This window comes from Astatotilapia calliptera, chromosome 8 (genome assembly GCF_964374335.1).
Source record: "Astatotilapia calliptera chromosome 8, fAstCal68.1, whole genome shotgun sequence".
In the NCBI taxonomy this organism is placed as follows: domain Eukaryota; kingdom Metazoa; phylum Chordata; class Actinopteri; order Cichliformes; family Cichlidae; genus Astatotilapia; species Astatotilapia calliptera.
Window position 1 is genome coordinate 18,898,836 of NC_137429.1, and position 237,250 is coordinate 19,136,085.

At 40.6% G+C, this 237,250-nt stretch overlaps 16 protein-coding genes, 4 long non-coding RNA genes and 1 pseudogene across 34 annotated transcripts in view; 12 read left to right on the forward strand and 9 right to left on the reverse strand.

The window, feature by feature from the left end:
- The window catches only part of LOC145430432 (uncharacterized), a 5,599-nt gene extending 3,095 nt beyond the window's left edge, over nt 1–2,504 (forward strand). The window contains exons 2-3 of the long non-coding RNA XR_013911003.1: nt 78–104; nt 1,393–2,504. This is a non-coding gene — a long non-coding RNA (uncharacterized LOC145430432). The remainder of the gene's footprint in view (nt 1–77; nt 105–1,392) is intronic.
- An 8,605-nt stretch (nt 2,505–11,109) lies between these two features.
- Nucleotides 11,110–12,921, forward strand: LOC145430433 (uncharacterized). Of its 2 annotated transcripts, XR_013911005.1 has the most exons (3): nt 11,110–11,499; nt 11,681–11,817; nt 11,904–12,921. It is a non-coding gene; the product is annotated as an uncharacterized LOC145430433 (long non-coding RNA). The 2 variants fall into 2 exon arrangements; XR_013911004.1 differs by having other exon boundaries at nt 11,681–12,921.
- Nucleotides 12,922–34,396: 21,475 nt separating this feature from the next.
- On the forward strand, nt 34,397–37,126 carry LOC145430436 (uncharacterized). Its single transcript, XR_013911007.1, has 3 exons — nt 34,397–34,561; nt 35,127–35,340; nt 35,851–37,126. It is a non-coding gene; the product is annotated as an uncharacterized LOC145430436 (long non-coding RNA).
- Nucleotides 37,127–57,818: 20,692 nt separating this feature from the next.
- Nucleotides 57,819–77,074, forward strand: wdr90 (WD repeat domain 90). 3 transcript variants are annotated; one of them, XM_026178797.2, is made up of 43 exons: nt 57,819–58,101; nt 58,244–58,335; nt 58,486–58,662; nt 58,766–58,904; nt 59,248–59,418; nt 59,701–59,827; nt 60,162–60,229; nt 60,491–60,564; nt 61,160–61,360; nt 61,522–61,584; nt 61,675–61,743; nt 61,834–61,944; nt 62,039–62,184; nt 62,287–62,344; nt 62,573–62,691; nt 63,226–63,387; nt 63,490–63,620; nt 63,776–63,892; nt 64,323–64,558; nt 64,655–64,791; nt 64,872–65,002; nt 65,496–65,626; nt 65,729–65,890; nt 66,139–66,267; nt 67,518–67,651; nt 67,735–67,769; nt 67,893–68,009; nt 68,262–68,429; nt 68,535–68,617; nt 68,690–68,792; nt 69,048–69,169; nt 69,981–70,134; nt 70,281–70,471; nt 70,648–70,816; nt 70,975–71,098; nt 72,165–72,336; nt 73,433–73,555; nt 73,744–73,912; nt 74,122–74,252; nt 74,934–75,077; nt 76,057–76,173; nt 76,321–76,405; nt 76,548–77,074. In XM_026178797.2, exons 1-43 carry the CDS (start codon nt 58,089–58,091, stop codon nt 76,703–76,705), a joined length of 5,463 nt encoding a protein of 1,820 aa, XP_026034582.2. In that variant the 5' UTR covers nt 57,819–58,088; the 3' UTR covers nt 76,706–77,074. The 3 variants fall into 3 exon arrangements, with proteins under 3 accessions (XP_026034582.2, XP_026034583.2, XP_080161267.1); XM_026178798.2 differs by having other exon boundaries at nt 68,262–68,396; XM_080305141.1 differs by having other exon boundaries at nt 68,262–68,617.
- On the reverse strand, nt 68,567–70,756 carry LOC145430311 (uncharacterized). Its single transcript, XR_013910787.1, has 2 exons — nt 70,617–70,756; nt 68,567–68,806 (listed from the first exon to the last, which is right to left on the reverse strand). It is a non-coding gene; the product is annotated as an uncharacterized LOC145430311 (long non-coding RNA).
- A 601-nt stretch (nt 77,075–77,675) lies between the features above and the next one.
- On the forward strand, nt 77,676–87,647 carry rhot2 (ras homolog family member T2). Its single transcript, XM_026178799.2, has 19 exons — nt 77,676–77,887; nt 78,558–78,616; nt 79,512–79,593; nt 79,727–79,770; nt 80,088–80,141; nt 80,229–80,281; nt 80,686–80,794; nt 80,972–81,073; nt 81,213–81,311; nt 81,402–81,510; nt 81,627–81,747; nt 81,965–82,049; nt 82,728–82,873; nt 82,980–83,080; nt 84,391–84,521; nt 84,646–84,726; nt 84,817–84,939; nt 85,457–85,659; nt 86,318–87,647. The coding sequence occupies exons 1-19, from the start codon at nt 77,851–77,853 to the stop codon at nt 86,433–86,435; spliced, it is 1,857 nt and encodes a 618-aa protein (XP_026034584.2). The 5' UTR covers nt 77,676–77,850; the 3' UTR covers nt 86,436–87,647.
- Nucleotides 87,648–88,878: 1,231 nt separating this feature from the next.
- h1-0 (H1.0 linker histone) lies at nt 88,879–90,353 on the reverse strand. The gene has a single exon (XM_026178806.2). The coding sequence runs from the start codon at nt 90,045–90,047 to the stop codon at nt 89,454–89,456; it is 594 nt and encodes a 197-aa protein (XP_026034591.1). The 5' UTR covers nt 90,048–90,353; the 3' UTR covers nt 88,879–89,453.
- Nucleotides 90,354–103,122: 12,769 nt separating this feature from the next.
- Nucleotides 103,123–152,405, forward strand: rhbdl1 (rhomboid, veinlet-like 1 (Drosophila)). Of its 2 annotated transcripts, none has more exons than XM_026178804.2 (8): nt 103,123–103,579; nt 110,812–110,970; nt 119,600–119,824; nt 120,782–120,930; nt 121,051–121,163; nt 147,053–147,153; nt 149,972–150,032; nt 151,996–152,405. In XM_026178804.2, the coding sequence occupies exons 1-8, from the start codon at nt 103,541–103,543 to the stop codon at nt 152,265–152,267; spliced, it is 1,119 nt and encodes a 372-aa protein (XP_026034589.1). In that variant the 5' UTR covers nt 103,123–103,540; the 3' UTR covers nt 152,268–152,405. The 2 variants fall into 2 exon arrangements, with proteins under 2 accessions (XP_026034589.1, XP_026034590.1); XM_026178805.2 differs by lacking the exon at nt 103,123–103,579 and adding an exon at nt 109,757–109,894.
- Nucleotides 152,406–156,948: 4,543 nt separating this feature from the next.
- Nucleotides 156,949–159,766, reverse strand: LOC113028494 (uncharacterized). 2 transcript variants are annotated; one of them, XM_026178810.2, is made up of 6 exons: nt 159,630–159,766; nt 159,333–159,482; nt 158,989–159,082; nt 157,720–157,879; nt 157,380–157,532; nt 156,949–157,206 (listed from the first exon to the last, which is right to left on the reverse strand). In XM_026178810.2, exons 2-6 carry the CDS (start codon nt 159,455–159,457, stop codon nt 157,025–157,027), a joined length of 714 nt encoding a protein of 237 aa, XP_026034595.2. In that variant the 5' UTR covers nt 159,458–159,482; nt 159,630–159,766; the 3' UTR covers nt 156,949–157,024. The 2 variants fall into 2 exon arrangements, with proteins under 2 accessions (XP_026034595.2, XP_026034596.2); XM_026178811.2 differs by having other exon boundaries at nt 159,591–159,699.
- Nucleotides 159,648–169,346, forward strand: wdr24 (WD repeat domain 24). The gene is made up of 10 exons (XM_026178807.2): nt 159,648–159,768; nt 161,471–161,955; nt 162,396–162,573; nt 162,717–163,389; nt 164,699–164,811; nt 164,900–165,024; nt 165,377–165,481; nt 165,600–165,937; nt 166,115–166,299; nt 168,722–169,346. Exons 2-10 carry the CDS (start codon nt 161,475–161,477, stop codon nt 168,888–168,890), a joined length of 2,367 nt encoding a protein of 788 aa, XP_026034592.1. The 5' UTR covers nt 159,648–159,768; nt 161,471–161,474; the 3' UTR covers nt 168,891–169,346.
- A 1,707-nt stretch (nt 169,347–171,053) lies between these two features.
- anks3 (ankyrin repeat and sterile alpha motif domain containing 3) lies at nt 171,054–177,684 on the reverse strand. The gene is made up of 16 exons (XM_026178809.2): nt 177,571–177,684; nt 177,035–177,216; nt 176,756–176,954; nt 175,749–175,870; nt 175,572–175,653; nt 175,252–175,369; nt 174,976–175,125; nt 174,110–174,235; nt 173,408–173,523; nt 173,174–173,326; nt 172,963–173,087; nt 172,394–172,535; nt 172,042–172,300; nt 171,901–171,972; nt 171,721–171,812; nt 171,054–171,630 (listed from the first exon to the last, which is right to left on the reverse strand). The coding sequence occupies exons 2-15, from the start codon at nt 177,199–177,201 to the stop codon at nt 171,730–171,732; spliced, it is 1,914 nt and encodes a 637-aa protein (XP_026034594.2). The 5' UTR covers nt 177,202–177,216; nt 177,571–177,684; the 3' UTR covers nt 171,054–171,630; nt 171,721–171,729.
- Nucleotides 177,685–178,415: 731 nt separating this feature from the next.
- Nucleotides 178,416–180,706, reverse strand: c8h8orf33 (chromosome 8 C8orf33 homolog). 4 transcript variants are annotated; one of them, XM_026177631.2, is made up of 5 exons: nt 180,649–180,706; nt 179,767–180,203; nt 179,591–179,681; nt 179,251–179,397; nt 178,416–179,169 (listed from the first exon to the last, which is right to left on the reverse strand). In XM_026177631.2, the coding sequence occupies exons 1-5, from the start codon at nt 180,677–180,679 to the stop codon at nt 178,955–178,957; spliced, it is 921 nt and encodes a 306-aa protein (XP_026033416.2). In that variant the 5' UTR covers nt 180,680–180,706; the 3' UTR covers nt 178,416–178,954. The 4 variants fall into 4 exon arrangements, with proteins under 4 accessions (XP_026033416.2, XP_026033414.2, XP_026033417.2 ...); XM_026177629.2 differs by having other exon boundaries at nt 180,613–180,682; XM_026177632.2 differs by lacking the exon at nt 180,649–180,706 and adding an exon at nt 180,413–180,632.
- Nucleotides 180,707–181,409: 703 nt separating this feature from the next.
- On the forward strand, nt 181,410–183,391 carry h3f3d (H3 histone, family 3D). Its single transcript, XM_026178812.2, has 4 exons — nt 181,410–181,645; nt 182,391–182,533; nt 182,684–182,837; nt 182,929–183,391. Exons 2-4 carry the CDS (start codon nt 182,406–182,408, stop codon nt 183,055–183,057), a joined length of 411 nt encoding a protein of 136 aa, XP_026034597.1. The 5' UTR covers nt 181,410–181,645; nt 182,391–182,405; the 3' UTR covers nt 183,058–183,391.
- Nucleotides 183,392–183,558: 167 nt separating this feature from the next.
- On the reverse strand, nt 183,559–185,421 carry uqcc4 (ubiquinol-cytochrome c reductase complex assembly factor 4). The gene is made up of 2 exons (XM_026178813.2): nt 185,218–185,421; nt 183,559–184,328 (listed from the first exon to the last, which is right to left on the reverse strand). The coding sequence occupies exons 1-2, from the start codon at nt 185,301–185,303 to the stop codon at nt 184,004–184,006; spliced, it is 411 nt and encodes a 136-aa protein (XP_026034598.1). The 5' UTR covers nt 185,304–185,421; the 3' UTR covers nt 183,559–184,003.
- A 241-nt stretch (nt 185,422–185,662) lies between these two features.
- Nucleotides 185,663–196,049, forward strand: chlsn (cholesin). 3 transcript variants are annotated; one of them, XM_080305142.1, is made up of 6 exons: nt 185,664–185,940; nt 186,131–186,267; nt 186,345–186,458; nt 192,847–193,058; nt 195,242–195,323; nt 195,704–196,049. In XM_080305142.1, exons 1-6 carry the CDS (start codon nt 185,805–185,807, stop codon nt 195,881–195,883), a joined length of 861 nt encoding a protein of 286 aa, XP_080161268.1. In that variant the 5' UTR covers nt 185,664–185,804; the 3' UTR covers nt 195,884–196,049. The 3 variants fall into 3 exon arrangements, with proteins under 3 accessions (XP_080161269.1, XP_080161268.1, XP_026034610.2); XM_026178825.2 differs by having other exon boundaries at nt 185,667–185,940; nt 186,348–186,458; XM_080305143.1 differs by lacking the exon at nt 186,345–186,458 and having other exon boundaries at nt 185,663–185,940.
- On the reverse strand, nt 186,460–189,477 carry LOC113028500 (G-protein coupled estrogen receptor 1 pseudogene; annotated as a pseudogene). 2 transcript variants are annotated; one of them, XR_013910790.1, is made up of 2 exons: nt 189,339–189,477; nt 186,460–188,127 (listed from the first exon to the last, which is right to left on the reverse strand). The product of XR_013910790.1 is annotated as a G-protein coupled estrogen receptor 1 pseudogene, transcript variant X2 (transcript). The 2 variants fall into 2 exon arrangements; XR_013910789.1 differs by lacking the exon at nt 189,339–189,477 and having other exon boundaries at nt 186,460–188,784.
- On the reverse strand, nt 190,395–192,314 carry LOC113028499 (uncharacterized). Its single transcript, XM_026178816.2, has 2 exons — nt 192,080–192,314; nt 190,395–191,742 (listed from the first exon to the last, which is right to left on the reverse strand). The coding sequence occupies exons 1-2, from the start codon at nt 192,080–192,082 to the stop codon at nt 190,663–190,665; spliced, it is 1,083 nt and encodes a 360-aa protein (XP_026034601.2). The 5' UTR covers nt 192,083–192,314; the 3' UTR covers nt 190,395–190,662.
- Nucleotides 196,050–197,199: 1,150 nt separating the features above from the next.
- gnptg (N-acetylglucosamine-1-phosphate transferase subunit gamma) lies at nt 197,200–200,649 on the reverse strand. Its single transcript, XM_026178818.2, has 11 exons — nt 200,487–200,649; nt 200,344–200,398; nt 200,197–200,264; nt 199,670–199,724; nt 199,452–199,535; nt 199,261–199,354; nt 198,729–198,843; nt 198,575–198,657; nt 197,778–197,906; nt 197,602–197,683; nt 197,200–197,525 (listed from the first exon to the last, which is right to left on the reverse strand). The coding sequence occupies exons 1-11, from the start codon at nt 200,551–200,553 to the stop codon at nt 197,446–197,448; spliced, it is 912 nt and encodes a 303-aa protein (XP_026034603.2). The 5' UTR covers nt 200,554–200,649; the 3' UTR covers nt 197,200–197,445.
- Nucleotides 200,650–200,660: 11 nt separating this feature from the next.
- tsr3 (TSR3 ribosome maturation factor) lies at nt 200,661–208,080 on the forward strand. Its single transcript, XM_026178824.2, has 6 exons — nt 200,661–201,085; nt 201,274–201,484; nt 202,597–202,790; nt 202,896–203,066; nt 207,379–207,433; nt 207,653–208,080. The coding sequence occupies exons 1-6, from the start codon at nt 200,965–200,967 to the stop codon at nt 207,789–207,791; spliced, it is 891 nt and encodes a 296-aa protein (XP_026034609.1). The 5' UTR covers nt 200,661–200,964; the 3' UTR covers nt 207,792–208,080.
- Nucleotides 208,081–208,360: 280 nt separating this feature from the next.
- pdpk1b (3-phosphoinositide dependent protein kinase 1b) lies at nt 208,361–214,916 on the forward strand. Of its 2 annotated transcripts, none has more exons than XM_026178814.2 (14): nt 208,361–208,528; nt 210,645–210,935; nt 211,149–211,191; nt 211,277–211,414; nt 211,510–211,654; nt 211,762–211,859; nt 212,315–212,390; nt 212,474–212,542; nt 212,667–212,763; nt 212,879–213,052; nt 213,258–213,475; nt 213,721–213,778; nt 214,076–214,228; nt 214,341–214,916. In XM_026178814.2, the coding sequence occupies exons 1-14, from the start codon at nt 208,505–208,507 to the stop codon at nt 214,452–214,454; spliced, it is 1,698 nt and encodes a 565-aa protein (XP_026034599.1). In that variant the 5' UTR covers nt 208,361–208,504; the 3' UTR covers nt 214,455–214,916. The 2 variants fall into 2 exon arrangements, with proteins under 2 accessions (XP_026034599.1, XP_026034600.1); XM_026178815.2 differs by lacking the exon at nt 208,361–208,528 and adding an exon at nt 209,073–209,212.
- A 1,945-nt stretch (nt 214,917–216,861) lies between these two features.
- kctd5b (potassium channel tetramerization domain containing 5b) lies at nt 216,862–235,494 on the forward strand. 2 transcript variants are annotated; one of them, XM_026178821.2, is made up of 7 exons: nt 216,862–217,300; nt 227,899–228,007; nt 228,688–228,779; nt 228,879–228,974; nt 229,215–229,319; nt 231,714–231,839; nt 234,699–235,249. In XM_026178821.2, the coding sequence occupies exons 1-7, from the start codon at nt 216,977–216,979 to the stop codon at nt 234,726–234,728; spliced, it is 882 nt and encodes a 293-aa protein (XP_026034606.1). In that variant the 5' UTR covers nt 216,862–216,976; the 3' UTR covers nt 234,729–235,249. The 2 variants fall into 2 exon arrangements, with proteins under 2 accessions (XP_026034606.1, XP_026034608.1); XM_026178823.2 differs by lacking the exon at nt 229,215–229,319 and having other exon boundaries at nt 216,869–217,300; nt 234,699–235,494.
- Nucleotides 235,495–237,250: the final 1,756 nt, after the last annotated feature.

Below are 237,250 nucleotides of genomic sequence, written 5' to 3' on the forward strand. Positions count from 1 at the left end.
AAATTGGATTGTGTGTGAAGAGGCTCAACAGTCTGAATCATCAAACAGTGATCTGATTAATTGTTTCCTTTCTCTAGACTGCTGATCTGATCGTCTCCAGTCTGGTAAGTAAAGGTTTGTCTGAGGTACAGTGCTGGGAAATGTTTCTCATTATAGGACATTCAGTTTAGTTGAGTGAGTCAGCACAGCTCTTGGGAATAATCAGATCGTAGAAAAGTCTGTGTAAACATTTCCAGACTTACAGATCTCTCTTATCATCATAGTACATTTTTAATTAGGCCCTAATATCGGCCATGCTAAGTTTATTGTAGATTTAGTGGAGTGTGTATTAAACATGCCCCATATTTGACTGAAAAATGTAGAAACTGCTGTTTAGGAGTCATCTGTCTCCAAATTTTTCATTTTGCCAAAAGTCATACTGAGTAAATTATTTTTTACTTTTATGTTAACGGCTCCCCAGACATTATGATATACTGTTGAACCAGGTAAGTACACACAGAAACGGGAATTTGAGACCTTTGGGCATTTAGGATCATGTGAGTTGAGTGCTGTGACGTGTTTAAAGCAGGTGGTCTGAAACTGTCTGCTCTGACTTCATTGTGTGGGTTTAGCTTGACCATATAATGTTTATAGTAAGTTACTGTAGCACCACATCTTGGTTTACAGACTGTGTTTGTTTTTATTGTGTTAATAGAATGCAAAAATGTCCTTAGAAATGTTCCACCACCATATGATAAACATTTTCATTCAGTTGAATCTAATAATGTACTGTACGACTCTTCAGTGTGTAATGATATATATGTTCTGTATTTTTCGGACTGTAAGGCGCACTAAATTCTAAGGCACATTAAGCCAAACAAAACAGATAAGTCAAACTTTATTCAACTCATTTACAATAACTCTCAAAATTTTTCAGTTGTAAGACATAAAATACAGAACAATACACTCACTTTTCAGGATTTATGGACTGATGAATGTGGATTGATCAGTTTGAAATCTGCTTCATAAGCATGGCTCTCAACAGGTGCCAGGCCCTTATACACACACACACCATATTATGTTGAAGCACAGTACGAATTACTCTATGAGGGTGCTGACTATGTTAGCCATGCTCCTTAGAAAAAAAGAAGAAAAAAAAAAAGAAAAGCCATGCTCCGACAATACATCAAGTGGTGCTGCTTTGTAGCTTACCAAAGTCATACTAAAACATTTGACAGAGTGCCGTGTACCACATAGAATTGGTTTGAAATCAGTAAGCACAACCATACAGAAGGTGCACTGTCTATTTTTGAGAAAATTAAAGGCTTTTAAATGTGCCTTATAGTCTGAAAAATACGGTAAAGCCAGGTTTATTGGAAGTGTGTCTAATTCCACTTTCTTTCTGTCTTACAGGTGACCTGCTGCAGAAAACCCTCTCCCTCTATCATTAACAAGCCATTAACAAGCAAATTCAGTCTGTCCTATCACTCTCCCTCTCCCTGCTCCATCTTTTTTGACAAGCCATTCTATCTTCTATCCATTCTCCGCCATGTACTCTATCTAATTTTGACAAGCATAAGCCCTAGTTTGACAAGAAACCAAGTTTGACAACAAACCAAGGTTGACAACAAACCAAGTTTTTGGAAATTGAAGTTACCGCAACTTCGACGATCTGTTTTCAGAAATCTGAGAGATCTCTGCTCTCACTGCTCCTTCTTTCCTGTCGTTAAACTCTCTCATATCCACTCATTTTACTGGAAATTACAAGTAAGAAGTTGAATATACAGTACAGTAGAAGTCACTGTAGAAACTACTTACACAGCCCTACATTTGTCATTTTAATTTTGCATTACACTTTGGAATAAACATTGATTGGCTTACAGGTGCAATTGCTTTGATAAATTATATAAAATATACACCTCTTAAAGGTTTATTTGTAATAAGACAATCTGGTTATTTTGTAATATATACATTCAGACTGCTCTATTTACATAAATATTAAATTAGATTCAAATACATTTTTCAAGTCTGTTTCATTGAGTATAACATTTGACTACAGTAAGTTTATACTAATATTATTTAAGGACAAACCCATTTCTATTACTCAGTGTAAGTATTGAGTTACAATTGTCATTGAGAAGCTGCCCTGAGGACCCAGACTTCCTGTTTCCTGACTGCTGCAGAACATCCAGCTGAAGAATCCTCATCGCCTGTCATCTGATCACCACACCACCACAGCTCCTTATATTTGCTTTAGATTTTAGATATCTCAAAGATTTACACAAAGTCTACTTCAAAGCTAAGAGTTTTATTATAGCCTGTTGATTGTTGAGATTTATTCTGCATATTACTTCACAGAAGTATAGACCTATTCATTAACCAGTCTGGTTAAAAAAAAGAAGTAATAATATACAGTTGTTGAAAAAGCTACAATAAAACGTTTTTAAGGATCTTTCAATAACTTTTATATTGAGTTTGTATTTAAGCCAGCCTTTTACATCAATTAAACGGTCATAAGAACACTTTACCATTTGTATAGTTGATCCATTTAATAGAAACTTGAGGAGTTTTTCAGTGTTTACAGGTTGAGTTTTGTATACATTTGTGTATAAATACATATAAGGTCCAGTTTGTACTTGCACAAAATGCCAAGGAAAGGTCAAAGGTCACAGTCCCAGAAGCTTAGATGGCAAAAGCAGAAGGAACAGGTAAATCTTTCTCAGACCGGTGAGCAGGTAAAGGTGTCTGTTACAAGTATTCCCAGTCCAGAAGTGCAGCTCAGCGTTCAGACGGCCGCAGTGTCTTATGCAGATGTGGTAAAGAGAGGTGTTTGCTCATCATCTGTGCCAAATGCTAAAGTACAGCAGGTAATCCAGACTGAACCCCAGCTAACTGTGCAAACGCAGCATGATGGAGAAGCTCCAGGACCGTCTCATGTACAGGTTACAAACAGTGAAAGTCGTCCACGAGTGAGTAGCATCTGTGCGTCTCGAAGCCAGGCCAATGCTAAGTATGGAAAGTACCGGAATCAGCAATGCATGGCGAACAGTTTGGTTTTCCTGTCATTCTTACACGAGGATGAATTCATTACCAGAGCAGATCTCAACCGTGTGTTGGACAAAGGCCATGCCGTGTATTCAGATGCCAGAAAGAGGTTTGTGAACAGCGTGTTTCTAGCCTGTGATGAACTTCCCACTGTGATCATCAGCCGCAGACACGAGTATCAAGTCGACATGTCTCAGTTTGCTCATTATGGCACATTTGACGGTACAGATCATCTTCCGAGCCTTGAACAGGGACTACAGCGTTTGGCTTCAGAGTTTCGCTACGCTTTGCTAGTCATGGGAGGAACAGCCATCGCAGTTTCCAGGCTGACTTCAGGTGAATACGCATACTTTGACCCTCACCCACGTAAGTCTACAGGAATGCCATTGTCGCTAAGTGTAAGTGGTGGAACTGCAGTTATGTTAAAATTCACACGTCTTAACGACATGATTGACAGGATCAAACGTTTGTACCGAATGTGTAGCATCGCACCAACCTGTGCTTATGAGCTACAGCCTGTTGAGTTCCACAGTGAAAACGCTGCTGACCAAAGAAATGCTGATGAAAACAGACAAACAGCTACAACTGTTTCAGCACCAGCTTTAAATGAACCTGAATTTGAAACCCCAAAGTCCACTGAGCAGACACAGAAAACTGTGGCCGACACTTTAGCTACTGAAGTGATGTCATCCAGAGGGGATTATTCAAATGAGCCAGCTGCTGAGCTGAACAATTCTGATTATTTAGAAATAGAAACCTCTGCATCTTCTGTGAGAGACACTCAGGTAACATCAGATTCTGTTCCTCAGAAGGATCCAACCGCTGCCAACCGCTGTTCAACAAAGACAACACAGGAACTTTCACATAAACTGCTGAAATATAGTAAACAGGGAAGGAAAAAAATGAGGAGAAGATCATTGGCCCAACAAAAACTACCAAAAAGAAAGGATCCTGATCACAGACAAAAGAAGACTGTGTACAAAAGTAATCTATATAAGCTAAATCCTATATATAGAGAGAAACAGAGGGAACATTTGAGAAAGATCTATAAGGAAAGAGATGATTTTAAGGAAAAACAGAAGGCGCAAATGAGAAGGATCTATAGAGAAAGTGCTAAAATTAGAGAGAGAAAAAGAGAACGTGTCATAAGGATGTATAAAGAAGATTCTTTATTCAGAGAAAAGCAGAAGGAACGAATAACAAGAACATACAGAGAATCTCCCGTGTTCCGAGAAAAGCAGAAGGAACGAATAACAAGAACATACAGAGAATCTCCCGTGTTCCGAGAAAAGCAGAAGGAACGAATAACAAGAACATACAGAGAATCTCCCGTGTTCCGAGAAAAGCAGAAGGAACGAATAACAAGAACATACAGAGAATCTCCCGTGTTCCGAGAAAAGCAGAAGGAACGAATAACAAGAACATACAGAGAATCTCCCGTGTTCCGAGAAAAGCAGAAGGAACGAATAACAAGAACATACAGAGAATCTCCCGTGTTCCGAGAAAAGCAGAAGGAACGAATAACAAGAACATACAGAACTTGTGCCGAATTCAGAGAGAAACATAAAGCTTACATGAGGTCATATGTTTCTAACCTATATAAAGAAAGTGTAGAATTTAGACAGAAAAAAAAATGTTACATCACTAAACGTTATGGAGAAGAGAGACAATTTCAGCAACAACACAAAGAGAATATGAGAGAACGAATGAGAGTAAAATATTGGAACGGTTTTTCTTTTAGACAGATGCATAATATCAGATGTGCAATGAACATAAAAAGAAAATATCGTCAGATGCATCGACCAGCTGAAAGTTTACAGTGTCATCCAGATAACAGTTTAATGAATGAGGCCATATCTCGTTTCAGATCCAACATTAAATCAGCACCATCTTATGTTTGTACTGTTTGTCTAAAAGCTTCTTTTCCTAATCAGGTGAAAATCTGCAAAAGAGAAAATTACTCAAAACACCAAACTGTAGCTCAGCAGTGTCTAACTGGTAAATTTGTTCATGTGTGTGATGAAGCATGTAATGATCACTGCAGCTTTCCTGTTGAGAGAAAAAAAGAGTATATCTGTCACACGTGTCACAGTTCCCTCAAAAGTGGATGCATGCCCAGGCTTGCTGCTGTCAACGGTTTAGAACTGCAGGATATTCCAGCTGAACTGTGTGATCTCAACATTCTGGAGAGACATCTGATTGCCAAATGCATACCATTTGCAAAGATTATTCCTCTTCCAAAGGGCAGACAAAGACTCATACGTGGTAATGTGGTGTGTGTACCATCTGAAGTCCAACAAACAGTTGACTATCTACCTCGGCTCAGAAGCCAATCACAGATCATGAGGGTGAAATTGAAAAGACGACTGTGCTACAAAGGCCATCAGCTGTTCCAGACTGTCACCTGGTCTAAACTGATCGAAGCCCTGCGTAAACTGAAACAGAGTCACCCACAGTACACAGATATTGTTATCAGAGATGATGCATTGCTTTGTGATCCAACATTACCTGATGATGACAGCAGTGATGAAGCCAGCATGGGAAGTGATGATTATGATGAAGCAGATTTAATGGAAATTGACAACTATGAAAAAGATGCCCTTTTGTGCGAAAGTGAGTCTGAAAGTGAACAAGCTATTAATATGCAATCCTGTGATGAACAACCAGAGGAACAAAATCCAGATGAACCAGAAAGTGATTTGAACAATGGAGGTTTTGCTCTAGAAAGTTGTCTGCAGCCTGTTGACATTTCAGAAGAGATTCTCTGTTTCAGTGATAACACATATTGTGTGGCTCCTGCAGAAAGAAACAATCCTGTTAGCTTCTTCAGAACTCCTCATTTGGAAGCCATGGCATTTCCTGTGCAGTTTCCTACTGGTCAGAATACACTGGATGAAAAGAGACTTCTTAAACTCACACCAAGTGCTTACTTCAAGTCAAGGCTTTTCAACATTGATGCAAGATTTGCTAAAGACACAAATTACCTGTTTTTCTCACAGTTTGTCACTGAAATACATTTGGCTAATTCCAGCATGACAATACAGCTAAGGAAAGGTAAAACTATGACCAAAGATGGACGCAAAATCACATCAGGAATGTTACAAAGTAAGACAGAAGTAGAGAAGCTGGTAAGAAATAAAGATGCAATCAGATTTATGCAGCCACTCAGAGGAACTCCAGCTTACTGGCAGAAAACTACCAAAGATTTATTCAGTATGATTCGTCAAATAGGAACACCTCAGTTCTTTGTCACTTTCTCTGCTGCTGAGATGAGATGGCCTGAAGTGATTCAAGCAATAAAGAGACAGCAAGGTGAAGAGGTTGATTTTGAAGCCCTGGACTGGTCAGAAAAGTGTGAAATTCTAAGATCAAATCCAGTAACCACCATGCGGATGTTTGATAAGCGTGTTGAGGCTTTGTTCAGAGATTTGCTTTTTTCTCCTGCACAGCCCCTTGGTGAGATCATTGATTACTTTTACAGAGTTGAGTTCCAGCACAGAGGTAGTCCGCATATACACATGTTGCTGTGGATTCGAGAAAAGGTAGAAGCAGATGTGGATGACGACCAAACTGTCTGTGACTTTGTGGACAGATACATCTCAGCTCAACTCCCTGATCCAGAAAAGCAACCTGAACTGCACAAAAAAGTCACTGAACTACAAAAGCACAGCAAAAACCACACAAAAACATGCTTTAAGAGTGTGAACTCTGGTTGTAGATTTGGGTTTCCAAAACCACCATCCACAAGAACAATGATTGTGAGACAGGATGAGGATTCAGACACTGAAGCTGCAAAAGCCAAACTCAGACCTTTGTTGAACCTGCTGAAGGAACCTGAAGCTGCTTCCCTCACCATAGAGCAGATTCTGTCACGATGCAACTTGACAATGAATGAGTATGAACAATGCCTCCAGAACATAAACAAGAAAACAGGTCTGATTCTGAAACGTGACCCAAAGGACTGTTGGATCAACAATTACAACCCACACCTGCTTGAAGCCTGGAACTCTAATTTAGATGTCTCATTCATTTTGAATGCCTATTCATGTGTAGAATACCTCTGTAAATATATAACGAAGAAAGAATCTGGCCTCTCTGAATACCTGAAGACAGTTATTGATAACTCTGGAAACAACATGGTCAATGAATGTGATGAAATGAGAGCTGTGATGCAGGCTTACTCAAAAAAGAGAGAGATCAGTGCACAGGAGTGTGTGACTCGAGTCTGTGGCCTAAAAATGAAAAAATGTTCCCGCAGTGTTGTATTTGTACCAACAGATGATAACCCGGTAAAAATGAGTCGGCCCATGAGCTTCCTGGAAACCACAACACATGACAGTTGTAATATTTGGATGACAAGTTTGAGTGATAAATACAAATGCAGACCTGAGACCCCAGAATATGAGGAAATGTCACTGGCTGATTTTGCTGCCTTGTGCAGGTTGGTGAGTGGTCCAAATGAAGGAAAAGATGTGCTTCCTCTTCTAAACCAGCTTGGATTTGTACAAAGGCGAAAGAATGATAAACCAGCTATAATCAGATATTACCACTGTTCACAGGAAAAAGATCCTGAGCAATATTATGGTCGACTGTTGAGACTTTACCTTCCACACAGATCAGAGCAGGAACTGAAACCACAATGTTTCCAAACCTATCAGTCCTTCTACAACTCAGGTTTTGTGCGACTTCCATGTTCAGACCACAGTGAGTCTGTGAAACGGATTGTGAAGAGAAATAAAGACAAGTATGAGAAGAACTCTGAGGATATTGAGAGTGCACTGGAAGAGTTTGAACAAAATAGGGATGTTGTGATCGATGAATGGTGTAATCTGGCTCCTGAATCTGAAGTTGTGAGGCTGCAATGTGATGAGAATCTTCCTGAGAGACATTCTGATGATGAGAACGAACAGGAGAATGTCCCCGACTACAGTCGTCAGTCTGATGCTGTAACAGAGATCAGAGCCATCAGAGAACAACCTGCAGTCGATCCAGCCGTGGTACGTGTAATGTATCAGAATCTGAACCAGAAGCAGGCCTGCGTGTTCTATGCCATAAGAGACTGGTGTATTCAGCGAGTTTGTGGTTTGAACCCAGATCCATTTTTCTTCTATATCAACGGTGGTGCAGGAACTGGAAAGTCACATCTGATTAAGTGTATTCACTCTGAAGCATCAAAGATCCTGAGCAGACTGCCTGCTAATGCAGAAGAAGCTGACATATCAAATCCAACTGTTTTACTGACTTCATTTACCGGGACAGCAGCTTTTTCTATCAATGGCTCTACATTACATTCTCTACTGAAACTACCCAGGAGTCTGAAACCACCCATTCAAGGACTTGGTAACCAACTGGATGAAGTCAGATCTGAGCTGATGAATGCAGAAATTATTGTTATTGATGAGATTTCAATGGTTTCAAAACCCCTTTTTGCCTATGTGGATGCAAGACTGAAACAAATCAAAGGCACTCAGAGACCTTTTGGTGGAATGTCAGTTTTAGCTGTTGGAGATTTTTACCAGCTGCCACCAGTGCGACAGTCTAAACCTCTCTGCGTTTACGATCCAGAACAGATTGACCTATGGCAGGAACATTTTCAGATGATCACTCTAACCGAGATTATGCGTCAGAAAGATGATGTGGCCTTTGCAGAGATGCTGAACAGGATTAGAGTGAAAGAAAAGACGGATGAACTTTCTCAGTGCGACAGAGATTTGTTGTCACAGGCTGTGACTGCACCAGAAGAATGTCCAACTGAGGTCTTACACATTTATGCCACCAACAAGAATGTGGAATCCCATAACACAGATACCCTGAAGAAGCTTCATTCAAACATCATAATCATCACTGCAGACGATTTCCAGAAGGATAAACGTACAGGCAGAATGGAACGAAGAGACAAACCATTTACAGGTGGGAGAAATGATTTACCTGACACTCTGAATGTTGCTGAAGGAGCTCGAGTTATGCTGACCAGAAACTTGGACACACTAAACGGTTTGGTCAACGGTGCTTTTGGTATACTGGTAAAGGTGGTGAGATCTGAAAATGATGGACACATAATTAAACTGGGGCTCAGGATGGACAACCGGCAGCCTATGAGACACAACCGCAGTGCTAATGCAGCATCTGATGATCTGGTTTACATTGAGAGAGCAGAGGAGAGTCTGAAGTTTAAAGGAGCGGTACGCAGACAGTTTCCTGTAAAGCTAGCATTCGCCTGCACAATTCACAAAACTCAGGGTCTTACAACACAGACAGCTGTAGTTTCAATGAAGAACATTTTTGAACCAGGTATGGCTTATGTTGCTCTCAGCAGGGTGACGTCTCTCAGTGGACTGTATTTACAGGACTTGGATGAGAAAAAGATTTACGCCAATCCCGAGGTAACTGCAGCGCTCCAAACCATGAGACAAGCCAGTGTTGAGGAAATGATGCCTCTTCTTCAGGTCAGAGAAACAGCCAACAGACTTGACACTCTTACACTGATCCATCACAATACGGAGGGTTTGCCATCTCACATCAGTGACATCAAGAGTCATCATGAAATGTGTTTAGCAGATGTTTTGTGTCTCACAGAGTCTCACCTCCAAGGCTCCTTTGTTGCAGACAGTCTTCATTTGGATGGCTACACCATGTTCAAACGCAACAGACATGTGTCCTACACAAACTTTCCTCACATGGCCAGCAGAAGTGGTGGTGGAGTTGTTGTGTATTTGAGGAATCATTTTCAGGTTCAGGTAAAACAGTATCTGCATAATGTCACTGATCTTGAGTTTTTAGTGTTGAAGGTTCAGGCTCCATTCCCTGCACTCATTGCTGTTGTGTACAGACCTCCTGACTACAGTTTGACACCGTTCATGCAAAACCTGGTAAGTCTTTTAGATTCACTTGAAATAATGGACTGTCACCCAATCATTGTGTGTGGAGATTTTAATGAAAACCAGTTGCAGAGTGGAAGAAAACAGATTCTGGAGCAGTTTCAGTCGAGAGGGTATTCACAGCTGATCACTTCTGCCACTACAGACAAGAACACCCTGCTTGACCTCATTTTTATTTCTCAGCCACAGCTATGTCGTCATTCAGGTGTTCTGAGATCATACTACAGTTACCACAACCCTGTGTTTTGTGTCCTGTCCTTGAGCCAATCATGAAGGCTTCTGGTGAGTTTTGAAACAATTACAGATCATGTTTGTTACAGAGTTTACTGATTGTAGAGTATGAAAAATATTTTTCATTGGAAAAAATTGTCTTCCCTACTCTGTCTGTAAGAAGACCCTTTCTTATTGCAATGTTATTAATCATTTCACCAAATCATGGCTGTACTTCATGCAGAGCCGGGAGATCTGCTTTCTGTTATCATGCACCTCAGATCTGAAATATACTTCATTAAACGGACATAATTTATTTTTTATTCTCATGTTTTAAATGACTAAATCTACTTATACATTTTTTCATGGATGTTAATTGTTATCTCCTTTTTTGATACTTTTTTTACTCTGACGTATGTATCTCAACAAACGAGATCTTCCCCTCAAAGATGCTTTCAAATATGAAATAGTAAATAAATAAATCCCAGATAAATGCAGGTATTTATTATGGGTCACATGAATAAATACAGACAATTATATTTTCTTGATTATAGTAAATTTTGTAGAATCAAATGTTTTTGGGATGAATGAGGTTTTGCTTATCATGTTTTACAGGTAAATTTTTTTTAAAGTTTTAAACTATCTTCAGGCTAACAGAGATGTCTATAATTATACATTATGTAGAGAAAAACATTTTTACAGCTTACAGAATTTGTATAAAAACTGATTTAGAAGTACATGGAAAGTTTCTGCATCCATTTTCTGACTTGGCCTTTATCTGGGTGGGTTTGGGTTTGGGTGGATAAAGGCCAAGTCAGAATTCTCTGAGCAGCTGGAAAAAGCTGATAATAAACAAAGACATCAGAAAGCGGGGGCTTTAGGTGTAGCCCCCGCTTTCTGACGCACTAATTAGATTTAGTAACTGACACCCCATACCAGCATTATATAGACACTTGGGGGCAGAGATGGGTGGGTGGGGAGGGTGGGTGGGTGGTGTTAAAAGCACTGTATGTTTTGTAGATGTATTTTTTTCAGACAGGGCACACACAGTCCTGTTTCCTTTGTGGGAAAACCTTCAAACTTCACCATCCTCAGCTGAAACAACAACATCTTAACACCATCTTCATGAACTGCTAAGCCAAACCTGATCCATCAGTGCTGGACTGCACAGATAACCACATGCCACACAGAGACTGCTGTTTTATGAACTGCTATACCAGTGTGTCTTCAATGGAGAAGATGACACACCCATCACCTGACCTCCTGCCTGATCTGGAGACCGTCATGATGCTGCCACACTACACACCTCTGAGACCATGAATGATGACTCCTACTGAGGAAACTATTTCCTGTCAGAGATGCTCAGTGATCCTCAGAGCAGAGAGAGGTATGATTCTTTATCTTTGATAAAAAATGGCAGTGTTTTTAATTCAATTAATTAATTTAAATCCTGTTTAGTGCATAAATAATTCCACACTCAAATGATTATACTTGTTGACACTTTTTGAGTTTTAATTCACATTACGGATTACAAATCTATGCTTTTTCTACTCTGTCTCTCTGTGCAGGTATTGCTGTCTTCTGAGTTCTTCAGTGTCCCAACTGAGACATTCAAACCTCATTGCAGAGCTCATGTCTTTCCTCACCATCATGTGACTGTGAGATTGCTCTGGATTCTGGTTATGTGGCCTGCAGCACCTATAAGGTATTTCAACATTGTTCATTGTATAACTTATTTGTAGTTTTTAGGCCTTAACACAAATAAAATGTTCCTTTTTCTGTATTTTTTAGAACAAGCTCGTCCAGTGTGCCTGCATTCCAGCTTCTTAGACTCTACTCAAGTGGACAGAGTATCAGTGTTTGGCCACTCTTACAGACACCAACTTCTGTCAACTCACTGCTACTGATCAGGCACCTCACTCCAGGAAGACACAGGGCTGCAAGCCTGTCATCGTTTCCAGTGTGGCTTTGTATTCTTGGGGTAGCATCAGATTTTTCCCACAAATATTCAAAGGTAACACTTGTTTTAAGCTTAGTTATTAAATCAAAAGTCTTCCCTTGTGTTAATTTTTTTTATTTTATTTGTTTTTGTTTTCTTTTAGATTTATGTGCACTGATCGGATGTGGTGGAGCTTTGTTAACTGTGTGGAAAACATCTGTTTGTGATGATATTTACAATGAGGCTTTAAGGTGACAGTTTCCATGTAATTTCAATCCTTTTACTAAGCAAAAACATGTTTGCAATTAACATATTTTTTTTAAGTTTTATCTTCTGGATTTCTGGTTAACATTCCTCTGTGACAGCAAATACTAAACTGGTCCAAGTACCCAGCATATCATTGGTCAAAGGCAAAAAGGACCACATGTCACACTAGCAATGAATTATTGACTGTGTTTGTGTCATCAGATTTAACTAACAATATCAGACATATGAAACTGAACTCTGGATTAATGTGCAGATTTTTTTTGTGTTTTTTTTTATTGTTGAATAATTATTTTGTAGAACAAACCCAATCTATTTACCCAAACAATGTAACTTGTTTGGGTAAATAGTGGATTAATATATCTAAGTCTATAAGTATAGCAAGCTGAATTCATACAGACACACAGCTCTAAATCCTGGATTGTAGGATGTACAAAAATGATCATGTGATTATTATGGACATTTAAATAACTATATCTATTGAACCATTACATGTATTCTTTTTAGAAATTACACAATCTCAAAATGTGAAAAAAGAAAGTGTTTAAGAGAATAAATAATGTGTGTTTGTATGAATCCTGCCTTAGTATGGGGTGTCAGTAACTACATTAGTATAGAGTAGGTCTAACAGTGGTTTTCCACATCTGCTCTAATACAGCAGTCCCCAACCTTTTTTGCGCCACGGACCGGTTTATGCCCGACAATATTTTCATGGACCGGCCTTTAAGGTGTCGCGGATAAATATAACAAAATAAAACTAGTACCGGTACTGAAAAAAAGAAAATTTATTCATAACACACGTGAAAAGACCCAGGAAAACCAAGTAAACGATAAAAACGATAACAAAATAACGCTGAAAACCGATAAAAACCCTGAAAACTATACATTTCACACCTGAGCCTCATCTCTCGCGGCCCGGTACCAAACGACTCACGGACCGGTACCGGTCCGAGGCCCGGGGGTTGGGGACCGCTGCTGTAATATGTATAGATAATGGGTCAGACATATAAAGTCATTTTGAAAAGTTCATAAAGGTCATTTATATGTGTTCCTCTTTATCATTTTATATCAGGTCAAACAGCTGACTTGAGTTTTGATCAGAGTAGAACCATGACATTCATGCTAATGGTTCTACTGTTTACAGTTACTTTATGATGGATTTCACCCTGGTCACAGCACTATGTGAAAAGCTGTTAGAGGTAAAGTTAAGCCAATTAATACCTCATCATAAGTCACTCTCTAACGCAAAGCAGTGATTATTTTTCACTGTAATTTATTCCACAACAATGTTCTTTATTTGATCCTTGTTTCTTTAAATATGCAAATCGATTGTTCAGCTGTGTGACTCTCCACACCTCAAATATATCACAATGTGGACTTCATTTTGACAGTATTTTGTAGATTGGTACCATATTTATCATCAAATCAGGAAACTGTAAACTAATTGAAAAAATTAAGCTTATGAAAATTTTAATGTGGCATAGGAACATGTTGTTTATCCTTGCCAAATGGTATTTACACAAAACTCCAGCAAATCAGAGGATATATTTTTGTCTCTCACTTGCTATATATGTGTATATTTTTGCAGTTAATAGCCTATCATGTGTCTGCGCATCTTAGGGCCATAAACATAAACATGGCAAACAAGGATATGTTCACAATTCCAACAGATGCTTCAATTGTTTGTATAGATTTTAGATCAATTTGATTTGCATTTTCTATTAATATTTTTCTGTTTGTTCCAAATGGTATTTTTATTTCTTTATGCCATTATTGTAATCATTGGAAACAACTGAGTAAATATTTTGTATCATATGTTTCTAAAAATATTTGAATGTTCTACTTTTCTACTACTGGTTTTCTACTTTCTAAACTTTCTGCCACTTTTTGGCATTTCAATAACATTATTTTTGGGTGTTTTAATTTCTGACCGCAGCATCTTGTGCATTTATTACCTAAATGTTGTTTGTGTGGGTCTTGCCTTTGTTATGTTTTTTTGCCATTTTTAGATTTCACCAGCTGTGCAAACTCGCAATTTTACCTTGGTTTTGTTCCACATTAGTTTATCTGCCGGCACGTTTTCTTCCTTTTCTAATGTTTTTGGTAATTTTTCACAGTTAAACAAGTAACTTTGAGGTTACTTCAGCATTTTCAGCTGTTATCTGTTGACAGTTTTGCCTAATTATTACATTTCTGCAAATTTCTAGCAGTTCTGATAAGTTGTAATATTTCTGCCAAGTTTTTAATTTTCTACTAAATTATATTATTCCTGCTAGGTTACACTACTTTTGTTTGTTATGTTATGTTAAGTTATGTTATTCTAAATTATTGCATTTCTGCTAAGTTATTACATTTTTCTTAACTTGATATTGTTCTGCAAAGTTATTAAAATTTCAGCAACTTTTTAAACACTGACTTTGATTTCTTCAGCTTCTTCAGCTATTTTCAACTATTTTCAGCAGACAGCTTCAGCTTTACAGTTTCCTCTAAGTGATTGCAGTTCTGCTAAGTTATTACATTTTAGCAAGGTTCTTTTGCTTCTGCAAAGTTTTTACAATTTCTGCAACTTTTCAGCTTTTTCAGCTACTTTTTGCAGACAGCTTCAGCTTTAAGCATCCACACTGCATTTTCGCAGGAAATGCAAATTTTTCTAGTTGTGTGGATGCTTTAAGCATCCACACTATTGAGTTCCTGTTTCTCTTTATTCTTTATTATTATTCTTCAAGTTGCTCGTTTTTCGTCCGCTAACTACTTCCACAATTTTTGTGCTATTTTCACCGTTCAAATTTTAAACTATTCTGCTATTTCTGCTAATGTGTGCTATGACTTTTGGTATTTTCTGCTATTATACTTTTTAAAATATTAAGCTTTTTTCCTTTAATTTGTCCCATTGAAATGAATGGGAAACTTCTGCAAACTTCTGCAATTCTGCTAAATTTTGCTTGTTTTTGAAACTTAACTACTTCCTCATACTTTCGCCTAGAAAAACCATTCAAACTTTAAAATGTTCACAAATTATTGGGCTATTCATGTATGATTCAGCTTTTTCAAATCTTTTACCGTTTTACTTTTATGCCTCTTAAAGTTTTCAGTTGCAAAATTGTGATTTTTCACAAAATACATGCGTTGTTATGGTTGCTATGCTCTTGGCTTCCAGTGTGTCACTGAAGGTTTTGCAATTTTCACTTCATGTCCGAACAACTTCTTGCTACTTGCTCAATTTTCACTCAACTTCCACAAATTATACATCAAAACGTAGGTATTTTTGCTGGCTTTCAGAAAATGTCACCATCATTGTTGTGGGATTTATAGAATTTTTGCAAATCTCCTCAGACTAACACAAGGTCAGAAAACTCTCCATATAAAGTGAATGGAGAGCTTGTTCAAAATCACCGCTGGATTTCTGTAATGAGAGGCATATTCGAATCGTCATATCTCCTTAACGAAGCAAAGTTAAGACATGAGGCTTGTCCCCGAATATCTTCAGACACCCCTGACGCTCACAATTCAAGAATTTCTTTCTCACCTATTACCGTTCTGAAATGAGTTGGACTTGTTTGAGGGTAGGAAATTCGTCCTTCGCTCAGATTTCTTCAGATTTCAAACTGTGGAAATGAACCACTTTTTTCTCTCGTCATAACTTTTTGTTGGATTTCCACAGAGACCTGAAAATTTCCATGATTGTTCACCAAAGCCTGCTGTCTCTTACGGTGAAAGAATGATATCGATACTCCAAATAGATTTCGAGTTAGAAAGCGTTGTTTGAGGGCAAGTCAAGGCAGTTTTTGCTTCGCTCTACTCAGTTATGGTGCATTACAAGTCAAATATCTTTAATAATTCATATTTTAATGATAAATTGTAAACACTGGAAGATTCCCCCATCTCTTCTGAACAAAACGGTGTAAGAATGACCGCTCTAGCCCCTACGGTTTGGAAATTATGGTCATTTGTTTGAGGGGAGTCCTCACTATGAGAAATAGGCTGCAATAATCCTGTGCCTCTCTGTGCTGCGTGTGTAAAAAGAGGCACATGTTTTGGCGGGAAAAAGTACACAGGCTCTCTGATTGGTGGATTCAAATTCAGCAGCTCCCAGGCTGACCTAGAAACTTACTTCTCTCTCCCTGTGCATTTTTTTGCTGATTTTTTTCATTTAACAAGTATATTTGAGGGACCCTCAGCATGTTCAGCATTTTTTCAGCTGTCCATTTTGCTTTTCCAATTTTTCTGTTTAACTTATTACTATTGTGCTAAATAATACTATTTCTGCTATTTTATAAGATTTGTGCCTAATATAGTATTTCTGCTAAATTACAATATTTCTGCTTTTTATACTATTTGTGCTAAAACATAGTATTTCTACTAAATGTAGTATTTATGCTTAATCATACTATTTCTGCTTTTTATGGGATTTGTGCCTAATATAGTATTTCTGCTTTTTATAGGATTTTTGCTCAAACATAGTATTTCTACTAAATGTAGTGTTTATGCTTAATCATCCTATTTCTGCTTTTTATAGGATTTGTGCTTAATATAGTATTTCTGCTAAATTATAGTATTTCTGCTTTTTATAGTATTTGTGCTAAAACATAGTATTTCTACTAAATGTAGTATTTATGCTTAATCATAGTATTTCTATATATTTCTGCCTGGTCCCCAGGCAGCCAATCCTCTGTAAAGACTGAGAAATTCAAATTTTCAAATCAGGGCCTGCACGGCTTCCCAGCCAATCATATATGTGTCCTGAGGCATTCAAATTTGCATATTGGGGCCTTCATGGCTTCTAAGCCAGCCAATCATATCTGAGGGCTGAGGAATTCAAATCCACAAATCAGGGCCTGCACAGCTTCCCAGCCAGCCAATCATGTATGTGGGCTCCAGGTATTCAAATTTGCATATTGGGGAATTCGTGGCTTCTAAGTCAACAAGTCATCCATGTCATATATCTCTAAAAATTCATATTTTAATGATAAATTGTCAACACTTGAAGATTCCCCCATCTCTTCTGAACAAAACGGTGTAAGAATGACCGCTCTAGCCCCTATGGTTAGGAAATTATGGTCATTTGTTTGAGGGGAATCCTCACTATGTGAAATAAACTGAAAGAAGCAGGTCTATGTCTCTGTGCTGCGTGTGTAAAAAGATGCACCTGTTTTGGCGGGAAAACGTAAACAGCCTCTCTGATTGGTGGATTCAAATTCAGCAGCTCCCAGGCTGACCTAGAAACTTAGTCCTCTCTCCCTGTGTGTGTGTGTGTGTGTGTGTGTGTGTTTAGTGGGAGAGAGAGGACCCTGCCCTTATTTGACAGCATGTCATTGTAGGATTTAAATTGAACATAGTTAGACTGGTTGACTGGATTAGAGCCTGTGTTTGTGTGTCCCTCTGTGCATTTGTGTTTCAATAAGTTATTACCATTCTGCTAAATCATAGTATTTCTGGTACTTTTCGGTACTTGTGCTAAATACAGTATTTCTGCTAAATCATACTATTTCTGATTTTCATAGGATTTATGCCTAATATAGTATTTCTGCTAAATTATAGTATTTCTGCTTTTTATAGGATTTGTGCCTAACATAGTATTTCTGCTAAATTATAGTATTTCTGCTTTTTATAGGATTTGTGCCTAACATAGTATTTCTGCTAAATTATAGTATTTCTGCTTTTTATACTATTTGTTCTAAATTATAGTATTTCTGCTTTTTATAGGATTTGTGCTTAATATAGTATTTCTGCTAAATTATAGCTTTTCTTCTTTTTATAATATTTGTGCTAAAACATAGTATTTCTACTAAATGTAGTATTTATGCTTAATAATAGTATTTCTATATATTTCTGCCAGGTCCCCAGGCAGCCAATCCTCTGTGAGGACTGAGACATTCAAATTTTCAAATCAGGGCCTGCACAGTTTCCCAGCCAATCAAATAAGTGTCCTGAGGCATTCAAATTTGCATATTGGGGCCTTCGTGGCTTCTAAGCCAGCCAATCATATCTGAGGGCTGAGGAATTCAAATCCACAAATCAGGGCCTGCACGGCTTCCCAGCCAGCCAATCACATATGTGGTCTCAGGCATTCAAATTTGCATATTGGGGAATTCGTGGCTTCTAAGTCAACAAGTCATCCATGTCATATATCTCTAAAAATTCATATTTTAATATTAAATTGTCAACACTTGAAGATTCCCCCATCTCTTCTGAACAAAACGGTTTAAGAATGACCGTTCTAGCCCCTACGGTTAGGAAATTACGGTCATTTGTTTGAGGGGAGTCGTCACTATGAGAAATAGACTGCAAAAATCCTGTGTCTCTCTCTGCTGCGTGTGTAAACAGATGCACCTGTTTTGGTGGGGAAAAGTGCACAGCCTCTCTGATTGGTGGATTCAAATTCACCAGCTCCCAGGCTGACCTAGAAACTTACTTCTCTCTCCCTGTGTGTGTGTGTGTGTGTGTGTGTGTGTGTGTGTGTGTGTGTGTGTGTGTGTGTGTGTGTGTGTGTGTGTGTGTGTGTGTGACAGAGAGAGAGAGAGAGAGAGAGAGAGAGAAAGGCTTTTAATGGGATGATCTCATTCTAAGATTTAAATTCAATATATTTAGACTGGTTGACTGAATTGGATCTTGTGTGTGGGTCTCTCTGTGCATGTGTGTTTCCTCATGTGTACATATTTGTGATTGTGTGGCTGTAATAAATTTTTTTGCAGATTTTTTTCATTTAACAAGTATATTTGAGGGACCCTCAGCATGTTCAGCATTTTTTCAGCTGTCCATTTTGCTTTTCCAATTTTTCTGTTTAACTTATTACTATTGTGCTAAATCATACTGTTTCTGCTATTTTATAAGATTTGTGCTTAATATACTATTTCTGCTTTTCATAGTATTTGTGCTTAATATAGTATTTCTGCTAAATTTAGTATTTCTGATTAATTATAGTTTTTCTACTAAATCATAGTACAGTATTTCTGCTTTTTATGGGATTTGTGCTAAAACAAAGTATTTCTACTAAATGTAGTATTTGTGCTTAATCATGCCATTTCTGCTTTTTATAGGATTTGTGCTTAATATAGTATTTCTGCTAAATTATAGTATTTCTGCCAAATTATAATATTTGTGCTAAAACATAGTCTCAATTTAAAATTACAATATTCATAGTTCATCACAGTGTCTCTGGTAAATCACAATATTTCTGCTCTGTTGTACTATTTTTCTAAATCATAGTGTTTCTGTAATGTTTAAGTATTTTTGGCTAAATATATTCTTTCTGTTATCTTATACTATTTCTCCTAAATTCTTGTATTTTTGAGAAGTTATCATGTTTCTGGTAAGTTACAATATTTCTGCTAAATTCTGCTATGCTATTGTATTTCTGCCAAGTATTATGTTTCCTCTAAGATATTGCAGTTCTGCTAAGTTATTCCATTTTAGCAAACTTCTTTTGCTTCTGCAAAGTTTTTACAATTTCTGCAACTTTTCAGCTTTTTCAGCTACTTTTTGCATACAGCTTCAGCTTTAAGCATCCACACTGCATTTTCGCAGGAAATGCAAATTTTTCTAGTTGTGTGGATGCTTTAAGCATCCACACTATTGAGTTCCTGTTTCTCTTTATTCTTTATTATTATTCTTCAAGTTGCTCGTTTTTCGTCCGCTAACTACTTCCACAATTTTTGTGCTATTTTCACCGTTCAAATTTTAAACTATTCTGCTATTTCTGCTAATGTGTGCTATGACTTTTGGTATTTTCTGCTATTATACTTTTTAAAATATTAAGCTTTTTTCCTTTAATTTGTCCCATTGAAATGAATGGGAAACTTCTGCAAACTTCTGCAATTCTGCTAAATTTTGCTTGTTTTTGAAACTTAACTACTTCCTCATACTTTCGCCTAGAAAAACCATTCAAACTTTAAAATGTTCACAAATTATTGGGCTATTCATGTATGATTCAGCTTTTTCAAATCTTTTACCGTTTTACTTTTATGCCTCTTAAAGTTTTCAGTTGCAAAATTGTGATTTTTCACAAAATACATGCGTTGTTATGGTTGCTATGCTCTTGGCTTCCAGTGTGTCACTGAAGGTTTTGCAATTTTCACTTCATGTCCGAACAACTTCTTGCTACTTGCTCAATTTTCACTCAACTTCCACAAATTATACATCAAAACGTAGGTATTTTTGCTGGCTTTCAGAAAATGTCACCATCATTGTTGTGGGATTTATAGAATTTTTGCAAATCTCCTCAGACTAACACAAGGTCAGAAAACTCTCCATATAAAGTGAATGGAGAGCTTGTTCAAAATCACCGCTGGATTTCTGTAATGAGAGGCATATTCGAATCGTCATATCTCCTTAACGAAGCAAAGTTAAGACATGAGGCTTGTCCCCGAATATCTTCAGACACCCCTGACGCTCACAATTCAAGAATTTCTTTCTCACCTATTACCGTTCTGAAATGAGTTGGACTTGTTTGAGGGTAGGAAATTCGTCCTTCGCTCAGATTTCTTCAGATTTCAAACTGTGGAAATGAACCACTTTTTTCTCTCGTCATAACTTTTTGTTGGATTTCCACAGAGACCTGAAAATTTCCATGATTGTTCACCAAAGCCTGCTGTCTCTTACGGTGAAAGAATGATATCGATACTCCAAATAGATTTCGAGTTAGAAAGCGTTGTTTGAGGGCAAGTCAAGGCAGTTTTTGCTTCGCTCTACTCAGTTATGGTGCATTACAAGTCAAATATCTTTAATAATTCATATTTTAATGATAAATTGTAAACACTGGAAGATTCCCCCATCTCTTCTGAACAAAACGGTGTAAGAATGACCGCTCTAGCCCCTACGGTTTGGAAATTATGGTCATTTGTTTGAGGGGAGTCCTCACTATGAGAAATAGGCTGCAATAATCCTGTGCCTCTCTGTGCTGCGTGTGTAAAAAGAGGCACATGTTTTGGCGGGAAAAAGTACACAGGCTCTCTGATTGGTGGATTCAAATTCAGCAGCTCCCAGGCTGACCTAGAAACTTACTTCTCTCTCCCTGTGCATTTTTTTGCTGATTTTTTCATTTAACAGGTATATTTGAGGGACCCTCAGCATGTTCAGCATTTTTTCAGCTGTCCATTTTGCTTTTCCAATTTTTCTGTTTAACTTATTACTATTGTGCTAAATAATACTATTTCTGCTATTTTATAAGATTTGTGCCTAATATAGTATTTCTGCTAAATTACAATATTTCTGCTTTTTATACTATTTGTGCTAAAACATAGTATTTCTACTAAATGTAGTATTTATGCTTAATCATACTATTTCTGCTTTTTATGGGATTTGTGCCTAATATAGTATTTCTGCTTTTTATAGGATTTTTGCTCAAACATAGTATTTCTACTAAATGTAGTGTTTATGCTTAATCATCCTATTTCTGCTTTTTATAGGATTTGTGCTTAATATAGTATTTCTGCTAAATTATAGTATTTCTGCTTTTTATAGTATTTGTGCTAAAACATAGCATTTCTGCTAAATGTAGTATTTATGCTTAATCATAGTATTTCTATATATTTCTGCCAGGTCCCCAGGCAGCCAATCCTCTGTGAGGACTGAGACATTCAAATTTTCAAATCAGGGCCTGCACAGTTTCCCAGCCAATCAAATAAGTGTCCTGAGGCATTCAAATTTGCATATTGGGGCCTTCGTGGCTTCTAAGCCAGCCAATCATATCTGAGGGCTGAGGAATTCAAATCCACAAATCAGGGCCTGCACGGCTTCCCAGCCAGCCAATCACATATGTGGTCTCAGGCATTCAAATTTGCATATTGGGGAATTCGTGGCTTCTAAGTCAACAAGTCATCCGTGTCATATATCTCTAAAAATTCATATTTTAATGATAAATTGTCAACACTTGAAGATTCCCCCATCTCTTCTGAACAAAACGGTGTAAGAATGACCGTTCTAGCTCCTACGGTTAGGAAATTATGGTCATTTGTTTGAGGGGAGTCATCATTATGAGAAATAGACTGCAATGATCCTGTGCCTCTCTGTGCTGCGTGTGTAAAAAGGATGCACCTGTTTTGGAGGGAAAGAGTGCACAGGCTCTCTGATTGGTGGATTCAAATTCAGCAGCTCCCAGGCTGACCTAGAAACTTACTTCTCTCTCCCTGTGCATTTTTTTGCTGATTTTTTCATTTAACAAGTATATTTGAGGGACCCTCAGCATGTTCAGCATTTTTTCAGCTGTCCATTTTGCTTTTCCAATTTTTCTGTTTAACTTATTACTATTGTGCTAAATCATACTGTTTCTGCTATTTTATAAGAATTGTGCTTAATATAGTATTTCTGCTTTTAATAGGATTTGTGCTTAATATAGTATTTCTGCTTTTTATAGAATTTGTGCTTAATATAGTATTTCTGCTTTTTATAGAATTTGTGCTTAATATAGTATTTCTGCTAAATTATAGTATTTCTGCTTTTTATAGTATTTGTGCTAAAACATAGTATTTCTACTAAATGTAGTATTTATGCTTAATCATAGTATTTCTATATATTTCTGCCAGGTCCCCAGGCAGCCAATCCTCTGTGAGGACTTAGACATTCAAATTTTCAAATCAGGGCCTGCACGGTTTCCCAGCCAATCATATATGTGTCCTGAGGCATTCAAATTTGCATATTGGGGCCTTCATGGCTTCTAAGCCAGCCAATCATATCTGAGGGCTGAGGAATTCAAATCCACAAATCAGGGCCTGCACGGCTTCCCAGGCAGCCAATCATATATGTGGCCTCAGGCATTCAAATTTGCATATTGGGGGAATTCGTGGCTTCTAAGTCAACAAGTCATCCATGTCGTATATCTCTAAAAATTCACATTTTAATGATAAATTGTTAACACTGGAAGATTCCCCCATCTCTTCTGAACAAAACGGTGTAAGAATGACCGCTCTAGCCCCTACGGTTTGGAAATTATGGTCATTTGTTTGAGGGGAGTCCTCACTATGAGAAATAGGCTGCAATAATCCTGTGCCTCTCTCTGCTGCGTGTGTAAAAAGATGCACCTGTTTTGGCGGGAAAAAGTACACAGGCTCTCTGATTGGTGGATTCAAATTCAGCAGCTCCCAGGCTGACCTAGAAACTTACTTCTCTCTCCCTGTGCATTTTTTTGCTGATTTTTTCATTTAACAAGTATATTTGAGGGACCCTCAGCATGTTCAGCATTTTTTCAGCTGTCCATTTTGCTTTTCCAATTTTTCTGTTTAACTTATTACTATTGTGCTAAATCATACTATTTCTGCTATTTTATAAGATTTGTGCTTAATATAGTATTTCTGCTTTTAATAGGATTTGTGCTTAATATAGTATTTCTGCTTTTTATAGGATTTGTGCTAAAACATAGTATTTCTACTAAATGTAGTATTTATGCTTAATCATACTATTTCTGCTTTTTATAGGATTTGTGCTTAATATAGTATTTCTGCTAAATTATAGTATTTCTGCTTTTTATAGGATTTGTGCTAAAACATAGTATTTCTACTAAATGTAGTATTTATGCTTAATCATAGTATTTCTATATATTTCTGCCTGGTCCCCAGGCAGCCAATCCTCTGTGAGGACTTAGACATTCAAATTTTCAAATCAGGTCCTGCACGGTTTCCCAGCCAATCATATATGTGTCCTGAGGCATTCAAATTTGCATATTGGGGACTTCATGGCTTCTAAGCCAGCCAATCATATCTGAGGGCTGAGGAATTCAAATCCACAAATCAGGGCCTGCACAGCTTCCCAGCCAGCCAATCATGTATGTGGGCTCCAGGTATTCAAATTTGCATATTGGGGAATTCGTGGCTTCTAAGTCAACAAGTCATCCGTGTCATATATCTCTAAAAATTCATATTTTAATGATAAATTGTCAACACTTGAAGATTCCCCCATCTCTTCTGAACAAAACGGTGTAAGAATGACCGTTCTAGCTCCTACGGTTAGGAAATTATGGTCATTTGTTTGAGGGGAGTCGTCATTATGAGAAATAGACTGCAATGATCCTGTGTCTCTCTGTGCTGCGTGTGTAAAAAGGATGCACCTGTTTTGGAGGGAAAGAGTGCACAGGCTCTCTGATTGGTGGATTCAAATTCAGCAGCTCCCAGGCTGACCTAGAAACTTACTTTTCTCTCCCTGTGTGTGTGTGTGTGTGTGTGTGTGTGTGTGTGTGTGTGTGTGACAGAGAGAGAGAGAGAGAGAGAGAGAGAGAGAGAGAGAAAGGCTTTTAATGGGATGATCTCATTCTAAGATTCAAATTCAATATATTTAGACTGGTTGACTGAATTGGATCTTGTGTGTGTGTCTCTCTGTGCATGTGTGTTTTCTTATGTGTACATATTTGTGATTGTGTGGCTGTTATAGATTTTTTTGCTGATTTTTTTCATTTAACAAGTATAGTTGAGGGACCTTCAGCATGTTCATCATTTTTTCAGCTGTCCATTTTGCTTTTCCAATTTTTCTGTTTAACTTATTACTATTGTGCTAAATCATACTATTTCTGCTATTTTATAAGATTTGTGCCAAATACCGTATTTCTGCCAAATATAGTATTTCTGATTAATTATAGTTTTTTCTACCAAATCATAGTACAGTATTTCTGCTTTTTATAGGGTTTGTGCTTAATATAGTATTTCTGCTAAATTATAGTATTTCTGCTTTTTATAGTATTTGTGCTAAATTATAGTATTTCTGCCAAATTATAATATTTGTGCTAAAACATAGTCTTAATTTAAAATTACAATATTCATAGTTCATCACAGTGTCTCTGGTAAATCACAATATTTCTGCTAAATTCTGCTATGCTATTGTATTTCTGCCAAGTATTATGTTTCCTCTAAGATATTGCAGTTCTGCTAAGTTATTCCATTTTAGCAAACTTCTTTTGCTTCTGCAAAGTTTTTACAATTTCTGCAACTTTTCAGCTTTTTCAGCTAGTTTTTGCATACAGCTTCAGCTTTAAGCATCCACACTGCATTTTCGCAGGAAATGCAAATTTTTCTAGTTATTATTATTCTTCAAGTTGCTCATTTTTCGTCCTTTAACTACTTCCACAATTTTTGTGCTATTTTCACCGTTCAAACTTTAAACTATTCTGCTATTTCTGCTAATTTGCGCTATGATTTTTGCTATTTTTTGCTATTATACTTTTTAAAATATTAAGCTTTTTTCCTTTAATTTGTCCCATTGAAATGAATGGAAAACTTCTGCAATTCTGCTAAATTTTGCTTGTTTTTGAAACTTAACTACTTCCTCATACTTTCGCCTAGAAAAACCATTCAAACTTTAAAATGTTCACAAATTATTGGGCTATTCATGTATGATTCAGCTTTTTCAAATCTTTTACCGTTTTACTTTTATGCCTCTTAAAGTTTTGAGTTGCAAAATTGTGATTTTTCACAAAATACATGCGTTGTTATGGTTGCTATGCTCTTGGCTTCCAGTGTGTCACTGAAGGTTTTGCAATTTTCACTTCATGTCCGAACAACTTCTTGCTACTTGCTCAATTTTCACTCAACTTCCACAAATTATACATCAAAACGTAGGTATTTTTGCTGGCTTTCAGAAAATGTCACCATCATTGTTGTGGGATTTATAGAATTTTTGCAAATCTCCTCAGACTAACACAATGTCAGAAAACTCTCCATATAAAGTGAATGGAGAGCTTGTTCAAAATCATCGCTGCATTTCTGTAATGAGAGGCATATTCGAATCGTCATATCTCCTTAACGAAGCAAAGTTAAGACATGAGGCTTGTCCCGGTATATCTTCAGACACTCCTGACGCTCACAATTCAAGAATTTCTTTCTCACCTATTACCGTTCTGAAATGAGTTGGACTTGTTTGAGGGTAGGAAATTTGTCCTTCGCTCAGATTTCTTCAGATTTCAAACTGTGGAAATGAACCACTTTTTTCTCTCGTCATAACTTTTTGTTGGATTTCCACAGAGACCTGAAAATTTCTCTGACTGTTCACCAAAGCCTGCTGTCTCTTACGGTGAAAGAATGATATCGATACTCCAAATAGATTTAGAGTTAGAAAGCGTTGTTTGAGGGCAAGTCAAGGCAGTTTTTGCTTCGCTCTGCTCAGTTATGGTGCATTAGAAGTCTAATATCTTTAATAATTCATATTTTAATGATAAATTGTTAACACTGGAAGATTCCCCCATCTCTTCTGAACAAAACGGTGTAAGAATGACCGCTCTAGCCCCTACGGTTAGGAAATTATGGTCATTTGTTTGAGGGAAGTCCTCACTATGAGAAATAGGCTGCAATAATCCTGTGCCTCTCTGTCCTGCGTGTGTAAAAAGATGCACCTGTTTTGGCGGGAAAACGTAAACAGCCACTCTGATTGGTGGATTTAAATTCGGCAGCTCTCTCCCTCTGTGTCTGTCTGTGTGTGTGTGTGTGTGTGTGTGTGTGTGTGTGTGTGTGTGTGTGTGTGTGTGTGTGTGTGTGTGTGTGTGTGTGTGTTAGTGGGAGAGAGAGGACCCTGCCCTTATTTGGCAGCATGTCATTGTAGGATTTAAATTGAATATAGTTAGACTGGTTGACTGGATTAGAGCCTGTGTTTGTGTGTCCCTCTGTGCATTTGTGTTTCAATATGCCTTCATATTTGTAATTTTGTAAGTTATTACTATTCTGCTAAATGATACTATTTCTGCTTTTCATAAGATTTGTGCCTAATATAGTATTTCTGCTAAATTATAGTATTTATTATTTTTATAGGATTTGTGCCAAATATAGTATTTCTGTTAAATTATAGTATTTCTGCTTTTTATACTATTTGTGCCTAATATAGTATTTCTGCTTTTTATAGGATTTGTACCTAATATAGTATTTCTGCTTTTTATAGGATTTGTGCTTAATATAGTATTTCTGCTAAATTATAGTATTTCTGCTTTTTATAGTATTTGTGCTAAAACATAGTATTTCTACTAAATGTAGTATTTATGCTTAATCATAGTATTTCTATATATTTCTGCCAGGTCCCCAGGCAGCCAATCCTCTGTGAGGACTTAGACATTCAAATTTTCAAATCAGGGCCTGCACGGTTTCCCAGCCAATCATATATGTGTCCTGAGGCATTCAAATTTGCATATTGGGGCCTTCATGGCTTCTAAGCCAGCCAATCATATCTGAGGGCTGAGGAATTCAAATCCACAAATCAGGGCCTGCACAGCTTCCCAGCCAGCCAATCATGTATGTGGGCTCCAGGTATTCAAATTTGCATATTGGGGAATTCGTGGCTTCTAAGTCAACAAGTCATCCATGTCATATATCTCTAAAAATTCATATTTTAATGATAAATTGTCAACACTTGAAGATTCCCCCATCTCTTCTGAACAAAACGGTGTAAGAATGACCGCTCTAGCCCCTATGGTTAGGAAATTATGGTCATTTGTTTGAGGGGAGTCCTCACTATGAGAAATAGGCTGCAATAATCCTGTGCCTCTCTGTGCTGCGTGTGTAAAAAGAGGCACATGTTTTGGCGGGAAAAAGTACACAGGCTCTCTGATTGGTGGATTCAAATTCGGCAGCTCCCAGGCTGACCTAGAAACTCACTTCTCTCTCCCTGTGCATTTTTTTGCTGATTTTTTCATTTAACAAGTATATTTGAGGGACCCTCAGCATGTTCAGCATTTTTTCAGCTGTCCATTTTGCTTTTCCAATTTTTCTGTTTAACTTATTACTATTGTGCTAAATCATACTGTTTCTGCTATTTTATAAGATTTGTGCTTAATATAGTATTTCTGCTTTTAATAGGATTTGTGCTTAATATAGTATTTCTGCTTTTTATAGAATTTGTGCTTAATATAGTATTTCTGCTTTTTATAGAATTTGTGCTTAATATAGTATTTCTGCTTTTTATAGGATTTGTGCTTAATATAGTATTTCTGCTTTTTATATGATTTGTGCTTAATATAGTATTTCTGCTAAATTATAGTATTTCTGCTTTTTATAGGATTTGTGCTAAAACATAGTATTTCTACTAAATGTAGTATTTATGCTTAATCATAGTATTTCTATATATTTCTGCCAGGTCCCCAGGCAGCCAATCCTCTGTGAGGACTTAGACATTCAAATTTTCAAATCAGGTCCTGCACGGTTTCCCAGCCAATCATATATGTGTCCTGAGGCATTCAAATTTGCATATTGGGGACTTCATGGCTTCTAAGCCAGCCAATCATATCTGAGGGCTGAGGAATTCAAATCCACAAATCAGGGCCTGCACGGCTTCCCAGCCAGCCAATCACATATGTGGTCTCAGGCATTCAAATTTGCATATTGGGGAATTCGTGGCTTCTAAGTCAACAAGTCATCCATGTCATATATCTCTAAAAATTCATATTTTAATATTAAATTGTCAACACTTGAAGATTCCCCCACCTCTTCTGAACAAAACGGTGTAAGAATGACCGTTCTAGCCCCTACGGTTAGGAAATTACGGTCATTTGTTTGAGGGAGTCGTCACTATGAGAAATAGACTGCAAAAATCCTGTGTCTCTCTGTGCTGCTGCGTGTGTAAACAGATGCACCTGTTTTGGTGGGGAAAAGTGCACAGGCTCTCTGATTGGTGGATTCAAATTCAGCAGTTCCCAGGCTGACCTAGAAACTTAGTCCTCTCTCCCTGTGTGTGTGTGTGTGTGTGTGTGTGTGTGTGTGTGTGTGTGTGTGTGTGTGTGTGTGTGTGTGTGTGTGTGTGTGTGTGTGTGTGTGTGTGTGTGTCTGTGACAGAGAGAGAGAGAGAGAGAGAGAGAGAGAGAGAGAGAGAGAGAGAGAGAGAGAGGCTTTTAATGGGATGATCTCATTCTAAGATTTAAATTCAATATATTTAGACTGGTTGACTGAATTGGATCTTGTGTGTGGGTCTCTATGTGCATGTGTGTTTCCTCATGTGTACATATTTGTGATTGTGTGGCTGTAATAAATTTTTTTGCAGATTTTTGTCATTTAACAAGTATATTTGAGGGACCCTCAGCATGTTCAGCATTTTTTCAGCTGTCCATTTTGCTTTTCCAATTTTTCTGTTTAACTTATTACTATTGTGCTAAATCATAGCATTTCTGCTATTTTATAAGATTTGTGCTTAATATACTATTTCTGCTTTTCATAGTATTTGTGCTTAATATAGTATTTCTGCTAAATTTAGTATTTCTGATTAATTATAGTTTTTCTACTAAATCATAGTACAGTATTTCTGCTTTTTATGGGATTTGTGCTAAAACAAAGTATTTCTACTAAATGTAGTATTTGTGCTTAATCATGCCATTCTGCTTTTTATAGGATTTGTGCTTAATATAGTATTTCTGCTAAATTATAGTATTTTTGCCAAATTATAATATTTGTGCTAAAACATAGTCTCAATTTAAAATTACAATATTCATAGTTCATCACAGTGTCTCTGGTAAATCACAATATTTCTGCTCTGTTGTACTATTTTTCTAAATCATAGTGTTTCTGTAATGTTTAAGTATTTTTGGCTAAATATATTCTTTCTGTTATCTTATACTATTTCTCCTAAATTCTTGTATTTTTGAGAAGTTATCATGTTTCTGGTAAGTTACAATATTTCTGCTAAATTCTGCTATGCTATTGTATTTCTGCCAAGTATTATGTTTCCTCTAAGATATTGCAGTTCTGCTAAGTTATTCCATTTTAGCAAACTTCTTTTGCTTCTGCAAAGTTTTTACAATTTCTGCAACTTTTCAGCTTTTTCAGCTACTTTTTGCATACAGCTTCAGCTTTAAGCATCCACACTGCATTTTCGCAGGAAATGCAAATTTTTCTAGTTGTTTTTCTCTTTCTCTGTGACCCAAGAATTAATGTGTAGGACTCACAAGCTGGTACCTGAAGGTCGAAAACGCCACAGAGATGAGACCACTTCCTTACTCCCATCCTCCCTTTTTCTTTATCTCCTGGAAAAGGCTCGTTAAAGGCTAGGTGGTTTGTTTCAGAATTCACTGATGAAAGAACTCTGTATTCTATGTCTAGGAGTGTATTTTGCTGGGATGATCATAAATTATAGCTGAACTGATAAACTACACACAGGATACTTCTTGGCTCACAAGGCAGGAAGACGTTTCCTTATTTGGTCTGTACCGGTTTGAACTGGGAAAGCTGACACACGAACCTTTTTTCATCTATATAAACTGCTGTGTATCAAATAAACCTTTGAGTCGATTTGGGAAGACAACCTGAAGCAGTCTGTGTTTCCTTGTTCTCCCAAGCTGCTCCCGACGTCGTAACTAACCCAGCTGAATGGCATACCTGAGTGTTACTTTAAATAATTAGGAATCTTATAAGGAAAGGACAGAACTCTGCTTATCGCTCACGCCACGGAGGAAACCCGGGAAGGCAATTTCCTTCAAGAAGAAAACGAATACTGCTCATGAATGAGACTAAAGGCAGGAAGGTGTCCTTTAAAACTAAACATGTTAATAGGACCTCCCTGTTTATATCATAGTTTATGATATAGCACGTGTATTTCAGTAATAGCCTGCTGAGGCCACTATACGTGCTGGCCTCATATCAAATGTGAAGGCAGACTGAGTCTATGTTTGACGTTTGTTTATATCTAATCTTCCTTTTCAAACATTTAAACAGCAGCGAGTCTGCAGCTGAGGGAATACAAATTCAAATTGTCGGAACAGGTTTGCTCGTTTCTTGGATTCATTTGGTGATTTATTAAATGTATAACTGTGTGGTGGGGCGTGGTCTGCGGTGCCGTGCAGGGAGGGCGGACGCACCTGCACGGCATCCTTAATCACGCCCGCCTAGTTAAAAACACGGGGACTGAGGGGTTTGGGGGTGTTGTGGTGTGGTGAGATGTAAATAAAGATGACTCTGAACGTTGCTCCGTGGTCCCGCCGTGTCTTATTCACGCCACATTGGTGCCGAAACCCAGGAGGCAGCACGGCGGGTCCATATCGGAGCCAGGGAATGGAGGAGCTGGCCCAGAGGGTGGCCGAAATGGCGGCCGCCCAGCGGGAGCAGGCGGCGGAGGTGCGTCGCCAGCAGGAAGAGCTGCAGGACCAGTCCGAGCGGCACCTGGAAAGGATTGGGGAGCTGGCGGCGCTGCTCTGGGCCTGGGCGCCACCCCCACAGGTGTGTCCCGAGGACAGTGAAGCGGTGGAGGAGCCGCGTGAGGCACCTCAGCAGCCGGAGGTGGCAGACGAGGCGCGCGGGGATCTGCGCCTGCCGGAGGAGGGGGAACAGCCAGGTGAAGGGCTGCTCCTGCCGGGAGTGGTGGATGAGCCGCTCCAACCGGAGGCGGCAGACGAGGTGCGCGAGGGTCTGCGCCGGTTGGAGAAAGAGGAGCTGCACGAGGGGCTGCTCGAGCCAGGAGTGGCTGCGGAGGGAGCAGTAGTGACGGAGGAGTCGCGCTATGGGCTGCTCCAGCAGGGAGCGACAGCGGTGACGGAGGGGCCGCGCAAGGAGCTGGAGGTCCCAGTGCCAGGGGAGCTTGCTCGAGTGGAACTGGCGAGCGAGGCGGGCGCCACGCTTGAGATCGCCGTGCTCGCCAGAACGGCCTCACCACCACCAGAGGCCTGTACACGCCACACCTCTGCCCAGCCACCTGTGAGCTGGGGCTCACGCTTGTGCCGGCCGCGCCGGGTGCACCTGTCACGTGTCCGACTTCCGAACCAGCTTTGCCTGCGCCGCTGGATTCGCGGGCGGCCGCCTGAACTCGCACCTCCCCGTCGCTTGGCCGGGGCCTGGGGGTGCCAGCTGTCCGGGCTGACTCCCTCTCCCACTGGCGGTGGGGGAGTAGGTTCGGCCGGATGGCTCCCCGGCCTCAATCGGGCGATGGGGGTATGTGGTGGGGCGTGGTCTGCGGTGCCGTGCAGGGAGGGCGGACGCACCTGCACGGCATCCTTAATCACGCCCGCCTAGTTAAAAACACGGGGACTGAGGGGTTTGGGGGTGTTGTGGTGTGGTGAGATGTAAATAAAGATGACTCTGAACGTTGCTTCGTGGTCCCGCCGTGTCTTATTCACGCCACAAACTGTTATTCTAATCTGCTGCTGAGTCTCTTACACTTTTCTTTATGCTGTATATTTTCACGTCTCTGGAATAGTTGGCAGTTAGTCAGCTGGGAAACTTTGTGTTAACTCATGGAGCTGAGGATATCGTGGATATGCTGACCTCGCTGCGTGGTGTACAGAGCGAGGTCAGCATGATTAATATTCACAATAAAAATATTAGCCGAACATCATGAAGTCTGTATGTGTTTCATAGTGTCGAACAACCTTTGTACAGTTAAAGCCAGCAGTTACTACATGACGGAAACACCAACGTTATCTCTTTTATGTGTTTATACACAGGTCATGCTGATTACTGAACAAAAACCCAAAGATCAGATGTTAAACAGATTTATTTGCTCTCTCTCCTCCTTAAACATGTTTTTAATGTTAGTTATAATTCAGAATTGGCGACTGAAACACGTAGGACACATAAGAACATCAGGAAATAAAACACCGATAAATATAACCTCAGTAAAAGAAGTCAGCGGGGGTTACTACAGCTGTGTACCGGGGCCTGCGCTTTGTCGGTGGGATTGCTTGCGAGGCGAGCGGGTCTATCCCACGCTTTGCCGTGAGACTGGGACGACATCTCCGAAATCATCGAAACACTTTTGCAAAGAGGCTGTATCTTGACAAACCGACCAGACACATGAAGATTAAACCACTACATTCTCGGCTAAAAAAATATTAAAACGGTATTTGGTAACACACAAACAGGGTTTTTCAAAGCTCAGTTCTGTTAGCTTCCACATGCCGGTTGTGTGCTAGAAACAATGGCCACCAGGCCAAAGCAATGGTTTTGACTCGATCAGCGTTAACCCCGCCCCCTGAGTTTGATGGGTGAGGCTGACAGATAAAATTATTTCATGATGAGAGCCAGGCGTCAGGACTGCCAAAATGAAATAAATAAATATATCATTAAATAATTAATTAAATGTGTCAATAATTAATTAAATGTGTCAATAATTAATTAAAATGTGAAATACATAAATAATTAATTAAATATGTCAATAATTAATTAATTAAATGTGTCAATAATTAATTAAAACGTGAAATACATAAATAATTAATTAAATGTGTCAATAATTAATTAATTACATGTGTCATAACTATTTATTTAATTAATTAATTCCAATTTTAATTAATTATTGCCACATTTAATTAATTATTTAATGGTGTATTTAATTAATTCATTATGGCAGTCCTGGCGTTCCATACTTGGTGCTTCCTTGGAAGTTTAGGGGTTTTTTTCGCTGTAAAAAGAAGTTTTCTTCCCACGCACGATGGACGCTAATGTTTTTGTCACTTTTTATGGAATCAAACTCAAAGTAAGGTCAGTACTTCCACGCTTTAAACGCTGCACGCTCATACTCTCTCCCGCACTCGATATGTGATCCATTGTTGATCTGCACACAGCTGTTGTCACTAACTGCGCACTCGCTTACGTCACTGTCGTGAGACATTCTCGCAAAAAATCACGGTTTTAGTAACGCAGTAACGCAGCGTTCATACGGGAAAGTAACGGTAATCTAATTACCGATTTTGCAATAGTAATCCCTTACTTTACTCGTTACTCGAAAAAAGTAATCAGATTACAGTAACGCGTTACAAGTAACGCGTTACTGCCCATCTCTGGTCACAAGTGCAGTCGGTGAGCATATTTTCCTTTGGTTCTTTCAATTTCATTGTACCGGTAGGTCTTTTTTTGCTTGTCCAACATTTTTACTAACACTTTCCTAATTTTTCTTGCCCGAATCCTGCACCTTTCTAGTAAAAGATCGAACATTTTAATGGCTACAAGAAGGAAGAACTAAAAATGTGTGTGGCAGGTTATGGTTCTGTTGGTTACTGCCCAAGAAACTCCAAGTTTCAGTTTTCAGAATTGAATGATTGGACTTGTTTTCCAGCTTAATAACTTATACCTCAGCCTCCTGATCGGTTATGGGGTTTCATAGGGTTAATGTACTAATTAAACACTGAAGCTATTAGTTTTGTATGTTCTACTAAATAGTAGAGTCAAATAATTCATTTTATAATTTCCTCATATTGTTTTTAGATCATACAGGCCGAGAATGATCTACAGCTGCAAGATGCAGTTGCACAGGCAGCCAGCTTGATCAGTCTTGCTGGTCACAATGTTTGCATAACACTTCAAAACAAACAAGAAACTGCTTTGGATCTGGCTCACTGGTATGTCCTTCAACGGACCCGTGCACCTTTTGAAAGGTATGTCTAAACACATACTGTCATGGTAAAAAATTAAGCCTGTCAAACTAAAGTCACTGTGTTGTGAAACAATGGTATTACCCTATTTGGGTGGTACAGGTCTGTAGCGCTCCATTCTAGTACAGTTCATAACAAAACAGATATCTTTCATTCATGAAATTAAAATTCACATAAAACGTTGTATCTGTGCCGATGTAGGCATGTGTTTAAATATGTAAATAAAAATAGATTCAAATTGAGTAGCATTTGGGTTGACTGTAGACTGACAGAAATTTGTCCCTTTTACTCCAATTAATGACAGGTCCCTGTGTATCATATTTCAGCTCAGTTGTTCCATGTATAGGCATTCTTTATCTGTGTCTAAGACAGTCTGGCCCTGTAAGGGGAAAAATGTTCTTCACCTCTGATACAGCAGTCCACAGGAAAGTAAAATGTAATTAGTTCAGAAATGTCTCTTGATAAAACCTCAAAACCTCTTGTTATGATACAGGTTCCAAATCCCATCAAATACAAATATAATAATAGTAATATAAAATACAATTTGATTTTGTTTTATTTTGGCTAGGTTCAGAGATGGCTTGAGGTCTCTAGGTGTCCTAGATGCTCTACAGACATACCCTCTCAGATGAAGTGCCTTTTCGTGAAAGCTGGAATGACTCTCAGAGCAACTGATATGGAGAATCTATTCCAGATCATTCACTCCGAATGAGGGAGTAATGCATTTCAAGATGAGTGCCGGACCCTGGCTTTCTGGCAAGACTATCTTCAGGAAGCAGAATGTGAGTTTACTACTTGGCACATTGTTTGACCATAAATCAAAATTCTCACTTTTGTGCAGCAGCATCATGAAATTACAGACATAGATGCCATAACAAAAAAGGTAGATAGATAGTACTGATGCAAGTGCTGGGTTTACAAAGAACATTGTATCCAAATGTGATTTCAGTTTGACTTCAGTGTATTAACAGGATAAATAAATAACAGGATAAATAGGAGGATAACTAAATAAATAAATTATTACCAATCCTGTATACTGAGTACAAATAATAGGCTATTGCTGCATCCACGTACATTTAATATGTTGTGGTCTCCACTAACTTATTTTTTTGACATTGTGGTTTCATTGTATAGCCTAAATAAGCTTCATGTGTGTCTTTCAAATTACAGCTTACTTTTAAAAAAATATACATGTTTCACTTTTGATTTAATCTTTTGGTAATTTAATGTATCTGTACATCAGTAGTCTTAGTCAGAATCTCATTATCATTTTGTATTTTTCTATCTTATAGTTGAAAATGATGTCTCTTTGGAAGATATTCTTGTTTTCTGCACTGGATGTGACAGCATACCAGCCCTGGGTTTTTCTCCAAAGCCAAGCCTTGAGTTCGTCACTAACTGCAGATTTCCAGTGGCCAATACTTGTGAAAATATCCTTCGTATACCAGTTCATGCAGTCTACACTACTTTCAAATCAGACATGGATTTTGCAATACGGAATTCACCAGGAAGAGCATGATGTGTTTTCTTAAGGATTGGTGACATGATGAGGATTTGGGTTTTTTTCTATTTTGCATATGCATTTTTTATTTTCTTGTTTTTTGTTAATGTTGTTAACCCCGCATCAGAGTACACCCTGGACAGCAGTAGGACTGTATAGCCTAAATAAGCTTCATGTGTGTCTTTCAAATTACAGCTTAAATACCAGTTCATGCAGTGCACACTACTTTCAAATCAGACATGGATTTGATAAGCCGAAGAGAATGGATGGAATAATTTTGTTTCAGTTTATACATGTGGGGCATTTTTTTGTTTTTTGATTGTAGTTAATTTGTTTTCCTGCTTATATGGCATGTTTTGTCTCTGGTATGACCCATAGTAACATTACATTATTTAGCACCCCTGCAGTGAGCAAAATAATATGCCACAATCTCATTGTTATATAGAATTAAGTTTTCTCAAATGCTTCCTGTGTTCAACTATTCCACAGATGTGAATTTTCAAATGAGATGAGTTAAGCTTTATTTCAGTGTCCCATTTGAACATTTATGCTTTACACAGAACTTTGTATTAATATCATTTAACTTTTAGCTTAACTCACAGGTTTAAAAAATGTTTTTGTTAGGTTTTGGTAAAGTTTTGAAAAGTATTACAGTAACCCTACATACTAAAAGGTAGAAAGACAGTATCTCCAACACTGGCAGCAAAGTTGTCTATAAATGTGACAGACATTGGTTAGGTCAAACCTGGTTATGTTACAGGTTGAAATATGAACATTATATCACACTATATGACGTTACAATCTTATCAAATTATTATATGTTATCAAAGTATTATAAACAATAATAATAATAATGATAATAAACATAACCTGGTTTGCAGGGAGTGTTTTAAGGATTTTGTTTGCATATTTTACTATACTACTTGATAACACAGGCCCATTGTAGATTGTTTGTTTGTTTTTTTCCTCTTTCATTTTGTTTTTTTAAGACCAGCCCTATTAGTGCAGAATATTATTTCCTTCCTATGGGTACTGGAAATACACAAATAAAGTGTTCTGTGTTTCTACTTTTTATGTAATTTGTGTCTTTAAAAAAAAAGTTTAAAGAGTTTAAAATGTATAACATTTTATTTAATGAATTAATCATAATTCCTGTTTATTAACAGATACATTAGTACATCATACAATCATATGTAACATATACTGTAACATTTTGTACTGTGACAAGTATGGTTTGTCATGAAAGAAAAGTGTAGTCTAAACACTTTATTTGTCTACTTTTATGATTTAAATGGCACAAGTGTGTCAGGGTTCCTGGGTCGTTGACCCAGTGATTTCAGTTTGTTCATGTTCAGTTTGGTTCGCCACATTAATGTTCTCACTTCCTGTTTTTTCCCGTGTCAGCTTGTCTCCCGTGTCATTAGTCAGATTATGTTCAGCCCTGTACTCACCTGTTTCCAATCATTGTCATCATCCACCTGTGTATTTAAGTTCCTCGGTTTCACCAGTTCTCTGTCGTGTCATTGATGTTAATGATGTATGTCTGATGTCGTCTGTATGTCCAGTCAGTCAGTCAGTCAGTCAGTCCAGTCAGTCAGTCCTTAGTTCATTCATTCAGTCAGCCAGCCAGCCATTTCCTCCCTCTGTACTGTTTGCTCACTCCTTCGGCAATAAACGTCCACCTTCACCTACCTGCCTGTGAGTCCAGCGTTTGGGTCCTCCTCCTCTCATCCACGACACTACCCTTGACAGAATGACACGACCCCGCGTTGTGGACCCAGCGGACCCTGAACTTTTCGAGCGGCAGGAGGCAGCGCTCCTTCGCTGGACGGAGGGGCTTCGGGGAAAACAGCGGCTCTTCGCGGAGAGAGAGCACGTCTTCGAGGGGACTCGCCTGGCTCTGGGCGGGCCTCGGAGACGCCACGTTCCCCCACCTGCTGCCTCAGCTGCACCGGAGCATTCGCCGCGGAGAGTGGGCGTCACAGCCCAAGCTTCGGTCGCTCGCTCTCCCGCCGCTTCGCTCCTTGCTCGCCCGCCAGCCTTTTCACTCTCCAGCCTTTCCGCCTCGCCACGGCACGGCGGCTACACCTCCCATCTCTGCTCAGCGGAGGCTACCGCGCCAGAGGCTCAGCCGTTTACCCGGCCCGCTTCCTCTTCCCGGGGAGAGCGGCGCACACGCCGCCATAAAACGGACTCTGTTCAGCAACTCCCGGTGGTGAGTTCCAGTGACTGTTTTCCACACCCCTCATCTGATTATCCACTTAAAACACACAACAGACTCTTTTCTGATTCATGGGGAGTTTCCCTCCTTGAGGATAATGTGGACTGGGAAGACTTTTTCTGCTCTGGCTCCCCAAAGACTGTTCAGTCAAAAACTGTAAATAGTGGTGGCAGAAAGACCAGAATACAACCCGATAGACCTGTCAGTGTCACTCACCCAGTCGTTATTTCCACTCCTATCAGTCAGCCTACACCCACTCCAGTGCCAGCTCCCAGGAGGAGGGCAGCTGCGACCCAGTCTACCTCCACACCCGCTCCTGTTTCTCGGGTGGGGGTGACTGGTGTCCAGCCACCTTCTGTGCCTGTCCCAGCGCCCAGGCTGAGGGCAGCTAGAACCCAGCCTGACCTCCCTGGAGGCTTGGAAGAGCTAACTGGTCCACCTACTACTTCACCCTTTCATCCACCTCCTGATCCAGCTTTTCACGCCCTCGCAGTATCACTGGTTAGACTAGCTGAACTGTCCCCTGCCCAGGCACCAGCCTTACGAGCCCAAGCCGTAATTTTATCTCCGTCACTAGCTCACTCTTTAGCTCAGCCATTAGCCTCACCGGCCTCTGTTTATCCGTCAGTCTCCTTAGTCCAATCGGTTCCCTCACCTGCTGTCCAGTCTCCTGCTGCCCTCCAGTCAGTTCAGCCACCTGTAGCTCAGTCTCCACCTGTCCTCCAGTCACCTGTAGCTCAGTCTCCACCTGTCCTCCAGTCACCTGTAGCTCAGTCTCCACCTGTCCTCCAGTCACCTGTAGTCCAGTCTCCACCTGTCCTCCACTCTTCTGTAGTCCAGTCTGCCGCCCAGTGCCCTGTAGTCCAGTCGCCTCCTGTTTCCCAGTCACCTGTCCACCATCCCGTCCAGTTCCCGGACCTGCAGCCACAGCACCCAGAGCCAGCTGTGAGCCTTCCTGCTTCTCAGCCAGGGGTTTCCGCACCCGCTGGCCCGGCCGCTCCTCAGCCAGGGGCCTCCGCGCCTACTGGCCCTGCCTGTCTCCGGCCAGAGGCCTCCGCGCCTGCATCGCCCGGCCCGGCCTCTGCCTCTGCTGCACCCACGCCCGGCCCGGCCTCTGCCTCTGCTGCACCCACGCCCGGCCCGGCCTCTGCCTCTGCTGCACCCACGCCCGGCCCGGCCTCTGCCTCTGCTGCACCCACGCCCGGCCCGGCTGCACCCACGCCCGGCCCGGCTGCACCCACGCCCGGCCCGGCTGCAGCCTCAGAGCCTTCGTCTGCTGCAGCCTCAGAGCCTTCGTCTGCTGCAGCCTCAGAGCCTTCAGCCTCGCCTGGCCCAGCCTCGTTTGGGTCTGGAGCTAAACGGCCATTTTCTAGACCGCTGGCTGAGCCACTGGCCGGGCGCCATCGCCGTCGTGGGCGGCCCACGGACCCTCTTCGCCTGAGTGGCCGCCGTCGCCTTCCGCGCGGCCGGCCCCCGGACCGCCTTCGCCTGAGTGGCCGCCGTCGCCTTCCGCGCGGCCGGCCCCCCGAACTGTGTCCACGTCGCCGCCGTTGCCTTCCGCGCGGTCGGCCCCCGGACCAGTGCTGTCGCCGTTGCCGTCCGCGTGGACGCCCACCTGAACTGTCTCGTCTCGGCCACGGGGGCGCCCACCTGAACTGTCTTGGTGTGGACTCCGTCCCTCCGTCCTGGGCCCCCTCCGCCCACCCTGTTCTGGTTTTTTTTTCTTTCTCTTTTGGCCGTCGGGTGCCGGCCTTTGGAGGGGGGGGTACTGTCAGGGTTCCTGGGTCGTTGACCCAGTGATTTCAGTTTGTTCATGTTCAGTTTGGTTCGCCACATTAATGTTCTCACTTCCTGTTTTTTCCCGTGTCAGCTTGTCTCCCGTGTCATTAGTCAGATTATGTTCAGCCCTGTACTCACCTGTTTCCAATCATTGTCATCATCCACCTGTGTATTTAAGTTCCTCGGTTTCACCAGTTCTCTGTCGTGTCATTGATGTTAATGATGTATGTCTGATGTCGTCTGTATGTCCAGTCAGTCAGTCAGTCCTTAGTTCATTCATTCAGCCAGCCAGCCATTTCCTCCCTCTGTACTGTTTGCTCACTCCTTCGGCAATAAACATCCACCTTCACCTACCTGCCTGTGAGTCCAGCGTTTGGGTCCTCCTCCTCTCATCCACGACACTACCCTTGACAAAGTGAATATGAAGATAAAACCAGTCTTTTTATCTTACCTTACTTTTACCTAAATAATAGTCTTGGACCCTTTTCAGTATCATGATATTTCACAATTTTTAGTGTCTGGCACTCAATTACATTTTTTAATTAACACAAACAAATTTACTAATAACTTAACTGAAGCATGCGGCATGCTGTCAAAAAAACTTCTATCCCATGATTTCCATCGTCACTCAAGGGGTCGATCTGCCTCAAGTCAGCCGTCAACTGCTGGTGATGGTAAGAACGACGTCTGAAGTGCACTTGACTGAGCGGTCTGTGATGCTGAGGAAGTTGCAACATTCCAACAGTCCACAGCTGCAGCGGGGAGTGATTTTCCATTGTCCTTAAGCTGTGATGGTTCCACTGATTTACAAATTCATCCACAGATCTGTTAATTCTTGGAAGATATACATGGTGAAGAGCCCTAATATGAAATGGATCAGTGCTATCTAAAATCCCAACATTTTCCATAAAGAGGAAAAGGTCTTTAAAGTATGCTGACACAACTCTGTTTAGTTCACCCCACAATCTTTCAATTCTTTGATTATGCACACTTCGTCCAACCATAAAGCTTCCTCTGTTTGGCCCTCGATGTTCAATCATAAACCGTGCAATATCAATATTCTCACTGCCAGCATCACCCCTGACACGTTGTGGGAGGCCAAAGAGATCAACGGCACTCTGGAAAAGTTGCATAGCAGTTGATGCTCTGTTATCTGTGCAGCATCTCATGTAGGTAATGCAGCGACTGTAGCCGTCAACTCCTCCATGAAACACAAACCCCCAAGGATTTAACTTATGGTTTGTGTCAATATGCCTGGAATAAGAAGAAATATATTATTATTATGACACTAGATGTACATTAAAATAAAGGTCTATGACTTTGACATTGTACTTCTGTCATGTAACCTATTTCTGGAGATAAACAATATTTTAAACCCAGACATTATACAACATTGTTTATTAAAACACAAACAAAATATTATATTACTACAATGCAGGAAGTAATAATTAACATTAATCAAATTTAAGACGTGAAAAAAGGCATACCACACTTGATTTGGGACAGTGACATTGTAGACCCTCCGCTGAATTGCTCTCCGTCCTCTCAAAGCTCTTCCCACTGGATCAACTATTCTTAAACGTCCTCGCACTCGCCACCGCTGAACTCTGATTCCTCTTCCTCTCAAACTACCACTAATGTAGGATTCTCCTGAGCCAGGGGTATGTGTAAGAATCTCAGTAATGAGATGATCAAGATCCACATTTGAAGTATTATTAAAAGTTCCATAGTCCACTAAACCTAGTTGTATCCTGTGGTTGTACAGTGTTCGAACATTTACTGACAACATTTGAGATATGGCCATCCAACTAAACCCCAAGTCTCGCATGTCAGTCAGCTGAGTAGCTGGTATGTTGTACCTAAAAGAGTTAGAAACAAAAGAAGAAATATGTTAACTTCTTTCTTATTTCTTGCATTCATTATCTTGTTTGCCATCTCTTGACTCTTTCAAGTGCCATACACATTATGAATGAATTCGTTTCCATTTTTATCACTTACCTTGGCCTTCCTCTTTGAGATGTAGAATGATATAATAAGCCCATAACATGTGCTTCAGCTTCTGCTCGAAGTGTTAGCTCAGTTGACATCTCCATCAGTGATTGATAAATTCCCTCAAGAAGTGTGCATAATCTTCTCCCAGAAACGTTTTGTTGAACATTATTCATGAGCACTAGAAATGTTGCAATAATGAAAACGTGTTCTTCAAGGTGACGTAGTATAAATTCCAAATTATTTCTACCATTTGCAGTTTGAACAGCTGTCGCAAAACAGTTGTCAAGCTCTAAAAAGTACTGAAATAGTTCAGCTGATGCCATTTTGTAAAGGCAGAGAATTCAGAAACACATCATCTCTAAAAATGAGGTTCATACATTCTATATATTCAAGTTTCATTCTATATATATAGCCTACTCTCTTTTCATCTTTCCTCAACACAGAGATAACAATTCAGACAGGCATTTCGAAATTACATCAAAAGGGGGAAAAACAGGCAGCAGAATCAAAGATATGAAAAGATGCCAAAATGCTCTCAGAGAGTTCGTGCTCAGGCAACCTTTAGTGTTGTTTATCTCTTGGGATCATATCAGTGTAATCATTTCTTCTTCTTCTTTTTAACAGAGAACAGTCATGAAAGCTCATAGCTGTCATGGTCTCATCATCGGTCTCGATAGAGTGGCTAGTTTGTTTTCTTCTTGTGCGTGTGTGGGAGTTTGTGTGCATCATGCACATTGCTATCCACCTGTGTTTCTAAAACTCTTACTTATGGCTATTTATGACTCAGTATGTGATTTAATATTTATTTTCATAATTAAAAGAGTGCATGTTTTGTACCATCATCAAAACTGTATCTTCATAACTCAGCAATACACAAGATGAGGCGTCTAAATAAGAATAAAAAAAACAAACAAAAAATCTCTCAACGCTTGTTAAGCCCAAATTTCAAAAAGACATAAACTGTAATGAATGTAGTTGTAAGGTAATGCTTTACTTTAAGGTGGACATTGGTGAGTTACACCAGTCAATCTAGCATTTCTGATCTGTTGGCACGTGGTGTTGAAGATAACATCTCCTGTAATGAAATATTCCTGCTTATGTATTCCTGCTTAATTAATCCATCCATCCATTCATTCTGGGATGACTGGATGGAGCCTATTCCAGCTGTCTTAGGGCGAGAGGCAGAGTACACCCTGGACAGGTCGGGCTGTGCCATCAATTACTGTAAATTTAAATGTTATGGTCATACAAAAGAGGGTTTATAGAGAATACTGTTAAATGTTCCATTTCTATGCCATATGTGGGAACAATTTCCAGAGTGTGATCACAGTGCTGTGTGGGCTCATTCACATTTTCAGAGAAACCAAGTGAGTCTAAAAATAGAATACATCCACTGTTAAGGCTCCTGCTTTCAGCATCTAGATGAATATTATAACTGTCCGCTGCTATTATTTTATCTAAACTGAGCACTAAACCAGATTTTAAAAAAAAGACTGAGAAATCAGATGAAAACTCTGAGTAAGTGCAGGTGGATGATAGATGACAACAAACTACAATCCTTTGCCAGTGAGGGACAGGTCTAACAGTCAGGCTGTCAAATGAAGGCTTTCTATAGCTGACAATGTATTTATATAACACATAATACAATTAATATGCCCACACTTGAATGATTTGTGAAACTCATGATCTGATAAGAAAATAGAAGCCCTTATTTAAATGTTACTCTAACATTTAGAAGTACAAAGTGTAAAACTGATTATATATATTATATATAAGTTGTAAAGTTACTTACTCACTGATAAGTGACTACAGCTCAGAACACATGCTCATACAGAATTACTCATACCCTCACCAGGGACCTTACCACCCTTGGTGACCACAGAGCTTATCCATGCCTAAAAATAGCCCTGGTTCAATTTGTCAGAAACTTCAACATCTGCCAGCATTCAGAGTCCAATAAGGTACTGACCTTCACTGAAAGAGACAACCATCATGGCTACTGTGCAGCATGCTTTATGTGGGTTCAAAGTAAACTCTAAGGATAAGTATGTGTTGTTATACGGCAATAGAAAGCTTTGGTAAATTCATTATACATCCTGCGCAATGATAATATAATAAGCAGTAATGTTAAAAGAACAACAAAAAGCTATAAAGTGTTAGCATTTCATTTGTCTTGTCACATTCTAGCATAGCTCTGCAAAGTATGTCAGTATTGTGATTACCAGAGCCCGCTGCCCACAGCAGGCAAGACTAATAATAAATGTCACAATAAACAATAAACCTCTCCATTGTGGCAGGGAGCACATGTCAGGCACACACACAGGTGAGGAAATTTATTATGAAACCATAGAGAAGCGTCCTGCAACAACAACATCTGTAAACGCACAAGTGTCAAGACAAACAATAACCCCAAGTACATAAAGAAGGCTAGAGCCTATTCAAATGCATGTGCATATTTTTACCAGGTTTAAAAAAACAAATTCACACAGCATTCAACAGTCAAGTACTGTTTTGTAGCAAAGATAGCACTGTGAAAGTTCTGCTTAATAATAATGTTAAACCGCTCAGCAGCAGCTCACAAAGGCCTGAAGGGTTACATTCATCTGGGTGCACAAATATAATACCCCAAATGTGACTCTGTGTTCAGAGGTTTAGGTAATAAATCAGTTCTCAATGAACGAGGTGCACTCAAAGTGCTCAAAATGTCTGTGAAGGTATTCATTAGAGGAAGATTTGTAAGTCTCTTCTGCTGGACTAAAACCATGTTTTTAATTACAAGGTTGAAACTAAACAATCTGATGAGGAAAACAAAGGGAAAATTATAACAGATTTTAGGGGGATGAAACTTATTAATACTAAGCAAACTGGTGGTTAACAAAGTAATGCTTTTTTACTATTGTGATAGTTAATCACATTAGCTAATAGCTCATTTTGAAAAAAAGCACCATTTATTTAAGTATTGGTTACTACTATGTAATGTGATTTGGCTTGTGTTAGAATTTAATTAAGTAACTAAAGCTTTTAAATAAATGGTTTGGCAAAAGCTCAATATTTGTTTGCAAAAATAAAGCAGAAAGCAGCATAACATGGCAATATTTCAACATTTCAAAATAAATAAAAAAAATCAAAATTTATTTATACAGCACATATTAAAACAACAGTGTTGACCGTAGTGCTTCACAGTCAGTAAAAGCATGAGACAATTAAAACAAACAATAGGTAACAACACAACAAGCTAGAACAGCCAACTAGTTAGAATCAAAAGCCAAAGTAAAAAGATAAGTTTTAAGACGTGATTTAAAAGACTGGATAGACTCGGCAGTACGAATATGAACAGGGAGGTTATTCCAGAGTCTAAGTGCCACGGTTGCAACTTCATTCGAGACCTAGGTTGTGCTAGGAGCCTGTGATTGGATCATCTAAGTGCTCTGTTGGGATTGTATAAGTGGAGTAGTTCAGAAAGATAGCTGGGCGCTAAATTATTCAGAATTTATAAGTGAACAAAAGAACATTTGTCCATCCAGTCCGAGACACGGTCAGTGACACCCTCAGCAGTTGTGAGTCACTATGGAAAAAATGTTTATTTTCTGACATCAACCAGTTGGAAAAAAATAAATCTCAGATTCTGGTTTGCTGGTGAGGGGCGGTATTGTACAAGTAGGGGAGGCATCATTGGGGCCACTGCCACCCCTGCCACTACTCTTGACACACCCCTGCTCCATGCTTCGATCTTAATCATCGAGCAAAATATGGACACAGAAATGTAATTACGTATGACTAAGACAATATACTACTCAAAAAGATTTGATAGTGTCACTTAATGTACATTTAATCAATGGATGCTTTGACAGCAAGAAAAGTAAAAAATTTCAAACAATTTGAGAAAAATAACATAGAGCTATATTCTAAAAATAACACCAAAGGAGAAATCGGTATTCAAAGGCAGATGGTGGGCAGGGCATCACGGATTACTCCGTGGAGCTTCAACTTGCAGTTTCTTCCACACACGCTCAGGACCAAACATCTCCACAGCCCACAGCGCATCTGAGAGCAGCGCAGTTCATTTCCAAAGGACGTAAAAGCTGTAAGTAAATACATGTTTTCTTTGTTTTCCATAACCTGTTAGAGCTGTTCCACAGATGTCCCCAAATACTGTTGTTATTTCTTTATATAAAAGGAAAGTGTTAGCACTCTGCAAAAATATGCTGCAGGACTCAATTTATTTATTTACTAACGTAGCGTCGCATTTTTAAGGGAATTTCCGAGGTTGAAAAATCGACAGATTTAAAAGGAAAAAAAGAGAAAAAAACGTTCATGCTTTCTTGAAAAAATATAGCTTCAATTTCTATTTAGTGCAGCTTAAAAGCATTGTCTTTGCAAGTACAAAAAGTGTGATGTGCTTAAGACTTCATACCTCCATTCTCTTCTTGTTAAAATGCTTTGAGTTTCTTGCTCTTATAGTTTTATTCTATGTTAAAATGCATTAATCTTAATGGGAAGACCCCACAGCTACTGTGCATCCCTTCACAGCGGTCCTTTCAGTGAAACCACACAATATTAGAAGGTTAGTTTTCATCAGAGGTGGGACCAAGTCATTGTTTTGCAAGTCTCAAGTAAGTCTCAAGTCTTTATCCTCAAGTCTCAAGTCAAGTCTCAAGTAATGTCAGGCAAGTCAGAGTCGAGTCTCAAGTCACTGGTGTAAAAGTCCGAGTCAAGTCACAAGTCTGAAACTTTGAATTTCAAGTCCTTTCGAGTCTTTAAAAAAAAAAAAACGAAAAAAGAATGTTGCAGTTATGCTAAATGTAAATATTAGACCATGTAATTTTAAAATCTGTGTTTTTCTCAACACATGACAAAATAGTGAACTTAGAAAATATACACAAATTGTGAAATTGCACCTCTTTAAAATGCAGCTCAATTAAACCTAGCTCCAAGAATAATTTTCACCGACAGTTCTGAGATAAGCTGCATGTTATTCTTGGATGCGGTTGTAGGACCAGCTTTAAAATCGCATGACAAAAATATCATACACATTAAAAAAAACTGTATCACCAACGTAGCCTGGACAACATTTGGTAGTTAGATGAAGTCAGCTATCTCATCGTAGCATATTTATATGCATATTTATAATCATACGGTTCTTGGAGTGAGTGCATACACTCATGAAGTTTAGTAACTTCAGGTCACTGCAACAAGCCCAAGTACAGTTTACCGACGGATGGGTACAGGACCTTGAAATGCACCGTGTAGAACGAAAGACCATCGTACGTATCATAAGTTTACCAGTCTCACAAATTGTCGTCATAAATACACATTCGTTAACCGTTTATTAATAGGACCTTTGAGCTCAACGGTAATTAATTAGTAGTGGAAATAATTTCTGGTAGCGTCACAGAAATGTAGCAGTGACAATAATACTGTATGCTGTAATCGTACTGGGCAATTAGTGATACAAAAAACCTGTTTTATCCTGTGAATAAAAGTATATGTTTTTGTCAATGTACCATAATAACAGAAGCGAAACGCAATATTGTGTCAGGACAATTCACTATTTATGCACAATAAATAAAGGAGCATAGCGCGACAATTTCTGTTCAGCGCCAGACTTGCTTGTAACCTATATCACCAATTATGTTATGAAAATGACGTATTAACTACTAAAAAACACTGACCTTCGTGTAAATGCTTGGAGCAGACTAACCTGTGAGCTGGAGTGTTCTGGGACGTTATATTTGATCTTTGAATGGCTGCAATCCAGGCCATCCTTCGTGTCTTTGTTACTTCGGAAACATGGCTTGAACAATTTCTCTTCAACGAAGTAATCCGATAACAACCGATCTCTTTACCCGTCAGCTTCCAGTGGCTGTCATGCGACCGGCTATTGCAGTTAATAATAAAACGGCTTCTTGACATTTTTGTGTTTCTTTTTATCACTGTATAACTGATTTTAATTGAAAGCCTGCGTGCGCTAGTACCGCTTGCCACGAGTTCCCAGAATCCTTTGCGGTTCTACCCGTGAATGACGTCACATTTTCAATCTCTATATAATATGCATGTTAAATTTTATATTTGGGGTAAAATATCAAGTCTTTTCAAGTAAACCGGTTCAAGTCCAATTCAAGTCCCAAGTCATTGGTGTAAAAGTCCAAGTCAAGTCACAAGTCTTAGAACATTTTTTCAAGTCAAGTCTAAAGTCATAAAATTAATGACTCGAGTCTGACTCGAGTCCAAGTCATGTGACTCGAGTCCACACCTCTGGTTTTCATCTGGTTTAATGAGCAGTTTAGGATAAACTTATTTTGGATTGGGGTTTAAAAAGCTGGAACAAGCATGTAGAGGTGTCGTGAGTCAAGCCTGAGGTAACCATGGCCACACTTAGCAAGTCCCTGGCTCCAGTTGTTTACAAGAATCGCATTTCTGTCTTTAAGTTGTGGTTTTCTTTGGATTTTTTTTTTTATCACTACGTGAGTGACAGGCTAGAGGAAGCTCCACATGGGGCAGGTTAGAAAGAAACCAAGCCCCATGTGATGCTTCACGCTGCTGCAGGGAATGATTCAGAAATGCCGCCTGCCAGGAGACAGAAATCAGTGTTTTGGCAGCTTATTGGTACACAGTGGCAGGCTGCACTCAGCCTAAGGTGGACCTCCCACAGATGGTTGGGACATGGAGCCCCTGAGAGGCTTTTGCTAATAGTGGAGTTCCTGTGCAGTAGCACCAGTGGGTTAACCTTTAGCCATGTCACACAGCACAGAGGTAGAGAGGCGGGTATACTCTGGACAGGTCGCCAGTCAGCATTATTTTATTTAAGAAAGTCAAAAGAGGAAAAGCATTTTTTCCAAATTTTATTGTACAATTTAAACTGCTGTCTGGTCAAAGACTGATAATGAGATTTAAAAACAAAACAAAAAATACATACAGTATAAAAGTATATATATAAGTCTGATTTTAAATGAGTATGTGCACGGTGTTAACAATGAAGTAATCTTGTGATTGAGATTTTTTTTTCATTTTTATTACCTGCTAAAATGTTTGTTAGAGCTCTGATCTCTCTTAGTTTCAGCATTTTTCAGACTACCAGAACACATCTGCTCGACACATCTGTGAACAAGTATTTGTATTGGGAACAAAACCTCATTCTGCTGTAGGCAACTTCCGAGGACAAAAGTATTGACTGCTTTGAACTTCTGAGGTAGCTTCATTTCCCGGTGAAAAGGCCAAAATTAACTATCAAAGAACTACAACAAGATTGTTGAGCACTGATCCACAAACTATGAATCATGAGCTGACTGAGCTGCGAAAGGCCCTTAAAGCGAAACAGGCTGAGAATTTTCAGTTAAGCAGGACGCGTAAAGAGCTAAGCAAACCTTGCAAAGGCTGCTAGGTGAAAGAGCAGATATGTGCATCAACCTAGACAAGAACAAGGTGACAATCGGGAAACTCAGCAAGGTCTGAGGTCCCGAAAAGGAGGAACTCGATGAGCTGAGTGCAAAAAGGATGCGAATTATGCAAAAACACTTGAAATGAGCAAAATAGGAATTCATTAGACAAAGATGGAAATGTAAAAAATACAAAGAAGAAATTGTTGGAAGTCCAGAAAACACTTGAACACGAGAAGATCGAAGTGATGGAAGAGTGGGAGAGAGTGGAGATCTTGTTAGACCTCCCATGTGCAGCCCCATTTTTGTATTTTAGTACCATCAGAAACGATTAAACTTAAGAAAAATTGGTTGAATTAAACTGAATGAATTGAAAATGTCCAGGACTGCAGGACAAAGTCTGTGCTTTTAGAGCTGTAATAGCTCAGATCCATTTTGAGGTTACTGGAGTGCTTTAGAAAAGATATGGCCATTGAAGTTCAATTCATGAAAAATCACTCTCTCAAATGTTTTTACTCTGTGATCTTAACCACTTTCTAACAACTTCTAACAACTTCCATCCGTCACATATACTGTACTTCACTGCCTCCTCTCAATTTTGCAGATAAAGAAGAACAAGTCTGCAGCGATGGACCTTACTCACAACTTTATAGTGCTGACCTGCCTGCTGTTCCTCCACCCACTTAAGGTTAGCCAGTGAAAATAGACAAAGAGGATATCTACGGCTGTTTTTTTTATTATCTAACTTTGATACATCTCTTCAATTAATCCTCTTCATGAAACAAGCCGGTTTAGCTCTTCTGGTTTTAAGGTTATCCCCTGTTTTAGTAGTTTTCGTTCTGATTGGCTGCCCTTCATAAACAAAAGGTTTAAAGTGAAGGTCTGAGCCTGAGAGCGAGTAAATCATGATAGAGCCAGAGCTCTTCTTTGACATCATGTTCTGAATAGTGTTTTTATATGTATCTCATTACAGGTTGAAAAGGTGAGCGCTAAAGTTCTGGAGGAGACTTATCGAAAGTGGGTTCAGTACAAAGAAGACTGTTTCAACACGATAAGAAATGAGTCACTGCCTCAAAGTAAGCAACTGCGTGGTAGAGGAAATATGGCAATATGTGATGGAATAGCAAAGGAGTTATTGAAATGTTAAATCAAACCTGGGGTTTTCTCCTAAGTTTCTTTTTGTTTGGCCTTCCAGCGGGCTTGTTCTGTAACCGGACGTTTGACAGGTATGCCTGCTGGCCAGATACTCCTGCTGGTGTTATGATCAACATCTCATGCCCTTTCTACCTGCCCTGGTATGACAAAGGTAACAACAAAAAACTGTCTGTGTCTGTCAGTTTGTCCTTTTCCCCTTTCAGTAGCTGCCAGTCTCTTCTTATTACTGGTCAGTGAGATTTTGCTGTGGATAACCAATCTTACATTTAATTGTACATTTTGATCCTCACTGCTGACACTAAAATGAAAGTAAAGCATACACTAAGTGTTGGCAGTGAGAGCTTAACTAGAAAACAGGAGATGGTGCACATTCTGTCAGAGCTAAGCCAACTGCAAATAGAAGTTATGCTGATCATCTACAAACCAAATGTTTGGATGCTCTGTAAATAGTAAATATTTATGAGATATGCTTTAATGATTTATATAATGAGAAATGATTTATATATCTCTGGATCATGTTCATATCTGGGTTCTTCTTCTTCTCCTTCTTCTTCTTCTTTCTGGAAGAGTTGCAGTGACTTCCAGGACAGAATGAACTATGGGTTTTTATATAGTAGCTTTAAGTCAGTTTTTTTTCCTGTGTTCATCAATCATGAACATTATGCATCTTTATGTCCTGTGAGCAGTGATTTAGCTTGCCTCTGCATGCTTGAGCCCCCAGTTTCCCTTAACTTGTACTAGGCAGGTGGTGACTGAAGGACTAACTGTGTTTCGTCCAGTGTCCCAGGGTGTTGTGCGTAGGCGATGTGGATACGATGGCCACTGGGAGAGAGAGGACAATGGACAGGTGTGGAGGGATATGACACAATGTGAGGAGGAAAAAGAGGTTGCGTCTCAGGAGGTATGGCTACAAAGTAGTTTTTTTTCTTTTGTTTTCCTCTGTGGGGAAACATAGTTTCTTTTGTTTAGTGCTCAGTGTGTGTTAAAACTGTGGTCCTTTCTTATCACACACAGGTCTCCATGAGTAAACAACTCAACTCATTCCTGACAATTTGCCTTGTGGAACAATAAAGTATCTATTTGTATGGCACTAAATCACAGCAACAGTCACCTCGAGGCTTGTTATTATTAATAATATTAATAATAACACAGTTGTGTACAAGAGCGTAAGGGGTTACACAAGTTCTTTGTACAAACAAGAATACACCAAAGTCATAAATACCTTTACAAAATGCACATTAGCCACTGAAAAAACAGGAATATAAAAAAAAACATTCAGTGCTGGAAAAAACTAAAATGTGAAAAAACTGCATCTAAAAATTTTGTTTTTAAAACTTGGGTAAATGCAACCTATGACGACCTGCTAAACATGACACACTGCAACGTATCCTTTTCACAGTTTTGCCAAAAACTCAGTGAATTGGACCAATTTTGTAGACGGGCCGATAAAGTCAGACAGGAAACAAATACTTGAACTTATTGCTCCTAAAGGTGGTTCTACAAGCTACTCAATCACTCTGTGTACTTCATTTTTCACACATTGCTTCATTTTGGGTTAACGTTTGTGTAATAAATAAACACACAGTGTAAAATATCAGTGCTGCAGTCAACAAGTTTCAAAGGGCGAAACGTTTACTTTTTACGGTCTCCATTTCCATTTTATTTTGTACTTTTGAAAGTTTCTATAAAGCTTGAAGAGTAGCTGCTTGTACAAAAGTCCTTCACTCCCATTCAAACTGCAACTTCAGCCACATTTCTTTCACCCTGCAAGAGTGTGAGTCACTGTGAAAGCTTCCCATGGCTCAAAAATAACCGGCAAATCATTCATTCAAAATAGCTCCATTAAGAAAATTATAAGCCTGCGGTGAAAAGAAGCCAGGACGGCTTGCTTCCAAGAGCACTGGTGTATTCAACTCGTCCTGATATGGTGAATGACAATCATCTGATAATGCCAAAAGTTTTTATCTGCAAACAAAGCAGAGGCCCTTCCTGATTTGGCTTTTGTTAACTCTTCACTTTAAGTAATTTTAGTTTTTTAGTTAATAAAAGTGAAAATTTGTCTTTACAGCTGTGGTTCAAACAGTTAATGGTGAGCTTCAGGATGCTGTACACCGTTGGCTATTCCTTGTCCCTCTTCACGCTTATAACAGCTCTCATCATTCTTCTAAGCTTTAGGTAAGCTCTGTGATAGATGTGGAAATCTTGTTTTTCACTATACTGTCAAACAAAACTCCACAAAACATAAAAAGTTTGTAAAAGCTCTGATCATCAGATCATCACATAACATGCTGAAACTTTTATTTCCTTACTCAGTGACCGCTGCTAAGATCCGTAATCCAAGATTCTAAAAGCACAATAGTTGTAAATTATGTTCCTTGGTGAATCAGATCATTTTTTTAAAAGCGCCAGAATCCACAGCATGTTTTTAAATCCAGGCAATTTGAAATTGTATTACTCTGTGTTCCTTGGCAGGAAACTGCATTGCACCAGAAACTACATTCACGCTAACCTCTTCCTGTCCTTCATCCTGCGAGCTGTAGCGGTCATTGTTAAAGACACAATGTTGGAACATCACTGGGGAAGAGAAATCATGAAGCCGACTGATGTGAGTGAGATGCTCAGTCATCAGGTACGTCTCGAAATTTACTGCTAATTATTTGCTTAGATTATTTGGCAATAGATCAGTGTGTAGGACGTACTGCTTTGATGCTAGTGCATTCAGGTAATTACGTAAAGCATGTTTAAAGACCACTCCCATGGAAATGGGTGGCTAATTTGCAAACTATTTTATGAAAAATAGCAAGTTTTAGAAATTTTACAAGTGCCATGCAAAGACCTTTGATATGCAATTTGTATTTTTATGGGGTTTTTTTCCAATTTCTTTTAGGCTGCTGTTGGTTGCAGGATAGCACAGGTGATCATGCAGTACTGTGTCCTGGCCAATCATTATTGGTTCTTCGGAGAGGCTATTTATCTGTACTCAGTGCTTATTGCTTCAGTCTTCATTGACAGCAACAAATACTTACTTTACATCTATCTCGGTTGGGGTGAGTTCCATCTCTTCGTAAAAAAAAGAATCATACATTCAAGGGGTTAAATCTGCTTTTTGTCAAAGAACACTTTATCTTGACAGTACTTTAAGCTGACATGTTGCAGAACAATAGAAATGTGTCACCACGACGCCTCTGCTCCTCTTTAGCGCTGCCTTTACTCTAGCACTCAAAGGACAAAGCACGCTCTGCATCAGCAGGAGAGCTTTTATAATATGGATACCATGGAACAATACACACAGCATGCTATTTGATTCTTAAACTTATTCTTGAAACCTGCAGTACTGAACCCGGTGATCTCTGATGCTTTCACATTAGGAACTCCACTGTTGTTCGTTGTTCCCTGGGTGGTGGCGAAGATGTTGAAAGAAAACAAAGAGTAAGTGTGCAGACGTGTCCTCATGTGACAGATCATTGTGGAGAAGGGGTGGTGACATCTATCTACCTTTTTTTCTTAGGTGTTGGGCTGTCAATGAGAACATGAACTACTGGTGGATTATTCGTTTCCCGGTTCTTTTAGCTTCACTTGTAAGATGATTTCTGCAAATAGTCCCAAAAGTCTGCATTTATATTGCATGGCTCATAATACTTTGCATGATATACATCTGAATAAATAACAATACATATTATGATTTTCTGATCAACAGATAAATTTTCTGATTTTCATGAAGATCCTGAAGGTCATATTTTCCAAATTGCGAGCCAGCAACCCAACTCATTACACCGATTACAAACTTCGGCAAGTTTTCTCAGCATTTGTTTAGTGAGCTGGATCAGAGATAGACAGATCATAGTTCTGCAGTGGGACAAGTTACCTATCTGTTTTATTTGCATTTTTTTAGGCTCGCCAAGGCAACTCTTACCCTCATTCCTCTGTTTGGAATTCATGAGGTGATTTTCGTCTTTGCTACAGATGAGCAGACGACAGGCGTTCTGCGCTACATCAAAGTGTTCTTCACACTTTTTATCAGTTCCTTTCAGGTAGGCAAGAACTTGTGAGTGACCGCTGGTTTTGCAGGCACACTGATCAGATATGACGTTAAAACCAAGTGCGTGATACTTCCTCCTCTGATGATCAGGCTTCCCTAGATGCTTGAGTGGAGTTTTTTTATGGTGTGACAGGACGCTTTGTTCACCTCAGAAAGGCGCCTCCGTGTCGTGGTCCTGAGTCTTTGGCCCAGGTTTTTGAGTTTGTTTGGACTTTTGAGATGGTTATGTTTAGTTGTTATGTTTGTTGATGTTCTTTGAGTTTTAGTTATCTTCTACTTTTGGCTACTGCTCTATTTCATGTATGTTCCCTTTTTCATGTCCAGTCTGTGTTTTGTCTCCCAGGTCTGTCATGTATTTCCATGTCTGTTTATCCCCTGTCCTAATGTCAAGCTCACATCCTTGTGAGTCTTACTGTGTATGTCACTTCCTGTTTTACTTTGACTGTTCCTCGTCTCATGTGCATTATGTTCAGTTTTGCTTCCTGTTTAATTAGTTGGATTCCAGCTGTCTTTCCACCTGTTGCCCATCCTCTTGTTATTCTGTGTATTTAAGCCCTCAGTCTCCCTTGCTTTCTTGTCATGTTGACATCGTACTTCTTCTCATGTTGTGTGTGAGTCAGTCAGTCAGTCAGTCAGTCAGTCAGTCAGTCAGACAGGAGCATTAGTGGTTCAGTTAGTTTACTCCAGCTGTGCTCTGTGTTAAAGCTGAGTTTTGAGTTAAGCCTGCATTTTGAGTCCTCTCTCTGCCACACAGCATTACATGAGAAGTCAGGGAGTACACTGGTGCTGAGGGGCCAAAGCTGTGACAACGTGATCATTGTAATTCTGAACACATGTCAGAGACTTCAACGTTGTGGCTGATCAATTTATGTGTGTCACTGGGGGGGGAAGAAAAGTAAAGCTGCCTAGATGTGATCTAATTGATTCATTGAGCAAAGAACATCTTGCTCAAACTAAACTGGACTATTTTTATGAACTGGTGTCTCCAGGGATTTCTGGTGGCTGTGCTCTACTGCTTTGGCAATAAAGAGGTTTGTTGTTTCATTTCTTTCTCAGAAGGTGCTAATAACTATTAGCTATAAGTGATTTTGTAAATAACAGACAAAATACTTAAACCATAAGTTTAAAAGTGTATATTTTTAATGTTGAGACGTTGTTCTTAGGGCTGATGGGACAACATCACAATTAAAAAACAGGCATTATTGTTTCTGTATTCTTTTATTTTTTTACTCTAAATGTTCTGTTGCAGGATTTGCATCCTTAACAGTCTAATTTTAATGACATCACAACAAATGGGCTTTAAGTTTACGTCTAAACTGCCGGAAGCTTTATGAAAAAGAACATTAATTCTTAAATAAGTTATCATCCTCTTTGGGTGCAGGTGCAGGCAGAGCTAAAGAGGAAGGTGGGCAGGTGGAGAATGGCGACAGAGACTGTATGCTGTGGACAGTGACTAGCTGTGCTGGATCCTCGAGAAGACAATTTTTCCATTGCCACAGTGCCACAGCGCAATGGATCCTTTGTGTCAGCAAGTCAACCGGTGCCTGATTGTTCCCTGAGTCCTGGTAGTGCACGCATTTTGAGGCGTCAGCAGCCACCAACCTCTCCACAACCACATGCTTCTTTACAGCACTTTCCATCAGAGTTAGAGAAAGACAACATCCAAAGCCATGTGGATCAGGATGCGATTGGATTGGACAAGTCACAGGGAATGCAGGTGTCCTTCCTCATTCATCTTAAAGACCCTGTGGAGCTACTCCCACATGTTGTGAATACAGATTCAGACTGAATACAGCCTTGCGTTCATTGTACATTTCATTTTCGGTGAATAGTAAATGAACTGGTACTTATATAACACTTGAACAGTAAATATTACAAGCTTCATTCACCCACTCACTGACACATTCATACAGCACGTTCTAAATATCACTTGGATGGCGGCATCAGGAGCAATGTGGGGTTCGGTATTTTGCCCAAGGACACTTTGTGCACTTAAGGAGCCAGTGATTGAACCACCTACTGTTAGATAATCCACTAAACCTCCTGAGTCCCAGCTGGACACTACTTAGTGTAGTTTGTATGTTTAAAACTGTGAATATGAGGATGCACTTTGTAAAAACCGGTGACAGTGATGAGTTAAAACATGAGATATCACATGAGAAATGAGTGTTATAAGCAGGATAAGGATTACATGGATATTTGTTTTTACTGACACTTTTAATGTGTGAATAAAGCGGCTCTACTAAAAAGTTTATACATCAGCCAAGCAAATAGATTTGTTTATGGGTTGATGAGACCTTTCTTCTTCTTTTGGTTGCTTTAGTTGTCGCCATAGCAGATCATCAGCCTTCATCTCACCCTGTCCCTACCATCCTCCTCTGTCACACCAACCTTCTACATGTCCTCCTTCACTCCATCTATAACCTTGTCTGTGGTCTTCATCTTCATCTCCATCTTCAGCATCCTTTGTGCATGTCCAGACCATCTCAGCCTTGCCTCTCTAATTTTGTCTCACATCTTTTTGAAAGTACCACCATCTTCAAATCATATATCATAGCTTTCACTCAGGTCTCATTACCATCTTGCAAATCTTCCCTTTGACTCTTTACACTTGTGACACTCATCTCCACCTGCTTTCCCCTGCCTGCACTCTCTTCATCACCTCTCTACTTCACTTCTTCATGTTTGCTTTGGATGGCTGACCCCAGGTATTTATAGTAAAATATGACCGATGAGTAAACTAAACTGTTGTGAAGTAAAGAATAGAACAGTTCGATCAAGTCAAGTCACAAACTAGATCGCAAACTTAAAAGAAAAAGCAGTTATACACGGAAATTCGATGTAGAGTCATCTTTGCGAGATGTCCTGTAATATAGTTTGCTTTTTTCATTATTAATTTTCTTCTATAAACGTTATCACCCAGGAGTACAGGGATTGAAAACCCCAGCTTTGCTTTATGGGAAGAAGGCAAATGTGCTAAATTTGCTGCAGTAATTGTTAAAAAATTAATGCGATCGATAGATATCGAAAAGACTCATAGAACATACAGTATATTTACTTTGGATATAGATTGTGCATTGCTGGACACAACTCTGTACCGAAAGGGGGATCACATGTGCATACTGCCATGTGAAACCGGGGGAAGAAGAAGAAGAAGGAAGCAACCCGCTAGTAAGCGTCATGACGTCATGGCCGTCGTGCTGTCGTTGGCAACGGCGGAGGCTGGAGCGGGAAGCAAATAACAGCTTTGATATGTATCAAATGTTGAACGAGCTGCTGTTTACACGGTACCGGGAAAACTGGAAAACCCCGCATCTTATGATGTGAACAATAAAAGGTTATGTTTGGCTTTGAGCTCCGGAGAAGGCAGAAGGAACTTTCCCGGTTATTTAGTTAACTGTCTGCTTGCTAGCTAACTTCCAGACTGGGATATCAACAGGTGGATTTTCTGTTTGCTGCATTTATCAATGGCCTACAAAGGTAAAGTGCACTTTAAAGGTTTGAATGAAATCCATATAAAATACAACAACGAAGACCGAGAGACAGAAACCCTGATTTTAAACGAGAGTCAAACGTTGTTAATAACTAGTTAAACCTAACTCCAGCTTTTCTAATTGTGCAGATTGGCAGCATCCCTACGTTAACATATTCAAATATGTCCGAGTAGAAGAGTGGAAGAGGTCGGCAAAAGAGGGGGATGTGTCAGCATACACGGTAACTTTGTACACACTACACTTGCCTGAATTACCCTTATGAAATCAGTAAAGACTAGTTTGTCTCCTCACACAGGTTGAGGATTAGTTTTTCTAAAGATAAATAGAATTTTAATTGTTTGAATGTTTTGTCCAACATTGCGTCTCTCAGGATAAGACACTGAAGTGTCCGGTGTTCAGGATCAGGGGCCCTGTTCCTGCCAACAGCTTCATCCTGCTTCCCAAAAACAGCAGCCAGTCCCTGGGGCTGACAGGACGCTTCTTCTACCTCCTCTTCAGGCCGACCCCCGGCAAATACTTTGTGGTCCACCTAGATGTCGCTGCAGGGGTATCATCCCTTATTTGGCTGCATGATCCATTGTGCATATCATTCATTTTTGCTCAGAGAAATCAAGACTGCGTTCCCTCTTTCTCTGTGCTGTGTTTTATAGGAGGGTCAGGTTGTCCGTATCTCCTTTTCCAACACGTTCAAAGAGTTCAAGTCCACAGCTACATGGCTTCAGTTTCCTTTCCTGTGTGGAGCTGCAAAGGATTCAGTTTATGAAAACACAGCTAAATCTGCAAGACGGGGTAAAAACTATTCACACTCACGCTGCCTGGTATACTTAAGCCATTTCCAGTAATTGCACAGATTGTATAAGAAGGATCTAAAAAGTGAAGCTAATGCAGAAATGCCTAAAATCAGCATTATTTCTAAGGGCTGACTTAGAGGAGTGTCAGTTTGGTTTCATAAAGAAGCCCCATCTCTGCTTTTGTATTGAAGTCTATGAGAAAACAACCCTACTGCTTACTTGAGCTATGCCCTCAGACGCTTTTTTAATGAGCTTGTGGACTCTTAGAAATCCTATAAAAGTATTATTTAATACAGAGGGACTGTTACTTTGTAAAAATCACACATTTTTATTTGATATAGGTTTGGTGGGTCCAGCTCCTACATCAGTGCGCTGGACGTGTCTGATGCTGGACCTGCAGCTCACGCTTTCTGACTACCTCAGCCGCTCCTACAGTCACCTGAAGAATATCAAGTTATGTGCCAACATGACAGTGAAAAACATGTTTACCAGTGACTTACTGCTAGACCCAGGTGAGGGCAAAACTTTCAAACAATGGATGTCTTACTGTACATGTATCTATTTTATATGTGCAGTTAGTTGTTTAACTGCTGTTTTTCGTTTAAAATGGCCAGATCAAGTTATGAAAAAGAAAACTGGACAGTGTTTTTCTGTGTCTCTGAACAGAAAACTGCAAAACCAGTCAATTCAACGAGCAAAGATGATGAAATACAGCTGCACACAGACACACATGTTGAAGCTTTTAAAATCTTTAACCCAGTCATTGCTTATTCATTGTTATTATCTTTTAACAGGAGTTTCCTTCAGTCAAGCTAAGTTAATGGGTCTGACCTCGTCTCAGGGAACAGGTGCCATACCCAGAGAGATGTCATTTCCTGTGCCCAAGGGAGGCTCCTGGCATGATCTGTATGATTACATCAGGTACAGCTATAGATATTCAGTTTAAAGCAAAGTCCAGAAAAAACACTTTTCTTGATACAAAAACTGAAATTTTGGTGCAAAGTGGTAAAGATTAGTCTCATAGCCACGCTGAATATTTGTAATCCATATCAACAACTTCTTTGTTTGCAAAGTCATTTAGGCTCTCAATATGTGGACATGTACTTGAATACTGTCTTAAGGGTGGATTTTTCCTTTTGTGATGATTTTAGAAATATTTACACCTATCTGCAGCCTAAATTGTTATTGATTTAATACAGATGTTATCTGCCTTTACCACTGCTACAAAGTCATTCAACTTTTCCTAACCCAACAGGTTTCCCTCTGAAGGTACAAAGTTACCGTTTGACTCCATTCAGAATGGCAGTCCACAGTCAGAGCATCGTAAGTAATGAAAAGGACACTCGTCACCAAATATACTGAAGAAAGAGCTCGCCTCACCTCAAAACACAATTATGCTTAAATCGGTTCTTTCTTTCTGGTGTTAAATTAAGTCTTAACTCAAAGAAAATGAAACTACTGGCTCAATATTACATGCCTGATTCATGGGATGTGGAATCTGAGGTGCTTGTGTTCATCAAGGTAATAATACCAGTAGTAATGTATCGTAGATGACTGGTTTCCATTTTCCATTGTATTCTCCAGGGTCTACTCCCAGCCTCAGCAAACCAGTTCAAGATCGTGTGTCCCTCATCCACCAGATCACCAACCCAAAATTAGTAAGACTGATAACATTTAGCACATTTTTCCTTCCATGGTGAATAGTACGGTATAGATACTTTTACCTGGATAAATAAAGGAATATGTATCTTTGAGATTAAGAATCCTTTTTTAAAGAGAGACCAGGCCAGGAGAACGGCATAAATTACAATAAATATTACATTGAACATGTGAAGAAAAGAGATACAGCTGACATTCAGTACAGGCAAACATCTGAATCATGTGCAGTAACAGGTCACTACATGAGCAACATCAAAACCAGTCACTCTGACCAAATGAACTGTTTTCTCACCCTTTAAAACAGATTTAAACTCCTGCATTGTAACCAGATGTAACCAGACCACTTTTAAAAGCCCCTTTTTCCTCATTTCTCACTTTAGACGGTCATTAGTAAAAATACTTTGAGAGCGTTTGCTGTACTGGTTGTCATTTTTACACATACAGTATAGACACACAAATAAGAAGAAATTGGTCCAAGCAGAGAGAACTTTCAATTGGACCAGTTTTCACTCCAAGTATATAATTAGGTGGAGGCTTATGATTTTTTTTTTTTTTTAAGCGTACATCTTTCTATATATGTTATTTTCTTCTTAGCTATCAAGAAATAACACCCCTGTGGTGGCCAGCATACCTGAGCTGGGTGTAGTCTCCACTCACCAGAATGATCTGTTGGCATCCTCCGGTTCACACAAACTCGCGTCCAGGCCGCCTTCTGAGGCTGATGATGGTGGAGTTCATGTGTATGTGCACGCTGAGGAAGGCCTGAGCAAACGTGGGGAAGAAAGTGAAGATGAGGTGATGCTTCAGTCCTCCTATTAAAATAAATGTCCAAGCTTAGGATGCCCTGTTATATAGCACATTCTATTCTTTGTACATTCTGCTGTATTTGTCCTTCAGTGCTCTTTGTACAGTTGTGTGTGAGCTTGAGAAAACCTGTCGACCTTGTTATGTTACAGTTTGTGTGCACTCCTGTTCCACGGCCTATGCGTCTGTCACTGTCCAGAGAAGCCAAACAGCAGGTAAAAGGGTGGAGATTGAAACGAAAACAGCCGCCAGGACGTGGTTTGTTTCTAAAATCTTAGCATTTTTTTTTCTGCTCTTTCTTTTAGAAGCTGCTCCCAGATCCGATTCTCAGGCTCAATCGAATCATCGGCTTTGGAGGAGCTACTTTTAAATGTGTATGGTTCTCTGGAATTAAACCCCTAAATAAAACGCATAACCATCAATCCTGAAAAAAATTTTAATAACTGCACTTCATTGCACCGTAGGCCCTGTGGTCCAAATCTGGTGATGAAGTGGTGTATCCGTGCCATGCAATTATCGTCTCTATGAAGATATCCTCTAACCAGCAGAGATTCTTCATCGGCCACACCGATAAAGTAAATGAGATCCGGTGTCCTGCTCCAACTCAGCAATGTGAAACATCCAAAATAAGATACTTAAAATTCAATATTACACTTGGTGTCTTTGTAGGTGTCTGCGCTGGCTTTTAATGGTAACACAACCCTCCTGGCCTCAGCGCAAACTGGCAACAACAGTGTAGTTCGGGTGTGGAACTATCACAAAGCAAACTGTGTGGCCATGTTCAGGACTCATGCACATTCGTTATCCTGTCTTAGGTAACCGACTGCAATCACACAGAACAATAACGTGTAAGTTTGTTAAAAACCTTGTTTTGTTAAATTAGATTTTTCTTCTATTCATCTCTTCCTATTTTGAAGCTTCTCCTACGGCGGTGGCATTCTCTGTGGAGTTGGTAAAGATAAGCACAATAAAACAGTGAGTTCCATTCATTCAAATCTTATGAAAATCCATGTATGAAAAGAATTATCTCTAGATGTAGAGTCACAGAGGTCGTTAGATCAAGATGAAACAATTCTAAGAAGCTTTTAATAATATTAACCCAAACTGACCCACTTTATTTTTATCAGGCTATAAATGGCTCTTCTTGTTGGAGTCTGATTCTGCAAAGCTGTCGGGTGATTGCGTCTGTGTGTTATTTCACAGATGGTTGTGGTGTGGAACACTCTGAATGTTAGCAAAGGTGGAGAGGTGTCCATCTTGGCCAAAACGCACACAGATGTGGACATTCACACCATGAAGGTCGCCTTCTTTGACGATACAAGGTACCTCCGTACTGCATATGTGTGTTTTACCATTTGCACTTGTGTAAATGTTAAATCACACATTCTACCATACTGTATAGCATCATGTTATTAGTCTTCAACGAATGGATTGTCACTGTCTCAGCTGTTGGAAGCTTTGAGGACACTGTCCTCTGAAGGTTGATCAGTTTGATCTCTAGTGCTGACATCATGTGGATCTTGTGAAGCTCTTCATAAACTGCAAACAGGTGAAGGTTTATCAGATTTAAATGCAGGCATGCAAAGAGTCACACTGCAAACAGTGTTGTGGGGATTGTGAGGAAGAGCCCAAGAATGCAGACTTCATTGTGGAGTGAGATATTCCGCAAAGACAGTTTCAACCAATCGACTCATCATTTATAACAATTCAACCTCAGATGAACAACAGTACACTCTGCCATTAATTATTTATTAAAAACAAATAAAAATGCAGAAGCAATGTGTGAAAAATTAAGTGTATCGCACTGTAGTTGAGAATGGAGACAATGGGAAAATCTGCATGTGTGCTGCTTTTAGGATGGTGTCATGCGGTCGGGGAAATATTCGTCTGTGGCGAGTGCGGAATGGCACACTGCGTTCCTGTCCAGTCAACCTGGATGAATACCAAACACTGGATTTCACAGATGTGGCCTTTGAGGAGGGAAACTCTGATGAGCAGCATCTTGATGATCGAACACTGTGAGCGAGCAAATCAGCACGCGGGTTTTCTTAACTTCAGGAGAAGTGTGAAACGAATCTGACTCCACTGAACATGTTCGCTCTGTAACTTCTTCCCCATAGATACGCCAGCACTCGGAGTGGGCATATCTTTGAAATAGACTACAGCAGCGTTGTTATTAAAAACGTGAGGAGGCTGTTACCTGCACAGACGCAACATGCTGACCGCAGAGAGAAATGGACTTTTAATACAGGTGGGTTGTTAGAATTCACAGTCGTGATTCTCTTCAGGTGACATTATCTAAACTTAACTTGTCTTCAATTTAACATTTGATAATTTACATGATTAACCCCCACCTGAAAAAATAAGTCAAACGACCATAATGTGACTGTGTTCGTCCCATCCCAGGTCCAGGCATTGCTATCAACAGCATCAGTGTGTCCTCATCATTCTGCGCCACAGGCTCTGAAGATGGCTTCCTGCGGCTCTGGCCCTTTGATTTTTCTACAGTCTTCCTGGAAGCTGGTAGGCACAGTCATGAGATGGCCTAACATTCACCTGTAGCTAACAGTTACCAGAGGCAGTGATTTAATCTTTAGGTGATGAATATTTAGAGCTTTGATGGGTAAGATTTATTTATGTTTTTGTTTCTCAGACCTTTCTGATTTAACTAATGTTATAGACACACATTAGATAACTGAATTAAAACATTCTCACTACTTTGATGACATTGTAGATGGATGGATGAGGTTGAGCTAAGCTTTAAGTGTACTCTCTGTTTTAGTGGTGTTTAAATTAAGAGTATGAGCAGTATTTACCAGATATGAGAAATCTGTGAACTCGATACACTCACTTTCCGTCTTCAGGAGTTTCGGTGTATGAGCGGATTTGAATTTGAAGCAGCCACCTCTACAGGCTCTCCATCAGGCTATGTACATTATTTGTATTTTTCCAGAGCACGAGGGACCTGTGAGCACGGCGCTAATCTCATTTGATAGCCTTCGCGTCCTAGCTGCCACCTCTACTGGTAACCTGGGCTTCCTTGATGTGAGCAGCCGTGGTTACAACACACTGATGAGGTCACATACAGACACTGTGCTCGGCTTCAGCGTCGACGGCATTCATCGGCATCTCACAACAGCTTCTTCTGATGGCACAGTGCGAATCTGGAATATGGATTCCCTCCACCAGGTCTAACTAAAAAAGAAAACAAGTATACAGAAACTGTCCCCATTACCAGTAGCACATTTATTGATCAGAGCGATGTTTCTCTTGTCTTGTGTTCAGCTGTATGATTTTGTATCTGAAGACAGCCCCTGCTCAGTAGCCTTCCATCCGGGGGAGCAGATCTTCTCCTGTGGTTTCAGCTCTGGCATGGTCAGAGTCTTTGCAATCTCCAGTGCCAAGCTGCTGGCGGATCATAAGTACGTTTTAACTAGCCCGGAGTCGGCACCGGTGGCAGTGAAGAAGCTTTTTCCATTTATATGTATTTATTTTTACACAGGCAGCACAGAGGTGAAGTGGTGGGTCTTGCCTTTTCTCCAGACGGCGAGTTCATGTACAGCGCCGACTCACAGGGGTCTCTGGCACTTTATAATTCCTCTGAGGAAGAGCACAGTGTCATCAAAGTTGTGTGTATGTATACAAACAACCACTTCAAGTTATTCTTAGTACACCATATGTTACCCATAAGTAGAACTTTTCTGCAGACACAGCATCAAATGGGAATAACTCACTGTGCCATAACATGTACTGTTTAATTTTAAAAGCCTATAAGATAACACGTAAACCAGACTTTTAGTTTGGTTATTAGTTTTAGAAAAAGTGTAGTTAAACTGGACTCTTATGTCTATCTACCCTCTGCTGCAGGCTGCTGCAGAGCCACATGTTGGATTTATCTGCCCACAAAGCTTAAAAGCTGTTATTCTTTTCTTTTCCTTTGGATTAGTTTTTTCTCCAACGTTTGTTTTATTGCAACAAAAGTGCTGATTTTCATTCATTGCACTTCTACTAGGAACAACTGTGTTATGTAGATAATGTTTTTTATTTGGTTGAACATGGTCAATTACTTACACTATTTTAAATTACAAATATAAGCTGGCTTGACACTCTATACCTTTTCGGTTAGGTAATGTGGTGGCTCGAGGCACTGAGCGCGCTCCAGACGCGCTCACAGTAAGCAGCGACAGTCGCTGCCTGGCTTTTGTCGGTCCCTCAGAGTACACTGTCACCGTTGCTGACGCACGGACTCTTGATGAGGTCAACTCTCACACCGTACAATCTGCACTTTTCACTTTGAGCATTAGAGTCTGGGTTCTTCTGTCTTACCCTGTCCACATTGACACATAACTTCTTTTGTAGCTGCTACATGTAGATGTGAGTATTTTGGATGTAGAGAGTCCCCGTCTGGATTCTGCCCTGAAGGTCTGCTTCCCTCCGGCCTCCACCAAACACTTGTTGGTTGCCACATCTGGTAATAAGATCCTCTGGGTTTGCACCAAGACAGGCCGCCTCCTCCGAGAGGTAACTGTTCACAACAGCTTTGTTGTAAAATCCATGAATTACTTGTTGAGTGGTTCCAAGACTATTTGCTTAAGACAGAAACATGGGAGATGCCTGGGGTTGGTTTTCTCTTTAGAGATATATGGTGCTACAAGACAAGAAGCTTAGAAGTTTGTCATAATATAGTAACTAAGATATTATTGTATCGTTTTATGAACACAGTTTGTATCTCTTTGTTTCTGAGTGTTGTTTTTCGGTTTTTCTGACAGCTGTCTAAAGTGCACAAACACTACTGCTCGTCCCTGGCTGTGAGTGACGATGGTCGTTTCCTGCTGACAGCCGGACACAACGCTGTGAAAGTGTGGGATTATAACATGCAGCTTGATATTAACTCACAGGTAGTCAACAAAAGAGTAACTTAGACTCTTTAGAACAAATATTATCAACTAAAGTACTTGGTAAAACTTTACAATACAGCTCATGACAAAGGGTGTAATTTTAATATGATATTATATATAATAATGATGAATACAATTACATGGAATTTAAATGTATTTTATTTCAAATTACATTATAATTTTTACCTAAAAAGTGCTTAAAGGTAGACACACCAGAATTAGAGGATAACAAGCCAGGTTTTTATAGAAAGCAAGAAAATAATTAGAATGTAGGTGCATTTTAAATTGTATACACACCATACTTTTGTGTGTGTCACATCAAGGAGTGGATTACTTGTGCCTTTATTTCACCAATATAAATGTGATAAGGACTGTTCTCACTTAGAAATGGAAAGAAAGAAAATAATAGCATCAACATTTGCATCACCGTGTGACCTTATAGTGATGGAGCCAAGTCTGACTTATTTATTTTCTTTCACAATCACTGTTCAAATGTAAATTTCAAAAGTAAAACACCTTGAAATTAGGAAAGTTTAAACCCCGCCATCATATGGCCCGCGCCCTGAAAAGTACACTGTTGTACTTGTAAAACTGTAAAATATGGGGTTTTTTCTAAAATTATCAAGAAATTATGTAGTGCTTAAAGTTGCTTACAGCATAACTTGTTTGGCCTTTTTTGAAATTACTTACAGTAATTTTGTTTTTCGTGTGTGTGTGTGTGTGTGTGTGTGTGTGTGTGTGTGTGTGTGTGTGTGTGTGTGTGTGTGTGTGTGTGTGTGTGTGTGTGTAAAAACCTGACTTGTTATTCCCTTATTCTCGTGTATCTATCTTTAAGTGTATGCTGTACTTTCAAACTAAGGTACATTGATTTACCATTTGATAAAAAGGAAATGATCCCTTAGACATGGACTGTATTATAAAGTATTACTAAATGTTTGATAAAGTCGTGCTTGCTGCCTTATTTTACAAGTACGGGTGACATAATCATACATGTTGAAAAAGTCTAAAGAAGGCTTATTATGTCAGTGTTTTAATGGATTCTAAAAGATTTTATTGTAATGGATCATATTATTTCATACAATTGTCTGATTGTAGTTATAGTTTTGCAAGTATTGAGTGGCTACAGGTCACATTGCACTAATTTTGATGAGGATTGTAGAAATTATGTCAGCTGTAGAGAACAGACAGTAGTAGGAGGCTGATGTTTTAGGAGTTAATGTTGTGAAGTTAAATGTGTTCATTTCTACCAGATGTTCATAGGCCACAGTCATCCTATTCGGCAGCTTAGCTTCACCCCTGACCAACTGGGAGTGATCTCAGTCGGGGATGCCATTTTTCTTTGGGACTTCCTGGCAAATCCTGTAAACTCTACAGCTCACAGTTGGTAATAATCACTCTTGAGTCTTCTTAACAAATGTTTATAACCTATATTGGTTCATATTTATTTGTCTCTGTCTTCACTCACAGCTCACCTTTCAAAATAAGCTACGCTCCGAAACCAGGTGACATATTTAGTTTGCTCCAGTTCAGTCTTGCTTTAATGATGCAAAATGCATCTCATTCTTTTGCTTTTACCAATTTGAAATAAATAGTTGGTCTTGCAATTTTATATAACAACTTAACAGACACTGAAGTTGATGATATACAATTGTCCAACGGTATGCCTCGAAAGACAGCGCCGCTCCCCTCCTCACCACCACCACGACTGGACATCAGCAGCATTGACCGGGTTGGACACCGAGGTAAATTTGTGTTTTGTTCGTCTGCTTCCGCTTGTAGTTCCTGTCTGTGGTGGACTGTATGATTAGCTGATCAGTCTGGGACTTTGTGCACAGTCTTATACTGATGGTTTGCTCTGAGAAACTGATAATCAATCTGCTTGTAGATTTTAAGTTGTTAGAGTTATTGCCATTGATAATTTTTGTCATATAATCTGTAAATTTAATACAGTCAAGTTTGCTTTTAAAGCAACAGTTTTTTTCTGTCTCACTCAGATTTGGGGTCCTTGTTTTCTTGTGACACCCCAGCAAAGACAATCCCAACTGCATCAGCACCAGAGACTGGTTCAGGTCTTTCCTCTGATCCCAGACCTGCTGTCTCCTTCCTCAAAGTGACAGATCTGATCAACGGTTCTCCCCTAAATAGCAGTTATATGGACACTTGTAAATGCAATGTTTTGGGGGGTTTTGGTATTATATTGCTGTTGTTTAGCTTTCTCATTTTTTTGTTTGTTTTGTTTTTTAAATTGGTGCCATTTTGCCTTTCAGCTGAGTTGAAACAAAAGAAGCCAGTACGTCCAGACTGTTACAAGCACTTTATCCCACGTTTCAAGACATCATCACTTGATCAGGTAAACAGACACTGCAGCCACAATATGCTTCTTTAGATTTGCTGTCCTGTCTTATTTTCTTCTCTCTTCTAGTCTGTTGTAGCTCCAGAAGCACAAGAAGAAGGCATAAGGCTCAAAGCAGTGATTGGCTACAATGGCAATGGGCGTGGCAACATGGTGTGGAGCCCCGACCAAGGTTAAGATGATATTCTGAAAGAAAAACATAAAAGTAAAACTGAAAATATTGTGTGACATCAGAGTTATGGTATGAACTTAAGCTTGATCAAACAAATAAAAGTAACCTAAAGCACACTGGCTACTGCTATTGAAACTTGAGTAAAAATCCAACTTTCAAATCAAATGCACGAAACACTTTTCTACTCATAGCAGCTTTTAAAACGAGCCACCTAGTATAGCATTGCTTAAACCCAGCAGTTATTTTCCGTTGCAGGTTTATTTGCATACTCTTGCGGATGTGTGGTGGTCGTGGAGGATCTTCATACAGGAAGTCAGAGACACTTGCAGGGCCACAGAGAAGAGATCTCGTGCCTTGCGGTTACAAATGATGCACAGGTAAAAAAAAAATTAGTTCGAAACTCAGTACTCAAACTCTACAGGTATGTTATCTGAAATATTATCTGATATGAAATGACTGGTGGAGCATCAGGTGTGGTCTGCTATGATCAAGGTACAAAATAACCACATTTTTTAGTTGTGTGCTGAAACCAAACACTCCTGGTCATTATGAAAAGGCTTCTCTAATAAAATCAAAGAGAAACGAGAGGGAAAGTGACCACAGCCAAATAGTGATTGATAATTATATTTAATTAAAATGAATGCACATATAGGGAACTAGAGTTGTATTATATGAAAAGTTTCTAGAAGATTACACTTCTTTGCTTTGTATCCAAGAAGGCAACTGTTGTTTGGCCTGACAAAAGCAAGAGGAACCTGGGAACCCTGCAGTCATTGAGTCGACCATGAACTCCTCTATTTATCAAAGTATTCTAGGGTAAAATGTGGGGACAGCAGCTACAGCCTGGCTGAAATGATCACAAACACAGCAGCAAATCTACGACAGAATGACTGAAAAAGAAAGCAATCAGAGCGTCACAATAGCACAGTCAAAGTCCAGACCTCAACCTGACCTCAAGCAAGACCGTTTGGAGAGCTGTGCACAAACAAATGCCCACAAACCTCAATCAACTGAAGCAATGTTGTAAAGTAAAGTAGGTCAAAATTCCTCCACAACAATGTGACAGTCATTTTTTGTTGTGTTTTTCCGAGAGTGTAATACTTTCATCACAGAGAGCTATATGATGTAACTGTCAGCAATATGAATCAACTGTGTATTGGGTTGTTTGTGTCTTTATTTCATTCTCAGACTATAGCATCAGCTGGTGGCACTAACTCCAGCAGGAGCCTTATCTCCATTTGGGACGTCCAGAGTGGAACATGTCGTCGCAGTGTCTCCTACCACAGCGGCGCCGTCCAGTGTCTTGCGTTTTCCAGGGATGATTGTTTCTTTCTCTCTGTTGGTCAGTGTCGTATCCGATTGCAGTTGAACTTTTCTTTTCTTTGTGTTTGTTCCGTATTATACTTGATAAAGTAGCTGACAGCAATCGTCTCATCTGCTGCAAATCGTATAACTGCTACTGGCTTGTGACTCTTCACCATTACACAGGAGACTTCTCTGACCCGGAAGTGGCTCTGTGGAGCAGTAGGAACTTCCAGATGCTGTCAAGTGTAAGGGTGTCAGGACCAGTCCACGATGCTGCTTTCAGCCCATCAGCAGCCAGTCAGATGGCCTGCGTGGGCACCGATGGGGTATACTTCTGCTTTCTCCACACACAGGGCCAGGATGCAGACCTCAAGGTTAACGACCACAAAAAATCCATAAACACACACAATAAGATTTTCTTACCTGATCAGGAGTTTTGGGCCACATAATGTAGCCATCATTGAAATGTAAAAGAAATGCATTTAGTTTTGAAGTGGGTGAAGATTTTACTTTACTTACATGAAGATTGACTTTTCCTTTACCCATATAGGTCCAGAGGGTGAAAACACCAGCAGAGGTGGGTGATGTGGAGCTGACGGCTCTCTGCTACCACATGGATGACTTCCTGTTCACCGGCACAAACCGAGGACATGTTTGCACCTGGGATGTTAGAACGCAGCGCTGCTTAATGACCTGGGAAGCCGACGAAGGAGAAATTGGTACAAATAGGCAAAATCCTCCATGTGTTCATGATAGCGTGACATTTCACCACACAGGAAAAAAACACAACAGCATCACTAGTGCAGCTTAGATAGAGATATCTTGGATATACAGCTTCTGCCACTTGAAACTGAATTGATGTGTTTTCTTGGTGTAGGTGTGCTGCTGTGTCGAGGGAACCGCCTCCTCACAGGCAGCAACACCCGCTGGCTGCGACTGTGGGAGGTAGAAGCGGTTCAGAGCTTGAAGGCTGAGGAAAAGGGCAGAGGTGTGGAAGACAGGTGTGTTGCTCAATTCTGAATGATCCCTCCTGTCTCATTAGATCATCTCATTAATACAAATATACAATCCTCAGTCAGTTTACTAACGAGAATACAGGGCAAAAGGTAAATAATGTTTAACTGTTTTACTGCTTTCATCCATTGCACTGTCTGGGTGTATGTTGCAGGAGCAATAACATAATCATAGCATAGATTTACAGGTAATTCTGTATTTTTATATTTTTATATTACTGACTTGTAAATAATGGGTAGAAGAGCATAAGTCTGTGTCTGTGGTCGACTTGAGCTCTAGAAAAGAAGAGAAATGGTCTTTCATCTCTCATCCCAGAGGTCTCTTTAATTCTAGAAGAGGGGGAAAGCGTTAGGAAGAAAAGATGTTTGTCAAGTGTGTGCAAAACAACCAAGTAAAAGGTAAAAAGTTCACAGGTTATGGACAGATTTTGCCAGTTTTCCTCTGATTCAGTATTGTAAGTCAAGAGAAGAATTCTGAAGGTGTGAGCATGGTAAAATAACTCATGTGGAAATGTGCAAGTAAGAGAAACCTTGTAAATTAACCATGTTTAAAATTTAGTGTTCTTCAAGTTGCCTGACATTCGAGTTGTTTTGCACATACTTGCCATTCTCTCAGCCAGTTTGTTGTCATCATCGGATAGTCTTGAAATATTTTCCACATTTGCAGAACATTTCATGACTACTTCTCCTTCACTTGTGGGCCAACTCATTCCCCCCTTTTCACTTTAGGTCTGTTTTCTATCCTTTGTCTTCATAAAAATAAGTTATCTGGGCAGTTGTCTTAAAATGTGCTTAATAAAATGGTTGTCATTGGCTGTCTGTCTCTAACAGTGAGCAGTGTTATTTGTGTTATGAATAAGAACAAAAAATGAGAAACAGTATTTATGCAGATTTCTTTTTCACTTCGTGGTTCACTTATAAGCTGACCTCTTTCTCTGCATAATGCTCTGTCGTGTTTTTTGAAACATTAAGAACCAGGTAAAGAATAAAACAGAGACCTGTCTCTACTTTAATGGTGGATCAGTGCTTATGAGCACCTCTGTCTGTGCTTCAGTGGGACAGCAGTGGTGTTGGCGCAAGAGATAATGCTGGATGGGGCAACAGTGAGTGCATCGTTCGATAACACAATGGACATGGGGATTGTTGGAACCACGGCAGGAACCCTCTGGTACATCAACTGGTCAGATAACAGCAACATCCGACTGGTCAGCGGCCACAAAACTAAGGTACCAGTGTGACATTTAGGAATCATTAGCTCGTGACACAGAAATAATAATGTTCTTGTGGGCTGATTGCATGTTATACCTTAAATGTGTATTAATGAATGTGACTGTTAAAATATACAACTGCACATAGCATCATTATAAAAACTGATTTGTTATAGAGCTGATGTGTCCTGTGTTGTTTACAGAAGGCTCTCTGTAATGTCGACTTGACACTCTTTTCCTTTTTCATTTAGAAAATGTTTCTTTATATTTGTATAGCTGCAGGTATAATCAATCCAAGCTGCTGATTTTACCCCTCACAGATCCAGTCCATGTATGATAAGAATCGAAAGTGCTTCAAGCTCAGATGTTGAAGACTATTAATCATTTCCTCTTCATTTCAAATAAATTAGCCCACCATTATCTCTTTTATACTCAGCAGAAAACCTTTCTGCCTCTCCTGCTAATAGATAGAGTCCATAATCCTGTTTGAACAGGGAAAAATGATAAAGAAATAACAGACCTCAACAAAATTAACACTTAAATGATTATAAAGCATTAGAGACTTGGAGATTCTGGTAGTTCTAAGACAAAAGCATAAAAATGACTCCCTGGAGTTCAGAGGAACGGAAAATATAAAATTATTAAGGGTTTAATGATTAGTTAATTGGCTTCTTTATGAAATTCAAAGGCTGCCTGTCATTAAGTAAGTGCAATCTGTCCACAGCACAAAGAGTAGACTGTGAAAAGCCTGACATTATCAGATCAGTTTTTATTAAATGCTTCTTTTTTGACATTGCTTTTGGTTATTCACGTTCAGTTTACATATTGATTTGTCTGTTTATCTGACCTCCCACAGCTGTTCTCTTGTTTATTTTTTGGTCTTTCTATAAGCCTTTTTTCTCTCTTAAGAGAGATGCACAGCAGGCATTAATCACAATAATAATCTGCGCCTGATACAACAGAATGGGCTGTTGTGAAAAAATATGCAGAACCTGTAGCAAGAAAATGCCAGAAATGTCTTAATAAGATCTCTGAGGATGCTCTGTTTGCTTGTTGAATGTTATCTTCAGGCTAGAGAAAACACTTGCGTCTCTGTGTGTTCTCTGCTCTCCAGGTGAATGACGTAGCGTTTAGCTTTGACGAGAGCCACTTTGCCACCTGCAGCGAGGACGGCAGCGTGAGGGTGTGGTCAACCTCGAGCTATGAGCTGGTGGTGCAGTTCCAGGTGCTCAACCAGGTGAGTGAGTACACTCAAAGGGGATTTTGCCACAAGAATCATGTTGGATAGTTTCTACACCAACTGAAAGCATCAAAGCAAAACTGTAATGAACACATTGGCATCGATGCTAATCTCAGTAATATCACAGAATTATTGAAGCTGAAAATTAATAAGCAGCTCATGCATTTGTTTCATGTCTTCATCAGGCTTGTGACTGTGTGTGCTGGAGCCCTTTTTCCAGTGCAGACAGCACGTACGTGGCTGGGGGATACAGTGACGGGACTGTAAGGATCTTTCGGCTCGCCTCAACAGAGATGGAGATGAAGCTGCATCCCCATCACGTGGCTATCTCTGCCATCCAGTACTCAGCTAATGGTGAGAGAGGAGAGCTGAATGTAGTGTATTTACATTTTATCTGCTTTGCAGGAATAAGAGTGTGATAATATATTTCAGCTACGTCACTTTGTTCAGTGAAAATACTCACAGGAAGGACTTGCTCTTTTGTGCATTACTGTTCTGGAAGTAAAATTTAATGTTTCATCCAGTTGTAGCTTTGGAACTTTTTTTTGTCCCCCACTGTACAGGTCATGTGATCCTTTCAGCTGGGAAGAATGGTCTGGTAGCCGTCAGCAGCCCGGTAAATGGAGCAACTATTCGAGTTATAAAGGACCACAAAGGAGCGATGATCACCACAATCCAGTGTGTGATTGAACAGGTCAGCTCTCTGAAGTCAGAACAACAGAAACCGTGGCAGATGTTGGAAACCAACCACAAGAGATTAAGCAATATATATGAAAATGATATATAAACAACCTGCAGCTGAGGTCGTTTCGATAGAACCAGTCACAGAATCAAAACAGTGTTCTGAATCATTCCTTTTTGGATATTTTCATCCTTAAGTTTAAAGTTCTGCAGAGACTCACATGTTGCTCATAGACCCCACAGCACACGTTCTCACACCTGCGCGACACTGATGTAGGTACAACGTGCAGGCAGGACACATAACCCACACACTTTCTTTAATTACCTGCACTGTTGACACCTAACTGGGCCTAACTGGACATCACATAGACTGTGCTAAAGCGAAGTCTGATTCATTTGGGTATGTGCATTGTCACTCCTCTGGGTAATGTCTGCAAATCCCACTGCATGTGTGAAAATGAAGCTGAAGATGTAAATGTGAACTGGTAATAAACTCTATGGTCAGTATTAATCAGTGAGAGAAACACTAAAATTCCTCAGTGAACCCTGCTTCTTATACACAGAAATATATTAGCTAGAGTTAATGATCCTGTGTGAAACTATTTAAAAGCAAGACGTCTAACTTTAGTGATACTTAAAACCATTTTTCTTTCATCAGTACCTTTCTGACACTGTTTTATCTTCTCGACCCCAGTGTGAAAATTTTGGGCTGGAAGGAAATGACCTGTGGTTGGCCACGAGCGCTGACAGGCGCGTCAGTGTGTGGGCTGCCGACTGGATGAAGGACAAGTGTAATCTGCTAGACTGGCTGTCATTTCCTGCTCCCGCCCATTTCACGGTACAATCGGTATTTTAAGTAACAGTGCATAGTAATGAGTTGAAATGTCACTTCAATGGCTTTTTGTTTTGTTTGGGGGTTTTTGGTTTTTTTGGGGGGGATGTCAAGTTTCTGATGCAGCTAATATATGAAGTCAATTTTTGATAAGTGCATAAATAGAAACTGCTGCTACAGCTGGACTGGCATAAACAGGGTCACACAGAACTATATAGAACTCTATATTGGCTTGCAGTGTCTGCAAAAACATTCCAACAGCATAGCGAGAGCCCTTCAACCCCAATGTAGGATTGAAGGGCTGTATTTCTTTTGCTCATCCTCATTTTATGCTTGAGCATAAATCCTACCAGCACAGGACTGAAGTACATTTAGACTTTAAATATGCACAGAGTTTTAGTGAGTAATGCACTGTAAACAAAAGATTGTGTTGCTCTGTACAGTGAAAGGGAAAAAATATTAGTTGTAACCTGTTTAAAAAAAAACCTGCCCTCCTACAGTAACTTGCCAGATGACACAATGATGAGCTAATAATATGCTGATGATACGAGGATGTATCTGTATGTTAAAACCAAGAAGCAGGATTCTTCTGCCCCTCCACCTCCTCTTAATGAGTACATTAAACAAAGGTAATGTACATTCAGAGCGCTTTCCAGAGGTGACTGTAAAATATGCCTCAAGAAAACAAGTTTTTTGCAGTCGAGCTTCTAATTCGGTAACCAGAGAAATGTTGGGTATGTGCTTTGCGTTACATGTGTTTCTGTCTTTAATTCTGCTCACATGGCTCTGTTTTGTTGACGAATTTAATATGCTATCAACTAGCCAACGACTGCAGATGAAAATGAGTCTGTGTGGCTACATCAGGCATATTTATATGATGAGTTTAAGTTCTCTTGTTAATTAATAAACATTTTCCATTTTAAAGAAACAGGGGTTTTTTTACCCGTCTCCATCTAATATTTTTTGTTCCTTCCATATGTTGTAGGGTGACAGCCTGCCCCCCAGCATGGCTTCCTTCTGCCCAGCAGACCACAGCCTGGTGGTTTACACCGGCTACGGAGTAGAGAAAGAGCTGTCTTTTTATAGCCTCACTAAAAAACAGGTACCACTGTACATTTTCTCTTTGCTTCACTGCATTAGTGCTTCGAATTATTCTTTTTTTTTTTTTTATTCTTATTTTTTATGAACGTATACTAGCAAATGTTGCACACAGACAGTGTGTGAAGCCTGTTTTTATTCCTATTTGCAGATAATCAAGAAGATTTCCTTCCCCCACTGGGCCACATGCATTAGCCTGTCTTCTAAGAGTCATCTTGTAGCTGTGGGATCACATGGTAAATGCTGAGGTTTTTTTCTTTTTCATTTGTTTGCTTATATTTTAAATGTGTCACATGGTTCCAGTAAAAACATTAAAGCTGCATTGGTTGGCTTCTGGCCAGTGATGAATTATTCGCTGTGTATCTCGTGTCTTATCAGAGCGAGTGCTGAAGCTGATCAAGTCAACAAGTGGCAGGTTTCAGGACTTCTTGCAGCACAGCGACTCACTGCAGACGTGCCAGTTCTCTCCCTCTGGGACACTTCTTTTCTCTGTGGCTTATAATGAGATCCTGCTGTGGGAAGTGCGAGGCCTCTGACCTGATCTGTGCAGGCTCATTATTTTTCACCTAGGTTTTATTTTTTTATGTAACCCTACTGTTTCTTAGATCGTTCAATCAGTTGAATATTTTTGGTGGAACTGGTGTTGTTTGTGGAAGACTTGTTGAAAGATTTGTCACATAAGTTTATCGACTGAATCATTTTTTATATGTATGTTTTTGAAATATAATGTTTTTTAAATTCAAGATCTTTTGTGTGTGTCTAGTTATTTCTATATATAGAGATGTATATATTGAGAGTTTTCATACAGAGTGTATGAATGTGTGTTAGTGTAAATGAGTGATAAACAGCTCTTGGCATTTACTATTTTTCCATTGGTGTGAAAATAAAAGGCAAGTGTAAAATTACAACATGTTTTTACTAAGGCTGTGGACCAGAATGACAGGTGGACAGGTGCCCTCCTCAGAATATGTTGTACTCATTGTCCCCGCGTTCCTTCTATAAAAGGACACACACAAGTGATATTCTGTGACAAAGTCTTGAAGTCTGGCTTCCCAGTCAATGACAGTCTCACTAATTACCAATACTAGTCACCACTTCTGTCAGGGGCTTTTCAACAGTTTTTTCTGGAAAAAAAAAAAAATCCAATCATCTATACACCCAAATTATTCTGTTTACAAAAATAAGATTCTAATTAATGAAAAGCAAACTCTCTAATTATAGTATTGACTGGCAATAAATGGGACAAATGTTAAAATATAGACCCCGATGATGTGCTCCATGTATTTATATTTGCGAGGATGAAATGTGATTTAAAAATGCTAAACTGGGAGTGATGAACACAGATTGATGTGAAACCACATATCATGTTTGATATTTTTTTCTTGTTTGCACTTGTTGTGTATTCCCTGTGATTTCAGTGTGTAGTTGAGCAAACAAACCCTGATCCAGTGCAGTAAATCCAAAGACAACAGTGCAGTGAGTAACGCCTGGCCTGTGCCCAGCAGAGGGCGTGGTTTCACAGTCTCCTCTGTGAACCGGAAAGATATGATTTCACCTTGGCTGCATATCGCTGTGGAGTGGCACACGTTTGTTTTAAGCTAGAAATTTGACATTCAAATGAATGGTGGATGTCACTTTAGTGCCGCGACGTGTCTGACTGTTCTCCAGAGAGAGAGGAAACATGAAGCAAGACGTCAGGATACTTTTACTGGGGGAACGTAAGTCATTCACACTGACAGCCGAGCACAAGCTAAGCAACTAGCAGCCATTAGCTGCCGTAGCTAACTAACTTTTTGACTTCTAGTTGAATATGTTCTGGGTTACTGCTGATGCCAAGAGGCGATAAGTGTCTTTAAAAGGAAAGAAGTTACTCATATAAAAATATATGTTTTATGCTGGTACAATATACTCCTGTCTGTCGTTTATATTTCGCTAGCTTAAAATATTTGACTGGAAAGTTACAGTTAATAATGCGCTGCTGGATTCTAGCGCGGAGTAATCGCAATAACGTTATCATTTTATGTATTTTTATCTTATTGACTGAACAGTTTTAAGCCATACTGTGCAAAACATAAGTATATTTCATTGATCGTTTATTGTTAGTTTGGAAAGTTTGCTTTGAGTTAGGTAAGCTAACACATCAGTACTCTCTAACGGTCGATACAGTCATCAAGGAGCCATATAAACTAACTAAAGGTAAACAGAGTAACAGTTAGCTGCCAAACAATAGTATGTCTTTTATATAATCATGCTTTCTTCTGAGTGAACACGTTTCAATTAAGTGGGCTATGAAGCGGTCACTCCGCATAATAACTACTTTATAACTAGGTGCTATCAAAATACGAGCTAGATTAGCGCCTTTCATCCTCTCATTTTCTTCTCTGACAGCCAAAGTGGGGAAGACATCTCTCATCATGTCTCTGGTTGGAGAGGAGTTTCCTGAACAGGTAACTGTAAGCACAGCTCACCACTGCTGTGCCTTTCTAAGCATCTAAACATTTGCCTTTTCTTGCTATGTACACTCCTTCACTTTTTTGGGTGCACCTTTTGAACTGCCTACTAACACAAATATCTAAGCAGCCAATCAAATGGCAGCAACTCAGTGCAGTTAGGCACGTAGACATGTTCTAGATGACAAGCTGAAGTTCAAACCGAGCATCACAATTGCCAAAAGACGTGATTAAAGTGACTTTGAACGTGGCATTATGGTTGGTGCCAGACAGGCTGGTCTGAGTACTTCAGAAACCACTGATCTGATCTTCCCATGCAAGCATCTCTGGGAGTTGGTCTGAAAACCAAAAAATATCCACTGAGCAGCAGTTCTCAGGTTAGGCATCCTGTTCATGCAAGAGTTCAGAATAGCTAGATGGGTTCAAGCTGATAGAAAAGCAACAGTTACCTTGATAGTAAAAAGAGGTTATTGGAGTATGCAGAAAATTAAAGCTAAAAGCACATTATGTACAACACTAAAGTAGATACCATCCTGTCAGCTGTCAAAATGAAGTTATAGTTAGCACAGACTAACAACAATTGGATAATCGCAATTTTTTGAGTGACGACTTCTGCTGTGACATTTGGATGGCAGTCGCATTTTTGTGTAAGCAACATGAAAGCATGTAACCAGCCTGCCCTGTATCAACAGCTCAGGTTAGCAGTGGTGTAATGATGTGGGGGATATTTTACTGACGTACTGCTTGACACAAATTGAGCATGGGTTAAACACCATAGCCTACTTATTGTTGCTGACCATATCTGTCTTTTTATGACCAGAGTCTTATTATGACTGCATCCAACAGTAGTTTGTGATTATTAATCCAGTTAATGATGTTTAATTTCTAACAGGTTCCCCCCAGAGCTGAAGAGATAACCATCCCTGCTGATGTGACTCCAGAGAAGGTTCCCACACACATAGTGGACTATTCAGGTAGCACATCATTATTACACCATTGATTTGTTCTTGTTGTACACTGTGTGTGCAGTTTGTCGAAGTTGCAAATTGTGCACATGTGTCTGAATGGCATGAGTTTGAGATTAATGTTTATCTTCAACTTTAACAGAAAAAGAGCAGAGTGACGAGGTCCTTAGAGATGAGATCATCAAGGTAAATGCAGCAAGCAGCAAGAGAACATAATAAATGTTATTATTTCCAGCTGGAGTGCACCTTTGCATACTTGTAAATAAAAATATGAAAGCTGGGGCCATAAAACTTCAGACTGATCCTTTTCCTTTCTCTGACTCCAGTTACATATATGCACTCTTGCGAAATGTAATCAGTACTTAAAGTTCTTTTATTGTTCTAGTTTTTGTTTTGTTTGTCTTTGAAATGAGTGTAAAGTAGCAATCATTTAAACCGTTTAAACTGAGTCTGCTCTCAGTTTTTAGGATTAAGATCCAACTTTCTTTTTACACCCCTTACAGGCTAATGTGGTGTGTGTCGTGTATGATGTCACCAATGAGGACACAATAGACAAGGTAGTAAACTACTGTTTGTCTTATATTGTGTCATACTGTACAGTGATCCCACGCACATGTGTTACATGCCGCCTTTTCTTTTTTCAGATTAAAACCAAATGGATACCTTTAGTCAACGGAGATGCAGAGAAGGGAAACAAGTATGTATTAGAGAGTGTGTGTGTGTGTGTGTGTGTGTGTGTGTGTGTGTGTGTGTGTGTGTGTGTGTGTGTGTGTGTGTGTGTGTGTGTGTGTGTGTGTGTGTGTGTGTGTGTGTGTGTGTGTGTGTGTCTGCGGCTAGGTGTCCTCTAATCTGTTGAACTTTGCACTCTTTTACAGTGTTTGTTTGCATATGATGTTGGCAAACATTGTAATCTGGGAACTAGAGCTTCTTGTGACATTTTATAAAGTGGACCTTAGCGCATCAGTGAAATTCTCAAAATGTGGAACGAGTATTAGTATTTGAATCCCACAAGTGACCAGGAGCTTAGGTTGTGATGTATGTGTTTAATAAGTCCTGACGGTGTTGTGCTGAAAGTTCTTCTGTCTCCGTTTGCTACATCAGGGTTCCCATCATCCTCGTGGGAAACAAATCTGATCTGCGCTGTGGGAGTTCCATGGAAACCATTCTACCCATCATGAACCAGTTCTCTGAGATTGAGACATGTGTTGAGGTGAAACTTAACTCACACACACAGATCTAATCTCTCCTGTCTGTACACACCTGCTTATTTTACCTGGACTCGCCTGGATTCATAAAAATATTTACACATGAACACCTTATCTGCCTTTGGGATTTCTGTGACAATGATATCTGAACCATTCTTTGCACTTTGTCTCTTTTTTCCAAGTGCTCTGCAAAGAACCTAAAAAACATTTCAGAGCTGTTCTATTATGCACAGAAGGCAGTGCTACACCCCACTGCTCCTCTTTATGACCCTGAGGACAAACAGGTCAGCCATTATTTTTTATTTATTTATTTATTTATTTTGGAGCTGCATGCCAGGTGTGGTTCTTCCTGTCTGAAACACTTCACTTGTATACAAGCATACATTCAAATTAATTAATTTTATATCTAATGTTTATCTCTAGCTAAAACCGTCGTGTGTCCGAGCTCTCACCCGAATATTCTACATTTCCGACCAGGACAACGATCGCATCCTCAGTGATGCTGAACTCAACAGCTTTCAGGTGCTCATTTTAAACAAATCAAATGTTTTCTCAGCTTTTACTTCAGACAAACATCTGATTTGTTTACTAAAAACACATGTCTTCATGTAGAAATCCTGTTTTGGGAATCCTCTGGCACCACAAGCCTTAGAAGATGTAAAGACTGTAGTTTGGAAGAACACCAGCGATGGAGTCCAGGACAATGGCCTGACCCTAAATGGTTAAAAAATAATTAAATACAAAGTTATGAATGTCAGCGTGTAACCTTAAATCAGGTTGTTTGAGGGCCATATTCAACTAATGGTGTCACGTTTCTTTTTCTTCTTCTTTTTTCAGGTTTCTTGTTCCTTAATACATTATTTATTCAGAGGGGTCGACATGAAACCACGTGGACTATCCTCAGAAAGTTTGGCTACGATGACAACCTTGAGCTGACTGATGATTACCTTTACCCTGAGTATGTGTAGTGCCTGCATCCTGTCTCAGTCCAAAAACATAACATTGCTGAAGGCCACAGTAAACCAGTGGGGCATATAATTACACTGAAAACGTCATTGCTCCTGTACAGTTACAGTAATCTGTCATCCTGTTCATCCAGGTGGTTTTGACTTTGTTTGGTTTTTCTGCATTAGTCAGAGAAATATTGAAATATCTAAATGTTCTTCTGTTGTCAGACTCAGAGTTCCTGTTGGCTGCACCACAGAGCTCAATCATCAGGGTTACCAGTTCATCCAGCAGTTGTTTGACAAGTACGATGAAGTAAGTAGCAAGTTCAGTTGTTTGAGTCATGAGCTCTATTTAAAAAGTTTCCTTGACCTTGATGCTGGAAGGTACCTCAGTACTTGTGCAATTTTGTCTATTATGCACAAGATTTGATGTATGTAGTCAAGGAAAGTGTCCGTACACACTTAGGTTTAGTAAACTGAATGTTTATATGCCTCTGACAACAAAAAGTGCACAAACTGGCTCTTGTTCTCTCTGCTTGTAATTTTATGTGTGCTGTTAATGTGACAGTATGAATTCAGTTCTGTGTTAAAGGAGGTACATAGATTTTTTTAATGACTGCTGTCTCAGCTTTGTTATGAAAAATAAACAGGGTGCCGCTAACACATAAAGCCAGATCGATTAATAGAATGCAGTGAGTGTTTGAAAGGGTCTCGTGTCATGCTGCACAGTAAAATTAGTGTAAACATGATCTCCCTGTTAAATGGTAGCTCATACCATGTTGAGTCTATCCATCCATTCATCCACAATTCACAGGATTCACTACTCCTACGGTATTGATAAGAATTTAATCAAAGTTACACACAGTGATCATCTATAGGGTCTCACAACATTTGTCATAATAAACAGTGAACTGCGATGGATTGTGAGCCAGATGAGCAGTTACATTACTGACATTCTGGTTTTGAAGAAGTGCATTGCTTTCCCTCTTAGGATAAGGACTCCGCCTTGTCACCGAAAGAGCTTAGAAACCTGTTTTGCGTATGTCCTTACATGCCATGGGGTCCTCAAGTCTACATGACTGTCCCAACCACAAATAAGGGCTACATCTCAAATCACGGCTACCTCTGTCAGTGGACGTAAGTTTCTTTGTAAATTATTGACATTATGTGTTAAGTAAGCTCTGGGTTTACACTTTAATGCACGTCCAGAAGTTTATTGTCTGCACACGTATGACCTTCACAGGCTTTCTGCATACCTTGACATCCACCGTTGCCTGGAGCACCTAGGATATCTAGGCTACCCTATTCTCACTGAACAGGACTCACAGACTGCTGGAGTCACAGGTGTGTGTGTGTGTGTGTGTTTGTGTTTAACATGGATGGTGAATAAAAGGCATTATTACTGTGACACATAGGAGATATCGGTACTTCTTAAATGTAATTCTCATATGTTAAGCTCTATATTGGAAGATTAGTCTTAATGCTGTTGAATAAGTTTAGCTTGTGCACGGTGATCTGATCTAATAGTTCCCCTTGAAATGGAAGTTTATAAATTGCATGTGTTTCAATACATTTATGGATGCATGCGTTGAAGCACAGTGCACTCTCTGCATGGCAAAGTAACTGGGTATTAACTCAATGAGTGATGAAGTTTGTATTTTGTGATTGACAGTATATGACAGGATGTGACTTAAAGATATCTGCAGACACATTGTGGGCAGTTTGAGAACAGTTTTGTAAGGATGTGTGATGTAATGTTACACATTTGTCAGGAAAACATCAAAAGTCTTTCATTTTTTCAAAGAGACTTTTTGTGCATGTGCGTGCTGGTTTTAGTTTTCTTTTAGGTAGTTTGATGTCCATTGGTGAGTCAGCCTTTTTTGTGCAAGAAAACCTGATCTTACTTTGATTTTCTTTTAAATAAATAAATTAACCTCTTTGTGTACTTTGGTTTTAGCCATGTTAGCAGAATCATTCAGGGAAAGTCTGCTTAATAACTGCCTGTCATCAGGGGTTTTTGTACTGTGCGCAGGATAAAACCTCATTTTAGTGTCATTGAGAACTACATTCAGGCTAAAGATTGCACTTAAGTAACATCAGTGAGTAGAAGCCAGTGTTTTGCTCTTCTTTTTATCTTTTCTGATAGATTTATTTTAAAGTTTAAATTCTTAGCTCTATTTCTATTGGTTGCTTTGAGCACAAACTTTAAACTTTACACTTCATTTAAAACTAATGCAGTGTTTATGTGTACGGGTATTGACAACCACTAGAGGTCACTTTACTCAAGGTTTATGTTCACCAGCAACTTTCATGTCAAATGTGAAATACGGCAAAACATTTTAAGATAACTAAAGTGGCTTATTAGATGGGGCAGTAGCAAATACATGTGTTGACCAGTTTATCTTTGGGTAATTTCTACACTGTTTTTACAGGCTGATCTTTTGGCATCTTATGTTTTGGTGTTTTATGTTTTTTTCCAGAATTTTAACATCTGAAATGTTTAACGTTTTTCTTTTGATGAGCATCGGTGGTGCTCTTACAGCTAAGCTAGTTGAAGTCTAACCAGCTTCATAGGAAAAAAATAGCATATCAGTGTTTTTGCCCGTTTTGTGATTTATTTGTTTGTTTGTTTGTTTAAATGTTCATATGTGAAGTGACACGAGAGAAAAAGGTGGACCTAGAAAAGCGACAGACCCAGAGATCAGTATTTCTCTGCAAAGTGATTGGACCAAGAGGGACAGGCAAGTCGGCCTTCCTCCAGGCCTTTTTGGATCGCCACACTGTGGTATGTCCCCATCACCTAGTCCGGAGCTGAATATCATATGTTGCATTCTTAGGTAGTGATAGACAAATACCACTCTTTACTATTAACTCTGATCATGCTAAAGTGTCTTTTTTTGCTTTAATAGAATAAAGGCGATTCCAGCAGTGCCTTCTGCCCTTATGTCATAAATACTGTACAAGTCAGTAACCAGGAAAAGTACCTTATCGTAAGTAGCTCCCATGGGGATTTTTTTTAAATCACCGTCTCTCTCTATCTGACCCTGACTATAACCTGAGCAACCTTCTCTTCTCTGCAGCTTAACGAGGTAGACGTGGAGACAGAGTTCTTGAAGAAGTCAGACGCCTCCTGTGATGTTGCTTGTCTCATGTACGACATCAGTGACCCCCATTCCTTCAACTATTGTGCCAGCATATACAAGGTCAGTTGCAGGACCATTTGAAGGACAAAGTGTCAATTTCTATTTATTTTTTTAATTTTGAGATCAGTTCTACTTTTACTGTGTGTTTTGCTGCTGTTTGCCCACAGTTACCCTATCTGATAATCCAGCACAGCTCACTTTGCAGCCTCTCCCAGTCTTTACCGTTCGTATATGTAATTACAGAAAGATAAGTTTGGAGAGCTGAAGATTGCAGAGGTTAGACGGTCCAACATATTAAATAGACTTGAGACAGACATCCTTCCAGCATCATTATTAGTTTTTTAATATTTGTTTGACTAAAGAAAGATTCAGTTACAATTACTCTGCAGTTACTAAGCAACACATAAACATAAACTGTGATTTAATTTGCTTGTATTTGGACCCACTGGCTGTAATTAGTTGACAACCCCATAGTTATGTGTTATCTGAATTACATTAGGACACCCTTTTATATAAATTTGCTCCTCTCTCAACTCAGCTTTTCACTGTTTGAACTTGTTAATTTTTTTTAATTTAGCAACATTACATGGAAAGCAACATCCCATGCGTGCTGGTCGCCTGCAAGGTGGACCTTCCTGAAGTGAAGCAGTTCCACGGGATGACCCCAGCAGAGTTCTGTTATAAGCACAGACTGCCTCCACCGATGCCCTTCTCCACGCTGTCCCTTGACTCCACCAGCAAGAACATCTACACAAGACTTGCCTGGGCAGCCATGTACCCGTATGTTTCAGTTAGACAGCCTGCTGCACTCAGTCACCACCTCCTGTTTTCAGTCACCATTTAGGTTCTTTGGTACAGGGAGAACATCCCAGGTTGAGCCCATGTTAGATTTATTAATAGAGAAGTATATGTGAGGTAAATGTCTCTATATATTATATATATCCACCTATAGGAACCGTATATTGTTTTAGGTAAACTGCGCACAGATTAAAAATATCCTAAGTGCTGTCAGACATTAGATAACACTGTTACCTGTAACTGTATAGTACCAATGACAGTTTCATAAACATCATACACACAGATTCTGACAGTCACTTTGGTTTGCACGTGCAGAGGGAGATGATGGCAGGCAGGCAGCAGAAAGCCGAGGCAGGGGTTAATTGCATATTTATGGCTCTGCACATACTAAATAAAGTGTAGAGTTATATCTACCACATTTTATTATCATTAAAAATCATTTTGATATACAGAGTTTCTAGGGGTGTATTCAGGAGAAAGTTTCATTAAAACTGTAGAAACTATAAAGCTGAATGAATAAAAGGTGCTAGGTGAAGGTGTAAAGTAAGCTAGATGTTTGTAATATTAATGCTTGTTCATGGTTTTTTTTTTTTTTATTGCTGACCCTCTGTGATTGCTCTTTTTCCCTTTCAATCTCCAGGCACCTGAATGGTTCAGACATGAGCAACACAACATTCTGGCTGAGAGTGGCTTTGGGCTCGGCTGTGGTTGCAGTTCTGGGTTTTGCTATCTACAGAGCTGTTGCCAGACTGAAATAACTGACAAGCTGGAAAGGCTTTCCCCCCCCAGCCTGATGCTCCATCCATCAAGACCAAACCTCTGTGACCAGATGCAGAACCGCCACAGCTTGAACTAGACAAAGTCCATGTCATCTTACTTTTTTTTTTTTAATACCCTGAAGGCTTCCAGGACACTTTCCATATCTCTGCCATTTCCATCATCTGATCTCTTCTCCACTTTGAAGTCAGTTGATCACATCACACCAGCAGCAAGCTGATGATCGTATTATTCCCCATGCTGCCGGGCCCAGCTCTTTCCGCCTTACATTGTTCGTCCAGGCTAAGTAGTGGGTAGCCTTTCTGTGCTTGACACTCCAAGAACTGCTACTGTTAATATCCAAAAAGGTGCTTTATCAGAGGGGAGGAAATGCAGGAAGAAAGCGGTGTCAAGCCCACTGCTTTCCCCCTCAGTGTCAATATAGTGCTAATGATGAGAGATTTTTATATACGTGCATAAAGCAAAATATGCCAAATTGAAACACGAACCAAAGGGCAGCATGTGAAGCATTTTGGCAAAGACTACTTGCTGATTGGCTGCTGCTGAAACCCACACATGAGAATCGCTGTTTCTTCTGACTGAGATACCGGAGATACAAATTAATCGTATACGATTTGCCAAATTAATCCAGTGGCAGTGGGTAGTTGTAGCATGCTACTTTCCTCTTAGGCATGCTGTTTGGACTGATGAAGTATTGTTTTTCTTTTCTTTTTTAGTAGCAAAGTGTTAATGGGGAATGCTGTGGCAGGGAGAGATTTCTCTTTGTGCAGAAAGAAACTTTCCTTTCATGTGGAAGATGGTGGTTTTGCATTTGCCGGAATGTAGGAAATATTTTCTGCTCTAAAAGGAGACCAGGCACACCTACAAAATTTTACATTTTTAATGAAAAATGTGGTCATTTATCTTTGCTTCTGCTAGGTTTGTCAATTTCACTTTGAAGTTAAATTAATTTTAATCGATTTTAACTGTTTGATTTGTGCTTTTTTTTTTTTCTCCCCCCTAACACCCTTCCAATGATTTTCCTGTGTCACAGAGTCCACCATTGTATTGTTTTCCCACTCTGACTCTTTGATTATTATACCTGTTTTGTTGACTGATTTAGCTCTGAACCCACTGTTTTCCCCGGACGTTTCTTTGACTTTTAAAACAGTTTTCTTACTGATTTTAGTTGCTTAATAAAAGACCAGACCAGACTGGGTGGAGACGTCATGACTGTTGAAAGAGATGTTGTGAAACTGTAATTATTATTGATGTTTAATAGTTGGCACTTTTATCTTTGGACCAAGTTTCTGTCGTTACTGAAGTTTTTTGTTTTTAGCGCTCAAGCGAGAGCAGATGTTTTTAATATCTGGCATCCGAGTGTATATGAGTCACAGGAGGAATGGATTCTCTGTAAACTTAATCACAAAACCTTATTTATTTATTTATTTATATGCGTAAAGAGTTAAAATACTGAAAATTAGATTACTCCTCATTGATGCGGTTTCAACAGTGGCATGCTTTGGTTGGTCTGCCCGCTGCACATTGATTGCTCAGCAGGGAGCTTTTAAACAAGGTTAGTGCAGCAATCTTACATCCCTATATAAAGATAACAAGAGGGGAGTTATTTACATGTAATCCTGATTCCTGACTCTCATCATCAGTTGGGAATCCAGTCTGCTGCCGCCTTTGTGCCGACTGCAGTGAAGAGGAGCCCGTTTGTTCCTTCAGGACGCCACAAGATGGCAGAGTTGCTCCTCAGGTAAGGAGGAGGACGGCAAACGATGGGTGTGTCTGCAAAGGCACCTCCTCGGGGATCTGCAGCCCCTCTACATGATAGATGTTGAGTTTGATGTGCGAATGATTGTTACAGGTTAACCTGTATGTCCTCTATGTAGGAGCGTTTGAATTGTGGGTTTCACTAAAAAGCGTTAACCCCCAGTTATTTAATGCCCCTGCCATTGTATACAACTGCATTTTCATTGTATTAAAGTGCTTTATTCCTGTGCACATTTCCCGCTCTGTTGTGTGCAGGCTTCGTGCTTTATGTCACTCGGATTATAAATCAAACCTATTGTCTGCACCCACGGAGAGCAGGTTGCACTTGATAAGTTGAAGTATTGCTTCATAGTGTAAATTGCCACGTTATAACTTGAAGTCATCTCAAGTTTCACTATATTTAATCAGCTCTTATGCGATTAAAATATGTCATTAAGGCTTCCGTAGGTGGGCTTTGTTAAATCCCAGCGCATAACTAATACTATGGAAAAGAGGGTTTATATGTCATCCCAAATATCCACACATCCAAAATTGAGAACACTGTGTTCTTTGTCCTTGCAGCCAAATAAATGACATATAAGCCTTTAGAGTTTTGCTGTGCACAGTATTTTATCCATCCGCTTCACGGAGCGAATTACGCACATGCGCGCAATAAGTTGAAAACACTTTTTTGTTTTTTAGAAGATGACAAAGGTTTATTGGGTCGCAGTGTAAGCAGTCTTTAAAAGTGACTGAATACAGAGTGGTGCTTGTACATCATGAGTCGTCTGAACATGGAAAAAAATATATACAGGATGGAGTCTGAATGACCACCATAGAGGCTTTAGGAAATTCTTGCTGACGCTCGCCTCCCATGGTTTGTACATTGTGAAGGCTCAACAATGCTCAACATTGAAACATTTGTATTTTCAGCATGACCTCGTGCACTAACAACAACTATTCATGACTTCCACTGTATATACAAGTTTTCCTTATCAGCAAGCTCTCACTCTAGCCCATAAGTAACCGAGGATCAGACGGGAATTAACAGTATTATTAATATTATTATTAACGCAATAATTAAAAAAACAAAAAAACAATGCTCACAATTATTTCTACAGCTTTTTTTAGGCTATAGTGCAAATGGAGAGAAAACTACTGGTAAAAACAGTATAAGTTTGCATGACACCTTACAAAAATAATACATATACGAAAACATTTCCTTAAGTATTTACAGTGATTTTGCCTCCGCTATTGTCCATTCACTTCTTTTTTGATGTCTTGGCTGCCTTTTTGGGTGTCTTTGCCTTGGGCTTGGCTGCTTTCTTTGCTGGTTTTGCTTTGGGCTTGGCTGCCTTGGGTTTCTTCGCCGGTGCCTTTTTGGCTTTTACTGGCGTCGCCTTCTTCGCGACCTTCTTCACTTTCTTCGCAGCTGCTTTCTTGGGTTTCTCCGGTGTCTTGGCCACCTTCTTGGGCTTGGCCACCTTCTTGGGTTTGGCGGGCTTAGCCGCTTTCTTTGGCTTGGCGGCCGTCACCGCTACCGCCTTGGTGGACTTTTTGGAGTCCTCCGGTTTGGTGAGCCTGAAGGATCCGGACGCGCCGATTCCCTTGGTGTGTCGCAGCGTCCCAGCCGCCACCAGTCTCTTCAAGGCCATTTTAATCTGGACATCGGCGTTGTCGCCCACCTTGTAGTTTTTCCTCACGTACTTCTGGATGGACTGACGGGACGCTCCGCTCCGGCTCGCGTCGTGAACAATAGCCGCTTTAATCATGTCCGAGTACTTGGGATGAGAAGCGAGCTTCTTGGGCTTGGATGCCTTCTTGGCTTTGGCTGGAGCCGTGGATGTCTCCGTCATGATGACTTTTTTGTTCTTCTTTGTTTTGAGTAAGTTAACCAGCAAGTCCTGGAAGGTGTAAGTGTCACCCTGCTCTGTGCACAGGAACGTCGAGAAGAGCGAAATAAACGCGCAGTCAGAAATGAAGCTTTTCCTCTAAGTCCAGGTTATCGGACAATGCGCTACTTTATTTCTGCTTATAAATAATAAAAAATCTCATCCACACAAAGTCACGCTTTAATACCCGGGATCAGTTTAAGTGTCTTATTCCACAGGCGCGTTAGTGAGCCTATGAAGCCTATCTGCGGACGTGATTGAGAACACCAACTGCCAGCAGCTGATCTAGCGGACTCCATGGAACTGGCGCCGTCCCGTTTGTGTTTCTTCATCCTCCAACTCCTGACAAATATAAAAACTCCCGATGAATACTACCGAGCGGAACATCACGGGCTGATAGCAGAGACATTGGGCTTCACGCCGGCACACTCGTTGTCCTCCATCCGCGCCGGCCAACAACTTTTATTCCAGGAAAACCCGCTGGAAGTAACGCGTGCCGTGAACAATTTTGCACAATTCGCATTAAATTGACCCAAACACGCGGAACCTGGGACAAAATCACCCAACGCACATCGAAACTGCATCTATGCTCGTGCTGATGCACGCTGTTCGTGCAATGCAGGAGTCCGTTTTTCCTTTTAATACATGGATACATTTTCACAACTAACACAGTCCGGCCATTGACTTTGAGTGACGTGGTCGAGATTATTTACTGTTAAACCACGTATAAATTAAATGTCACGGTATCCAAGTTGCAGGTGACACTCGGGACGGTAATGTGGGTTTATTCGGATCGTGACACGCTTCGTGGGTTCCCCGTGTTTGCTCATATTGAGGCAGAATTGGTTATAACTGTCACTATGGCAGTCTCCACTCGAGCTTCATTGTCAGGAAAGTTGCCAACACCTTCAAAGATTAGGGATTCTGATAGCGGGTCTTAAAATTGATCACACCGTTTCTGACAGGGGTCACGGATGAGTGGTCGCTGTATGACCAGGTGTGAGTCCAGCTGCACACGGGGGACCGCAGCCGAAACCAAAGTCCTTCAGTATAGGGCGCAGTGATGGCTTTCTTTTGTTCAGGAACTGGCGCATCAGACCACAGTCAATAACAGGTTGGACGTGTGGTTTTGCTCATGATAGTGAGGGTCTGGGGTGCCGATGCAAAGCAGCAAAAAATAGATCCCAGATAATGAACTTTGCAACAATTCTGCTACATTATTTCTCATTTTAATATCAGGTTTACTGTCCCTCCCTGCAACGCCATTTTGATTCCTATATGAAACTCACAGCCACAGGAGTAGTGCTCTCACTCGACTTTTGTGACGTGCTTATCCAAGTTATTGGGGACTAATTTTTGGATGGATACCAGTTTCTGTCCTCCTGCGCATCACACTAAATCTTGCACACATACACACACAAAAACCACGCCGACAACTAGGCAGCTTTTCACAGAGGAGGTCCTCCACTGTAGGCTACTGCAGGATTCTGCCCATTTTGGAGTACCCACTAAAGTACCCACTATTATAAAATTACATTTAGCTAGATTGCAATAATATCTCGCGTGCCTGTTTCTATATAAATATATATGAATGACATATAAATTATTTCTCTCCCTTGTTTATCCACCTGTGTGTTTATAGTGAGTTTAAGGACTGAGTGGGTTTTGTTTTGGGGGGCTTCTGGCGTGTGTGTTTCTCTGTTAACCACAGTCTGGGTGAGTTAGTGGGTTAGTGAGTGAGGAGGGATTGAATGGGTGAAAACGATCAGAGAGGGGAGGGGGCGTAGAGTGAATGAATGTGTGTGTGTGTGTGTGTGTGTGTGTGTGTGTGTGTGTGTGTGTGTGTGTGTGTGTGTGTGTGTTTTCCCCCCCTTTCATGTGGTACACATGGAGCTTAAGAGGGACGGAAAAGATGAAAGGATGAGTTATGAATGGATGAGTGTGTGTGTGTGTAGGAGGGTCCATATGAAATAGTATTTATACTCATATAGCACAAGTGCACGGGTGGCGTTGGTGGTGTAGGTAGGTGAAGGAGTGAATAATTGAGCTCAGGCGAGCTGGAGGGAACAAAAATATGAATGTGGTGTAAGTGAATGGAGGAGAATAATTGGGCTGTGCGTTGCGCGTGTACGCGTTTGACTGTATAAATACTCACTGTTGGTTTTATGATAATATGGACAACATCTCTATTGTTTGTGGCTCCTTTTCGGGGTCAGGAGTAACAAGAACAGCGTTCGCGTTTCGGCTTGTTTGATTGGAGTGGAGGGCTGACTCCGGGGCCGTTGTTTTTGTCACCGGTTGCTCGCAGTGACGCGTCATTGTTTTTGGCCGCTTGTGCCCCGTTTAGGAAGCGGTGCTGAAAAACAGCAGCCAAACACGGAGTTGTAGTCCAGTTAGACCACTCCCTGCGTTCACCGGCAGAGGGATGTCCTTCACACAGGCTGGACCTCCCGAGCCCCGCTCAGCGCGCAGCATCGAAGTAATTATCGGGGTAATGATATGTAACTTGACGAACGTGGCACTTTTATTAGGACCGTCGCGGAGGCGTTTCTGTTTCACAGGCGACTCATAATTAACAATTATCCGCTGATTGTCTGAATCCCTGCCACAATTATAGCCTGCTGTGGCCCCTTCCCCCCACCCCTCCCCTCAAGCATTAGAGTCTCAGTGGTGTGGGACAAGTGATTAAGTCGATTAATCAATTAGTTGCTCGAAAGGAAATAATTTTTGATTGATTAGTATTTTATGCAAACATGGGTTGGTTCCCCGGTATCTGCTTCTTTTTGTGTTTCACATTACAATAAACTAAACAAAAGAAGCTGTTGAGGTGGCTTTGGACTCTGTCGCTTAATTACTTCTCAGTTTTGTAATAGTTGCAGCCTTATGTAGGCGGCGCTGAGATGGTAGAGCGGGTTGTACACTAATCAGAAGGTTGGTGGTTTGATTCCTGGATCCTCTACATCACAGTATTATTGGCAAGATGCTTCAATGTATTTATTAGAGTGTGAGTATGTGTACATTAGGTTAAAAAAGAGAGATATGTTAGTGTTTAGGGTGTTCAAATAGAGTAAAGAGAAAAAAAACAGTCCATACATGCTGCCTGTGACCTTAAAAGATCCTGATGCCACTTTGGTGTTGACTGTGCATTTATGGGTCATGTGTGTCTGAGATTCGCCTTACATAATGTTTGACCCAGTGCTGGTGTAGTTGTCTAAAGTTGGAGAGAGTGGAGTCGGAGTTATGTTACATATGTATTTACAGAAGACAGCTACACCATCGCGTCACGTGTGTTAGCGTTCCCACTCTAAATTTATCTGATGCCAGTTTGTAATTTTAGCTGAAGTAAACAATCTCAAGTCTCGTCCTGTCGCTGGTCCAAAGCATTCTGGGTAACATCAGCCACCATTTTGCTTCTGAAGGCCTCATTGTGCTGCCTATCAGAGAAGTTGATCGGATGTCAGAGGGTCCAGAACTGCCCAGCAGACAATTACACTGTGTTACGTTTAAAAGAGCACTGCTTTAAATTCAGTATTTGTAAAACTGGTTTTATTACGGTCTCGTAAATACACCACACAAACAATTTCCCTCATTGTTTGAGCAGCATTGAGCATTGTTTGAGTAATTTGTCATATTTTACCTCATGTATATCTAGTGAGATTATCCTATGTGGAAGAGTTTCCAGTCAGTTACAGTAAAAGGACTGTTTTAAACTAAAATGTGTGACGGGAACATCTCTCTATGAATACATTTTGGAAGCGAGAGGGATGTAAAAGGCTCCAAATTTGTTTAGCTGCCAACAGTTAGTCTCAGAATCCATATCTACAACTATGATAATAAAACGGATGACTACACCACCTCTTAAACGGGAAGGTGGGAATCGCCAGACATCCCATGATACAAAATATCACAACACTCATCATATGATACGGCAGTTTTTAACATTTTGCAATAATTAGAAACGAGTATTGCAACAATTATAAAAATAATATTGCAAATTATGTCCGCAAAGTTAAACTCTGTCAGTATATGTCTTATCCAATAAAATCAATTTCTCTCAATTCAGTTATCACTTATTTATTTTAGCAAAATGAGATTGTTAAGTAAATCAACATTGTCATTAAAATTGGCCGTAAATGTTGCCATAAGACTGAGTCAGTCTATTAGTCTTTGCATGAATGCGGTCAAGTTGGAAATGACATGCAATCGGTTTCTGATAATACAGCAGTTAACTGTGTTAAATCGTCAAAATCACACATCTGTTGTTGTCCACACAGACTGAAATTTACATTTAACTGTTCCATTTGTGCTCAGCGGTCTTCCTGTACCACAGGAATATAACCAGTTGGTTGCCTCTAAAACTCTGGTTACAATTTCTTAACAAGAATGATTGGAATGAAGAGGCTAGGACCTCAAGATGGTGCGCTTATGAGCTTGATTTTTTTTTTTACTTAATAAGGTAGATGCAAGTTATGAAAACTGGGCAGGACAGGGCTTAACAGTATACTGTATGTTTTATGATAAGGGAACTGGGTTTGGGATGAACTCTTGTTTGGTTGTTTATACTTAGTAAACGTGGATAAAGTGACCAAGCTATTATGTGGCATTTTGAGTCTGGCTCCCTATTAAAAAAATGTATATTTTTGGTAAATTCTAAATAATGATAATTTTTTTTAAAAAAGGAACATAACCAGAATATGCCAGAATCAGCTGGCAGCCTGTCCCCTCTAGTTGTGCTCATTGACGGGGACTCATTCAGACTAATGCCAACATGTCGGCAATTTGTCTGCATTTATAAATTAGACAAATTATTTATTATTTGCAAACCTTTGACAGTCTCTCTCTGAGTGATTGCAGTCAGTCCAAGTCAGACTAGTGCAGAAAGCTCCCCTCCCATCGGGCAGTATGAGCTGACTTGGTTGTATTTTAATATATTTAATAAAATATTGATATTTGGTGTCCTTGTATCGATATAGTACTGACAAACAAAATTTCAAAAGTTTTGTGAATATTTTTTCCCCATTCCTGCTAAACACTGAACAAAAACCAGAGCTGTTACCTGTCAAGATCATCTTTTCCACACAGTATGTCAATTGATGGTCTGTACCATGATCTGCATGTGAGCTAGTGTAACATTGCTTCCAGAATAACCTAAATATTAAACACAGATCCTTGTACACTGTATAATTTATCCATGCTAGAAAAGGGCAAATCGAGGCTGATACGAAATGAAGCGTGTTAATCTTTTAACACTTGCACCTTCCAATAAATCCACTTTACTTAAAATCTGCTGTTTTGCATTGCTTTATGATAGACTTGAATGCAGGCCAGCCATTTAACCAGCAGCACCCAGCAGCACATTTTTGTTCTTCTGCAGGCTTTGTGCTTCAGCTTCTTTAAAAGTTCACCAGTTAAATCTTTCAAACTGCCAAGTCTGGGCTTTAGTCTGGCTGGTTTTATTTGAAAGAACCATTTGTGCCATGTTTCAGCACATAGTGGCAATATGGCAAGTCTCCAGAAGTAATCGGACACTTGGCTGACAAATGTGCGTTTGGTTCGCTGTGTGTCATTTCTGTGTTGGTTCACGCTGCTGTGGATCACAACTGCTGTACTGATTATCAGATCCTCTGTGGATCTATAAAATGTAAGCCCCTGGTAAGCCTTAGAAGCAAAAAAAACTGAGCGTAAATCACAAACATCCACAAAGAAATGAGAAGAGTTCATATGAAGCTGTTCTGTCAAACATGGTGGTGCTTCTTTCCTGGGTTGGGTTAATAAAGCTGACAATAGAAGTGGCCCAGTGGCATCTGCCTGCGATTTCACAGCTGATGGAAGCAACAAGATGAATTCTTAGATTAATCTAAACTCCCCCACTCACAGCCAAAGCAACCAAAGAGGTTTTTAGGATGAAATTGTGAAATATTTGGTCATTTTTGCTTAATCTGGTTACATCAGGAAGTCTATCCGGAGCAAAAATCTGCCAAATCAAACATGCAGATCGACCTTCTGTGGAGCAGCCGAAAGTAGTTTGTTTTTGCTCACTTAAGGGAAATGGACTTATAGAGTTCTTTTCTACTCTACCTGAGCTCTTTATGCATGCACCCATTCACACACACTGTTTTCCACACCTAAGTGCTTTCTATCCAGCATTCACACTCTGATGAACACATCGGAGAGCAGATCAGGGTTCAGTATCTTGCCCAAGGATACTTTTGGCATTCAGGCTGGAGGAGCCAGGGATACACCCACAAATCTCCAATCAATATATGACCACCTCTAGCGTGTGTCAGCTTGGTGCATGCATAAGATGATTCTGTTTATGCTGTTTATGATGTGTCTCACTACTTTAGAAACCTTTGGCACTGTCTGTATGACAACTTGTCTGTCCTTCAGTTTGTGCTGAGAGTCAAATCTCTCAGGTTGATTTGAATTGTGATGCAGTAGAGGGCCCGAAGAGTGACAAAAATGTGCAACTGCCCAAATTGTTACTGTCTGGACTGTATATCATCATTTTATCCCTGTTCAGGCTCAAAATGCCAGTTATGGATCTGAGGTGGACATTGTTTAGTTCAACTGTCATTTACGCTGTCACAGCTTTCTGTGAGATTAGACCTTTACCACGGTGACGCTAGGCCTTGCTGAGAAAGTGAGAACAGCTTTTTGACACTGCAGTGGTTTTAATATTGTTGTCTTCAGGCCAGCTGGGTGTGTGTGCTCTCCGTCGAAGTCTAAGTGTGTGTTCTGGTTTTGACAGCTGTGTCATCGCTTCGATGTCGGAGCAGGTGTCAACGGCCAAGTGCTGCGCTGACTGCTGCGCATCCGAATCAACAGAGGCCGTCAGTTCGCATCGCACCAAGAGGTTCTTTGTGAGCGTCTCTTCAAAAACGCCCTCTGTCATTTTGGTATGTAGAGTAGTTAACTATTTCCACAATGTCAGCTGTCAAACCACCTCTCGTATAACAGGCTGCTCACTGGACACAGTGTGTCAGAGCACCTGCGAGCTGTCAGTCACACCAGCAGAAGCTTTGGTGAGGGATTGTCAGCTGACAGTTGAAAGATTGTTTTGGGGTTTTTTAACTGAAGTGCTGAGTCATGATGTCAAGCAGCCATCTGGAGTTCTTTCAGTAAACTAAAGTTATCGTATTAAGGTGAGATGGCACAGGCAAAATCCTGTCCCATGTTACCTGAAAGAAATAGTTCCAATAATAAGTTTAAGTCTTTATCTGCAGTGAATGGGTCGTTTGGGCACTTTGCAAATTTGCAGTTGTATCAACAGTTCAGGCTGGTGGTGCTGTAATGGTGTGGGGGATATTTTCGTGCCCCTTACAACAAGCTGAGCATCATTTAAACATCACAGCACCTTGTTCAAACTACACCATGAAGAATTAAAGCAGTTCTATAGGTACAATCAGGTACTAGCAAGGTGTACTTAATAAAGTGGCCCACGAGTGTACACAGACTTTGTCAAATATACAAATGCAGCATTGGCAACTTGCATTTAAAAATCTAATTTCTGGCTGTGAATGTTTTACAGTCGGGTTTGTTTTTATGTCACCCAGAGCTCGACTAACAGAACTTTTTTCCCCTTAAAAATGGCAAAAATGTGCTTTTTCTGGCTTTTCCCATTTGTGGAAATCTGAAACAAGAATTTTGAGCAGTTGCTAATTTGCAACAAAACATTCAAAGAACTTACAATATAACAGGAAATGATTCTTAACTGGGGAAGAGCCAAAGTGATAACTGTTATTAAAAATGTAATTCGTCTGCAGTGTCTCTCTCTCTCTTTCTCAGTAGCAATAAAACTAAACCAGAGCAGCATTTAGTTTGTAATCAAACACTTATAGTGATATTTTGGTTATATGCTGTCACATCTGATTGACACTGGCACTCGTAAAGAATGCTGAATTTAGCTCTAATCCTGACTTTAGCCTTTGCCCCTTTAATACACTGGGACTTACAGTAGGTAGAGAACATGAGCAAAACAAGCTGCAGCAGCAGTCAGACACTAACTCTGAGCTGTGTAATGTGTGCCAGCTTCATTTTAATTGAACCTTTCTTTGGTTCGTCTGGGGTTGTTTTTGTTTTTGCGTTTTGGTCTTTCCCCCATTAGTTTCATGGTTTTATTTCAACATCTCCTATAAAAACTAAAATTTGATTGATTGTTTTTCGCTTTTCCCGTGCTACCAAAATATTTTGCAAACTGTTTTTCAAAAAATCTGGGAGAATACTTTTGCACATAGTGCAGTTCTGGTGTCTTGCGGTGCTGAGTTTTACCAACAGAGGGCAGCAGCATTTTAAACACAGGTTAGAAATTGTGTTATTTGGCATCTATCAACATAATCACTGACTTGAGGGGAATTCAAATTACAAAAACCGTGTCAGAAATTTCTGCTTGTGTCAGATGATGATGATGAAAGTAAATGGTTGAAAAAGAAAAAATAAATGCAGGCAGTAGAGACACTTGGGTTGTTTTGTTCATTTGCAGTTCTGCCCAGATGTTTTGTTTTATACCACCAATAATAATCAGTATTTAGTCTGATCACTGGTGGTTACGGTTACGGAGGATACGGCTTTGTGGGGCATCTTTATGACCCCCCTCTTCTTCTTGTTCGCTGAAGACGGCTCTTTATGACTGATGGTCAGAGCGGTGCAGCACATTGAATAGAAATATTTACATCTGTAGGGCCTAAAACTTTAATCGCTGTACTTCATGTGTAAAACACATGAAAGCACGTGGAGGACAAGCTTGGATTCAGATGATGCAACTGCAGCCTTAAACAGCAGAGGTCTCTCCATGACTCCCAATCCTATCAATGAGAAGATCCTCGGAAAATCTGATTTTTACACCACATTTGTAGCACTGAAAACAAAATTTGGGTCTAATCTGCACTTCATGTTTTCGTGTGTGTGTGTGGGAGAGAGAGAAAGAGAATATTGTGAAGCTTAGAGTTGGCAGAGATCATAGAATATATAATACAGTCCTCTTTTTAGTAATTTTCCCCTTCCTTCCCCCCTCCTCATTTCCCTCCAATTTCTGCCTCCTTCCTCTGACTCTCTCCTTCCTCTTCCCCTCCTCTTCTGTTTTATGTCCCCAAGAAATCTTCTAAGTAGAGCAGTTTGGATTAAAACTGTGTCATTCAGTGACCTGATTCATTTTTCTGCCATTTTCTTTATTTTTTTTATCATGTGGGTGATTCCCTCTATTGCACAATACCTGCTGCTTGATATTCAGTGGCTTGAGTGTGAAGCCCCTCATCTATTTTAATCCTTGTGATTAGCGGAGGCTAACGGGTTATTAGAAAACCCCCTCCTGGAACAAGCCGTGTCCTTAATTTACAGAAGATTAGATTAGAAAACAATAGAGCAACACTTAAATGCTGAGATCAAGCACATTGGCAGCATGCTGAGCGTTCATTATATTGTGCAGACTGGATTATATTTGCACTCCAAAACAACTTTCAGACCAGCCACTCTCCCTGAGTTTATTGTCTCTTTTCTCTCAGTGAATTCACAAACTTTCTCTTCCCCCTGGTTGTTTTCCAGCAATGTTTCCCAGCGCGCACCAGACAGCGCTCCAGCTGAGCGTCCACACAGAAACATCCTCAGGTGTCGATGTGTCTCCTTCCCACTACTCCCCTTTCAACAAACCAGACAAATAAGATTTCACGAGGTAATTTCTTGTTATTGCTTTCTGCAGCGCGGTTTATACTCTTCATAGACGGGGCCAGGAATCGATGAGTCTGGCTGAGATGTTTTACTTTACTGAATATGAGGTACAGCGAGGTAAACAAAGGCTCAAGAGGTATAGTGTATCATCTTGAAGCAGTATGCAATATCGGGGCATTCACGGGGCTTTTGATTGACTGGAGTGTTTAAGCGTTTTGTGTGAAATGGTATACTAGGCATGACACATGACACATCATAACAAACATCTCCACAAAGGGAACAAAACAAAAGGCAAAACGGATTTTTCTGCCTCTTTTGTTTAACGGACGTCTTTCAAACACTGAGATGGCAAGTTGTTTGTTTTGGGGGGTTTAAGTGTTATTTTGTGAAATAGTGGCTCCTTAGAGTAATGAAACAAATACAAAAACATCATGACTGCGTGTACTCCAGCTTTTAACACAGTGTGTTTACAGGGTGAAGTGTAACTTTCAAACTGGTTGTAGATTCCTTACATATGAAGTTAAATTTAAACCTAAGGATCTGATCTCCAATAACTTCGTCTTCAGTTATGAAAACTCTAGATTTAGCCAATCAAACCTTGCTCGGTTGTGTTGTAAAAGAATTTACTCCACAGCAGACATGTGACAGCTGCCTCTTCCCAGATGCTGTTTTATTAAAGCCAAGTGCTTTAAAAAATATATATAAAATCTGTGTAGAACCTCACATTGCTGCAACAATCAAAACTGCATCGTTAACAGAGCCTTATTTTCAGTCCAGACTGAGCAGCAGGTCTGAATATCAATTAGATTTAATAAAGATTGGAACAAAAGAATTAACAAAAGTCTTTTAAAGATTGTTTAAGATAAACAATGATTTTTTCCCCCACCCTGTTTAAAATGAATCCATAGTTTGGAGTCTCTGCTTTGTAAACAGACATATCCAACTCTCGTGCTAATAATGCTAGTGCAGGCTGTGTACAATTAAGCACACTGAATTCAGACCTTTTAAGGCATTCATTTATAGCTTCATCTTACCGCACTTTCAGTGAAGGACAGCTATTCTCACAAACACCTGCCTTATGGACCTGCAGGTTGTTAAGCTGGTGAGGAAGAGTGTAGACTGGTGGTCTAATTAACGTGCATTTCTGCACTCCCTGAACGGCCTTGTTATTCTCTCCCCATTCTCACGCAGAGGCTACACCAGTGTTTTGTCTGCAGCTCTCAGGGCTTGTTAAAGAGGAGCAGGTCTGCCTGGGCTCATCCTGCCGTCTGCATCCATCCACCAGAGGTGAAGGGTTTAGTCGGGCTCGTTCAGTTGGCGATGCTTCAGGCAGCCGAAGACTGGACTTTCTTTGGGTCGACTAATGTCACTTGGTTTCGGTTTAATGGCAACAATGATGCTTGTTTGACCTTTGGTGGGGCCGTGAGCTTTGTTGGCATGTTATTTACACCGCTGAAAATGCTGTTTACTTGCATCAAGTGCCATTTTGTTCCATAGAGGGCATTTGACTTGACGTAGTGTGGCTCAATAGAGCGGTATGTGTTTAATTTTGGATTTCTATGCTAAGAAATCTCATGAAGACTACATTAAATTCATCTTTTGTGTTCAGTTTTCCAAAGTCTGGGCGTTTCTCTTAGGAGGGTTCTCTGCTGTTTTTCTTACCGCACCGGATATGTATTTTTTTACTTGTCTATCATTGTTTGATGGAAGTCCTTTGAGGTTACCAAGGCAACAGTTGAATCCAGGTTCACTTTGGCAGCTTTTTCAATCTGTCTCGCTCATTGCAGTTTGCAGATCCTCCAGCAGTGACCTCGTAATTAGCTCGGTCGTATTCAGGCTCACAACTACCGAGTATTGGAGACAAATTAATTCTTAACATTGATTAGTAGTCGAACAAAGAACGTCATGGCGTGACTTCAGTCTTTCCACGCAGGGAGGAAAAAAATGGAATCCTGTCATCTCCAAAGACTTGGAGGGTAATTATTAAGGTTTTGTTCAAACAGGAGTGTCAGACTGGCATAATGGGAGGTGACAAAGGGAAGGTCTGGGAGCTATGCCATATTCACTGTGGCCCAGGCCAAAACCATTAGAATAAATACGGCAGTTACTTATGGCTTTGTATAGCTCGCAGGCTCCATCTGACCCAATAAAGCACAAGACAATACTGTCCTTGTAATGAGGTATATATATATTTTATTTATTCCTTTCTCACATTGAAGAGAACTTATAAACCACTTTGCATCTATATGAAGAGAAAGGTCCAAACATGTGGTGCAATCACTGCAATCGTTTCAGCAAGCAGAGGGACTGTGAGTTACACAGAAGACATTAAACATCGCCGCCTCACCCATTATCTGTTAGCTGAAGCGGTCCCTGAGTCACAGCCTTGACACTGTGCTCCACTGGAGAGGGTTTAAAAAAATAAAATAAAACTAAGATTTACATTACACTGCCATTATCACCATTGTCCTGAGGAGGAGGGGTCACTGTGGATTTGTGCAGGAAGAAAACACCTTTTAAACAATCTCAAGAAAGGACTGACGCCCACCTGAGCGCTAACAACTTCAGCTATTTTTATGTTCTCCTCCCCGCAACCAGTCTCTTTATTACCTGTCAGGTGTTGTAGATTGAACCATTGTTCTGATATTACTTAATGAACAGTTATGGGTTCTGGGTCGGTGTTATTGTTGTTGTGGTATTCGTCTGAGCTCAGTGGACGATCAGTGAGCCAGCCAAGCTGTCTGATTCAATTTCATGTTTGTGTGCGTTGGAGGTGGGAGTCCGTTTGATCATTAGAGCAGTCCTTACAACGAGCTAATGTGTCAGAGATTATAATTAGAACGTAAAGGGCTGTAGAACAGCTAAGGTTTGATCAGTGGTATCAGTAGTTCTTTTTCCTTGTGATCCTTTATGCAACACATCTCGTGTGTGGCTGAAATTGACAGACACAACATGGATAGTATTTTACCATATGTCTGTGTATTAGTAGCTTTTGTCTTGTTTACACTGTGTGGTTTTGTGTATGTATGAATGTAACAGACCAGACATGTGTCTGTGTGTGTGCATGTGTGTGGGTGGGGGTGTCTGTAGCAGTAGTAAGCGCAAAGCCGCAGTGGAACCCATCCTCTCCTCCTTCCCCGAGACGCCTTACTTGTAGTGAGGAGAGGAGCCGCAGCCCCTGGCCACTCCTTCCCCTCCTGCAATTGGAAGCGAGAGGCCGCCTCCCTCCTCTGCCTCATTGGTATGCAGGCGGTGCAGTGTGTGTGTGTGTGTGTGTGTGTGTGTGTGTGTGTGAGAGAGAGAGAGAGAGAGAGAGAGAGAGAGAGGAGAGGGATGAGAGAGAGAGGGAGAGCAGGAGAGAGAGGTAGCAGTCAGTGCAATGGGATAGAGGAGAGCAAGAAGGAGGAGGAGAGTGAATGAGAGCTGCTGGATCTGCCTTGCCTTGCGTGCCTGCCTGTCGTCTGCTGAAGCTGGGTTTACCACCGCGCCACGCTGTACTGACACGGAGCAGAGTCACAGTCCATTTGCACTACCCGACGAGCACTCAGCACCCCCGTTTATCACCCCGGCGACGCCACTAGCAAGAAAACCCAGGGACCATTAACAGGAAAAGGGGGGGGGGAAACACGGCAGTAACGAAACGGCCTGACGCTACTATTTAGGCACCAGCGGCTACCTAACCGTATCTCCCCCCTCCACCTTCTCCCATCTTTTCCAACCAGACCACCCTCCTCTCTCTCGCTCCTCCCTATGCCCTTGTCCTCGGCGGCTCCTCTCACCTCCCTGGCCAGTATATGGATAGAAGCTCCCTGTTTCAGCTCATACAAGAGCAGGTAAGCAAGGAAGCAGCGGCAGAGGTTTCTATGGTTACAGGATCCCGGCCACCTCGCCGTCTACCCAGGGACTGAGACATGGAGGCTGTGCTGAGAACTGATGTTGGGATTGATAGCAGGGACTGTGCGTGCACGGGCACAAATGAAAGCATCTCGGAGCGATGTTGGCCACAAGAATGTGAGGTCAGATCTTGAGCCACAGCAGGAGGCAGACCATCGTGTCACGGTCTATAGAAGGAATTCTGAAGGAGATGTGTGTGCTGATGGATGGATACTGAATATACTGAATGCATGGATGCTTGGATAGACAGATCGCTGTGTTCTCTAAATGAAGGATGGTTTTTAGTCTTTTGGTCAACTGTAAATGCTGCAGCAATCCTTCTGCATGTCTATGGTTGTGTTTGTTTTTCCTGCAGTTTAGGTTGAGTTGCTGCACTTGCCACACACCCGATATTAACACCCGAGGGTTTTGAGTTTGCAGGATTATTTAACATTTTATTTCTGAGACAGTGAGACAGTTTCCCTGAAGCCCTGGTTTTATATAAATATATATGTCATTTTTTCCCCTTTAAGGCCAAATAACAGTGTCTGTTTTTAAACTTTTCCATCTTTCTTTTTTTTTTGTCCCCAGCCATGTTGGAGGTTCTTGCCAAGTTGAAACACAGGGTTTGTGACTATATTTAGGCTAGTGAAAAATGTGCCTCTTGACATCTGTCTTCAAGCCAAGCTGCCATATTTACTCTTCAGTCATATTTATCTTTGGTCTGCCATCTCCAAATTTACCAAAACCAAAATGGTTTAAACCAAAAAAATCGTGTGCACGCTTGGGTTGGGCTGCTTGAAGGCAGACGTTCAACTGGATTTTGATGTCTGTTTTTTAACTAGCATGTCTTCTGTTTTTAATGAGAACCCGGCCCACTGGGGGCGTTCACTGATTGTCAGGGTGTATGGACAGTCATTATGTCCAAGAAGGAAGAAATTGATTGTGTGCTGCAGAGTCTAGGCGGGTCACGAGTGGCTCATCTGCAACATATTGACTCAAGGGACTGCAAACATGTTCACATTAAAGTGCTTACACAGTAAACTGCCTCGCAGACACACACATCTAGACTTTGTACTTAGGATGCGTGTGCGTTTGTGATTGCGTTTTTTATGAATGCGTGTGGTTTTTAAAGTAATTGGAAAAAGCCCGTGTGGGTTATTTGAAAAGATGCAGTGTGGTGGCACCGGTGAGTCATGCGCTGTATACGCGATTTAAGATTAAATACATTAGTGATTTAGCCACAGTTCATATTCCTTCACAGATACTTTGCAGTGTGAGGCTGACTAATCTCTGTCAATATCCATTTTCAGTGTAACAGGTCTTTAGCCGGGGGACAAAGCCAATATTTCCACACTGTAAATTACTAGTTGTTTTATTGATTTGGGGGTTTTTTGTTTTTTGTTTTTGCTTGGACCAGTATTTGCATACAGTCAGTTTGCAAGGCCACAGCTGAGCAGTTCTGTTAAGCTCAAGTCTAGACCAAAATCATTCACACTGGCTGACGACAGGCTTTCTCCACCTTTGGGACTCCATGCGGCGGCCTTTGATTTGGAAAAGGTCTCTCTAATTAAACTAAAATGAGGTGAAATCTGCCAACAGCATTTGGACGGAGAGCAGGAAAGCTTGGTTTTTTTTGTTTTTTTACAAAGCCTTCTGCCTGCCTAAACATCGAGCACTTTCCTCCCTCATCTTTATCCAGGAAAATGTTTTGCTGAACATGCCTCATGTTGATGCAGCTCTGCCCTCCAGATTTCTCTTGTCACATTCACTGGAGGCTTTCCACAACAACAGCAATATCCTGCCAGCTTCTAAGCAAATCTACAAGTGCACCTGGAGATCAAGTGCTTCTCTCAAGGGTATTTTAACTGTAGTCGGATGTAAAGGGAGATGATCATGCAGTCACTGTCGCCTCTTAGTTTTTCCGCTGTCTAACATGCCGAATCTGCCGTCTTTTACTTTTAAAGAAAAATAGATTTGGATATAATTTGAATGCTATTTCCCTTCGTTTTAGAGTGATGCATTTATCAGACAATCAAGTCAACGGGCAAATAAAAGGTATATGTTGGAGGGATAGGTCCAAACCAGGAATGTTGTAATTATGCATCATTCATTTCACTGCTGCTGGAAAACTGAGGCAAACTTGGCCTGATAGATCCTCAGATCGAGCATCTTTTAGTTGTTGTAGAGTTTAAGCATTTGGGAGTTTCAGTGAAGTCTTCCGAAACCACTATAGGTGGAGACTTGACGTCTTATGCATATGTGAGGACTGCAGGTCTGAAGAGAGGGGTTGTTGCGGGTCTGTCAGACTGAACCACGTGAAAATGCTGCAGGGGGAGAAGAAGGCGAGCGAAACCGTAGAAACATGAGTTTATTAGTCTTTGTCTGCAGGAGGTTGTAGTGCTGAGCGTGGGCTATTTTTGGCCTATGCAGCCTCACACATAAACGCATGCTTACGGTGGCCTTTCTATTCTAGTGTCCCTGATAAGGTAACTTGATGGTTGGCAGCATTCAGCCGCGAAAGCATTCAGGTCTAATCGTATTTAGATGTCACCCATAAGGCCTTGGGGTTCTGAATGCTTTTCTGACACATTTCTGTCCACCACTCTTTTTTTCTTCTTCTTTGTATTCAGCTGTATTTGAAATTGAAATTCCCTGTGTTTGCATTGTCTTAACATGAGAAAGTGGAGTCCGATGACCGTTTGGGCGCGATTTAGATCTTAGGCCTGTGACGTCGCAGCACTAGAGCGGTAAAGTTTAACAACACGCTGATATTAATAGCACAGCAGAACAAGCATTGTGATAATTACGGAGTCGGTGGCCCAGTTGTTGGTGAACACCAGTGCATCCCGAGGGCAGCAGAGACAATTCAGAGGGTTTTGTTGTTTTTTTAATCTGATGTCATGCAAATACGCTTTGCCCTGTAAATGCCACAGCAGCGTTCAAGCTTGGTGCTCTTGTTCACAGACACCAAAGTGGACTGTCTTTTTTTTGGCTCCGTGCCACAGGGTTAGCATTGTGTCACTGAGTGTGCACCAGGGAGCCACGCCAGCAGTGCTGCTACGTTCCTGTTAGTTAGGCGTTACTGAAACCACTATCCTTCCAATGACTAAATGCTATTTATCAAGCAACCATTCATTTAGTACTTGTAGCTACTGTGCATAGCCTGTATGTAAAAGATGGACACGTCCATAAAGACACTGGTTACTTAAGTCACATTATGAAACTACAAATATGACTAGTGTGGGGCTAATTAGACTTAGAAACTAATTTGTTCAAATCTGCTCGATAGAGACTTGTAAATCCACTCTTGAAAGTGTTTTTCTTTATCCTGCTTTTTGACAATAATTTATAAAATGAAGATCATGCAGTATTTTGTAAAACTTGAGACAACAAACTCATCAGGAAAGTGTCTTCTTAGGTCACAGACCAGGGGAGCAAGGGGTTGTTTTCTCTTAAAGTTTATACTACTGAACACATTTTGAAAACTAAAAGCGGTATTCATCAGGAAATAGAATCCTTGTTGTGCTTTTCATTGTCAGATCCACAGTCCAAAATTAAGAGCTTTTGTGTACTTTAATCAATCAGTCATCAGTATTGTTGTTGAATAATTTTCTTTAGATCAAAGAGCCCAAAAAGCAGTAAAGATTAAAGTGGATGGATACAAGCTGTAGACAGTTTAATCATCTCTGCTTTCTGCCCTTGATAATGTCACTGCAGTGTTAGCTACAGCTCCATTAGTGCTACAGAGCAACTGTCAGTGTCAGTTCCGCATGTAAGATTATACACCAGTTTTACACAGCATTTAAACCGGCTGCCCTATTGTATTCGTCCCTCTTGTAACCCCTAAACAGCTCTGGATGCAGACCCTCTGGAGGGTGTCCTTCAGTGTCTGACACTGGGACGTTAATAGAAGATCCTCTGGGTTGTGAAGATGAGCATCCATGAATCAGGCTCTGAACGTGACAAAGTAACGTCCACGTGAATGCCAGGTCTCGAGGTTTTCACAACAAAATGATCAATGTTAATTCATGTCATCTGTCAGTGGTTTTAATGTTATGGCCGAACCATGTTTCAGCACTGCCGTCTGTATCCGTGTCACAGCTGGGGGTTTGTGGTTTGTCCCTGTTCTCGAGGGTTTGCCCTCGAGTTCCTGTGGAACAGACAGATAAATCAGTCTTTGGCTGGGGTCAGTCAGTCGCTGTGCTGAAGGTAACGGAGGTCCCAGGGGTTAACACTGAGATCATTTCCCTGCAGTCAGCACTCTTCTCCTCTCTACCCTCCGCATGTATACATTTTCATCCTGTGTCTTGTCCACCTCCTCACACTTGCTCTTGAGGCAGCTCGATTCGGTTGATCCGTCTGCCTCGACACCATCATAATTTCCCGCTCCGCCTCCCTTTACATCTACACCCAGAGTTCATCGTAGCACCGCCTCATTCTTATCTCGTTGGTCTCTTTCTTATCCATCTTCATTTTTATTTTCACTTCCTGCCGTCTTTTCCCTTTTTTACAGCCTTTTTCTCTCTCGCCCCCTCCCTGTTGTGTCTTTCCTTTGCCTCTCGAATGCCAATATGTTTGTAGGGGTAAATGCAAGAAAGGGATGACACGCAGGCAAACCACGTAACCATGGCAACGCATGCAGCTTGTCAAAGTGTCGCCCTCACCAGTGTCGCCCTCACCAGTGTTGGATCGCTTCAATAACTGCTTCCCTCTCAGTGCTTTTCCCTCCTTCTTCCAAACCCTTTCTTCCCTCTGTTTCTCTGCCCCGCTCCCTTGTTCATGCACGTCAACAGCCTGTCCAAGGGAGGGGGGAAAAAGAAAAAAATCAGGCCCTCCCTCTTGCCAACACTCATTTATCTCACTGTGCCTCATCTTGGTAATTGATAACCCTAATTGGCTACAAGAACCAGTCCTCCACCTTCATGTATCCTCTGCAGACAGTCTCCCCTATGTGACGTTCTTCCTGAATAAGGTCATACCATGGAGGGAGAAGTACCTGTGCAGTATGACAGCTCAGTGTCAACACTTGTGGTTTGTGTAAATGTGCACAGCCATATACAGCGTGTCTGTGCACTTCTGCTGTATGTGTAGGGTAGTGATGTGCTGACATATGGAGGCTGACAGTAATCAGACGTCCCCAGTGTGGCTCTCTGTTCCCCCTGTCAGCCCGGGCTGAGCCGGGAGCACATTAGAATCTGATCTATCTCTCCTCTGTGGCAAAAGGATGCAGAGCACTGGAGTGTGTCACAGCCTTCTTATAGGAAAGAGAAGTAGAGGACTCACTGCCAGACCGCTGGGTTAGCCAGACGTGCACAGACGGCAGTGAGGCATTTTTACTTTCAGTCCCGTCTCCTTTCTGGCGCTCTCCCCCCTCTTGTTTCATACCTTCTCGTCCTTCAACTTTAATCTCGCCATTTTCCATTTTCTTTCATTTCATCAACCCGCCAACCACCCACCTACCTCTTCCATTTTTCACCTCTTGCCTCCTTGCTGTCACCCCCTCCCCCCTCTATATCTCGGTACACTACACATCAACACTGAAGAGAACTGTGCTGCTGCGCTCGGTTCTTCTGTTTTAACAAACATCCGTGGAACGCAGAGTTAAGGAGATTACCTAAAAATAAACAGGGGGGCTGTGTTGTTCCTATTTTGGTTCATTTGTGTCCACAAATTTGGTAATATGTTCATTCCAGTCTGCCATGGGAGTGCTGGCTATCACATTCACAGTCAATATGTGATGTGTAAACAGTCATCAGTCAAACATAAATGTAAATTTAGTAAGTTTATGTGAGTACAAACACTTTGTTGAGGGTATAAGATTTATTTTTTCCTGGTGATGAGTTATTTAGTGGTTGTAGAGTATTAACAATATCCCTTCACTACATCACGTAGCAGTAGAAAACACTCATCCTAATTAAATCATTAAAACTTACTATGAACTTCCTGCTTTCACTAACGCTCTCCCAGATGACTAAAAAGTGTCCAGGGAGTGAAAATCTGAAATGCACACTCTCACACCAATGCATTCCCTGATTCATGTTCTTTGCTCCTTCGTTGAGCAGTAAAGCCTTTAGCTTTGAACTTCCTGCAGTAGAGACCGACACAGTGTCGGTGCAGATCACGTCCAGACTAAGGCAGCTTTTAGATCAGATCCTTCTCATGGACTTGTGATACGACCAACAATGATCCAGCATGACTGACTACATCCTGACGCAACATCTGAAAAGCTCACCTCACCCCCCCTCCCTTCCTGGGGCGACAAAAGGCCGTCGGTATGCTCTCCAGAACCTAATGAGGCACTGTTAGCATTCAGGAAACAGTCAAAAGAGAAGCAGCAAGGACTCTTCCCATGCGGTCTCTTTGTGCTGCTTCGGTTTGTCCTCGGGCACAGTCTCACAAACACAGATGCACTAAGGAGAGCGGGCATGAGAAATTAACGCTCCATCACTAAAAAGAGAAGAAAATGAAGTAGTGCAGTATGTTATGCTGGAGAAAAAAAAGGGGCGGGGGGGGGGAGACCCCACATTACATAAACCAAGCATAGACACACACCCTATACTTTACAAGCCATTTTTAACCTGGTGCTATTTCAAACAAAAACACTCAGATGATTTTATGAGATTCTCCTGCTTAAATCAATTACAAGGAGCAGCTCGGGCATACAGACATCAGCAGTAATAACCCACGGGGCTGTGGGTCTTTGTGAGTGGCGATTATAAAAAAAAACACACGGACTGTGAGTCGCAAATGTGGCCAAAAACAGACTCGTGTGGAGGCACCCACACAGGAATAAAGACTGAAAAGTTGGTCAGGATTTTTTTTTGGTTTTGATTTGTTTTTCGTGTTTTTAGGAAACCTAGAACGACAAACTCGCCCTTCTCTTGTTGCTGCTTTCAACAGCCTAACATGTTGGGTTTCAATGGATTTGCTCCTTTTATGAGGTTTAAAGTGTCTTTTAAAGACATCATATAAGCATCAGCTTAATGAAATCTGGTGTCAAGCCCCGAATAGACTCTGTTGTGACTGTAAATACTGGTACACCCCAGCTGTCTATTACTTGATGTGTTCTCCCAGAGGGCAGACTGACACCTGCTTATTAAAAAATAAAGATGCATAATAGTGCATTGTAGCGGCTGCCTTGCGGTTTTTACTCCAAGGGCTTTGTTTTTGTCTTTTTATTTATTTTCAGCTGGACCCAGAGAACACCGGTTTCATTGCAGTGGAGAACTTTACCAGTTTGGTGGAGCACCATGAGCTGCAGCTGGACCCATCCAAGCTGGACATGCTGTTAGCCCTCGTCCAGAGCAATGAAGACGGGCAGGTGTGCTACCAGGAGCTCATCGAGTTGGTGAGTGGAAACCGCGAGCGCACGTGCACGGGCGCAAATAGCGATGCGAGTTGGGAGTTGCTTTGTATCCCGCTGCGCACAACAACACGCACACAAACATCCCACCTTTTTTTTCCTCTTTTTGTTGGATTTCAGAAAGGTTACAGAATTGATTCAGACAGAGCCGGCGAGCTCTGCAGTGGCGAAAATTGACTCGACCATTTAGGTCGTTGTCCTCCAAAAGAAGGATCAATCTTTCCAGTTAATGTGTCGGTAAATCCAGACACTTAACCTCACAAGCCGGCAACAGCAAGTGCGGGAAACACCCACACCGAGCTGGCAGAGCACCGTGTCGAAGCAATAGATTCTGTTTATTATAACACATATATACTGAAACACACTAATACTGTAAGGAGTAACATATTAAACGCAATATGGCTGAATAGTGTTGTTTTTCCAATATTCCAGATACATCTCATGGTTTAATTTGAACCGTTTTCTAATGTTTGACTCCCTGATGAGTGATTATGTGCCAGAAAGTGTTCTATAAGCTGATGTGAGGACAGTCTGTGTGCAGTCATCTCTTAACCACAGCCACAGATGACTTAATGTGAAGCATGCATTCCTTTTAATTCATTCCCTGCTCTTCTTTTTGCAGTTACAAATTCATGTAGAGCTTTATATCTGAAAGCCTGAGTCTCTCCAAGCCCACAGATGAGCACCTGCTTTTGGCTCCTGGTGCTGTAGGGTGTAAGCATAGTGATTAATTCAAGGCAGTGCAATTCCTGGGATGTTTTCTCTTCCTTAAGCTCATTTTCCCCCGCTCCTGCTTTCTTTTTCTGTTTATCTCTTTTTCTGTGTGTGTGTGCCTCTATGCATGCTTCTGTGTTTGCATGTTGTGCTCCCTATGATTTGTAGCAAAGGCCACATGAGGCCATTCAATTTGGAGCTGGTCCCATTTCTGAGGTCTGTGCCACTACAGACTGTAGAGGTGCTGCTCCCACAGAACAGCCTCTCTTTCGCAACCATTGTTGAAGTGTGGGTTGTTTTTTTTCCGTATCCTTCTCATCTTGTTGCATCTCATCTGAATCCTCCCCTTCTGAGTCCATGCAATATTGCCTCCCCTTCATTATGAACCTGTCTCCTTGAGCACTCGGATCTCATTTCCTTCTCTTTTTCTTGTGAACATATGTTCTGCAAAGGAAAGAGGTTAAAAAAAAAAAAAAAAACACAGCCTCGCCTCCAACATCATCAGGGAGACACTTTTAAAATTGCCCATCAGCCAAATGCAAATTGCATTCGATTAGTAGCCCGCATTGGTAGTAGTCGGCAGCAATCTAAGGTAATTTGAGAGCGCCCATGTCTCACACAGATATCGACCCCCAGGTCTGTTTTTTAAAGATTCGTCTGATTCGCACATGTGAACGCGAACAATACCCACGCTGTTGTGCACATGCGTGCAATTTGCATATATGCAAACATTTTCAAGAAGTTTATTATTAATTGATGCAGCCTCCCACTTCCTTGCTGTCTGTCTCACCGCCTCCCCTCTCCCTGATGTGCACAGACACACACAGACACACTGCAGGCAGACTCTCATTCATACACATGAGCCCTGTGTGTGCAGCTTTGCTGAGTAATTTAGAGGATATTTGAATGTTGATGCGAATCTGGCCTCTCATCGTGCAGCACGTGACGCGTGAGCTCTGCAGACAGAGTGCAGAGCGTAATATGACATTTTCATCCGGATCATGGGCGAATACCTTGGGCCTTCTTTCCCCTCCTCGCTCTGCGTGGCTCTCACCTCATTGGCTTCTTCGCTCTCTGAAGATTGGATTTAGTCCAGTTCTCCCTTAGCTTATTTATTTATTTTGCTTGCTTCTTTTCACATAACTGTATCTGAAGCAGATTTGTAAGTGATACTCCACAGTGTATAACAGATGACAGTCGTGTTGTCATTTGGAAGGTTCAGTGCTGCTACAGTGTTATAGCCGCTGCCTGAAGTCTGGTGTCTGTATTGATTTTGTGGTCTGGCCTCTGTGGAAAATGTAACACCCCTGCACATTATTAAAATGGACATAGCAAGATGCATTGTGTGTCTGTGTGTGTGTGTGTGTGTGTATTCTCAATCTGTGCCTTTTCAGCTCACAAGCTGGTGAGATTTCTCTCTGTTGTGTCTCTTAGCGGCTGTGTTCAACATTTTTCTTTTTTTTCCTGATTTGTTGTTCTACATTCGCTCCGTGAGTTTTGCAGCCGTGAATTCACACTGCCTCGCTCGACCTCAGTGGGTGTAAATGTGTTTTGAATCACACCGTTAGGCAACAGCTTCTCTGGTGTCTGCGCGAGACCGTGCGCGCTCGCACTAGTACAAGACAAGCCTCGCGCGTCGTTCACGTTCGAGTCATCTTTCATGCAGGGCGATCCGAGCCAGAGAACTCCATCAGTTCAGCCAGAGGGGTGAATAAGTAACGCTCTGCTAAAGCCTCTCTTGGGGAACTGTGCATACACTCACGCACGCCTGCACACACACACTCGTACATACACGAAAGACTAGTGGTCTGTGTCTGACTGCTAATCAGTGCAGACTTCTGCACAAGGAAACCAATAGATATTTTCAAGCAGCTCCACAGTAAAACGCAGACATTTGATCAATTCAGAAGGCTAAAAGACACCTGAGGTTTCAAAGGTCATACATTAGGGGTTTGGAGGGGATGAAAGTGTGAAAGATGAGCATGGGTTTAAGAACTCGGGGAAAAAGGATTTCACCGGGAAGTCTGATGTATTCCTATCCTATGTTTAATTTCACCTATTGAGCCCTCTGATGCTATCATGTTCCAGCTATGTAGCTGAAGAAGTGTGTCACCGCTCTCCTTCGGGTGGTAATTTGGCTAATGTTCGAAAGAGATACAAAATGGCAGCCATGGTTAATTACATGGGTGAAGTGTGTGCTTCAGAGATTATAGCAGGGGTTTCTCTGTGTTCAGGTTGAAGGATTTTTAGGACTTCGCCTTTTCCTGTTTTCATTTTTATCCTTTTGCCCAGATGTTGCGCTAATATTCTCCGGTCCCTCAGGAGGTGATGTTGGGGAAACACTTTTGAATTTGAATAAATATTAAATGTCTTAAACTGAGCGTTTGAGAGTAAAAAGTCTAGTTAAAGTTTCATTCTGGAAGTAGGCGATTACAGCATTTTTAAAGTTTCCAAGGTCTCCCAAGTCACAGTGCTCACGGGGCATCTCTCTCCTGGGACACAGATGCTACCTATCAGCATCCCACTGCACGCTGAACTCCAGTTGAAGCTTTGTGTTGGAGATGGGTTCCCAACTAAAAGTAATGCACTTTGCCTAAGTGTCCTGGAGTAAAGGCTTTTTTTCTTTTTGGAGTTTTAGCGCTGCAACTATTAAGCCATGAAGGAGGGTTGTGGCCGCAAACTGCTGAGAGGGAAAGGGGGGAAAAAAGAAAAAAGGTGGACTCTGATTTTTTTTTAAAGGATTTGAGTAAGAAAGAACCTGAGTATCTGGGTCAGGGTAGAATCAGCGAGGCTGAGATCCGCAGTGATTTAGAGGCTGCTGCGAGAGAGCACGACAGAGTGAGAGAGAGTAAAGGAGAAGGGTGCTTTTGGCCCTTTGGATGACTCGCAAATTAGATGGTAAATGCAAACAGTGACGCTGTTAGCCTGGTGATGGTGAATCTGTAGCACTGTTAACTGGCACAGCCTTCGATTCTTTCGGCATCGATAACTGATTTATCGCAGGAGGAAGGAAAGTGGGCATAATCAGAATCATTTATGGATTGTTTTGCAGCTGCAATGCAGACATCTGGATGGCCTTTAAGATGCTTTTTCCCCCCCAAATTGTTATTGCTAATTAGTATTGAGCTGCATGGTATTGACCATGTGGTGTGGCTAATTAATCCATCAAGAACGATTGACTCGAGCTGAGAGCAGCACGTACAACCTGCAGCCACCATGAGGCACACACTGCTGTCAGTCTGCTCCAATCAGCCATCCCTAAAGGAGAATACTGCCTTTATATGTGTTTGTGCTCTTTGCCTCTCCATCACTTATTTCCTAGCAGACTGTGCCCCATCAGGGAACTGATGCACACCTCAGAGATTTTCCCTTACAGCGCTATACTGATGTCATGTGAATTAATTTTTTCCTCCCTGTGCACTTTGCTTTTTCACTCCTCAAGTTTTGACTTTTGACGTTTATGTGTGTGTGTGTGTTATTGTCTGGTTGCCGTCTCTCTCCTGTCGTCACATCAAAAGGCTGCTAATGCTCACTTTAGTGTTGGCAGTCCTGCATGTCAGAGAAGGTGAGGCAGAGTGACAGCCGTGCTTAAGTGCCTTCAGGGAACAACTTTTCACTCAGGCAATATGAATGGGAGAGAATACAGTAGCAATGCAGAAAGAGGCGGTAGGTGCTGTCACTGAGCCAGATTAAATAAGCTGTGATCTTATTTGGAAAAGAAGCCAGTCCCATTTTCTTTGTTTAAACTGTACATTCAGTTATATTAAGACATCTCACCTTTCGCTGTCCACTGGTGGCCTCAGAAAAATCTGTTAATCAAACTCACGCAGACAGGCATCTGATCTCCCCGTCTTATGTTTCCCATCTCTGCCTTCTAATGTCCCCATGCTCCTTTTGCTCCGCTTCCACTTCCTGCCTCAAGTATTGTATAATTGCATTTTCCAGGCCTGATTTCCATACTAAATATGCAACCCTCCGTCTGTGGGAGAGCCAGCAGCCCAGCTCGACATCGTTCTGGTTATCGCTTTGCAACAGGCCCTTACACCCTCGCTGTACAACCACCAGTATCATAATTACCCACAGTTAGGATAGTTACCACATCCTGCTCTGTTAGCTTCCAAAAGGGATTAGCACTTTTTTTACCCCCCGATTTTTGCCTGAGCAATTTCTTGAAGAGGAGGGAAGAAACAGTCGCCGCTATTTGCATTTCTTCATTATTTGTTCATCTACATTTACAGATTTTGTCTTCTAGCATGTTTAGCTCATTAGCTTTTATAGATATTGACCCACAATTTCTTCCACTGTGGCTCCTGCTGTGTCTATGTATAATGAGTGTACAAGCAGCAGGGCCTGGCTAATGAATTACTGATGTTGTACCTTTAATGGTGGGTTGTACTTCCTGCAGGTCCCCTGAAGAGGTTCTGTTACACTTCACATGAAGCTGCCATGTTTGTCTAAAGTTACTGTTACGTGAAACCTGTACGTACAGTAAGGTTTTCTGTTGTAGCTGCTGCCTTCTTACTCTCTCTAGAGTCTCGTTTCGTCATACATTATGAGGCGAGTCTGCCAGCTCGCCTCATATGTTTTAGCTACACCAGAGATTTCCACCATCATCATAGCTGTGACTTATGCGTGCTCATTTTCTATTAGGAAATACAGATATTGAATCTAAAGTGCCCCTGCTGTGGATAGCCGGTCAGGCAGTATTTTCAGTGGTAACTCTGGTGGAAAAGAACTCTGTGTTGTTATCCTAGCAGTTCTCTGGCTCGGCTGTCAAAATCGTGGCATTAGGATAGTTTTCATCCTAAGCCTCTATTAAATAACTTATCAAGAGCTGGTGCTGTCAGCCTGCAAGCTTCTGCACAGGCCCTGCTCACTAAGCAAACCTGGAGCCCATGATTAAAATGAAGACATACAAACACACATGTACAAATGCCCTCTTTCTTTCCATGCAATAGTTCCTTTCAACTAAGATTTGCTTTTCAAGAGCGGACACACTTCAACAACATATTATTACAATGCCTGAGGAGTAATTGATCTAGCCAGCAGTCAGGCTTACATTTGTCTAAATTAAAAAAAAAAGACCCTACTCATTGAATAACTTTCTTATCTCTTTTTTAAAAATCTGTTGTGTGCTAAAAACCAATCACATGTTTTTAAACATGTAACATAGCTTTTGTAGGAGGAAAAATAAAAATTCACATGCTCTCACAAATTCATTAAGCACTAAATACCTCTCAACTTCTGCTTTAGTTAGAATAACATCTAAAGCTCGTCATGAACATATACTGTGTAGTTTCTGAAAGAAGCGTTGTAGTTAAATTAAGTGCTGGCAGATAGATTTGCCATCATTAAACTGTTGTTTTACAGTGTACCTAATGTAATCTGCAACATTCTGCATTGTAAAAATATTACTGCCTTGTGCTGTATGGAATAAAAGCTTCACAACAGAATATTGCTGGTTGCCATTACACTGACATTATACTCAGTCATGCCGGCCTTATGAACAAAACTGTAACAATGTTCTTGGGCGCACGAACAATAAAGGTTGAAACACAAAATAAAAACGATAAGCAAGATATTTGTATTCAATCAGTAAATGTATACAGTAATTCACTATCAAAGGAACAGTAAGTAAGCATCTGAATAAAATATCCTCCTCATTTCGTCTTCCTCACAAGCTTCATCTCCCTAACTGAAGTCAGTGCTCTAAAACAGAAAAGCATGCCTAAACATGCTCATATTTAGGCATGATATTGTCGCAATCGCTTATTGTCAGCAGATTTCCAGACAACTGATAAGAAGTGGGCTAAACAATAAGAGCAGCTGGTGATGGGCTAACATTATGCCAGCTAATGTTATGCTAGTGTCCTAAAAATTGCACCTTCCCTCTGATAAACGGTTTGATTGCATTCTCACATTGTGTTAGAGTTTTGGGGGTTTTGTTTGCCAATTTCCAAGTCCAACAGTGTTAGATCCACTTCAAAGAACATTTTAGTAGCATCAACTAACAGCAGCTAACATGGGTTAACAGCAGCTAACATGGGCTAACGGCAGCTAATATGGGCTAACAGAAGCTAACATGGGCTAACAGCAGTGCTCACTAATAGAAAAGTTCATAATATCATCAGCAACTCACCTCAGTATTGCTGTCATTGGACAGAATTGACAATATTCACAAATAATAATGCATTTCTTTAAAAATATCCAGTCTTTTTAAACTGCAGTGTATTTGTTTTACCAAATCCCTTCTGTACCAGCGTTTGTCTATCATTCCCGACATACAGACTGGCTGTCAAAGTGACAAACTAATAAACTCAATATTTATAACTTGACTTTGTCCTGCGTAAGCCATTCCACTTAGTCTAAGTTTGCAAAAACATTAACTAAACATATAGAAATCATCCATAAATGAAGAATAATGTAATAACAGGTAAGAAGTTAAGAAAACTACAGTGTCCCTAGTCTTGCCTTTGTGAAAGCAGAAGTTTATGACTGTTAGTTTGTTCTGATCCAGGGTGATTAGTCACACTGATGAGCTTCTCTCAGATTATGTGAGAACAAACCCTCCTTTGTTTTTGTTTGATCCACTTAGTGTGAGGAAAGTTATGGATTTAATTGCTGAAATGAGACCAGCAGGCGAGATGAGATCTGTTTATTCTGGCAAGGTGTTTTCCAGCTGTTGACAGTAATGCTTCTAAGGTTCTCTTGTTTGCAAAAAACCCCCTCAAAAAAAAAAAACCATGATATCATCATATAGCTAAAAATAAATAAATAAATCAAAAGCAGCAAATGAATAAAGGATGCAAGGTGCTGATTCCTTAAAGTCTTTAATCCTTTCTGAATACAATAATTAGGCGGAATTTTGGATAATAAGCTTTTGTGTTCTCTTGTTGAAAGGCTGATACCGCTCTCATGCCAGCCTTGCAGCTCATTTAGCTTACTTAGCATAATGACTGAAAAAAATAGCCTAGCTACATCCAAAAATAACAAACTCCCAACATGTTATGAATCATCTTGTTGGAACCGTACTAAAACTTAGCTTTAAAAAAGACAACTTGGCTTTTCTGCTGTCCTGTGTTTAAACTTTACCAATACTACTTGGTGGAGAAAAGACACTGGCGGCCTGACAACCACATGTTTATGTCAAGATTTCAGGAAGTTGCATGAGATGTGGAGTGTTGTATAGTAAGCTCTAAAGGTGCTGGTACACAAACTTGCTCTCTTTGGACAAAACCAGGCTTAGTCTTTCCTCCATTTTCCTGTGGATATCGTTTATATTTAACCATAGACTGTATATGAAAGATGGATGTAGCCTGAAAAGTGAAGCATGTTCTCTTATTCTGTCGAACTGCCAGCAGTTGCTTGAATTTTACACTTGCACAAAGAAATCGGTCTATAGAAGTATAATGAAAACCTGCTGAATTGGATCTGTCCTCTATGTAAATACTATATGAGTTTAAAGTCTTATTCAATACAACATAATGCTTATTGAAAGTTACAGCACAATTTTGAGTCACAATGTGGGATAAAGCAGAGTTTGCTATGAGCATGCAGTCCACTCTGGTTTCAAGACAGCTGGAGGACAGCAATGGGCACATTCAGTTCAACAGCACTTTACTAATCAGCTGTGGCTATGTCCATCATTTATGTACAGTCTTTGTATTTCGCATACAGGCGAGAGAATGTTATTGAGCTTCTTATCTGGTGTTTTCCCCCTGAAATCAAACAAAATAAACTGAAGAAAAACCTTCACGTGATCATTAAAACTTCACAATAAACAGTAAACAGATGTTTTTATATGCCATTAGCCTAAATTAACATTCAAACATTTACCAACAAGATGTTGCACACACTGAGTTTATGCATCTTTTTGTTTTCTTTTTATTCTTTTCCTCAGATGAGCAGCAAACGCTCCAGCAGTTTCCGACGAGCCATCGCCAATGGCCGCCGCACACTGCAACGGGAGATCCTTCTGGACGAGACGGGGTTGGGTCTTTATAAACGTTTCGTCCGTTATGTGGCCTACGAGATCCTGCCCTGCGAAACTGACCGGCGCTGGTATTTCCACCAAAACCGCCTGTGTCCCCCGCCCGTCTTCATCGCCATCGTCACCATCGTCCAGGTTAGTGGGAAACATTATCAGCTGGTTTCAGAGTGTTATAAAGTGATGGAGGTTATTCTCCTGATTCATCCACAGTGATCTGGGCATTCCTAGAGCTTTTGGCCCCCAGCATTTTATTTAAGATCCACAAAGTCAGCATCCAATCCCCTAAATATGACTTCACACTGTTCTGTTAGCTCAGTTGTTCGCCTTAGACGGCCTGAAAAGATTTTCTGCCTTTGATCACACACTTTTACTGTGAGCTTGATATGAGCTGGTAACCCATTTGGGAGTCGGAGGCTTAGTGGGTGCATTTAATGTCATTCCTCCAAGCAGAGTCCTTGAGCCAGCCTGCGTGTAGGATTTTTTTCTTTTTTTCTTTCAAACACTGGTCTTGGAACTTGGAAACCAGGTCAGTAAGCACCCTGGCCACCACCACAGTGGCTTTAATTGACCTGTTATGTTAATTTTGAAAAAAGAAAAGCACCAGCACAAACGCCCTCCGAGACTACAGCTGAATGGTTGCAGATTAAGCGGCGGAAATAACCTACAGCTTCTTAACAAAACTTCATCATTTTCCCTGAAATCATCTTAATTCTTTGGGAAAGAAAGCTAAGTGCTCTTATAATGCCTCCAAATGGCACTGAATGGTCTGTAATGACAATGAGAATGTGATAATAACAGTTTGCATTCATTTTAATTCACAGAAACAATGAGTCATTATTTTATGAAAAGAAATTAATGGAATTGAACCAGATGTGCCATTTTTTTTCTTCTGTGGGCAGTAATTGTCTGCAAGACTCTAATGAGCATCAGCTGAAGAATACAAAGAAGAAGAGAACCTCATGCGCCGTTCATAAAGCACAATGGGTTTTGTTTTGCGGGGCACTTTTCACCTTCTGTACAAGCACTCTGCAGAGAGTGCATGTACTCGGCACAGATTGACAGTTTGGTGTCATCTTTGTGTCTTTGTTGCAGATTATTGTCTTCATGTGCTACGGCATCATGCTAAACAAGTGGGTCCTGCAGACCTATCAGCCTGACTTCATGAAGAGCCCCCTGGTCTACCACCCCGGCCACCGTGCACAAGTGTGGCGTTTCTTCAGCTACATGTTCATGCACGTCGGGTAAGCTCTTGACTCCTGCAGTACTGGTTTAGAGAAAATTCAGGTTAGCTGCTGCTGATGGCACACGAAGGCCAATGCTGGCAGTTTTAATCTTACTTTCATTGTGTGCTCTGTCCTCAGTTTGGAGCAGCTGGGATTCAACGCTTTATTACAGCTGATGATCGGCGTTCCCTTAGAGATGGTCCATGGCATCCTACGAATAAGTCTGCTTTACATGGCAGGAGTGCTGGCCGGTGAGTTTTTCATTAAGTGTTTTATTGTAAGTAAAGCAAGGAGCATTATTCAGGTTTCTTACATGGTGTCATACACAAATTGCTTGAGAAACCATATTGGATGAACTATTCACTATCGAAGGTCTGCGTTCTTGCCTTTCACTCAGTTCTCATGATTTATATCATTTATTCTTAATGTTTAGGAGGTTTATCACTTGCTCACATCCCGATGATTAAACATCCCTTGATTATTGTAATTCATTATTCCTCTGTCTCAGCAAATCTTCCCTGGATCACTTCAGAATGTGGTTCGAAGGTCACCGGGTCCTCTAAAACGTGCCATGTGACACAGATTCTGTCTTTCTTTCACTGGCTTCATATAAAGTTCACGGTACAATCACTTGCAGAGCCCTTCGTGGTCAATGTGCCTCCATTTATCAGTGAGCTACTACAATCACGCAAAACATCTGAATCTTTGAGCTGATCAACGCTTGTTGTCTGCACCTAAATCCAAGTTAAACTCACTTCCACTGCAACTTAGATCTGTGGATTTAAGACCCACCTGTGCAGGTTTGCCTTTATTTTGTTTTATCCCTTTATAACATTTCAGTTGTTGTATCTTATTCTATATTGTAAAGCATTTTGTGACTTTTGTTCTTGAAAATCACCACGTAAAAATAAACTTTGATTATATTTTTGTTACGTACATTTTTGACATCCACAGAAAAACATTTTTGCTTAACAATTGCAAGCATTAAAAATAAAACAAAACAAAAAAAATAACAAGACTACTGCTAAATGTGGTGACATAATGGCTTTTTTAAAATTAATGATGAAATGGCACATCTAATTTTTCATGTTTAATGTTTATCTCCAAATGGTCATAAATGCCTTCTTATGTTTAGAGACACATCAAATTGTGTGTTTAGGCTGGTTTATACACTCCGTGTGTGTGAATATGTGTGAGTGTGTGTGGTTTAGGATTTCTAAGCAAATGGCGAGACGAGTGGAGATGATTTGGAGAGCGATACGGACCGTGCTTCCCTTAAAACAATAACATAAACAGAAGAAGGCTGTTTCTTCTCCGCTCTGCTCTTTATTCATGTGTTTCTGCCAGTCTGCAGCACATCGTACTGACCTACTTTGTTTATTCTTTTATTACTGTTTGTACAGTCGACGCCTCAGAAAAGCTTTGGGTTTTTTGGTTTTTTGTGTGGTTTCGTTGGTGGTTTATAATTTATCAAGTTAAATATGTTATATTTCTCTTCATGTTTGCTGTATAAAATACCCACAACTATCCGCTCCCATCTACTCCCAGCGAGTCAGACTGAATTTTTTTAGCTTCTTGTCCTCGAGCTAACATGTGCGGCTGCCCGATTTGATACTTCTGATAAATTTGACCCGGCCTGGCCCTTCTGGGGAAGAAAAAAAAGTGCAGAATGTAAATACAAAATATGCCAAAGTGAACGCAGCAGAGTGACTCACATCGCCCAGAGGTCGAGCTGCAGCGCTCAAGTCTTTGTTGACGGGGAACCTCATTAACTTTCATCGAGCCGGTTCGGAGATTGGAAATTTTAAATCCACACTGATTGTGAAAAGTGGATTCACTTTCTGAGTAAAGCATTTGCATTAACAGCATTGCATTTGCGAGACCTCATATCAACACTGCTGCATTAAATTCCTGTTTCACTCAGCTTCACTTCAACAGTTTTTATCATTGGGTTTCATAAGACTTGCTAACAATTATTTAATTACTGTTGAGAGGAGAAGTCTAATTCATACTGAGTTAATCATCTATTATTTTCAGTAACCTGTTTTTTTTTCTTAGGCTCCTCTTTCTGCGTGACTACAAATTCAAACTCTCCATTTCTTGCCTTTCCTGGCAGCTCTCTGCACACAGTAAGATGGAGTTAAAGCTTCTCAAAAAAATCCCGGTACTCTGCAGAAAAAAGTTTAAAAAAAAAACCCCATTCCTCCACGCGCTTGCATGCACGCACACTCTTAACACTCATGAATTATTGTAGCTTTGATTTATTTTAGCAATGATGACAGAGAGAGAGAGCAAGCAAGCGTGGGACTTAGAGGAGGAAATATGGGAGAGTAATGCAGGGTCTCTCTCTGGAGAATTAGCCTAAGTGCAGTTTGAAATGCTGTTTGGAGATTTAAGCTGCAGCCTGAATCCAAAGGGAGGATAAAGCAGCAGGCGAGGTGACATCCGTGCCTCCAGAGCACGGAGTCAGAAATGCTTTGAATTTGTGTATAACATATTGAAATCAGAGATGTGCCTCTGTTGAATTAACTCTAAAGGTCAACAGTTTACGATCAGGAATCTATAAATATGTTTGTATCTTTATATCTGCAGAAGGAGTGGCTCCTTTTCCACCATGAAGAAGAGTTCGCTATGTCCAAAACAGACTAGCCTAACATTGCTCTATACCACTGATTCACCTACCTGTTTGTAAGGACGGGAGAAGGTGAGGTCATCTGTAGATGCCAGTAAATCTTACACACATTTATCTTAAATTTTATTGCATTTACCCAAAGACATGTAATCATGATCACCATCAGTGCTGCTCAGGTGACAGAGCGAGATGTCACACTATGTCAGCTACCCAGCCAGTTTTGTGTGTGAGGGTGTGTCTGTGGGTGAACTGTCAAATCATTTTGACTGTTTCTATAAGGAGAGGATTTGCCATTAATCATTTAGCTAATGGGTTAATTTGGGATCAGCGTTTTGGACTAAAGAGTAAAAGCAAAGTTAGAAATTGGGAGCTGCACAACCCCAATTCCGTAAAAGTTGGGTCCATCCACAAATAGCTGCTACTTAGTTCTAAGTAACAGAGGTAACACAGCAATAAAGCAGAACTTTGCTCAGTAAAACTAGAGCACAAACGTCTTGGATCTGGTTTGTACCACTCAGCAGGTCATATCATAACTCAGATATTTTTTTTAACTAAACGTGGTGAGGAGCCACACACATGTTCATGTTCATTTCACAGATATGCAAAATATGCATGGGCCTTGATGTGTGCAAACTTTAGTTTAAATGCTGTCTCCCTCCCACAGTTCTTTATTACCTGAACTTGTTAGAAGTTACCCTGTGCTAGATTGCACTGTGAAACTCTTGATTTTTTCTTTCTTCCTTTGCATATTTCTTGCCCATGGCTATCTCATGTTTATATTCATGCAGTCGTATTCTAGCTTATGAGTTCAATCATGTTGCTTGTTGTTTTTTGTAAGGCAGCAGAAATTTGAGTTTATAGTTACACTGAATGGATGCATTTATGGAGCAAAGTGCTGCAGGTATTGTGCCTTTATGTTCGCCTTAATACACTACATGAATTTCTGCACTGCAGGGCTCGCTCTCAAAGCCAAAAAGAAATGTCTGCTTCCTGTTGGGATTTTTTCTTGGATGCCTTTAAATGTTGGGAAAAAATACCGATGCTTCTTCTCTCCAGTTATCTTAAAAATGAGGTCACAAAGATTTTGGTTTGGGCTGCTGATGCGCATATGCAGACAGTATATAAATCTTTGATGTGGGCCCGTTCGCGACTATGTTGTGTTGGTACTAAATTACAGTAAAAAATTAGGCACTGTCGTTAGATATGTGCCTACAAAAGTATCGATTCTCTAATGGTGTTTCCACAGTGCTGTTCAGACCCCGGTACCTGTCCTTGCTCATTTTGCATCCTCTCAGTAATTCTTTATGGCTCTGCTGCACAAAGACTGGATGAAGAGCTCCACTTGGGTTTCATGTGGAGAAATTTGAATAATGTCAGTCAGAATTTCAGACTATGTTGGCGAGATGAATGTAGAATCTCATGCCGTGTTCCAACTTTTCAGTCTGTCTCCACATTAAAGAGAAGCAGCAGGGAGTCCTTTTTTTCCATCTACTTTCTTTTTTTTCTCCACTCTCTCTTTTGCTTCTCCTTCCCTCGGGCTGATAGCTCACTTGTGGTGATCAGGACATCAACAGGTGCCAGAACACCATGTTTTTCCTCGTAGCGCGGTGTGAGCCTCAGGGTGTCTGCCGCCTGTAACACCTACCGTTCGAGACGGTCCAAATCTTCCAGCAGCCTCTCATACGAGCGAGACGGCTGCTGGAGGTATGTCCCGCTCAACCTACATATCAGTGTGATGATGAGGTTGTAGTGTTGACATTCTGTGCTGTTTTTTTTTACCTCCTTGCCTTTTGCTACAGTTTATTCTGCAAATAGCTGGGGTACAAGATTTACTTTGGAAAGTAAAGCGAATTTGTTGTAATAGCAATACAGACTCGAAACTTCACATTATGTCGTAAAGAAAAGGTTATGAGAGGAACAAGATTAAACCACTTATTCAGAGAAAGCCAAGGCGTTAGTGCACATCCTGTAAAATGCATTCTCTTTTCTGTTTGCTGTTGCAAGAAATACATTTTGCTTGTTTTTTAAGAAAGATGTTTCACTCAGCTTTGTTCCAGTTTTATTTTCGTGTGCGCTGAAGTATTGAGCAGAAAAAAATACCACGTATAATTGGTTTGCTATGTTTATTCTCAGATGGGCTTTGATAACGAATGCTGTATGAACACAATAAAACTGAAAGAAAATTGATCTGGAAATAAAACAAAGGCAATACAACGATACTTAAAGTGACTTGCAGAAGGTGCAATTTTATGCACAAAGACTTCAGTGATATGCTGCTCTGTGCACACATGAATAACACACACGGGCAGCTGAGGCTCAGGTGTTGTGGATTAATATCAGGGTTGGCAGTTCGATCTGGTCCCCCCATTGCCAGAGACCCCTTTGTAAAGATACTGATCCCAAAGCAGGAGGTGAGCACCTTGTATGGCATCCCCACTGGTGTGCTGAAATACACCTATGGGTACTGCCAAGTTGGAACAGCACTGCATAGGAGCAGACCATTTACCTTATTGCATAATGGACCCCAAGAAATCTGGGATCAAGCATTTTCTGAAGTTCTACAGAAGCCTTGTTGTATGATAAGTGAGTCTGACACATCTGAGCTAGCATCACGAGGACCTGCTGTAATCCTACTACCAAAGTAATTGTTAGAATCAACATATTGATAGTTAGCATTATACCATCTGATTGGAGGCAGCAGTCCAGTGAGGCTACATCCATGAGACGGCAAGTAATTTTTGGTTTTATTGAATGTAATATAATTCAAAAAGCTTCAGATAGGAGGTTGCTGCTGTTAAGATTCAATATTGAGGAAGGGTACAAGAGGTGATCGAAGAATAACCACACCGATCCGGCCGGGTGAAGTCAAACGATGATTTTAATGAATACACGCGTGGGAAGACAACTCTGTACGCAGACAGGAAGTAGTCTTCGACTTAATCAAAGCATGAACAGATATTTTATAGCATCAGGGTTTGTTTACTGACGCCCCTTCATGCGTCACCGGTACATTTTATACATAGATCAGATCAACATCATCATGACTTTTCACCCAGAAAATCATCTTCTATTTTCATGGCTAGCCCTTCCTGTCTACCTTTCAGTTCTTGTCTTGTTCCTCTTTCTTGCCGAGACAACAAGGAACGGTTCCTCTTTTACCGAGACACTTTTGCAGTTACAACCAGACATGAGTAATCTCTCCTCTAAATAAATTTAACTCTATGTGTGTGTATGTGTTGACCTCACATGCTCTTTCTCAATTCACCTGTTGCACTTCTGACCTTTTACCAGACCAGAAGCTCACTGAAACTATGTGTATGTCTTCTACTAAATAAATGTTTTAATCAAGAACCTCTACTTAAACCTTAATATAAAATGACCTGATATAAGTGTTTTGTAAGCATGTATTGCGATTCCTTCTATGGCTCCAAGTCACTTGCACAATAGATTGTCCGAACATCGCGCCGAACAAAGCTTCCGACCCCCAATTAATTGACCGAGCTCCAACTCTTTAATAAGCACAGATATGCATTGTGTATAAAATAGTCATAACTGCTTAAGGCCTTCTTAAAGCTATCTGTTACATTGTTAAAGCCTCGTCTTAGCCTGCGGCTCAAAATAACTTCCTGCTTTCACTTCTGCATACAACTTCCTGTCAGCCTGCAACTCAGTCTTTCTGAAAGAGACACTGTTTAAACCTTGGAATGCAATATCCATGCTGCAGATTATATTATTAATGCAATGACAATTATTTAACAATAGCAGTAAAATAATTTCCCTTCTCGACACTGCTAAGTTGCTTCCACTGGGGGAGAAGATGATACATATATAATCTGCTTAGAGTAGAATTTGCCCGGTCTGACAGCCGACTCCTGACTCACCGAATATTTATAACACAATTTATAAACAAATGAATTAAACGGTAAAGGTGACAGGCCACACGCCATTATTTACTACGACAAAATCAGAAGACGCACACATCCATCATACACAAAACTGATGCAATTTGTCTTTCCAAACGAGGTCTGACAAACGGGTGCTCGACTCTCCCTCCTCATTATTATCTCATGCAGAGCACCGACTGGACTTTGGAGGTTTGTTCCTGAGCTACCAGACAGAGCTGCTGTTTTGGTCACACTTTACTTTGCAAATCCCAAGAAGACGTCTTCACACTACTTTAGACACTAAACACTACTTTTTTATTATATTTTGGCCAACTAAAAGTCCCACACCTAAACCTATTCAATTAGATGGTAAAGACAATGAGAGATCGTTATTTTCACAGTACATTTCTGTTGAACGTTTAGAGATATTGGTCATCTTTTGACGTAAAGGTACTAGTAAGTAATTTCTTTAGGTTATGTAATAGGAAAAAAAATGTTGCACTCATATATATACAGCGATGTCTTCTCATAAACTTAGAATTAACCCGTTAAAAATACATAGGAGTGGGCGCCACGTTGCCCCGTGAGTACACTGGTCGAGATGGACATTGCAATTCCATAATTGCCTCTTGAGATTGACCATGTGGTCTTTCTTTATAAGCTACTTTTCATTTAAAGATCATTCAAACTGAATATGACCATTTAACATTTGTACATCTATATTTTTGTCATGTCTTTCTGATTATGTTTTTGTCCTTCCCCACCACTGCTCTCTTTCCTGCACATGCTTATTCCCAATTATGTAACAGGTAGTTATTGTCAGCAGATTAGACATTACCCCCACCCCCCAATGTTAGCTCCACTTTAAAGACCATTTGATTAATGTCGCCTAACAGCAGCTAAGAGAGTCTAACAGCAGCACTTACAGAAAGGTTCAGCATAACTGTATCGCTGCCATTGACCATAAGTGAGCTTCACTGACTCAAAAGCTCCTTTATCAAAGTTACAGCCACCCTAGTTGGCATTATGCACTTGAATTCGGAGGGATATGATTTTAGAAAGTTTAAGTAAATATTTGAATGTAAAATGCTTGAGTGTTTGCAAAATAGTAGCTCCATATTTATCAGCAGTATATGAGAGAGAACAGGAACCTTTGAATTTGCTGGCCAGACCATGAGAAAAAGGTCCATGCTCACCCCACTTATTGAGAGACGTGTGGCCTGATGGGAAATGGTAATGGAAATGTGATAAATGGCTGCATGTTAGTATAACCTCATTGTTGCAAGCTAGTTAATGTTGTCATTACTTAAAAAGCATCTCACCAGGTTACATGTAATGTTTAATCCTTCAGCAGTTGATTAATGTAGCTCTGAAATTGGGCAGGACTGCAGGAGTGTCAGATTTCTTCCGCAGCCATGAGACGCGCTCTATTGTCGGCCCTAATTTAGTCTAATGATTGTTTCTGCGTTCGCTCAAGGTAATAAAAGCCCGTTCCGTCTCCAAATGACTGAAGGTCTTCTGACTTTTTTTTTCCACCTGTTATAGTACTGTGTTCACATTCACAATCTGATTGATGCTTTATGAAAGCATGCTGCACATATTAAGGCAGGGTAAATTGATTATATCTGCTGCCAGTGAATACAGGGCCTTGGTGCATGGCCAAGAGTGGCTTTGTCTATCATCTACTTTGCTGATGTTTGATGTTTAGCTCAGGCACACAAGCTAAGAGTTATGGATGCCTCCCAAGGCCTAATATTGTATTTCGGGGTTAAAATTAAATAAGGATATTTAATTTTGTCATTGAAAATATTCTTACAGTCAAAACTAGAGCTTTATTACTTCAACATTTCCAGTGTATTTGTTTCAGCTCGTTCTTCATCTCTGATAAATATGCGGTACTACGCCACAAGCAATTTGACTGTATTTTACTTTACTATTTAAAAATAATATGATTGGAGAGTGTAAGTGTAATTTAAGCTTATTTGCTAGCGTTTCCTGAGTGTTTAGTTTATCTTTTTTCAGATGGCTTTTAGTTAAACTGCAAATGAAACTCACTGTTTGTATATTCCAGCGCAGATGTCCAAGAAGCAATGACATGAAATGTTATTTTAAACAGATTATGGATCCTACTTCCTTTGGGGTTTGACATGCAGGGTTACACATCGAATCCAGCACTCAAATGTATGTAAAAGATGGATTCACTCAGTCGATGGACTTCAGTACAGACAAACCGACTGTGGGATTCAGGGTTAAAATAGTAAATAGCTGCCACGCCGACGTCACACTGCATCAGCAGCATCTGCAGCCGAGCACGTTTAATGAGCAGGGGGAGCAGATAAAAAGACAAGATGGGCCGGGACAGGAGAGAGGAAGCATTACAGAGCAAAGGGCCGAATTAATCACCCTTATTGCCGGAGGGATGTGACTCGTTGTCTGACTCTGGCTCTGGCTCTGACTCACTGGTGTAGAGATATTTAACAGCATCACTGATTTGCCTCTCTGAGAAGTTGTGTTACTGTGACAATGCATTGTTGCAGTGTGTGTAGTTTGCAAGGTGAGATTTCTGTCTTTATAGTCAACCTTGGCAGAGGTGCAGTGTGTGTGTGTGTGTGTGTACAGTGGTGCAAATGAAGAGCCTGGTCCTACGTTTCTGATATACTCCCCCCGCTGCTGCTGAGACTGAGGAAGCAGGGTGACCTTGGAGCTGTGCAGAGACCGCCAGTGTGATTATGGTAATTCCCAGTCCCTGAATTCCACCCCATAGTGAACTCTTCCTAGGTGACACCAAGCTCACTTCCTCCAGCCCCACTGATAAAAACGTGAAGGGTGGTGAATATTTTTACTGTAACGCAGCCTCAATTAGTTTAGCCCATTTGTATGGAGCGAGCTGCCTGTGTTCATAGCTGTCCGTGTGCATCTCCTGTGTGAAAGCAGCATTTGTCAGGCACTGTGATGGAGGCACAGAGGACGCCGTTTCTCCGCTCGCTCTGTATTCCCTTTACTTCAGTAGTTAGTTTCAAGGTTTTTCCGATGAAGCAGCACATCACGCTCCCTGTAGCCATCACTGTGGTGTAATATCCTTGAGCACTGGAAGTCATTTTATGCTTTTTTTTTCTCTTTTCTGTTTTTTTTTTTTGCTCTGGGATGTTGGAAGAATTTAAGTAATTTCCCACCAAGGTCAGCTATTGTGATCTTTATTTGAAAAGTAGATTTGATTTATAATTGAGCAAGCAGCGAGTTTTTTTTCCAGCTATTCTTATAGTCAGAGCATTTGTTTGTTCACTCTGTTCATTTCTGAACATTGTGCATCTGTTTCTTCCATTTCAGGCATTCTCATATGCCCACACACTCTCCCAGATCAGATTTAATTGTACTTTACCCTGACTATTGGTGCACTGCTGTGCTGAGCTGTTTCCTCTCAGCAGCTCTGAGGACGTTTCGAGTGGATGCTATTGATTTTTCTCGATGCCCCCTGGTCTCATATATTATCGTGTATATTTTTTTCCCCATGTGTAAATTTTGGACAGGGTAGAGAAATGCAAATTCTCTGAGGAAACCGTGGTGCGAGTGCTTTCACACTGACCCTGTTATCTCACGGTGAGGCTGATGAATCGTTTCTGTTCCTGCAGGCCTGAGCGTGGCGTCAGCAGCGCTGGATTCTGGCTTTTGTACATTTTGACAGGAGCCATCCCGATTTATGTTCTGTTTTAACTTTGGATCTGTGTTTCTGTTACTGAAGTTGTTCCTCTAAAGATCTGCTTTGACTAGCGTGCAGGAGCGCAGGTGTGTAGTGTTTTGTCACTTTGAGGAAACTGACAGCGTGGCTGCTCCGCCACAGCTTGACACTGCAGATAAGTAAAAAAAAAAAAAAAAAAAAACTTTGCAGACTCCGTCTCTACGTGCACATCATCTTAGGGTTTTCATCCTTTCACGCCCACGTTTCACCAGGGCACGCAAAGATGGATGAAGATGTTAGATTGGATGAGGACTGATTGCAAGCCACGCTGCTCGACTTCAAGGAGCGTATCGGCGGCATAGGTGATATTTCCCTTATCTCTTTTTTGTGTGGATGACACAGAAGTGTCCATCTCCTTCCCCGGGTGGAAAATATCTTTAATGGAGCTCCACCAGCCTGACAGCACTATTATAGTTGAAATGAGGCTCAGAAATGGTCGCAACTATGGCAGATGGCATTTGAAGCTATGAGCTTTTCAGACTGTAAAGTAGACAAAAGGCCGTGTGACATACAGCCTGCCTCTAGCTTAGTCACCCAGACATTTACTTATTTTTTGTCCAGCCACTATCAAACTCTGTGCTCATGTATCAGACCTATAGAAAGACGTCTTACAATCAAACTGAATCAGATATTATGTCCTGTGCATTATGGATAAAGCTAATGCATAGTTAATCAGTTGAGCTGTTACTACAGATCCATTTCACAACTATTTATATAATTTATACTTTGTTGTAATCTCTGTTAAAGTCTTTTCATTAATGAGGATGTTTGCTTTTGTTTTTTATGCTGAAAGCATTTTTACTTATCAAATGCCTTTATAGAGTTCATGCTTAATTAGTATTTTTATATATTTTTAAAGTGTATATTGGGCTGTTGGCTATAGAATTGAGCATTGATGTATATGCTGATGTACTGGTCAATATTTTCTCACCAGTAATAGATGAAGTGATCAGTTCATTCTAAAATGATTACAAAGAAATTTCTTTTTCGGCCCTTACACAGATCAGTATGACTATGAAGTTACAACCTCTCTCAGGTTTTACAGTTTTTATATATCAGCACATTACATATCATCTGTTCCTTACTTGTTTTTAAAGGCAGGTAAATAAAACCTCAGATAAGCAACAACTCCTGATGTAATACATTTTACTTTAAAAAAGCCTAAATGCAGAAGCAGCGTGGGACACTAGGTATAGAGTGATGTGAAAAAGTGTTTGCCTACTTCCTGATTTATTTATTTTTTATGTTTTCAGACTTAAATGTTTTAGATTATCAAGTAAATGTAAAAATTGGACAAAGATATCACTAGTGAAAACAAAAACAGTTTCTAAATGAAAGTGTTTATTATTAAGGGGAGAAAAATCGCGCCCTCGGTGAAAAAGTGATTGCCCCCTAAACCTAATAACTGGCTGGGCCACCCTTAGTAGCAACAACTTCACTCAAGTGTTTGCGATAATGTTTGCGGCAAGGAGTCTTTTACAGCGCTGTGGAGGAATTTTGGCCCATTCATCTTTGCAGAAATGTTGTAATTCAACTACATTGGAGGGTTTTCAAGTAGGGCTGGGCCATATTATACCGTTCACGGTAATACCGGTATAATGTTAGGCTACGATAGGAAAATGAATTATCGCGATAGAATATGAGTAAAACGCGCATGCGCAGTGCCTTTGTTTTCATACGCACATGGCCGATTGTTGAGTGAAACAGATGAACCAGAATTGGTTTGTAAAAATGGTGCAACTTCAGTGATGTGGAACTGGTTTGGTGTTTGTCCGTCAGATACACGACAAAGCACATTTTTTTGCAGAACATGCAAGCGGCCGTCGTTATCCAATTGTTCAGTCTGACGTCACTAGCTGTGTCTGGGTCTAAACTCCGCTGCAGGTCCATATATCAAACGATCACTATGGCATTACTGAGAGTTGAAAAACTGTCTAAAGTCTTTCATCTTTAATAAAATGATCAGCGTTCTGCTCTACCAGGTGTAACAATTGAGTTTAACATCCAGGCATCCATAAAAACAAAATTTATTACATTTAACGGAGTTAGAAGTTAGCAGGGAGTTAGCTCGCTAGCTTCTATCTAAATACAATATAGCATGTCCTGACTGCGGGGTTTTGGAAACAAATTAAAACGTACAGCTCTGTTATCACTTCCAGCATAAATGAAGACAGAAAACTAAACAGCAGTGACGTTTGTAGGGTTACTGAAGTTGAGCTACCTGGTATATAATGATGTGCTACGTGACCGCTAGCGACACCGCTATGTTAGCTTAATATAGAATAGAATAGAATAGAATAGAATAGAATAGCCTTTATTGTCATTGTACAGAGTACAACGAAATTGGAGTGCCACTCCCTTGGTGCAAGTTTCAATAATAAATATAAATGTAAAATATAAAAAGTACAAAAAAAACCAATCGTAAGTACTCAAACAATAGTATGTACAATATATACAGGATAGCAGCATTAATATAATGACAGTGACGGTATGGAATAGGTTCAATTGTTTTTGTGCTTATTTACTACGGTGATAGCTCTGGGAAAGAAGCTATCCCTGAATCTGTTTGTCCTGGTTTTATGTGACCTGTACCGTCGGCCTGACGGTAATAGTTCAAACAGTTGGTTGCTGGGGTGAGAGTGGTCCTTGATGATATTGCCAGCTCTGCTGAGGTACCGAGAGTTTGCAGTGACCTCCAGGCTGGGCAGAGAGCAGCCAGTGATCTTCTGGGCTGTGTTGATGACCCTCTGCAGTACTTTCCTGTCTGCAGCTGAGCACCCTGCATACCATGTTGTTATGCCGTACGTTAGGATGCTCTCTATGGTGGCTCTGTAAAATGTCACCAGCAGCCTCTCCTCCAGGTTGTTCCTCCTGAGCACTCTCAGAAAGTGGAGACACTGCTGGGCCTTTTTAACCACCGCTGTAGTATTTGCAGTCCAGGAGAGGTCATCAGATATCTGCACGCCCAGAAACCTCATGGAGTGTACCCTCTCCACACAGCTCCCGTGAATGTAAAGTGGGGCCGGGTCTGCTCTGCCCTTCCTGAAGTCCAAGATAAGTTCTTTAGTTTTCGTGGTGTTCAGTTGGAGGTTGTTAACTGAACACCACTCAGTCAGTCTGTTGACCTCATCTCTGTAGTCCGACTCATCCCCCCTTGAGATGAGTCCAACCACTGTGGTGTCATCCGCGAACTTTATGATGGTGTTTGAGAGATGGGTAGGGGAGCAGTCGGATGTGTAGAGCGTAAACAGGAGGGGACTCCAAACACATCCTTGTGGAGACCCGGTGCTGAGTGTGATGGTGCTGGACCGGTGGGGGCCGAGTCTGACAGACTGTGGTCTATTTGTCAGGAAGTCCTTGATCCAGAGGCAGATGGGGGTGGAGAGTCCCAGGTGAGACAGTTTCTGGACCAGGATCTCCGGGATGATATGATTGAATGCTGAGCTGAAGTCCAGAAAGAGCATTCTCACATAGCTTCCTCGGTGCTCCAGGTGACTCAGCGCAGTGTGGAGCGCTATGGTGATAGCGTCCTCGGTGGAACGATTTGTCCTGTAGGCAAATTGGTGGGGGTCCAGAGTGGGAGGCAGACCGGCCCTGATGTGCTGACAGACCAGTCTCTCAAAGCACTTCATCACTACAGGCGTAAGTGCAACAGGCCTGTAGTCATTTGGGCTGTTATAAACAAGCTAACTTTTTTTTCCACTCGATAAGTTAACGTGAGTGTTGTCGGTGGTCAGGAACAAATGTAATCGCATGGCAGGATGCTGTAAAAGGACCAAACTTCAGCCAGGAGAACAACTGAGATAATCCATCCACAATACGAGGTTAGTCATTCATATACTGCTGCATGGGCTGGGCTGTAGTTTCATCCTAAGGTTTTAAAAACTGAGCTTAAATAAATGATTAGTGGTAATAAAAGCCGAGGGAGGTCAACGGTGATCACTGACTGTTTTAGGAGCTTTTTGAGATCAAATAGAAGAAAATACATAACATTAAACATGTTAACAACACAAAAGCCATATTAAACGCAGACTACTTTAGACCCGGAAGTAGGATTCGTCGCGTCATCACTGAACAACCGGATTGTCGTATTTGTCGGACTAAGATGCTCTTAAATCTGGGAGTAATCTGGGTCCTAAACTCCGTAAGCTTCAGGTCAAACAAACACTGCAGCATCACTGGGAGTTAAAAACTGTCTAAATTCTTTCATCTTTAATGAAACGATCAGCATTGCTGCTTAACCAGGTGAAACTATGAAGTTTAACTTCCAGGCATCCATGAAAACAAAATTTATTACATTTAACGGAGTTAGAAGTTAGCAGGAAGCTAGCGGAAGTTAGCTCGCTAGTTTCGCTAGTTACGTAAGCATGATATAGCATGTTCTGACTGAGAGATTTCTGGAAAAATTCAAACGTACAGCTCTGCTATCACGTCCAACATAAATGAAGACAGGAAACTAAACAGCAGTGACGTTTGTAGGGTTACTGAAGTTGGGCTAGCTGGTATATAATGATGTGCTACGTGATCGCTAGCGACACAGCTATGTTAGCATAACATAAACAGTGAAGCTGGAGGAGAACACTAACACTTTTCCACTTATAAAAGTTAACGTGAAGGTTCCTGATAGTTAGAGACAAATGCAGTCGCATGGCAGGATGCTGTAAACGGACCAAACTTCAGTCAGGAGAACAACTGAGATAATCCATCCACAATACAAGGTTAGTCATTAATATACTGCAGCAACATGGGAATAGAGTAGAATTCATTCATTAATAAATCAATGGTACAGAAGTGGAGGAAGCAAGAAAAATGAGTTTAATAAAGTTTGATTCTGACTGCTTTGTTTCGCTTAATGTGCCTTATAATCCCGTGCACCTTATGGTCCGAAAAATGCGTACTGCACACTGCAGTTTAATGTTGCAAAGCACCTCTTTTTAACTTCAGTGGATATTATACATGGTTATGCTCAGGATATGTCAGCCCATTTCTACTGGAAATGCCTTTTGGTTAAACGTTCAGCAAGGAATTTGCATTTGCACTGTTACATTTTTATAAAGCTTTAATGTACATAAAAACCAGCTTCTTGTTTAAGTGAAAATAAATGGAAGGTTGTCTTTTTGCGCTAGTAATGTTGTGGAGTTGTATTTTGTCTCGTTATTTATATCGTTATCGCAAATTTTCAAATATATATCGTGATAAATATTTTTGGCCATATCGCCCTGCTCTATTTTCAAGCATGAACTGCCTTTTTAAGGTCATGCCACAGCATCTCAATCAGATTCAGGTCACGACATTGACTAGGCCACTCCAAAGTCTTTATTTTATTTTTCTTAGGGCATTCAGACGTGGACTTGCTGGTGTGTTTTGGATCATTGTCCTGCTGCAGAACCCAAGTGACCTTCAGCTGGAGGTCACAAACAGATAGGCTGACATTCTCCTTCAGGATGGTTTGATAGACAGAATTCATGGTTGCGTTCATCACAGTACATGACATTCCTGTGTTAGTTTTACGTCAGATGTAACGGGACTCAAACCTTAAAAAAGGTTTAACTTGTTGTCTCATCAGTCCACAGAATATTTTCCCAGATGTCTTGGGGATCATCAAGATGTTTTTTGGCATATGTGAGAAGAGCCTTTGTGTTCCTTTTGGGCAGCATAGGTTTTGTCCTTGATCTCTCTATGGATGCCATTTTTGCTCAGTCTCTTTCTTATTGTTGAGTTGTGAACTCTGACCTTAACTGATGTAAAGGAGGCCTGCAATTCTTTAGATGTTGTTCTCTGGTCTTTTGTGACCTCCTGGATGAGTTGTCAATGTACTCTTGGAGTAATTTTGGTCGGCCAGCCACTCGTGGGAAGGTTAACCACTGTTCCAAGTTTCTTCCATTTGGGTATAATGGTGGTCTCACTGTGGTTTACTGGAGTCCCAAAGCCTTAGAAATGGCATTGTAACTCTTTCCAGGCTGATAGATGTCAGTGACTTTGTTTCTTAGGTGTTTTCTGTAGATGGTGACATGTTGTATTGCTTTTTGAGCTCTTTTAGCCTGCTTCGCTTTGACAGACAGCTTATATTTAAGTGATTTCAACAGGTCTGCCAGTAATCAGACCTGGGTGTGTTTAGTGATTACAGTAATTGTGGTTGAGCACAGTTCATGATTTAACAAAAGGGGCAATTACTTTTTCACACAGGACCAGGTAGGTTTGGATAACTGTTCTCCCTTAATCAATGAAATCATCATTTAAAAAACTGCATTTTGTATTTACTCAGGTTATCTTTGTCCAATATTAACATCTGTTTGATGATCTGAAACATAAGTGTGACAAATATCCAAAACAGTAGGGAAACAGCAAGGGGACAAACATTTTTTGACACTACTGTATCATGATTCAGTAGCCTGTAGAAGCACCTTTAGCAGCACTAACTTGAGCACTATTTATTTTCTGCATGATTTCTTATCAGTCTCTCGCATCATTTTGAAGGCATTTTGGCCCGCTGTTCTTTGCATCATTGCTTCAGTTCATTGATGTTTGCAGGCATTTGTTTATGCACAGCTCTCTTAAAGTCCTGCCAGAGAATTTTGACTGCGCCATATCCATTTGGCCATTGATTCATTGATCATTGAGCCCAGTTTTAGCCTCACATTTGACACTAGAATACTTTGGTATACAGAGAAGTTCATGATTGACTCAATGAATATAAGGTGCCTATGGCTGAAAAGAAGCCCAAATCATAACTCCTCTACCACCGTGCCTGACATTTGGAATGAGGCGTTTGGGCCAATGTGCTGTTTCTGGTCTCATCTGCCCAAAGGAAACAGTTCTGGAATTTGTTTAGATGCAGCTTTGCAAACCTGAGCAATGCTGCCATGTTCTTTTTAGACAAAAGCTGAACATTGCAACGTCTGACCTTTGAATGAATTTGCTAAGATTTCCACTCCTGGGAAGACTGGCAACTGTCTTGAATGGTTTCCACTTGTAAATAATCTGTCTCACTCTAGAATGATGGGCTTCAAATTGTTCGCCAATGGCCTTGTAACCCTTCCAAGACTACTGGGCAGCAACAGTTACTTCTCTGAAATCACTGTCTTTCATCCTTGGCATTGTGTTAACACAAACCTGAATGCTCCAAAGCAGCAAACTGCCAAACATGCTGCTTTTATAGAAGTGCTCACACTTGCTGATTATCAGTTAAGCTGATGCTTAACTGTTGTTTAATAAATAATGATGTTATAATATGTCACATGTTGTTGGTCATGTGATGTTATATTAAACCCATTTTAAGACCTGCAGAGATTAGAATTTATGTACTTTCTTTTTACTATACCAGTAACTTGAGCAGATTTTGAACATTATTATTTGAGGCCTATTAATTACAGACATGACATTTTTGGCAGTTTTATTCTTTCACATGAGTTCATTCAGTATGGTGTGAAATAATGTCATCCTAAAAGATCTAACACCATCACCATATGTGCAGCTTTGTCTATGTATGTTGGTGTTTTTTGTTTACAATTGCATTCATATTTACACGATAAATTTTTTTAAACCCAAAGAAACAAAAGAATCCACGCAAATTTCACAGTGCGCTCCTATGTATTTGTTACTTAATCTGATTCCTATTAAAACAGCAGGTACAAGCAGCGGCATCGTGATTAGCTTGTTTAACAGGAACTCTTCTAAATGGACAGCAGAAAATTTAAATGGCAGCACACTGAGGTAAAACCTGCAGATCTGATTGCATGATTGCAGCCTGACTGTGTCACCATTCCTCATGCACTCATTCTTTCCATCAATCTACCCCTCTTCTTATTTGTGCTTAGTAAATAAATCTGATCTGGCATTTCTTCAGTTTATTAGCCAACACAGGCAGCCCTGTGATGCAGAGATGCTGACTACAGCACATCTCTGTGCAGAGCCACAAGATTTAATGCATACAGGATGTCTGAGGTGACTGTGTACACATACAGCAAACCTAAAAGCTAACAGTCTAACAGTATCAGTGAGGAGGTGTTTTCCTGCCCGATAGTTTAAGTGGAAGCTTCTTTCCATTTTAAGTAATTGAACCTTTTTATCAAGTTAACCGTTTCTCTCAAATTCTTTAATGTCTCACAGTGAAATGTATTGAAAATATATTTCAGGTCGTCTTTCTTTTGAACTTAAACCGGCAGATTGGAACAGCGAATAGAAACAGATTTCTCTGTGCTCTTTACTGACTCAACCACCTGAATAAATAAACACTCATTATCCTTTAATTGTCCTCTCCTGAGTAATTTATTGGCTGACCAACCAAGAAATGCATCTCAATCCATATTAATGTTTTCAGCCGTACTTTACATTCCTGAATGGAATCTTTAATGCGGCATCTGTTTTTCTTTTTTTTTCTTTTCGTTTTGTTTTATTTTTTTAATCTGCAGTAGTCAATATTTTTGTATTACCAATGACTCAGATGACCAACCTTAAAGTGACAGTTGTGACACATACTGAAACACCCACAGATAAATCGCCAAACTCTGCGCTTCTCCTCGGTGCTTTAGAGTCTTTTAGCTCATTATTTTGGTCCCATGGCCTGAAGCTTTGCTGGTCTGGTCCACTCTCATCGATACAGTTTCCAGTGGAAAAATTGCTAAGGCCTGACTGTAATGTACCTGACCCAACAGCTATAACACCCAGAGTGATTATCCGGTAAACATGGAGCTTAAAGCAGTTGAAAAACCAGATATTTCCCTCAAGAGTTGATGAAATCCAAACAAAGATGAAAAGAAAATACAATACTGGACATTTGTTGGGTTTTTGGAACATCGAGTCTTTAGTATTTGCTGGATGAATAGTTACAGTTATGTGAAAAAGAGAGTGCACCTCATAATTCAGGAGTTTGTAGAACCACCTTTAGCAACAACTTGAGGAAACTGTTTTCTGCATCACTTTGTCAGTCTCTCACATTGTTGTGGAGGAATTTTGACCCACTCTTCTTTACAATGTGCTGATGTGCTGTGTTTGCTTTTCACTAGTTGTGCTGAAACTAAACACAACATATCAGTTATTTTGAGTTCATCGAAGTTCCAGATCTAGACTTTGACTGGATCATTGCAACCCTCTGATTTCTTTCTTTTTCAGTCATTCTGTTGTAGTTTTGCTGCTATGCTTGAGATCATTGTCCTGTTGCATCTCCAATCTCAGGATCGCATTTGACTCTGGAATACTTTGGCATACAGAGGAGTTCATGCTCAAGTCAATGAATCCAAGGAAAAACGAACCCAAATCATCACCCCTCCACCACTGTGCTTGTCAGATTATATGCTGTGTTTGTGCTGATATGCTATGATGGATGTTCTTCCGGGAGTCTTGTGGTTTGTTCAGATGCAACTTTGCAAAACCCTTTCTAAACACGCCTGACTTCTTTTTTGAATTGTACTTTTACAAACTTTAACATTTCACATGCTAAATAACATAGAGTCTCGAAAGATTTTTGCAGTTTCTCTGAGCATTGCACTGAGTTTACTGGGACGTCCACTCCTGGCAAAATTGTAGTATTAAAGCTGCAGACCAGCAAACTGCCAAAGCGTTTGATTTATAGAGGTGCTCATACTTACTGATGATCAGTTATTCAAATGTTTATGATTAGGATTGCCTGGGTACAACCCTCTGAATTACCCTCTTAATTTCTGTTGAAACAGTAAGGGTGCATTTGGGTATTAACAGGAGTGTATAAAGTCCGTTCTTTTTCACAGGACTGTAAAATGCTTCCACTATCAGCTGCCCAGGCGAGCATAGGGTGTATATGCTAATCATCTTGTTCCACTTCATAGGTGATGAAAAAAAATCAGTTAAAACAGACTATCTGAAAAAAAAACAGTCAGAAACTCGTTTTTTTTTTTTTTCAGAAAGCGTTTGCTAAATTTATCGTGCTGTTCCCTCTTGAACCCTCACTATCATAGTTTTAACCCAAACTATCTACAACCATTAACCTGCCTTTTAAACATCCATTTAATAAAATGTTCTCCTTAAGTGCATTAGCTATGAAATAAATAGTTGAAGTAGCTACGGTTGATAGTTGGCCACATAGCTGCAGACACTGAAGAGCCTCGTGTCATGTTTCTCCGTATTTTTCAAGGTTAGAACATTTACTGTACTCGGGCACAGCCTGTATTTTACTGGCTACACAGCAGCGCAGCCTCAGGCACTGTCAAACTCTAGCCTGCGATCACCTTACCACCACTTGTCCCATAGAGACTGGAAATCCCAATTTGACCCATTGCTTAAGGGCAGCCTGGAGTATCCATGTGTGGTTTGACAGAGAGGCTCAGTTCTGTGAGCAGCATTGACTTTACTGCAGCAGACAGAGTATAGCCCCGAGTGTGTAGTTGACCTATACACTCTATAAAATGCATCATTTTTACTGTCTACATTGCAGTTGACTTGAGGATGTTGCAAGCTCACAAAAAGATTTGAGGATGTTGATGATGATGACGGCGCCAATAAATATCATGTGCTTGAGATGGAAAGTGTCGGCTCACTGCTGAAGTAATCGCACTCCTCACGTCTCAGCTCCTGCTGAGTGCGAGAATCCTAAATCTTAAATCCCCTGAGGCAGAAGAGCCCACATGATGCGCTTGTTCAGTATTCATACTGTATTCAGAAGCCTCTCACCAAAGTCAGGTGAGCAGGAGGAGATAGCAATTCGTATCCTCCCTGTGGGGCTCCGCTCTTCCTCCGAGCCGGAGGTCCCAGGTTGTTTCCTCTTCCTCACCTGCAGATGGTGGTGTCACATCCCTGAATGTCTCCTCAAATGAGGTGATCTGTACTGGAGTCAGCAAGTCAGCAAACCTCTCTGCTCATAAAGCTGTTCCCAGCTGTATTTTGACATTCATTTTGGATCCTTTGAGGTCACATATATTAGGCTTTACTGATAGTAATGAACCCACTGAGAATACCCTCTCTGCAGTCCCTACAACTATGAGGAGATGTAACTTATTACTTCTAACTTTTGGGTTTTACTGCATGCAAATCATAAAAGCGCTGACGCTAACCGGCCTGATATCAGCCTAGCAGTAAACTGCAACCAGTCATATTTGGCTAAAGTAACTAAGCACTTAGATGTTAAAGGGCCAATAGTTCCCTGTAAGAGAGAGTGAACATTGTACTTTACATCTGTTAGGTGACAGAAATATGACCCAAATTCATATTTTCTGTTGGATATGTAAACAATATTTTCTATAAGGTAAAGTGATTTCTCAAAAGCAATGCAACTTAAAGTTGAGCAACCACTTTAAGACATTAGAAAATACATTATATAACACTGTCACAGATTTAACACTGTCTGTGAAGCTGGATTTAAGAAAAGAGTGTTTAGACTTCAACTTTTTGGAGCATATGTAGTGCCATCTTGTGCAAGTACATGATGGTTTGTTTGGTTGCCCAATAATCATACGTTAGTTCAATTTAGCTAACTAGTAACAGTATATCAGTAGTTGGAAAATAGCCAAACTGAAACTAAAGAACAGTCTAAAGGGCATGTGCACTATCCACGTAATCTCCCTCTTAAGTAGCAAGTGGTTCTTCATCGCTAACTAGCTGCACTGAAAGGAAGATTCCACTAGCTAGCTGCAATGCTAAGGTTTGTAGCAAGCAGTTTATAAATGACAACTATGTGGAGGAAAAGGTCTTTGAGTAAGGTGCACTGATACCAACAATCTGAATACTAATTCTGGCCGCTGCATATTTGATTTTTCCTGTATTAAAGTCGGTTGAACAGAGCGTGTCAACCAGATTGCTAGCAAAGAATTAGCTGAGGATGAGCAGTAAGCTTGACAGGTGCACAAGATCTGACCAGCACTATTTTATTTTTGTTTAATTTTGAAGTTTTCTTTTTAATTCAGTTTAGTTTGAGTTGGTTTTCTGACTTTTCCTCTGTGTTAGTTTTAGTTAACGATTTTAACCCACTCTATAGTCGACATTGGGTACAAATGTGTTTTAAAAACAAAAAACAAACAAAAAAAAACATTTCCTCAGAATTCCTTAAAAAATGGGATGGATAATGGAGCAACTGGAAAATATAATGCTTCCAGCTATAATTGCAGGCAGGCATGGAAATGGATTAGAAACTGTTAACTAAACTGAAATTCAAAGGCCAATAAAAGACTATATTTAACAACAATTGCATTAGCATAACTAAAATCCCAGATGATATCTCTCATATCAATATATCACCCGGCTCTAATGCATGGAAGTAATAAATTAACTGCAGGAAAGTCCCAGAAGAAGCGGAAAAGGGGAACTCAGAAGTTGATGCTGCTGAAGTTGCTCCAAATCAATTTTTTTTCTTTACTTTGAAGAGATCAGAGACCACATACTGTATGCTACACTGTGTAATTGCAATTTGGTGGAGCTACAAAAAATGGGCCACTGTGAATCTTCTCAAATCTTTTTCTGAAGCACCAACCTTCATATGCACCATAAATCCACATGAAATAGCCCATAGGTGTCAGAGCGAAGAGAGATGAATGGCTCAGGAACACATTCTGATTACCATCTGTCTTTCCACGATCATCACCAGCACCGCGGGCTGACAAGTCGTTCTTTAAGACCGTGTTTACTCTGTGCGGTCCCAGTGTGCGTGCATACACACACATACAGAATGTGAATCTTCCAACATGCATTATAGATCTGAGATCACAACTCCAGCAAATCCCAGCTGTGATTAAAAAGAAGCTGTGTTGTTTTATCAGCCCTCTCCGCTTCCCTTATCAGCTCATTTGCATAATTAACAGGGGCTAACGTCGTCCTCGCGAGCAAACCGCCACAGTGATTTCTCCAGCCTGGAATTCTGTCCTACTTCATAGCGTCACAGCAATCCTTTTTTCTCACAACAATTACATGGTTATACCTTTTAAACACCGTAACACTGTAAATGTGATTTTGTGTTGTGTTTTGGCTGCCTTTGTTCTTACTTTTTTTGTGAACAAACATTTATTCGCCTCGACATTCAACTCGTATAGCAAAATGTTGCGCTGTCAAGTTCGCTGTCACATTGTTTGAAGGCACGGCTCTCAATCGGCATCCTTAGGGACAGTGTGAACATGCGACGCAGCCCACAAGCATTTGAGCTCGGATAGCGATGCAGAATGAGCTCAACTTTTTCTGGTGTCGAGAAATGTGTCTCACTTGTCAGAGCAACAGTCAGCAAGGCATTTTATGTTCTAAGGGGAAGCTCCTACAATATTAGAAGCAGATGAAAAGCAATGAAAAGATGGTCCCCTTTGATCAAACACTTGGCGATGTTTGGGTAGGAAGAATCCCGTTTTCAGACCTTTGTTAGAGCCAGGCTCAGTGAGGGGCAGCCATTTTCCAACACCGGCTGGTGAGGGGAAAGAGATGACAGAAGAGAGGAGGAAAGAGACAGATGACAAAGGAACAGGACTAAACACAAACCGTGGGATTTATTTCAGCGTATTTCCTGTCACTTGATTCTCTGGGTTTTGCTTGTTGTAAGGCTAATTTTAGGAGCTGTGTTTACATGACTAATGCCTTGCCAGTATTTACAGATTATTGTTTGTTTCTTTGTTTTTTAAATGCCAGCTGCCAGTGCTACATTTAATAGAATAACTGTTAACTTACACTAACTGGACCTTTTGTTAGGTACAACTCGCTAGCATGATGTTGGACCCCCTTTTTGCCTTCAAAACTGCCATAATTCTTCTTTGCACAGATTCAACAAGGTGCTGGAAACATTGCTCAGATTTTGTTCCATATTGACATTAAAGCATCACACAATTGCTTCAGATTGGTAAGAAATTACTTCCCAAACACCATTACAATGCAAAGCAAGGCAGGGTGTTTCAGACCATGTTGTTTGCTCCAAATTCTGACCCCAGAAAACAAGATCTTTCAGCAAAAGTCCAGAATCATCAGACCAAGCAATGATGTTTCCAGTCTTCTAGCATCTGAATGGCAGCCACAGTTTCCTGTTCGTAGCTGACAGGAATAGCAAGCCTTTGTGGTCTCCTGCTGCTGTAGCTCATCTGCTTCAAGTTTCAAAGATGCTCGGCTGCATAACAACACAGAGTACAGCTGCTCGATGGATATTTTCTCTTTTTCAACCCATTCTCTGAAAACTATGGAGACGGTTGTCTGGGAAAGTTCCAGTAGATCAGGAGTTTCCAAAATACTCAGACCATCCTGCGCCATGTTCAGTATCATTTCTACATGCCTTAATACATGCCTAAACAAGCTGCTACTACGTGATTGGTTGATTGTATATATCTGTGTGTTAATGCGCAGTTAAACAGGTGTTTCTAATAAGTTAGCCTGTGATTGTACGTCATAAACACTCAAAGTTTCTCATATACTTGAAAAGTAACAATAATAGCAGCTGCAAGGTTCCCTAGTTGTGGTGCGAGCCAGAACAACCTCTATTAGTGCAGAATATGTCTGCTAATTCACTACAGACTATATCTTCATCTTTCATGTACAGAAACGTTGATTGATCTCAGAATTGCTTGATTGACTGACACGCACTTGATGTAAATGTTTGTAATTTCAGTGACCCTTTGGTCTCGTTATAAATTTCTTTACATTTTTTTTAACTGTTGCATGTTGCGCACCAAAATAAAGCCTCAGTAGGTGCAAATCCTTATTTCATAGGGCAAGTGAGAGGCCAAGAGAATTATGTAATTTAATTTAACATGTCGTGTTTTATGTAAGTGCCGCTTTTTTTCCATTTAATTACTGTAGAAAAATGCTCTCGCTTGAACAGATCATGAGGCAGGGTGAAGGTTAAAGCTTCCACACAGCTCTAGCTCACCCACTGTTGCCTGATCAGACCTCTTCTAAACATGGATCCGGGGTGGGCATGAGTGACAGCTCCTTGAAATGCACCTGTAAGGATGGGACAGGTTACATCACCGTAATTGTTATAAGGCCATACACTCAGACGACATCACATCTTTTTAAACGCTGCTCTGCCAAACCTGACCCGAGGTTCACAGTAATTGAAGACACCTGTGCACACAGTGGCTTTAAGCACGCCACTCCAAAGGAGTAAATCACAAGGCATCAAATAGCTGCTGCTGGATCCCGGCTTGTTGGTAAATGAGCCTCTTCATAGCAGGCGTTTAGACGTGTCATAGTTTTTGTCCCACTAAGCCACAGCAGCGTGACCGTGAGCCAGCAAATGGCACTCAGCCATTGTTAATTTTATCATTTACACCTGCTGTTACAAGTCAAAACGTATTCTGTGACCGTTACGTAAGAGTGCAGTCACTCGGTGTTGGGCCATTATGCTCTTCCCTCTGTCACTGCCACTCTTTTTTATGTTTAAACTATCATTTTAGACCCATTTGGCTTCTTTCCATATCTGCACGTCCCAGATTAGACGTCGCTCATGAATTTAACACAAAGCATTTAGAGCACACAAATTGGACATTATCCTCCTCGGCAAGGTTTCGCTATGTTCTTCAGGCCCTGCTTTGATCAGACATCAGCCTCCGAAGGAAAGTCCAATTAGGAAACATTACTTTTCAGCCCTCTACGTTTTTATGTAATCAGTTTTAGCAGACTCCACGCAAACCTGCCTGAGTGTGTGTGTGTACATATTTAGGAGTGGGCCATGGATTTAATATAAACGGGCACGTGAAGGTCGGCTGATGTAGCACAGCCCCTGTGAGCGTTGTGATTTTAACACTGAGACTGTTGGAAAAATGCTGTGAGGAAGGTGACTTGTGCTGCTGCGTGATGAGCAAACTGACGCTGCCTTTGGTTTTTTTTTTCCCCTCTGCTCTAAAATGCTGTCTGTTTCTCTTTCACTAAAACACACAAAACGCACTCTCTGTCTGCATCGTGTGCGCTCTCTCACACCTACACTCCTAATATACTTCTCTCTTTCTGTCTGTGCAGGCTCGCTGACAGTGTCCATCACCGACATGCGTGCTCCAGTGGTGGGGGGCTCCGGGGGGGTCTACGCTCTGTGCTCAGCGCATCTGGCCAATGTCGTCATGGTAACTGCAATCATCATCATCATCGTCGCTTCCATTGTTATGTCTGAAAACGTTTTTTGGTAGGGACAAAATGTCAGAACAGACCAACAGCGTGGACTTCACTGTTTTGTTAGTTTGTTTTTACTTTACTAGCCCGTGAACAAGGGTATGATTCTTCTCTAATTAAATGGAATTTCAATGTATTTTACTTGAAATTACATTCTAATCATATTTATCTTGACTTACTTAAAGGTAGGTACACTAGAATAAGGAGGTAACAAGTCTGTTTTTTACAGGAAACAAAGGAATAATTATACTGTAAAGTTAAGTCGCGTGTAAGGAATTTTAAGTAGTGCGTAATTAAGGAATGGAGACACAAATTGTTCTGTAAGTGATTTGCAGTACTGCATCATTTCCTGGTAATTTACTGGAAAGACAAACAATATTTCCCAAACTTACGTTGTACTTTTCAGGGAGTGGGCTCTCTAATATAGTGGCTCAACCTTGCCTAACTTCCAGATATTTTACAGGAAAGGAGACACAATGTGCTTCAAATTATTTACAGTATAATTTGTGTTTGCATTCCTGTAAAATACCTGTAAGTGGAAACATTAAGAAATGCTTAAAATCACAAACTTGTGCAGCTTTTAAAATTATTTACAGTATTATTTCTCTTCTTTCTTGTAAAATACCCAGAAGTTAGAGGTACACTAGAATAAGTGAGTAACAAGTTGTGTTTTAGTGAAAACAAGGAAATAAGTAGTAATAATAAGTATAAAGGTAATTTGAAGTAGTGTCTAAGTATTTGTAGGTAAATGTAGTTTTATTTATTTTAAGTTGTGGTTTGCTAAATTCTTTACACACATTTAGACTGGAAAGAAGAGAGAAATAAATGATATTGTAAGTAACTATACTGTAAAATTCCTTGAAAGTTAGGCAAAGTTAAGCCACTCTATATTATGTCCTGTGCCTCGAAATGTACAGTGTTACAACTTAAGATGAGGAAATATCCTTTGTTTTTACACTAAATTATCCAATACTTAAAATTACTCATGGACTATGTAAAATTAATTAGACACTAGTTAAATTTACTTACAGTATAATTACTTTGTTGTTTCCTGTAAAACCTGACCTGTTACCTGCTAGTGTACCCACCTTTAAGTATTTGTAGGTAAACATATCTACATTTTAAATAAAAAAAAAGATGAAATCCCGTGTATTTACAAGGAAATTACGACATTAATCAGGAAAAACTACTGGTTGTAAAGTGTACCCAGTAGTTTTTCTGCTGCACGTGATCCACGTGTACACACGAGCACACAATATTCGTTATCTGTTATCATCTTATTAACAAAATAAGGTTAATTCTTTAGGTTGTATAAGGCTGGTGTACTTCAGACACTAGACCCTTCCTTTTTTCTTTTTTGTCATCTGTATTATTAACTCTCAAGTGAGCAAGTATTTTACTGTTTTTATTTGTGTCCGCTGAAGAAACAGGAAGTGAATTCCCACAATGCTGCTTTGAGAGCCTTCTTTCTTTTCCCCAGCATTCAATTATGTGTATTTGGCACAAGGCGGCTTCTTCATGCTCCTCTAAACTCAAGGCGGTGTTACATCTGACGACTGGCTTTAACTAATCGCTGTTGACTGTGGGCAGCGAGGACGCCAGCAGAAATGGAAATTAAAACGTGCTGACGGGCCCAAAGCAAAGCCTCTGTAACTGTAACTGTGTGCTCACAGCAGCTTACAGTTTGTTTGGTCTGTTACGCTTCATGCCGGTTTGTTGTTGGGAAATCCTTTAAGGCGCCTCTTAGTTCTGCACTGATGAGTTTTTGTCTAGTTTGGTGGGGAGGGGTTAAGAAATTCTGAAACCTTTTCCGATCTTGACTTCTTAAATTTCAAGAAACCAAGACATTTTCAGGTTCAGTAAGGTTTCAGGCTCTGTACCTCACTGCCTAGAAGACGTATAGCTCTGGATAAAATCTTTACAATCCGTCTTGGAGCCACATTAAACTTTCTTCTTATAGTTAGTGAGCAACTCTTAAGTTTTGTCTCTCTCCATTTCAGCCCCCTGAGTATTATAACACGACCTGTAACAGACAAAATGCAGTGGCCGTGCTCCGGCTACAGATTGCTCTTCACCTCCTACAAGAGTGGAAGCATCAAAGCGAAATGTGTCCCATCAGACAGAAGCAACATCACATCACTCCCAGCTCAGACCTCCTCTCCCGCTCTGCTGTGCTGACCTCTCCCCTCCTCGACATTAATCATTTATATTTTTAAAAAAGACCTGCTTTAACTTTACCTGCATTCCTGCTCTTGGCTTGTTTTAAACCTACGGTCACAGCAGGTTTTATTTATACACCCCTCCTGAATTTTACATGGTATTCTCCATTTCTTTTTGTGCCGTGAGAGAAAAAGAGAAGCGCTGGGTCATATTCCCAACAGCTGGGGACCTGAGGAAGGATGGGACTGGTGCAATTATTCATCCTGGAAAGTAAATGTGTTATTCTAAGACAGGATGCCATTGTTCTTTCCCCCCGCAGGGATTTACAAAGGCTACTTATTGGTCCATTCTGCCATTCCCTTAAATTATCTTCGTCCTAATTAATAGAGTGCAACTGGATTGGAACCAGTAAGTGGAGAGCAGCCAGGTGCATAATCACGCCTCTGTCTCGTGTAAGCGCCGCCGCTTCTCTCTGTCGTGGATGTGGATTGTCTTTCTTCATAGGCTAAATATGGCCTGAGGAGAGAAAGCGAGGTGTTCCCTGACGGGCTGTTATAACATGGTCAGATATTCCGTGGTTGTTTGTGCTGACAGGACACTTCTGTGTTGCAGAACTGGGCCGGGATGCGCTGTCCATACAAGCTGCTCCGCATGATCCTGGCGCTAGTTTGCAGTAAGTTTTCTAGATTTTACTCTCGTTTCTATTTCTGCTCTTTTTCAGCATATGTTTAACGTAAGCAGACATGCTGACACTTCAGTATAGCTCATACATGTTCTGAGTGGGGTTAAAAACACGTAAGGCCGATCAACATATGTGCCGCTTAAGCTATCATCCATAGTGGCTCAGAGCGAGAGGCTCCCTGGTTGAACATGCTGCTTTGTTTTCGTAGCATTTGAGTCATACTACTTGTCCCTTTTCTCCACACGAGGGCCGATACACTCTGACTTTCATTAGTGAGCAATATGTTCCCTCCATCTGTCCAAAGCCTGCCGCCCCCGAACCGAGAGAGCGGCGAGTCTCTGCTGGAATTTCATATTTCTCCTCAGTGTTTTCCAAACAGGGGACGGATATTTCAAAATAAAACGCGACAAGTTATTTGTGTGTGCAGCTGTGAAAACCAAATTATAATTTGCTCTGTGTTTATAGGATCAGTGCTGAGTGTTTGTTCAGCTAAAGAGACTTTGGAATAGCCCCAACGACCACAGGCGAATAATATTTTGAAAGCAATTTTTTCGAATAAAGTTCCATTTAAATCCTCCCGAGACCTTTGTCTGCAGAAGCAGACTTTGATAAAACACTTTAGCACAATCCCCCACACAGATCATCTTTAAGCAGTCACATTAGCCCAGCTCAGACCTAGCGTCTGATCTTTATATGATGCAAAGTGAGTGATGCACGTGGCGTCTTGTGCTTAAGGACAATAAAAAGTTCTTCTTTCAGAATCTGTGTGTGGAAATCTGAATAGACTTAAAGTTACAGATCCCTGAAAGATTTGGCATTAAAACACTCAAACATAATGAATAATTTTCAGAGTTTCATATATTTACCAACCACTTTGTGAACACTACCTGCCACAGTTCAAAGTGAGCATCAGAATGAGGATAAAAAGGTGATTTAAGCGACTTTGACTGTGGTTGTTGGTGCCAGACGGGCTGGTCTGAGTATTTCAGAAACTGCTGATCTGCAGGGATTTTCCCCACACAGCCATCTCTAGTATTTACAAGAAAGGTCTGAAAAAGAGAAACTAGACATTTCTCTCACTGCTCTGGGTCACAATGCTTTGTTGATGCCACATTAGTTGGACAACTTCAAACTGATAGTAAGATAACAGTAACTCAAATAACAGCCTCCAACGTCTAAGGAGTGCAGGTGGAGCTTCTGTCAGCTAAAAAATTGTATGATTTGAAAAAAACATTGTGGTGTGACAAGTCTTGATTTCTACTGCACCATTTGGATGGTAGACTTTGACCCCCTTAGTACCTGCTGAGTATTGTTTTAACGCCACAGCCAACTTCAGCAGGAGGCTGGTATCATGGATGTGCAGCTGGCAAATGTGCAGTGACTCCGTGATGCTGTCACATCAATGTGGACCAAAATTTCTGAGGAATGTTTGCAACCTCTTGTTGAATCTATGCCATGAAGTGTTGTAGCAGATCTGAAAGTACAACCCAGTCCTAGCAGACTAGTAGAATGCCCGGTCATATAAATGCTATCATGTCAAACTCAGGATGTTACTGGTCCCACCTAAGAAATGCTCATTAAATGACTTCCTTTTTTGACTTTGAATTGTTGTTGTTTTTTAAACATCTTTTATGAATTGAATAAATTAGATATAATGTGTTATTCAGTGTTGCTGATAGCTGGAGTTTGTGACCTTTGAAAAGAGCCAGGCCAGCTGTTTCCCTCATGTTTCCAGTCTTTTTGCTTAGATAAGCTCATCAGCTGCTGCCTGCACCTTGCATATTTATCAACAGATCAATCAGAGACTGGTATCAGTCTTCCCATCTAACTCGCTCTCCTTCACAAGTATGTTTCCCAAAATGTGGACTTTGATGTGGAGATGATTTCCTCACAGCTGCAGTAATGAGCAGACACCGATGTGACAAATATGTCTTCTCCCCTCTTCCCTCTGCAGTGAGTTCAGAGGTGGGTCGTGCAGTCTGGCTCCGTTTCTCGCCGCCGTTGCCCTCCTCCGGACCGCAGCCCAGCTTTATGGCACACCTGTCGGGGGCTGTGGTCGGCATCAGCATGGGCCTGCTGATCCTGCGCAGCTACGAGGAGAGTCTGCAGAAACAGTGCTCCTGGTGGGTCATCGTCTTCTCCTTCATCACCTTCCTTCTCTTCGCCATCTTTTGGAACATCTTTGCGTATGAGCTCCTGGGGGTACAGATACCACCTCCCCCCTGATGATGGGCCCCACCCTCCCCCCTGCGGTCATATACACGGTGACTTCAGAGGTTCCCCTTCGACCATAGTTAACTTTACATTTCCTCTCAAGTTCGACCCAAATGAAATCATCTAAACTAAAAATCGACCAAGAATCCTTTTTACAAATACTTTGCAAATCAAAGAAATATGTCTCTTTTATTAAAGAGGGATTACAGTAGCAAGACGTACAGGTGAAAGGTCCTCAGATCCATTTTGAGGAGCCTAATATCATTTTTATATATATATATATATAAATATATATACAAAAAAAGCTCATCCACATTACCAGCACTAACCTTTCAATGAGCATTTAACCATTGTGCTCTTTTACTATCAGAAGCTTTTTTTTTGAAAAGCAGTTTTCGTCACTTATTTCTTTGAGTGCATCTCTCATTCATGTAAAAACCAAATTAGAAGAATCTGAGCTCATGACATGTGCCTGGATGAATTAAAAAAGGATGAGAGGTGAGAGATCGGGATCAGCCGCAGCAGTGACGCTTTAAGCTAATAAGGTGTCGGTGTTTTTCGCTTAGAAACGCCTCAATCTGTGCCACAAATCAGACCCGCCAGAGAGGATTTTAGGAGAAATTTCAGGAAATGCTTGTTTTGTTTTTTCTTTTGTTTTTTAAAGGCAGCAATAAAAGCCCACAAAAGCAGTTAAATCTAAGCGTCAAGATAATGTTTTCGTTTCATTTTCAGCTGAGAAATGTTACAACTAGCAGAGCTTTTCCCTCGAACTGAGCTGCCATGTAGGACAAAAAGAAACCAGTTAAAAGTGATGAAAGAAATTTGTTACAGGAAGAAAGAAAAAAGGAAGGAGGAGGTTTTAGATTCATGATTTCTTACCTAACGTCTGTCATTTTCAAGGTTAGAAAAATTTCTGTCATTTTTCGCTTCACGGAATCCTAAAAACAAAGACGGACGTCACTATTTCTGTATTATTTCCTTGCTAATATACCTACACTGTGGATACAAAAACACACAATGACATCAACACGTGAAGGTGGGAGATTAAAGTGACCGCGTGACAGGAAGGGAAAGAAAAAGATGAGAAAACGAGAGCTGAAGTTTCCTGGATGGTCATCACTTCGGCGAGCGAACTCGGACTTCAGCCACCAACTTGCTAAACGCACCATGTAAAATATGCCATGTCATGCTCTGTGGCGCTCAGCGAGACAAAGACACACACACACACAAACACACAATCTTCTCCTCTTTGTCTTTGAGAGTAGCCGCGGCCTGATTCTGCAGGTCATTGTGGGCAAACTGAGGAGAAAAACAACACAAACACACACACTGGCCTGTTCTCGCTGACAAACTGAACTGGGGAGGGCACGAATGTGTCATCACCTGACCTCTGACCTTTGTTTCCCAGAGGGCATTGGGGTCTCTATGTCAGGCCCGGTCGATACCTCAGTTTCTCATTCTTAGGGACTGTATACATTTGTAAAGGAATGTACCTATAAAGAAAAAAAAGTGTTATAAGTTGTCCCCGTTTTTCATTTGATCGTGGATGTGTATATTGTATGTTCATAACCAAGAGTATATTTATTTGTATTTTCCCCCCTCTTTAAAGGGGAAAAGAGAAAAATGGTGCAAACAAAACTAATGCTATGATTGTTGTCCTTCTGATGACTCCTGTATGGCTTTGATCCTCTGAAACACAGAGAGGCAGAATCCCCCGGGTTTGTTAGGCGACCACCAACAAGTCGAGCTCACCTGGTTTTATAAATCTTCAGTGCTTTACAAAATAAGCCATAGAAAGAACTAAAAGGAGACGGCAGAAGTAGAGGAAGAAAAAAAACGAGAGAAAAAAAACACATTTGTTGGTTTGAAATGCGCTGACTGGTAGCTTCTGTTTAGACTTCGTGTGTGTGTGTGTGTGTGTGTGTGTGTGTGTGTGTGTGTGTGTGTGTGTGTGTGTGTGTGTGTGTGTGTGAGAGAGGGAGAGTGATGAAAAATGATATCCTCTTTGTGAATATTCAGCAGGTGAAATGAAAAGAAGACACTCCTGTGATACCTTGGACTGTTTGAGATATTTTCATGTAGCTAGACTCATTTTCTTTTTCCTTTTTATTTATGACTTGTTCGCCAATTCGTTTGCAGCCAATGCAGCTTAATTCTGCAAGTGCCCACATCTCCCAGACTCTCTTCCCCCTGCGGCGTGCGGACGCTTCTCCGTAGTTCCTCTTCTGCAAATAACAAATTATGGACAGGGCTCCTGTCATATATTTTATCTTCTGAGTGATTCTGGCTTTTTGGAAAGTGGAGGCGAGGATGGCAATTATATTTACTCAATGCTACGTTCCATTTTTCAGTCTTTCAATCAATAATTCATTTGGATGTCCACTGGCTGCCTGAGGGAGGAAAAAATTTTTTTTAGCATTTGCCAGTCTTGCCGTCCTCAGCGTTTGCTTCCACATGAAACTGTCAGTAGTGACAGAGGACTCCATGTTAAATGAGGGAATGGGTGTTAAATAGCCATAATAAGCCATTTTCAGATACATTTAAACAAGACAAGGTCAGCCAGTAGTTGATAGCGATGTATCCCTGATGGAAACTCTTGTGTTGACTAGGAAATATTACTGCTTGAGATAGCAAAGATGTGTTGATGAATAATGCATACATACCCTGTTAGCCTATAATGAAGATAAAGCGGATGCCTGAGAGGAGGTTAATGTGCCTCTTTAACTTAAGATTCATAGGAACCCGAAAGGGTTGTAAAAAGGGCTAGTCAATGGCTATGTTTTTGTAGAACACGTCAACTGTGAATATAACCACTCCCAGAACTAGATGCAGGAACAAAGTGAAAGGCTGTACAAAGTGAAACGGCTAGTGTTTGAATTTATTTATTTTAAGAGCAAAGCGTTCGATAGCATTGGCAGGAAAAGAAAAAACCAAGTAGGAGAGAAGTTTTTAGGATTAATTTACCAGTTTCCTGTAAGCCAACTCTCCTGGCCCCTGAGCCTGAGCCAACCGCAGCAACAACACACCTGGATTCGCCTCCTTAGATGCCCCTGCTTTACATCCTCCAGCTCATCTTAAAGGAGAGGACACTCTAGCTCTGACAGCATGTGACAGTTTGTGAGAGACACCTGAAGCTTCCCCCATCCTGACCCCCCTCCCTGTGCAGAGTAGGGCTGATACATGGTTGCTACGATGACGAGAGCCCAAAGCCAGACCCTAAACAGGATGTCTTCCTTTAATAAGTGGATCTGACAAGGCGGCATGATGTTAATTTAATTGCTGTCGTTAGGTGACGTAGTTGTTTTTGACAGTCGACAGGAAGTCTCTGTGAGGGATGGCGCGAGCAGCCAATAATCCATCACTACAGATGATCCACGTCCTCCCCCGAATTGTCTCAAAATGGTCACGATGACTGCGTTATGAGATCAGGCTAAAAGTTTCTACTCGCCTCATTCAAAATGCAACTTTATAGCTTCATACTCGACACTGGCTGTTTCTGACTTCTTGGTTTTTGTCACATGTGTTTTGTTTCTTGTTTTTGCACTTCTTATAATGTACTTAACTGACACGTTGCTGTGTGCCATAGTCTCATTTGACATAATCATTCTTCTGAAGCTTTTTTCCTTTAACCTTCTTATGCCAATCCATCGTGCTGTACGCCCAATGCCTTGTTACATATATGAGCTCAAAGCAAAGCACCAGGCAGAAAGGCTGCTTCGCCGACAGCCATCTACACGACGATGCAGAGAATCCATAAGAGACGGAAACCACAGTGCAAATATCCGTGTGTCCAGTAGCTCCTCTGAACTGCTGTGTGCCACAACAGGCCGGCCAGGTCGCCTTTTCTGTGTGTTTAGTTCTGCTTAGATATAGCACTGTAGCTGATCTACAAACAAGAGTGAGTGGACATTTATATTTAAACCCTTAGGAGACTTAGTAAAGGTTCTTAAAGGGCCCCAGAAGATATTTAGTTCGGATTTCTCACATTAATCTCAATATTGATACAAAAGAAAATGATAGTCAGCGCCCACCTAGCTGCTAAAATTTAAGATGCACTTGCAAACCACACAGTCATTAGTGAAGTCTGTCTTAGAGTACAGATGGAACAAAAGGTGGAGAGGAGGGAACACTGCTGAAACCTCATTTTCTAGCTTTAGTATGATCGCAAATGCTGAGCCACACGATATCATGCAAACATGTCATTTCATAAAGCAAGAGTTGAACCCCTCCCACAGTTTAGGATGACAAAAGTCGTACCTGTGCTGCTCTGGTAGTTTCTCATGAGCTGCTTACTCGTATCTATAAAATGGTGCCAAGCTTACGAGGTTCAGCCTCTCAGACCCAGACAAGAGGTTGTACCAACACAGCGTTTACAAAAAGAACAAGCAAGAAGAAGCTATTTTTTTTCCTCTCTGTCAAGAGGAAATTGAAGGACAGCTAAATTTACCTATGGATAATTTATATCAAAGTCCTCATTAATGATTTCACAATCTATTGTACTTTTTAAATGTTCTGAACGGAACCATTTTCTATTGTGTATATATATGAATATATTTTGTTTTATTTTGTACTGTTCATTGTACTTTGCTTTAATTTAGAAACAATATAAATAAAGAACAATACTGTGGCAACATCCTACTGCTTTTGACGTTATTTAACCGAGACACGTGATGGATTAGTCGATCCGCAACACTTTACCACAAAAAGGTTTTATTATCATTTTGGAAAACTACAAATTTTAAATCGGCATTCATGTAAAATGTTCGGTTTTATGCAGATTTGAGTTTCTTTGTTGGTCTCTGGTCAGCTTCACTGTCGGAGCACTTCTTCCCCGCTGCGCTCCCCCTCACATCGATGTCCTTTAGAAGTTGGAGCTGCAGCTGTGTGGCAATGCTCATCGCCCACAAACACAGCTCCAGCCTGTGGGGCGTCCAGTCCTGCAGCAGATCCACTGAGGGGCGAGAGGCAATACAAAAGCTTTTTGGTAAAGCACTTTTACATAACACGACCATTCAAATATATAATAAAGGCATTAAAACGGCACATTAAACACAGGCCAATGTGGTATTTTAATGAGTAGTGTCTATACTGCAGATGACGACGTAACCAGCTTGGTGTCATTACCTCTGTTTAGTTTTTCGGTCCTCTCAGTCATCTTTTCCAGGTACACTGTGTAGTGCTTGGCGGTGTACTGGATGGGCTTCAGTCCCGGTACGCTCTCCATGGCTTCATCAGACATGAACGCAGCCTGTTCTGGAGCTCCCGCTGCTAACACAGCTGGAACAAGATGGACAGTCAGCCTCAAGCTACGCTGAACGCACCCATCGAGTGCATATACTTTTCTACACAGAGTACAGAGAGTTACAGCCTACTCAATCCAAGCACTGTTCTGTAAACTTGGAGAGGATCACAGAGAAATTTTCATACGTTTGTCTTCATATCCCAGAAAAGATAGTGTGCCGACCTGAAGCAGTGGCTGGACCGACTCCTTTCAGGGAGCTGAGCTCTGCGATGGCGGCCTGCACGTCAGGCAGAAGGGTGAAGGCCTTTCTGGAACATTTCTCCACTTCGTCCTCGCTGTTGGAAGCCACCAGCTGCTGCAGCCTCGGCCTGAACTTCCCTCTCTGCAGACAAGCCCACAGGGCCACTCAAGGACACATCTGATGAAGAGAGTGCTTTAACACTCTTCATGCTATTTCAAAGCTATACTACGTGTTTGAAGGAGTAATTACTGGTGCATGTGGTGAAATGTGTGAAACAGATGCACTTGTTAAGGAAGCAAGTGCTAAGGAAACATACAGAAGTACTCAGACTTTTACACACACTCACTATGGGCATAAATGTCATGGTGATTTTGGATTTTTAATGATTACTTTGAACTGTTGTTTTCCCAGGATATAATGATTGTACAGCATACATCTTTAATGATTTTAAAAAACAAGATCTGCCTCAAAGTCAGCACTTTCAAACTCAACTGAAATTTGTAGCCACCCACATGGACCAGCCAAATGCCTTTTAAAGAAAAGTTTTACGGTCAGTCAAGGCAAAGATTGAGCTATTTGATGACAATGACAAGAGCACAAGAGGTATGTAAAGGTGAGGTTATCTTATGCTAGAGATTTCTTCCTGTTAAAAGGAATTTTTTGTTTCCCACTGTTGCCAAAATGCAACAGTGGGAGATGAGAGAGAGAGCCCCAACCATCATATGATGGTTGGTGCTCTCTCTGTTTTCTTTGTATTATTGTAGAGTCTTTAGTTTACAATATAAAGTGCATTAAGGCGAATGTTGTTGTGATTTGGCGCTCTATAAATAAAACTGAATTAAAAAGCAGGGACTGTGCCAGGAAGCCAACTAATTTAAATGAACTCTACCAATTCTGCCACGAAGAGTGATTACATATTCAGCCAGAATTATGCCAGAAGCATCTTGTTGAGGTTGACATTTAACCAAATATTAGTGGGGGTGTGTGTATAACCCTGACCCTGTGTGGGCAAGTGAAAATCCAAAATAATTTCAAACTTGTACACAATGTTCTTTTTTTTTTTTAAGTCAATAAACGATGATGTACTATGTGCAATCATTCCACCCTGGAAAAAAGAACAGTCCAAAGAAATCATTAAAAGCCCCAAATCACCATGACATTCAAGCCCACAATAAAGGGACGTAAACCTCTAATCACACCTGAATGTCAAGTTTTCATTTTTGATTTGGAGTCCAGAAATAATAACTCACAGTGAGCTTCCACTCCATCAGTTTCTTTAGCTCTGATAGAGAGACGTGTTTGTCAGGCCGACTTGAAATCAGTGAGGGCAGCTCCTGTTGGTACCTGATCACACAGACACTGATTAGGATCTGTGTACCTTTCATCCTACAGTCAAAGCAAAGCCAACTCATCCAAGTTCAATTCAATTAAAAAAGCACATTCAATTTTAAATTAACAGTCATCAAGAGGAAATGGTGGTAAAACCAGGTCAGAAGGTATCCACTATACAACCCCAACTTCAGGTCCGCTCGCAACTTTCTGGAGACCTTTAAATCGCAACTGACATGGATAAAAAGGTGGAATAGGGGATTACCACCGCTCAAGGTCCAGCAGCTTCCCAGGTTTCTTGACTTTGGCCTTGGCCTCCACTACATCCCAGTATTTCTCATACACTTTCCTCCATGGGCCTGGCTCCTCACACGCAAACAGAGCGCTCATGACAGCAGAAAGCTCACACCATCACCTGCAAACACAGAAGCATTTATTTCACACAGCCAAATAAATAAATAACATTGAGCTTAACAAGTGTTGCTTTCGCCCTAATGTATTGCGGTGATTCAGAAAATATCACCTTTATTTTGAAGTACACATGACACAAAAACAAACCCACCCAGATCGTTTCTAACGTCTGCTCAGTAGTAAGTTTTTGCCGCGTGATGGTCGCTTCTGTTATTTCAGACGGAAATCCCGCGAGATGATAACAAAATACTACTTCCGGTGCTGCAAGAAGGCGAGCTTCACAGCACAAGGTTTGTTCTTAGAAGTTGTTGTATTTTACTTTATGCGCGTGAATTTTCTTAATCTGATAGCTTTTTAAATTATCTGTCAGACTGTTTAAATACTTGTAGCGTTTGCGCTTTGTCTTTACAGACCTGCTCGGCGACTGGTGCTAGCCAGCTAGCACTAGCATGTCATTCCAGTCATGTTTATGGTCAAAGTACAGAGAGTTCTGCAGCTTGTGGCCAACTTAGCAGGAGACGCGTAAACTATAAGCCAATTACTAGTCACAAATAGATGTGTAAAGACAAGTTTAGAAGTAACTATAAACACCAACAACACGTGGCATTAAGAAGGTGAACGGTTAAAGTGTTAGTATGCATAAACACTAGCCACATTGCCAGCTAGTGTGTGTTTATGTTACTTGGTGAAGTAAATCACGTGAGCACCAAGCGGCTACAAGTCGTAAGAGGATGAGTAGATCAAACAAACTCACAGGGTGAGCTTGTACTAAAAGCAGGATACGTAAGAGTATTTAGAAACTGCATGCACTTAAAGCAATAACGTGTCGGGTAGTGTAACTACACTGCAACATTTCAGAATGTCATTGCATTCTATAAACATTCACCGGCCACTTTATTAGGTGCACCTTGTTATTATCGGGTTGGAACCCGTTTCTACTTCAGAGGTGCTTTAATTAAAAGTGGCATAGAGTCAGAAGGTGCTGAAAACATTTCTCAGAGATGTTGGTCCATATTGACATGATAGCATCACAGAGTCACTGCGGATTGAACAGGTGCTCTAGTACACTGAGATTTGGTGACTGTGGAGACAAAGTGTGCCAAAAAAAACCCCCACGCCGATTAGACCTCCATCACCAGGCTAAAGCTTTGATACAAGGCAGGGTGTATCCATGCCAAATTCTGACCCTACCATCTAAATGTAAAAGCAGAAATTGAGACTGAGTTTGTGAACCTGGTTGAATTTGAATTGTATCCTCAGTTTCCTGTTCTTTTATGACAGCAGTGGTACTCACAGTTAGTGGTCTTCTGCTGCTTCAAGGTTCGATGTGTTGTACATTCAGAGATGCTCTTCCGCATGGTCTAGTTGTGTTGGGCTGTTATTTCATATACTGTTTCCTTCCTATGAGCTCAGACCACTCTGATTATTATCCTCTGACATCAACAAGTAATTTTCACCCAGAGAGTCACTCACTTGGTAGTTTTTCTTTTTCAGACCATTCTCTTTAAACCCTAGAAAATCCCAGCTGGTCAGCAGTTTCAGAAATGCTCAGACCAGCCTGTCTGGCACCACCAACAATGCCACATTTAAAGTCATTTAAATCCACTTTCTGTCCTATTCTCATGCTCCGTTTGAACTGCAGCTGGTCATCTCCAAGAAAACAACATGCCTCAGTTCACTGAGTTGCTGCCATTGGCTGATTAGATATTTGCATTAATAAGCTGTTACACATGTTTAACTAACAGATGACATACATATGACACAGGTTATTATTGATTTGTGACATGCTGCCACCCAGTCTAGAAAGTGCTGAATGGCTCTAACTTATTATTTTGCTTGAGTGCCACCTGCTGGTGGAGTCTAACAGCCTTATTGTAAGTTTGTATTTGTAGCTCTATACCTAATGCCTCATGTCACATTAACTGGGTTTGACCTGATAGCGGGGACAAAGTATATTGTCTTTACTATTATTGTTATTATTTTTTGCAACAGAAACATGGAAAAAATGTCAAGGGTCACCACAGCTCTTGGCAGCAATGCGATCAGTGGCAGAACCATGTTCTGCCACTTGGACGCACCGGCTAACGCGATCAGCGTGTGCCGTGATGCCACGCAGGTGGTTGTAGCAGGACGGAACATTTTTAAGATCTACGCACTCGAGGAGGAGCAGTTCGTGGAAAAACTGAATCTCCGCGTCGGCCGCAAACCGTCGCTGAACTTCAGCTGCGCCGATGTCATGTGGCATCAGATGGAGGAGAACCTGCTGGCCACGGCGGCCACCAACGGGGCGGTGGTGACGTGGAATCTGGGGAAACCCTCTCGCAACAAGCAGGACCAGCTATTTACTGAGCACAAGCGCACCGTCAACAAAGTGTGCTTCCACCCAACAGAGGTTTACATGCTGCTAAGTGGTTCACAGGACGGCTTCATGAAGTGCTTCGACTTGCGCAAGAAGGAGTCTGTGAGCACTTTCTCAGGTAATTTAGTTTGCAACAACTCTTTCATGTGTAATGTAACGTAAGTCTTTGCATGAAACAGTAGCGCTGTTTCTTCTTAATATGTTAAGAATATGTGAAGTGAGAACTTTACAATGCGTACACTACAGAACTCCCTCTATACTGACACCTTTGATGTCTGTGGTTCAGAGCTGTAAAGGGTTGGATTGCTGTAGTTGTGGTAGAGAGATACAAAATGTAGAATTTCTCACTAAACGGTGAAAATAAAATCATGTAATTAAAGAAATACTTTTTTTTTTTCTTTACAGGAAAAGAGTGATTTAATGAAGAAGGAGTTAACTCCAGTTTTAGACTAATGACACTGAACTAATAACACTTTTATGGTTCACCTAATGTAATGAAGTCTTTCTCACTTATCAGAAGTAATGATGTCATCCCTTAACTTCCCCTGTTTCTTCTAGGTCAGTCAGAGAGTGTAAGGGACGTCCAGTTCAGCATGAAGGATTATTTCACATTTGCCGCATCCTTTGAAAATGGCAACGTGCAGCTGTGGGACATTAGACGACCGGACCGCTATGAAAGAATGTTCACTGCTCACACCGGTCCGGTGTTTTGCTGTGACTGGCATCCTGATGACAGGTAAGAAAAGAAATATGAGACACAAAATAAAAATTTTCAGCTTTTCCTTGCTAACATGTTTCTTGTAACCTTGTAGAGCAGTAGACCCATTTTTTGAAGCCTGAATTAACACAGTTGTCGCCGTTCACCTCATTTCATTTTAGGGGTTGGCTGGCAACGGGGGGCAGGGACAAGATGGTGAAGGTTTGGGACATGACCACTAACAGAGCCAAGGAGATCTACTGCGTCCAGACGATTGCTTCAGTGGCACGAGTTAAATGGCGACCTGAGAGAAAGTTTCATTTGGCCACCTGTTCCATGATGGTGGACCATAACATCTATGTGTGGGACATCCGCAGACCTTTTATTCCCTTTGCTACCTTTGAGGAACACAAGGATGTGACTACTGGAATTGTGTGGCGACACCAGCATGACCCTCATTTTCTGCTCTCTGGCTCTAAAGACAGTACGCTCTACCAGCATATGTTCAAGGATGCCACACGTCCTGTGGACAAGGCTAACCCAGAGGGCCTGTGCTTTGGACTGCTGGGTGACTTGGCTTTTGCAGCCAAGGAGAGTCTAATCACCAGTGATGCCAACAGAAAGCCGTACCCCGGAGGCGACCGCCGCTACCCCATGTTTTTCTTCAAGAAACCCGACCCGACAGAACAGTTTGCACATGTGTCCAGTGCTCTCAGCGTCTTTGAGACGGACTTGGACAGTCACCGCATGGACTGGTTTGTCAAGACGGCACAACTCTACCTCCTGAGCGGGAAGCCGTTTGCTGAGTTATGTGATCACAACGCCAAGGTGGCCCAGGAGCTTAAAAGACCTCAGGTCAGACCGATCGGCACAGGAACAAATCTGTTATGTACGGCTGTTTGTTAGTGATATGAGACGTGTAATGCAAGAGATTTATATATTAAGCTATTGAATGTTTTCTGTTCAGTAACAACATCAGTGTTGAAAAAACAGATTTTTTTTCTTCGGCTTGTATTGGACGACATTGTGAAAAAGACTTTGGTCCTTTTAAATAATATTTTAGATCATAGTAAATTGGGCGATAGAGTAGCTGGCTGTGTGGAGTTTGCATATTCTCCCCTTTCAGACTGAAAACATGCAGGTGAGGTTACATCAAGGTTCCCAGTTGGCCATAGGTGTGCATGTGTTAACCCTGCAATGGACTGGTAACCCCACCTCTCACTCCAGTCCCACTATGACTCTGGAAGAGAGCGGATTATGCTAAATTTTGAACAATTGGATTAGCAGTCTCCTGTTAAAAATATTCATAATATCATAGAATATTCAGAAAACGTTTGTATTTTTACATCTAAAAAACTGGAACCAAAGGTTGTTAATCACTGAGACTTTTAAAGATTAATCCTTTGAGCTCAGATCAGACTGACTGTTCCAGTCACTCACTGCATCATTAAATACAGAGTAGATTATAATTTAAGAAAGGGGGTTAGAGCAGGAGTGTCAAACATAAGGCTCAGAGGCCAGAATCAACCCGCCAAAGATTCCAATCCGGTACACTGGACAGCTTTGGAAAATAAGGAGGAAGGCATAAATTTTGGACTTGTCTTTTAATACGCTTTTCAGCTCAGCTTTACCAAAGTAATTAAGTAATAGATGATTTTTTTCTTTTTTTTAATGATCTACTGCAAAATTTCTGCAGTTAAAAAAAAAAAAAAAAAAAAAAGTAAAACAAAAAAACTGGATATTTTCTCTCTTAAAAGAAACTAATTTTTTTCTTTTTCTGTAATTTTACACATTTTTTTGTCATGTAAAAATATTGTACAAATTTCTCCTCTTTTCTTATATTCAGCTATCTTAGAGTTTAACTATGTAGTTAAACTTCATGCTGATGGAAAGGCGAGTTTCACTGGCCTTGTAAATGAGTTTGCGATTCCTGGCTTAGAGTAATTGAGTCGTGTTTCATTCATTCTTTTATGAACATATTGTCTGCATTATTTAAAGTTAGGCCATATTAGCACACTGTAAGTAACACAAATGAACCTGTTGGATCTGTAACATAACGCTGAAATTGTTGCTGTGTTCCCCTTTAGGAAATACTACTGCAGTAACTCTCATTTGTAGTATATTTGCCGTGAATAATCACTTTTTTTTTGTATTTAAACCAAAGGTTTCCACTACATGGACAATGCTGAGAATAATGTTCTCTGACCCTGCAAACCTCGCTACACCCGGTCCCAACCACAACCTCGGTAAACTCGGCACCTTGCCTTTAATGAACAGGTAAACAGAGTTTTTTGTGCTCCATTCATGCGTACGATTATAGACTGAAAGGTAAAGTTTGTGTCTGTTGCTTTTTTGTTTTTTTTAGTTTCAGTTTGAAGGAGCTGGGTTCAGGGATGGGTGCGGAGAGCAGACTGGAGCGCAGTAAAGGTGAGAGCAGGCAGGACAACATCCACCTGGAGCCTGGGAACTCATACATCAGCAATAATGAAGGTGAGCTTTAAGAACGCTTGAGAGGCAGATCTGTGTGGGTTTAATTGGCACCAAAGTTATGTTCGCATGTGTCTGTGTCAACCGGACTTGTCACTGAACAGCCGTCTGTGGCGATGGCACGCAAAAGAAATCACTGTAGCGATGATGGTGCAGTATTTACAGAATTATAAAAAATAAGGTTATTAGTGAGGATTATTCTGTATTGTTTGACTTTGACCATCATTATATGATCTGTCAAAGCATTCTTGTCACGTCTGAAGTACGGTCCAAACCCAAAGGATGTAGGCAAGTGGTTTCTTAGTAGTTCTTATAAACACCAACACTCATCACATTCAAATCCATTTTCTTCCAGAAAACGAGGAGACGGAAGGCAGCGAGGGCCATCCTGAGTATATGTTCGGCGATGCCGAGTTGGATGACGATGACCTCTATTCCATGGAGCACGACAACCAAACAGGTCAGTCACAGCGTCGCCTGCTCAGTAAGGGGTTGCCGATGTCAGCGCCTGCTATTTATAACAGTCTTCCTGCTCGGCGTCCTTTTGTCTCTTATCTGCGCCTCTATCGTTTCAACAGAGGAGCAGGAGTACACGCTGCCCCAGGAGGCCTTCCAGCTGCGCCACGAGATCGTGGATAACCTATCCGCTCCGGAGCACCTTCAGCAGGACAAGGCCGACTCCCCGCACGTCAGCGGCAACGAGGCCGAAGTCACCTGTTTGACACCCATCGAATCTTTCTCTCTCATCTCCATCTCCCAGCCGCTCTTCAGTCCACATCTGCCCGCCAGCTTCTTCTGCCCCATTGTGCGGGAGATGCTGAGTTACTACGCTGAGCAGGGCGATGTGCAGATGGCCGTGTCGGTGCTTATTGTTCTGGGGGATCGGATTCGCAAAGAGATCGATGACCTCACCCAGGTCAGTTAGTGAAACAAAAAACAACAACTCTCTTTTGTTAAATGTTAGAAACAAGTGAAATTTAGGCCTTTTATATGACTTTAAATTGTATTTGTAGCTTAAAAAACATCCAAGGTTAGCGATACAGTGACAGCACGGATTTCAGTCTGAGCAGTTACTTTTATTTTTCCGTTTCAGGAGCACTGGTACATGTCCTACATAGACCTGCTGCAGCGATTCGAGTTGTGGAACGTGTCCAATGAGGTCATCAAACTGAGCACGTGCAGCGCCATCACTTGCCTGAACCAGACATCAACTACACTTCACATCAACTGCAGCAACTGCAAGCGACCAATGAGCAACAAGGGCTGGATTTGTGACAGGTATGAACACTGTGGCACCGTTTCATTAAGGTGTATGTGCTGAAATAGTTCTGGGATGGTGTTTTGGGTTCGTATGGTCAGGATTAATTGGACCTGTTCCCAGTGAGCACTGGACTCTGGCTGGTTACCGATTCAGTTCATCAATAGAATTTTTAGTTGCTGTCCACTTTGGTGCCTCCATCTCTGCTTTTTGCAGATGATGTGGTTCTTCTGGTTTTATCAGACGATGACCTCCAGCTCTCTTTGCAGAAAAATGTGAAACTGTGTGAATTAGGGCTGCCACAAACGATTATTTGGATAGTCGACTAGTCACCGATTATTTTTGCGATTAGTCGACTAATCAGATCATCATCCATTGGATGTAAAAGTACAGCTTATTGCACCAGCAGCATCTGCTCTTATATAACTATCATTAGCTTACAGCTTTAAGCTTTTAAGGTGCTAACTAAAAATAAAGACAAGATGATAGTTTATTCAATTTTAATGAAATTTGCAGATTGTTTCGGTGAAGTTTAATAAACTCCTTGCTATCTAAAATATAACAGGACACCGGAGTAAATTCTGGAGCATCTCACACTTCTGATAATCAGCTGTCTGCTTGACGTTTATTCAGCTGTGTAAAAACTATAACTTTAATCTCAGCCAAACCGATTTACTCAGGAACAAATAAAATACTAAAAAAAGCCAAACAATAACATTGTTAAGTTATCTAAGTGACTTATATATGTTTAACCTGAGTAGCGAAAGACAGCGGTGGGTTTGAAAACGATTTGCCAGGAGTCCGGTGTTCTCACGGCGCTAGTGAGCCTAGCCCCCGGCTAGCTATCGAGCTAGTGGGTAACAGACGTCTCTGAAAACGTCGGAGCGCTTTTGAAAATATGTGGTGTCTTGATAAACTGAGCAGATATTTGAGGTTTACACAGCTACATTCTCGGCTGAAAATATGTTAAACGTTTATTTTGTGACCCAGAAAGAATAATAAGAGTAATATTAAAACTAACTAGCTGCCGCCATTGTTGGAAACTGAGCTGGGCTGCGCTATGAATTCTGGGACACAGCTTCTTCTTCTTCGGGGTTTAACGGCAGCTGGCATCCTTGTACATGCAGTGCTGCCATCTTCTGTTTCAGTCCGTTATTACACTCTTAAATCCTACTACTTATTCCTGCGTCTTTTGGGATCTTACAAAGCTTCAAACGACGCGTCGACTATTAAATTAGTCGTCGACGATTTTGATAGTCGACGTAATCGTGACTAGTCGACTAATCGTGGCAGCCCTAGTGTGAATAAGAATTAGCGCTTCAAAGTCTAAGGCCTCGGTTTAAATACCTCAGTGTCTTGTTCATGAGTGAGGGGAGAGTGGTGCAGCGACTTCCAAGTGTAGTGCCGCATCTGCTGCATCAGTTGTGGTGAAGAGTGAAGCTTTAGATCTCTGTTGCTACTTTAACCTGTGGCTACAAGCTCAGCGTGGTGACTGAAAGAATGACATTGGGGACAGAAGCGATGTAAATCAGTTTTCTCCAAAGGGTGGCTGAGCTTGATCCTTAAAGGTGGGGTCAGAAGGGGATGTTGAGCTGATACTCCTCCACACTGAAAGGAGTGACTTAAAGTTCGAGCACCTAATAAGGATGCTTCCTGGACGCTTCCAGATAAGTGTTCGGGGGGTGTCCAACCTGGAGAAGTCTTAAAGTGACCATAATTCCCTTACCGTTTATTAAAATGAAAATGGTTTTAGAAAGACGATATTTACAGGGTATTCGGTGCATCGTGGTAACATAAAACATTCACCATGTATCACTGTCTGAACACAGACAGAAAAATCCACCTAGATTTTGCCCTGTGTGCAGAGCAAATTGTGAGAAAATTTGAATGGTTCATGAAAGATGAATTATTTTGTAATTTTACAGATTACAAAATAAGTCCAGGCAGTCTGTATGATATTTGGGGGATCAAATGGTTAAGGTGGAAATGGGAGTAAATATCAAGCCTTTGTCTACAAGCTCCTCTGAATTTGGAAGTTATTATTTATATTAAAAACAAGAACACCATTTTCATTATTTTAAATTGTAATTTTCTTATGCTTGTCTGGAACAGGGCTTTCTTTTAAATGAGACATTGAGTTTCAGTGATATTATCTGTATAAATAAAGGTTTTACAAACTTGTCTTAAAGCAACAAAACTGCTTCTTTTTTCTCCTTTGGTTAGGAAGAATACCTGCTTGGCCTAAGTCTGTTATTATCATCATCATTCTGATTTAATAAAGACCACTAAAAAACCCAAACACCTATAAGTGATAGGGCAGTATGGACCAGTGAGTATACTGGGTGGGTTCCAGAGTTGCAGCTTGTATGTGCTGCGTGAGTGTTGGTTTCTCACGGACTGACAGGAATGAGCTCTGACAGCTGCCGTGTGTCTCTCCTTCAGGTGCCACCAGTGTGCCAGTGTATGCGCCGTGTGTCACCATGTGGTGAAGGGACTGTTCGTGTGGTGTCAGGGCTGCAGCCACGGTGGACATCTGGAGCACATGATGAACTGGCTCAAAAGCAGCGCTCACTGCCCTGCCGGCTGCGGTCACCTGTGCGAGTACACCTGAGCTGCTCACAACTACTGTTAACACAGCTGGTCCTCTGTGGGAGTGCGGGAAAACACACACACAAACAGCCAGACAAGATGTCTTTATCCTTCTACGTGGACCTGGAGTGTTTGCTCACCAGGAAAAAGGAGGACGGCTTTGAAGTGAGCTTAGACCAGAAAGAATCAGAGGTTTACATGTGTCTCCTGGACGGCTACGCAAGAACAAATACAATCACGTGTTCGCAAATGACGTTTGATTCTGTTTGTATGAGCAGAAGTTTACATACATGGATGCTGCTTTTTACAGTTTTTAACCCCAAATACTGCACAGGAAGAATTGTTTGCTCTTCTTCCTCTTTGTACATAATGTTTATTTTGAAGTACTGTAGATATTGGTGCATTAATTTATACTGGAGAGGAAACCTCTCTGTTCTAGCAGTATGTTAAAGCAATAAATACTAAATTGACACGTTGATTCTGAAGTGCTCATTATATAGAACATCCAATCTCAACGAGTCGGCCTGAATAAGCTCACATTCGAGGTAACCTGACCACACATTACTCCCATGGGGCCAGAAATCCCAACTGGCTGCCTGCCAGCATGTCTAGTCGCTAGTCCAGCAGCTAAACACACAGTGCGCTGGAGTGCATGATGTCGTTTGTGCCTCACATTTGGTGAGATTGAAAACGGATCAGAGTTGGAGCCAGCAGAGAGACTGCTTCTGCACTGATGAACCTCAACAAAACTGCTTTTTCTTGGGTCAGTTTTAAAGGTTTAGCCCGAAGGCAGCTGTTTGCTCATGTACATCTCAGAGATTTTTATCAGCCCAGTCCTAAGTAACTGTACATCATTTTGGACACCCCTGTGACTTCAGGTGTTATAGATGATAGTCCTCCGCTCACTGATCTTGTCTACTGTACATTTAATAAACAAACTAGTGATGTAGGGAGCCTCACACATTAGTGTTTAAACAGGGAATACTACATAATTTCAGATCAGACATAGACATACCTGAACGTCATCTTTTTCTACACTTAAAGTATAGTTTTACCTCAGCTAAGATGCACATTTTAATAGTGACGTAGATACTCGACTGGCAGTTCTGCCAAAAAAAAAAAAAAAATTAAGACTGGGACTTTAGCCAGGTGTTTAAAGTTTGCTTATGTCACATTTTTCCATCTGAAGTAACAGGAGCTGTCCTGCTGTGAGAGGAGAGCAGTGATGTGTGAAGGCTGTGCTTATTGAAAAACCTGCAGGCTAAAAATCGGCCAACATCCACAATGTGCCAGAATTGCAGCTAAGCAGTAAGTGTCACTATTCCTGAACTAGCGCCAAGGCCTCAGGCACAGTAGTGGATTTTCAGATGAGACATTTGATAATCAGACGGGTATTCCCTGACCCCGAGGCGCAGCCTGTGCAGAAGCGCCCTGTAGTGTTGACAGATTAAATATTGACCACACAAATAGACTCGTTTTAACCACCACATAAATGTCATTTTAGCACCAAATCTTATACTTATAAATCATCTCAAGGCACTTTATAGTGTAAGAAAGCCTGGAGTGTGTGAGTCATACATCAAATACAGAAGTGACGAGAGTGATTCAGGGTTTAAGAGGAAGACTCTGAAGACCTTTGCATACATCCCAGAACACAAACTCCCAACGAGCACCGCAAATCCCAATAAGAGTGTTAGAATGAAATAAAAATTAAATTTGGGCACCTTTACTCCAAATTTACTTTTTTTTTGCCAAATAATTTATCACATAATTAAAACTGCTGTGGACAAAGTCCTTCAAGTTTGGTTTATGATTACATCCTAAAATATCTGTACAGGTAGGCAGGTTTTAACTGATATTCAAATACAGAAATTCTTTTTAGTTTTGGGGATTTATCAGTCTCCGTAGCTCAGTGTCTACATATGCAGAGTAATAATGCGTCGCTGTAACACTGAAGGACCTATAATGCTTTTCCTTGTGTGTGCTATCATACTATTACCACAGGGGGTGCTCACATCTTTCAGTCTTGGGTCTTTCTGTTGATACAAAGACCTGCGTGTGAGTACAGCAGCCTCACGCCTCATGTTTAAACCTTGGATGGTGTCCTCAAAAGTATAGGCTAAAGCGGTCCAGTATATACAAAAATTATTCCAACTCCTGCATAACCAAAATATGCAGTTTGAAATGTGCATAATAGACCCACTTTAATATCTTCTCTGTTCTTTAAAAGGCATTCGGCAGGACATTATTTTCAAAAACATAACAAATGACAAGATTTCATTCAAATAAACTGCAGAGCTCATTTTAAGTTTGACTACTAACCTGCTTTTATAATCTAACTCTCCATCTGGTGGTATAAACATCACTTCAACCACATTTCATACTTTTGAGTACAGTTGCGTAGAAATATCACAGTATTACAACCCCTGATCCACGATTTCCTCCATCACCTCTGTCCCCTCCATCACCGCATTTTCACAGCCCATCTACAGCAGTCCACAAACACCAGCACAGGCAAGTCAGGGTCAGGTACCCTTGTGCCTGCTTGTCTTTTTCCTGCAGCAGCTGCGCCACCCTTGTTAGCCTCGTCCACATCTGGCGAGCTCTGGCCCATCAGCCAATCCCAGATGATCCGCAGAGAGGCTTCGCTCCCCCGAGCCGCTCTGGCCCTGGCGTGGCTGGCCTCGTATTTGGCCTTCTCCCATTTCAGTGACATTGTTCAGGGTGGCGAATCACCCTCCGTCAAGTGCTCCAAAAAGGTCCTTTAAAAATATGACAATAGCAAATTATGTTCAGCTATTTCAGATGCTAAAAAGCTCCTCAAATCTTCTGTGCATGCGAGCTTGTGTCACCTGAAAAGCTTAGGGTCGTTCCCAGCTATCTGAGACTTTTTCTGGGGCACTCAGTCGCCTCAGATTCTGAAGCAGCGTTTGCAGACTTCCAGCTGTAATGATGTAACACGCGGGCAACGCCATTATACTTGAGTCACTGCACTAAACCTCTTAAAATCACTGAGTATTAAACCTTCTTACCCAGTTCTTCTTCATACAAATCCATCTTCTTCATCAGCTCTTGAATACTGGAACACGTCGCTCCCTCCCCAGCTACAAAAAAGAAATTAAAAAAGTCACCGTTTGTAAACCCAAAAATTAGCACAGTCCACCTCAACTCACCTTTAACACCTGTTCCTTCCCCAGCAGTGGCAGAGCTGCTGATCCCATCTGTGTTCAAACAGGAGATCAGTTCACCGCGGCATGCCCTTTCCTTCCCCAGCATGGCACTCATGTTTTGAGCCAGCCTGTGGTTCTCCACCAACTCAGCATGGACCTTCTTCCATGCCATTTTGTCCTCCATTAGACATCCCTCCATTACTGTGCGCAGCTCCTTCTCCTGAGACACCTGGCTCTGCAGGCTCTCAACCTCCTCACAGCGCTGCGAAGGTGAGAAAAACATATGCAAAAGCTTTTCAGCAAGGTGAGAACAACCCAAGTCACAAATCTCACACTTGCAGTGTTTCATGTTTACCTTGTGTAGCTGAATGGCCATCTCTTGCATCTCAGCCTCGAGCTGGTCGGCGTAAGCCTGTTCCAGAGCATCGCTGGGTGGTCGAGCGTTGCTGTGCCACCTCGCAATGGCTGAAGTCATTTTGCGTTTGGGTCCAAACAGACTGGAGGACAGAACAGAGTTTCAAAACATGAGACCACAAACATGGATCATCTGAAATGAGGGAAGGTTTACAAGATGGTACTGAGACGTGTTATGATGTATGGTTTGGAGACGGTGACAATAAGACAAGAGGCCGAGCTGAAGATGCTAAGATTATGATTGGGAGTGAGGGTCAGGATTAGAGAGTACATCAAAGGAAAAGGTCAGAGTGAGAGTTTTGGACACAAAGGCTGATATGGTTTGGACATGAGCAGAGGAGCCTGAGTGGATATACTGACAAAGGATGCAAACAACGAAGCTGCCAGGCAGGAGGATATAATAAACAGAAGGCAGAAGATGATGTTAGGGATAGGGTGAGACAGAGGCAGATGGTCCGCTATGGCAACCCCTATAGGGAACAGCACAAAGAGGAAGAAGCGGCATCTTACGTAATCCCTATTTCTTTGAGATCATTTTCTGTCAGGGTGAGAAAGATCCGCAGGTCTATGTCTTGCTCTTCAAGTAACGGAAGATACTTCGAGAAGCCGATTTGCTCCAAGAACTCTGCCAGATCCTACATGAAGATGAGATTTTAGTCCTTGCCAGGAACTCAAGGAAATCTGAATAAACGTACTGAAACCTGAACAAACACAAACATGCCTTTGGGCCAGTGTAGGAAGGCGGAAGACCAGCGCCACAGTTTGATGTCCTGCTGGAGTGAGCTCCATCGCTGTTCCCGTGGCGAGTCTTGCCTTTTGAGTGATGACCCTTATTTACTCTGCGAATGCTGCTCTTTTTACACTGGTCAGAGTCCTGATGGAGAAAGATGCAACTATTTATCACGAGACACTGACGAACACAGTTTGCGTCCAAACTGCAGGCTCTTCTGTTCACCTCGTTACTCTCAACAGAGCCTTCCCAGTTGAGGCCGATCACATGAGGCAGGCCTTCGCTGCTGCTGCTGCTGCTCCTCATGGTGGGCATGTCATGGTCAAAGAATGGACTGTCATCTTCAGTCATGTTGAGAAAAACACAAACAAAGTTTGCACTCAAGTTTCGTATTTTTTGGGAGAAAACTGGTAAGTTTTCTCCAACAAACACAGAAGTTCTCTCAGACCTCCCCCCTCCTGCTGCATCTGAAACAGCTGTCTGACGCTCCAATTATATTCCTTATTCATACAGATGTATCAAACCACACAGTTTTTGTTGTATTTTTTCAGGTGACAGCTGAAAAAAAAAATAAGACCTAAAACACAAGTTCACATTTCTGGTAGAATTCCTGTATTATTTGAAATTAAGTTGGATACATAATGACTGTGTGGACGCTGCTGAAATTACTTTTTCTTCTTCTGGTTTTTTTTTTTGGTTTTGTTTTTTTAAAGAAAGTTTGCTTTGACACACATTCATATTTCACAGTCAACTAGACGCTCTTCTCCGTATTTACCGGTTGCCATGGTGACTCAGACCCCCACACACATGCATCCAGAGTTGATTTAACTAACTCCCATCAGGTTTGTAAAAAATCAGAGTCTCAGAGGTTATTTTTGGGTTTTTTTTTTTTTTTTTTTTTTTTTTAAATCACCCACACAGACACACCTCTGCTGCTGTTGCTCTGGCCATCCAGTTCATTGATAGGCGAAGTCACATCACGGTAGCAGAGACCCTCGCTCTGTTCCCCAATGCCACGAAACATCATGTCCCCTGGCAGGGCGGCAGGAGGATCTGTGAGGGCAAATGTGACATTAACGACACACAGCTATTATTATAAACGGAAGCATGAATAATGTGCTCTACTTTACAGGGAAAAAATGCTTTCCACCCTCACATTTATAATTTTAATTTTTAACCTTTTTGGTTTCAGCAAGCATTTTGCTGAGCACAGTAATGCAGGAACACATGATCACTTAAAGCTTGCCCTCATTACTTTGGAAGGATGTCACACCTGCTGTCACTGTTTTTTTTTGTTTACCAATGTAATAAACATAATAAGAGTCAGATGAAATATAATGACCTAAAAGACCAATTTTGAAAAGTTGAATGTAAAACATCTACATTGTATCTGCTGTAAGTGCAAGTGACCCCTAGTGGTGAATTCATGTAGCTACAATTTTAAATGTGTATGCGTAAATACCTGTGATAATAAAGAGATTGTAACTCAAAACAAATCACATTAAAGCACAGCAATTTTTAAAAACGTAATAAAAATGAATCTAATTTTTTTCTACCAATCTTAAAAATAACCACCTAGAGCAGATTTACCTGAAATGTAAGGCACTTTAAGACCTTTATTTCTTATACTTTAATTTTAGACTTTCTAAGGACCTGTGGGAACCCTTAGAAACAGCTTTTTTTTTTTTTTTTTTAAATGCAATTTAACTTCATAACTAGAACAAATGTGGTGTTTAAAGTGTGGCTCAGCACAGATACGGGTTGAAGACCGGATGTTTTACATGACACTGTACCACACAGTTTGCTGGTGCCTCCTACTCGAAACTTGGCGATGGCCTGAGGCCCATCGTGGATGCTGATGCCTTTAGCTCGGTTTCGGCTGGACCGTATCCTCGGTGGTGCGCTGTCCGAGTCCTCGGAGGAGCTCAGATCTTCAAAGTGTCCTGACAAATCAGAACACACGTACCAACCCCCCCCCCACCCAAAAAAAAATATCCCCAAAAAACATTAGAAATTAAAAGACAATGAAAGACGTAGTAAAGACAGAAATTTTAGATTTAAACAAGTACCTGGTTTCATTCTTGGAGAACGTGAGTCAATGAGGCTGACAATTTTGGTATAGCCGTACATCATAGCCAGAGCACGCGCTGTCTCACCTTTGGCGTTGCGTTCATCCACTTTAACTTTCTGAAAATTCAAAGGATTACCAAATTGTGAGTGTGCGAGTCATGTCAGTTACATTTTCCAGTGATGTGGCTCCATCTTTTTAGATGTTGAAGAGGTACAGGAGATGTAGATGTGGCAAAAAAAAAAAAGGAGAATGACATGGTCTGGCTCATAACCACTTGCACTCACACACGAGTATGTTCCAGCACAGTAACCTACTCACATGATCAAGTAAGTACTGAACAATGATTTCATGCCCAGAAGCAGCAGCCTCCATCAGTGGCGTGAAGCCAGAACCTGGCTCCCTGTGTATGAGGGAAGAGTCATGAAAATCTCAAAAGTGTGAACAGATCGTTATTTTTTTTTTGATGGTCTTTTTAGAGCAAATAAAGACACTCACTTGACATTGGCGTCAGCATTGTTATCTAGCAGGAACTTGACCATCTGTTGGTGGCCTGTGCTTGTGCAGTGGAACAGAGCGGTCCAGCCTACAGAGTCCTTCAACTCCAAATCGGCCCCTTGCTTTTTGGGTTTTAAAATGGAAAAAAAAGAAGAAGAAAAGAAAAAAAAATGCTGAATGTTCACAATAAAATTTAAAGCTCAAAAAGAGTGCTGAATCTAAACCCAAGGCCAGATTTACTAAACCGGGCAAAATTACACACGAGCAGTATTGATGATAGGTGTGGTTCGTTTTAGAGCCGATTTTTAAAACACGTCTTCAAAACACAGGCAGTTATTTTCAATATCATACAGAAAAAACATTGACATTGCTACCCCTCAGCCTCCTGCTTCAAGTGACATCCTTGAGTTATTGCATTCACAAGAAAATTCGACCTCTAACCCTTGACCTTGAGGTTGAGGTCACTGAGATTCAAACTCATCCAAGACAACGCCCTGTCATCCTTTTATGGCTGAGGGGTAAAAATAAAGAGCTTTTACACACTGGCAGTGTAAAATTAGTCCTTTAAAAATATTTTCATCTTTTCGTAATGCAGTCGTTCACACAGACTGTAGTTTCACTGGGCAAATTTGCAAATTAACACATCTGACCAATCAGACCACCTCACTTGGCAACATTCGGAATTTGAATTCTTAATTTCATGTCGTTTTTTTGCAACGTGCTTGATTTGTAGAGGTCTTAAGCCTTTGGATCTTTATATTATATTATAATATAAAGATCCAAATGCACTGGAAATCCACAGTGGCAAAAAGAAGCTGCTGTATGTTAGTTTAACCTCTAAGACAAAGGTTACACGTGGGTAGGCTGTGAGAACACATAACCCCCTGTGGCCCTCTGTCTCTTTTCAAACTCTTTTTGTCATTCTGATGTTTCATCATCACAAATCTCTGTGCCATTGTTTTGTCTCCTTACCACCCCCCCACCCCCCATTCAGGGTGATTCTGTACCTGAAGCAGAAAGTATGCGATACTTTCGTTCCCACAGCTTGCGGCCAACATGAGGGGTGTGAGTCCTTTGGCGGTGGTGGAATTTACATTCACACGGGCCTCCAGCAGCAAATTTGCAATGTTGTCGTGACCAATGTAGGACGCATACATAAGTGGGGTCCATCCTCCAATGTTCTTGCCATCCAGGTCCACTTCACGCCTGAAAGCACACACAGTTATGTGAATAAGCTGTGGAATATATTAGCCCGTGTGGAAATATTGGTATTAAGAGGCCCTCACTTTTTAATGCACTCAGCCACCACGTCGTACTGGCCGATGGAGCAGGCGGTGTGAAGGTCCAGAGGGACATCCAGCTCCTCAGCTCGCAGCAGGGAGTCACCCAGCCACAGGGAGAGGCTGGCACCCAGCTGTTCTGACTCACTGGCGTCATCGCTTAACTCGGACATCTTCACTCTTTTCTCCTGGGAAACAGAGACACCATAAACTGCTCTAAACAAACCGCAACGCCCTGGTTTCACACTTTAAAACCAGGGGCTTACGAGCCTGCAAGCAGCCCTAAATGCTGTAGCTTCAGATGATGGAAAATATAAACAATGCTGACTTATACAAGCTCACGAATAGCGGCTACTTTAAAGCTAACGGTAATTTCACAGGGCTCACTCCTCTGGCTAATTTAGCTTAGCGAGGTGAGCGTCTAAACTTTTGGTCTCAATAATAAAACCAACACAGTGAGCTAAACTAATTAAATGCACAGAAGAAAACCGAAGCAAAAGAGTATTTCAGAGTGCAGAAAAACATAACGAGTTCAAACTTACAGTCAGCAGGTAGTTTGTTCTCTCAGCAGCCGAAACTTTTCTAAATGTGTGTCACACTCTAATGTGTCCGCGCTGAGCCTTGCACCACCCTATCCTGTCTGAGAGACACTTTAAAGGGAAAATATGAGGAATCACGCTTCCTTAAACGGGAAATAAACACAGGAATGTATGTTCTTTACACAAACTCTTGATTCATGTTTGCTCTCAAGGTCAACTTCTCTGTTATACACACACAGGCTGAATTTAAAAGTCTATGAACCACTTACAACACATCCAGTGTTATTGTCTGTTTTATTTGTGTGTACATTTTCATTCATCGTAATTTTTTTTGTTTTTTTTTTAATTGTATTGTATTTTAGAGACAGTTCAACTGTGTTTGTGAGTGTAGCTTTGTAAAAACGTCACAAAAAGGGACAATTTAAGAATCAACCTTAACTCAGTCATTAACAATGACATTTTAATATTTGTATAAAGTGAAGATTGAACATAAAGTGAGATTAGTGACTAAACTTTCACAATATCCTTGATTAAATCAGAGCTAACTCAACTAGTTTCCATTTTAATAAAAAGCGGTACATACAGTCACATGAAAAGGAAGGTTTTCAGTTTGCTGTAGCAATAATGCTATAATCTTCCCCAGGAGAGGACATTAATCCCAAGAAACAATTAATGCTCAAGTTGTTGCACCTAAAAGTGGTTCTACAAGTTACTGAATCATGAGGTGCATTTTGTTTTTCACATGAATGTATAAAGTCTTTGTGGAATATATGTTAGATATATGTTAGCCTTAGTGAAGAAAAAAAAATCTATTTATCGATTTGGATTATTAACTGTAAACTGTACAATTTTACTTAGAAATGTTTATTTCATTTTATCATTGCATTTAATGAAGCCACTACAAGCAAAAATACAAATTTTTTTATTTATTTAGCAATATAGCAATATAAAACAAAAAACCTCAAATGCTTTGAACCATTTTTTCTGAATTAACATGATTATTATCTTAGAAGTCCAACAAAAACATATTTGTCTGTTTTTCTAAATATACAAGATATTTTGGCACCTCAGGTGTAATCGACAGCAATCCAGTATTTATGGTAACATGGTTCGAGGCGCCATGCTGTCAGCCTGAATGGACTTGAATACGTTTCCCTTGAGATTTGAGCAATCACATTAATTCAGTGAATGCATCACGCTTTGTAAAAATGTATTAGTTAAAGGTTTTGTCTGTAAACACAGAGATTTTGACGTCTTCTCTCCTCATATCTTCAGCGTTCACCAGAAGGTTGTCCACAGATCTCTGACGGTGCCGTTCTGCCAGCCTACGTAGCACTTTATCTCCAGCATGCTGCATTGTGAAGGATTTGGCATCAGGACAGACAAGTCAGAGAAAATTGAAGTGAAACTCCTCCTTCGATGGGATAAGAACAAAAACCGGCGTCGCCTCTTGAGTCTGCGGCGTCAGCTCTGCACAGTGAGCTTCAGTGCGCCGCAGCTTCTCCTCAGCGAGTGATGTCTGAGTTTTGTCTTCAGCTCTCCGGTGGAAAACAGACTTCTTTGGGGACTCTGACACAAGTTTGACCTGGGCTGATGCGATTTCTGTCGGCGCACGGAGAAACCCATTAGCCGGTGGCAGTTTTTAACCATTTTAATGAATTCGCTGGTACAAAATTCACTCACCGCTCTGAATTAGTTTGAATTGCTTGGTCTTCTCCTCTTCCATCTTCTTTCTGTAATCTCCAGTTACAGCTCTCATCACCTGCCTCTTCTTGGGCAGAGGAGCTTTGGAGCTGCGCAGAGTCTTTAGGGCACGCAAGGCCTCGTCCTCTGAAGGGAGAACATATTCAATAGGTGACACCATGCTTAGAAGTTTACTTTTTTGTATGACCTTGTTTAGATCATAGATTAAACATTAAAGAATCCTGAATATCAGTTTAATCTAGGCTACGTTCACACTTGGATTCACTGTATGTCCCTTCCAACCACATCATAGTACTACTGAGGTACAAATCTCACTAACTCTGCTTCGGTGTGCCCTTCTGACACTTCAGGCCCAGCTCCAGCTGCTCGATGCACCAGTCCAGCTCCCTTTTCAGCTGCTCTTCTTGACCCTAAAACACATTCAGACATAAAATCAACCAATCAAACTGCTCACCTCAAACACACTGTAATTACTTTAAAGCACTGCACACTGACCAGCTCCTCTGCAGCACCTTCACTCTCCTCAGCTGGCTTCTGCAGTGGCTCAATACTCGAGGAGTTTTTCTTCCCTGACTTCTTTTTCTTCTTCTTTGTTTTTGATTGCTCAGATTGTTCAGGTGGAGACTCAACCTCCTGCGAAAGAGGAGGCTTCTCCTCTGGGACGCACTGTCGGTCACCTTGAGAAGTATTTGGAGTGTCTGTTGTGTCCATGTCTTCTGCAGGAGGGATTTGAAAGTTGAAGGCAAAAGCAGAGCCCTGTTCAGTGAAGGAAATCTGGCTTGTTGGCTCAGTCCTGTCCGATGCAGGTGCTTTCTCTGAAGCTGCTGGAGAACTGTCAGGGAAGAAGTTAAACCTGAAGACGTTATTGCTGCGAGACCAGAGGGGCTCCTCGGCTGCAGCAGGTGTGGAGCTGTTCGATTCAGCTTTGATATCTGTTGAATGAAAACAAAGGACACAAAAACATTAGTTTATCTCACTTTTGAGAGCAACACTTTAACTGTGAGAAATGATAACACCGACATAAAACCCTCATGTGCGTTTCAGTTGCTTTTATGAGTTCACTTAAAAGATTTAAAACCCACGTTCAGTCCAGTAATAACAGGTCGAACACATGCATGTGTGTTATATCGTTATAATATACCGAAGTACAACAGCCTCTGGTCGGCCATGCTGAGTCTTCAGAGCTGTAGTTTTTAGGTCGAAACGCGATTTTCCGTTTTTTTTTTAAACTCGATGCAAACATATTCAGTGAACCCCGCATACGTTTGTAAACATTTTTTAAATTTCTTTAGCTCTTCGGTCTCTTTAAAAACATGTCCAGTCCCCAAACCAGACACTTACCACCGGTGTTACTCGAGAAGAGGTCCGTGTACTTACACTTCCTCAACGCCCGCTTCGTTCCGCGCATGTTCTGTGCTCTCGCGCTTATTTGTCTATTTATTTTATTTTATTTTATTTTACATTTTCATGGAAAAATCCTTAAAATAAGACCACTGTCTATTTATGTAAGCTTTTAAAACCACTTTTACCTGAGATAACAAAAAGGCTTATTTTATATATATATAATTAAATAAGTAAATAAATAGTGTACAATCATATCACTGTGCTGATAGGGCTTTATTCGAGTGCGTCATTATTAGATTATTTCAAATACAAATAACCGAGCCTTTTTCGTTTATGATGGTGATGAGGATAACTTGGTCCGCTCCCGCTTCTCCGTTTTTTTTTCACAGCAGGCACAAAGAGTTGGAGGAAATGGTCTGTTGGACGAGTTTCTGTCAGCTCCAGAATTATGTATCACACTAAAGCTTCCCATTTATATATAAAGAGGTTTATGTATGGAGCGTGTATGTCGATTTGTGAGGTACACATGTGCTTTTTCAGCACGTCTTCGGTGTACTTCATTTGCCTTTTCACATAGTGCAGGCTATAACAAAAGTATGGCAGCATTGTTCCCGCTTGTCTTAATTAGTTAAAAGACGGGGGCGTTCAGTGACCACCATATTTCCAGAAAGGAATTCCCAGGTTCTATGATTACACAGACAAAATTATATGTATAACTGTGTGGAGTAAGAGAGAAAAGCTGTGGGTGAATAATTAAAATCAACCTAACGACATGCTTCTTTTTAAAATAAGGTACATCTGACGATCCGCTCTAACTTCACACGCAGAGGCAGACAGCCTCCTTTTTCCTGAACTAATCATATTCCGTTAGGGATTTCCGTTTGGACCAATTGGATACGTTCAGGGGAGGGCTTTGAGCGCTGCTCCGCTTAATCTATAAATACCACCTCCTCAGCCCTCGGGGCAACATAGAGAAGTGACTAACGAGGAGGAGGCATTGAATTTCCCTGAACAACGAAAGTAATCCGAGGTATGGCTGTTATGTTTGTTTATTGGTTTTATTTAAAATCATCAGTATGTGAATTACATATATTATCTATTTGAATTTTGGTGTTGATGAGAAGCTTTGAAAAGCGGTGGGACTATCGTTAATCGAAAAACTGACAACAAAACGGCGCGCTTTGTAGCTAAGAGCTAGCTGATGGCTTAAATTTAGCCGATTTGACTGCTCTTAAGGTATGACTACATAATTAGAAACTAATCTTAATGTTCACTTATACGACTGAGTGCCAAGTTGTTTTTGGTGACATTAAATGGTTAATTGTATTGTAAATGTTCGCGGTAACTAGCTGGCGCCATTTTGCAACCGTCCATGCTAGCTTTAAAAATGCTCGACAGGCAAGCAAAGAAACGTGTGTGTCTCCTTTAGCTTAATGGTGGCGGTGCTTAGAGGTTTGTGTACGATATTTGAATAAAACCATGAAAGTGGTAACTGTAACTTGTCGTCACTGATAATGGTAACACCACCGATGAATGAGGCGTTGGCACCCTTTATGGTAGTTTATTTTCACTGTAAACAGAAGTAAAAGGTAGGACGGTTGTTTCGCCACCTTTTTTTTTTTTTTTTTTTTTTAAACGACGTGAGTCATGTGTCATAGGTAGAGCCGCATAAAGGGAACAGACTCTCGTTCGGTGATTTATAACGTAAATAACGGGTTTTTGTTAAGTTTTTTTAATTCACTTTGTTTAAATATCCACGTTTATTTGTTTTTCAGACTTGCAGGTGAGAAATGGCTCGTACAAAGCAGACCGCTCGTAAATCCACAGGAGGAAAGGCTCCTAGGAAGCAGCTGGCCACTAAAGCAGCCAGGAAAAGCGCGCCATCTACTGGTGGAGTGAAGAAACCCCACAGATACAGGTACAACAATCATACCTCTGTATTGCTGTTATAGGCATAAGTGGTTACACTGGCTGTGGAAACTAACTTTACTTTTGTTTTCTAAAACTGTGTAGTTGCTACAATGTTTTTGTTTCTGGGCACTAATTCAGAATATGGCTTGTTTCATAGGCCCGGTACTGTTGCTCTGCGTGAGATCCGTCGGTACCAGAAGTCCACTGAGCTGCTCATCAGGAAGCTGCCTTTCCAGCGTCTGGTCAGGGAAATCGCTCAAGACTTCAAGACGGATCTTCGTTTCCAGAGTGCAGCCATTGGTGCTCTCCAGGTCAGAAAATGCATCTGTTTTAAAATATGAACAACAAGTTCAAGTTCTAATTTGTTCTAGTATTTAATGTTTTCTTTTCTCTTTCTTATAGGAAGCCAGCGAGGCCTACTTGGTCGGCCTGTTTGAGGACACCAACCTGTGTGCCATTCACGCAAAGAGGGTCACCATCATGCCCAAGGACATTCAGCTGGCCAGGCGAATTAGAGGGGAGAGAGCATAAATGCTTTTGGATTTTTATCTTTTTATTGGGTTGGGGGTGGGTGGGGGACTGACTGGGGTTTGTTTTGTAAATCTTGAACTATTTACCAGCATGTGTGCCACCTTAAGTGATTTGTAGTTTGAGGCATGTTTTTTGTATTTCCATTTCACACACTCTTCCTTCAGCTGTCCTGTTTGCTGTAGAGTAGTGCTTGATATCTGTAACTCCTAAAGCAGAATATCTCACTTCCTTCCTCAGGTCTGCAAATGTATTTTAGGGTCTGTATCTTTTTAATCCTGTGTGTGCATGTCATAGGATTTCTCATTGTGCTGTAAATAAACTTTCTGCTACCTCACCCTGACTCAAGTTTACTGCAGACAACCTTGGGTACAAGTACAAATTTAAGAGACCCATTGGCTCAATGCCAGGGCTTCTTTGCACTATAACTTCGATCTAACAAGTTGGATGTTCATCAAGTGATCATGTGCACTCTGAAACAGTGATTCAGAACAGACTAGCAAATGCCTGTTGTTCAAGTTTATTGACATTGTAAACCATGACTGGCTAAAAGGAGTATTTCCCAATTAATGTTAGCTCTTAAACTTAAGACGTACAGCATCATGTAATAACCTGCATCACAAGTAAATAAAGCCAAATGTGAACAGTATTTTGAAACTGGATACAGTCTGCAAATGTGAAATAGAAAAGCCTGCAACAGCTGTAGAGTAAACCAGACCCTGATGAAAACAGTTAAACTAGACTCCAGGATGAATGAGTTTAACTGAGGCCTCTTAGTCCAGGTTTGAACTAATAACCTGTAGTTATTGGAATATTTATGACATTCATGTATCAATGGACAGCCTTATTTCCACACAAAGCATTGATTTTGTGTTCCAGGTCCACACAGTACAATTCACAATAAATACAACCTGATACAACATATGTCCACATATTCCAATAAGCGCCTTTATTTTTTAGTTGTATCCTCTTCATTTGAAAGCACGCTGGGTACATGCTCATGCAGCTGCTTCTCCAAAGCTGCGTCAATGTCTGTCTCATCCCTGAAAGCGCACCACAACAGGAAGGCGGTGGCAAGCAGGCTGATGGGCACAACTTTCCACATAGGACGCTCGTACTGGCTCCCCATTGAGCGGTCGACTCTCCAGTTCCTGTGGCTGGCTTTGCTGGTTGAGAACTTAATGGGCTCGCTCTTCACCTCCTCATCATCAGCAGATTGTTTGGACTTGCACGACAGCTGAGAGCTCAGAGCTAGAGACCGCACACTGTGGAGTCTTCCAGCAAGAAAAACAGAGAAGATAAGAAATTAGTTTAGGTTGAAAGACTTAGTGGTTTGAAAGTACACTTGGTGCACTTAAACGCTACTTCACCTTAGATAGTATACTACAATATTTACTTGGATATTAATACTTGTGGACTTCTGCTTAAGATTAGAAGTGAAATATATTTATGAAACTGAAAACACTTTTTTAAAACTGCTGTTTTGTTTTTAAGAAGCTGAAACATCCACAGCTGGAGATTATAGTCCTTAATGGGCACTAAAAATATTAATCCAATCATCATTTTCATTTATACACTGGATTTATGATACATTTCCAGAGGTCAAATATCCATAGACGCACATAATATGCAATAGATGTTTTATAGAAACTGATGTTCAAGATCAACCATACAGATGATCATAGGTTCAGGAGGTAGATAGCTCCTTACATAATAAATAAATAAAGCAGTAGAAAAAAAAATTTCTGAATTATTCCAATGCAAAAAATGAGTTTATGTATAACATTTTACCTTTGAATTAGCCTTTAAAAAACTTGAGGAGTGTGTCCATCTGTAAATTGTTGCTCAAAACACAGTGATGATGCCACCTAGAGACAATTCCTGAAGCTGCTCTATTGAAAATGATAAATCTAACCTCTGACACAACGGCAACACACGGACGGTGACTGTACTTTAGTTAGTCATACGTCCTCATGAAAGGAAAACTCCTGCTATCCATCCAAAGCCTAGTAACTAGATTAACGTCAAAGGACCAAGGTGTGTCTTCTAGGAAAAATTAAGAAAAGCTGACCAACAATTAAAGATACTACACTGTCATTGAACCACCATTACACATTGAATACATGCTTTCCATGAGCCGGGGAAACACATACTGACACTCACCTCACGGTCGCTGCACCGCTATGAATAAATGTTCCTCGACTCAAAGCCACTCGTGTCAGACGGGCAAAGACTGCTGCTATAGACATGATGGACAACCGGTCATCTTACTCAACACTACGAAACTGAAGGTTTGCCCAGCAAAACCTTTTCAGTCAGGTCATGTAACACACCATTGTGCAACCTTCAATTCTCTCCGGCCAGAAACAGCGAGAGACGCTGGTTATGACCGGCTGTCTCTAACCCATAGAATAATTTATTATTCTATTATTATTATTAGCAGTAGTATGACTATATCTAAAGATAATGGCACATTTAGGCTTGAAAGTATAATTACTTCGATTTTACACCGTACCACCAGTCTGCATTTTATTTTATTTTTGAGCATTTTAAGTACTTTTGAGCTACAGCGTATTGTCTTATTTATAATATTCTTTCTTTTTTATTAGTGAATTGTTTTTTGTTTGTTTTATTATGGTTTGTGTTTATGTATTTATTTATTATTTATTGATTTTAAATAGTCTCCAGGTTCCCACTTCATTTAATATTTTGAGATTTCTTTCAGTAGTTTGTTCTTCGAGTTTTTAAACATGTTACACCCACCGACCAATCACAAAACACGGGTAGCCAATCGTCCAATCAGGCTTCACTTGAGCGGCACCGCTTCCTGGTTGACTTTCCACGCGCCTGTGTGCTTTCCAGAGTTTGGCACGCAACGCAGCTCAGGTTGGTTTAAGGTTTTTAGTAAAAACAACGTGGTCAAAGTAGTGTTTAGCCCATATACCTGCTGCTTGTTGTTATGTCATAAAGTGGATAATGTGTTTCTTTTGACCTTAAACCTTGTCTGTCCGTGTATTTCATTCAGTAAACGTGTGTGCTGGTCTTCAGTAATATACACGCTTGTGTTGGTTTGCAGGAGTAATTTATCTCATGGCCAAGGACAAATCGTTGAAATCAAAACCTCTTAAGAGGAAGGATCTGGGTCCATCTGATGACCGTACAGAAATAATGGACACTGAAGTAAATACGAAGAGGAAAAAGATGGATGCAGATGTGAGTAGCACAGAGAATGGTATTTTACAGCACTACCTGAAATCAGTCACAGTATCATTAACACTTTGTTTTTAAAGCAGGAGGCTCCTGCTCACATGTCTCAGCTAACAAACACAGCAGATGATAAAAAACGGAAAAAGAACAAGAAGAGCAAAAAGGAACAAGTGAACCAAACCGTAGAGCAAGCAGAGGTGAGAATGTTCACTGCTGAAAATGTGACTTAAAGACTTTATTTGGCTCTTTGTAGGTAGTCAGCTAGTTTACAGTGTTTTACCGTGAAAAAATCTTTTTTGTGACATAATCATGGTAAAGCATAGAGCAGCGTGGCAAACATGTAATAACACAGATAATGAACTGACAGGTAATAAATTTAAATTTTTGGCACTGAGACATGCTGTCATTCAGTTCAGAGAGACTTTTATGCTTGCATGATTCATTTAAATAACACTGATGTGTCTCAATTTTACATTAAAAACAGTCAGATCTGTACAAAAATTAGGATCCATGTTTTGATATTTAGCACTGAATGGCGCTTTTACCCCACAGCACAGATGATTTTCATGTGTTTTGGTTAAACCATGTATATACAGTTTATTCAAGGAGGGTACTCAGTTGGCAGGAGGATGTCACAGTTTGGATGTGATGAGTTGCTCATACTGTCGTCCTTTGCTGCTGGTTCGTTGATGGGTTTTCTCGAGGGGGTCCTGTTCAGCTTGGACCATCGGCTTTTATCCTGGAAAAAAAGCCTCAACTTTTCCCTAAAGGCCTCCCCGAGGAAGCCGTAGATGAGAGGATTCAGGCAGCTGTTGGAGAAAGCCGCCAGCCTGACGGCGTGACCTGTCAAGGGGTAATCCTGCCACAGCGTGCCCCCGTTCGTGTCGCCCCTCACGAGGTGCACACTTATAAACACGTTCTCTGGCAGCCAGCAGAGGAAGAAGACGACCACAGCGGCTGAGATGAGTCGCAGGGCTTTCTGCCTGCGAGGCCTCTGCAGGGGGCTGTTTAGTTCCCAGAGGCTGCATTTGAGCACCCGTGCTATTCTCCAGTAGCACACCCCCAGGATGCAGAAGGGCAGCAAGAATCCCAGCATCACCTCCAGCCACTGAATCTGAGTCACGTTGGCGAAGCAGAAATGAAGCTCTCCGGCGTGTTGCACTTGAGCTACAGCGAAAGGCAGCAAGGTGAGCAGGGACGAAGACGTCCAGATGAGGCAGCAGGTGAGCCGTGCGTGTGGTATGCTGCGACCCATGGAGTTGGTCAGCGCGACGAAGCGGTCGAGGCTCATCCAGGTCAGAAAGAAGACGCTGCTGTACATGTTGGCCTGTTGGAAGAGGTTCATGAAAGTGCAGAGGCCGGCCTTGTCGTAGTAGCCCTTCTTAAGATTGAACACCTCAATCAGAGAGTCAGCTACCAGAAAGAGGTCAGCCATGGCCAAATTCACGAAGTAGCAATCTGGAGGTGTCATGCGGGCCCTGTGGTTAAGGTTTACCACTATAATAAGGATATTCCCAACAAGACCGACAGGAAATAGGAATATGGTGTAGAGGCTGGAGAGGATGAGGCTGATAAAATAATAATTATCCGAAGCTGCCTCCGGACAATCGGAGGCGACTGCCTGTGTGTCATTTGGATGTGCACTGAAGTTATTGTCAGCAATGACTTTGTAGTCCACATTTATGGTCATGTTCATGTTCCCCTTTTGTCTTTAGCTGTTGTTAGCAGCATCCAAACACTAAGTTGCCATAGTTCCTAGATTTTTGAAGACTAAGTAGTTGCTGAGGAGCCTGCGGTACCATCAGTTCCCTCTTTGTGTGAGCGGTAGCTTTTGGATAGAGTGAGGTGCTGATGCCACTGTTTCCCCTAGACAGAAAGAAGAAGCGAAATGAAGTCAACAGCCTGTTTCACTTTCTTAAAACATCAATTAATTTCAATTCACATCAATACAGTTGCATTTATATAGCAAAAAATCAAAGAACAGTCAGCTCAAAGGGCTTTATATTGTAAGGTACAGACTCTACAATGTTAGAGAGCAAACCCCAACAATCAGACGACCCGTGTGAGCAAGCCCTTGGGAACAGGGAGAAGGAAAAACTTCCTTTTAACAGGAAGCAGCCTTAAGACTAAAGGAGGGGCAGCCATCTGCCACAACCGGTTGGGGACTGGGCGCCGAAAAGTAGACATCCAGGAGGTAATAATTCTGTACACAACATCAATAAATACATTAATTCCCCGTTTTTTTCCAATGCAGTTTTTTCTCTCCACTGTTGCCAAGGGCTTGCTCAAAAGAAAGTTACGTGCACTGAGAGCATTGCTGTATTGAACTGAACCAAATAAAACTGAGTGAAATGTGACTGGCTGTCACTGGCTTGCTTCTAAGAGGTGACACAGATTGTTTTGCTCGCTGTGGCGGGCAGGTCGTGCTGTCTAGATAGCAGCCGTCTGAATCATCATTTTAATGTGACAAATTACAAAACTATGTGATAGTTCACTGTGTTTTACTTCAGCTCTAGTTATTGCCCAAACATTGGGAGCATCACAGAATTTTCTCGCCTTTAACAAATGACAAAGAATGATTAATTAAACCATTAATCACTGATTCGTTTTTAATGGAAACAGAAGCAGAGGTACTGCAGTGACACATTATGTTGCCTCATGTAAGATGAGCAAAGCTAACTTGTCATGTTAGCAGAGCTGAAACGAGCACTCATACTGTCTAGTTGACCGTACCCTTGAAGAGATATCCCATAAAAATTCATTATTGATGCGACTTTTAAGTGGATGTGTATCTGTTTGAAGTGCAGCCGCTTTGAATATATTCATACAGTCAAAAAGAATACTTTCCGAGATCCTTCATCTAACTTATCAGATCTTAAAGATGCTTACGAGCGTTTAGAAATTTAAACTCCCAACCAGAAGCACCTCCAGGCTGTAGGATTCGTTGTATGTTAGTTCAAAGCGTTTAATATCAAACAGGTAAGCCATAACATGCTGAGGAGATACTTGGAAACTATAAGGAAAGCTAAACTGGTGATAAACAAATTAAGGCGTCATATAAAAGAGCTTGGACTCACCTGTGATTTCTCGGTCTGCGTGTATTGTCCTCCCTCTCCGTTAACGCTGGCAGTAAAAAGTGGTTTCAGTATGAATGCGGAGAAATGTTTACAGCCACCCACCACTTGCAACAAGAAACACAAACACACAATGCAGGCGCTTCTTCATATCGCAGCTGTTGAGCCAAATGTGTAAAAGTGTTTTTAAAATTAAACCTTTACTACTTTTTATTGGCAGTACTGTCACTTGGCAGTTTGATCATCCCCTATTTTTATCAGTGTGTGGGTATAATTTTATTGCTTATGATTATATCAATTTGAAACATGAGGTCGTCTTGTCAACACTGGCACGAAAGCACGCAAACACGGTCATGATTGTGTAATGTTAAAATATGTAAACATGGGAGTCGATCTGTCTCTGGACAGCACATTTACACCAAACAAGGTGGACATGCAGACATGCATAATTTCACTTAGTGTCTCCTTGTTTCACATTACTTGAAAACCCCAGAAAGACGGTTTGTGCAGGAACACAAACTGTGCGCTTTGTTCTGGTTTGTAGGGTGGTGTCTGAATCTTTTATCACTTTATATGTGATGATTTTAAAACTGTAAGTAGCATTCATAAGAGTCCCGATTTCAGCAATCACTATTGTGACAGTTAAGTTAAGACCAGCTTCTTAATGAACTCTGCTCCTGCATTCACTTTCCTGGTTCCTGGGTTTGTGTCGCTCCGTGTTGCCACCGATGCAAAACGTTATCCACGCGGATCGCTTATTCCTAGAACTGGTGCCCATGAATTTCTTGAAAAGTGTTCATCTGATTCAGTAACTTTTTTTTAATTTTTTTTATTCAAGCATAATTACATGAGGGCTCGTTGACACTGTTGGCATAAATATAGACTCTGACTTTGGTTTTCCTAGACTTAATTTTTCCTATGTGGCTTTCAGGGAGCTGCAGAGGTTTTTCCAAGCATTTGTCTTAATGGACTTTTGTGTAAATCAGGCTTATGCAAACAGAGTTTCCAAGAAAAGACATTTTCCCGGGAACAGGTTAAAAATTCATACAGAATCTCATGTAATAATAGCTCCTTTTTAATTCCCTGATTAAAGAAATAAATCATTTGAATTGACATAACATGGCAAGATGATGCACAGTACCAAGATATAAAGCATTTTTTTTCTCCTCTTTTTGTACATTTTGTAAATGAAATGTTAAAAAAAATACATTTGATGAGAGTTCTGCAAGCTTTCAGTGACTGGATAGATAGTGAGGTGGTCCATAACAGGTAAGACATTAAATATGATGCATGGGAAGAGCTCTGTCCTAGCAAACAGACACATTTCTTAAGACTCGATGTCCTCCAGAGTGTCTGTGATCTCAATGTGCGGAGCTATGATGTTCCTGTTGGGCTGTGGCCCTGGACGTCGGCAGCAGTCCCGCAGCCGCCTGATCACTCCATAGAGGCTTTCCCGACATGGCCTGTGCATGAACAGGACGAGCAGCAGGCTCACGCTGCTCCCTGAGAACAGCACAAACTCAGACACACTCAAAAATGCTTGCTGGTGGAACGTCAGCTGTCTTTCACTATTAATCAGAGCCCCTCTAAGCAGCGCCACGCTGTAGAAGAGCTGGCAGATGAGCGTAAAACCGGTGACCGCCAGGAACACAGGGCCTTCCTCAGAGCCGGAGAGGAAACGTCCATTCGACTCCCTCTGGCGGATACAGCCACCTATCAGAAGTCCCAGTTGGAGGATGTAGGGAATCAGGAAGACCAAACACAGCCTAGCAACTGCGTATGAAACACCATCTGTGGTGGGATCCATCAAACAGTTGCCCTCTTTCTGCAAATCTCCTCTGGGTCCACGAATGCCAGCCAGCACCAGAGAAATGAGTACAGAAGTGATGCCCACTAGTGCCGCACAGACACGAGACTTTCTCAGCAGGTGATTGGATGGAGGATCAAAGGTGACGACGGATGCCATGAGCACTAAGACCAGCAGGCCACACAGAGAGGCTATGTTGATGGTAAAGGAGAGTGCGGCACAGCCTAAAGCTGTGGTGTTTAGGTAGGCAGGTCTGTGGGCCACCGTGTGCAAAGAGAGGAGCAGGAGCAGCAGCTGGAAGCCACAAAACACCCAGAGGAGGCAGCCGAGCCAAGCCAGCCTCTTGTGGGCGCGATAAGTCTGAATGAAACTGTAAAGCAGGAAGCAGCCTGCTAAGAGACCGAAGGTAGCAAGCAAACTGTAGACGTAGTTTGCATTGCTGATTAAGTCATTGGCTGCAATCTTGACTAAAACAGAGTTGTCCGTGGTCTTGACGCTGCTCTCTGTGATGTTGACGCTGCTCTGTGTGATGGCAGAAGAGATGGAAAATTGAGATGTGGGGCTCGTCGGCGTGGTAGGCGAGCCTGTGCTGTAATCAGACTGAAAATCAAAGCAAAAAACAGCCACTGATGAGAATCAGAAGATTTCCTCAAAAACAGAAGTCCAGTGATTTGAAAACACTTGAATATACGTGCATGAATCACTATGAAGACTTTCCACAGGAACACAGAAATTACAACACACAGTTCCTTCCTAAATGAACTCAAAGTTGAGCTAAAATCTTAACTGTATGCAAAGAACTTTAAAAATACACCATGTATGAAGACGTATCAAGTAAAAAGTTGTAGTTTTGTTTTCTGTGAGGATTTTCTCTGAGTCTTTGTTTGCTTCCCTTTGAGGACCTGCCCGTTCAGTAGAAACACATGTTTCCACTTACCATTTTTGCTTCCGTCACCCGCTCGTCTGTTTTGTATCCACCGGCCCGACGCTGCTACCGCCTGAGTCAAAGCTCCGAAAACGATGCTGTTCGCATGGACACAAGTGCTCATCATACAAAAGGCTTTTCTATTTCTGTGGGCAATGCCCAGGCAGCATACTTTCAGAATGACTTTTTGGCCATGTGACCAAAATCTCTTCTTCCCCTCCCTTTTTTTTTTCTTCTTTTCATCACCACCAGAGGTCGGCTAAATCGGAGAGCATAGTGTGTCCCTTGTTCAACTTCCTCTGGCATAAAAGTCTTTAAGTTGTGCTGTGTTTACATCCTATAACAAGGAAATGTTTTTCAAATTATTATTATTTAAAAACTTCTTCAGCAGTTCTGTGAAGCTGAATTGTTTCATTGTCTTTTTTTTTTTTTTGTTGGCTATTTATAAACCATCCAAGTGCATGTACAGTGGTGTGTGCTCTGCAAACGCACTGCTGAAACTGTCTGGGTACTGCACAAAAAAAGCGTGCTATGGTGAACTCGTAATACTGTATGCACAGGAAACGTTGCCCAGAGCTGCAGAGCAAGAGGAAGTGATCTAAACCTGAAAACTGCTTTTGACTTTTGACTCATCTGTCTGCAAAAACACAGTAAAATGTCACATTTAGTTTGCATTTAGCGGAGTTAAAATTGGCATGTGCATAAGGAGCAGTTTGCGATCAAATGATTTCATTTTCGCTGCGACTTATTTGTGTGTTTGCTTTGCTTTGTTGTGACAGGTTCTTGATCCACCCAGCTGTCCTGAGGGGACAGCTGAGGCAGAGGGGCTCGAGGACTTGAGTCCCGATGAGAAGAGGGTCCTGGAGAGGAAGCTGAAGAAGATTCGGAAAAAGGAGGAGAAGAAAAGGCTCAAAGCGGAGGGAGTGACTTTGGAGCAAACAAAACCATCTGGACCCAGTGCACAACAGCAGGCCTTAGACTACCTCACGTGGTAAGAATAGGGTCCAGAGGATTACCAGGATGCAATCAAAATGCATTATGGGATGTGTAGCAGCTGATTTATGAATTAAAACCCAGGATATCGTATAATTATTCTTTTTTTTATGTTGTAAAAGCTCACCACTAGATTACTGGATCCTCTTTTTTACTCAAAATATTTTTATTGAACAATTATGAATACTGTTAACAAAAAAGAGGGGCGATTGATACCAACAAAAACTTTCCTTGCAAACCACACAGAAGTTAGCTGCAACACAACTGAGCTTCACATTCCCATTAACACAGTAAAACATACAGAATGGTAGGTCGTCTGACCTCTATGGAATAAGCAAATGTGATAGTCAGCAGGAAGATCCTTAAATTGAAGGTTAGAGAAGTTTTTATTCTGGCTGGAGCACTGGACCTTTTCAAGACTGAGACACGTCATGAGATGAGCAAGCCGCTGAACATGGGTGGGCGGGGCAGCAGCCTTCCACCTCGTCAAAATGGCACGTCTAGCCAGGAGGGAACCAAAAGACAGCACCCGATGTTTTGCCCCGGTGATATACTTATCATCCTTACCCACTGTACCAAAGAGAGCAAGTAGGGGGTTGAGAGCCAGTTTCAGGCCGGCAGCCTTGTTCACGGTGCAGAAAACTCATCTGGATTTAGATAAGTGGGCCCTATGAACTACTTTGAATTGTAATAGGGAGGGGCGTGCACAGAGTGATGTGGAATTTACCAGAGGACTGAATCCCAAACGTCATCTGACATAGATATACCTAACTCCTTCTCCCATGTGTGTTTGAGGCGTTCAAAGGGAGCTGAAGTTACACTGCACAGTTTGTTATAGATGTGAGAGATTATACCTTTGCCTGAGAGTTGCAAACTAAGGAGCTCGTCCAGTAAGTTAGCAGCTGGAGCTTCTGGAAAATTTGAGAGGTGGGATTGCAAAAAATGCCTGAGTTGTAAATATCTAAAAAAAAAAGAGTGAGTTTTGGGAAGAGTGTATTTTGCTGACAGCTATTGTGTATAAAGAGACCTTTAAAGTAAATAATACCTGCTCAAAACCAGACCTGAAACAAATTGTCCAAAGTGGGAGGGAGGAATAGGTGATTTGATAAGATGGGGCTTTGAAGTGAGACATTTTTAAGATTTAAATGTCACCTGAACTGAGCCCACACCCTGAGGGAGTGCTGAATTATCGGATTATATGTGAAGTCCATTGGCCATTGAAGTTGTCAATGGATAAAGGGAGAGAAGAACCGAGAAAGGAGGCAAGAGAAATACCCTGAGTTGATTCTAACTCCATGGCCAGCCAAGTGGTAGGGCCCGCTTGGCTGGCCATGATTTTAACTAGTAGGTCAGGGAGCAAATATTGGCAGTCCAATAGTGAAAGCGAAAGTTGGGGAGTGCCAGACCCCCTTCAAGGTTAGGCTTCTGTAAATGCACCTTAGCTACTTGAGGTCGTTTACCCTTCCAAAGGTTGGAGGAAATTATAGAATTGAGGTCTGTAAAGAAGGACTTAGGGATAAAGACTGGTAAAGATTGAAATAAATATAAAAACTTAGGAGGAATATTCATTTTATAATCGAATTAATTCGACCGACTAGAGTTTTGTTCAGGGGTGACCACTGTTGAAGGCTTTGTTTGACATTCTTCAATAGCGTAAAAAAGTTGGCTTTGAGAAGTTGTTTATACTTTCTTGTAATTGTAATACCCAAACAGGTAAACTGCTCTTTGACCACTTTAAAAGGGAAACCAGACAAATCTATTTGAAACACTTCTTCATTGAACAGACAAAGTTCACTATTGGACATATTTAATTTATAACCAGAGACATGACAATAGCTAGATTGAATATCAACGGGCTAAGGGTGCAACCCTGTCGTGTGCCTCGTTTAAGTTGGAATGGTTTCGATTTCTGGCTATTAGTACAAACTGAAGCAACAGGAGTCAAATATATGTACTTGATCCATGAGATGAAATTTGAACCGAACCCAAATCTTTCCAGCACAGCAGATAAATAGTTCGATCACTGGATTCTCTTAACATAACATACACGGGAAGACTTTCTCAGAAATGATTCATAATTCTAGCATTTGATAAGTTGTTGTTGTAGTGAATCATGGGGGTGGAAGTATGTACTTTCTGCAATAGTTACACTGCAGCCCACAGTGGTTTTTGCCTTTGCAGCTGGGCTGAAAACCGTTCACGGTGGAAGTTCCAGAAGACGAGGCAGACGTGGTTACTGCAGCACGTCTTTGATTCTGAAAAGGTAAAATTACCCAACATTCCTCCTGAACGATGGGGGTGACAGGGGGTTTTCTCAGCTTTGTTTTAGACTGGTCAACCGCTACGCTCTTTCTTCCTCTTTCTGTTATTAAATAACACTCTCTATTCTCAATCCAAAACTATTTGTCATTTTTAAGCAGAAGAGAATAAGTAAAAATGGTAAAGCTATAAGAAGTTGAAATGTTTACAAACATTTTCATGTAATTCATGTTATCCTCATTTTTGAATCTGTCTGAAGAGAACACTGACAGGAGATGCGCCGCATTAGCGTCACTAGTATCGTAATGATTTGTCACCCTGTAGCCAAGAGTCTCTATAATATGTATACAGAGAATCAACAAGATTAAAGTAGGTTCTTCTCAGATTCCAGACGACACGTTTTCGGTGCTGCTTCAGTACCTGGAGGGGCTTCGTGGAAGTGGGAAGGACACAACCGTGCAGAAGGCCTTATCCCTGGTGGAGGAATCTGGAAAAGCACCAGAAGACACAGTCATCCAGCAGAGGGCACACAGAGCCAGAGAAGTTATCCAGCTATTATCCTGAGCCACAAATATTACAGAGAGACTCGCAAAAAGACTAAACTCTGTTCACAGGACTGAAGGATCGGCCTGATCTAAGGCTTGGGCTAAAGAGGTTTTAAATAAACGGTCCCTGTTTGTGTTGCCAGTATTATTCACCTGTTTTAATAATTAAAAGTGTTACTTTATCACCTCTGTTTCTTTACATTACTTGTGTGTTATGTTGGTTGGTAGTTATCAGTCAGGAAAGCCATGTCATACAATATGAAGGCAGATTAATGTTTTATTCAAATGTACAGAAGCTGTTTGTAAATCTTTTTTTCAACTCCAGCAAGTAACTCAGAGGTTACTGTTCAACTTTGCCAGTATGGGCAGATCACTTCGGAGAGATGTGAATCCCTCAAAGTCAAACAAATAGCTGGAAGACCTTTTGAGTAACATCTCAGGAATGTTTGTAGCTAAGACATGTTTGTGCACGTCAAGGCCCATAATCAGTGAAGCCACTGAACTGAATAACTTTTCTTTTGCACTCTCCTTGTAATCACAGTAGCAAACACATACCAGACCGCTGGGTTATGTTCTCTACATACATTTTATATTTGCTTATCATCTGGTTTTTGTGACTAACTCAGTAAGTGTGCGGGTGATTAATTTTATCCGCATCTTTCACAGACTATTAATATAGCTGTGTTGTGCGTATCTCAATCGGGCAAAAGTGAAGTCGGAAATGACCGGCTGTTACTTCTTTGAGTGCAGTATGACAGGAACATGTGTTTGAGTCTTAATATAGGACACAAACACAGAGGAAGGAAACAAAGTCAATATCTAGCCTCGCTGTGATGACTTCATTTCCTATACAAATGCACCCAAATACAACACAAAGACATAAATGCTTTTCAGCCACTTTATATATATATGGACGATGTTTTTCGGTTACTTGCATATGCATGAACAAAAAAATTTACTCCTCATTTTATTATATCTTGTCAGGATATTGAAATATGCAAACATGGAAATGCAGAGTAAAAGGCAAAAACAGTCTGAGCTTGAAAATCAATATTTTGTGTGACTACCTTTACTCTTCAACACAATCTGAACTCCTTAAGTCTGTGTGTTAAGTAGTGTTCAGGAATAGTTCTCCAGACTGCCTTTTTGAAGAGTAGCTGTCTGACAGCCACCCTTCTACCTTTGTCCATTTCTGTTGAGGCTTCAGTGAACAGTAGGTGCTTCTTAGATTCTATGTCAGGTTGGCTGGATATTTTCCCCTCATGTCTTACGGACATGACGTTCTGCTGTCGATTTATTGTTTTAGGCTTAACAGACAAACAAAACTGGACTGTAAACATTTTCAAAGCTCATTTTATTTCTCATGCACGATGGTGCCTTTTCATAGTCTTGGAGAGCTCAGTGATGAATCCTCGACAAAAAAAAGAAATTACCCACTCTCAGCTACGCTTGCAAAATTTTATTCTGCAGTACCAACAGCCTGAGCTCTACCAGTGTTGTCCGGTTACTTTATGCGTCTCTCTGATGCTGATCAACAAACTCCGCTCAGGTGCTTTGGCTCGTTTTTGCTCCAGGTAATCTTCACTGAACATCAATGAGTCCGTTGTCTCCTCTTAAGTGTTGATCCTTAACCGTCACGCTCACTGTACCTTTTGCGTCATCTGTCACATATAGGGGGAAAAAATCATTCATATAAACTGTACGAGACTTAAATGAGTGAAGACTGACTTCACTCACTTGTCTCAGAAGTAAAAGGAATGTTATGTTGAGTAAGAAGAGCTCGCAATCTCTCAGTCTCTTCTCTCAGTTTTTGGTAGTCCTGTAGAAAAAATATACCAAAAAAAACACTATTGAGCTTGTATTGTGATTTTGTTGTAATGTTAGAAGAGATACTACTTTGAAAGGTTACATACCGCTTTACATTTCTCTAAAGAGTTTTGCCTTGCTGAATCAGCTGCTGCCTCTTGAACCTTGACTTTTACTTTCCGACTCTTCAGCAGTCCGGCGTCCTCAAAAATATCCTTTAAGAGATTGTTGTATCCCTGGAGCACATGTACAAAGTGTAAACATAACCATTCCACGAATAATTAAAATGTACATAACAAAGGACACCTTGAAATGTGTGTACCATAACAGAGCTCAATCAGAGGTGTCTGATTTTCAGCTACAATAACTGTACATAAAAGATGGACACAAAGCTGTAAACAGACCGTTTTCGGTGTTGTCATATTTTTGACGTTTTGAAAACTCATGTGATGAATGAGGAAACTGAAGGATGCTGCATGATAATATGGGTGCACTTGTGAATCACAAGTATGCTGTTTTATGTTCATTTTCACTCTAATAGACATGCTAACACATACTGTACTCAACAAAATTTGAGTACAGTATGTGTTAAGCAGCTGAGAAGATGAACTAATCTGGAAGGTGTTTACTGATAATGTAAATCAAGTGAGCAGTAGACTTATTTTCTCCTAGACGTCTGTACAACTGGACGTCTTTTTGCAAACAGGTGACTCGCCCCCTGGTGGCCATTAAAAAGAATGCAGCTTTAAAGCGCTTAGCTTCACCAAGTCTATTGTTTATATCCACTATATTTTCTGCATCTACATTTCATCATCTCACAGGTGGCATAAACTGACATAGATGAAAAGCATAGAGGAAGCAAGTCATTCTGCAGTATTTGTTTACCTACCAAACTGGCCCTCACCTGTTCAGTTATAAGTCCTTCATAGCGAGCCTGCTCCGCTTCATCCCATTCCTTCTGTAGCTCCTCTTTCAGATTTGGATACACTTTAAAAGAGCACAGAATTTATAAGTAACCCTATCCCCATTGGCATGAAAGTAAGTCCTGCTTAACTTACCTAAAAGAGAATGTGGATGGCAAACAAGGGGGGTCTCAAAGGTTAGCGAGTACACACAGGTACTGGGCTCTGAGACTTGAGCGAGCTTGCTTCTTGTGCTGCAGACCAGAATCACCTGCAGATCCACGACAAGAAAGAAAGAAAACACAATTTCTTATTCATGTTGCTGAGTAAGAAAGTAATTCCCAGTTCCACATATTTATTCTTAGACTCTAGTCGAGATCTCCACTGACTGAAACAGCTCCCTTCCCCCACTCACTCTAAGCCACTTTTGTTCCAATTGATTGACCCCCGTAAAAGGCAGGTCTGAACAGCAAGTTAATATATGGCAGAAAACAAGGAAAAGCATAACTTTAAGGGCTGATGGGATGATTTGCTAGTTGTCTTTGACTCGGTTTGGCACTAGTTGTTATGTTTACATGCACAATACATTCAAGCAGTAATTAGCATTGCAAAGTGTTGGCCTCATATTCAAGACGGGGCCCAAAATCTTGTCAGTGGATTACCAGGAGGATTTTAAAGGTTTAGATACCTTTGTTTCTCTGTTTCTGTTTCCACAAGTGTCGCCGTCTCTCATCCACATGCTGGTGAAAGTGTTGTTTGCCATTTCCCACTCTTGCCAGATCCTGCAAGGACCAAACACAAACCTGACTCCCACAAGAAGCCAACAGCTTGCTTCACACATTTACATCTAGTTTGTGTTTTGTTTCTGGAGCTTCTTACCCCAAGATCCCACTGTAGGCATTCCACCTAAATGTTTGCTCATGCTGAGTGACGTTGTGAAATGGACAGAATTCATATTTATACCTGCAAAGTGAGGACAACATGCTATTGTTTGTTTTGTATTTTCCAGACGCTCAGATCCAACATGTAATAAGCTAATGGTCTGCACTGTGGAGATATGGTGGAATATACTACTGTGTGACAGGTTAAATACATACGTCGACTCCGTGAGACTGAAGCACTTTCCAGCAAGCTGATGAAGGTGCACTGGGCCTTAAGGAGGAAATCATTGCTCATATGATGAGACAGAAAATCTAAAGGACCCTTTAGTCAACATTTAGAACATTTTACATATAATTTAATGAATTGAGGCTTTAAATCAGGATTAAGTGGGCTGAAGCAGTGAAACTCCCTCTTTTGTCAGTGTAAAGAAATCTAATAAAACATTTAATCCCTGAAATGTCACAATATAAGAAAAAAGAAGTGCAAAGATAAAGAAATGCTGCTGTAGCAAACAAAAGAAATCTGTCAGCGTGACTCTTTGGGCTTAAATTGTGAGAAATAAATGTCAGAAATGCCAGAAAAAAGTTCTGGTAGTTCATCGCCTTGAGTGTACTACAACTATAAGACAAAGGTTTTGCTATGGTATGAATGGAGGAAAACTCATGAAATACACTTATAAGTCAGAAATCTACGCCTCCTTTCCTCTTTATGTTTAAATATTTAAATGATGAGTTTGTTTTACCAGACACTGGAGCTGGGGTCACTTTAGGTTGCAGTCTGCTGCCCTGAGCCACAAAAGGGTTGTTCAGCCTGGACACAAAGTAGATCCATTAGCAGCAGGCCAAAGTCAACAAAACTGCACAATGTGAACTTATTTTGCTTCACGTACCCAAATGTGTTTGGCTCTTCGACTATCTTCATTTTACCGGCGGATCCATAGTTAACTGCATTAAAAACAAGCCGAGATCAGACACACGAGCTCTGTTTAGATTAAAATCTCTGAATGAAGCTGCGCAGTAAAGCTGTACTTACTGAACAGATACACGCAGACAAAACACAAACTTATTAAATGAGCTACTCGGTAACTGAAACAACGCATTATTATTTACGTTATGAAGGCGTTAAAGTGTTACTTTTCTGTCTACATTTCCTCTTTTGCTCGTTCCGGTCAGGTGACACGCCACGTGATCAAAATAAGCCGTGAGCATGCGTGTTTTTCATATGGGACTGCGACGTGCTTACCACGATACGAAGCCAATCAAGCTAGGTTATACTTCATATGAAAGTGTTTCCGGATGAAAGGAGACTACTACTAGTTTGTGATAAAGTCTTGAAAGTTGCTTATGTCTAATTCCTATTGCAAATAAGAAGTTTTTGCGTCTCTTTTTTTGGGCAGTTCTCTTTGTTAGACGAAACTGTTGTCAGCAGGATAGCCAGATAGCTTAAGTCATACTTCTTGGTCAGTTCATTGCAGTGACAGTCTGACAGTGACAGTTAACTAACTAGCAGCATGGGACGAAAAAAGCAGGGAAAGTTTGTCCGTCCTGACAACAAGGGCAAAGACAAACGTCACAAAATGAAAGGGAAATCTTTAGAGGCCTTTACAGAAGAAATGCACACTGCTTTGGAAGGTAGTGTATTGATTATTTCTAATGCAAAAATGTTTAACATGTTGGCTGTAAGGCATGCTATTTACATTAGCGTCAGCATCATGAAATGCTGTTTACACTAGGAAAAAGTGCCCATTGCTCAGGACTGATAACACTCGATATGGTGTAAACTCTTGAGAGATCTGAGATTGTGAACTTTCTCTCCTCAGCAAGTCTTCACAGGGAGGAAGGAGCAGAGGCCCCTCAGGTGAAGCTTCCTTGCCCACTTGCCATGTGGGAGTTGGGTCACTGCGATCCCAAACGTTGTACTGGCAGAAAGTTGGTGAGGAAGGGCTTTGTACGCAACCTGAGACTCAATCAGAGATTCAACGGGCTCATACTGAGTCCAATGGGCACGAAGTATGTGACGCCAGCAGACAGGTTTGTTCAGCTGTTTCCTCTGTACTTCAGCCAATGAAATCAAAGAATCTGTAGCCATAGACCACCTCATATAACTATTTATATACACATTTTGATGCACACCTGTTTAGTTACTCATTAACAAGTGTTCTCAGGGTGAAAATGTTTTTTTGATGCCAGTGTTCAGAGTAACAACAGTAGGTGAAATAAACACGCGTTAGGACCATGAAATACAAAAGAACATCTATTAAAATACAATGTGGACTCTTGAAGTAAATTAGATACGGCAGCAGAAGACCACACTGGGTCCGCTAAGAACAGGAAACTGAGGCAACAATTCACACAAGTTCATCAAAACTGAACAAAAGTTTTTGGAAAAATGTTGCCTGCTCTGATGAGTCTCGATTTCTGCTGACACATTTGGATGGTAAACAACACAAAAACATGGATCCATCCTGCCTTGTATCAGCAAGTCCAGCTGCTGCTGCTGGTGTAAATGTGTGGAAATATTTTGTCGGCACACTTTGGACCCTAGAGTACCAACAGAGTAGTGTTTTAGCACCACAGACTACTTGAGTTTTGTTTCTGATGATTTCCATCCCTTTATGGCCACAGTGTACCCATCTCATGGTAGCTGCTTCCATCATCTAAGCCTGGTTTCTTGACTGTAGTAAAATGACAGCTTCAATTGCCAGATCTCAATCCAGAAGTTTTGAATCATGGATGTATATCTACAACAACTGTTATATTCTGTCATGTCGATATGGACCAAAATCTCTGAGGAACAAGGTTTCAAACTCCTTGTTGAATCTATTCCATGAAGAATTAAGCTAGTTGGGAAGGCAAAAGGGGTACAACCCAGGACTAGCAAAGTGTACTTAATAAAGTGTCCCCTGAGTGTAAAGGCCCTCCTTTTAGGTTTATTACTTGATTATTTACTCCATGTAGAGCTTGATCTTAAAGATCAGGCATATTAAAAACTTGAGACATTCCAATGCATTGTTATATTAAAACAAATGTTACTATATCAAAGTGTTTTGTTGGTTATGAAAATTAAATAAATTCTATAATTTGTGTCACTGTTGTGATGCAATCCAAAGCGATTTTTTTCTCTCCATGTTTTGTCTGCACAGAGAGATTGTGGCCAACAATGGGCTCGCAGTGATTGATTGCTCCTGGGCCAAACTGGAGGAGACACCCTTCAATAAGATGGTTGGAAGTCATCCCAGGTTACTGCCGTACCTCGTAGCTGCGAACCCTGTAAATTATGGCAAGCCTTGCAAGTTGTCCTGCGTTGAAGCTTTTGCTGCCACGTTCTGCATCGTAGGTAAGGGTTTAGGTTTAGTTATTCAGGAATACCGCAGCAACTGCTTTTTGTGTCTTGTTTTGGTTATGGCAGTTAAACTGTGACATATTGTTTCTGATATTGCAGGTTTTGAGGAACTGGCATTGCTCTTATTGAAGAAATTTAAATGGGGGACAACGTTTCTGGAGCTCAATAAAGTCCTGCTTGGCCGCTACGCTGCTTGTCAGTCGGAAGAAGAGCTCCTTGGTGTAGAGAAAGAGTTTCTCACTTCTAAACCAGAGGAAGAGGAGGAGTTTGGTAAATAACCTGGGGTTCTACGCAGTGTCTGGGTTTGTGTAGCAGTGGAGGTAGAGGGTCACTGTGTTTTGGTTCAACCTCTTTCTTATTTTAGCTGTAGTTTGGCTTCACGTACAAGTAGTGGCTCTTAAATAAATCACATTTATTGGACTTTAAGAGCTTTCAGATGACAGTTTCCAGTTTTAGTAACTGTTAAGTTTTAGTCGCATTTTTGTATCTTTGTAACTGTTGCAAGAACAATAAAAAAAAACATATAGCATATGAAACATACAATAACGAGGCAAACACTGGGTGTTGCGATAGCAACAATATAACAATAAATAACAATATAACAATTTGGAAAAAATATGTAAATGATTTAGTGCAAAATGAGACCTGCTGTAGTGCAGTTAAAAGTGGGCATGGATCATCAGTGTTTGCATTAGCTCCTACTACAAAGTAGTGATTTTTTTCTGGCAAAGAAACTTTTGATTGTCTTTTGGGGTTACTGGTAAAACATTAGCTGTGTTAACTAGGGGTGCAACGATATTCGTATCGATATTGAACCGTTCGATACAGTGCTTTCGGTTCGGTACGCATATGTATCGAACAATACAACATTTGTAATTTCTTTTATAAATTTTCCTTCTGACGATGCTGTCTGTGTTGAGCGCTCAGTGAATCTGTGTTCGACTACTCCGCCTAGGCTGCACTGCACTGTCAGATCCACTGAGCGCTCAACACAGACAGCATAGTCAGAAGGAAGAGCGCAGGGCAAGCTAGCGAGACAGAAGTTAAGCTCTACTTGCAACAGGCAAATTGAACCTCATTCAGATCTGGCGTTTGGAATTATTTTGGTTTTCATGTGACGTATGACCCTGAAGGTAAGCGAGTCATGGACTAAAGTAAAACAGTATGTTGGATGTGCCATGCAATGCTCAATTACATTGGTGTGAACTAGTGTGTTAGCGCAGTTAGCTCGTTAACGTGTTGGCCATCTAGCCCCATGCACGGAGTGATCGGCGGTAGCTCGTTAACGGAGATTTGCCGTGTTGTGGCGTTAAGGTCATTTCAACGATATTAACCTGAAAGCACTAGTGGGAACACAACGAATATGACTGCACATTTACGCCGACATCATCCTAGTGCAAAGACAAGTGGAAGCAGACAAAAAAAAGCAAGCATGATACTAACTTTAGCCGAGTCATTTAGACAGCTGTTAGCACATGATTCTCCTTATGCTGCTGAGAATATAGCCCAGAAGAAGCGGATAGTATAGCTTTTATTTTGGAAAGAGGCATTTCTCTGTAATAAACTCTCTTTTCCAAAGATGAGTGATTCCTCAATCAGATACAGGGCTCGCAAAATCGCTAGCCCGACGTCCCGGAGCTAGCGATTTTTTCAGTCGGGCTACCAAAATCTATCTCTTCCCTGCCCGTCGGGCTATTGTAGGAAAAATATATGTCAATGCTTTTGCATTCTTTCAGAAATGTAGCTGGGTAATTATGTCATTGGCATCGGTGAGCCACTGTCAATATGTGACATATCGTTAGCTTCATAGCATAATTGCCTAAGTCATTTGACTAAGTCAATGACTTAGGCACTTATGCTATGAAGCTAACGATATTGAAGTTGCGTTTGAATTTGCGCTTGTTTTTTTGCTTTCACTTTGCAATCGTGCGAACTGTGTATAGAGAGCGACAGCACTGATCTGTGAGTGATGATAATTTGTGCACCAATTCCTCTGACATCGTCTTATTAATCGTTAGCTTACTATGCAAACATGACAAGTGAAATCTCCCGCAGCTTACACATGTGAGAGGTTGATCGCACAGAGAATCGCTGAGCTTATGTGAGTGAGCGTGTAAAAGCATTTCAGTTCTGCTGAGCCAAATAAGACAGGTCAGGGTGAAGAAGTGACAGCCAAAGAAAAGCTTACCACAAAACGGAGAAGTTATGACAAATCAGACTATAAGGCAAAAAGAAAGTGCAGCTTTATGGTTTCATGGACAAAAGAATTTCTGTGGCTGCGATATGATGAGCTAAATAACCAGGGCTGCACATAAGTGGTCCGCAGGTGCGCATTCGCTGTCAAAATAAAAAACACGCACAAGGGTTAGGGTTAAATTTAAAAACTGTACTTTTGAGTTAAAATATATATTTATAATTTTAATAAATGACAAATTAAAAATGCATGAACATTTTTTTGTATCGAAAAAATATCGAACCGTGACACCAAAGTATCGAACCGAACCGTGAATTTTGTGTATCGTTGCACCCCTAGTGTTAACCCTAAAACACTAAAACAGAACGCAGAAATCACACAGCAGCAAAGCAGAAAAGAAAGAAAACAAAGAGGCTGAAACAAGAAAATAAGACTAAAGCAGGAAGTTGTGTTGAAGTGGCTAGCTGTTGCATCACTTTAGATTTCCTAATAACAAATACAAACTAGAAAAAAAATGACTTCGAAGGTAATTAGTTCTTGAAGGACCTCCTGAGTGCAAAAATCTTGAGCCACTCATGAGTGGTTCATATTTTGCGTAGAAAATGCAACGTAGGTGCAGTGATTTATTCAGACACATGCAAACAAATATGGAAATATAGCGTATAAGGCTAATACTATTCTAATGAGGTTGAAATTGAATATTTGATGTGACCACATTTATTCATCAACACAGCCTGAACTATTTCTGACTAGATTTCTGGTCCTTTTCTTTAAGTAGTCTTCATAAATGGTTCTCCAGGCTTCTTGAAGGACATTCATTCTTGGATGTTGGCTGCCTTTAGTTCTGTTCTCTGTCAAGAAGATCCCATACTGCTTCAGTAATGTTGAGGCCCAGGCTCTGGGGAGGCCGATCCATGACTGATAGTGTTCAACTGTCTGTTTTTCTATCCAGTTATGCTATTACTGCATTGGCAGTGTGTTTGCTGAAAAATTGAAGGCGTTGCCAGTTAGATGCTTTCCACATGGTGGTATCACCAGATAGTGGATGAAAATTTGAATGTACATTCTTAAGTGTGTAAATTTTGGCGAGATACATTTTCCCAGCACCTCCTGAACTTCTCTGTATATAATGATGATGATTTGAATCAAAAATGTAAAATATTTTAATACTCCATTTTTTTCAGTCCAGTACTTCTTGTTTTCCTTCTTTAAAAATGGATTCTTGACATGGATTCCATTCATCTGACAGCATTGCTGATGAAGCAGTAGAAGGATCTTTCTTTAAAACATGACTTCCAGATGTTTCCGTTTACTGTAGGTAGTATCTTTAGGCCTGCCACTTTCTCTTGTCTTCCATTTGTCTAGTTTCTTCAAATTCTTTAAGGACATATGAAGACCATTTCGAGATGTGCCAAGGTTTTAGCTAAAAGCTCTTTGGGAATCACCTTGTTGGTGTAAAAATACTATTTCATGCTTGTTAAGCTGTTATCTTTGGGATTTTCATAAATTCAACAAAATAAATGAGAACAAATGATGTGTTTTTGTAACAAGAAAGTGCCTAAAGATACAAATTAAAGTTGGTTCTTGGCTTAATTTTCTGCAGTGTAGAAACAACAAAGGTCATCTCTTGAGTTGGGTCCCTTTGTGTGCTTGATTAATTCACGAGTCTGTGTTAAGTGGCTTGGTGGTCAGGTATTGGACTGGATTGAAAATGAGTGAAAAAGCAGCCACTATCCAAAGACAAACTTTGAAAGAGGTTCAGAGAGCCTGGAGAACTATTGCTTGAAACCACTTTGGAAGCAAATATTAAGAAATTAGGGATTTTTGCACAGTATTGTTGGTCATAATCAACTGTTTGATTCAAATGTATTTTTATTTTGGAAAGGTTCACTTTAGAAATGGCTTAATCTGAGTAATTGCTAATGAATAATTAGAATAATTTTTATAGTTTCTTGTTGTGACTCACATTTGCTAAATTGTCACGGGGAAACCAGTGTTCTCATATTTGTTTATAAGATATAAAACTCGTATTATTCTTAAGACTTTAAAGACACTTAGTAATGAATATTCCAAGGGGAAATAAATGTCATTACGAACTGTTTTATCTGATTGATTATTCTGTGGACATTGATATAACTGTTCCTTGCATTGTTTCCTTGCCTTGTAATCAGGCTGCCTTGTTGTTTCTTTTTCCTTTCCTTATTGGATTTTGACTCATTTAATTTTGCTTGCATCTCTGAACACATCTGGCTGTGATTAGGAAGTCAGTATCCAGGCTGATTGTCTGGAAATGTCTAGAATCTGGATGTGTATTTTTGTTGCTGAGTGACCTGTAGTGCTGAATTAACTGCCCTCGTAATGAAAGCTACACATCTGTTTTGTTCATAGATCCATTTGATGTTAACTCTGGAGTAGAATGCATGAATCTCAACAGACGTCAGTGGTAAGTATTCATCTAGCATTCACGTATCTATTACAATAATTGAATAAATGTACCAAGAAAACTTTGGTTATATTTGACTTTATATAAGTTAGTTCTCTTAGTGGTGATGTTTATATGGCATAAAAATTACCAGCATAATTTTAAAAATGGCAAGAATTCTCTTAAAATAGGCTTTAACGATTTGTTTCCTATGTTTACTGGGTTCATTTTTGTGTTTAGTGCACCTGTAGAAGATGACTCCAGTGAGGACACAGACTCCACAGAGGAAGATGACGAAGATGAGGCAGAAGATGAAGAAACGGAAAGCAATGAGGAGACAAAAACAAGCTCACATGACCATGATGAAGAGGAGGATTGAATCAAAGACTTTACACTAAATTATATTTCAACCTTGGGTTCTTTTAATACACGACTGTTTTAAAATGCTCAAAAAATATTTTGGCACATATGAATGGTTATGTTTTGTTTTGTTTGCTTATATGTCTACGTAAATTAATGAACTTTGATGCATGTCAACTAAATAGAAATAAAATAAGGGTGTTTATTATTATTATTATTATTATTATTATTATTACTGACATTTACACATTATATTCTTGGTTTATTGACAAAACATTTATTGGATTAAACTTGTTTGTTGAAATATACTTGGTTGCCACAGTTTCAGTTTCACACAAAGCGTTTTATGGATATTGGTCATTTTTGTCAGTTTGGGTATTTAGGAGTGCTTCTTCACTTAAGTTTAGTTACACTTGAATAAAAAAAGACCTGTAGATCCTTCTTACTGCCATATATTCAAAGTTAGTCTAAAACGGGAGTTTGTAGGCCACGTCTACTGCGGTATTTGAATATCCACAACTGCTACCGCCTGACTCCGGCCCTATCAGTAAGATGAAGTTCAGTAGGTTGTTAATGTGGCGAGGGGGCGGACACAGCGGGACTCTCCTCTGCTGTCCTGCGGTAACATTGTTGTGGAACGACGTCACAGCTCGAAAATGAAGGCGCAGAGGCAGCCATTACTGGAGCTTCTCTAATTATTTTATTCCAAATAAATACTCGCTGAAAACTCTCATGGCAAGAGCTACAAGTCAGGTGGTAAGTGTTACAACTTTGCCGTGAATACCAGCTCGAAGCCGGTGCTCAAAATGGTCAGTGTAGAGGCTTTGTGGGGATAAATAGTTACGTCGGGCCTTCATTTGAAGAGCAGTGCTAGCTGCAGGAGATCGCTTAGCCTTACGACTCACTAGCAGCTTGCTAGTTTGCTAATGTTGGCTATCGCAACACGCAGTGTTTGCCTTGTTAATTTGGATCGTCAAATCTCACACAGTATTCATGAGTCACACTTTCTCGACTTATTTGGGCCTTTTGAAACGCTTACCAGTACACGATAATAGTTACACGGGACACATGAGCGTTTTCCTCTACCAGTAACTATTGGCTATTGATAGCTTAACAGGTTCGCGCTTTCGATATCCCCGTTTGCTAGCGGGCTAGCATTAGCATTATTGCGTTCTTCCATTGGTTAGCATATATTTTGAAGGAAAGCGTTGTGCTATTCGAGTGTCAACTTTCAAATCTTCATATAAACGGCAGGAAACTAACTTTGAACACGATTAAGTGACGTTTCTTGAAAATGCCACACGGTTTTGAAGTTGCTTGTGTTGCCTGATTTGCTAACGTTAGCTAATTGACTGTTGGCGTTAAGTTTGTAACTCACTGTCAGCGATGGCCGGCATTATTTGACAAGCCAGCAGGAGCTAACATTAGCTTGTTAGCAAGGTAAGTTCGCACAGGGCGGTTGTTTCACGACTTCCCAGAGTTAGGAAAACGTTATTCGGCGTTTTCCTCCAACCATTACATGCCTGACCAATAGCAGTGACTCAGTAGGTAGTTATATGGCTAGCTGAAATAGGCCGGAATAGGCAGCTAAAATAATGGCCACACCTTGGTTTTGAATGAGAAAAAGCTAGGCCAACTGAACTAATTAAACGTAAACTGAACTGCCAGATAAACTACACACTCATTGTTCGGGTAATTCAATGTGTTTCTATATAAATGACACCGGTACCGGGAATTTTTAGGAAGCACTATCTTTAAGTTTTAAACAGGCAGTTTGTGTGCCTCATCTGCCATGTCAGTTTGATTATGTACACATAGATGGTGTGAGTTCAGCGCAGTTTGTCTCAAGTATCACTGTCATATGAAAAATTAACTTTGACATAGTTTTTACAGCCTGAACACAGGTGGGTGGGACCACCAGGCTCAGAAGTGGCTCCTTAAGCAGTTCCTTCTTATCACTGTTAGACTTTGGTCTACAAGTGGTCTCACTTGTAGTAGTATGTTTAGGTTATTGTAATTTACAGAACTATAAGCAACAATAATTTTAAGCCAGCAGCCTGTAAAGTGCTTCGTGTAATATGTGAGTACATTGCTTTCTCTTCATGTGTCATATGTATACTTTGTGAAAGAGATTTAAGATTCAGGATTAATTATTATCATAACACAACACAAGGTTGCACAACAAAATTCTACATGGAGTTCCTTCATGCTAATAAAGAACTGCATAGCAATGTAGATATAGCTATCATTAAAAAAATAATTAATTAATTTAGTTAATTTTCATGATGGAGTGCAATGAGAAAGTTCAGAGATTTCAAAGCATATGAAAGAAAATTCTTCAAAGTGTTGTTTACACCAGTGGGAACTTTCAGGTGTCAGTAGAGTGAGAAGACTGTGGTTGTGGTGGGTAACTTCTTTTAGTTTCATCTATGTAAACATCTCAACTCACCTTTGTCACTGGTGCCGGTGATGTTCTAGGAAGCTCATGTTTTTCAGTAATTAAGTTTAGTTGCTTTTGTCGTGTGTTCTTTGGGCCATCTAATCTGTATTTTGACAACTAATAACCGCATCAATTACTAAATCCATCGCAGACTGATGGAAAAACCTGAAATTCCTCATTCCTCATTTAAGTGATAGTTTAAAGTGCTGAATAACAAAACACATTTTCTTTATGCGTTATTGAAAAGTTAAATTGTTACTATTTTATCCTTATATTTTTGTCGTCACTGTTATGTTCAATCCAGTAATAGTTCAGATGGATATACAGTCCCTTAGCTTTCTCAAGTAAAGAGCCTTTCCACATGTGAATTGTTATTTACCTGTGTCACCCTGCTTAATAACAAATTCTTTATGGTCTCTCTTTTTCTTACAGTATGATGTTGTGCCCATTCAGCCCAGCGTTGTCATCTGTTCCTGCTCGCATCCATCAATGGTAAGAAACCACCCTGACTCCTGCTCGCCAATTGCAATCCCAGGCGCAAGCAGCAGCCACGGCCCCAGCATGGAGGGCGCAGCCTCACAGGCTTGTGCTGTAGGAGCATCTGCTAGCAGCCAGGCCCCACAGCTCTGCACACAGCCAGCCGTCCAGGCTTCTCAGCCACGCAAAAAGAGGCCAGAGGACTTTAAATTTGGCAAGATACTGGGAGAGGGCTCCTTCTCAACGGTATGTAACTTACATTCCACTTAGCTTTTGAAATGTGCCGAGGAAGATGTTGCTACATGCTAGCGTTATTTTGATTAATGTACTTGGATGAGTCATGCTGAGTTAATTTTAGGTGAAGTGACAAGTAAGCCCAAGGAAATATTATTATTTTCCCTCAACATCTGACTGGTTGGTTACATGCCATATCATCTCACTGTTGTTTCTTATGCTTAGGTTGTCCTGGCAAGAGAGCAGGCAACAGGGAAAGAATATGCAAGTAAGTAATAACGTATAATGAGTTGGACAAAAATGAAATAGTTGCTGGGTTTACGTCTACTAATATTCTCTTTTCTCTCCTTTAGTTAAGATTTTAGAGAAACGCCATATTGTGAAGGAGAACAAAACCCAGTATGTGAAACGAGAGAGGGATTTGATGTCAAGTCTTGATCACCCGTTCTTTGTCAAACTCTACTTCACATTTCAAGATGATGAGAAGCTGTGTATCCTTTTAACAAATTCAGTCTATCAAGGCCTATTTCCTAACACGTGTTTTACTGTTTTGTTTAAGAAGTTTTCCTTAACCAGTCTGTCTTAGATTTTGGTCTTAGTTATGCTAAGAACGGCGAGCTCCTGAAATACATTCGCAAAATTGGTTCATTTGATGAGACCTGCACTAGATTCTACTCAGCTGAAATAGTTTGTTCTCTAGAATACCTACACAATAAGGGGATAATACACCGGTAAGACAACACCCTTTGTTTTGTCCTTTTTGCAAGTTTTGCTATAAAAATTTCACTTGCTGTTAAGCGTTTGTTTTTGCTCACAATTTTTATTGTTTTAATTTCAGAGATCTGAAACCAGAAAATATTCTTCTGAGTGAAGAGATGCACATTCAGATAACAGATTTTGGAACAGCAAAACAGTTACCATCAGACAGTAAACAAGGTATAATCACAGTGCTGATTTTCTTTATGCTCCTTGTGGCAAAGTATGACCAGCATAAATATAGTCTTAACTGACCTCAAGGGACTGAGCATAAGTTTCAGAAATCTGCTGTTATTAATATCACTGAGTGAATCCAATATATTGACAAAGTTCACTTGTTCATGCTACTAACAGACTTATAGCTAACTTGGGTAACTGCCCCTGCTTTTGCTTTGACTGTAGAAAGCAGTTGACGGTTACACATCAGCTTTGTTCTGTGGTTTGATTATGGCTGAAAGCAATGCAATCTTTGTAGCTGGTGAAGTAACTTGCAAGCTTGTCACCTATGTTAGATTACAATCTTTTTGCACAGTAGAAAAGCATTTAATACATGCTGCATAGAACATGTTTAAGAAAGGAGAACTTGTCTTTTTACCCTTTTGTTTGTTTGTTTGTTTGGGGGTTTTTTTTGGCAGCGAGAGCAAACTCGTTTGTTGGAACAGCGCAGTATGTGTCTCCAGAGCTACTAACAGAGAAATCAGCCTGCAAGAGGTAATGAGATTTTTATTAGGTTTTTCAGCTCAGGGTGGGCATCATTCCTGCAATTTTATAACTGTTTACTTTTTAATTTTTAGCTCTGACCTGTGGGCCTTGGGATGTATTATCTATCAGCTGGTGGCTGGTTTACCACCATTCAGAGCTGGGTAAGAACTACTGTGTTTACAAAACTCAATTTTTCTTAATTGTTTTTTTCAAGTGCAAAAAATCTGAACCAAACACACCAATGTTCACTAGTTACACTTTTTCTTTTCTCTTTAATTGCTGTAGAAATGAGTACCTGATATTCCAGAAAATAATAAAGCTGGAGTATGAATTCCCAGAGAAATTCTTCCCCAAAGCTAAGGATCTTGTTGAACGGCTTTTGGTATGTCATTGCATATCACAATAACACATTTCAACCTCCTTTGGTAATAATTTGGAAATAAGTTAATCAGTTACCTGTTTAGAAGTTGGCTATTTACGTTTTATTTAAATTTCAGTCATTGGACCCAACCAAGCGGCTTGGCTGTGAAGAGATGGGAGGGTACGAACCACTGAAGCAGCACCCCTTCTTTGACACCATCTCCTGGAGTGACCTTCACCTACAGACACCTCCCAAGCTCACACCCTACCTGCCAGCAATGTCTGAAGATGATGAGGACTGCTATGGAAATGTAAGATATTTTACTTTACTATGGTAACAGTCTTGGTATGTTTTTTTGTTTGTTTTGGTCTGTTGTTTGCTCATTCAAAGAGAGCATCAGGTTTGAGACCTTGTTGAAGCTTAGAGATTCATCCAAACTGTAAACAAGTCATAAATTATCAGCATAACATCAATGCACCTTTCATAACGAGACACTGTCTCTTTATGACTCTCAGTACGATGACCTCCTGAGCCAGTTCAGCAACATGCAGGTGGCCCCGTCCAGCTCATCACACTCCCTGTCGCCACATGACTCGACGCCGCCGCAGAGGTCCAGCAGCAACATTGAGCAGTATATCCACGACCTGGACAACAACTCCTTTGAGCTGGACCTGCAGTTCACTGAAGAAGAGAAGCAGTTATTGCTGGATAAACAGACCACTGGAAACCCCTGGTAACCCCTTCCATCTCTCCATCCCTGTTAAAATGTCTGTGTCATGTGCTGTTCTTTGTTGGATGTATATCAAAACCAATTTTGAATCAATGTCTTTCTTGTATCCTGGAAATATTTTTCACTGCACTGGAAACCGTAAGAGATTTTTGGTGAATGATTTAGAAATGTGGATTAACAGTTAGTTATGTTACTTTGTTTTTAAAAAATTGTGTAGTTACCATTTGCGTTTTTGTGTATCAACACAGGCACCAGTTTGTGGAGAATAACCTAATCCTGAAAATGGGCCCAGTGGATAAACGAAAGGTGTGTGTGTGTGTGTGAATTCTACAGCATATATTTGAATCCTTAATATGACTTTATTGCATTGTTTCAGTATTTAAAAAAAGACATATTTTAGTACTTTACACTATTCTGCCAGCTAGACTCTGTGGAGTTTTCCAGTTTGAGTTGGCTACAGATCAGTGAAGTCACTTCCCTTTGCTTTTCACTGCTGTCAAATGGGAAGTAAAGGGGAATTCCCTGTTGTACTGTGCAAAAGTGTCACTGGCCTCGTAGCCCCCTCTGTTGGTGAAGCAATGAGATGTTTGCATTCCTTTGCAGGGTCTGTTCGCCCGACGGAGACAGCTGCTTCTCACTGAAGGACCACACCTGTACTACGTGGATCCTGTCAACAGGGTCCTGAAGGGGGAGATTCCTTGGTCCTTAGAGTTACGCCCCGAGGCCAAGAACTTCAAAACCTTCTTTGTTCACACGGTACACAATTATTGATTTGTGATGCCTTTTTGACAGATCTTAATATTTTCCTTCAGTTTTATATAAAATAAATTAAAAAAATATGTAAATGTTTTTCCTATGATGTTTTCAGCCTAACCGGACATACTATTTGATGGACCCCAGCGGGAATGCAGACAGATGGTGTAAGAAGATCCAGGAAGTGTGGAGAAAGATCTATCAAAGGCACCAAAACCCTGGCCTATAGGAGCACAGGTTCACCCTGTGCCCACTCCTCTTTAGCTCTGAGGCCAATCACTGAGCAGAGTAACACCCTCTTTAGTGCCCTTCATCACCGCAATGTAAACAAACTCTTAGAGACGCTGGCATCTAGACCTTGTTTGTTTTCCTGAGTAGAACCATGGGAAAAATACAACTTTGGATTTAGGGTTGCTTTGCTTGTTCTTTGTGCTCTCTGTGAGGCTTCTATTGCATTTTTCCATGTATGGATGATAAGACTTCCACCATGCACATCTGCTTTTTGTACATTCTGCGGGGGTGGGCAAGGGGGGGAGGAGGACAAGCTTTGTCTTGTAGAGTGACAAGTTGGGTACCGCTGCGACTATCTCAAACGCAAGGACTGGTTTCCTGCTTCGATGATGACACAAAATCTTGCTTTTGTGGACCAGCGCCTCTCATGATATCTTTATTAAACCATATCCTAATCCTACATTGTATGTGCAAGCTGTAGTCAAGCCCCACTTTTAGTGCATATACTCTATAGATACTGTAAAATGGTTCAGTCTCACACGTTTACCAAACTCAGATCCTCTCTATTTTTGTCAGAACCCAAATATTTCCCTCGGTATTTGAGTTGTTTTTTTTTAGTCTCTCGGTACTTTGCTTATTGCAGTTAAGGTCTCTATATAATAATGCAGAGTGCCGGTCTGCAGTGAGACGTGGGTCTGAACCAGTCTCTGTATAAGTATGAGCCTTCCATAGCCGAGGATGTTTTGCTAACAGGGGGGTGGGTAAACATGCCACTAGCTTGTACTTCCTAATCATAACTTGCTTATCTTTCCTGCATGGCCAGTTTTTGTAGCTCAGCCTTGTCCGCTTCTCTCCTAGGGCACTGGAGATAAAGTTTATTCAAGTAAAGGTGGGTATTTTTGACTGCATTGGAAACCATAGAGACTATTGTTGAATGATTTGGTTGTTCTGTACCATTCACTGGCTATTTCTTTTGTGGTGTGAGTTCTTAATTTTTTTTATTTTTCTTTGGGTTTTTTTATTTGGTGGAATAGTTCACTCATCTTCAGTATGCCCTATTCAAAACAAAATCTTATGTGCTGACCACCCCATGCTGAACAGAAAACCACCATCATCAACAGAGATGCATACACATACTATCATTTTCAGAAGCAATCACAGTAAAGCTGTTGTCCCTGGACAATATGGCAAAACTGCCTCATTGGGCTCATTGGCCTATTTTTAATTTTTTTTTTAATTTTTTTTTTTCATTCTGTTTGGCCCAATAGAAATTAAACCGATTGATTTAACTTGTGCTCTTGTTTTAGAAATATGTATTATCATAATGCTTTTAATTTTTTTTGTCATAGTACCTTACGGTCTTTCCAAAGGTCCTCTTCCTTCAGCTGAGTCTGTATGTGCAGTGTGTGACTGGGGACCCTCTGGCCCAGGGCCAGATGTGGTTGGATGTCAGTCAAAGAATATCTATCTCATCCAAATAACCGATGAAATTGCTGTATCTGTCTATAAAGTTGAGGAAGCACGAGAAGTGTTTTCCCTTCTAGTTAGAAAAATTGTTTGAATCAAGTCGATGGCAGTCGGTTACATTGTATGTAGAAGCTCTACCTGGCTTGTAACTGACTAGAACTGTGATGTACAGATGATGTATTATTAAAATCTGAAGCAAGTAATGCAATGATATTAGGATACAGTTTTTGTATTTTTATTCTTGTATAAGGTTATTTGATGGCTATTGTTTAGCCTATAGTTCATTCTGTGTTATTTAAATTCTAATATATGAATCATATTTGGATTGAAGTCATGTTCAGGGGCCATGTTGTGTATGTATTGAGATGTAAAGCCTTTGAATGTGAATAATTATTGTAAACTATAATATTTTACAGCTTTTTTCTTACTATATCATACATTTTCTATTTGCTCAGTGATTTAATCATATTCTGATAATTTAATGAATCTGTTCATTCTCTCTGATTATTTGTGCGCTAGGTCAGTAGATGTTGAATGATGAATTTTCCACTTAATGCTTGGTAGTCCAGTAATTAAAGCATGTAGGGATTTAGGCATACCAATAAAGCCATGTGTCCTGTCTTCTGTCAACAGCCTGGGTCATGACAGTCAAGAAACCGCATCATTCAGTGGCAATGGCATCTCACATTTTGCAGCATGTAAATAAAGTACCGGCTCATTATCACTGTTTTTGTGTCCTGAAAATTACTTTAACGCGCTTTAGTGCTAACTTGACAAGCTTGTGTAAATACTTTAAGTATTCAGTGACAACCATAGGAGTACACGAAATCTAAGATTTATTTTTTCCACCTCAGTTCCAAAGATGTGCATTTTCACTCACAATGATATTTACAGGCTCTCCGTATCAAGAGATTTTGTTCTCCATGCTGACGCGTCAGAGATCAAGCCGGGGAGGGCCTCTTTTCTCTGGAATAATTTATGCAAGTGTCTGTTAGTGCTGGTGGAGTGGGTTAGTAGGAGTGGCTGAACTGAGGAGCTGGCAGTTTGCTTTGCATGAATCGCGGACTCGAAGTTTGTGGCTGCACCTCCGATATTTCCTGTGAGCCGCACAGCCAGAGCCGTGCCGAGCCGAGGGCGGAGGAGGCGAGGAGAGGAATGGCAGAGAACAGCTCCGAGACAAGCGGCTCCGTTCACCGGAGATGTTTGGGCCATTCTTCGGCGGAGCGAAACGTTTCAGCTGGGGTCGGGGCTTCAAAATGGATTCGACTAAATGTCGGGGGAACCTATTTTTTAACTACGAGACAGACGCTGTGTCGAGACCCAAAATCATTTCTGTACAGACTGAGCCAAGCTGACCCCGAGCTCGACTCTGACAAGGTAAATGCTAAGCTAGCCGAGCTAGCACTCTAGTTAAGAGCAGTTTCCAAACTTTAAGTTATTTTCTACTGAATATGCTTATATTTACTAGCGTCATTAGGATGATTAATTACAGCATATATCATCTTGTTTATTCGGATCTGCGGCATTGTGAAAATCAGTGTTTATCTAGGTTCTTGGTGTTAACTCAAATTTTTGTGGCTCGCTAGCATTAGCCAGCTAAGCTAGCTAGATTCCGACAGTCAACCCATGACATACGATCTTGCTGCTAGCTTGCGTGTATCTCTTTGTTGTGTCATTTAGCACAATAAGTTATCAGATAAAGCGGTTACACCGCTATGCTGTTGAAGGTGTGGGACACTGCAGTGGGTTTTTTTTTTTCTTTTTTAAATACATAGGCTTCGCAGTGAATCTAATAAGTCGCCACAGTAGTTGGAAACTTTTCCCCATATGAGGCCGTTGCATTGCGCTGCACTCAGCGAGGTGTCAGATGTCAAACAGTAACAGTTTACAGCAAGCTTCTTATTTCCTAGTCAGTTTTCAGTACTGAAAACAAATGCTTTTATTGTGGTTGTATATAAATTAGTGTAACTACAGGAGTAAGTTTTAAGTTTGATTGGCTGTAGTCTAGTGTTCATATAATATTCGAAATTTATTTTAATGATATATTGACGTGCTTTGAATGTCCCATTTCTGTCTGTGTCCCATTTCTAGCCTTTCAGTGATTGTAAAACTACTGTTGTATTTTTTTTCTTTTCTTTTTCCTCTCCGTCTCTTGAGGTTTATCTGCTTCACAGCTTTGTTTGCTCTGCAGTAGTCTGCTTCTGTACACTTGGTGAGGCTCCCCTAATTAGTACATAAGTCATTGTCAGGTGGGGTGCAGTGCTGCTGACAACTGGGATGAAGTCACTTATCTCCCTGAATGACCCCAGTGCTCCAGAAGGCGGCTGTTGGTCCATCTGCCCACTTATAACAGTAGTGCATGTGTGTTTAAAGGCTCCCCAGCACTGTCAACCACAATGTATTACTGTCCACATACATAGTGTATTGTGCTCTATTTTACAGCTCCATTGTTCACTGTTTTCATCCACTGGAACACTTTTAGCTTTGCCCCTGCCCCCCTTTATGCTAAGACGAGACAATGGCTCATCTCGTATTTTCATGCAAATATCTTAATCTCTGAATAATCAGCTTGCTTTTTTGGTCTCTATCCTTCATGAGCAACAAATCAGTCTGTCTCAAGCCCTTGTCTTAAGTGTGTATCGCACTCTTGAGCCATCTCTGGACCTCACTCCTTGCAGACTATCTAGTTTAAGGTAACTCCCACTGCAGGGCAGATTATACCTAGGTATTACTTCACTTGGCACCGCCAACTAATTTACAAGTGACCCAGAAAAGGGGTGTGTGGCTATATCTATCTATCTATATCTATATCTATAGATAGATAGATAGATAGATAGATAGATATAGCTCGGCAAAGCGACAGAGCAGTGAAGAGCTCTGTTTTTGGACGAATGCAGTGTTGTTTCTCCCAGCCAAGGAAATGAGTGGTTCAGTTCTCAGTCACGCAGGCTGACGTGCTTCAGCAGGACTCTTGAGGAGAACTGCATTATTCATGTTGTTGACTGTAGCTTGTTTTGCACAGCGGGGTGGACCAGGGAGAAAGTGAAGGAAGTACTGTCATGTGTACAGCCACAACAGCTGACAATCACGCATTTCTAAATCTTGTTTTATGTAATTTTAGTCCTAGCTGTCATGCTGGAGTGATGTAGATATTAGGTTGTTTGATTTGCTGCTCAGTCATGAGCGGGCATGTAAAAATTGTCCAGTCAACAAGCTGAGTGATGCACTTTAGTGGGCAACTGTCTCACTGGCAAACTTCTTTTAATCTGCTCTGAACCTCTTGAGTAAGGGCCCAGCTTTGAGTACCACATCAATTTTTCAAGCCACCCATCACAAAGGATTCTTGTTCTTTCAGTGTCTTATTCTTTTCATATTCATATCCATTTGCAGCCTTAAGAAATTCTCCCTGCAGCATGTGAGAGAGAAAAATATGGCTGGATTCAGGTTGTGTATCATGCCTGAGCACACTGTGGGAGACGATGTAAATATTTAACGGCGAGATATCGTCTGCTCCCGCACTGTCTTCTTGCAGTAAGTGCTCAGCAGGAAGCTGCAGAGTGCTATTGACAATTTCAGGTGTGACTCCAGTCGGATTTCATCGCCTTCACTGAAGTAATGCACGTAATCCGGGAACTCGCCATTACTTTTTGCATTGTACTGCAGAGGGTTTAAAGATTCTGTAACAAAATCGGTCAGCATGGTCAGTTTTTCACTTCTTCTTCAGTTATGATGCACCTTTCATGGTTGTCTATTCGGGAGGGGGGGGGGAAAAGTCCACGTCGCAGTGATTTCCTAGTTTTCCTAGCGTGCCCTGGACCAGCAAAGCTTTTAGTGGCCTAAAAGGAGCTTTTCATTTAATGCCAGAAGCACTCCTCAGTCATAAGTTGGTTCTGCCTTTCAGATTTGAAGATGGTAAAAAGGTGTGAAATTTCTCCTATGCTTAGCAAAGGGTTATTACTCATGTTCAGATTATCAGCATCAAATAATGTGAAATATGAGATGGTTTCGCATAATATAGCCGTGATGCGAAGCGTGTATTATTTAAAAGACGAAGGCCTATTTGACTATGCCATTACTGCTTGTACTCCAGAGGGATTCCTGACTCTTACTTTACAAGGATCAGACTTCCACTTGGCTAAGTAGCTATGGTCATGTGACATGGGTATCTGCTGCAACATATTTGAGCTCTGTTTCTGCCAGGCGTTTGTACTCTAATTCAGGCAGAGATGTCTTTACATTCCCTCAGAATTGCCTGACCACCTGCGCTGCTTCTACCTGTCCAACATGTATTCTTGGAATCTGTGACAGCCCATAGAACAGTATAGTAAAAATTTATCCACTCATTATTTGGAAAAAAAAAAATTAAATCACACAGAGCTGAAGCAACCTATGGTGATTTATATGGAGGGGGGGGAGTCTTGCTTTTTTTACCCCAAGCTCCAGCGTCTATTCAAAAAAACAAAACATAAAAACAGCCTAAATGTCATTTTTAATTTTTTAAATCCATCAGAGCAAATTAACACTGGTGGCAAAATAAGGCAGCATCATAGTAACGACCCTGTCTAACAAAATCAGACTTGGTCCTTTTATTCATGACTCTTTTGTTTTTAACTTTGCAACAGTTCATTAGGAAAAAATTGTCGTCTGGCCAGTGGGGGCCCTGCAATACACATGAACACATTATTACTATGAGTGTTTACATTTGTGCTTTTTAAGGTGATCAGATCAATGGATGTGGCGCCTGCACACTGTTTGCAGCTCTATTTATTTATTTTTATGTCTGCAATATAAAGTGGCTCAGGTGAAGGTGGAAATTGCTTCCCCCCCCCGTATGTGTTTGTTCGTTCCTGTTCACTAGCATAAGTCTGTATGAAATTTACCGCTATGTATAATATGCGCTGCTGTTCCTGAAGTGATGATGCAGTGTTTTCACCCACACCTAATTTTTTTTCTCAGAAGCAAACGTGCAGCGACTTGCAATTTTTATTTATTTATTTTTTTCAGTTGAATGAAGGATTGATTTTCAGTGTTAATGTGTCTGCAGAAAACCTTATTTGGCATCATGTGTACGAAGGGTTGGGTCACTGTGGTATTTCCTGTTGAAGGATATGTACTGTGTGTAGAAAGAATGATAAGGTTCATACAATACACTTCCCTCTTCTGTGAAGCCCGCCCTTCTAATTGACTTTTGTTTACCTAAATGTTTACTTGTCTGAGGTCATTGTCAGACCAAAAATAATAATGAAAAAAAAAGTATGCGGTTTCAATATTTCTTAAATGTGGTTTAATTGGTTCCTTATTGGTCTTGCATTTTCATTTAATTGAAGAAACATCAAGAATGTATAATTGAGGTTTGACTTTTTCATTCTGCAATTTCAGCGTCTTTTTCAACTTTCTTCTTGATTTCTCATTTCTGCCCGTCTGCTGTGCATCCTAGCAGCAGCCGTCCTCTGTTTCACTCACTGTCCACACCCCTTTGTTTGTTGCCCAGTGCTCCCCAGCCTGGGCCCCCGGAGACAGTCTTTTGTTTTTAATTAAAAACACGCTCCTCTTTGTGCACACAGGCTCATATCAGAACCCCCTTAACCATACGAAGCGGGTCACTGTGACCACCTCCAATCTCCCCATAAATGTATGCATACCCACAGGGCCAACCCCACCGAGCTCAGGGGTTTCATGCGGCCTCATAGTGGAGCTTACAAATATGCAGCAAGTTTACAGAAGTGTATGCTCGTGCCCTCGTGTTTCAGGAGTATGCAATTTTTCAGTTAAAGCTGCTGATAACTTTTGGTATGTGTGTCAACACCAGGCTTATTTGTATAGTGCATACAACATAATGTTGACTTTCATAGTAGGTGAGCACAGGTGTTACTAATAACACAAACAATAGCCATGTTTTTCAAGTCACTCAATGAGCCAATTTACACAATACCAGGAACCCTGAAACCAAATCAGCTAAATGGAACCAAGCCATCTTTTTGTTTATTGGGTAATGTGATGATGATCTGAGGAATGGGGGGTGGGCTGGGGGATGCTGCACACATGTAGTTTCATAATGCTTTTCAGCTCTCTTCAGTTCAGTTGTACCATACACGTGAACGTTCACAAAAACAACCTGCTGTGGGTGTTGGTGGTGGTATGACACACACCGTAACTTTTGGACTATTTTTTTTGTTTTGTTTTTTTATATAACCCTTTTTTGCAAGTGTCCTGGCTGTGGTAGGCAGCAGTGAATCTCCCTTTTCACCCATTTTCTACACAGTTCTCCAAAATTCTTGTTGAGATGTGTTGTCATAGAGTCACTGCAGTCAAAGTGAAACTAATGTTGAATATACCTCATCTCAGTGCCGACATGTTGACCAGTCAAACACAGGTGTAATCACTGAAATGGTAGTTGACCGTAAGTGTTGCAGTTGTCTTCTTTCAGCTCCTCCCTTTAGCGGTTGTCACAGCGGATCATCTACCTCCATCTAACCCTTCTCTGTCACACCAACCATCATTTAAAGTCTCCACTGTGTTCTGTGTAGAGATGGACCGATCCGATATTACGTATCGGTATCGGTCCGATACTGACCTAAATTACTGGATCGGATATCGGAGAAAAATAAAAAATGTAATCCGATCCATTAAATATCACGAAAGCACCTCACAAAATTTGCAACACGCCGTAACTCACCTCAGAACGTTAGCATGTCGGAGCAGTATGCATCACGTGATAGAGCGGCTGTGGCATGCGGGACCTGTCGGTGGTCTGGATAGCATTTGGAGCTTCGCTAGCAACCTGGCATTTCATCTCCGACAAAGTTATCCCCGAGAGAAGTAAAGCAAGTGTGTAAGTCCATCTCTGAATGTTTGTAAAGCATTCCTGCGTTAAGCTTAACGAGCGACTGCCTCTCGCTCTCCGGCTGCTACTTCAATCGTGAAACTGCTTAAATGATCAGCTGATCGGCTTTTCTGTCGCGAGTCCGTCTTTGTTTTTGGCCCACTTTGCACCAGAAAGAGGAAACCAGCGGCTGAACAACAGCAGCACGTTTAAGCTTGATAAGCTGTTGTTAGAATTTATTTAATATTACTTTCTACACCAGGATCGTTTTCTACGTAGCTGACGCTGGTAACTGTGCAGGGGCGGATCTAGCAAAGTTTAGCCAGGGGGGCCGATAGGGCATTAACTGGGAAAAGGGGGCACAAAGACATACTTTTCTTTCTTATTCTCATTTAAAATGTCTAGCTTTTAATAAATAATTATCTGACACCCAAAGTTTTAATTTGATGTAAAATGAATAGAAGTCAATTACTGTATATAGTGACTATTAAGTCTAATATATATACCCTAGTAAGCTATAGTACTTTTTCCTTTGGGAAGGTACCATCTGTGCAGTCTGCAATTTTGTTGAAGAAAGATGTTGAATCTATTTAATATTTCTTGAAAAATAATTGATTTCTGTGCATTTTTTTTCACACTGCATCAAATTAAGGTTGATTACGTCGATTAAGCATCATGAGGTGGAGCGTGAGGGGTGGTTCCCTATTTTTTATTTATTTATTTTTGTTGTTGCTGGGAGTTGGAACCCTATTAGTTAGGTTGCTTAATATTTACGCTAAGTACTCTTTAAAATACCAGAATAGGGAGGATGGTGTAGGTTTAAGTTTATTAGATTGATCAGTATTGCTGAACTATGAAATATTTTTTTTGTATACAGGTATAACAGAATAGCTTTAGTGTAGTTGTTGTTTTAAACTTGAGTATGAACTTGCAGACTTGCAAAATGCAGCAAGATATTTTAAAAAACAGTTTTGTTGATTAAAAAACCCTATATCGGATTCATATCGGTATCGGCAGATATCCAAATTTATGATATCGGTATCGGTATCGGACATAAAAAAGTGGTATCGTGCCATCTCTAGTTCTGTGCACTCCTACCTTCACTCTTAATCCCTTCAAACGTGCATCCCCCCCTCTCCTCCTCCTCTGTCTTCAGCAAGCGGTAGCACACTTTCTGCTGGTACGCAGCTGGTCAAAGCACCGGTCACTGTGTTAAACCAGTAGTTTTTCCAACTACAAAAAGTCAAAGTAGTTACTGTGACATAATGACCCCACAGGTGTGGTTCAAAAAGCAAGAATAGTTGTTTTGTTGCTTGCAAAGATCTGACATGAAAAATTGCATGATTGTGGATGGGAAAGAAAAAGGAAAAAACAGCTCAGTTAAATCATAAATGTTGAAACACTTTTGTGGCTCTAACAAAGGTGCGTCCACACAGGAAACAGTTCACTCATCGTTCACTGCTTGAAAGCTAACGATGAGTCGCTAACGGACATTCCGGTCTTTTTTTAGGACCTGCCAGCTTCATGTCACCAATAATTTTTTTCCTTGTTTTTCTTTTAGTCACTGCTGTAGCCACTTGAAGTCGCTAAATATCTTTGATGTTCTTTGGTCTCTGGTCACTGCATTTCTGTAAAACACTTCCTGTATAGATGCAGCTTATACTTTATTTATGGTATTGCGAATGTGTCACATTTGAATGCAGGTGATATAGCCTCAATATTATGTCACAATAGAAGGGGGGGGGAACTGAAGACATTTGCAGACGGCAACATTTAGAAGTGTAAGTAAATGTAGGGTATTTTCCATCCTTCATCTCCAGTCAGCTGCTGTCATTGATGACAGCTTCCTAATTTAAATTAAGGTGGCAGCAGCATTATCATGTAACATTGTTGGACACATTATATCCAGTGGCAGCATACATCAAATATAAGCACAAAATGAGCCTCTAAATTTTAACTACAAGCATAAAAGAATTGCCTAAAATATCGTTTAATGGTCAATGTCAATGGTAACTTTATTGTCCCTAATGGGAAATTGAGTTGCAGTATGTCCGTACAAACAAACAAACAAGTTTATTTTTTCGTTTAGTAGTAACTAAAGTATTTTAACTCTTCGGGAGCTGCACAATAAAACTGAACAATGTTTTCTACCTGGGAATTTGTATCATGGGTTTGTGCATCACCACCTGCTAGCATCTCCTCTATCATAGCCTGATTTATACTAAACGGTGTGTCTTTTGCCTCAAGTTTGTTTTTTCTGCCTTCAGCATGAACAGTTTTCATGCACGTTTTGCAGAGTGTTCTGCTTTATAGGATGATATACTAAATCATGCTTGAAGGCTGACATGGCAGCTCTTGCGGTTCTCTGACATACCCAGGCTTTTCTTGTTGTTGCGTGCACTGGTGAGCATAAATACATGGCATTGATATAACAATGACATAGTGATGTTTTTATATCCCCTAAAACTTTATACCAGTATTATTGGGAACAATGTGATATGAAACTGGGCTAATTTTCCTATGAAGAGCCTACAGAGAGAGGTTTTCAACCAATGAAAACATGCTCCTTTGCATTCCTGCAAAATCCGAACGTTGGTCAATGTGGGTTATACTGTGCTTTCATCCATCCATCCATCTTCTTCCACTTCATCCAGGGCCAGGTCGCGGGGGCAGCAGCCTAAGCAGAGAAGCCCAGACCTCCCTCTCCCCAGCCACCACCTCCAGCTTATCCGGGGGAACACCAAGGCGTTCCCAGGCCAGCCGAGAGATATAATCTCTCCAGCGTGTCCTGGGCCTGCCCCGGGGCCTCCTCCTAACCGTGGGACATGCCCGGAACACCGCGCCCAGGAGGCATCCTTGTCAGATGCCCGAACCACCTCAGCTGGCTCCTTTATATGTGGAGGAGCAGCAGCTCTACTCTGAGCCCCTCCCGGATGGATTAGCTTCTCACCCTATCTCTAAGGGAGAGGCCAGCTCATTTCCGCCGCTTGTATCCGCGATCTCGTTCTTTCGGTCACTACCCACAGCTCGTGGCCATATGTGAGGGTAGGGACGTAGATCGACCCGTAAATTGAGAGCTTCGCTTTTACACTCAGCTCCCTCTTCACCACGACGGACCGGTGCAGCGTCTGCATCACTGCGGCCGCAGCACCAATCCGTCTGTCAATCTCCAGCTCCCTTCTCCCATCACTCGCGAACAAGACCTCGAGATACTGTGCTTTCATTGAGTGCTAATTGGTGAGTGGGTCACAACAGGAAAGGAGTTCACCAGAAATGAAAGAAGTGAGAAGAAAACGGTGGGGAAATCAAAAGATAATTTTAATGAAAAGATAAAAAAAATTTTAAGTATGAAAGTTACAAAGAGTGGCTGCTGGGTTTTGTTGTTGTTGTGTGTTTTTTGTTTTGTTTTTTTAAACACTTGGTTTCACTGGAGCTTTGTGTATGTCTATAACTTTGCTCTTCTCCACGGTTTGGCTCACAAACCGGTTGTACTACATATTTTTGTCACTGTCCCCATCTGACAACCAACTCGCTGCCTCTGGTAGGCGGTCGTCTGTAGCTACCCACGCACCCACACGCTGAACCATAGTTTCCCCTTTTAAATTTAACAGTGAACCATTGTAGTAAAAGGTTTTCTTGGCAAATTGGGGGTGTTTGCATGTAGTTTAGACAAAGACTGACATTATACTTTCCTGTCATTTCTGACTGATCTTAAACTGCGTTTCAAGCTTGAGTGATGCACAACTTAAAAGAACAGGTTGAAGGTGTTTTTATCACTTTTTTTCCTTTTGCAGAATAGCAATGATAATCTGAAGGAGAAAGTGGAAAAACATGTTTTTTTTGTTGTCATTGTTATTTCTATGAAACTCCAATGAAGATCTGCAGTGGGACATTTGTGCAACTGAATAGATAGATGGAGCTTAAGCTTCACTATGAAAGCCAAACCATCGCGTACAGAGTTATGTGGATGGCTGTGATGAGTTGCGTCCTCCATAAAGGCGTACCTCTATACGTGCTTAATCAGTGACTGTGGACTTGTAAGAATCTGACACGGAGCACTGAGACCAGAATAGAGCTCCACTGGGCTGTGGTGGAGTATTTTTTGCCATGGAAAAGGGGTCATCCAGCCAAGAGGGCTTAAAGATTCATTACAAAAGAAACTGCACTGGGACATCTTCTCATTATTGAAAATATTAATGGGTTACAAAATGAATTCCTCTCTGCACGATGAACTATCTCTGATTCATGTAGTGTCCTGAAATTTATGACTTATTGCCGGTGTGTTCTTGGGCAAATAATGTCAGAAGCAGCATAAACCAGTAATTTGCTCGGATTGTCCCCTGAAGACACATGAGCAACTGTGTCTCAGAAGCGTTTGAAGATGAGCTCAAAATATGCTCAAGGCCTTTCCTCTGTGCTGAGTATTTCATTGAATGTTACAGCACATTTTACTCACTAAATATGGCATTGTATTGAACAGCTTGTAGATTCAGTCTGGCTATTGGACAGCTGTACAGACTGTCTTTTATATTATGTGTGAGGCCAACTGTGTAACGGCCCAGACTAGGCTAATTTCTGGTTTTAAGCCAAGGTGCTTTCTCCTGGTCCCTGTGGTGGGTTAGCCCTGCTGTTCCAAATCTTTTTCTGTTCTGCTCTAATTGTTTTAGCCGCTTCTTCCCTCATGAGACGAAGACAGTCTAATCACAGAAATAGGGGAATACCCAGTAGTTGTGAAGGAATCAGGATCAAACCCAAGGCCTGTGGGAATAGCACAGTGATATCCCAGAGTGCTTGTATGTGTGGCTCTGTGTGTGCATGTCTTCTCAACCAATGTGGCGATTGTAAACGCAGGAGTGTTTACAATCTCATCCCATGAGTTTTGTTCACTGATGTGCAGTGGGTGTTGTTTGTGCTCAGATTATGTTTCACTTGAAAGTACACACTGGCTCATGAAAAACAAAAAATCCTTTCAATGGACAAATGTCATTTAATGAAGTTGTGTCATATCTATGGGAGAGTTTTTAAATATATTAAAACAATCCTAAATTTACCTAAAATGCTTGTTTGGATTTTTAAAAAAATACAAAACAATGATTGCAGTTTCTGTTTTTTCTAATAACTGTACCTTTTTGTCTCTTTGATTTTTTTGCAGGATGAAACTGGTGCCTATCTCATAGACAGAGACCCCACGTACTTCGGGCCAGTGCTTAACTACTTAAGGCATGGCAAACTGGTGCTCAACAGGGACTTGGCAGAGGAAGGTAATGTCTCTGTGGAACATGAAGGAATGCTTCAATTTAATCAAACTCGTGCCAAATATTTTAAACAATAGTGATGATCATTACGCTAAGCACCCCATGGGAATTACTATATGTAAGGCTAATTTTGGGATAATAATTCCCTTAGAAAGTGATTACAGTGGTGCACTTTTGCCCCTCTTGTAAAAACCCAAACTCACTCAATGTTCAGCACATGAAGATGACCCAAAGAGAGCATTTGGATAACAAGATTTATAAGGTTTCAATTAGTAAACTTGCAAAAGCTTCATTAGTCGTTGCCTGTTTGTCTCCCAAATATTTGTTTTTGCATTGCAGCACTCACTAGGTGTAGCTGATCGCAAATAAATATTTTGTGCTATGCTGAAAACCTTGTGATTGCTTTAGATAATGGCACACTGCCTCGACTGCTCCTAGTTTGGAAGATGCTGACTTGTCTGCAAACACTGGCAAACTTGTCGCCAAGCAGTTGTGAAGCTTGGAAAAAGTAAAGTGGAAACTGAATATTTGCTGTCAAAGTAAAAGTTGCACTTTTTGAGATGTGCTGGTTGTAGAGCTAAGGCACAAACATTTTCCTTTGCTGGTTTGCTTCAAAGGATGCTTTGGAGTGTTTGTTGTCCAGTAGAATGTCTGTCTGAGATCCTTTGCCTTATTTCTTGTTTTAGGAGTTTTAGAAGAAGCCGAATTCTACAACATCACATCATTAATAAAGCTCATCAAGGACAAGATCAGGGAACGCGATTGCAAAACATCACAGGTACATGGATTTATGTGACGTTTCAATGGATTTCTCAATAATTGTAATGCCCGCCTTTTTAAAAAAATGAATACATTATGTGCTCATCCTTGCTCTCAGGTTCCAGTAAAGCATGTTTACCGGGTGCTGCAGTGCCAGGAGGAGGAGCTCACTCAAATGGTGTCCACCATGTCTGACGGCTGGAAGTTTGAACAGGTAAATCTCCCACAGTGTCCCAGCGACAATCGTCCTTCCATGTGCTTCACCCACCCCGCTATGCTCACGTTGACCCAGAAAGGGCAATTGTCCACATTGGAAATGGTTTAAAAATATATAAATAAATAAATGATTAAAAAAAAAAAAGAAAAGAAAAAAGCCAAACAGCAAATCACATCTTTCTCAATGTCCGCATACATGATCCGGGCATCCCTTCTGTGCTCTGATTGGTTGTTGCAGCTTGTCAGTATAGGTTACGGGCGGGCCCACCAGTCAGAGTTTCTGCTGATTGTGTCAAGGGAGGTGAAGGGAGAGGAGTCTGCTTTGCCAAACAACAGCGGAGAGGTGTGTCCCACGAATCTCTGTCCACGGGCTGGTCACTGCATGATCCCCATGTTGTCCGTACACACCCCGTTGGCCATTGTTTGTCCCAAGTAGACACGTAGCCATCGGTTAATTTTTCAGTTGATAATTTTCCGTTTTCATGTATACTGCTTGCTCACCAGTGAGGCTAAGAGACCCTGACACCTTTTTGTTTTTTGTCCTTTTTTGTCTTGTCTTGTTTTGTTTAGTTTTGCTTTACTTTAGTTTTTGTCGTTCTGTATTCAGTATGTCAGCAGCTTTATCTGTTTTGCTTTGATGTAGTCACTTTTGGAGGAACTGAGGGAGGTGGGCGCTGGAATCTAGTACTGGTTGTTTAGAAGTGCAGTGTTGCTTTTATCTGCCGTTTAGGTAATCTTCTTTGTAACTGATTTTGTCGAGCATTACAAGGGAATCCAGATGGAATATTGAAATTTTTTATTTTTTTCTTCAAAGAGAAACCGCATGTTTGGGTGTTTGGAGTCCGTGTAATGTGTGACTGAATCTCTCTGCAATGTGGGATCATTGGCTCTCCCATCAGAGCTGAAAACCCACTAATCTCCTTATACCTGTCAGATGGGGAAACTCCAAAAAAACAAACACTCCCAATGCAAAGCTTAAAGCTCCACCATCAGACGAGGAGAGTCTTCTAGGACACGCTCCAATTATATAAATCTAATTTGTTGTTTAACTGATGGTTCACTGAGCTGTGTGCCAAGTGGAATCCAAGATAACTAGTTGAGATTATTTGAGGGGTGCTTTGTTTTTTTTTGCTGTGTTAATGTTGGAGAGCTCGCTAACAACAACAAGTCTGTGGCAGCAGGGCTAATGAGGCGATGCATGTCTGAACATGCACACCTGGGTACAGACTGTATACATGCAGCCTGCAGTACACACTCTTAATGTTCAACAGCAAAAGCGGATGAACACGAAATCAAATCCAGAAGTAGCCGTTTCTTCTTTTTGTTGTTTATTTTATTTTTTATGTATTTGTTTTTTTTTTAATCTCACTTGGTCATTCCTTTATTTGTCCCCTTGTGTCCTTTTGGTTTTTGTTTAGACTGATGTGACTGGGAAAGAGCAGAAATTATTGCCATGTTTTTTAAGACTGCTGTAGAAAGGTTTTATTTGTAGGCTCTTTTGCTTAAACCAAGGTGCTGTGGTTTCGTTGAGGTTTTCATTTGGTTCAAATTGTACTGGCCTACTTCAACTATCAAGTGTTGAGTAAGCCCTTGAGACAAAACAAGACCAAAAAACAAACCATTAAAGTGGACCCATTATGTTTGCTTATACCCTCCCTTTAAGCCAGCTTTCTTCTGATTGGCTGCCTCTCACAAACTGAAGGTTTTGATGGGGCTCGGTTAAGCCTGATATGACCCTTTTAACAATGTTGCCTTTGCTTGAGCCTTTGTAGTTGAAGCTTGATATGTTTATTAAGATGGAAGTAAAAGAAAAGCATAATAGGTCTGCTTTAATGAGAGTACAGCCCAACAACAGCAACAGTGTGACGATTGCAGCATTAGTGAAAACTCCAAACATTTGCCATTCGCATTATAGAAACACTCAATGGGGAAAGGGTCAAATCTTGTGTCAAAGAGCTTTAAAATGGATCTGAATTGTTGGATGGAAGTGAGTCTGCGGTTTTCTCTTTGTAGGAGATGCTAAGCCTGGTCCTGTCAGTCCACCATTCCCCAGTGATTTTTATTTTAAATTTATTTATTCATTTTTTCACCCTCAATCAGCATGTTGCTTCCTGTGATCCGTCCCTTGCACTCGTATTCTGTCAGTAACTATCTGCTGTTCATCCTTTTCTTTGTTTTTTTTTTTTAATTTCTACAGTCTTAATTTGTGAACCACAGATTATATTTTCTTTAGTTTCCTTTGAGCTTTCCCATGTTTTATGTTGAAATCAGTGCTGGCATGTCTGCGGGTCCTGAGATCACGAATTCTTTTTAAATATTTTTTTATAACAACTCTCAGATTTTCAGTGTAGCCTTTTTCAAAATGGCTAGCTTTAACATTTGAAATGGCACACCCTGTTGCCCTCAGTGCACCATATAATTGTGCAGCTTTGCCATATTGAGATTAAATCTGACCACGGATCTGTTGTGTCACTCCCAAGCCTGTCCTACATTGCTGTCTACCTAGTAAAGGCGCTAAATGTGATGTAACTAACTCCGGGTTAGGCTTTAGGGTTTTACTAAGAACTGAGGCAGCTTAAATTTAAGGACTCTCTGTGCTCCCTGTTTGGTTTTCCACCTGTTTTACATTAGTATAAGGTATCCCTCCTTGTGTTTTCCCACCACGAGTAACCCAGATTTTTGCCTTTTATCAGTCTAATTCTAATTCTTCGTCTTTGCTCTGCTCTCATCTCTCTAGCTCGTCAGCATCGGCTCCTCCTACAACTACGGAAACGAAGACCAAGCTGAGTTCCTGTGTGTAGTCTCCAAGGAGTTGCACAATCAATCATACGGGACAAACAGTGAGCCCAGTGAGAAGGCTAAGGTAAGTGCGTGAAAGGACTTGTTATGAGTCCATAGCAAACATCGGTGAAAGATGGCCTGTGCTGGATGCATGTACATTCCTCCAGGGAGCTGAGAGCACATCTACTACTTTCTTGATGAAAACTCCCTGTAAAGGAATGCATTGTGCTGCTTTTTTTTTTTATTTTGTTGACTAACCAGAAAATTGACGAACAGAAAAACCACAAGCAACCGTAGAAAAAGAACTAATAATGGAAAAATATTACAGAGAGTAATTATTTCAGTTGAGGCATAAGCAGAACTTTGTCTTCACATCACGTAGACAAACTAAATTTAACCTGCTGTTGAAATTTCTGTTAAATTTGACCTGAAGTCTAAACTGTGTAATCCAGCTCTGGGCATTAAGATGGCACAGGTTTGTGCTGCTACTGGCAAAGTGTCTTTTAAATTTTCTTTTTTTATTATTATTATTATTTTTAATTGGGGTAATAGTGGCCCACTCCTTAGAGGAAGCAGCACATGAAGACTAATATTGTTACGCCTGTATTTATGGTTTTATTTTCCTGATTATTAAAGAGATTAGAGGCTGTCAGAGCATATTTGAAGCAAATGTAGACTGTAGAGATTTTACTGTGCTCTATTCATTTAGTCTCTCCAGGGGCATCCTATCCAAATCAAGATCTTATTACTGGTTTTATATTCTGTTCATTATTTCTCAGTCCATTTTGTTATGTAGCTATTTTTTTGTTTGGGACATAATATCTAGATTTAACATCCAAAACAAGGGAACTGACCTTGGTTGGGAAGGTGTCCTTGGATTATGTTTTTGTGTCACTCTGACGCACTTCACATTGTTGATTTAATGATAATCCCCTTTGATCCGTTGTTAGTTTTACTTTTCACCTTGTTCTCCTTTTTCACCTTCATTCATTTTCATTTCTTTTACAACATGCCTTTCTTGTCTTCTTCTGTGCTGTCTGCATGCTGCATGTTGCTCAGAGCGAGGACGAAGAGACGGATTATGAAATGAATGACTCTGATTAGGGTTGAGCACTTATGACTCACTGGTGAGCGCTCAACTGCTCGTAGTCTTTCCCAGCACACCTCCTTAGTTTTTCCTTCCTCCCTTTTTCCAAGATGCCTTTTTAACGCTCCTCAAAATGTTTCACATTTGTTTTCAAAGACGGCGAGAGCTGAGCTCTTATAAGAGACAAAAGTCCAATGATAGAATCAAGGTTACAAATCAGCTTTGGACATTGGAGTCTGCAGGCCAAAGCTGGATCAAAAGCCTCACTGCTCCTGCTGAGGCAGGAGACTTTATTGCAGGTGAAGCTCTCTTTGAAACAAATGGAGCTCTTCCCATCTGGTTTCAGACCCCTGTAATTATTGACATGCTCACAGCATTGGTTAATGCTGAATCATCAACTGCTGCATTTTGACTCATTCTCCCTGAGAATGACATTGAAAGAGATGGGTGGGCTGGTGTGCACCCTCTGCCCTTTCTTTGTCATAAATAGCTGTAGGTTACAATGGTTTTATTTGTTTTTAAGTCAGACCACTCGTGTGTCTGTGCTATGCTGGTTTTTAATAATTAAAGGTGGGAATTTCGATATTACTGGCACATTTTTATGCATCAAAAGAAAAGTAAAAATCACATTTCACAAGGAAATAATTCCAGTAATAATTTGTCCTTGCAAAATATATTTTCTTCCCAAAATACTTAAGAAATGAAACCAGTTGAACAGCAGGTATTTTCTTCTTAATGTGCCTCACATTGAATTACATAAATTTTAACTCAGGAGAAATGACTCAAAGGTTTGATCTGTCCTCTGAAATTAGGAGGGAAAAAGTTCCCACCTGCCTGTCAAAATCAGCACTTTTTTTAAACTTTAATATATTTTAAAAAGGATGTACATTTTTTTTAACCTTTTTTAAAATTTTGTAAAATGTTAAAAAATACAGTTCAAAATATGTAAAAGAAGGTTGACGTTTTACACTTTTTAATTTCCTGTATTTTCACAGTATTTTTGAGCCCTCGTAACCTTTCTAATACAGCTCAGTCGATAGCCGCGTGAAATCAGAGCTGAAACACATTTAAGCTCTTAAAAAACTTGAAAAATCAACTTCACTCCCACTCATGGTGTCACAGTTTCAAGCCAAAATCTCATTTTTGCTCAGCATTAGTTTTTCTCTGACCAACTTTGGGCATCAATATCACAGGATATTACTGCATCAACAGTAAATGAGGTACCCTCGATGTTTAGTCCATTTTCTCAAAATTCACTGAAGGAAATGTCAGAGATTCTTCGTTTTAAAAACACGGGTGTTTACATGTGTTCTTTAGGTCTTGAAGAAATCCTTAAAATCCTCAAAGTATGAGCATGTGTCACAGATCACAAATCTCTTAGGGTCTCTGAAAAGTCTCACAGTATGAAAGGAAAACTGTGGCTTCATTCGATACAGTGACATTATTCTACAGAAGCCCAAAGTCTTTCTGAGGCCGACCCTATCATTTACAATTAACATTTTGAGCAACTGCTGCTTTTCTAGTGTTGTGGGGTTGTTACATTAACAGAAAAAGGGGGGAAATAGGGGGATGGAAGTGGTTAATGTCAAAAAAATTTAAAACCAGAATGAGTGAGAAGACTTGAAAGTAGAAGATAAAGACTCTTTACTACTTTTACTCGTGCAAGCGTTTCCTTTTTCTTTGCACCCTAATCGGTGTGTTTGTTTCAACCATCTTGTGCTTTAAGTGTGACAGACACTGTGACATTAATAAAGAGGTAGATCGGTGCTGGGGGACACTAAAAGTGACTGAACTGCTGCAGATTGTGTAGTGTTGAGCATTTTTGCTGATTATCTAATGTTTCTGTCTTTGCAGATTCTTCAGGAAAGGGGTTCCCGGATGTGAGAAGGACTCAGTATTATGAGCTCCAGGTGTTATGATGCAAACATATCATCTATGTGGAAGAACGTGTGGCACAATGGAGATTTAAAGTGGGGTGTGCATTTATTTTGTTTTCCCTCCAATTTCTTTCTTTTTTTTTTTTTTTTTTTTAAGTTTTTTGATGTAAATAAGTCTGTTTACTGACAATTTGTGCCTGTACATTTAAACTGGACCTTTTTATTAAATTAGCGGCAAGTTTTTTTTGTTTCTAACTGAAAGTAAAGAATTGTAATCTACATATGTTTTATGCTATAACAAATGGCCGCCATCATATAAGGCCAACGATTCACTCAGGGTCATCTGTTGAGTTAATTCTTATATCCTCCAACTCAAGGGTCTGGTAAGGGATCAGTATGGTCTTTATAACTCCGAGTATCAAACACAAAAATCATTGTTTCAGAGATTTTAAAGAAGGGAATTGTTGTATTTGCTCAACGGCTGTGAGTCAGGCTAATAACATAAAATTGAGCCCAAAAGCAAACTGGTTAAAAATGTTTACCCAAAGACTTCAGTTTCACTGAGATTTGTGATCATGAGGACCTCAAATGCACTTTTTTTTTCTTTTAAATTTCCCAGTAGTAATTTAAAAAAAAAAAAAAAAAAAAAAAAAAAAAGGAATGATCACCTTAGAGTACAAGAACTCTTGACTGTAGATAAAGGGGCATTAGGTAATCAGAGGTAGGAAATGACCTATAATAAACATGTTGCAAAGCAATATACTTTATAAAAATATATACTTCAGGTAAAAGTATACTACTAGTGTACTGTAGCTTCCATCTTTAGTAACCCAGTTAGATTGAGGTGCTTTTTTTTTTTTTTTTTTTTTTTTTTTGTGCTGTTAGGTCAAATTGACTCTTTGCTTGAAAGTCAACTATTCATATTTGAACTCTGACCCTCTACTGCTTTTAGTTTATATAGTTTGCTTTTCTAGGGAGTTTAAAATAATCCAAATATTCCCATGAATTTAATAGAACTATATGTAGCGTGAGTCTGACAGATATATCTGCATTTATGACAACTAATACCTGAAAATTAAAGAAGAGACCAGAGAAGCACCCTTCAGCCATGTTAGCAGTTTTGATGTTGCATACTTTGTCCACCAGAGGGCACTGCAACTTCGCTGGAGGCAACATAGCTGCAACCAGCTGATTTGAGCGTAAGAGTGATTGCATAAGTTTCATGGATCTGAAAGGGGAAACAAATTGTCTGATTAATTGAAATGTTGATATATTTTTTTGATTTAGTTTTTTTAACTATTGGTCGGGCTCTAGATGCTAGTCGCCTTCTGGTTCTCACAGTGCCCAAAAACTTTTTTTTTCCTTTAATCATTGCTCCAAAAAATCCACTGAAATTGTGAGCAGGTTTAGAAAGGTTTAGAAATCATGTGGCTAGTTGACATTATGGGTGAGCAGAGGCAAACACAGTTGTTTACGTCCTGTCACAGCCTTACATGATGGATAGGCACACACTTCCTCCAGCTGGCGGATGTAGTTCAGTCAAAGAAAATAGTTCCTGCAAAAAACATGGTTTGTGTAATTTTTAAAAAAAAAAAGTTTTAAATTTTTTAATACCCGAGTCGCATTAACGCTGACTTCTATTTCTGAGTACCACGTCATGAGTTCCATTTAGTTATAATTATATTCAAGAGGTTGCAGACTTGATGTATCTCAGACTGTGGAACAGTTTTGGATGTATCATTTGATTTTTAAGCTGAACTGTCCCCCTTTTTTTGTTTTTATTTATTTATTTTTTATTTAAGTTATTATACATTCAGGAAGTCCTCTTGCCTTTTTAAAGATTAAGAGTGATTACAGTTGCTCTGTTTTCTGTTAATGTGGACCTGTAGTAATATAAAGACTTTGAAAGGCTCTTAAGCGTAAGTTTGCATTAATTAGAATTTTCTTAGAAATGTCTGAAGTTTTAAACTATTTGAGACCTCATGTTCATAAATCTAAAGTTAACTGGTAAAGTCCTCAGGACAATGGTGACTCCCCCTTCCCCGCTGTTGTCTGAGTTATCCTTAGATCATTTATTTCATATGTTTGAGGGAACATCGTTTGAGATCGTTTTTTAAGGGTTGGTTTTTTTTTTGTTTTTTTTTTTGTTTTTTTTGGTTTTGGGTTTTGTTTCATTTTTTGTTTTGGGTTTGTTTGTTTTTTTGAGGGGAAGTATTTGCGGCGTTTGGGGACTGGAACTGTTCGAAGGCAGCGGTGAAGGACTTTGTTCATATCAAGATTTTGTTTTCATGTAAATAATCCAAATTCAATATTAATATTTAACTCTTAGGAAAACTGCACGTTTTGTACACTGTATAGAAAACACAGCTTCAGGTGGAAGTTGTTTATACTGGATCTTTAAAAAAACAAAACAAAAAAAACGAGAAAACCTTGGCTTCTGTTTTTTGCATCGTTTGTACAGGACTAGAGATTTCGGAGTTGGGGTTTAAAAAAACTAAACAAGGAAAAAAAAGATACTCTGTAAGGCGT

Bases quoted from the DNA above. Each gene is read 5' to 3' on its own strand.
- c8h8orf33 (XM_026177629.2), bottom strand. From the start codon at position 180,679: ATGCGCGGAACGAAGCGGGCGTTGAGGAAGTGTAAGTACACGGACCTC. The intron at 180,204-180,612 runs GTAAGTGTCTGG...TTCATTCAACAG, and splicing joins CTTCTCGAGTAACACCGGTG to ATATCAAAGCTGAATCGAAC. The intron at 179,682-179,766 runs GTCAGTGTGCAG...AATGTGTTTTAG, and splicing joins AAGGTGCTGCAGAGGAGCTG to GGTCAAGAAGAGCAGCTGAA.
- wdr24 (XM_026178807.2), top strand. From the start codon at position 161,475: ATGGAAAAAATGTCAAGGGTCACCACAGCTCTTGGCAGCAATGCGATC. The intron at 162,574-162,716 runs GTAAGAAAAGAA...ATTTCATTTTAG, and splicing joins GACTGGCATCCTGATGACAG to GGGTTGGCTGGCAACGGGGG. The intron at 163,390-164,698 runs GTCAGACCGATC...TTTAAACCAAAG, and splicing joins AGGAGCTTAAAAGACCTCAG to GTTTCCACTACATGGACAAT.
- h1-0 (XM_026178806.2), bottom strand. From the start codon at position 90,047: ATGACGGAGACATCCACGGCTCCAGCCAAAGCCAAGAAGGCATCCAAG.
- pdpk1b (XM_026178814.2), top strand. From the start codon at position 208,505: ATGGCAAGAGCTACAAGTCAGGTG. The intron at 213,053-213,257 runs GTAAGATATTTT...TATGACTCTCAG, and splicing joins ATGAGGACTGCTATGGAAAT to TACGATGACCTCCTGAGCCA. The intron at 213,476-213,720 runs GTAACCCCTTCC...GTATCAACACAG, and splicing joins CAGACCACTGGAAACCCCTG to GCACCAGTTTGTGGAGAATA.
- uqcc4 (XM_026178813.2), bottom strand. From the start codon at position 185,303: ATGTCTATAGCAGCAGTCTTTGCCCGTCTGACACGAGTGGCTTTGAGT. The intron at 184,329-185,217 runs GTGAGTGTCAGT...TCTTGCTGGAAG, and splicing joins AGCGGTGCAGCGACCGTGAG to ACTCCACAGTGTGCGGTCTC.
- LOC113028494 (XM_026178810.2), bottom strand. From the start codon at position 159,457: ATGAGCGCTCTGTTTGCGTGTGAGGAGCCAGGCCCATGGAGGAAAGTG. The intron at 159,083-159,332 runs GTAATCCCCTAT...CTGTGTGATCAG, and splicing joins CTGCTGGACCTTGAGCGGTG to GTACCAACAGGAGCTGCCCT. The intron at 157,880-158,988 runs GTGAGTTATTAT...GCTTGTCTGCAG, and splicing joins TGATGGAGTGGAAGCTCACT to AGAGGGAAGTTCAGGCCGAG.
- gnptg (XM_026178818.2), bottom strand. From the start codon at position 200,553: ATGCGTTGTTTCAGTTACCGAGTAGCTCATTTAATAAGTTTGTGTTTT. The intron at 198,844-199,260 runs GTATCTAAACCT...GTGGATCTGCAG, and splicing joins ACAGAAACAGAGAAACAAAG to GTGATTCTGGTCTGCAGCAC. The intron at 197,684-197,777 runs GTATGTAACCTT...TTTTTTCTACAG, and splicing joins CTTTAGAGAAATGTAAAGCG to GACTACCAAAAACTGAGAGA.
- rhbdl1 (XM_026178804.2), top strand. From the start codon at position 103,541: ATGGATAGAAGCTCCCTGTTTCAGCTCATACAAGAGCAG. The intron at 103,580-110,811 runs GTAAGCAAGGAA...ATTTATTTTCAG, and splicing joins TTCAGCTCATACAAGAGCAG to CTGGACCCAGAGAACACCGG. The intron at 150,033-151,995 runs GTAAGTTTTCTA...TTCCCTCTGCAG, and splicing joins GATCCTGGCGCTAGTTTGCA to TGAGTTCAGAGGTGGGTCGT.
- anks3 (XM_026178809.2), bottom strand. From the start codon at position 177,201: ATGTCCGAGTTAAGCGATGACGCCAGTGAGTCAGAACAGCTGGGTGCC. The intron at 175,126-175,251 runs GTACTTGTTTAA...CTGATTTGTCAG, and splicing joins TTCTCCAAGAATGAAACCAG to GACACTTTGAAGATCTGAGC. The intron at 172,536-172,962 runs GTAAGATGCCGC...TCTGTCCTCCAG, and splicing joins CTCAAAGAAATAGGGATTAC to TCTGTTTGGACCCAAACGCA.
- chlsn (XM_080305142.1), top strand. From the start codon at position 185,805: ATGTTACACCCACCGACCAATCACAAAACACGGGTAGCCAATCGTCCA. The intron at 186,268-186,344 runs GTGAGTAGCACA...TTGTTTTTAAAG, and splicing joins GGAAAAAGATGGATGCAGAT to CAGGAGGCTCCTGCTCACAT. The intron at 186,459-192,846 runs GTGAGAATGTTC...TTGTTGTGACAG, and splicing joins AAACCGTAGAGCAAGCAGAG to GTTCTTGATCCACCCAGCTG.
- kctd5b (XM_026178821.2), top strand. From the start codon at position 216,977: ATGAATCGCGGACTCGAAGTTTGTGGCTGCACCTCCGATATTTCCTGT. The intron at 228,008-228,687 runs GTAATGTCTCTG...TTCTTGTTTTAG, and splicing joins CAGGGACTTGGCAGAGGAAG to GAGTTTTAGAAGAAGCCGAA. The intron at 231,840-234,698 runs GTAAGTGCGTGA...CTGTCTTTGCAG, and splicing joins AGCCCAGTGAGAAGGCTAAG to ATTCTTCAGGAAAGGGGTTC.
- tsr3 (XM_026178824.2), top strand. From the start codon at position 200,965: ATGGGACGAAAAAAGCAGGGAAAGTTTGTCCGTCCTGACAACAAGGGC. The intron at 201,485-202,596 runs GTTTGTTCAGCT...TTGTCTGCACAG, and splicing joins TATGTGACGCCAGCAGACAG to AGAGATTGTGGCCAACAATG. The intron at 203,067-207,378 runs GTAAATAACCTG...TTTTGTTCATAG, and splicing joins AGAGGAAGAGGAGGAGTTTG to ATCCATTTGATGTTAACTCT.
- rhot2 (XM_026178799.2), top strand. From the start codon at position 77,851: ATGAAGCAAGACGTCAGGATACTTTTACTGGGGGAAC. The intron at 79,594-79,726 runs GTAGCACATCAT...CAACTTTAACAG, and splicing joins ACACATAGTGGACTATTCAG to AAAAAGAGCAGAGTGACGAG. The intron at 85,660-86,317 runs GTATGTTTCAGT...TTCAATCTCCAG, and splicing joins GCCTGGGCAGCCATGTACCC to GCACCTGAATGGTTCAGACA.
- h3f3d (XM_026178812.2), top strand. From the start codon at position 182,406: ATGGCTCGTACAAAGCAGACCGCTCGTAAATCCACAGGAGGAAAGGCT. The intron at 182,534-182,683 runs GTACAACAATCA...CTTGTTTCATAG, and splicing joins AAGAAACCCCACAGATACAG to GCCCGGTACTGTTGCTCTGC. The intron at 182,838-182,928 runs GTCAGAAAATGC...TCTTTCTTATAG, and splicing joins CAGCCATTGGTGCTCTCCAG to GAAGCCAGCGAGGCCTACTT.
- wdr90 (XM_080305141.1), top strand. The intron at 62,185-62,286 runs GTAACCGACTGC...CCTATTTTGAAG, and splicing joins CATTCGTTATCCTGTCTTAG to CTTCTCCTACGGCGGTGGCA. The intron at 63,621-63,775 runs GTGGGTTGTTAG...GTCCCATCCCAG, and splicing joins GAAATGGACTTTTAATACAG to GTCCAGGCATTGCTATCAAC.